Source organism: Cyprinus carpio, chromosome B21 (assembly GCF_018340385.1).
Source record: "Cyprinus carpio isolate SPL01 chromosome B21, ASM1834038v1, whole genome shotgun sequence".
Classification (NCBI taxonomy): Eukaryota; Metazoa; Chordata; class Actinopteri; order Cypriniformes; family Cyprinidae; genus Cyprinus; species Cyprinus carpio.
In genome coordinates, this window is record NC_056617.1 from 13,328,382 (window position 1) to 13,578,381 (window position 250,000).

General features: G+C 38.0%; 2 protein-coding genes across 3 annotated transcripts in view; one reads left to right on the top strand and one right to left on the bottom strand.

The window, feature by feature from the left end:
- Positions 1-12,213: 12,213 nt before the first annotated feature.
- rnf121 (ring finger protein 121) lies at positions 12,214-120,764 on the bottom strand. The gene is made up of 9 exons (XM_042748411.1): positions 120,619-120,764; positions 87,254-87,291; positions 56,212-56,353; positions 32,042-32,196; positions 30,580-30,687; positions 23,038-23,158; positions 22,482-22,615; positions 21,338-21,439; positions 12,214-14,011 (listed from the first exon to the last, which is right to left on the bottom strand). The coding sequence occupies exons 1-9, from the start codon at positions 120,694-120,696 to the stop codon at positions 13,891-13,893; spliced, it is 999 nt and encodes a 332-aa protein (XP_042604345.1). The 5' UTR covers positions 120,697-120,764; the 3' UTR covers positions 12,214-13,890.
- Positions 120,765-156,629: 35,865 nt separating this feature from the next.
- The window catches only part of kif4 (kinesin family member 4), a 233,219-nt gene continuing 139,848 nt past the window's right edge, over positions 156,630-250,000 (top strand). The window contains exons 1-13 of one of the 2 annotated variants that reach the window (XM_042748267.1): positions 156,630-156,885; positions 158,766-158,889; positions 158,981-159,095; positions 174,846-175,036; positions 175,146-175,235; positions 193,841-194,007; positions 196,147-196,241; positions 221,516-221,635; positions 222,003-222,178; positions 223,695-223,756; positions 236,651-236,783; positions 237,071-237,129; positions 237,270-237,375. In XM_042748267.1, the coding sequence (XP_042604201.1) occupies positions 158,767-158,889; positions 158,981-159,095; positions 174,846-175,036; positions 175,146-175,235; positions 193,841-194,007; positions 196,147-196,241; positions 221,516-221,635; positions 222,003-222,178; positions 223,695-223,756; positions 236,651-236,783; positions 237,071-237,129; positions 237,270-237,375 (1,437 nt within the window). In that variant the 5' untranslated portion in view covers positions 156,630-156,885; position 158,766. The remainder of the gene's footprint in view (positions 156,886-158,765; positions 158,890-158,980; positions 159,096-174,845; positions 175,037-175,145; positions 175,236-193,840; positions 194,008-196,146; positions 196,242-221,515; positions 221,636-222,002; positions 222,179-223,694; positions 223,757-236,650; positions 236,784-237,070; positions 237,130-237,269; positions 237,376-250,000) is intronic. The other variant, XM_042748268.1, reaches the window with a different exon arrangement.

A 250,000-nucleotide genomic window follows, 5' to 3' on the forward strand; every position in this document is an offset into this window, starting at 1 on the left:
GTGTACTTGGTGGCCAACGGATTTTCGTTTTAAAAGGAAAAAAACAAAAAGGAAAAACGGCTCGTTTCCCAATTTCCATTAGTAAATAGGAAAACAAAAAACGGAAAACAATCCATTTTTCTTTTGATATTAAAAGACGGAAAACGGAAAACAATCTCGTTATCCGATTGTGTTTATAGATGGAAATCAAAATACGGTCAGGGTATATTCTGGCAAACCGTTTACCAATCACGTTTCGCAATCGGCAAAGCAAATTGTGGTACACGCCACTGCCAGCACGCGATGGGTAGCTCGCAAAGCACAATGTTCCTCCGTGTTTTCTCAGCACTATAACATAGAAAGTACGAGGTTTGAGAAGTAGAAGGCGGGGCAACAGTTAAAACATTTCAAAGTTAAAGTTCATGCAAACAGATATTAATAGACAAGTTTCAGTCAAATATTTATGGTTTATGCCTACAACAAAAACCCAGTGTTTAAAGTAGAGCGCAAACAATTATATCTGGAACATTAGAATACTGTAGAGGCTGTCTATTATGCGGTCACTTCCGCGAATTCATTGCGGGGCTAAAGAACACGATTTTTTAGGGATCATGCACCTGCATAGTGATTTTTTTTTTTTTTAGAAAAACAAGCAGTTAGAAAACGAATGAAGAGTGCAAGTGACAGAGGGTCAAGTGTCTGTTTGTTTTTTTTTTAATAAAAAAAAGAATAAAAATAGATTAAATATAATTAGATTAGAGAGTTCTAGAGTTCGAGGGTCAAATAAAGATGGAAGAGATGTGTTTTTAGATGTTTCTTGAAGATGCATGTGCATTACTGCATGTAAAATATATTTTAACAATGTAATTAAAAAGGCAATGGTTGACATACTATAATAATGTTTGTAATTGTATTTTACCTGACAATTACTGTATCAGTTAATTATATAACACACTTTCATTATACTGAATTTATAGAATAGAACACCTTTATTTCACAGCTGTACATTGAAATATAAGATCTAGTAGCAATACACACTTACAAACAGTTCTAGTGCACATGTAAACAAATATTCACAGAACTACGACGTTACATATTTACATTATTTTTACAGTTGCATTGCAATCTGTACAAACAAAACAAATTAATTTAATCCTTGTGTTATGTCTAATCCTTAGCATCAGCTAATCTACTGCTTTGTGCTGTTCTTCAGTTATCAATTACTGATGTAGTATCAAGGTTGAAGTTAAACTACGCTTCGTAGGCCTACTGTTAAATCCATGGCTTTATCAGATCTGGTCTGAATTGGCCGGAGGAGGGTGAGCAGAATTCAGCTGCTTACTTCTTTAGGTTGGAAAGGTAGCAAGTTAAAAATTCTATTCAGCAACTATGTATTGATAGGAAAATAACTAATGACTTTAAGATAATTGCAGATTTTTGTGCTAAGTTCTTTAATGATTTATATTCTTTCAAATTCTGCCAGCAGAATTTTTTTATTCTTAATTCTCACATAAAATAAATGAATAGCCTAAAGAAGACTGTTGTCTTTGTGATGAATAAGCATAAAATAAGGGTTTCATCCCAATCGTTTTGTAATTTAATATTGAAATCTGAAAAATGAAATATCCGTTTATCTCATGAATTTTTTTCATACCTGCACTCACTAACTAGAAATAAACCAGAGATTAATCTTATCAGTGTCAGAAATTTACTTTCCCATTAGGGGCAACAGATTTTTATTAACCATTTAAACAGAATGTCATATTAGGCCTAAATATGTATGTCATCCTTAATGTTAAATTATTAAATGTTAATGTTAAATTAGAATACATGTAATATTACAATAGGCAGTTACCAATTAGATCAGTATTTATCAAGCCTTCAGAGATAGAAGCTGTGTCTGAAGTGGCTTTTAGATGTAGGCCTGTTTACAGTTTAATGCTGATCAGAGGGCTGTACATGCATTTACTATAATCAAATGAGATTAATGTTTTATACAACATTTTTAACACAGAAATGTGTAATGACAAAATGAAATGATAGGCCTACTTTATGATACTTATGAAAGTAATATCGCCACTAGGTGGCGGTCACTGTGTTAATAAAGAAGACTTTTATTCAATCTATTCGTTCAAGATGCTGATTCATTCAGGGATAAATTCAAGTGTCTGTCTTTAATAACTGGTCACTGAATTGTGTATAATAATGGGTCTTTCAAAGACTAATTCATATCAGGATTCAGGAATGTTATACCACTTGATGCGCTTACTGTGACTTTGGTTTGATGACGTCAAGAAAATACCCCCCCCCATTCACTTCTGAGAACTACTACTTACCCATCATGCCACACAATGTAACTGTAAAAATAATGTAAATATGTAACTTCACATAATTCTGTACATTTGTTTACATGTGTGCATTTAAATAATAATAAAAAACACAACCCTCTACTTGCTATCTGTTCGTTTTCAATCTAGGCTACTTGTTTTTCAAAAAAAACACTTACTTTCTATATTCTATATATTTATATTCTAACTACTTGTTTTCTTTGCGTGTGTGTATGTATACAGTAGTCAACATTTGAAGCGGATCAAATCCTTTAGCTAATCAAAGTTGTCCTAAAACCTAAATTCAAAATGCGATATTGTCTTAGGACAACTTTGCTTAACTTTTTTCATCCACTTCAAATATATATATTTATTTATTTTTTTTATAAGTTTTAATTATACCTAAATTCAAAATGCGATATATATATATATATATATATATATATATAAAAACCTTACTACTTTAACTGCGTTGGGCTAACCGAGACTTGTCATAGCATTTGCACTGTATTGCTCTTTTGTTAATTTTGACTGCTTTTATTGTAATAAAATCATCTGCTAAATGTAAATGTAATAATGATCTAGGCTACTTAAAATTTCCACCATACCAAAACAAGTGGTTAGCGTTATTTCAAAGGACATTTAAACCATGTCTGTATTCTACATTACATTACATTAAGTCATTTAGCAGACGCTTTTATCCAAAGCGACTTACAAATGAGGACAATGGAAGCAATCAAAAACAACAAAAGAGCAATGATATATAAGTGCTATAACAAGTCTCAGTTAGCTTAAATGCTGTACACGTAGCAAGGGCTTTTAAATAATATAATAAATAAAAAGAAAACAGATAGAATAGAAAAAGAATAGAGCAAGCTAGTGTTAGAGGTCTTTTTTTATAATTGTATAATAAATGAAAAGAAAATAGATAGAATACAAAAAGATTAGAAAGCTAGTTAGATTTTCATTTTTATTTTTTTAAATAGAATTAGAATAGTGAGTGCAAAAGTTAGAGGGTCAAATAAAGATGGAAGACATGTGTTTTAAGCCGATTCTTGAAGATGGCTAAGGTCATTCCACCAGGAGGGAACATTTAATTTAAAAGTCCGTAAAAGTGACTTTGTGCTACTTTGGGATGGCACAATCAAGCGACGTTCACTTGCAGAATGCTTCTAGAGGGCACATACGTCTGAAGTAATTAATTTAGGTAACGGGGTGCAGAGCCAGTGGTGGTTTTGTATGCAAACATCAATGCCTTGAATTTTATGCGAGCAGCTATTGGTAGCCAGTGCAAATTGATAAACAGAGGTGTGACGTGTATTATTTTCAGTTTATTAAAAATTAATCTTGCTGCCGCGTTCTGGATTAATTGTAAAGGTTTGATAGAACTGGCTGGAAGACCTGCCAAGAGAGCGTTGCAATAGTCTAGCCTGGACAGAACAAGAGCTTGAACAAGGAGTTGTGCAGCATGTTCCAAAAGAAAGGGCCTGATCTTCTTAATGTTGAATAAAGCAAATCTGCAGGACCGGACAGTTTTAGCAATGTGGTCTGAGAAAGTTAGCTGATCATCAATCATAACTCCAAGGTTTCTGGCTGTTTTTGAAGGAGTTATGGTTGATGTACCTTCCTTGATGGTGAAATTGTGATGAAACGATGGGTTTGCTGGAACCACAAGCAGTTCTGTCTTGGCAAGGTTGAGTTGAAGGTGATGGTCCTTCACCCAGCAAGAAATGTCTGTTAGACAAGCTGAGATGCGAGCAGCTACCGATGGATCATCAGGATGGAATGAAAGGTAGAACTGAGTGTCATCAGCATAGCAATGGTATGAAAAGCCATGTTTCTGAATGACAGAACCTAAAGATTCTATGTAGACAGAGAAGAGAAGTGGTCCAAGAACTGAGCCCTGAGGCACCCCTGTAGTTAGATGTTGCGACTTGGACACCTCACCTCTCCAATATACTTTGAAGGACCTGAGATGGTTCCTGAGATGCCCTTTGTCAGTAGGGTTGACAGGAGGATCTGGTGGTTAACCGTGTCAAAAGCAGCAGATAGATCAAGCAAGATAAGTACTGAAGATTTGGATTCTGCTCTTGCCAGTCTTAGGGCTTCAACAACTGAGAGCAAGGCAGTCTCAGTTGAATGTCCACTTCTGAAGCCAGATTGGTTGCTGTCAAGGAGGTTGTTCTGTGAACATATTATTATAATGTTCCAGATATAATTGTTTGCGCTCTACTTTAACACTGGGTTCTGTTATAGGTCTAAACCATAAATATTTGACTGAAACTTGTCTAAGAATTTTAACTTTGAAATGTTTTAACTGTTGCCCTGCCTTCTACTTCTCAAACCTCGTACTTTCTATGCTATCGTGCTGAGAAAACACGGAGGAACATTAGCCGCATTTCCACTGTCGGGCCAGTGCGAGCCAGGGCTTAAAATGGGCCGGGCAGGGCAAATAGCCTCGGGCCAGTAGCACGAGGCCAGAATAGCGCAGTGTTTCGACAGTCGGGCCTGAAGCTCCGCTGCGCGTCACTAAAACCCGCCCTTTAATAATGAATCAATTTATCAGGACTCAAAATTAATCACACAGAAATAAATGTATTTCTATTTTATTTATTTATTTTTAACGCTTATGAAAATAGCCTGCTTATTCAGTCGAGTCTGTTTCTGTTTATCTGTAGCCACAGTAGCCTATATACCTATATATGCATAGTCTTTTACAACGCTTATAAATATTTCTGCCTTTTATGATGATTATAATCCACATTGGATTGCGTTATTTCAAACACTCGCTGCTGACTGAAAGTGAGTTTTGAGCTCAGCTTATTTTTTAAAAGTTTTTAATGTTGATGTTATAGCTGTTATCTTTCTGAAATGAACGGCGCTGACACTCTCCACACTAGAAGAAACTCCGCCTTTGTTCATAACCACTCCTCTAGCCCCAGCTGGCCCGCTTTGGCCCAAGGTTTTCGTCGGGCCAAAAAACCCTGGCCGTTGGCCCCGAGGAACCCCCGACGAGGCACGATCAAGCCCCGGAAGTGACAGTGGAAATGCGACTGGCCCAGGCACGCACTAGCACGCCCGCTTTAAGCCCGACAGTGGAAACACGGCTATTGTGCTTTGCGAGCTACCCATCGCATGCTGGCAGTGGCGTGTACCACAATTTGCTTTGCCGATTGCGAAACGTGATTGGTAAACGGTTTGCCAGAATATACCCTGACCGAGATTGTTTTCCGTTTTTCGTCTTTTAATATCAAAAGAAAAAAGGATTGTTTTCCATTTTTTGTTTTCCTATTTACTAATGGAAATTGGGAAACGAGCCGTTTTTCGTTTTTGTTTTTTTCCTTTTAAAACGAAAATCCGTTACAAAGTGCAAGCTCTACTTCTAACACTGAATGCATGAACTAACTGGCTCAAAAAGAAGTTTTACAGCATATGCATGCTTTGTGTTGAAGCTTTACTGCATATGCATGCTTTGTGCAGCTTAGAAACACTAAAATTCTCTTTCTGTGCATGGAAGATCTTACATGTTCTAGTTATGCATAAAAGCTGTAACATATTAGAACCATGCATATTGCATGCATTAACTCTCAATCAAAAGGACATTTCACAGAACTTGCATGCTTTGTATTGAAGTTTTAGAGCAAATGCATGCTTTGTATTGCTTAGAAACGCTAACATTCTCTTTCTGTGCATGGAAGATAAAAGTGACGTGACATACAGTCAAGTATGGTGACCCATACTCAGAATTCGTGCTCTGCATTTAACCCATCCAAAGTGCACACACACAGCAGTGAACACACACACACTGTGAACACACACACACTGTGAACACACACACTGTGAACACACACACAGTGAACACACAACCGGAGCAGTGGACAGCCATTTATGCTGTGGTGCCCGGGGAGCAGTTGGGGGTTCGGTGCCTTGCTCAAGGGCACCTCAGTCGTGGTATTGCCGGCCCAAGACTCAAACCTACAACCTTAGGGTTAGGAGCCAAACTCTCTAACCATTAGGCCACGACTTCTCCAGTTGTGTATCAGTAACACTTTAGAATACGGTCTCTTACTTACTGCATAACTAATGAGGAATTATTGAAGAACTAACAGGTAATCATTCATTAACACAACTCACTACTGTTAACTACTAAGGAAGATATGTTAACTAATCAGTATGTAATACAATTTTATGACTGTGTTAAATAACAGTTAGCTAATCAATAACTAATATATTCTGTCATACCTTCTGAAGAACTATTATTAATTATCTACTAGTTAAGGTTAAAGAAAAATAAAATGAAAATAACTACTACTGAACAGGTATACACAAATAGTTACTATAATAATCAGGCTGTGGCCCAGAAATCAAGTACGAGTAAACAGATACAGACACCCCAATAAAATATTACTTCAGTAAAATTCTAAGTAGATCTATTCATTTTCAAAATTACTTGAGTTAAAGGACAAGTACAAAGTACTACTACAGTAGCAACTTTGTTACAGCACATAAAAGTAATCAAAATACTGTATACTTGTTTTGCTTGCTTTTAAATGTTTAACTTTTCATTATAAAATGTTTGTTAAATTAGTTTAAATGTGGGCAGTATACATGTTAAAATGGAATAAAATATGCTATATTAAGAAATGTTCTCGTCTGAAATAAAGATCGTAAACAAGTTGTGTCATTTTTTCTAAGTTTATGATTACTTTTATAGGTTTTTTTATAGTAAGTTTTATTTGAGTCAAAAATGATGTAGTTATTATTATTTACTAATAGGTTCACTTTAGTAAATAATAATAATTAAATTTTGACTCAAATCAAACTTACACTCTAAAAAAACAAAAAAAAAACAACAACAAAAAAAACAAACAAACTATAAATTATTTCTTTTACACGTTTCTTTTTTTAAATAGGTTCACTTTAGCTCCTCCTTGAACCGCCACCTTATCATGGTGGAGGGGTTTGAGTACGTGAATGATCCTAAGAGCTATGTTGTCTGGGGCTATATGCCCCCAGTAGGGTCTCCCAAGGCAAACAGGTCCTAGGTGATGGGTCAGACTAAGAGTGGTTCAGAAACCCTTTATGAAGTTTTAAAAACAAGGACTGTGACATCACACGGCATGGCGCAGCCGGGGCCCCACCCTGGAACCAGGCCCGGGGCGGGGGCTCGAATGTGAGCGCCTGGTGCCCGGGCCTCCCCTCATGGGGCCCGGCTGGGCTTAGCCCGAAAAAGCAATGTGGGGCCAACCTCCCGTGGACCCACCATGGGGCTGGTGCATTGTGGATCGGGCAGCGGTCGAAGGCAGGGACCCTGATGACCCAATCTCTGGACACGGAAACTGGTCTTAGGGACATGGAATGGGGCGGGGAAGGAGCCTGAGCTTATGCGGGAGGTTGAGAGTTATCGACTGGAGATAGTCGGGCTCACTTCCACGCACAGCTTGGGTTCTGGAACCACGCCCCTTGAGATAGGCGGGACTCTCTACCACCCTGGAGTTGCCCCCGATGAGAGGCGGCGGGTTGGTGTGGGGTTGCTCATAGCTCCCCAGCTCAGCCGCCATGTGTTTGAGTTTACCCCGGTGAACAAAAAGGTCGCTTCCCTGCACCTTCAGGTCGGGATAGGTCTCTCACTGTCATTTGTGCTTACGGGCCAAATGGCAGTGTAGAGTACCCAGCCTTCTCTGACCGGGGACTCCATTGTTCACTGGGGGACTTCAACGCTCACGTGGGGAGTGACAGTGACACCTGGAAGGGTGTGATTGGGAGGAACGGCTCCCCTGATCTGGACCTGAGTAGTGTTCAGTTATTGGACTTCTGTGCAAGTCACAGTTTGTCCATAACAAACACCATGTTCAAGCATAAGGGTGTCCATCAGTGCACGTGTCACCAGGACACCCTAAGCCATAGGTCAAAGATCGACTTTGTGGTTGTTTCGTTTGGACCTCCGGCAGTATGTCTTGGACACTCGGGTAAAGAGAGGGGCGGAGCTGTCAACTGACGGAGTTGGATCCAATGGCGGGGGAGGAAGCTAGACAGACTTGGCGGACCCAAACGTATTGTGAGGGTCTGTTGGGAATGTTAGGCTGAGCCCCGTCAGAGAGATTTTCAACTCCTACCTCCACCAGAGCTTTGACCAGATTCCGAGGGAGGCTGGAGACATTGAGTCCGAGTGGACCATGTTCTCCACCTCCATTGTCAACGTGGTCACTCTGAGCTGTGGCTGTAAGGTCTCTGGTGCCTGTCGAGGCAGCAATCCCCGAACCCGGTGGTGGACACCGGAAGTAAGGGATGCCGTCAAGCTGAAGAAGCAGTCCTACCAGGCCTGGCTGGCTTGTGGGACTCCTGAGGCAGCTGACGGGTACCAGCAGGCCAACCGGGCTTGCAGTCGGGTGGTTGAGGAGGCAAAAAATTGGGTCTGGGAGGAGTTTGGTGAGGCCATGGAGAAAGACTATCGGTTGACTGGAGGGTGTGTTCCAACTACGGGGGATCACACTCCTCAGCCTTCCTGGGAAAGTCTATGCCAGGGTACTGGAGAGGAGAATTTGGCCGATAGTCGAACCTTGGATTCAGGAGGAACAATGCGGTTTTCTTCCCGGTCGTGGAACATTGGACCAGCTTTATACCCTCGCCGGGGTGCTGGAGGGTTCATGGGAGTTTGCCCAACCAATCCACATGTGTTTTGTGGATTTGGAGAAGGCATTCGACCGTGTCCCTTACGGCATCCTGCGGGGGGTGCTCCAGGAGTATGGGGTCAGGGTCCTCTGTTAAGGGCTGTCCGGTCCCTGTATGACTGGAGCAGGAGCTTGGTTCGCATTGCCGGCAGTAAGTCAGACTTGTTCCAGGTAAATGTTGGACTCCGGCAGGGCTGCCCTTTATCACCGGTCCTGTTCATTATTTTTATGGACAGGATTTCTAGGTGCAGCCAGGGGCCGGAGTGTGTCCGGTTTGGAGACCACATGATTTTGTCTTTGCTTTTTGCAGATGATGTTGTCAAGTTGGTTTCATCAGGCCAGGACCTTCAGCGTGTGCTGGGACGGTTTGCAGCCGAGTGTGAAGCAGCTGGGTTGAGAATCAGCACCTCCAAGTCCGAGGCCATGGTTCTCAGCCGGAAAAGGGTGGCTTGTCCCCTTCAGGTTGGTGGAGAGCTCCTGCCTCAAGTGGAGGAGTTCAAGTATCTTGGGGTCTTGTTCACCAGTGAGGGAAGAATGGAAAGGGGGATTGACAGGCGGATAGGTGCAGCTTCTGCAGTGATGCGGTCGATGTACCTGTCTGTCGTGGTAAAGAAGGAGCTGAGCTGCAAGGCAAAGATCACGATTTTCCAGTCGATCTATGTTCCTACTCTCACCCATGGTCATGAGCTGTGGGTCATGACCAAAAGGATAAGATCCTGGATACAGGCGGCCGAACCTTTCTCCATAGGGTGGCTGGGCGCTCCCTTAGAGATAGGGTGAGGAGCTCGGCCACTCGGGAAGAGCTCAAGTGTAGAGCCGCTGCTCCTCCACATCGAGAGGGCCAGCTGAGGTGACACAGGCATCTGCTCCCTTCCTGGGGAGGTGTTCCGGGTGCGTCCCACCGAGAGGAGGCCCCGGGGAAGACCAAGGACATGCTGGAGGGATTACGTCTCTCGGCTGGCCTGGGAACGCCTCAGTATCCCCCCAGAAGAGCTGGAGGAAGTGTCTAGGGAGTTCATTATTAATGACTTATGGGTTCCCAATATTTTCACTTTAGAATAGGCCTACTGTTTCAGGTTCAAAATAAGTCCTGCAGAATTATTTGATAATTCTTTATTAATTACTAATTGGTTACCTGTATTTTCACTTTCCCTCAGTCCTTGCCTTACATACGGGAATTGAACTAATGGTAAGGTGGTATATGCTGAGGAGGCACACATACAGTACTATATATAAAATATAATTTTGATGATTTATACTGTCTTTTTATGCATTGTGTTGCATCGCGCCACGTACACATAAAACCATGTCTGCATTTGTGAACGGAGAAATGACAAACAACAAGCACTACACTGCTCAAAACTCACGTTTGAATCATCAGTGGCAAATCCTTTACATTTTAAAACGTACTTACAGTTTTTGAATCAGAACAGGCAGCTTTCTAGTCTACTCCCCCAGGATCCGGAAACAGTCCTCCATAAAATGCACTGCACACATCTGAATATTTGGATTGAATCTTTTCTGGAGCAGTGTTGTAAATACAACTTAACAACTGATTTCTAGTTGTGTCCTTTTCTGGAAAGCTAAACAAAGTATTTTCGCTTTCGTAAGGAAACACACAGCCTCTTCACAACTTGGCGGCAGTGGTGGCAGCAACAATAAAGTTACGCTTTTTTTCTTTGCGTGAACATTTGGGCAGCGTTATGCAAATCTTCCCACATCGTAACGTAGACGTGGGGGAGTGTTTGAATGAGCCGTTTTAGGAGGGCGTGGACAAATCTTAACTTTTATAAGGAATATCTCTTTGGGTTTGAGACTTTAGTCTTTGCAACTTTAGGGACCTTATCTATTCACAAACAGCTTGTAACACTCCAAAGAGAAAGGAAAACTTGAAATCGCATCATATGACACCTTTAAATGCCGCTGTGTTTCTTGGAGACTAACAGTTCTGCTTTGTCTTTATATTTTCGCTTGGCAAAATTGAGCAAAACAGACAACATTGTGTCTAAAATAACACAACTTCTTACTCACTGAACTGTTGTATAAAATCATTTATATATATACATACACACATACTATCCATTTTATAATACACACATGTGTATGTGTGAATATGTGTGTGTGCATATTGGTCTCTCAAATTTGTTAATTCTTTTATTTTTTTATTTTTTATATTCCTCCTTTAAACCTTCTTTTTCCTCACATACCCATAGAGAGAGATCATAACACACAGCTGTGATGGAATGCAACTGGACATGTGGTCCACCGATGTGTCAAGCCTTAAAAGTTCAAAAATATTCCTTTGGACATTTATGACCTAATACCGGTCCGAATTGTACATACAACATATTTCTTCATTAATAAGCCATGGGGTAATCGCGATGTAGGTGATTTCAAGGTCACAAGGTCATGGGGGGAGGGGTAAGGTCAAAGAGGTCAGAGCTCAAACCGGAAGTCATCAATCATTTTTGACACAAGCACTACCTTACTGACTGCTGGCACAATACAATTTCTTGTCATTTTAAGTTGTCTTCATTTCATGGATATTTAAAAAGTGTTAATTAAACATTTTATTTTTTATTTTTTCCTAAGTGGAAAAGGCACCGGTTTTGTGGAATGAACCTGCTATCTTGACAAAGGAGTCTTTGAATATCGAGCATACAATAGTTACATTCCCTCATGATCCACTTTGCAGATGTTTTCTCTGGAAATTATATTAGTTTTATATATTAAAACAATAACACATTAATAAAGTGACACATTACTCATGGCAGTTTAAGTGATGACAAAGCCTGCTTCTAAGCATACAGCACTCCCACTTAATAATATACAGGTCAAACAGAAACCTGAAATCATCAAGAATGATTACAACGGTCACAATTCAAAAAGAACTGTAAATTACATGACCTTCAATACACCTTAATATCTTGAGTACTTGGAATATTTTCTTATCAATTTATTAAACAAGTCTTCTTTTTCTGGATAACTGTATTTTCAGGGATTTTGACATATCTTGTAAAACATTTGAAAATGTAAATGCTATATATGTGTGTGTGTGTATATATATATATATATATATATATATACACACACACACACACACACACATAACAGTATGTTATGCCAAATAGATTTTGGAGTTTTCAAAACAAAATGTGTGGTGTTTGTCCATGCAAAAATCACTTTTATGATATTATGATTACTAAAGTGTTTCAAGGTCTTTCTTTTTTTTTTTCTTTTTTTTTTTTGTTGAGCATTTTACTGTAGTCTTGTGTGCAATTGCCATGTTCTTACTTTATGATGGTTAACGTTCAAAAGGTTTTTAGAGCATTGCTTTGCTGTCACTAACTGCTGTGTTATTAGACACCCTTATTGCTTGGGAATATATTTAGGGTTAGAGGTTTCCTCAAATCTATAACCTGGTATGAGCAATAGTGATAGTGATGATGGCCTGAGCAAAAAATAAATAAATAAATAAAAATAACCATTATTTATCCATGTTTATACAGTCTTTCATAGAACATTTATCTTATGTTGTCACCGGGGACTACTCACAATAGAGAGTGGAATACACTTAATAAAAAAGGCTTTCTTTCTTTCTGTGTCTATGTTCCCTGACTCGCCTGATTACCTGAGGGATCAGAACGATCAGGGGAAAAGCATTACTAGCATGAAATTAAGCATCCTGATGCAGTGATTTTAAATATATGCATTTTTTTTTAGACATTAAGTACATTAAATACATTACTTAGAGATCAGAGGTCTCATGTATAAAACTGTAGATTTTATCCTAAAAGTGTGTACAGCACAGATTTTGAAGTAAAACCATATGTGCGCCATATGTATGTGCCAAATTCCCTTTATAAATACCAGATTGTGGAAGATTGTGCATACATGTTTCTCCACCCTGTCACCTCCCTGAAATAAACCATCCATGTTATACTTTTAAGTTAAATGCTATACTATAATATGGACTGTAAACGTCACCTGTGCCAACAAATATTCTCCTACTCCGTATCCTTGTCTCGTATTAGAAGAAAAAACAAAAAATCTAAACTGTAAAACCAAATACATTTGCCAGAGAAGCAAAGAAACTTGTACAGGATACTGCATATTTGCAGAAGTAAATCACAAATAGTTAATTTGTTTCAGGCATAAATACATTTTATGCAATTCAGAGAACAGGAAGAGTTGACATAACGGTGGTTGTCTGCACACAACACCACCAACAGCATATCAGTGTGTGCAGCAGTGGTTATATAGTACTGTATTATCAGACTTACTGAAACTGGGCAAAGGACCATTTGACCACCTAACAAGTCTGCCAGTGTCTGTCATTATACTGTCTGTCTATAATGCTAATAATTGTGATTTATTTATCATTATTACTTCTGGATAACAATTTCATGATTCATAATTTTAAGTGCTCAACTCCATTCACAAGAGTGGCATAATATTAAATAATTTTCTAAATGTATGAAATGAAGTTTAAAATCATTTTTTTTTTTCTTCATTATTTAGCTCACACTAATAAAAGAGTGCATGTGCACAGTAGCTGCACATGGAGAACACATATTTATGCCATTTATTTTTATAAAACCAAATGTGCATTTGGGAAATCGTGCACATTTCAAAGACCATATTGGACATTTAATATGCAACATTTATATATTATGCTACTGATGTATTACTCAAGGTTCAAACTTCAAATAGTCCATAAACAAATGTCTGACAAGAAAAAATGTAAATAAAAACATCCAGCATCAGACTGCTCATAGAATTTCATTTGAAGACATATTACCACAGCAAAACACATTAGCATCAATCATTGAAAAGTGTCCCTGTGCCAGTGAAACCAAAGTAGTATTTGCTGCAGATTGAGTCAAGCATGCCCGTCCTCTATGCTGGTGCTATTACTCCAAACCCAGTATGTAATTGATGCCTTGTACCAGTCCAATGATAATAGGCTGCCAGGCCACAAGGTAGCGCAGCCAGTCCAGTAGCTGTCCATACATGACATGAGGTCTCTCCCATCTAAGGACGGAGTTAAGGTGCTAAATGATTTATATTTATAAAAAAAGAAGAAAAAAAAAACTGAACTAAGATTGTTTTACAATGTGAGAAAGAAAACATGCAGGTTATAAGACTTTAGCAGTCATGTTTCATATTTGTTAGTGTTTTTATAAATATATTTTTTTCATTTTATCAATTATTTATGTCAGCACATAGAACCCCATAGAAAGTGTACAAAAGTGATCAGTGAGTGTCACCACTTTTACCTAATTTGAAAATTCTTAAACAGAATGATTCCCCGCCCCCCACAAAATTTGACACCCTAAACCTAACTTTTAACTGTGAGTAAAAAAATGTAAACTCTGTGCAGGATTAACTGTTAATCCCTGGTAAAGTATTAGGAAGAAAAGTGAAACAAGATAACCCAGAAAAAGCCTTAGTTACCTTTCAATACTTAATTCATACTGCGTTGCTAGACGCTATGGGGAAAACATACTCTGCTACTTATGTAACTTCCCTGAGATACGGGAACGAGTACTGCGTCTCTAGACGCTATGGGGAACAATCCCGCCGTGCCATGAAAGAGGAACGACTGACATGAACTGGCCTTGAGCAAATAAGGCTCAGAGGGACCAATTATACGCAGAGTGAGCCCTGCAGGAGGTAAGAGGGCTGAACTCACTGAGGTCAGCCCAGCTTTGAATAATCATTCAAACAGTTTTGTACAGCCTCAGCACTTCTAAAAATGCCAATAGCGTACCTGAAGACAAGCAATGGCTAAAGAATTAGACCTGCCTTATACAGGCATGTGCCCCTTTAAGCAGATAGAATCTGAGCCTGCAAGGCTGGAACATCCAAGTTATATAACCTGGCAAAGGTGGACAGCGAGGCCCAGCCAACCGCCGCACAAATGTCTGCTATGGACACACCGCTAGACCATGCCCAAGACGAGGCCACGCCCCGAATGGAATGGGCTCTAACTCCTTTGGGGTCCAGAGAGGAGTATGCTAGCACAATAGCGTCAACTAACCATTGAGAAATTCTCTTCTTTGTGACTGGGGACCCTCTAGTGCAGCCACCAAAGCATATAAGGAGTTTTTCTGACTGCCTGAATGGGGCGGAACGCTCAATATATATTCTCAGTGCTCTAACAGGGCAGAGAAGGTTAAGCTCCTGGTCCTCCTCAAAAAGAGGAAGCGCAGAGAGAGTAATAACCTAAGCTCTAAACAAGGTGTAGAGCACTTTAGGGATGTACCCATGTCTTGGCTTTAGGTGGACTTTGGAGTCGTTAGGCCCAAACTCAAGACAGGTAGAGGTTACCAAGAGAGCCTGCAAGTCACCTACTCGTTTAACCAATGCTAATGCCAGTAGCAAGGCGGTTTTGAGCAACAGAGTTTTTTAAGTCTGCAGACTGTAGTGGCTCAAAGTGGGAGCCCTTTAGGGTTTTCAGGACCGCGGGCAGTTCCCATGCAGGGACCATGGGGGACCGGGGTGGATGGAGCCTCCTGGATCCCCTCACGAAACGGACAACTAAGCTGTTCCAGCCCACAGACTGTCCGACTATAGGAGCATAGGAAGCTGCTATAACTGCCCCATAGACTTAGAGCCTGGCAGGGCAGTGGCCCCTGCCCAGAAGCTCTTGTAGATAGGGCAATATCACTGATATGTCACATGAAGCTGGGTCTTCGCCATGGGTTGTGCACCAGGCAGAAAAGACAGACCATTAAAGTAATTCCTTAATAATTCCTTACATTTATATAGCGCTTTTCTAGGCACTCAAAGCGCTTTACATAGTCAGGGGGTATATCTCCTCATCCACCACCAGTGTGCAGCATCCACCTGGATGATGCGACAGCAGCCATATTCCGCCAGAACGCCCACCACACACCAGCTTACTGGGGGAGAGGAGACAGAGTGATGAAGCAGATCAGCGGATATGGGGATTGTTAGGAGGCCATGGTGGTCAGAGGCCAATGGGCAAATTTAGCCAGGATGCCGAGGTCACACCTCTACTCTTTTCGAAAGACATCCTGGGATTTTTACTGACCACAGATAGTCAGGACCTCGGTTTAACGTCTCATCCGAAGGACGGTGCTTGTTGACAGTATAGTGTCCCCATCACTACACTGGGGCGCTAGGACCCACACAGACCACAGGGTGAGCACCCCCTGCTGGCCTCAATAGCACCTCTTTCAGCAGCAACCTAGTTTTCCCAGGAGGTCTCCCATCCACGTACTGACCAGGCTCAGCCCTGCTTAGCTTCAGTGGGCAACCGGTCTTGGGCTCCAGGGTGATATGGCTGCCGGCATAGAGGCATAGAGTGCATAGAGGTCTCTCGTAGACGGGGGCTCTAGCCTGTGAAATAGTATTCAGGACACTCTCAGGGAGATCTACTGACTGACGTTTGTAAGTTCTAGTTGGAGGTCCCATAGGTGTGTATGTTGTTGTCGAGTTGTCCTGTTCGCCTGAGAGAGAAGGTCCTGCCTCAGGGGAATGGACCACGGGGCTGCTATCAGCAGCTGAGACAGCTCTGAAACCCAAAGCTCCTCCAGAGCGTGGGCCACCAGAAGGACCCTGTGTCTATGTTCTCTGACTTGCCTGATTACCTGAGGGATCAGAACGATCAGGGGAAAAGCATACAGGAGAAGGTTGGGCTAATCGTGGGCCAATGCATCCTCGCTCTTTGAAAAATAAGTGGGGCAGTGAGAGTTGTCTTTTGAGGCAAAGTGCAAAAGTGCAAGGAGCCAGGGACAGTCCGAAGGGCAGGACCGTGTATTGATATGCTACTCCCTTGAAGGCGAATCTCAAGAATCATCTGTGATGGGGGGCTACCTGTATGTGAAAGTAAGTGTCTTTCAGATCCAGAAAAAGAACCAGTCCCCTGGGCATATTTGCTAGAGGATCTGTTTCTGAGTAGTCATTCTGAATGGCCGTTTTTATGAGGGCACATTTCAGGTGTCTGAGATCGAGGATGAGCCGGAGACTGCCATCCTTTTTTTGGGGATAAAAAAGTAACATCTGTAGAAGCCTGACTCACTCTGACCCGGTGGAACCAATTCTGAGGCTCATTTTGCCAGTTAATTCATCACCTTGGGTCACAAGATGTGAGCGTCCTTGCTCTGCACTAAGGTGGGAACCACACTGCTGAATCGCAGGGGTCTTCGAGTGAATTAAAGTGTATAACCTCGTTTTATTATCTCCAAAACCCAGTCTGACACTCCGGGAATGGCCTGCCAGGCCTTGGCCCGCGTAACAAGGGGTTGGATTGGTTTGACGTAATAGGCCGCCTTGTAGGGCCCCGACACTCATGATAAGTGGAAGAGGCAATTTGCGCTCTTTTTGAAAATGATTAGTTGTTTATATATATATTTATTATTTATTTATTTTTTTTCCTCACTATAATAGTGGCTGGTTGTGTGGGTGCTATTTGGATGGGCCCAGTGTTCACAACTGCAATTACAACAAACACACTGCCGTCGGCACCCGGAATAGAACAGGCTGCTTGGAGGCATAAGAGAGGCTGTGATGCTTTGCTGGACTCAATGCTCTCACAGCGAGAGCTGTCTGCCTCCGTGGGCATGGCCTTAGTGTGGGCATGGCCCAGATGCGTCCAACTCTGAAGCTGTCAGTGATAATAATCACTTGTGATGGCAATCTCTTTAAATCCGCCTAAAAGGATCAAACCACTTGTTAGAAGAGGGGCACTGAAGATCCTTATGTGTAAACACACCTGGCAGATCAAAGGTGCTGCACGCATTCTCTCAGATCTGCTCGTAGCAGACGAGAATAGGGTTTGTGTCTCCATGCTCACAGGGCGAGCATGCGACTGCTCTCACTGCGAGTGCATCAAGGCCGCCTGAACCATGAGCAAAGCAGAGTGAGACACAAACTCTCGTAATGAAAGCAGTCTGTCTTAGTGAGCGCAGCCTCAGCGTGGGTATGGCTCGAGCGGCACACAAAGCTTGAAGCTGCCAGCGATATTGTAGATCACAGGTTACAACATTCTGCTCCAATCTGCTTTGAAGGATTAAGCTGTTCGACAAACGAGAGGCGCTAATCCTCAGTGTAAACACACTGGCAGATCAAAGCGCTGCGTGGAGAGTCAAACACGGGGCTGTACCTGCGTGAAAATCACTCAAGCCTGATCGCTCAGCCCCGCAAGTTCATAATTTTCTTTCTCCAGGGTGACTGGAAAAAGAGAAACATCAAAGCGGGGGAGGCAGGGCCGCATTAGTGCAGCATTCTACTCCGATCCCCCTAGAATGACTGAGCCACACGATGTAATGATGAGCGCTAATCCTCACATGTTAACACATGCTGACAGATCAAAGTGAGCATGCGAGATTTGTGCTGGCGTGAAAATCACTCAAGCCTGATCGCTCAGCCCGTGAGTTCAACGTTTTTTTTCTCCGAGGTGACTGGGATAAGAGAAACATGAAAGCGGGTCCGCATTCATAGAAGGGAATCCGCGGGTGAATCAGGGACAGACTCTGGCTTTCAATGAAAGCAGCCTGTCTGTGTGAGTGCAGCTTCAGCGATGCACACACACAAAGCTGCAGCAATAAGAGATGACAGCTTTCTAGTCCGATCAGAGAGAGCGAGCAAACAGGCTCTGTGCTGGCGTGGGATCAATCGAGCCCGGTTGCTCAGCTTCATGGCTCTGTTATTCCTTTCTCCAAGCTTTTGCTGAGAGAGGAGAAATGGGAGAGTGGAGCTGCCTTCATTGAAGGTGGTCCACGAGTGAAGAAGAGCGAGACTCATGCTCTAATTGAGAGCACTCCATCTTAGTGAGCACGCAGTCTCTGTGTGGGCGTTACCCAGACAGGAGACATGCTCATTGCCCTTCTGCAAGAGCCACACTCGCAATACAACATTTGCAACAGCGTTGCTAGAAATTTGCTCTTTAGAAATTTGCTATTTTAGAACTTTAGAATAGCAGCAGGGGATGAGCTGAGAGCTGTGCGAATGCTGAGAGCTGTGTGAACACTGAAAGTGGCTCGGGCTGGAAGCGCGGCAGCAGATTTGCACAAGTGCCATCAGCTAAGGATGATCCTGCGCCTCAGGTGCCTTCCTGATCTACTGAACAGAAAGAGGAGGAGGCAAAGTTTCGCCATTGCTGGACCACCCCCCAAATGGCCTCTGTTATGCCCCCAAGCGCTCGGTTTGGTTCTGGGTGCCAGTGGCAGTATGTTTGTCACAAAAACTCTTTTGAATACTGGGCCCATTTTAAAAGTGCCCAGACAAACAAATAAAATACAAACATTCTCAAAAAGAGAAAATTTCCTCTTCCACTTGTCATGAGTGTCAAGTCCCCTCACGGCCACCCATCACCCGAACCAATCCAACCCCTCGCCACATGGGCCGAGGCCTGGAAGCCATCCTTGGAGTGTCAGATTGGCTTTTGGGGATTATAAAACGAGGTTACTTAATTTGGCTCGGAGACCCCCGCAATGTCCCTTTTGCACCAAATGGTCTGGGGTCACAAAGCAGAGAATTTTTCGATGGCTAGTTGATGCTATTGCGCTAGCATTCTCCTCCCTGGGCCTGCAATGCCCAGTAGGATTTAGGATTTATGAGGGGCATGGCCTCATCTTGGGTGTGGTCTAGCGGTGTGTCTATAACAGACATTTGTGCGGTAGCTGGCTGGGCCTTGCCGTCCACCTTCGCCAGGTTCTATAACTTGGACATTCTAGCCTTACAGGCTCAGATTCTATCTGCTTATAGGGGCACAGTCTAAGGGCAGGTCTAATCCTTCAGGCATTTGCCTGACTTCATGTACGCTCTTGGCCCTTTTAGAAGTGCTGGGGCTGTACAAAATAGTTTGGAATGATTATCCAAGGCTGGGTTGACCTCAGTGAGTTCAGCCCTCTTGCCTCCTACAGGGCTCACCCTGCTTATACTTGGACCCTCTGAGACTTAATTGATCTTAATTGACTTAATTGATCAAGGCCAGTTCATGTCAGTCGTTCCTCTTTCATGACATGGCAAGATTGTATTGGTGCGCTCTGATGTAAACAAGCACGGATGAGAAGCACATGAGAGAACACGTGAGAGACCGCTGAATGAAAGCACATTCAATCTCTGACAGCAGATGGCGCTAAACTGCAGAAAATGCAGCCCTTACCCTGGAAATCCCATAAATAAAGCAGCTGCGCTACTTTCTAAAACATATTTAAATAATTTGAAATAGCCATTCAGATTATTGTATTCACTATGGTGTTCATCACAATCTAAATATTTAGACTTAATAGGCTATTTATTTTCAAACTGTTTTTTTTTTTTTCATTTTAATCAGGACTACATGCCCTAGACATTAGGGCTTCATTAATTAACATTAGTTAACAAACTGCCAATGAAAAATTCTTCTGAACATTCATTAGTCTTAGGTATTCCAATATTTAATAACACGTTGTTAAAATCGAAAGTTGCAACTGTGTTATTTAAAGACTTGTATTTTTAACAAAGATTAATAATTTCTGTAGCAAATGTAGCTATTGCTCATTGTGAATGTTAATGCATGAACTAAGGTTAACTAATGAGGTCTTATTGTAAAGTGATACCTATGGGTCTTTATAGATCTTTTGCACTTTAAAACTGTTTTACTGTGTAAAACTTTTAACTTTATACATTTTTCTGTATTGCTTTATTGTTGTTTTGTTATAAGAAAAAAGTTATTTAACCTGTTACACTGAATTATGACCACTTTTTTAAAACTAAATTTCAATACCATGGTAATACCGTATATCGTGATAAAAGCATTAGCAATTAATCGCTACATGAAAATTTGATACCGGCATATCCCTAATGGCACATAAGGCCACTTAAAGGCTGCAGTCCAAAAAGTACAAAAACCATGTACAAAAAGTATTCGTAAACATGTCTGAATATTTCAACAGAGAGGATGACTTGCAAATTTTTTCTCAGAGATTTGCCAGCCTTACTTATCTGAACCAGAATATAAAGACGATGAACTAAGAGATGGATTTTTTTTCCTGCTTAAAGCATTACAGGACTTAAATGGTTTTTTAATTACACAGACTCTATATAGCAGGGATGGGGAACGTTGATGCTGGAGGGTCACTGTCCTGCAGAGTTTAGCTCCAACCCCGAAAAAAAAAAATACCTACCTGTATCCTGGAGACCTTGATTGGCATGTTCAGGTGTGTTTGATTAAGCTGGAGCTAGACTCTGCAGGGACACAGACCCTCCAGGATCAACATTCCCCACCCCTGCGATATAGAATACAGATCTTGTAAAAAGTATTTATAATGTGTGAGATGAGTTACACATGTATATGCTAAAGTTGAATTTATCTGATTTGAGTGTTTTGGAGGTCAAAAAGGATACGGGTTACTGAACATCCTTTTAAGGTCAACTTTTTCTTTGCAGTATGGACATGTCTGCTTCTTACCCACAATGCACCAGCCACGTATGCAAAACTCATGGAATCTGAGAAAAAATAGGTTAAGGAAACAAATACGTGCATCTAGTGTACATGCCAGATGATGACAACTCTATTGTCTGTGGTTTAAAAAAAGTTAGAAATGTTGTCAAATTGTTACATGTAATTTTACTAATATCAATATAAACTTGAAACTTAATAAATACAACCATAACAAGAAGCATATAAATAGAATGAATATATACATATAATCAATCCACATTTGGTGACTCATTATCTTATATATGCTTAGATAATGAGGAGATGGATGGATGAAAAAAAAATACAACAATAGTTACATACACTTAACATAAAGGTCTGTTGTTCAGAGGTTTAAAAGCTTGATACTCAGCCACAGCTTATTAATTATAAAGCATAACGTTTTCTGGTTTCAAAAAACTGTTCTGCAAATTGTTTGTTTGCCATGGCAACAATATATGGGTATTCCTGAAACTAAGACAACTTTCAAAAAATAAATTAATAATGATACTTATATATATATATATATATATATATATATATATATATATATATATATATATATATATATATATATATATATATATATATATATGATTTATTAATTTATTTTTTAAAAGTAAAATATATATAAAAAGGACAAGATGCAGTTACTGCTCAGTGTTCAAAGAATAATCAGATGCAATCAGATACATTATATGCAATATATAACTGGTGAGAGATAGTCACTATATAACTAGTGCAAATATCAATGGGTCTCATTCACTAATAATTGTGTAGAATATGTGGATCAGGCTCCTGGTGTAAAATTCATGAGGATCCAGCGTCCTCTAATGGGACCAGTACTCACAGGCAGGACCATGTAGCTCGACTGGCTTTTGACAGTACACCTGTTGTTACTTTCATTTTGTTGTTACTTTCAATGTCAAGTATTTTCAAGGACAATATTCAAAATTCATACGCATAAAAAACATAAGTTAAATTAAAAATTTTCTAAACTTTCCAAACTCTGTACAAATCCTGGAGCTTGCAGACACGACAAATGAACACAAATGTAAACACAAAGGATACACATGATTGCAGGACAGTCTGTATGTGTTCTCTATGATTCCTTCTTCACTCACATCCACAAGAATTGGCTGACCACAGACTGCACAGATGCTGTCTGACAGGTGCTTAGTGGGCATTCCAGATGCATTGTAATACTGAAACAACAGATCTGCACATCAGGTTGTCGTGACAAAGCAATTTATAACAGATGTAATAAAATATACCGATGATTTCTATAAAATAAGCACAGAACAGTATTTTAATTTTAATTTCTATTTCTTTTAGAAGCTATAAATTCAGCCTTAGGACCCAGTTTTACAATTTGTTGATATTTTCAGCTTTCCATGAACCCTGGTTAATAAAATCAGAGGGAAAATAGACAAGAATTTGAGGACGCTTTCATGCTAGAGTTTTGCTACAAAGTTTGGCTCATCATAGCTTGTTCAAACAAACATGGCTTTTGAAATTGGTAAGACAGCAATCAGGCTAAATTTATTGTAATCAAGTAAATTGCTGTTCATAACATATATTATAGGTAAAAGCAATGTAATGTTTATCCACAGATTTAAGCTCTTACCCCAACTGTAGATGCCATAAAATCTGCACACATCTCTGCAAAATCCCGACCAAGTACACCATAGTACAGGCCATAAAAGAGAAGCGAAATGCCAAAATCCATAGCCTCTTCTGGCTTTACTCTGAAACCATAAAGAGAGGTGACATAAGACTCAACATAAATGATCACATCTATGCAGTTGACAACATGTGTAAGGCTGGGTGATATATTTTTGACACACTGTCAAGAGTCAAGAGACATTTATTTGTCATTTGCATAGTTAACACTGGGGAAAACTGGGCATTGAAATGCTTGTGACGAGGCTCAGACATACTGTACAGTGACAATAACAAGACATAAAAGACATAGACGGACGTGTAGAGCACTGAGATTTTTGAGTAACTTCAGTGCCCATAGGCAAAAAAGACACGGACAGAGCATTATATACAAATAAGTGGCAGTAACGGATACAATAAAGGTAGACAGTGTTAAGAGTTATAAATATTCATAAGTAGTCCTGAGGTACTAATATGATTATTTGGGTAGAGCGGTGTCTAAAATGTCATTGTAGAGTGACGCAGAGCTACATGAAGGAAAATTAAAGTGGCAGTGCAGATGCAATAAATAAACTTAAGAGCAGCACACATTCCGATTGTATTCCTGAGTAGAGCAATGTCCAAAATGTCATTGTAGAATGTCACAGAGCTACATGAAGGAATATTAAAAAGTGGCAGTGCAGGTACAATAAAAGTAAACATAAGAGCAGCATGTATTCCGGTTTTAGATGAAGGATAGCTGGTTGTTAAGATGTCTGATGGCTTGAAGATAGAAGCTGTTCTTCAGTCTGGTTGTCCGTGATCGGATGGATCATAAGCGTCTGCCTGATGGCAGTGAGGCAAACAGGTGAAGAGCAGGGGGAGTGTGGTCCCTGATGATGCTGGGAGCCTTTCTCAAGCAGCGAGTCTAATAGATGGTATCAGTATATTATCACTGGTATATTTATGTTAGGATCGTCATGTTTTTGAATGGGATAATGAATCAACCTTGTGAATATATTTTTGATCACCATGAGGTGTTTTTATTTGAGAACATTCCAAAAGATTTAAGAAGGGTTTCTTTCTTAAACTTGGAATAAATACGATAAATACGGATGCGTGCAAGAAAACTTATCCGGAGTTTTACATTATCAACCCACAAGCTGCTTATGGAATTCATATGTTATGTTGCCTTTGCTATGATAAACGCATCACATAACTGTAAGAGTAAATAACAATAACAACAATAATAATAATAATAATAATAATAATAACAACTATGCACCCATTTGTAAGACTTGGGAAGGTTGTAAATTATTAACTAATTTCTCTATCCAATGCTGTCACGTCACGTGACAAAAGAATGAATGACTTGAAAGACTCGAAAGGTGAACTAACCAACACATTGGTTAAGCTTATGTGGCTGTCAAGTGATGAACGAATGACTCTAAAAACCTGAAGACTCAAAAGACAAACTAATCAATTCGCTTTCTGGCTCAGACTGAATTGGTTATGCTAATGAAGCTGTCACGTGATGAACAAACGACTCAAACCTGAAGACTTGTCAGATAAGAGGTGAGGTGAGCTGGCATAGACTAAAGAACCTGGTAAACAATTAATTAATATTTTCTGTTTCTTATAGCATTATAGTTTTGTCTTGTTTGTAGTGTGATTAATGTTTGCGTAAGTAGTAGATATGTTAGGGAAGTAACATGTAACATTTTAATTACATTTTGCTAAAATGAACCAAATGACGAAGAGGGTGGGCGTGGGACAGAATCTTGCGGGAGCAGGACTAAAAAATCCATCCCGTGCAGGTCTCTAGTCAGAAGGGACACAGCTGCGGCAACTGGGCATGCATATTTACATATTTTCCAAGCCAACAATATAACATGAAACCTATGAAAATGGTTTTAATAAGCACATGGCGCCATAGTTTCATCACTTTGGAATGTCACAGTGACCGTCTTTTTGCAGTAAAGGATCTGTCATAGTTTAATGAGTGGTAGAGAGTCGGACTCCCAATCGAAGGGTTGTGAGTTCGAGTCTCGGGCCGGCAGGAATTGTGGGTGGGGGGAGTGCATGTACAGTTCTCTCTCCACCTTCAATACCATGACTTAGGTGCCCTTGAGCAAGGCATCGAACTCCCAACTGCTCCCCGGGCGCCGCAGCATAAAATGGCTGCCCACTGCTCCGGGTGTGTGTTCACAGTGTGTGTGTGTGTGTGTTCACTGCTCTGTGTGTGTGCACTTCGGATGGGTTAAATGCAGAGCACGAATTCTGAGTATGGGTCACCATACTTGGCTGAATGTCACGTCACTTTCACTTTCACTTTATGAATGCAGAGCACGAATTCTGAGTGTTTGTATTATTGCTTGTTTGGGTGAGTTGTGGCCTAATGGTTAGAGAGTCAGACTTGTAACCCGAAGGTTGCGGGTTCGATTCTCAGGTCCAGCAGAAAAGGTGGGGGAGTGAATAACCAGCGCTCTATTCCACCCTCAATACCACAACTGAGGTGAGACCCTTAAGCAAGGTACCGAACTCCCAACTGCTCCCTGGGCGTGTGTTCACTGCTGTGTGCGTTTGGATTTGTGTTTATTACTTGTCTAGCGATGTGTGTTTATGTTGAAATATACTAAAAAAGAGGTTTGTCTTTTCAAGTCTATCATGTGTCATTATATTTATTGAGTTGGCTCGTGTGGTTTATGTTTCACGCTTCAGAAATGTGACGTTATTTCCGGTAAGGGAGCTTTAGCAGCCAATTTAAGGGTGTAGCCCTTTAAGGAACCTGGCAGGAAGTAGCTATTAGCGACACCGTTTGATGGCATCACTGGTTTTGCCGGTGTTATACAGGAGCACACTACCCGAGGACACCAAGCCAATACAGCTTTCTACAGGAAGAATGTTTGCTTAGTGTTGCATTTCATTTTCTTACTTGATGCTTTTCAGGAATACCATGGTATATCTTTTGTTTTTTTGTTTTTATATATTGGTATCGCTTTTCATATAATTACGAGTTAGTTAATTGGCAGATGTAAAGAACTACTCAACCCTCATCAATAACGTCAAGCAACGGGAAGAATCAAAAAATCAACGGGAATAAATCATCTGCACTGTAAGTAAAGCCTTCCTTGTATATAACTCGCACTCTTGGTTGAGTGAATGTGGCAGATTGCCATAACAGGAGCACATATTGAACCTTATTGAAGTCATGCAGCATGTATCCATGGCAACACACAGCTGCATAGTGATGGTTAATGGTCCTTCTGGTGATTTTCTCAGACATGGCTTTGAGTTTTTGAAAAGGTATTTTAACTTGTAGATTTGTAGACATTATAGTGGGGAAATTATTATTTGAACCCCTGCTTACTTTGTAAGTTTGCCCACTTACAAAGAAATGAAGGGTCTGTAATTTTTATGGTAGGTTTATTTGAATGTATAGAGACAAAATACCAACCAAAAAAATCCAGAAAAAAAAAAACACATTATATAAAGCTTAGAAATTGATTTGCATTTCAGTGAGTGAAATAATTTTTTAAAGTCAAGCAAAACATGAATTAGTACTTGGTGCAGAAACCCTTGTTGGCAAGAGGTAAGAGGTAAGACGTTTTTTGTAGTTGGTAACCAGGTTTGCACACATCTCAGGAGGGATTTCGGTCCACTCCTCTTTACAGATTCTCTCTAAATCCTTAAGGTTTCTTGGCTGTTGTTTGGCAACTCAAAGTTTCAGCTCCTTCCACAGATTTTCTATACGATTGAGGTCTGGAGACTGGCTAGGCCATTCCATAACCTTTATGTGCTTCTTCTTGAGCCACTCCTTTGTTGCCTCGGCGGTATATTTTGGGACACTGTAATCCTTGAAGACTTATCCATGACACATCTTCAGTGTTCTGGCAGAGGGGAAGGAGGTTCTCGTCCAAGATTTTACATACATGGCCCCGTCCATTTGCCCCTCAATGCGGTGAAGTCGTCTTGTACCCTTAGCAGAAAAGCAGCCCCAAAGCATAATGTTTCCACATCTGTGCTTGACTGTAGGGATGGTTTTCTTAGGTTCATAGTCAGCATTTCTCTTCCTCCAAACATGGCGAGTCGAGTTAATGCCAAAGAGCTCAATTTCTCCCAAGCCTTCTCTGAATCATTTAGATGTTCATTGATAAACTTTAAACAGGCCTGTACATGTGCCTTCTTGAGCAGTGGGACCTTGCGGATGCTGCAGGATTTCAGTCCATTGTGGTGTAGTATGTTACCAATGGTTTGCTTGGTGACTGTGCCCCAACTGATCATTAACAAGCTCCTCCCATGTAGTTCTGGGCTGATCCTTCACTTTTCTCATGATCATCCTTAACCATCAATCAGATTTTGCCTCATGGTCTATTTTGTATTTCTTCCATTTCCGAATAATCGCACCAACAGTTGTCTCCTTCTCACCAAGCTTCTTGCTGATGGTCTTGTAGCCCATTTCAGCCTTGTGCAGATCTACAGTCTTGTCTCTGACATCCTTTGACAGCTCTTTGGTCTTGCCCATGGTGGTGGGAGAGGTTGACATGGAAGATACAGATTGTGTGGACAGGTGTCTTTTATACACCTAAAGAGCTGACATTAGGAGTAACTTCTTAACACATAACCACTCTATGGGAGCCATAATTCTAGCTGGATGGTAGGGGATCAAATAATTATTTCACTCACTGAAATGCAAATCAATCTCTAAACTTTATATAATGTTTTTTTTCTGGATTTTTTTGGTTGGTATTCTGTCACTATCCATTAAAATAAACCTACCATTAAAATTACAGACCCTTCATTTCTTTGTAAGTGGGCAAACTTACAAAATCATCAGGGGATCAAATAAATATTTTCCCCACTGTAGCTACTATAACAACTGTGACAGATATTGAGGCACCTATGCAGCAAAAAGTCCATTTGGGACGGATATCTTCATATGTGTGCTAAATATCTGACTGCTTTGTCTAAATCCAAATAGTCTTTACAAATAATTTTTCTATGGACTATACTCCTAGACATAAAATCATAACACTACTGAATAGGGCTGGACAGTTAATCAAAAATAAATCAAAACCGAAATTCAGAACCTCTAACAAACGTAATTTTCCCATGTCGATTATTTCGGTTTTTAATCCATACTAAAAAAGTGTGTAGTCAGTGCTATATGAGCATTGTTCTGCCATCTTTTGCAGCATTTCACACGTGAGTGGCATTCTAAAAGAAAGAATTTAAACTTTTAAATGCAGCGCCGCTCATCAATGTCAGTTCCAAAACAGGAGACCCTGGAGGTGGGGCAAGCGTTACGAGCTTTTGTTTACAGCAGAGCCAGCTCTGGTTTACAGTAGCAGGTTTGCATGTCAACTTTTGTATTTGACGGCAACATGTCGGAGAAGTCATTCTGCACTGCTCTTTTTTAAAAACCATGATGAGCAGCAAGCGCTGCATCTCACGGTTTTAGACAAAAAGACATGTTTTATGTGAATGGCCAATAAGAACCTAGATTAAGTACTTGCACATATAGCATGACAGGACAAGATCGCTGAGATGATATCCTACTCTTTCTCCTATCAGTTCTTTTTTTCTACTTTTCATTGCATTATTTAAAATTATATTCATTTAGAAGAGATATGTTATTAGAAGAGATAAGTTATGTGACAAGTGAGTGAGTGACAGTGACATACAGCCAAGTATGGTGACCCATACTCGGAATTCGTGCTCTGCTTTTAACCCATCCAAAGTGCACACACACACACCGTGAACACACACCCGGAGCAGTGTGCAGCTATTTATGCTGCGGCGCCCGGGGAGCAGTTGGGGGTTCGGTGCCTTGCTCAAGGGCACCTCAGTCGTGGTATTGAAAGTGGAGAGAGCGCTGTACATTCACTCCCCCCTACCTACAATTCCTGCCGGCCCGAGACTCGAACTTGCAACCCTTGGATTGCAAGTCCAACACTCTAACCACTAGGCCACGACTTCCATTATTTTATGCTTTTTGCATGACAGTATTTAAAATGTATTTTGTTTGCAAGATGCTGGTTATTTTCTACTTTTGACATGGCATTATTCATTGATTGATTTTGTTTGCAAAAAAGGAAAGCAGTTTTCATTTTTTTTTTTTCATTTTTTGGAAACTTGCTTTTTAACAATAAAACTGAAATGCGGCTTTTTTCATAAGACATCTTTTCAAACAATGTGTGCTTTAATTTCAATTGTTTGAAATTTTCAACAAATAACCATAAATAGTTTGTGTCCTTCAATTATTTTAAAATGACTAAGATAAGAAATGAACTCTTTCATTAGAAAAAAAAAATCCCACCTTTAATAGCGGAGTATATTTACAGTACAATCCTAATGAACTATGAAGGCAAAAAATAAATAAAATAACCGTTCAATAATCGTAATCGAGGTAAAGTGTTCAATTAATCAAGGTTTTGATTTTAGGTCATATAGCCCAGCCCTACTACTGAATGTGTTCATTTTGTTGTTTTAGGTTAGAAAACAATGGGGAGAATTGACTTCGGACTAACATAACAGCTGACAACCACACACACACACACACACACACACACACACACATGGAAAGAGCACTGCACCTTCACAATTGTTCAATTAAAATAAAAATATTTTTCTCCTTACAGTGTGTCTTCTGTCTTTGGTTAGCCTAAATGTAAAATAAAATGACACTCAGAGGACATAAAGCGAAAATCCCTACATCCCAAATGGCCACTGGAAATCCTGTGAATGTTCCCGTAAATGTCCCCTAAATAGCCTCTGTGGACGTCAGAGTGTAGGGTTCTCTTGATGTCCAGCGGACTACTTTTCCAAATTGTCAATTGGATTGTTGTCGTCATACATTAACCTTTTAATAAGCTTGTGAAACTTATTAATATGATTAATAATATGATTACTAATTATCAATAATCAAGAATGTTTGATGATTAATTTGGTTTGGTTGGATTGTGAGGTTGTAAAGTAATGCACTGCATTATGCATACCACACTTGAGTATGAAATCTGATTTATTTTGTATTATTTATTATTTATTATGGTAGCAAACAAATCTATACCCATGTGTGTCCAAAATCCTTCATCACAAGGAAACATTAATAAATAAAATGGATTTAGCTATGCTTCCTTCCCCCTGCATTTTGCCAGTTTTTAACTGACAACAATCATTGACAAACTCTTTTGTTGACTGGCTAAAGTAATGAATTTCAGGTTTAAATTATAACATTATTATTATTATTATTTGAAAAATGAAATTAATTATTTGTACTTTTTACTTCATTTGTCAAATGACGGGACAATTTATTAACTACATTTATTATTAATCAAATTAAGAATAAATAAAAAAGCAAATATTCTTAAAATTATGAAAAACATAAAAGAGATGGTGAACATTAGTTGGAGAATCCAAAACAAACACTTTCCTATACATTCTTATGCATTTTAACCTGAAATCAATTTTTATAAAAAACAACAACAACAAAGTACAGTGCTTTTAAACATGAAGCTTAACAACTCACCTAAATATAAGATTTATGCCAAAGAGGGTGAACATAACAACAGTATAGCCCACAATGCCTGTGGTGTAGCTGATCTTGTACAATAGGAGGAACCATTTATAAACAAACCTGTATGGAGAGAAAGATAAAATAGAATAAAATCACCAAGATATGAATCTCACAAAGAATCCAGTATCACCCCAAAAATAAAAAGAGAAAATAAATACAAAAATGTGTTTTGCTCAGAGTTATTTACTGCCAAATTACTTTGAATCATCTCTAAACTTTATGATTTTATTTGAACCTTTCTTTAGACTCCTCAAACAGTAGAGCATGGCACTAACAACAGCAATGTTCAATTCTCAGGGAATGCATGACTTGAAAAAAGTGTATATGCATGTCATCATTATTACAGCCCTTCCCTTATAAGGAGCCTCAAACATTAGCATACATAGTGTTAAGAGGGTGGTCTTGAAAATTTGAACACACTGTTTTATATGATTTACTCACACTGGCAACACCCAACTATGACTACTACTGTTCAAAATAATGTATGCAACAGCATCACTTATATTATTTTCTTTGAAATACAGTGATTTGGAACAAATATGTACTGTACGTACTGACCTTAATTCAACCTTATACCTCAATTCAAACTTACTGACACCACTTTTTTTATTCCTGAAGTGAACTTTTGTCTGTATAGTAATTAGATTGACTGTTTTGGACTGACGCCTTGAACATTTACCATCAACACTAATGTTTTTAAATATAATATTCTAATTTTAGTCAATACTAATATTTTGAATAGATGTCAATAGAGGTGAGGCTTCAATATTGATTTATTTTAATAATAAATGTTAATATAAAATATAAATAAATTTAAATCTAAGCTGTTACTTTGATAATCTTGTTTATTTCTGATATTTTTGTTTTGGCTGGTAGAAGTTCTGAATGGCAGGTAACTTCATTTAGTAGCTAAACTGGCTGGTGAAAGAAAATATCACACAGAATCAGCCATTTGAATGAATGAATGAATGAATCAATGACTTATCAAAACAGTGACTTGTTACCACCTGTTAGCAGTTAATATTTTATACGTAAAGTATCATTTTGATTTTTTTTTTTTTTAAATCATTACATTACATTTATACAAATATTGCTTTGAAGAAAACATATATAGCCTAGTTGAAAACGCTGTCACTGCTGTGAACCAACCATCACACAGAATATGAAAAGCTTTGGGAGTAACCTGTCCATGACAGACCTAAACCAACCAAGGTACTGGTCTGGCACAAAAACACACTCCACAAAATATTGTCTCAGTGTTGTTGTCAAAATCCCCCAAAATATTGAGATATCATTTTTGGTCAATAGTGCACACTCGTACTTTAAAAAGAGACAGTTGATAAAAGGTCGGGCAGAGAAAGTAAACCACAGCTCATCGGGCTCAAAGTCCGATCATGATACATTTTTTTGTTACCTTGGAGTGGTGCAGTCTAGTGGTTTGCGGGTAGCACGAAAAGAGATGAAGGCCGTAACAACAGAGAAGATGAACCATGTCACCAGAAACCTCCACCAGTGCAGCTTTGTGGTGAAGTACAGAGGAACCACCCACATTTGGAAGAGGGTTACCAATTGAAAAGAAAACAAAAAATGTTTTATCACCTGTAAATAAATAAATATGCACACACAAAGGAAATCCCTGATTACTAAGTAACTAAAATTAAAATGGTAGTGATGTTACATATGACACAGAAGCTTCAAAGTGCGTATCGAGTAAGCAGTGCAATTTCTCAAGCTCTGTGCCAGAGCACGTATTGTTTTCATAGAATCACGTGATCAACGAAAAACTAAGCCGTTAGGTGCGTTTGACTTCAAGCAGCACTGCGCAAACCGATCGCAATCTGACTTGAAACGTGCAAACCGGTTATAAATTTTGTCCGACGCCACGTCACTGTCATATATGGCATCAAAGTACCACGATAATGTTTCGAGAGCAGCCAGCTGACTCAGCTGGCGCAGTTTCTCAAGAGCCGGCTGACTCAGCTGGCGCAGTTTCTCAAGAGCGTTTGCTGATTGCAGGAGTGCTGATTATGACACAGCTGTTTCACGATTGGCCAAATTCACCACATGACAACAATGAAGTATGTTTCTAACATTTTCAATTCCAATACTGCTCACAAATCTGTTTTTAGAACAGTAAAAGCTTTTTTACTGTAGTGGCAATGTTATATTGACTCACATTTAATAAAAAAAACACTGATAAAAGCAATTATACCTCCACTTCATCGGTATTTAATTAGTATATGATTATGTTGAACTTTATTCTTGTACTGGTGGTGCTGTATTAAACAGTATATTAAAAGTGTTTCTTTTGCTTCATGAAAATGTTTCTGAAACTGTGCATTTGACAAACATTTCATGGTATTCACTTCATCTGTGATAAGAGTATGCAAACACCACGAGAGCATCACTACCGGGAGCAGAAAGTGTCCAACTTCACATCTCCGCTTTCAATTCCGCCCATGACTGCAAGCGGCTACTCTCGCCGATAGGTCTGCGCTGCATGAAGTCGAACGCATCTTTACTTTTTTCCCCAATCACGTGCGCTTGTCGGAATGTTTGAACCCCCAGATCTTACTTTACGAGTAAGTTTTCATTCAGACTTATTCAATTACATTTTTAAATACCCAGTCATAAAAGTAATATGAAAAATAAACATTATTTCAGAAAAAAATAAATATTTGTGTACATTCATATACGTGTACATTATTCTTCTATTACGTCATATTGATATTCATATTGGCATTTAATGCCACAGTTTAATAGGTAAATTATTTTATCAGAGAGAGAAATTCAACAAACAGACACACACAAGCACACACTGTTAGGCTTTTATTTGTGCACGTAACATGAGTCGATCTATGGAATTTGTGGTCGCTGCTTTGTCCTACAGAGTGTCTTTCATAGAGATATATCCAGCTGCAGTCATGCAGCACCAGCAGTTTCAGAACCGCAGCCACAGAACCAGAAGTGAGGGGCGGAGTTATTGACAACGAGAGAGCACGGTGAGTAGTTTGTAATGTATTTATTATCATATGTTTAATAATTATCGTATATATAACGTTAAGCATTTATCCGCTAAGTACTTAATGTGTGCTTGGCTTTATTATATTGAAGCTTGAATTTGTTTTGTTGACTTTTTCTGTGGATGTTTCTATTAATTTTCAGATGCATGCAGTGGACAGGCCTTGTCGTTAAGTTTTGAAGAGGTTTATTATTCATTTGCTTTAATTTCCTATGTTATATGCATTGTTTGTGTGTAAATATTACCTTGTAGTTTAGTTATTTTAATAATAAATGATAACTGTTTATGGCTTCATCTCTTGTAGAGACGTAGGCCTATTAGGATTCAGAGAGGTGCTACATTACTGCAGCAGTGCAACAAGTGTTACAGCGATTACCAGCAATTTTCTGCTTGACCAGCATGTTTAAGCCAGCCAAACTGGTCAAATTAAAAAGCGATCTTCAAATCCACTTCAACAAGGCAGTTGTCTGTGGAGATATAAATATCTTGAGTTGTTTGTTTAATATATGTACTCACAATTTATTATTACATAATAGTTTAGCTGTGCACATAATTATTTTAGACTATACTACACATTTTTGCAACCAATTATTGGTGTGATTATTTTATTTAAATTAGATTATTTAAATAAGGAACAAGGAAGGTTTTTTCGTGCCATTTACAGGGAGAATATTCTTATTTTTTGTTGTTTTCCAGTACATCTTGTTTTGGGAGCACCCTTTGATTTTACATCTGTAAGTAGTAACCAGTTAAAGTAATTGACCTTTATGATGTTGTAACAGTTGATATTTAAAGATTTCTCTATGTTTGTGTCTTCCATTGTGACATTCCAGTCATACGGAGATGGTGGACTTTATTCTTCTGGAGAACTTTGGAGTTTTCTCTGAAAGGTACTGGACATTTCCTCCAGCCTACCATTACATTATCACCCCCTTCTGACCAATATGAAATTAACCAAGATACATATATATTACAGTGCATATCCCCTACAAGAGGCCCTTCCAATTGGATAACAGGCTACGCTTGTGAGGTATGTCTCAAATCTGTCTATTTATCTATCTTAGATAAATAGGTGCCATCTATCTATCTATCTATCTATCTATCTATCTATCTATCTATCTATCTATATATTGTGACACGTGTCCCGAGCTCTCATCAGCGTCGCCCTGGAAACAGAGCAGGTACACCTGCACTTGCTCATTACGGGCTGAGCGGTCACACCTGCGCCCCATCAAGCTCTGGCTTTATAAGCCGCACCGACGAACACAGAGGGAACACAGAGGTGTCTCCAAAGACTCGGCTAACGTATCTCTGTTATTTCCCCAGACAGCAGTGTGTGACCGCCAGCCGTCACTACGCACGGACTTCACGGACCCACACAGCACTGCGCACGGAGAGATATAGGAGAGAGAGGCCGAGCACCGAGCACCGGAAAAACCCTCACGTTGGCTATTTCCCCCACATACTGGTTAATAAAATCCATCCTTCAGGGAACTTACCTCTATCCTCGTGTAGTGTACTTCTTCACCCCGTATTGGTGCTTAATATAACATTATCCAGAGAAACAAATGTTAATTATAAATCCCCTGTGATGTTTGTACTGGCTACTGTATACTGGCCACCAGGGCACCATACAGAGTTTATTAAAGAGTTTGCTGATTTTACATCCGAGTTAGTGCTGGCTGCAGATAAAATTTTAATTGTTGGTGATTTTAATATCCATGTTGATAATGAAAAAGATGCATTGGGATCAGCATTTATAGACATTCTGAACTCTATTGGGGTTAGACAACACGTCTCAGGACCTACTCATTGTCGAAATCATACTCTAGATTTAATACTGTCACATGGAATTGATGTTGATGGTGTTGAAATTATGCAGCCAAGCGATGACATCTCAGATCATTATTTAGTTTTGTGCAAACTTCATATAGCTAAAACTGTAAATTCTACTTCTTGTTACAAGTATGGTAGAACCATCACTTCTACCACAAAAGACTGCTTTGTAAGTAATCTTCCTGATGTATCCCAATTCCTTAGCATATCCAAAACCTCAGAACAACTTGATGTAATAGAAACTATGGACTCTCTCTTTTCTAGCATTTTAAATACAGTTCCTCCTTTACGCTTAAGGAAGGTTAAGGAAAACAGTCTGACACCGTGGTGTAATGAGCACACTCGCACCCTAAAGAGAGAAGCCGGAAAATGGAGCGCAGCTGGAGGAAAACAAAACTAGAGGTATTTCATATTGCTTGGAGGGAAAGTAACCTATCTTACAGAAAAGCATTTAAAAACTGTTAAATCTGATTACTTTTCGTCTCTTTTAGAAGAAAACAAACATAACCCCAGGTATTTATTCAATACAGTGGCTAAATTAATGAAAAATAAAGCATCAACAAGTGTTGACATTTCTCAACATCACAGCAGTAATGACATTATGAACTACTTTACTTCTAAAGTCGATACTATTAGAGATAAAATTGTAACCATGCAGCCATCAGCTACAGTATCACATCAGACAGTGCACTATAGATCCCCTGAGGAACAGTTCCACTCATTCTCTACTATAGGAGAGGAAGAATTGTATAAACTTGTTAAATCATCTAAACCAACAACATGTATGTTAGACCCTAAAAGATGTTAGACCCTAAGCTCCTAAAAGAGGTGCTTCCAGAAGTCATAGATCCTCTTCTGACTATTATTAATTCCTCATTGTTATTAGGGTATGTCCCCAAAACCTTTAAACTGGCTGTTATTAAGCCTCTCATCAAAAAACCACAACTTGACCCCAAAAAACTAGTTAATTATAGACCGATCTCGAATCTCCCTTTTCTTTCCAAGTTACTAGAAAAGGTAGTATCCTCACAATTATATTCCTTCTTAGAGAAAAATGGCATCTGTGAGGATTTCCAGTCAGGATTTAGACCATATCATAGTACTGAGACTGCTCTCCTTAGAGTTACAAATGACCTGCTCTTATCATCTGATCGTGGTTGTATCTCTCTATTAGTGCTATTGGATCTTAGTGCTGCGTTCGACACTATTGACCACACTATTCTTTTGTATAGACCAGAACACTTTGTTGGCATTAATGGAAGTGCATTAGCATGGTTTAAGTCATACTTATATGACCGCCATCAGTTCATAGCAGTGAATGAAGAGGTATCATATTGTTCACAAGTGCAGTATGGAGTACCGCAAGGCTCAGTACTAGGGCCGTTACTCTTCACGCTTTCCATGTTACCCTTGGGAGATATCATCAGGAAACACGGTGTTAGCTTTCACTGTTATGCTGATGATACTCAGCTCTATATTTCTTCGTGGCCCAGCGAAACAATACCAATTTGAAAAACTAACGGAGTGCATAGTTGATATAAAAAACTGGATGACGAGTAATTTCTTACTGCTAAATTCTGAAAAAACAGAGGTGTTAATTATAGGGCCAAAAAGCTCTGCATGTAATGACCTAGAACGCTGTCTAAGCCTTGATGGCTGCTCTGTCAATTCTTCGTCATCAGTTAGGAACCTAGGTGTGCTATTTGATAGCAACCTTTCCTTAGAAAGCCACGTTTCTAGCATTTGTAAAACTGCATTTTTCCATCTCAAAAATATATCTACATTACGGCCTATGCTCTCAATATCAAATGCAGAAATGTTAATCCATGCATTTATGACCTCAAGGTTAGACTATTGTAATGCTCTATTGGGTGGTTGTTCTGCACGCTTAGTAAACAAACTCCAGTTAGTCCAAAATGCAGCAGCTAGAGTTCTTACTAGAACCAGGAAGTATGATCATATTAGCCCGGTCCTGTCAACACTGCACTGGCTCCCTATCAAACATCGTATAGATTTTAAAATCTTGCTTATTACTTATAAAGCCCTGAATGGTTTAGCACCTCAGTATTTGAACGAGCTCTTGTTACATTATAGTCCTCCACGTCCGCTCTGTTCTCAAAACTCTGGCAATTTGATAATACCTAGAATATCAAAGTCAACTGCGGGCGGCAGATCCTTCTCATATTTAACGCCCAAACTCTGGAATAACCTACCTAACATTGTTCGGGAGGCTGACACACTCTTGCAGTTTAAATCTAGATTAAAAACCCATCTCTTTAACCTGGCTTACACATAACATACTAATACGCTTTTAATATCCAAATCCGTTATAGGATTTTAAGGCTGCATTAATTAGGTAAACCGGGAACACTTCGCATAACACCCGATGTACTTGCTACATCGTTAGAAGAATGGCATCTACGCTCACATTAGTCTCTTTCTCTCTTATTCCGAGGTCACCATAGCCACCAGATCCAGTCTGTATCCAAGTCAGAGGGTCACTGCAGTCACACGGATCCAGTATGTATCCAGCCCAGATGGTGGATCAGCACCTAGAAAGGACCTCTACAGCCCTGAAAGACATCAGAGACCAGGACTAGAGCCCCAGAGACAGATCCCCTGTAAAGACCTTGTCTCAGACGACCACCGGGACAAGACCACAGGAAACAGATGATTCTTCTGCACAATCTGACTTTGCTGCAGCCTGGAATTGAACTGCTGGTTTCGTTTGGCCAAAGGAGAACTGGCCCCCCAACTGAGCCTGGTTTCTCCCAAGTTTTTTTTCTCCATTCTGTCACTGATGGAGTTTTGGTTCCTTGCCGCTGTCGCCTCTGGCTTGCTTAGTAGGGGACACTTCATTTACAGAGATATCGTTGACTTGATTGCAAATTATTGCACAGATACTATTTAAACTGAACTGAGCTGCATGATGACATCACTGAATTCAATGATGAACTGCCTTTAACTGTCATTTTGCATTATTGACACATTGTTTTCCTAATTAATGTTGTTCAGTTGCTTTGACGCAATCTTTTTTGTTTAAAGCGCTATATAAATAAAGATGACTTGACTTCACCGATGTGTTCTCTCCCCAGCCTGGGCGGACCCACGTACTCAAGCACGATATCCGCACAGCACCCGGAGTGATCGTCCGGCAGCGGCCCTATCGGGTTCCGGAGGCTCGGCGACACGCTATCGAGGAAGAGGTACAGGAGATGCTGAGGTTAGGGACCATTGAGCTATCACGCAGCCTGTGGTCCAGCCCCATCGTCATGGTTCCGAAGCCCAACGGCACCTTCCGCTTCTGCAATGACTTCTGCCGCTTAAACGAAGTCTCTGAGTTCAACAGCTACCTGATGCCGTGGGTTGACGAGCTGTTGGATCGAGAAGGAGGCATTGGCCGTCAAGTGGGTGGTCCTGGAGCTCCGCTATTACCTCCTCGGCCACCAGTTCACCCTGATCACTGACCACGCCCCTCTACAGTGGATGGCCCGAGCAAAGGACACAAATGCCAGGGTGACTCAGTGGTTCCTCACGCTCCAGGACTTCCACTTCACCGTACAACACCGGGCGGGGATGGCCAACGCAAACGCCGATGGTCTCTCAAGGATATGGTCAGCTTTCGCAAGTCTGTCAGGCTCCACTCCCCGCCCTCCCCCAATCTCCCCACTTCTCCACAGGGACAGGACGACGCTTGGGGGGGGGGGTGGGGGGGGTGAAACGTGTCCCGAGCTCTCATTAGCGTCGCCCTGGAAACATAGCAGGTACACCTGCACCTGCTCATTACGGGCTGAGCGGTCACACCTGCGCCCCATCAAGCTCTGGCTTTATAAGCCGCACCGACGAACACAGAGGTGAGAGATGTCTCCAAAGACTCGGCTAACCTATCTCTGTTATTTCCCCAGACAGCAGTGTGTGACCGCCAGCCCTCACTACGCACGGACTTCACGGACCCACACAGCACTGCGCACGGAGAGATATAAAGAGAGAAGGCCGAGCACCGAGCACCGGAAAACCCCTCACGTTGGCTATTTCCCCCACATACTGGTTAATAAAATCCACCCTTCGGGGAACTTACCTCTATCCTCATGTCGTGTACTTCACCCCGTCACTATATATATATATATATATATATATATATATAAAAATATATAAATATATAGACACACACACATTAATAAGAAATATTAAAGTAACATTTTCCTTCAATATTCTGTAATGAAGGAGATCCCAGTAATCCCAGACAGAAGTTGTGAAATGGCTCCATTACAACAGACATCTGCTCAGGGGGCCAGTGGAAGAGCATTGTTTCCTTGTAATGGAGGAAGAGGACAAGGAAAAGGCCCTCAATAATCTCCTGGAACATTCTGAAGCTTCCAGAGTGCCCTTCATATTTCATCTTGTGTTCAAGGGAGTTATTTTTGTAGGATTGTCATGACAAAATGTGCCCAAGAGTGAATTGTTCATTTAGTAAATTTTCATGCAGGATTGTCATGACAAAATGGCCTTAATAGTGAATTGATCATTTTATAAACTTCAATTTAATTATTGTGTACATTCTGATTGTTATTTTTAAAATTATGCTGCTGTATGTGTGTGTTCCCTCTCGAGAACGGTCTCTCGACATGGCATTAACGCCTTGGGGACTCCCTTCCTTCCTAACCTACCTGAAATCTTATTGCACAACGCCAGTGAAGTTGCAACTCTCACTGGCCAATGGCAGCCAAGACGGCGAATGGGGGCGGGGCCCTGCCACTATATAATGCAATAAATATATATTGGCGGCATAAACTTAGAATCTTCCTCTTTCATGTATCCTTCTGAAGACAGCTGTAGAGAAAACGCAAGAAGACGGATTTCCCTCTCGGCATTCCAGCATGTTGAACGTTTGCACACTGTGTTCGGGACCCATCGAGGCCCCGGACACCCAAGAGTTCTGCATCCGTTGCCTGGGTCTCACCTCACCGGGTCGGGCTGCCCGTACTGCGAGGAATTCTCAGTGCGGGTGCCTAGGGCCCGGAGGAACATCACCCTTGGTGATTTCTCTTGGCAATATGTCACCGCCACCAGCGAACCGCCGTGGGCGACCGCGCAAAATGGCGCAATTAACGTCGGGCTCGTAGTTTCCCTGTGTATCTGGCAATGCTCACGCCCGGTGTCGGACCCCTGCAGCCTCAACATCTCGCACACACGCACGTTTGTGTCGCTCAAACATTCAGCAGAAGGCTTGTGCACCCCGTTGATTGGCGAGGCACGATCCTCTCTAACATACAGTGCTCCCACTCGTCCCGTGTGCTTTCTGAATACGACCCCGTGGGCATGTCGACAGTTCCGGCACACAACGAGCCGGTTCTGAGGCAAGAAATTCTCAATCTCCTCCCGAAACGTGTGATAGAAGTGGTCCCGCCGAGCGAGAGAGAGAGCGGGTTTTACAGCCGGTACTTTGTCGTTCCAAAGAAAGATGTTGGTCTCTGTCCAATATTAGATTTGAGACCAATCAACCGTGCGTTGTACAAATGCGCTTTCAAAATGACAACGCTAAAGCAGATACTCAAAGAGGTTCGACCCGGAGATTGGTTTGTTTCGGTGAACCTGAAAGACACATTTTCATATCCAGATCTCCCCTCGTCACAGGCACTTTCTGAGATTTGCATTCGAAGGCATAGCGTATCAGTTCACGGTGATGCCGTTCGGGCTAGCACTGGTGCTACGTATGTTTACGAAATGTGTGGATTCATCACTTTACCCTCGCGAGCGGAATGCGAATATTGAATTATTTGGACGATTGGCTGGTCTTGGCCCATTCAGAGGATGTGCTCAACAGCCACAAATGCACTCTGTTACTTCACCTGGAGAGTTTGGGTCTTTGTGTGAACAAACAAGAAAGCATGTTACGCCCCAGCCAGTCAATCATGTATCTGGGGGTGCAGTTGGACTCAATGAGAGCACATCTGAGCCGGGAGCATTCACTAGATTTAACGTCCGCTCTGAACACATGCAGGCTGGGCCGGCCCGTAGCACTGAAGGAATATCAGAGGCTCTTGGAATGGATGGCGGCGGCCGCGATGGTTTGTCACCTTGGTCTACTCTATATGCGCCCCCTCCAGTTATGGCTGAAAACACAAGTACAGAGAAGGGCATGGAAAACGGGCCGTGCCCACGTTGTGGTCACTCGCAGGTGCTTGAGTGCGCTGAAACCATGGCAAAACCCCGACTTATCAACGCGGTGCCCAGATTGGTCTGGTCATGCAGCAGAAAGTGGTCACGACGGACATGTCGACGATGGGCTGGGGAGCTCACTGCGACGTCGTACCGGCCTCGGGCTACTGGACAGAGTCGGAAAGGATGTGGCACATAAATCGCCTTGGCTCTTCAGAGTTTCCTCATGCAAGACTGGGGGCATCATGTCTTAAATTTGCATGGACAACATGTTGGTGGTATTGTACATAAACCGCCAGGGCGGCGTACACTCGAAAGCACTTTACAGACAGGCAGCATGCCTTTTGCTGTGGGCCGATCACCATCTGCTCTCAATTCGAGCAGCGCATGTCCCAGGATGCCTGAACAGCAGCACGGATATGCTTTCGAGGGAAGGGATTCCTCACGGAGAATGGAGACTGAACCCTGGGACAGTGAGGCTGATCTCGGAATGGTTCGGGAAAGCGGAGGTAGACCTGTTTGCGACATGGAACACTGTATGTGTTCCCCCCGCTGAAGATTTTGTCACAAGTGCTGCACAAAATCAGAGAGGAGAAAGCATCAGTGTTATTAGTTGCTCCGTACTGGCCGAACAGGCCTTGGTTTCCCGATCTGCTGGAAATACTAGCGGCTCCCCCGTGGCGGATCCCGCTTAGACGAGATCTCCTGTCTCAGGCGGAAGGCTAGATATGGCACCCCAACCAAGAATGGTGGAAACTTCAGGTGTGGATGGTGTGCAGGAACCGGTAAACCCGGGTTCGTTGTCTCGCTGTGTGATGGACACGATTACGGAGGTGTGAGCCCCTTCTACGAGACACCTGTATGCTTGTAAATAGACACTGTTTGAGAGATGGTGTCAATCAAATGGTCAGGACCCGGGAAACTGCCCCGTGTCTGAAATATGAATTTTTTGCAAGAACGAATGGACGGCGGCAGTATGCCCTCCACGCTTAAGGTTTACATTGGCGCTATCTCAGCCTTTCACGCTGCTATTGACGGTCGCTCAGTGGGAAAACACGATCTAGTGATCAGATTTTTGAGAGGTGCGAGAAGACTAAAACCCTGCCGCCCCCATCCTGGGTCCGGATTCACAAAACATTCTTAAGAAGAAATTTCTTCTTAACTGCCGTTTTCTTCTTATTTTTTAACTTTAGAAAAAAGTTAAGAATATTTTGTATTCCCAAAAATCCATCTTAAGAATATTCTTATCTTTTTTCTTAAGATTGTTCTTAAGACAAAACCTAAGAAGAATTCAAATTCTTAAAGAATCTTCTTAAAAACCATCGTAAATAACTTTTTAAATTTAGGACAGCCCCAGACTGTTCTTAATTCCCAAACAATAAGATTTAATTAATTTATTGGGTTATTTCAAATTAATTGTTATATTTAAGCATTACAACAACAGCTACAATACATAGTAGGACTAGGGATGTGCACGATCGGTCATTATGATTAGCCTATGTGTGATGCTACTTTTTGCAGACTTCAAAACTCAGTAGCAACTCTACTACTCTCAGTAGCAACTCCCTATCTGACTATCTGACTCTAAAACGAGTCAGATAGGGAGCTTTAATTGAATTTCATTTAATTTTAGCTTATAAATAATTTTAGCTCATAATCTTTGGGAGTATTCAGCGCATATGAACGCGCAGGACGCATTTGCTGCAGAAGCGCAGACACACATACCGGAAACGTTCACTCAGAACACAGCACAAAATTTAATGAAACATATCGCTGCAGTTTGAGACAGGCTATTTTTAAAGTAACTGTTCAAAAACACGCCGCATTAAAAACGTGAACCTGAGCGCCAGTCAAACTCGCGACGAAAATAGTGTGCGTGCTTATTATGATTATTATGATAATATTTTTATAAAGTCTATGGGTAACCTGCAGGGAGCACAAAAAGACTATATTGTGATTTTATCAGTGCGTCATGTATTCATTCAGATAACGGCTGATGTTTTCTTCTTAAGAAAAAAATGAGGATGTTCTTAAGAATATATTTGAGAACTTATTAAGAATTTTTCAAGCTCTCGAAACCGTTCAGAGCACAAGTGGTGTCTCTTTCTGCTTTCACTCCTGAGTCTGAGACTTCATTGGATGTCGCCCCGAATCAGGTGTTGTGTCTGGTGAGGGCTTTACGACTCTATATCAACCGCACGGCTCAGTTTCGGCAATCCGAGCAGCTGTTTGTATGCTTCGGAGGCAGCGCCAAAGGGCAGCCTGTCTCCAAACAACGGCTGTCACATTGGGTGATCGACCCTATTGCCTTGGCATATTCCAGCCGTGGTATGGAATGTCCTATTGGTGTCAGAGCCCTTTCCATGAGGGCGGTCGCCTCCTCGTGGACATGGACTAAGGGAGTTTCTATCAAAGATATTTGTATGGCGGCTGGATGGTCTTCGCAGAATGCCTTCGCCAGATTCAAAAATTTGGACGTGCAATCATTAGCCTCACAGGTCCTATCGGTGAGTACGACCCATGGTTCCACCTGCAACCACTAGCGGCTTGACTGTGCTGGTGGTTCCAATTAGTTCCTGTAGGGAGATCGGGGCGGGACCATCATCATGTTCAGACTGTGGCACCTCAAAGATGCCATTCTCTATGTGTGTTAATATTGTGCCCGGCATTGCCGCTCACATGCTTGTTGCACTGTTTTACTACATACTTGTATGCATTCACAGAACTATAATGCCTTCTCTTTGTATGGCGACAGCGCTGCATCTCTCTCTCAATAAGAGACCTGCTGTTGGACATGAATTCTGAGTAACCTGATTGGATCCCTGTCTTGCAAGAACTGTTCATGTTAGCTCCACCGAGGCTGAGCCTTTTTACGTCGCTGTTTCCACAGCGTTGTTCTATACAGTCCCCAAGGCGTTAACGCCATGTCGAGAGACCGTTCTCGAGAGGGAACATCTCCGGTTACTATCTAAACATCTGAGAGATGGGAACGAGACATGGCGTAGTTTAACCATCATACAATGGGTAACCCTCTGGGGTCGAGTAACGCGGATATGTGTTTTGTGGCATATTCTCCTGATAAGACCGAAATGAACTTAAATTACACTTTCAGTTTTGATCATACAGATAAGAGCAATGCATCAATCGAATCTGTAAAGGGTCTACTTTTATTTGTATACACTAGGGGTTACATAGACTAGTCGAGCAGTCGAGTGATCGACTACTTTAACCACTAGTCGCCGCTGTCGGAAACAATCCACTACTCGAGCATGAATTAACCATAATGCATGCACAGTTTGTCTACAACGCAAATTGTAGGATTACAATATTGCGTGTAGCTGTTACTTTCTATCACTTTCTCTGTTACATGTAAAATTTAAATATGTAATTTAATAATTAGGGGTGCGCCCGAAGCCGAAATGGCACGGATAATGGCTTAAAAAACGAACAACGGATAACGAATAATTCTGTCTGAATATTTGGCTGAGGCTGGCACACTGTGCTGTTTGCTAGATAACAGTTGAGCCAGGGGATCAGCATTATATTATACACAGACCTCTAAAGTCACGCAATAGTGTGTGAAGTGAATGAATATAAACTTTATGAATGAAAAGAGCACAAATCAAACACTGCATTGATGATGCCTCTCCGCGCATCTCTCAGAAATCAGAGCTTGGCGGGAGTAATACCACCTATAATAATACATCAAACACAGTCCATTATTTGTATATATTTAAAAGGCAATGATTTAAACCGTATGCTACGAAATGATACATGAATGAATGGAATAAACAGTGCACTCACCAATCAAACAGCCGCGTTGCGCGCCTCAGTCTCTCAAAAACCAAGCCAGTTCTCTCTTAAAAGTAGTATAATAATCAGCTTAGATGCAGATACATTTTCTATGTTTGCTTCTTTATCTTTTGCTGGTTTGCGTGGCACACGCACATTTGTTTAGTAAGTTCAAAAAGACTCGCTTAGAGAATACTACGTAATGAAAATGTGCGCCTTGAATTCATTCAGTCGTGTTCAAATGATCACTAAACGTTTGTCATGACATCTCTGCTTAGCCTATATGATTTATTTATTTTTTGAAATTAATAATTATTTTACTTTAACGCAGCATATTTGTTCAGTGATAACTTCGGGGGAAAAAGATAGTCATAACTGTCTTATCAAGTAGCTAACTGTACGACACCTGGTTTTATCCGAAAACAGATACTAATACTTTTGTGAGTGTTACAGATACAAATACTGGCTGTTACGTGAAAATTAAAATATGTAATGTCATAATTATAAAGTTTTGACAGTTTACATATGTTATGTAATTGTTGCATTAGGCTATTAATTAATTCGTTTTTATCAATAAACGTTTATTAATTAACTATTTAATGTCTATTCATTTACAGTAGCATGAACCGAGTAGTCGAGTAACTTGAGTATTTTTTAAATAAGTAATCGACTAGCAGAAATCAGTAGTCGTGCAACCCCTAGTATACACACATAATAACAACAAAACTTTGTGCATTTATAAAATAAAGAAAACAGTGCACTGTCTGCCGCCTAGGTTCTGCGTGATCTTCATTTAGAAATGCGTCATTAAAATGAACTGTAACTCAGCAAATACTCAACACAGAGACATGAGAGATAGGTCTATAGAAAGTGTGACGTGTCTACTTTTAAACTAAAGTCTTATCGAAAACAAATATTCTGTGAAAGTAATCCATATGAAAACAACACGATGTCCAGTCTTTCACGTCCCCCTTTATATCTAATGTGACCACGCCCACGCGCCGAGCGCACTATTGAGATTATAAACTTGAATCTCGCGGTGGGTAAACACCCCATAACAACAAAGCAAGCAGCGAGTTTTTTACATTTTACTTTGCACTTCGCGCTGAGAGGAATGAGACTGAATGAGACTCGCTGTGACAAATAAGAAAGGATTCACCTCAAGAACCTTTGTATTATTGAAGCAGCGGCTTGATCAAGCAGAGATCCTAAACATGAGTAAGTCTTTTTTTTATTATCCTACTTGTATTAGTTTTCACATAACCTGTAAACATTTTACTAGTTAGACTTTTTTCAAACTATAATTCCTGACTAAATATATAATCAAGTGAAATATTATAAAGTTTCATTCACATGTCTAAATGTCTCACCATGCCAGGATGTTTTTTTTTGTAGAAAAAAAAGTGTATCGAGTAAGCAGTAAATATCACTGATAATAAATGTGCTATGAGGTAATTGTGTTCTTTTCTTTCCCATAAATTACTACTAGTATATGTGACCATCACAATAATGTTAATAATGCAGTTTATTTGTGTAAACAGCATGCTTACTTTTTTATTTCAGATAAATGATAACCCGTTGCAAAGCGAGCCAATGCAAATAAGCAGCCCACTCAGGAACCTGGAACATAGCAAAGACCAAGCGAGGCACACAGTCCCATCTCTTCGAAGTCTCTTCAAAAAAGTCTCCAGACCAAGGCTGCAGACAGCGCACCTTGTTTGTTTTCTTTATTTTGTAAATGCACAAAGTTTTGTTGTTATTATATGTGTATACAAATAAAAGTAGACCCTTTACAGATTCAATTGATGTATTGCTCTTATCTGTATGATCAAAACTTAAAGTGTAATTTAAGTTCTTTTCAGGGTTATCAGGAGAAGATGCCTCAACACGCGTATACGCATGAATCAACTCCAGAGGGTTAATGTCAGTAAGAATGATTAGACAAAACTTTACTGTTATAGTCTATTCTCTGTTCACGAATATAGCCATATATGTTTATAACTATATATACTGTATAGGCCCACATACAAAGCATGCTTGTGTTTTTAAGAATGTAACTAAGCTTCTGTTCATGAATATCTGCTCTGGTGTAAATATTTTTAATGTGTTATACCCCATCATTGGTGTTTGCAATTGTCTGAGGTAAAAAAGTGTATCGAGTAAGCAGTAAATATCACTGATAATAAATGTGCTATGTGGTAATTGTGTTCTTTTTTTTCCCATAAATTACTACTAGTATATGTGACCATCACAATAATGTTAATAATCCAGTTTATTTGTGTAAACAGCATGCTTACTTTTTTATTTCAGATAAATGATAACCCGTTGCAAAGCGAGTCAATGCAAATAAGCAGCCCACTCAGGAACCTGGAACATAGCTAAGACCAAGCGAGGCACACAGTCCCATCTCTTCGAAGTCTCTTTAAAAAAGTATGTCCTTCAGAGCACATAAACAATATACATTTTGGAAATGCCAGGTATGTGATGTTCATTTATACATTTCAACATGACATAATACCAGTCAAAACTTTTGAACAGTAAGATTTTTAATGTTTTTGTAAAGAATTCTCTTCTGCTGACCAAACCTGCATTTATTTCATCCAAAATACAGCAAGTTGCATTTGCTAAAGCAGTAATATTATGAAATATTTTTACTATTTGAAATAACTGCTTTCTATTTGAATATATTTTAAAATTTAATTTATTCCTGTGATCAAAGCTAAATTTTTTTCAGCATCATTACTCCAGTCTTACTCCAAGTGTAACAATATACACTATACCATTCAAAAGCTGGGAGTCAGTATATATAGAAATTAAAACTTTTATTTAGCAAACAAGTGATGATAAATACAATAATCATGTTACAAACGATGCTGTTTTTCTCAATTTATCAAAAAAAATAATATAATAATAATAATAATAATAATAATAATAATAATAATAATAATAATAATAATGTTTTTTTTTAAATAGTAAATCAGAATATTAGGATGATTTCTGAAGGATCGTGCGACTGGAGTAATGATGCTAAAAATTCAGCTTTGATAGTCAGCTTTGATCGTTCCTAATAAAACTGTTTAACTGCACTCGCAAGTGAATCTCAAGTTATTTTGTGGTATAATTAAATATATTCTAAATAAACTATAAACCTAAATTTTATATTATATATATATATATATATATATATATATATATATATATATATATATATATATATATATATATATATATATATATATATATATATATATATATATATATATAATATTTATTTTGTCCTCACATTCCTTATTGTAACTCTTCCCTCTTGGTCACACACCTGACTGAAAGGCTCATTATGCAGGCCTTTGTCTTCTCAGGTGTGAATCACACTAATATTCATGGTCAATCACGCCATGGTCAATATGCCCTTTCGAAGCAAAAAGTGTCTTAGAAAATTTAAATCAATCTATTGTTTTCTGTGAGCGAGTAAACAAGACGATTTTCACATCATTTTGAAGCAAAAAATCTAGGCTACAAGGTCCATGTTTGACAGTTCTGTGAACAAATGTTCTGCATGTGTTTTATGACCTTATTTCAGTGACTTCAAAATTGTAGTTTTTCACTAACCACACATAAATGTTGTTTTCTCAAAAACATACATACATGCTATTAACGTATTATTGTAGCCCAGTTTGTACTGATTACAGTGTTATTAGACTTTAGCCATGTATGTGTTTATAAGCAACTGAAAAAAAGCACAAAAGTCAGGGGATGTCAAAATGTAACTATAGTAACCATTTTTTGTTTTTATTTATTTTTTACATAATAAATGTATTTATTAATTAATTAATTTTAATAGTAAAACCATATGGTTAATTGTTAATTGTTGTAAGGCTCCGGCCCTCCAGGAATTGAGTTTGACACCCCTGTGTTAAACATTTTCAATGTGGTCTGTGCTTATTTGCAGCGCATATCTTTATTTGGTTGTGTTGTGAGCATTTGTAGCACATTTCTTTATTTGGTTGTGTTCTGAATATTTACAGTACATTTCTGTTTTTGCAGCGTGCTTCTTTATTTGGTTGTGTTGTGAGGAATTTGCAGCACGTGTGTTGTCAAATTGATGATGATGTTTTCTTAATTTGCAGGTGTTTGTTCTATTTGCATGTGTTTTTTTCATTTGCAGCTCGTTGAGCTCTCTTGGCCACCTTAAAAATTTATTATGCACATATTTTTGACTATGGAGTAAACATTTACTTTGAATCTTGTGATTAAAGTATATTTCATATAAAATGGCCAGAAGTTTCAAACATTATTTTTAATATCACAAACAGGAAATATCTTGCATAATACCATGAATTGAATAACTGTATAGGCCTACAACAAAATTACACAAGATTAATGTTTATAAAATGCTTAATATATCATTATAAAATGCAAACATACATAAAGCATGACGCATCGTGTGTAATAAAAGCAAATTACCCCTTAAAAACCGTAAGGTGGTGCTTACCAGGACAGTCAGGCACAAGAACAGTTTCTTCATCCAGGCAATCTACCTCATGATCAGTTAAATGTTCACCACTTATGCAAAAATGTGCAATATTCTTATATTTATTTGTTACCCCTCCATCCAAGTACATCTCTGCATCTTAATCTATTCTAATCCATTGTCATCTATAGCACAACTGTTCATAAAATTTATTTTTTTGCAATTTGTTAATTTTTTTTTGTTTTGTTTTTTGTTTTTTTGTTGTTGTTGTCTCTGTGTACTGGAAGCTTATGTCACTAAAACAAATTCCTTGTATGCGTAAGCATGCTTGGTTGTAAATATATTTCTTTTTGCGATTCTGTGTGGTGCTAGCCTCTTTCACAGGCTTTTTGCTGCTATATTTTTTATTAACCACCAGATGGTGCTGTTTTTGACACTAGCGAAGCTTTAAATCTTTTCCTGAAACAGTCTGAAGAAAGACTCAGTGCTTCATGAGGCTTTATCTGCCCATCATTAGTGCATGGCCACAATCTCTTTGAACTGTTAAATGCCTCCCTAAGGCCTCTCAGTGCAATATTCCCACTATTTAATGTAATATCCTATGTAAAATCACTCTTATTTTTTATACCAGTGTAGTTGTACACGTTGCTACCTTTTCAGCACATTACATTACTCTTAATATACAGGTTTACCTAATACATCTGTACATATGTTTATTCTGTCTCAGCCTTACATTAAAAAAAAAATACATTTGTATATTTTATTCTTTATTCACTATGCAGTGTAGAGAGATTCATTTATTATAATGGAACTTTGTGAGATTGCGATAAATTGAAATGACAGCTCTTAAGAAATTATAAAGGGAGCGCTCTTTGCTACTTTCTTGGCCATATATAATCCTTTCAGAATTTTAATACATGTTTGTTTTTTTCATGCGGTTAAATGGACCAACAGATACGTACACACTGAAAAAAAATTGAAATAAAAAAAATCTGGATTTTGAGATGTTAACTCAAAACTGAAATATCAAGTGAGAAATTTTGAATCCTGTGTAATAAACACAACTCTGATAAAGCCAGAAATGTTATGTAAATGTTAACTCAGAATTGCAACAAATAAAGGATTGTTGTACAAAAAGTTGCATTTAACCTTATATATAATATTATACCTTTAACCTTATTATATATTATGTACATAAACTATGCACTTTAATGTCTATTGTATGAATTTTAGAAGGGTTTCTCATCCAGCATCAGAGCCTGACAGTAAAGAAAGCTGCAACTGTTCAGTGCATATAGTGTGCAATATTCCACATTTCAGTGTGAATACACTAATCTCACTATTTAGAATATTAAACGGCATAAGAGTGTGAATTGGGATGCACCTAATATCCTCAGTTCAAAACTTTAAACCACCATAAATTGTAAATGCTAATGGTTCTGCATGCTAACCACTAACATAAAAGATAAATATTCTTATAAAAATACCAAAGACTGTTCTAAGAACTAGTGGTTGACTGATATTGTTTTTTTGACAGCCGATGCCAATATTTTGGAAAGCATGGTGGTCAATGGTCGATATAAAGCCGATATAATTGTATTTAATTAATATTTAAGAAATTTGAAATCATTTGAAAATGGATTAAAAAATAAATCTGTAAAATAAACATACTTTAAATGACAAAGTATTTTTCACAAATAAATATTTAATAAAAATATAATTAAAAAGGAAGTAAACACTGTAACCAACAGAGCACTCAGTATTCTGGGAAGATTGTGTGTGATGAGAATTGTATTTTTTCAAATAAAGTCAAGGTAATACTCATTTAACATACAGCACACAGTGAAAATGACATGAATATGACAGTGGGCAAATGCATAAAGCACAGAAAAATTTGAAATCACGAATTGAATGTTTAAAGCATTTGTGACCATGCAGGATTACACATGAACACTTCACAATTTCTCACAACTGGATTCGACTAAGTTTGCAAGGTTTGTGAAATTAAATGTTCATTAGCCATTCAAAGATTTGTTTAAATGATATAAATGCGTATTTGCTGAACGCTGATGGCAAACGAGAAAGTATTATAATGTTTGCCTTTCTATTACTCATAATATAAAAGCAATAATCTGGTAATCCCTTGTTTAACCATTCTATCTGATTATTAGACAGACTTCTGTCCATATTAGACAGAACTGTTAATGATGACGGCGAACAAGAGGGAGAATGTGAGCACTGTAATCAAAATGAAAGTCCCACCTCAAACCAGTGGTGGTCAGTAATGGAGTAGCTTTACTTCATTTCTGTACTTATGTACATTTTTCAAGTATCTGTACTTTACTGGATTAGTTTTATTTTGAGCAACTTTTACTTCACCACTTTCCAAAGCATAAGATCGTACTTTTTACTTCACTACATTTCATAAAACATATCGTTACTCCTTATAATATATCACTGCTCCGGGTGTGTGTGTTCACTGCTGTGTGTGCACTTTGGATGGGTTAAATGCAGAGCACAAATTCTGAGTATGGGTCACCATACTTGGCTGAATGTCACGTCACTTTTGAGGGGAAGTCGTGGCCTAGTGGTTAGAGAGTTTGACTCCTAACCCTAAGGTTGTGGGTTTGAGTCTCGGGCCGACTGAGGTGCCCTTGAGCAAGGCACTGAACACCTAACTGCTCCCTGGGCGCTGCAGCATAAATGCTTGCCCACTGCTCCGGGTGTGTGTTCACGGTGTGTGTGTGTTCACTGCTGTGTGTGTGCACTTTGGATGGGTTAAATGCAGAGCAAGAATTCTGAGTATGGGTCACCATACTTGGCTGTATGTCACTTCACTTCACTTCATAAAACTTCACGTGCTCTGACACCTAGACAGATAACATCTGGGGGAAAAAGAAAGGATGTGATGTTCAGAACATGGCAACTACAGTAATCATCAAAGGGGGAAGTGATGCCCTCTGGAAGCATTTGGCCAGGGGTGTTTTTACACCACGAGGTTTGAGAAGAAAAAATTCATAATATAATTATATTTTCCTTTAAATGTTCTTTTCAGGCCTTATTCTCATGTCATATATAACTGTGATGTTCTGTAAAACAGCAAACTTTAAAACACTTTTTTCTTACTGGTGAAGATCAGATGGTCAACTCTGTTTTCTCTCAGGTACATCGCAGTGTAAGCTTCACAGTGAACATTACTACATCACTCTTGTCAACACAGTCCATATCAACAACAAAAATATATCTTGACTCCATATATTGGTTATTTTGGGAAAATCCCAGGTATTTTGAGCAGTAGGATTATAAAAAATATGTGCCAATATAAAATTAAATTAAGTAGCCTATATAAAATTTCAAAATAAATATATCTATCAGTACTTTTTACTTAAGTACATAAAAAATCGAGTACTTTTGTACTTTCACTTGAGTAAAATTGAAAAAGGAGTACTTTTACTTTTACTGGAGTAATATTTGATTATACGTATCTGTACTTTTACTCAAGTACTTGATTTGTGTACTTTGTCCACCACTGCCTCAAACGCATCGGCCAAACAGAAAAACTTATTGGCCGATGACGATATTTGAAAAATATCTTTGTGATATATCAGTCGACCACTACTAAGAACAAAGAAAAATAATCAAGTATGTAAAGAGAATTATATACAAGTTTAGACAGTATCTATTAACATGGTGTTATTTTGTAAGTTTATGCTAAAATGCTTTATTTTTTCACATTAGTCTACACCCTATAAAGGCAAAGCAAAAGCAAGATGTGTGATAACTTGACAAAAAGAAAAAGAATAGAAAAAATGAAATATTACACTGACATAAGTATTCATAGGGCTGCACAACTAACAGTTTTATTTATTTATTTTAATTATGATTAGGGATGCAATGGTACCATTTTTTCAGATCCGATCCGATCCAGAACATTTTGAGTATCGGCCGATTCCGATCCGATCCGATCCCAGTGCAGTTTATTTTTATTTTTTTAATTAATGTAGAATTTCTATACTTCTGTGTGTTGACCTGATCGTCACTATTTTGTTTGTTAAACACAATCAACAAAATATAGACAACTTAATTTTAATGAAAAATAACAAATGAAAAAAATATATAATCATAATCTATGACAAAAATACTATTGTAAACTAGGTAACTGGATAATTTAGGAGCAAAAGTTATTCTAGAAAAAAATCAGGAGTGCACAATTTTATAAAATCTAAACATTTAGTGAAATAACATTTTGTGGGGAACAAATAAAAGTGAACCCAGTGTAGGACTAAATCTGGTAAAATGCTCTTTGAATTGTTGTTAAATGTATTTATATATAAATATAAACTATAATATTAAAAGACATTCCTTTTAAATGTATAACACAGTAATGAAGGCAGCAACATATGATAGATAAGAGTCATATCTATCATATGTTGCTGCCTCCATTACTGTGCTATACATTAGATTATTAATAGCCTTTATTTTTCTGTCCTATCATAGGACACCTAGTGGCTATTATCCAAAAAGCATCAGCGTGTCACCTCTTGGTCTTCTATACTCTTTGTCCACATAGAGAAGTTCAAAGCACAAAGGAAAGAGATATTGATGTGCAGTTTATTAAATCTGTGTGATAGTTTATTAAGCCTTTTCTTTGAACAGTTTTAAACTTCAGTTTCTGTGTGCTCTTGAGTTTCATCGTCTTGACTGTTGTAACCGAACGCGACATGCAGTTTGAATGCTGAATGGAGGTTGACAGACAGCTGCAGTGAAGAGAAGAGTTTTGAACTTTAATTTAATGACTTAAATATTCATCTGTACCCACTGATCTATATGTAATGACTGGATTGCTCAATGCGTTTTAAACAGCCGACAGGCAGTGAAGCCAAAGAAAGTGTTTGAGCCTCCATCTTACTATTCCCTACCGGCAGAGAGCACCATTGAATCAGCCAAACTGCTGACCTAAAATCAACCAATTTGAAGCAAATTAATCAACCAGGATTGGTTTTTATGTCGTATGTGAATTTATTTTAACTTATGTTTTCTGCAATGTTTATGATCCTTTTGGGCTGGATAAGCGGTATATTTAAATGGTTAAGGTGGGTGTGTCTGCTGCAGCACACTTGCCAACACAGGTAATGTTAACTGATCCAACGCAAAATATAGCCAATTTCTTTATGTACAGTACGTAATTATTCAGGAATTATTAAACATGAATGTATTAGTATCCAAAATTGATTTGAATATACAATGAATAATATTATATAAGCCTCTGTTACTATATTGCTCTATGTTGTAGGCTTCTGAAATAAAAAGCTTATCATACATCATGCTTCATGTCTTTAATCCTTACTGTATGTAGTCAGTTATTTCTCTAAAGTTATGATGCATTTATTTTTAATGTCTTGATTGATCAACATCTATTTCTGATTGTGCAAATATGGCGTTTTACTAGAATTACCCTTTCCATGTAAAATGTATAAAAATGTATAAAATATAGCCTATATTTTAAATTTATAATTAATAATTAACCACCATTTACAAAAATTAATCACCTGTTTCAAAATGAATGCTGTTAATTAAATCATTGATGAAACATTTGCAATTAGCATACTGTATGAATAAAAATGCTAACAAACTTACATAATGAATAACTGTACAAGGCAAATGAAGGTATGTGTATACAAAGAATAAATCTTTATTCAGATTTCAGAATCCGCACTGTGTCATTTGTTATATGTTGAGGATCTCGTCCATCTGATGTTTATCATGGTCATCTGATGTGCGCTACTTAAATGTATATGAACATAACTTTTTGATAAGTAGGGGAAATTCCTGACATAGAATCATCATAGAAACGTAAATTACGTGATATTAGTTTGAACGTCTCCCGCTGCGCTGATTATATAACAAGTACTTATGATGAGTAGAGTTATTGAATATTTGATCACCAACCGATTTACCAAGCTGTCATTCAAACAGTATATATACAAATTAAAATTAAAGGGAGAACATGCCTAAGCTGGATATAGGCTACAGCAGTTGTCTTAATTAAATGGCACAACAGGCAGCTCTCACAGACTTTTAAGAAGGAATGGATATTTGCTGTGATAGGCCAGGTAAGTGTGTGTGTGGGGGGGGGGGGGGTTCTTATTGCGATTGTTTTTCTGTTTAAAATTGTGATTATGTTTTCAAAATCAATCAAACAAACAAACAAACAACAACAAACATCCTGTAGAGAACACCAGGTTTGTTGTGCTCCAAGTAGTTAAAAACGTGTGTGAGAGAGGAGAAAAAAAAACTGGCTCACATTGTATGATTTGGGGTGTCTCTGTTTCCACTGAACCAGGACAAGTTGGGCAATGACGAGTGTGACAATGAGAATGAGAACCATCTCTGCATGCATGGCTTCATGGCCTTTGTGTTTGGCATGCATTTTAGCATGTTCCAACCTGCAAAACAGAAAAAAAAAAATTAAGCATAGTATATTTGCACACTATTTACTTTAAATTATCCTACAGGTTTTATTAAACAATCTAAATATTAGGAACATGCTATAATGGAAGACAAAAACACTAAACTTGGTTAAAGGGTTACTCACCCCTGAGGCATCCTAGGTGTATATGACTTTCTTCTTTACAATCCAGTCAGAGTTATATTAGAAATTGTCTTTGATCTTTCAATCTCTATCATTGCAGTCAGCGGGTGTTGCATTCCTTCAGTCCAAAGAAGTTAAATAAAAAGTGTCCTTCTACAAAAAAAAAAAAAAAAAAAAAAAAAAAGTGTCTCCCATGGCTCCGGGGGATGAACAAAGGCATCCTGTAGCGACTCATTGCGTTTTTGTAAGAAAAATATCTATATAAAAAATTTAATAATCACTTTAATCTAGCTTGCGCCAACAGTTGTACACAGAAGCAGTTCCGGGAGCATGACGTATAAGCTTGGCATTGGGCATGCGCTGGTGAGTCCAATGTTTGTTTAGAGGATCAAAAGAAGCAAATTCTCCTTTGGTAAAAGGACAACCAGTCTCCTCTTGGCTTATATCGAAATCCTCTGACATTCTTCTTTACAAATCCTCGTTTTGTACTTCTAATTAGTGACCGTTGTTTTGTTTTGATCTCTCCACTGCGTTTCCGCATGCATCACTTCTGAGCGGCGTATGCGCAAAGCTGACCTCATACGTAATTCCCCCAGAACTGAATCTGTTTAAAACAGTGAGCACATGCTAGATTCAAGTGATTATTACATTTGAATATACATTTTGCATCGAGTCGCTACAGGAGGCCTTGTTCAACACACCCACCCCGCCCCCTGCCCATCCCCATCCCCACCCCAGGAGCCTTGTGAGACACTTTTTTCATGGAAGGGCGCTTTTTATTATAAGTCTTTTGGACGGAAGCAATGTACCACCCGCTGACTGCAAGGATAGAGCTTGAAAGATCAAAGACATTATTTTATATAACTCTGACTGGATTCATCTGAAAGAAGAAAGTCATATACACCTAGGATGCCTCAGGGGTGAGTAACCCTTTAATGCAACTCAGAATTGTCGAGTTCACTTAACTTATTTCTTTCATTATGTATGAAGTTTATTTAATTCTAAGGCAACGGGTTTCCTCCATTTTTTTTCTTTTTTTTTTTTTTTTTTTTTTTAAGTCAGCTTTTTTTTTTTTTTTTTTTTTTTTTTTTTAATTCTGAATTTATTGTATAGAAATGCTGTCCTATGTCTTTCACACATCCAGTCGGTTTTTCTTCATTAGTAACATGCAATTTTATAGGATGTTGAATTTTATCTGTAGCTTGCATTATTGCATTTCTTATTGTAGACGACAGGTTAAGTAAAAATAGGCCTGTTAATATGCAGTAGTACATAAATATAGCAAAATGCTCCTCTTTATAGTCATTTTTCTAGCTGACTGATGAGCTTACGGAAACCGAATGGTAATTCTGAGGTAAATTTATTTAATTTTATGTGCATGTTCACAAGCTTTACACATTTTCAGCATTTTGACACAGAATGAGCGATTACATGAGACATTTCAGTAAGTTGTACTGTAGGCTCTCTTATAAAATAGCTTACCTTTCGATGTTAATTCATGTTAATTTCGTACTATAGTAGAGAAAGATATAATGGGTTCACTTGTCGCTTGAATTGAGACGCTAAAGCGATTTTAAAGCTGATTAAAAAGTAACACAGCACAAAGTTTGTTGATTACTGGAGGGCAAGTGCTACAAATAGGCTAATGTGAAGTTCACGCATTAACAGAACACAATATAGATAGACTAAGATGTTGATAACAAGAAGCCGTATTAGTAATGATTATTAACGATATTGCCAATATCCACACAGCTGACAGCTTTACCTGTTGTAGTTTGTTCAAGTTGTGCATGAAATAGATGTTACTTTTCTGCACTTTCACTTCGCACGTCTCCGTCATTTCGATCTCTCTCGCGCTGCACAACTGGAGCTGCGTTTAGCAGGTATGCTGCTGTGCTGCAGAGATGAGGACTGTTTGAAACTTTTATTCCCACTAAAACTTTAATGCGCATTGTCTCAGTTTTACACGTGAACATAGAAAGGATGTGCTCACAAATCAATCCGGAATTGTTTTTGTTTTTTTTAATCATAACATGTAAATATATATATAGTCGATATCTTTTAGGCTGACGGTCTAATTTGCATGAAATTTAGTGCACATCATTCCCAGACACTCCTGACAAAACATTATCAAAAGAATTTTGATTTATCAAACAGGGTTGGTACGGATGTTTGAATTCCTTGAAAATGCTTGAATTTTAATGTAGTGTTTTCAAAATGCTTGGATTTTGGATAAAGTACTTGAAACTGCTTGGAAACGCAGTTGCATTGGTTTCATAATAATTCACTTTCTTACTGAATACTTATTTTTTTTACATTAATTAAGCCTAACAGCTCCGCTCGAGTCTGCACATGTGGCTGTAGTGTGATCTGCCGGTCTTTATAGATGTGCACCCTCTGATGGAAAGAGCGGGAGATAAAACATGCTGTGAGGTTGCCGCTTCAAGTCAGCGTTTGCTTGAAAACAACAAATACAAAATATAGCTGCAAGCAGTAATTACGGGGCCAAGCACTACAGGAGCAAGCTTCAGACGAACGGCTGGAATGAGTAATTAAAACCGTTTTAAGATTATTTTAGGCAAAATGGCTTGAAAACAAAGACAACTAGTAATAGGATTTATTGGCTTATCACGTTTGACCAGTAAGTGGCACTGTTACCAAATTAGTGTGGAATGGTCAGTGTGAGATGACTACTGCACATACAAAATTTGGTGTCAGTATGTCAAAGCTTTGAAGAGATATAGCCTTAGAGTCATTTTGACACAGTGCTTAAAGTTTATAGTGGCGCTGTACGAAAACGGTTGTGTCTATCGACACGAAATTCATAACTTTTTGTCAGCACAGTCTGAAGATGATTGTACTAGATTTTGGTGAAAATCGGACCAAAGGTTGATGAGGAGAGCAAAAAAGTAGTTCAACATAAAAGTTCAACATAAATCAAAATGGCCGACAGAAAGTTCGGCTTATTATGACATAATTGATATGTATGTTGTCGGCATGACCCAATAAATATTTTGAGACCAGATTCATTGCAATAGGTCAATGCAATAAAAAGTTATTAGCATTAGCAAGTCTAATTATTAATGGTTAATGAATGGTTTATTACTCTTGAACAATAGGTGGCGCTGTTACCAAATTGATGTGGCATGGTCAGTGTGAGGTGACAATGGTACATACAAAGTTTGGTGCAAATATGTAAAAGCTTTGCAGAGATACAGCCTCAGATGTATTTTGGCATCTTACGAACAAATTCGTTGATGCGCTAAACGAAAACCATTTTGTATATCAACAAGAATTCCATAACTTTTTGTCAGCACACTCTGAAGATGATCAGAGTCAAATTTGGTGAAAATCGGACTAACGGTCTAGGAGGAGTTCGAAAAAGTAGATTTTCAACATGAATCAAAATGGCAGACAGGAAGTATGGCCAATTTTGTCATAATTGGTATCGATGTTCTCGGCATGACCTAAAGAATATAGGGAGACATTTTCATTTCAATAGTCAAATTTATTCAAAAGTTATTAGCATTTTTTTTGATATTTCATTACAACTTTTGACCACAAGGTGGCGCTGCCACCAAACTTTTTAAGTACCATCAGGGCATGGAGCCAAACATTTTTGTAATTATTTTCGTAACGATACGATAATGCGTTCAAAAAATACAGCATTTTAAAACATAATTCAAAATGGCCGACGCCTAAAATGGCCGACACAGGAAAATTGGATATCATTCGACTCGACATGACTCACTGAATCTAAAGAGACCAGTTGTGTGATAATTTTTTTTTTCTTTTTTTGGCCAAACCATTCAGAAGTTATAAGCAAAAATTTGCATTTTTCGTATCTCCTGATCAATAGGTGGCACTGCGCCGAGACACTGCAGCTAGTCTCAGGTCATGCTTGTTATAACAAACACCAGGTTTGGTCTCGATACGCCAAAACGTTTGCTGAGATATAGCCTCACATGCATTTTTTGTGTGCTTTTCCGTCAAATTTGTTCACGTGTCATTTGAGAACGGTAGAACAAATCAACTTGAATTCCATAACTTTTTGCTAGGATGTTCTTAAGATGATTTGATAAAATTTTGGTGAAAATCAGACAAACCGTCTAGGACGAGTTCGAAAAGTAGGATTTGCGAACAATAAAATATAGCGAAAAAACTAAACCTTACAATTTTTGAATTTTGGTTTCCATTCGACTTGGCATGAGCCAAGGATTCAGAGAAAAATATAACTTTCCTTCTGTACCTTATGGTTCAAAAGTTATTAGCATAAAGATATTGAACATTTGGACAAGTGGTGGCGCTAGAGAGTTGGAGTTAGAGACTCCAAATTTGCTATGGTTTATGTTCAGAGTGTCCTCTATCAGGGTGCCAAATTTCACAACTTTCCCGCAAGCGGTTCTATGGGCTGCCATAGACTTGCGGCGGAAGCGGAAGAATAATAATGATAATAGGAATCCTAACGGATACAATAGGTGCCTAAACACCTTCGGTGCTTGGCCCCTAAATATAGCTGCAAGCAGCGATGACGGGCCCTAGCCATCAATGCAAATGCCACCCTGTGAAAACTGTGCCCAGCGGGCACATGCATTTACAGTAACATTCTCGCAGTCTGGTTTTTAAGGGATTCGGCAATTAAAGGGTTAATCCAAACCATCAATACTGTGAAAGACACACAAAGAACAATATATAAAAATAAAACGAGCACCTAAAACTTACTGCCAGATTCTGGAAGATACATTCTTCAAGCAGTGGTAAAAGAGAATGTGGTTCTGGTCCTTCATGAGTCACTCAAAACTTACCTTCCATAAAGCCTATAAAAAATTATTCTAAATATACAGTATTTCACAATGCTTCAGTATGTTAGTGTAATTAAGAGAGGGTAATTTTTTAGGATTTTTAACCCAAGCAATGTTTCTCAGAACCTGACACCTTGTAATTCTGTTGACTCCAGGAAAGTTGCTGCTCTGGAAAATCGTGGTGCTGGAGACTAAATGCTTCCTGATGGTTTCACATCTAAATTCTTCACATTAATTCTTAATTCTTTTGCAGTTAACGTTCGTCTTCTCTTCTCCACCTGTTTTTTCTGAGCCTGCTGACCCAGTGAGCATTTTGCTGTCCAATGGTCATGTCTTAACTTTGCAATTTGTGTATTGCATTGGTTTTGAATGTTTCTCATGGGGATTTTATAATTTTTGACTTTGCAGTCTGAGTTAAACCTCTTTTTTGGCTCATTTTATCAGTAAAAGAAAACATGCCTAGTAAATCTGCACACCTGAATATAAGGAGTTTTCGGCCTTCACTTTTAAACCAGTTTTAAACAGACCTATCTCTCTCTCTCTCTCTCACACCCACACACACTTAGCACACACACTCATCCACCCCCTCAATCAACACACACATACTATCCACCCCCCTCCCCTTCCTCACACAGAGGCAGAGTGGTCTCCGAGTGAGGTCAGATATCTGATAGTTTTTTTTTTTTCTGTTATTCATAGAGTGTTGTAAAGTCATCAAACTATGCATATTTCCTCAGAATGATTTGTTCCCTGTATGTAAAAAGTTTTGAAGTGTTTGGGAGCTGCATTTTAAAGATATAAAAAAATAACTACTATCTTTTTTACTGTTATTTTAATAAACCACCATGGCAAAACCGTTCAAGCTAACCAAAACACATCCACAATTTAAGTTTCTCAATGTTTTGGCATCATGTAGACAAAAGTTTGGTGTGTATATAGTTTAATTCTCCTCTGATGAGTATGCATTAATCCACAGCTATATTTTTCCAAAAATCCATATTCAAACCAAAATAGCCGACTTCCTGTTGGTCGTAGCTAATGACTGTAAATTAGAAAGTTGTCCTAATTGATGAGAACAATATATGTACAAAGTTTGGTGACTGTAACTAAATCTAAACCCCCAAGTTTTTGTCTTCCATGCCCTTTTATGAGCTTTTGCCAGTGTCTATCTATCATTAATACTAATTCTGAGCATGTTATCTGCCTCAAAATCAATGGAAAAGAATATTCAAGTTTGGCACATTGCCATGGCAACAATATTTAAGATATCAATATCCCCTCAGCAGTTTTACATCGGCTGTGTTTTGACATTGTTCTGATGAAGTTTGAAGCAAATGGAGTAAAAATAAGATGCTGAATTCAAAGCATTTTTATAAATGATTCCCTTCCTGCTGCCAGTTGGTGGCCCTATCAGTTTCAGTAATAATAGTCACATCTATGCAATAGGCATCATACAACGAACAAACCCTTGAAGTTTCAAGGTATACCGCGATTTGAAAATGTCACAGTTTCAAAACCACTAATATCTTCCATTATACCGTTCCTGCGGTATGCACGGTTTTCCAGGTCTCCTCAATGACTGAAAGAGTAGGAATCCCTCAGGCTGAGTGCAGTGTAGAGAGTAACACTGATCCCTCCTCCTCCTGTTGGTGCGAGCGAGCGTGTGTCACGTGTGTGTAGGATGGCCAAACTTAAGGCCCGGATACACTTCACATTCAGCGTTTCTTTTCCATCTCGTGCACAGCCACGTCCGCACAGCTTTCAAAAGTATATCACCCGCAGATGAGCACGGACGGATGAGCTCACATGCGCAGTACCACAGGGTGAGCGGCTTTCTGCGAGCCCTCATGATGACGAAAATAACGTAATGCCGACGGTACGCGGACAACCGAAATATACTCTGGCCTTTACGCGATTGGCAACCAGCCGTTTTTTGCCTTATTGCAACTCTCTGTTCTGCACTTGCACAAACTGCGTTGCAATACAATTATTTTCCAAAATGTCATTTATGTGAAAATATGAAGTCTGTTAATGCCCGTTAATACAGGCCAGAGACGCTGAAGACGGACGCACTCACTGTTCATGATGCACGAACTAGCATTGATTTTGGGGTTTGTATGAATGTGTTTCTGAGGGGAGCTGACTGTCTTCTGAAAAGTTTACATGGTATAATTTCACAAAGCTTGTCAGAACATTCTGTTTTTGCTTCAAATTGGGTTATTATTAAATCAAATTATGTGTATGATTATTATTATATAACTAAATGATCTGAAATTGTATAAATTATATGTAGCCTATATGAATTACATAATTAAAATTAAATAACTATAATTACAGATTTAGGTTAAATAAAGATCAGTCTTTAATTCATTATTTTTAGGAAACAAATCAAAGAAAAAAATAAATTAATTCTACTGTTTCTAATATTCTGTTTGTTGATCAAAAACAAAATATATTGTGTCCAGCGGGAATTTTTTTTTTTTTTTAACCAGTCATTTAAAAATAACACATTTCAGAGCTGTAACAACAATACCGTGATACCGTGAAACCGTGATATTTTTGCTTAAGGTTATCATACCGTCAAAATCTCATACCGGCCCCTCACAATTTTTCATCTCCAGTGTCTTGAGATCATGTTGACCGAGTTTGGTGGCAATCGGGTAAAAAACCTACGACAAGTATATCAAATTCCAGAGCATGTGTTTTTCACGAAACCCTAAATAGCCAACTTCCTGTTGGGCAGAGCCTATGACATGCAGTACGGAAGTTGTTTGGCTCGATGAGATCTATATGTATACAGAGTTTCTTATGTATACGTGCAAGTATGTGTGATATATGGCCCTCCACATGCCACGCCCGTGTATCAGTCTCTGCCCGGCCCTAATGGCCGCAGATAAGGTGTGACAATTTTCAAGAGTTTTTGAGCATGCAAAAGCCCCCAAAACCTTGATGAATAATAATAATAATAATAATAGTAATAAGAAGAAAAACAATAGGGCCCTTCACCCCTTTGGGCTTGAGCCCTAATAATGGTTAAAACAAGAACTAAATACCTGAGTAGCCTCCTGCAAAGTCTGCAAAGTTTTTTTTTTCATGGAAGAGTCTGCCCTTTCAAGCCATATAAAAGGTAAACAAAAATGCCCCTGCTCAGACTCCTCAACCTCTTCTAAGCGCGTATTCCTAAGAACATACAGGTGCATCTCAATAAATTAGAATGTCATGGAAAAGTTCGTTTATTTCAGTAATTCAACTCAAATTGTGAAACTCGTGTATTAAATAAATTCAATGCACACAGACTGAAATAGTTTAAGTCTTTGGTTCTTTTAATTGTGATGATTTTGGTTCACATTTAACAAAAACCCACCAATTCACCAATGGTTCATCTCAGCAAATTATAATACTTCATAAGACCAATAAAAAATAAATTTTTAGTGAATTGTTGGCCTTCTGGAAAGTATGTTCATTTACTGTACATGTACTCAATACTTGGTAGGGGCTCCTTTTGCTTTAATTACTGCCTCAATTCGGCGTGGCATTGAGGTGATCAGTTTGTGGCACTGCTGATGTGGTATGGAAGCCCAGGTTTCTTTGACAGTGGCCTTCAGCTCATCTGCATTTTTTGGTCTCTTGTTTCCCATTTTCCTCTTGACAATACCCCATAGATTTGACTATGGGGTTCAGGTCTGGTGAGCTTGCTGGCCAGTCAAGCACACCAACACCGTGGTCATTTAAGCAACTTTTGGTGCTTTTGGCAGTCTGGGCAGGTGCCAAATCCTGCTGGAAAATAAAACCAGCATCTTCAAAAAGCTGGTCAGCAGAAGGAAGCATGAAGTGCTCCAAAATTTCTTGGTAAACAGGTGCAGTGACTTTGGTTTTCAAAAAACACAATGAACCAAAACCAGCAGATGCCATTGCACCCCAAATCATCACAGACTGTGGAAACTTAACACTGGACTTCAAGCAACTGGGGATATGAGCTTCTCCACTCTTCCTCCAGACTCTAGGACCTTGGTTTCCAAATGAAATACAAAACTTGCTCTCATCTGAAAAGAGAACTTTGGACCACTGGGCAACAGTCCAGTTCTTCTCCTTAGCCCAGGTAAGACACCTCTGACATGGTCTGTGGTTCAGGAGAGGCTTAAGAAGAGGAATATGACAACTGTAGCCAAATTCCTTGACACGTCTCTGTGTGGTGGCTCATTATGCCTTGACCCCAGCCTCAGTCCATTCCTTGTGAAGTTCACTCAAATTCTTGAATCGATTTTGCTTGACAATCCTCATAAGGCTGTGGTTCTCTCGGCTGGTTATGCATCTTTTTCTTCCACACTTTTTGCTAAACACTCAACTTTGTTAACATGCTTGGATACAGCAACCTGTGAACAGCCAGCTTCTTTGGCAATGAATGTTTGTGGCTTACCCTCCTTGTGCAGGGTGTCAATGATTGTCTTCTGGACAACTGTCAGATCAGCAGTCTTCCCCATGATTGTGTAGCTTAGTGAACCAAACTGAGAGACCATTTTGAAGACTCAGGAAACCTTTGCAGGTGTTTTGAATTGATTAGCTGATTGGCATGTCACCAATATGTTGAGATAGTGAATTGGTGGTTTTTTGTTAAATGTGAGCCAAAATCTTCACAATTAAAAGAACCAAAGACTTAAACTACTTCAGTCTGTGTGCAATGAATTTATTTAATACACGAGTTTCACAATTTGAGTTGAATTACTGAAATGAACTTTTCCACAACATTCTAATTTATTGAGATGCACCTGTATTTGTCAAGCTGGAGAAGCAGATTTCTACATTTAATTGGGCAGGGCAAAGGCCAAGAATAAAGTACAAAACATTACAGCTCATGAAGGCTGATAGGGCAGTAGGTCTTCCAAATCTTAAATGTTATTATTGGCCAGCACAGCTAAAACCAATAGAAGCATGGTTAAAAGATAGTATGGATACATGTTGGTTAAACATAGAGAAAGGCCTTTGTCAGTATCCCCCGGCTTCACTCCCTTCCATAGATTCCCGCTGGGGTAATGTCGTAATGGGTAAGTGGACAAGAGTCACTTTAAAAATGTGGAAAAAGATACAATCTTCATTGAAAATTACTTATTCCATTTCTACTTTATCTAGTACAAGTACAATAAATAAGTTTATACCATTGGCATAAGTCTGAAATGCAGGTAGAGAGTACCTAAGAGGACTGGACAGATATATGTTCGGGGGCCCATAAAGTAACTAATATAAACACATGGAGAGAATTTAAGTGGAAAGTCATTACAAGATACTTCCGCACTCCACAAATTGTTGCAAAGATGCGAATAGGATCATCTAGCAGATGTTGGAGTGAGTGTGGGGATCTATTGAGAAACCACTTTCATATCTTTCGGCCCTGCCCAAAGCTACAACAGTTCTGGGAACATCGCTCTAAACTCAAGGCTGCAGAGAGGAAATGGCATAAATCAAGAAACTCTACTGACCTCAGTGTGTATCAGTCTCTGCTCTCTTCCTTCTCTGCAGATGTCTTCACTGCTAAAACATCATACTACCACAAAAAAATTAACAACTGTTCTGACTCTCGCACACTTATCAAAACTTTCTCTTCTCTTCTTAGTCCGCCTCCACCTCCTCCTTCATCGACTCTTACAGCCGACGACTTTGCAGTTTTCTTCACAAATAAGACAAGAACCATCAGTGACCAATTTTCCACACCGCAGACGGATGATAACTTCATAACGACGAATACACACTCTCTCTCCTCCTTCTCTCCACTCTCAGAGATGGACGTTTCCAAACTTATCCGGTCCAGTCATCTTACTACTTGTCCACTTGATCCTATTCCCACTCACCTCCTTCAAGCGATTTCTTCTACAGTAATACCTTCACTTACTCACATTATCAACACCTCTCTTCACTCTGGTACAGTTCCCTCAGTGTTTAAGCAGGCTCGGGTAAGCCCACTGCTTAAGAAACCATCTTTAAATCCAGCACTTCTAGGAAACTACAGACCGGTATCCCTTCTACCATTCATTGCAAAGACACTTGAGCGAGTCGTGTTCAACCAACTCTCTATGTTTCTTGTACAGAACAATCTCCTGGACAGCAACCAATCTGGCTTCAAAAGCGGCCACTCAACTGAAACTGCCCTGCTCTCTGTTACTGAAGCCCTGCGACTGGCAAGAGCAGCTTCCAAATCCTCAGTACTCATCTCGTCTTCTGCCTTTGACACAGTTAATCACCAGATTCTACTGTCCACCCTCAGAAAGATGGGCATCTCTGGAACCACACTCCTGTGGTTCAAGTCCTACCTCACAGATAGATCCTTCAGGGTGTCTTGGAGGGGTGAAGTTTCGAAGTCACAACTTCTTGCTACTGGGGTTCCTCAAGGCTAAGTGCTTGGACCACTTCTCTTCTCCATCTACATGACGTCATTAGGATCTGTCATTCAGAAGCATGGCTTTTCCCATCACTGCTACGCTGATGACACTCAACTCTACTTCTCATTCCAACCAGATGATCCAATGGTAGCTGCTCGCATTGCAGCCTGTCTGAGTGACATTTCAAGCTGGATAAATGACCATCACCTTCAGCTCAACCTTACTAAGACAGAACTGCTGGTGGTTCCAGCTAACCCATCGTTAACCCTCTGGAGTCGATTAACGCGTAAATGCGTTTTGGGGTATTTTCTCCTGATAACCCCGAAAAGAACTTAAATTACACTTTCAGTTTTGATCGTACAGATAAGAACAATACATCAATCGAATCTGTAAAGGGTCTACTTTTTTTTGTATACAGACATACTAACAACAAAACTTTGTGCACTTAGAAAATAAAGATAACAAACAAGGAGTGCTGTCTGCAGCCTTTGTCTGCGTTGATCTTCATTTACAAACGCGTCATTAAAATGAACTGTAACTCAGTGAACACTCAACACAGAGACATGAGAGAGATATCTATAGAAAGCCTGACATGTCTACTTTTAAACTAAACAAGTGCTGCCAAAAACAAATATTCTGTGATAAAGTAATCCATATGAAAACAACACGATGTCCGTTTTTCACGTCTACCTTCATTATCTTCTAATGCGACCACGCCCCCGTGCTGAACGCACTTTTGAGATTCTAATGTTTCACTGAAGCGCGCGGCTTGAATACGCCCACACAACAGAAGACAACAAAGCGAGATTGTTCTTCAAGTTTTTTTTATTTTCCTGTTTGGTTCGCGATGAGAGGAATAAGACATAATTCACCCCAAAAAGATGTGATGTGGTTGAGGATTTGGATTTCCTCAGAAAAAAAGAATGAAGCACTTTATTCAGCAAAGATCATAAACATGAGTAAGTCTCTTTTTATTTATTTATATACTTGTACTAGTTTTCACATAAAAAAAAACATTTTACTAGTTAGACTTTTTCCAAACTATAATTCCTGACTAAATGTATAATCAAGTGAAATATTATGAAGTTTCAATAATAATACACTACTATACCATTCAAAAGCTTGATGTAAATAATATAAATGTACCAATAAATGTAACTGTAACAAATGTAACAAACAATGCTGTTCTTTCAATTTATCCCCCCTAGAAAACCTGAAAAAAATATTCTCAGCTTTTTTCAACATTAATAATAATAATAATAATAATAATAACAATAAATGTTTTTTTTTTTTTTTGTAGAAAATAAGATTGTTAAAAGGATTTCTGAAGGATTGTGTGACTGGAGTAATGATGCAAAAAAATTCAGTTTGAAAGTCAGCTTTGATTGTTCCTAATAAACTGTTTAACTGCACTCACAAGTGAATATTAAATTATGTTGTGGGATAATTAAATAAATAAAATAAACTACAAACATTAAATTATATACATTTATTTTGTCCTCACATTCTTTCTTGTAACTCATCCCTCTCAGTGACGCAGCTGACTGAATGGCTCATTATGCAGCTCATTATGCAGGCCTTTGTCTTCTCTGGTGTGAATTCATTATAGTTGACGCCTACTCGCATATGACTTTTACCAACAAAAAGTGTCTTAGAAAATTTAAATCAATATATTGTTTTCTGTAAGTGAGTAACAAGATGATTTTCACATAATTTAGAAAGTAAAATTCTAGGCTACAAGCTCCAGTTCTCAAAAGTCCCGGGAACCAATGTTCTGTATGTGTTTTATTGCCTTATTCAAGTTATTTAACATTTTTAGTTTTTCACTAACCACGCATAAAATTTTTTTTCTCAAAAACACAATCATGTAAATACATGCTGCTTACATATTATTATAGCCCAGTTTGTGCTGATTACAGTGAGATTAGACTTTAGCCATTTAGATATTTATAAGAAACTGAAAAAAGCACAAATGTCAGGGCATGACAAAACTTCTCCAGGCCCCAAAAATACCCTTAGACTCAAGAGGGTTAAATCACAACTACTCTATACAGCTGTGTTCGTCAACCATAACTCCTTCCAGGACAGCCAGAAACCTAGGAGTTGTGATGGATCATCAGTTAAGCTTCACAGACCATATTGCTACAACGACCCGGTCCTGCAGATTTGTTGTTTGATAATTTGTTAAGATTAGACCCTTCCTGTCAGAGCAAGCCACCCAACTTCTTGTCCAAGCTCTTGTTCTCTCCAGACTGGACTATTGTAAAGCTCTCCTAGCGGGCCTTCCTGCATGTACTATCAAGCCTCTACAACCGATCCAGAATGCAGCAGCGAGGGTTGTCTTCAATGAGCCAAAAAAAGCTCACGTTACTCCTCTCCTCATCAGGTTACACTGGCTACCACTCAGCCACTCATTTTCAAAAAACATCTAAAGACTCATCTTTTTCGCCAGGACTTGACCAACTAATACTAGGACTTACCTTTTCTTTTCTTGTCTATCCTATTCTTGAAAAAAAAAAAAAAAAACTTGCTATGAGTTCTGTGCTAGACTAACTGAGACTTTTCATGGCACTGGTATACTGTTGTTGTTCTCTCGTTGGTCCGATTACTTCTATTGTTCTCATTTGTAAGTCGCTTTGGATAAAAGCATCTGCTAAATGATTAAATGTAATGTAATGTATTCCTCTATTGTAAATCGCTTTGGATAAAAGCATCTGCTGAGTGAATAAATGTTAATGTAAATGAATTATCTACACCAAATGTTATTTTCTGCAGCCAAAATGTATTACATCTTAATGGCTCGAATCAGACCCACCCACATGTGAACAGTGAATTCGAAAAATCAGACATTTTCGAAATTAAAAAAAAAAATTACTCAGACTCCAGATGAATGTCTTTGAGGCAAGATGGAGTCTTAAAAAACCTTGAAATTCTGGAAAACACTTTTTCTGCTTTTCTGTATTTTTGTAAATATTTTCAGATATCGGCACCCCTATTTGACCATCTCTGATGTATAGCATGTTTTTTAGCATGTTCTAATAAAATCATATTAAAAAAAAACCTTCACGCCATTGTCATTCTGTGTTATAATTGACAATGGGTCAAAACACTGCTCTTCTGTTCCGATCAAAACATTAAAGGGGTCATATGATGTGATTTCAAATTTTCAATTTCTCAAATCAAAAGAGATATTCTTTATAAAAGTTGAGACTCGTCCACGCCCCCCTGAAACGGCTCGTTCTAACAAGCCCCCACATCTCTAAGTCACTATGTGGGAAGATTTGCATAACGCCGCCCAGATGTTCATGTAAAGGTGGCGTACCTTTTATTCTTGTTGTAGTATTCTTAATGCCATGTCATATAGAGGCTGTGTGTTTCACTTTGAAAGCAAAACTACTTTGTTTGGCCTTCCAAAAGAGGACGATATCCACTTCGTCATACCTGGGGCTGATCCGTGCTGATCGCTGAGGAAATACATCGACTTTGCACTGTGGATCGCCAAATCGGCTTTCACCATGGACAAAGCGGAGTCCAGCCCAGGGTCGTCACATGTGGTTGCCGCAAGCACAAGGTACGCTCCTTCGTAGAATCCACCTCAAGCCGCAGGCCTCTGTTCCCTCAAGCCGGCTGCGGCTCACTCTGGTGTGAGACGCTGTTTCATTCAGAAAGCGAAACTACTTTGTTTTTGCCTTCCAAAAGAGGACACGACTAGAATTCATGTTTATATCATGTTTATAATGGTTTTTATGTTTATGTCTCGTCGCTCCGGCCAGACAAGGCATCACAATATGTGATGAGAGGCTGGATAGCTGGCCAATCACAGCACACCTCGCTTTTCAGAGCGATAAGCCTTGTAAAAATCAACACTTTTCAGAAGGCGGGGCACTGAGGAGAAACAATAATGTACAGTATGTGAAAAATAATGTGTTTTTTTAACCTTAAACCTCATAAACACATTTCATTACACAAAATACACAAAATAATGTTCTTTTTAGCAGCATCATATGACCTCTTTATACAGGTTCTCCCCACTCAGTGATGCACCCACTGAGAAACCTGATTAAAGTACTCTAGTTATTGAGACACCAGACAGCATAGTCCAACGTTTACCAGGAGCCAGAGCTCCTGACATCTTGGCAAATTTAAAAGTGCTGGCTAATGCTAAACTTAAATTCATTAAGACTGTTATTCACAAAAGCGCTAATGATGTTCGACTTCGCCAGTTGGAGATCACTAAAAATAACGAGGTGTGAGTTAAAGAGGTGTGTGAACTTGCAAGTACGATGTCAGACACTGTAATATGCTCTGGTCCCCTCCCTGCTTACCATGGTGATGAGATACATAGCAGAGTGTCGTCACTCAATGGCTGGATGTCAAAGTGGTGCCCGCAGAATAACATAGGTTTCATAGACAATTGGACAAGTTTTTGGGGCAGACTTGACCTGTTGAAAAGAGATGGTCTTCATCCCTCCTGGGGTGGTTCCGCTCTTCTCTCTAGAAATATGGCACATAGTCTTAGAGTTTGTACTTGACTAACTGGGGCCCAGGTTAGGAAGCAGACAGACTGGCTAAACCGACCGTCTGCTAGCCGCCTCACGTCACAGAAGTCCGTTAATTCTCAGCACATAGAGACTCTTTCACCTAGATAACATATTATAGAGACTGTGTCTGTTTCCCGAACCAGAAAATACAAAAAAAAAAACAAACAAACGTCCAAACCAATTTAAAAGCAACAATTTAATTTAATTAATTTAATGTTCAACAAATAAAAAAACAAATGTAATACAGATAAACAAATTGTAAAGCTTGGCTTATTGAATATCAGGTCCCTTTCTATGAAAGCACTTTTTGTAAATAATATGATCACTGATCATAAACTAGATGTGCTCTGTTTGACAGAAACCTGGCTAAAACGAGATCATTACATTATTTTAAATGAGTCTACCCCTGAAAGATTACTTTTATAAACATGAGCCGCATCCAAAAGATAAAGGGGGAGGTGTTGGTACAATTTATAACAATATTTTCAGTATTTCTCAGAGGGCAGGCTTCAGTTATAACTCGTTTGAAGTAATGGTGCTTCATATAACATTATCCAGAGAAACAAATGTTAATGATAAATCCCCTGTGATGTTTGTACTGGGTACTGTGCACAGGCCACAAGGGCACCATACAGAATTTATTAAAGAATTTGCTGGTTTTCTATCTGAGTTAGTGCTGGGTGCAGATAAAGTTTTAATTGTTGGTGATTTTAATATCCATGTTGATAATGAAAAAGATGCATTGGGATCAGCATTCATAGAAATTTTGAACTCTATTGGGGTTAGACAACACGTGTCAGGACCTACTCACTGTGGAAATCATACTCTAGATTTAATATTGTCACATTGATGTTGATGGTGCTGAAATTATGCAGCAAAGCGATGATATCTCAGATCATTATTTAGTATTGTGCAAACTTCATATAGCTAAAACTGTAACTTCTAATCCTTGTTACAAGTATGGTAGAACCATAACTTTTACCGCAAAAGACTGCTTTGGAAGTAATCTTCCTGATTTATCTCAATTCCTCAGCATATCCAATAGCTCAGAACAACTTGATGATGTAACAGAAACTATGGACTCTCTCTTTTCTAGCATTTTAGATACAGTTGCTCCTTTACACTTAAAGAAGATTAAGGAAAACAGTCTGATACCGTTGTATAATGAGAACACTCACACCCTAACGAGAGCAGCCCGAAAAATGAAGCGCAGCTGGAGGAAAACAAAACTAGAGGCCCTATAAATCCTCTATAAACTATAAAGCCCTGAGTGGTTTAGCACCTCAGTATTTTAATGAGCTCTTATTGCATTATAGTCCTCCACGTCCGCTGCATTCTCAAAACTCTGCCAATTTGATAATACCTAGAATTTCAAAATCAACTGCGGCAGCAAATCCTTTTTCTATCTAGCGCCAAAACTCTGGAATAACCTACCTAGCATTGTTCGGGAGGCAGACACACACTGTCAGTTTAAATCTAGATTAAAGACCCATCTCTTTAAACTTGCTTACACATAACACACTAACATATTTCTAACATTCAAATCTGTTAAAAAAAATTTTAGGCTGCATATATTAGGCCAACCGGAACTGGGAACACTTCCAATAACGCACGATGTACTTGCCACATTGTTAGAAGAATGGCATCTACGCTAATATTAGTCTGTTTCTTTCTTATTCCGAGGTCACCGTAGCCACCAGATCCAGTCTGTATCCAGATCAGATGGTCACTGCTGTCACCTTGATCCAGTACGTATCCAGCCCAGATGATGGATCAGCACCTAGAGACGACCTTGACAGCCCTGAATGTCAGCAGAGACCAGGACAAGTAGATGAGCCCCAGAGACAGATCCCCATTGAAGACCTTGTCTCCTAGACAGCCACCAGGACAAGCCCACAGGAACCAGACGAGTCCTCTGCACAATGCGACTTTGCTGCTGCCTGGAATTGAACTGCTGGTTTCGTCTGGCCAGAGGATAACTGCCCCCCCGACTGAGCCTGTTTCCTCCCAAGGTTTTTTCTTCATTCTGTCACCGATGGAGTTTTGGTTCCTTGCCGCTGTTGCCTCTGGCTTGCTTAGTTGAGGACACTTAATATCCAGCGATATCACCGACTTGATTGCACAAATACTATTTAAACTGAACTGAGCTGGATGACATCACTGAATTCAATGATGAGCTGCCTTTAAATGAAAATTAAGTGTTTACTATTGTCATTTTGCATTATTGACACACTATTTTCCTATTTAATACAGTAAAGTGCTTTGACACAATCTGTATTGTTAATAGCACTATATAAATAAAGGTGATATAAATATATATATATATATATATATATATATATATATATATATATATATATATATATATATATATATAAATATATATATATATATAGATAGATACACACACATATATATTCTCTCGCTTATTAGGAAAAATCATCGTTGAACCACTATATACAGTATATATAGTGTTATATATACCAGGGGTGTTTCCTCCGAGGAGGCAAAGGAGGCAGTGTCTCCTCAAAAAATTGGATAAGAAAATAATCGCTATTAATCGATGTAACATAAATCACAAATATTACTAAATATGCCATTAAAAGTATAAGTCATTCGTTTTCTAAAGTAACACTGTCAAACAGAGACACCCGCAGGTAAAGTTACAGCGAAGGTTTGCCTCCCTTCAGTCCATAGACTTTAAGCAGAGACCCCATAGTGTGCCGTTACTTTCCTGGGTTGTAATTGAGAATGAATTGGGGAAAGTCACGTGAGAGGCTAAGATTATTAGCTAAGATTAATAAATGCTGTAGAAGTAGGCTATTGTTTATTCTTGGTTCATGTTAACTAAAGTAGTTAACTAATGTTAACTAATAAAACCTTATTGTAAATTGTTTCCAAACTATTGATGGGCAGTAGCATTGCTACAAGTAGTGACACTGCTAGCTTAACTACATTTCTCAGTAGCGTGGTGGTAGCATTGCTGTTTTCTTAAATAGCTTTTTCAGTAGCGAAGCTCTTTTTTTGATCAAGTAGCGCAGTAGCGTCAACAAAAGCTACATTATCCAAAGCATTTCTGAAGCTCAATCTAAAATCAGAAATATAACAGCTAAGCATCACTGATCCTGGACCAGTGAACGTGATGCCACCACCACTAAACCTCGTAACTCCATTGGCTCCTCAAACCTCATTATTCCCCCCGCTTCTCTCGTGAATGAAGTGTGGCACACAGTTTGGAGCATCTCAGCTTGTTTGCAGTCTAAAGGTAAATAAAAGAACTGTTGATTGAATAAGTACATCGTTTTCTTTACTCAAGAAACACGATATTTATAAAGGCTAATGTTTTTTTTTTTTTTGTATTTGAGAAGGGGAGAAGAGTGTCTTAACATTTGTTGTCACGTCACAGTCAAATAGCTTGTGCGAAGTGCTGAATCTTTTATAATATGTTACTTTGGCCAAATAACAGAAAAGAACTGAGCACCCACATAGCGACAGAAGACTGTATAACCTGCAAGTCCATGAAAATGTAAATGCGATGCCCGTACTGCCTTTGATGTGGCGTTAATGATGGTGAAAAACATTCGCTAGTCAAAAACTTTGTATTTAAACTTGATTTTGGTGAAATTTAAATAATATAATGACACGTGCAACGATGCAAATAAATGTAGCATAAGTTATTTGTAGGCCTATACATCTATATGGTAACACTATACAATACAATTTCATTAATGTTAGCTAATGTATTACCTAACATGAGCATACAATGAACAATACATTACAGTATTTATTCATCTGTTAATGTTATTGAAAATACAGTTCATAGTGCATTAACTAATGTTAACAAACAACTTTTGATTTAAATAATGCATTAGTAAATGTTGAAATTAAAATTAATAAATGCTGCAGAAGTATTGTTCATTCTTTGTCCATGTTAACTACACTAGTTAACTAATGTTAACTAATGAACCTTAATGTTAATTGTTACCATTTATATAAATTGTTATAGAAACTACCAATAGGAGGTTTCCGGCTGACAGCAAAAATTTATTTCGCCTATGTCGGAATATGAATTAAATCTGGCCCTGTACATGATACTGATTTTTGTTGCCAAATTAGTTTGGAACAGTTGTTGAATAAACAACTAAACAAAGCTATTATGCCTATCTATCTGCTTGACTGACAGTTTTATTGATCACTGAGAAAGCATTGACTTATGATGCTGGTTCAATATAAAAATGAATTTAAAAAAATAGCTTGGATGTAGTAAACTACTTTTGCCATGTTGCTGTAGCTTAGCTTGCTACAGTTCATAGGGCTGTAGCTTTAGTGTAGTGAAGCTTAATTTAATGAAGAGTAACTGTTAAATTACCTCACTAATATTTATTCATTCGTTCATTTATTCATTCATATATGTATGTATGTACAGTAGGTGGCCATCCAAAATGATGGTTCTACCGCAGCACGTGCCGCCACGTCTGCAAAGTGCATTTGCAGCTTTTGACCACTGAGTGGCGCTTTAACCACAAGTTATCAAACAAGCGCATCAAAGCACATTTTCCCAAATAGCCATCAGCTTTGCCTCACCGATGTGTTACATTTGATGGCTGCAGTCAGAGAAAATGAAAGAAAAACTCTGTAGGCTAGTTAAATATTTAATATTCACAGATGAAAGTTTAGTCCTTATGAAGATATGTGCGTTTCTTAGAACGAATTCAAGCAGGATAAATGTCAAGCCTATGAGCCTGTGCTTATATTTCTCTACACCATATTTTAGATTTGACACATTTAAATAGTGTGCAGTATTATTTATATAATATGAATTATGTGTTATATTATTCAAAAGAAATTGTGGTTTACTTTGCATCGGAGCATTAAAAGTGGTAGCCTATTTTAGTGAGCTAGGCTTGTGTGTTTTATAAATTATTTTCTTTATTTTAGTAAAACGTGAGGCACTGTATAATTTCGCTCCCATTATTTAAACCTAATTAAAACAAGAAATGAATAAATTAAACCTGCACGATTTAGCTAAATCATTGAAACTCTAAAGAATGGACAGATTAATAAAACGTCCTCACGTTTAAACTCAAGTTCTCTTATTACAATTAATGAAATGCACATAATGTAAAAAAGAGCTTCATTAATTGACAACTTCAGTGATTTTAAAGGGAGCCTTCTTTACTTGCTTTCATATCATTTAATTAGAAACATGATTCAGAATTTTTAATTGATTTGTGGATAAATTTATGTTAATGTTTTTTTTATGTTCCGTAAAACATCAGAGTGCAAGATATGTTTGTTGAGATTTATCTGAGTGCACAGCATTTATTCTTATTTGTCAACATATTTTATCTTCATTACAAATCTTGTTTGGTTTTATTTTGGATAATTGCATGTAAATAAAAATGATTTTACTTTGTAATGCATATGCAAAACGTGAATTATTATTCATATTCAAGTGTTTATGTGAAAATTATTAATGCGCATGCATGCATGACAAGGAGGCGCCCTCTCAATCACTTGAATTTTTTCCTGATAATGAAATAACTGAAAATTGGGGTGTCTCACATACATGAGAAATATATCTACAGAAAGCCTGAAATGTGTACTTTTAAACGAATCAATTCAAAATGAAAGCATTATGTAATCTGTGAAGGTTGCATTTCTCTCTAAAGGCGCGTCCATGTGGAGAGAGTCAGCACTGTGAATTTCATCTTGCAGCCGACAAGAAAACATTTGTTTATTATTAAATAATTAAAATGTCTCCTTTTTCACAATTATTAGGCAACTTCTGCCTGTGCTTTGTGGCAAACTTAATGCATGTGCTTGAGCGCGGAATATATTAAGGCTTATTATGGATTATAGATGTAAATTTAATATAAACCTGCGATTAGTTGAATAATGATAAATGAATGAATAGTAACTAGAAAAATCTTACGTGGGGGCAGACCTATTAAATACCCTCTAGACATCTCTGTAAAAGTTTTTAAAGCATTTTATACGCGTTTGCATAAATTCTGCTTTCAGAACGGTCCGTAATGGAGAGATACTTTAACACTTATTTTTCCTCTGAAACACAAAAATGAAAATTGAAATAAAATTGATATTTTATGTTTTGAGAATGGCCAACCCTTCTCTGCAGATATTGTTCTTCTGGATTGTGCATTTTAAATCACATAAAGTCTACAAAATATAATGTCTCCAAAAACTCTGGTGTTTTTTGTCACGTCTGTAAACGCATGTGTATTTCCCAAATCTAAAATAGCCTATAAAACATGTTAATAGACGGATACTTTACTGATGTCTGGACTCTGTTTGGGATTTAGAAAAACAAAGAGATGGTTCAATATATTGGTAATGATTAGGGTACATTCTGTGAGAATTTATATTTCACACTCTAAAAAATATTGTATGGACAGAACAAAATAAAATTAACGCAACAGTTTGCATTTTTTTTTTTTTTGACTTAAGGCAAATTTTTCTGAAATTAAATTATAATAACTAATAAACTTTATTGCGCTACACAGTAGTCAACATTTGAAGTGGATCAAACCTTTCTTTAAAGTTGTTCTAAAACCATAATGTCCTAAAACCTGTTTTGCAAGTTTGAAACCCTCATAAGACACTCCATATGAAGTCCATATGAAAGAGCAAGAAATTCACACCTTTATTTCGACCCCCACAAGCTATCCAGAACTACCCCAAACCCCTCCAACTGAATTCGGTCTGTTTTTTGTCTGTGAGGAATGGTGTGTTGTCATATTACTGGGTTGAAACATGCCTGCACTCACAGCAGCCGTTCTCTTTTTATTCACTATTTTCTCGCAGCCCATATTATTATTTTCACTAGACCAAAATAATAACAAATTATCAATTGAGGAATTAATCATTATTTTTGCGAAAATCATTGTTATTTGTGATCGTAGGCATTTGAGGAAGGCTTTTAGGACCAAGCGGAATCCTCTGTCAGCTGCTCCTGCTTCACAGCGGGACTTTCTAAAATGCTTAACGTGAAAAACGCTTAACATGGCTTAATGTAAGCTACTAAGACAATGATTTTAAAAAATCTAACTCACTTAACATTATACTAATAAAGTATACTATGTACAAAAAATTATATGATCCTGTATATGAATGCAAGTCGTTTAATAACACGTTAAGCCTTATGATGGTTTTCAATGGAAGGAAAAGGCTTAACGTGTTATTAAACGCATTGCATTCATATTCAGGATCATATGATTTTTTTTGTAGATAATATACTTTATTAGTATGATGTTTAGTGAGTTTGGTCTGTTAATATCAGAATCAGAATCATAATCAGTAAGAGCTTTATTGCCATGTATGCTTGCGCATACAAGGAATTTGTTTTAGTGACATAAACTTCCAGTACACGGAGACAACAACACAGGAGAAGAAAAAAACAAAAACATTAATGTATCAGTACATTAAGCCACGTTAAGCGTTTTCTTATAAAGGTTTTCTATGGAAGGAAAAGGCTTAACGTGTTGTTAAATATATATGTATAATGTTATATGGTGTTAAATTTCTTTCGCCTTCTACCTAATTTTATTTATTCTCAGGTGAGGTAAAGTAAGTCAAATCGGGTTCATACTTAAAAAAAACGACAGACTTATATCAATGCCAGGGGAGGGAGACTTGTGTTGTATAAATACAAGTCAGTTTATTTATTACAATTAGTAAGGAAGCAGTACAAATAGTCTACAACTACTGTATACAAGTATTAAATAAAGTAAAAATATGAAAACAGTTCTTTGCTCAAGGCAATAAATGGTTCTGGTACCCGAGAGGTTTATCAGGTCAGGTGGTCCCGAAGCAGCATCTAAATTTCATCATCACACTTCAGTCTTTTATAGACAGCAGAGACCAGGACAGCTAGATGAGCCCCAGAGACAGATCCCCAGTGAAGAGGAGTCCTCTGCACAATGTGACTTTTCTGCAGCCTGGAACTGAAATGCTGGTTTCATCTGGCCAGAAGAGAACTGACCCCCGACTGAGCCTGGTTTTTCCCAAGGTTTTTTCTCCATTCTGTCACCATTGGAGTTTTGGTTCCTTGCCACTGTCGCCTCTGGCTTGCTTAGTTGGGGACACTTAACCCTTGTGCATTGTTCAAATTCACTACCCTTTTGTTATGTTCGTGGATGAAAACATCCACTAAATTAAACTGCTGTAAAATTTTTTCTTTTTTTTTTTGCATAAATCTATTAATCAACCTCAGTCCTGATCAAAACTACCAAATGGTTAAAAAAAATCCAAGATTTTAACTTTAATTACCAAGTTCATAAATGATGTCACTGATTTGGGAAAAAAAAAAAACACACAAAATGACATATTTTCAATATAAAAAGTGATTGTGGACTGGATTTTTTTTTACCTTTTATCACAGTCTTGGGCATGTCAAAGATTAGTAACAACTTCGGCTTTGATGCATTGTTAGTTTTTGTGCAGCATTAGATTTTAATTTTTTCTCCCTCATTTGTTGTTCGTGGCTGTTTTTGCCCCATTGACTTCCACTATAATGACATTTTTTGATTGCAAAGCCATGACACCATATAATCATGCATTCTTGATTGTTTGTGGTTTTCCCTTTTGGTAAGAGGTAAAATTTGTTATTTTTACAGTTGATCACTAGGTGGGACCATTAATCCTTTAGATAGGCCTATGCAAAAAAAGGCTTAGTTTCTGGCTTGTATATGGAGTTATATGGAGTATAACAGCAAATTATATTGTTTGTGTGTGTGTGAGATTCTTGATTGTTGGTGGTTTTCCCTGTTGGGAAGAGGTAACATTTGTTATTTTTTACAGTTGATCACTAGGTGGGACCATAAACCCTTTAGATAGGCCTGTGCAAAAAAAGCTTAGTTTCTGACTTGTATATGGAGTTATATGGAGTATAACAGCAAATTATAGTGTTTGTGTGTGTGTGTGTGAGAGAGAGAGAGAGAGAGTGTGAGAGAGACCTTTGCGCTCTAACCTTGATGTATTTGAGAAAATCAAAATGTACACCTCTCTCTCAGAACTACATGGAGTAAACAAAAGTGTAATTATGCACCTGCTGCCTTTTAATGGTGGTGATAAGTACAGACTAAACAAAAGCAAAGTACGTGGATTTAAACACTTGCATGCCATCCTGCTGGTCATTTAATGTTGAGAAGAGCAGCAAGCAACACGAGAAAGGGCTTGACTTGTACCAAAGTTTTAGAAATGATTAGAAAAGAAAGACAAGCATTTCACACATAGGCCATCCGTACTTTTCACCATCAAAAGGCAGCAGGCATAAACACACTTCTTTTTTTTATTGTTTACTCCATGTAGTTCTGAGAGCTGAGTTGCATATTTAGATTTTTTCAGGTACATCAAGGTAAGTGCACAAAGGTCTCTCTTACACTCTCTCTTTCGCTCTCTCTCTCTCTCTCTCTCTCACACACACACACACACACACACACACACTATAATTTGTTGTTATACTCCATATAACTCCATATACAAGCCAGAAACTAAGCCTTTTTTTGCACAGGCCTATCTAAAGGGTTAATGGTCCCACCTAGTGATCAACTGTAAAAATAACAAATTTTACCTCTTACCAAAAGGGAAAACCACAAACAATCAAGAATGCATGATTATATGGTGTCATGGCTTTGCAATCAAAAAATTTTGTTATAATGGAAGTCAATGGGGCAAAAACAGCCACGAACAACAAATTAGGGAGAAAAAATTTAAATCTAATGCTGCACAAAAACTAACAATGCATCAAAGCCAAAGTTGTTACTAATCTTTGACATGTCCAAGACTGTGCTAAAAGGTAAAAAAATATCCAGTCCACAATCACTTTTTATATTGAAAATATGTCATTTTGTGTGTTTTTTTCCCCAAATCAGTGACATCATTTATGAAGTTGGTAATTAAAGAGTTAAAATTTGGATTTTTTTTTTAAACATTTGGTAGTTTTGATCAGGACTGAGGTTTTATTAATAGATTTATGCCAAAAAAATTAGAAAAAAATATTTATCTGATACATTTTTTACAGCAGTTTAATTTAGTGGATGTTTTCATCCACGAACATAACGAAAGGGTAGTGAATTTGCCCACAGATTTATTGTTAAGTTTTTGAAAATTTTCAAAGCATTTTCCCAAAATATGTGTCAAAATAAGATTTGTCACCAAAAATCATTCCATTAGCTGAAACACAGAGAAAGTTGTGGCCAAAATAAGACTCAACTTTACCCCCTAGTGGACGAAAACGTCCCCAACAACACATAAGGGTTAATATCCAGCGATTTCTTCGACTTGATTGCACAGATACTATTTAAACTGAACTGAATCGGCCTTATGAGACAGGAAAGGATTAAGATTAAGAAGAGCTGGATGATGACATCACTGAATTCAATGATGAACTGCCTTTAACTGAAAATTGAGTCTTTACTATTGTCATTTTGCATTATTGACGCACTATTTTCCTATTTAATACTGTAAAAATGCTTTGAAACAATCTGTATTGTTAAAAGAAATATATAAATAAAGGTGACAGACATATCTGTTGATTTCTTGAATGCAATGTCCAATCAGAAACGTTTTGTCAGAATTCACTCACCGCTGACTCACGCTCACGAATCATCTCATGACTAAGTGCAGACGTGATGTAAATAAGAGATTCATTTTGCAGTTTAGAGAGCTCTGATGGCTAGGTGATGATGTTTTTGTGGAGAACAAAGTGTGCGCATGATGTAAATAAGAAATTCATTGATTATATTGAAAATACTTTCTAAGGTATAATCCATTCAGAATTTGTATAAAACTTTTGTTTTTCAGATACATACACCCTGCAAAGTTTCGGGAATGACATCCGCATATTTATGCGGGATTCACTCTCGAAATAGCAGTGATTGGCACTGAATAGGAGTGCTCCGATTGATCGGCTACCGATCACAATCGGCCGATAATCGCTTTGGCATGACTGATTGGCGGTCTCTAAAAAGGTCGATCTCAAGCTGATGACGCACCTACTGTGAGAGGTTTGGCATGACATGCAGTGGCACCATCTCAGTCTCTGTCCGGCACAGTTGAAAATAATTATAATGCTCTAGGTGAGGTACAATTCATATTTCTGCATTAAATAACTAATAAAGTAATTTGAAAAAGTTTCTGTGAGACATAATTTCACAAACAGCGTGAATGAATCACCGTGTGCTCTTTCTCCCTCAAAATGCAAATGGCTTCGAATCACATCACGTCTGCACTATAAGTGAGCTGCACAGTCAACACAGGAATTGCCACTTGCACTATCGAGGCAGTGTTGCATCGTCACTAAAGTTTATAAACGGCATTTTTTCTTTTTAATTCTTGTGTTTAAACCATTCAACGCTCACGCACTTTCCTGAAGACCATGCACTCATGCACAATTGCAGTGCACACACATAATAATGCCAGGTTCACATTACTCCGTTTGCAGTGCATATGTTATATGCGTATGCATATTCTTTCCACGCTTATGTTAACGGATTGAAGCGTTCACACTGAACACACGGTTGTGGTCTGACAGTGCGTTTAGAAGCGGTGCGTCTGCAGCAGTGCACGCGCTGAATTAAAGTAACAGCGCATTCTTTGCAGTAAATATGAACATGCATTGACACAAAAATTTAGTAATTACACCATAAATGCATATAATTAAAGTCTACTGTGTTACACAGCCAACACATAGGCTATGTTTTTTTGGCTAGGTTTAAAGTAAAAGAGCACTTTTAGATAAACAAGGCAATCATTTTAAGGTTCTTAAAATTATTAATTAAAGTTCTTTATGAATCGCAGGATTGCTTGTAATAAGTAAGATTTAAATGCAAAAGAAAAGGCAGTAGAGCTGACTGTTTCTGTCAATGGTACGTTTTAATTTAGAATGTTTGCAATAACAAGAAAAGTAGTTAATTTTTTTTGCTTTAGCAACTTAATATTTAAATCTAAAAGTAAATGCAAAAGTAAAAAGCACTGAATAATTGATGAAAGTTTGTATTACTGTACTGTGTAAAAAAAGAATCACAATGTTTAAAAAGCATTTTAAGTAACCATGTTTGGATTTAAAATCAAAATAATGGATAAATGTTGTGTTTGTGGTAAACAGCCACAGATCAGGAGCAGACTACTGTGTGAAAGCACAGTCCTTGCTGCTTCTGTACCACACATGGACTACATACAATACGCACTGCAAACAGAGTATGTGTGAACCTCACATACAGCTCACAAAATCAGGTTTGTGTTGCGTAAGATATTATGCAACAATTACACGATTGTAAAAACTAGATAAATATATATTATTGAAAAAATGGCCCCTTCCACCTCGAAAATGAAAAAAATTTAAAAATCCTCCCACAAGTCACCTAAGAGAAGAATTAATTTTCAAAAATGAAATTCATACCCTAAATAAATGTCTAAAAATCTTGATTGGATCATCACTATAAATAATTCTACATGATAAAAAGAAGGCTTTAAAAAGATCGGTATCGGTGATCGGATCGGCAGATACTGCTTTCTGTGGTCAGCTATCAGTGACTGGCCTCAAAAATCCTGATCAGAGCACCCCTAGCACTGAACATAAAATATATGTTAAAGCAGCCTCAGTTATTTAATTCTGGAACCGGTCCTGGCCAAACCTCAACAGTGACCCAAACTAGATCTAATTCACGGACCAAAAGTGGGTGTAAACTTTATTGAGATTGGGATATTTCAACCAGTAATTTAATTTAATTTCCAGTAACAGACGGTAGAAAGTTCAGCAATGAATGGTATGCGACTTAATTATATTTTCCTCACGTGTCTCGCCATCGGTAACAACAATTCAAAAGACACATTTCAAGTGACACGGGAAAGAGACACGGAAAACTTCGGTGAACATCAGAAAAGCAGCGTGCACATTTCTGGTTAAAAATGAAAGGCCATCAACTGACAAACAGGAAGCATCATCATTCAAGTCAGCAGCAAGAGTCAAAGCTACACAGTTTGCTAAACTGTGGTAACCTCGAAGTTATTCTTGACTGTGTTGTATTGACTGCTTTGATGCGTTGCAGTACGGTAGGGCATTAAAGGGCTAATTGGTAGGGCTAACTTATTTAATATTTAGTACACATGCACTAAGTGTAAAACGAGAAGGGCATAACCCTATGAAAAAAGAAAACATGCAAAACTTGCGGTTGCTGCGGTTCTTGCATTCCTCTGCAGTTTGCTCATCAATTGTACAGTATTGCGATATTGCGGTTGTCTCGATAGCCCTAGTATAGGTTAGTTTGCTAGTTTGCAAATTTAGTGTTTTATTTAGAGTTTTTATTTAGTGATGTCTACCCACAGATCTGTTCTACTTTGATGTCTAATGTTGAGGTGTAAGTAGTGTTATGTTTCTGCACTCTTCCATTTTTAGCAAAAGAAAAATTTCGTCTAAAAACAATTTTTGTGATGGTTTGTATTTTTTGTGCTATGGATCATCAATGCCTGTTTAAAAGGATGGTTGATTATGATTTCACGTTTTGAACTTTAGTTAGTGTGTAATGTTGCTGTTAGAGTTACGATGCTCAAAGTTCAGTGCAAAGGGAGATATTTTCTATTGAAGAAATCACTGTTTCAGGACTACAAAAAATGGCTGATAGGGACTACAATAAGCTGCTTCCTGGGTTTGTGACATCACTAACCCCAATGTTTACATAAACCCTGCCTCCGGGAACACGCAAGTACCCATAATGGTAAGGGGGCGTGACATTTTCAGACAATGTGAATATAACCAGGAACTCAATAGACAGTTTTGATGAGAATGGAAACAGCTGTGTAAAATAAAGTTAAAATATGTTAAAATGATGCTTTAAAATTTATTTTTAAAAAAATAAATAAATCAAGCATGAACACGTTACACTGCACCCCATAAACACAATCAAGCTTTCGAGAAAAGCTGATCAACCACCCCTTTAAGTGATTAACTCCATTACTTGTTTTCAGAAATGATAACAGACGTTTTATACTTGTGCTACAACTGTTTGGCCTGTGCTACAACTTTCAACTTCTGTAGCACCAGTGCTATGTGCAAAAAAAGTTAACATACGAGTCTCGTATGCGGGCAAAAAAAATGTTAAAAATGTAAAAATAAATAACTAAAATAATAGTTGTATTATTTTTGTAATAATTGTAATCGAGGTAAAGTGTTCAATTAATCGAGGTTTTGATTTTAGGCCATATCACACCCAGCTCTAAGGTGCATGTGCTAAAATGTTTATGGTTCTTTGAACGATATGAAAAATATTGTTCAAACATTTCCTAATAAAGATCTGTAAAGTCGTGTTTGGGGAAGGTGTGGCCTAATGGTTAGAGAGTCAGACTTGTAACCCAAAGGTTGCGGGTTCGAGACTCGTACCGGCAGGGATTGTAGGTGGGGAGAGTGAATGTACAGCGCTCTCTCCAACCTTCAATACCATGAATGAGGTGCCCTTGAGCAAGGCACTGAACCCCCAACTGCTCCCCAGGCGCCGCAACAAAAAATGGCTGCCCACTGCTCCGGGTGTGTGTTCACGGTGTGTGTGTATCTGCATTTTGGATGGGATAAATGCAGAGCACTAATTCCGAATATGGGTCACCATACTTGGCCACGTGTCACATTACTTTACTTTCTGTTTCACTAAAGCTTATGTATATTTGTATATATTATATATGAAAAGTTCCAATGCAAAAGCCTCCTAAAGCCATCTTGGTCAAAAATGAGACAACGATACTGAGTGAATGCTCTCCACACATAGCACATGTTCATCAAGTACTTTCACTTCAAATACGCTAAATCCCAGCCTCAACCCATTCAGAAGACTAGAAACCTATGCATAGTAGCCAGAAAGAAATGATAATTTTAAAGAAAAACATCAGATGTACTTAGAGGCGTTTGCATCTGAACTCTTCATAGATATATATATATATATATATATATATATATATATATTTATTTTTTTTTTTTTGCTAAACTGGTGGGGTGAAATCCTTTAAATTCATAATAAAGAAAGATACAGACCTCCACTTGTCCTCTGGTGAGCGCTCGGACAGACCGATCTGTTGAAATAAGAATAATTTCAGCAATAAGTTACAGCAACATTTTCTAAACAAAAGTGCTACATTACATTGCAATAAGGCAGTTACATTATAAATATTTAATGAGATCTCTATTATCTCAAAATCAAAAACAGAAAAGTTAATTCATGCATTTATGACCTAAAGGCTAGACTATTATAATTAATTTCTGGGTGATGTCTGCAAGCTTAAACTCTGCTGGTCCAAAATGGAGCAGCTAGAGTCCTAAGAGAACAAAGAAGTGTGACCACATTAGCCTAGGTTCTGTCAACACTGTGAAAAATGTGAAATTAAAACCGCCAGCAGGTGGCAGCAAGTCACTGTTAATAAGCGAGTCGTTGCAATTGAACTGAATCATTCAAAGGTTGACTCATTTAGGAACGAAACAGTCATTGCTCAAAGATGCAAAACTGTGCTACTGTATGGTGGCTGTGTTCGGAATTATTTTTGTTTTTGAAATAGAGCAAAAACAGGCAATATGGTGTCTAAAACTAAAAAAATACTCTAGAAAATTTGTTTGTGTTCCTGTGGCTCAGTGGTAGAGCATTGCGTTAGCAGCGCAAAAGGTCGTGGATTCAATTCCCAGGGAGCACACATACTGACAAAAATATGTATAGCCTGAATGCACTGTAATTCGCTTTGGATAAAAGCATCTGCTAAATGCATAAATGTAAAAGTCTCTTAATTAACTTCTTGTTTATTGAACTGTTGTAAAAAAAAAATCTATATGTCATCATTCTGAGTTTTGTAGGAAAAATCTTCACTCTTCGTGTAATATTGATTTACTACATAAAATTATATAAATATATACATTTTCTGCCTCTATATCTTCAATTTTTTGTGATCATTCTAAATGCATTTTAACAGACTTAATCCCGCAGTGAAAGAACTCACTCTAAATGTGCGCACGCACTATTCTAATCTACTAGACTTCACGGTACTCTGTAGGAGTGTTTTGTTTGGTTTGTGGCAAAATACTGATAATGTCAAATCGCACATCGTTAAAACAACAATTATGATATTATCGCAGAAGATATATATATCACACACACTGCACCACTATCTTTTTGGCTAATTTGTGCAAAACCTTTTGCTAAACTGTCAAAGCTTCATTTTAACCATCAATGCAATAATGCAAGTATTTAGCTTACCTCTACATGCCTGCGAAGGGTTGATTTCTAGATTTTATAAGCTGTTAGTTTGGTCTCCCTAGGCAAAGCTTAGACTGCATAATAGACAATAAATGTGGGCAGTGGTTTACTTCATTTCCCTCGAGTACAACTTCAGCAGAATATGACGGGGTTTAATTTTCAAATGGGTCTGCACCACTAACGCCTGTCTTATCCGTCTGCATCTTACTTGTGATTTTAGTGCCAGTTTGCTCTCCTGCCCATTATTCATTGCAGTAGTTTCCAGGGAGTGATTTTTTTTTTCTATTCAGTAAGTAATGTGTTTTAAAATGTAGCAAAGTACAATACTTTAAACAAAATATACTTAAGTAAAAATTACAGATTTAAAAAAAAAATACTTTAAAAAGTAGTACACAAAAAAGCTACAAAATTACAGTAACGTGAGTAAATGTAACTTATTACTTTAACAGTATGAAGAGCAATGTGTAGCATTTTACCAGATTTTGTCCTACACCTATTCACTTTTATTTGTTCCCCACTAATGCTATTTCACTAAATGTTTAGATTTTATAAAATTGTGCACTCATAATTTTTCTAGAATATCATTTGCTGCTAAATTATCCACTAACCTAGTTTATAATAGCATTTTTGTCATAGATTATGATGATATTATAGTCCTTCACATCCACTGCATTCTCAAAATTATAGCCAGTTGACAATACCTAGGTGTAGAGGTCGACCGATATATCGGTCGGCCGATATATCGGGCCGATATTTGTCATTTTTTAATATATCGGCATCGGCCGATATCCGTGTTTAGTAGCGCCGATTTAAATTCAGGCACGTCGGCGGGCAGCCCCGTGTTATTGGTGCGGTGGAAAGTGCTGCTGCCGCATGTGAAGGACCCCAAGCCAAAACTTTTGGAAGATTCAACAACAGTCCTGGGAGATAAAGGTAGTCAGAGAATTTCACTCTGTAAATGAGGTGGAGTAGGTGGCAGCTCTCACAAACACTGCAGCGTAATTGAGGGCTACGTTACTCCGCCCCGCTCACAGACAGCACCGTGCTCGGAGAGAAAGCTGACCTGGAGCAGTCCAGAACGGTGAATGACATTTGTTCGGAAGCATGTTTTGATGCAGACAATAGCCAGGTTTCCATCCAACTCATTTGCATTTAGGGATGTCAATATTTAATCATTTCCGTTTAAATTAACAATCAATGAATAAGCTTAATGCTGCAAAATGCGTCTGCAGCGGAATTATTATTATGTGCAAAAGCCACTCGGAAAAAAAGCTTTCTCACCCGAATTAAAGGGGTTTTAGTCTGAATAAAATGTTAGTAGCAGGACTGTAAAATGAATATATGATTATGATCATTTGATAAAATGAAGGGAGCGCGCTGTACATTTGAGATCATTTTACTTGGTTGACTGTTTCCCGTCAAGGAGATCGATGAATGCGCCTCTTTAAAAGGTTTCGTGGTGCTCGTTGTTGTATTTTGAAACGCAGCTGCAATGTTTTCAAATGACACTATAGTATTAAAAATAAAATTATCCCAAACGTAGGCTAACTGTGGCGCTCGTGACTGTGCTGCGCAGTCATTGAACCGCTTTTTTCACATTAAACATTTTATGCGAGTATTAATGACCAGTACTTTATTTGATCCTGTTCTGCAAAATGTTTGATTTTAAATTTTTGCATTCCGGTAGGCCTATTTGTTTTAAAAAAATCCTGAATTTACAGTGCATTAGATCGTGACAGTGCATGCATGCGTGCGTGCAGACGAGGACGAGCGAGCGCGGGTTTGGCTAGATGTATTTGGAGGTTGTTGCTCACGTCTCGTTCTGCACATATCCAAATGTTTCCATATTCGCAATGTATCTGAATTTTAAACTATAATATTTTTTATTTTTTTAATGTAAACTAGACGGAAAAGATCAGCCTCTTCACATGAGCAAAAACGTCCTTGGCATAACAGCAGAGTGGACCAGTATACTACGGTCTGTTTAAACTGACCAGTGTAACCTTTTATATGTTTGGTTGACTGTACTTAATCTTAATAATGAACAGACTGCGATGTAAGTTTGAAGTTAGAATGCACTTTAGATTTTCTGTGTCATTTATACCAAACACAAATGTTGCTGTTTGCTAGTGTGTTTGCAGCACTACTATTATTTATTTTTTAAATATTCTATTTTTTATATTTTTCAGTTTAATTGATTTTTATTTATAAAATTTTATTTCTTTTATTTAAATGTGTATTTAAGTTTACATTTATGTTCCAACAAACTTGAAAATTCTGCTTGATAAATGCTCAAACGTTTATGTAAATGATTGACTTATATATATATATATATATAAGTCAAAACTTATTAAAATGACAAAGTAAATACACACCAATGACATTTAATAAGTAATCAACAATTTTGTAGAGAGTGATCAAATGACAGCTTTGACCTGAGATTTGGAACCAAATTACAGTGAGGTAAAAATGATTTCAGAAAGATGGCAGCATTATTGTTAGTTCTACACAGAGATTGGCTATTCTATTAGTAAAATCTTTTAACTTTAGCAAACTTAATTTCATCATATGCCTGTGGTGGCACCAAAAAAAATGTTTGGCCTCATATTTATTTTAAATTATGTATTTAAGCAACATCACATGAGCAGCAAGTGTAATACGAGTGCTGTTTTTTTTTCAAGAATATAAGTGCGATATTGATTTATTGATACTGATTTTACACAACAGTTCAATAAGTTAATATTGTGTTGTATTTCAGACTGATTGTATTTGTGTGATTGTATTTTGAGTCTGTTTTGCTCAGTCAAAAATGAAAATATTATGTGTAAAGCCACAGCACAATTGTTGTGAGTCTCTGAGTCACACAAAGCGGTGATTAATTTCTGAATGAATCCACATTTTATAGTTTACCCAAAAACTCAAATTGTATCATTATTTACTTGCTCCCTTAATCATTTATTATTTTACTGGGCAGAATATTCACCTTTCAAAAGGACAATGACACTAAGCACATAACAAGACTGGCTTATGGAAAACTATGTGAATGTTCTTGAGTGGGCCAGCCAGAGCCTGGGCTTGAACTAGGGCTGATCCGAATACCATTTTTTGAGCTTCGATAGTAATCAACACCGAATATTCGGAGGGAGGGGCTGAACATATTCTTCTCTCTAATAAAGGCAGGAATCTCTGTGTCTGTCTGTCTGTTTGCATTTTTATTATATCGAGAACAGTTCATCCAATCAACTTCATGCGTGGCGGGTGTGTTGCTGCGGACCTAAGGGGGTGCAGTGTCTCATTTGGCGCAATAAGGACACGCGGCATGTTCAGAATGAATAAACCTTTAATAACTACAGCACGAGCCTGAAGCAGCGTGCCTCATGCAGGCAGGGCTTATATGCTCCGAGAACAGACACTGCACTGGTGATACAAAACACACAGGTCTGTTAAAAGCAATACTTTTAATATAGACAAATTATTATTAGGCTGGGTTACTGTACTTTTCTTCTTTTTTTTTTTTTTTTTATGGCTGCCGTATTCGCAAGTATTTTCCAAGCAAATTAAGTGCATGTTTTTATAATGTGTAAAATTACTGATTAACATGGCGGATAAATGCAGCTCGTTTTTTTTTTTTTTTTTTTTTTTTACACCAACAGTAGTGATGCCCTGGTCGAATTTTTTTCCAACCCGCGGGTGCCGCTTTTATGAAATTATTTGGCCCGACCCAGGCTGCCCCGCAAATAAAGTAAAATTTCTTTACCCGCCCCGACCAGACCCGCGGGGTCCGCGGGCTAAGAGATGACCCACACATCGGGGACATCACGCAAGTTACGTTTCTACGTAGACCTTCGTATTGTTACCTTATAAAGGACCTAATAAAATATATAAAAAATATATATTCCAAATATTTAATACAGGCTATAGGGAATTGCACGCAACAAACATGTATTTTTTTTGTTTTGTTTTTAATGACCCGCCCCAACCCGACCTGCGGGTTACCCGCAGGGTCCGCGGGTTATGAGACAACCCGCGCATCACTAATAGGCAGGGCCGGATTAAGGTGGGTGCTATTGATGTTGTAGCCTTAGGCCCATTCCTGAAATAGGCCCAGATGAAAACAGACTGAATTTTCCGGAAGATGAACAGTTTTCCTTTGCTATATTAACCTCAAAATAATTCTTACAATGAAATTTGGAGTCCGACTTTCAGACACCTATACACATCTTTACTTATACAGTTACTATTATTCTATATTCTTTGCACTGTGACATTACTGACATAACTATAACGTCGTTGTGTTTATTGTTAACCGAAGATTTCAAGTTAATGCTATAAATTTTACGTTAAGCAGTTTACTTAGTCACTTTGTGATATCTTTTATACTGTTTGCACACGCTTGCTATGGATGCAATGAAGCTTTTGTCGAAAATTCCAAAATTGAGTTCATACTTCTTGGAAGTCACACTGGTGGTGAGACAGACCAGTGCGCTGAGCTGATACAGTTTGCTGCATTTATGCGCACTCAGGAACCGATGACTGTGAACGAATCAGCAGAGCTTACCACGTACAAGCTTTAGTCATCATTGAATCTTTCTCATACATTTCCAAACATCTGTAATGTCTGTTTTTGTTTCATGTTCTTGTTTTAATGTCTTTTATTTTGTAGTTTGATTCCTGCTGCTAGTGTCATGCTTCCCTTTCCTCATGTATCTCTGCCTTGTGTATGTGTCATGTTCTCATTGGTTATTGTCTTGTCATGAGATTCCCTTGCCTGTGTGTTATGCTCTGATTGGTTCTCTTGTTCATTGTGTCATGTTCTGATTGGTTGTCTTGTTTCCCATTGGTTTGTTCATGTCATGTGACCCTCATTGTCTGGTATAAGTAGCCATGTCTTTGTCATTGTCTTTTGTTGTGTTTTAATGTTGTAACCTGCTGTCGGTTCGTCTAGTCTGTTCATGTCAAGTCAAGTCTACTCATGTCAAGTTTGTTTCATACCTCATCAAGTCAAGTCTGTTGATGTCAAGTCAAGTCCAGTCAAGTCTTTGTTTCTTGTTTGGATTATGTTTGGATGTTTAAATCACTTATAAATAAACTGCTCTTGGGTTCTCACTACGCTCGCCTTCAGTTGTTATCATTACAATGTCAAAATTGGGTTGTGCAATATCTCTGTGCATGATGGTGTCCAATACCTCCGGCGAAGGGAGCTTCTCAAAGTTGGGAATAGTCAAAGGAGAGCTGCGGTCCTCAGACCCTTCTCCTCGATGGGGCAGGAAAGGCTAAGCATGCTGGCACTTATGAGCATGAGCTGCTGCGCAGCCTTGACTTCACTGACACGATCAAAGAATTTGTGCTTGCTAAGGCTCGAAAAACAGCAATATAAGTAAGCAGCACTATAGTGCAGTAGTGAGAGTGACAATATGCCTAGGTTAAGTAGATCTGGTTTAGCCTTTTCTGCATTAAGTGCATTTTTTCAGACAATTGCTATTGAATGTTGATGTTACATAGCTTGATGTTAATCTCGAGTTGTTACAATAATACGTTGTTAATATTATTATTCATGTTCAATAAAGGCTGGCTGGTTGCGTCGCAAGCAATTAAAGCGTTAGTTTACCCGAGAATGAAAATGTATGTATCTAATCAGAAAGAATCATGAGCAGCAACCTTTTTATTTTGGGTATGTCATTTCTGTCTGTATGCTGAAAATGGGGGGTGACTGGTAAGGGGTTAATCACGATCTTGACACACACAGACATGCTTTACAGTCATAAATGCATTCAGTATAAATTTGAAACATAGTTCCAAAAGAAAACCAATGAGAGCTTTATCAAAATGTTGTAACATGCCTCTAGAACAGACATAAGTCAAAATAATCACTAAGTAAAGATGTCAAACAAAATGTCTAGACATACGGCAAAAGAATAAATAAATAAAATAAAATAAATCTAGTGTCATGGGTTTTTTTTTTTTTTTTTTAATAAATAAATAAAATAAAATAAATCCAGTGTCCAGGGCTTTTTTTTCTGAAATATATTTATTGCCCAAGGTTTACACGTACTCCGTTTGCAGTCCGTATACAGTATGTGTATGCGGTGCGGAAGCAGCAGCGAGAGCACATTATTGTAATGTGAATGCACATTAAAATAAAGCTCAAGCACGAATCTCTCCGCTTACACAGACATGCTTTATGGTTTTTAATGAATTCAGTGAATCTTTCTCAGCTTGAATGTGGTTTCGTCCGGAGTGCATTCTGATTGGATCGGATAGCATACTGCGGGAGGTCGGGCCCGCAGAAAATCGTGCTATAAAGCGATTTAGAAATCGCGCACGCTCAAATCGTGATTTTATTACGATTTCAATTAATCGCACAGTCCTAGCTTGAACCCAATCAAATATTTCTGGAGAAACCTGAAAATGTCTGTCAACCCCCCACACAACCCGGCAGACCTTGTGAGGTGAGGAGAAAAATGACAGGTAATTGCCAATTGCAAAAAAAGACGCATCATACCCAAACCATGGGGTCCCACACAATTGTGTGTTTTGCTTGGTAGGTAAACATGCTACTGTTTGTGTGCTTTTACGTTACTAACCTTTAACATTACCTTACTTGCTACCTCATTTTCCAACCATATTTAGATAGGCTTATAAATTACACACTATGTAGCACTATTATATAATGAATGTCTGCTGATGTTTGATAATACAATATTCGCAGAGGCATTTCGCCTTTACCATGAGATACCGATCTCGGTGTTGTAACCATAGACAGTAAAAGAAATGGACACAGCGACCCTGTTGGATTCAACGGAGACAAGTGAAGTCAATTAGAAGCATGCACTTCCTGGGGGTCGAGCGTACTGCGCAGACTCAAACTCAGCTTGATGACGTAAATGTCATGTAAATGAGCAACCTGTCTGACAATTGTAAGTCTTCTAATCGCTGTGCCAAGAGAAATCTGAATCACCCACCAAATCTTGCAGACGTTGTTGAATAATTTTGTCCAGTTGCTTTTATGGACTCTCTATGGGCTTCTCCCTTGACTTCATGCCTCCACGTCCCCCCGATTGCCTCATAGACAGTAAAAGATTGTCTGCGAGCTTCTCCTCCTGTCCATACGGTAATTTCTCTACTGTGCGACATAGAGTCGCAGGTTATGACGCAATCGTTAGCCTATTTTTACAAAAACTGCTTCTACTGAGCCATAACGTAAGATACAAGGTAATGGGGCCTTTTATACATTTTCGTGTTTCTTTAGAAATAATGAATGGACAAATGGAGTCTTTAAACGCCTCAGATGTAAAGTTATTCGCTGTCAAATTGACGCCAAAATAAATAGGAGTCAATGGAATGCTAATAGCAGGTGGGGGTCCGCTAGCCAATGGCGGCGCCCAGGGATGCTTCAATAAAATATGAAACCCTGCCCCCCTGGTTGTAACAGCCCATAGTTATTTCACCATGCATTAGAGTGGGTTGCAGTTCTACTACCATCCTCTAGGGGCTCTAAGCCGGACACCTCCTCTAATATAAACACAGGTGTAGTAGTAGAGGGAGTAGTATTCAAGTTACAAAAAATGGGGATACAAGGAATGATGTTTAACTGGATACAACAGTTTTTTTACTGAAAGATCATTTAAAGTTAAGGTGGGAAATGAAGTGTCAGAATCATACAATATAGAGTGTGGATTACCGCAAGGTAGAGTAATTAGTCCAACTCTATTCAACATTATGATTAATGACAATTTTTAAAGGGGTCATATGATGCTGCTAAAAACATTATCTTGTGCATTTGGTGTAATGCAATGTGTATATGCGGTTTAAGGTTCAAAAAACACATTATTTTCCATATAATGTACATTATAGTTTCTCCTCTATGCCCCGCCTTTCTGAAATGAGTCGTTTTTTACAAAGCTCATCAGTCTGAAAAGCAAGGTGTGCTCTGGTTGGCCAGTTATTCAGTGCGTTGTAATTGGCCTAATGCCTCAAGCGTGTGATGGAAATGTTACACCCCTGTTTTTATTTATTTTATTAAAATTTGTGTGTGTGTACTTCTAACATGTTTGGTTGGTAAAATGAATGTTGTAAATTCAAATCAGAGCATCTTCCATGTCTGGAATGGATGTATTCTTCAGTCTATAAGGTAACAATTATATAATAAGATAACCTTGTTTGAAATGGGTTTGGCTAAAAGAAAATTTTGGTTTCATCTATACTGCTAGGTACTTGTACTATACACTGGGTTAAACAGAATTGCATTACTAAAAAGAGACTAAAATACAATTTTCATTGACTAAAACTAGACTAAATGTCATCAGTTTTCGTTGACTAAAACTAGACTAAAATAGTCATGGATAATTCTGACTAAAATGAGACTAAAATGCTCAGACTTTTAGTTGACTGAAACTTGACTAGACTAAAAAGAGTATGAACGTGACTAAAACTAATAAAAACTAAAATGACAGCTTCACACAAAGACTAGACTAAAACTAAAATTAAAACAGGTCGCCAAAAACAACACTATCCTTAACATACTGTGATGCCGTCTCCCAGGCAAACAGCACAAGACTCAGTCCAGCTGCTCTGCTTGTGCACATCCCATCATCGGTTCTCTTTTAGCAGTTCAGTCAATGTACTGTTAGGAGTAAATGAATACCTCGGGATATTGGTTTATTTTTCATCAGAGGGAGTATAAGGCACGTTTATAAACCGAATAGATGAGACAAAACCAATAAAACCCATTACAAACGAGGCATTTGTTGCATCCAGTGGGGACATAATTACGGATTATAATGTGTTATACTGTTCTATTTTACGCGTTGCATTGCGTATCGCGCTGCGTAACCAGAAAACCATGTCTGCATTTGTGATCTAAGAAACAACAAGCCTACTCTACTGCTCAAAACTCGCATTTGAATCATCATTGGCAAATTATTTAAATATAAAAAATTTACTCAGAAGCACCAGACTGTCCTTGCAAAGTTTGAACTGCCCAACTTAATAGAAACAGCCATTGTGCCACAGACGCATTGCAGGCTACTGGTTCAGGAAACAGTCCTCATCCTCCATAAAATGCACAGCACACATCTGAATATCTCTGCTGGACTTTTCTGGAACAGTGTTGAAATACAACTTATCCACTGATTTCTAGTCATGTCCTCTTTTGCAAGGGCAAACAAAGTTTTACTTCAACACAGTGTCTCCACAACATGGCAGCAGCGGCAACAGAGAGAATAAACATTACGCCTTCTTTCTTTGCATGAACATTTGGGCGGTGTTATGCAAATCTTCCCACATAGTGATGTAGAGATGTGGGGGCATGTTAGAACGAGCTGTTTTAGGGGGTGTGGTTGACTCTTAACTTTTATAAAGAATATCTCTTTGGATTTGAGACTGTAGTCTTTGCAAATTTACAGATCTTCTTTATTCACCAAGAGCTTGTAACACTCCAAAGAGAAAGGAAAAATTGAAATCGCATCATATGACCCCTTTAATGGAATACATTTAGGAAATGGAGCTGCTTTATATGCAGATGATGGTACATTAGGGAAAAGGGGAAGAAATATAGATAATATAACATGAGTTCTTCAAAAAGCAATAACAGAGGTGGAAAGATGGTCCATAACATGGGGTTTTAAGTTATCTGTCAGTAAATCGAACTGTAACTAAAACCTCGATGGCGCCGCAGACGGCTGCTTTTTTTATTGGATGTTGTGTGTTTGTGCTGTTTTTTTTGGTTTTTAGTGTTTTTTGTTTGTCAAACACGATCAGTTTCACCAGGGATGAACTGCTGAACATTCGGCAGAACACACCAGAAAATCTTTTATTTATTTGTTACCCCTCCATCCAAGAACATCTCTGCATCTTACTCTATTCTAATCCATTGTCATCTATAGCACAACTGTTCATACAATTTATTTATTTGCAATTTGTTTTTTGTTGTTGTTGTTGTCTCTGTGTACTGGAAGCTTATGTCACTAAAACAAATTCCTTGTATGCCTAAGCATACTTGGCAATAAAGCTCTTTCTGATTCTGATTCTGATGTTTTTCTCAAGGAAAAATATTCCTGAAAATACCAAACTGTACCTGTGTGGAAATCCATTAGAAAAAGTGTCAGTAATTAAATACTTAGGATTATAGTTTGATAGCAAATACACATGGAGAACACACAAATATGATAGAGAATAAAAGCAAAAAAGTTATAAATTTGATGAGGGCTATATCAGGATGTGGAGCAGATATCTAGATAGATATCTAGATAGATAGATAGATAGATAGATAGATAGATAGATAGATAGATAGATAGATAGATAGATAGATAGATAGATAGATAGATAGATCCAGGAAGGGGTTTTGGGTGGACAATAAAAGGTGAAGTGCATAAATATAAATTATCAGAAACGGTGTTAGGACCATCTGTAGCAAAAGGAATAATCCCACCATGGTTATTTCCTATGGCAAAGGTAGATATAAATTTAAACAAAAATAAAGAAATATATGAAAATAATACTTTTTTAATTATCAGGTCTATCAAATTATCAGGTCTATCAAAAAAGGATTTTTTCTTTCAAAACTATGAAAGCCAGTCGTGGAAAAAATCACAGCTTTTTTTTTTTTTGCAAAGAGGGCAAGAATGGATGACAGTGAGAGTGACAGGTAATATCTGTGTCTGATAATTGCATAATCTGTAAATAGATAAATTGTGATACCTTTGACATTTCAAATATACCTTGGGTATCGATGATGTTTAGATGTAAAATAAGTTGTAATTGCTTTCTTTTACTATCTAGCCTGACAGTGATCGTTTTTTCGTGAATAAATAGGATAAGGAAAAAAAAAAAAAAAAAAAAAAAAAAAAAATTCACAAACTGTTTTTTTGTATTTATTTTAAATGTAACATTTATTGTAAGTATTGGGCTTGCGGATCATGTGGGTACTAGGGTACTCTTTGCTGTGTGTGGATGACCATGTCGGTCAGCCACCACCGAAGACCAATTTTGACCCAGGAAAAACCCTGTTGAGGTCCAGTGAAAAGTTTCCACAGTCAGCGATGGTTTGGGGTGCCATGTCATGTTGGTCCACTGTGTTTTCTGAGGTCCAAGCCAAGGTCAACGCAGCAGTATACCAGGAAGTTTTAGAGCACTTCATGCTTCCTGCTGCTGACCAACTTTACGGAGATGCAGATTTCATTTTCCAACAGGACTTGGCACCTGCACAGAGTGCCATAGCTACCAGTACCTGGTTTAAAGACCATGGTATCCCTGTTCTTAATTGGCCAGCAAACTCGCCTGACCTTAACCCCATAGAAAATCTATGGGGTATTTTGAAGAGGAAGATGCGATATGCCAGACCCAAGAATGCAGAAGAGCTGAAGGCCACTATCAGAGCGAACCTGGGCTCTCATAACACCTGAGCAGTGCCACAGACTGATCGACTCCATGCCACGCCGCATTGCTGCAGTAATTCAGGCAAAAGGAGCCCCAACTAAGTATTGAGTGCTGTACATGCTCATACTTTTCATGTTCATACTTTTCAGTTGGCCAAGATTTCTTAAGTAATATTCTAATTTTCTGAGATACTGAATTTGGGATTTTCCTTAGTTGTCAGTTATAATCATCAAAATTAAAAGAAATAAAAATTTGAAATATATCAGTCTGTGTGTAATGAATAAATATAATGTACAAGTTTCACTTTTTGAATGGAATTGGTGAAATAAATCAACTTTTTGATGATATTCTAATTATATGACCAGCACCTGTATGTATTGTAAGTCATTTTAATGTCTATTGTTTACTTGGGTCTATTTTTATTACCACAAAAAAAAAAAAAAAAAAGTTTCTGATATGTTCTGATATGTGACCCTGGACCACAAAACCAGTCTTACGCCGCACAGGTATATTTGTAGTAATATCCAACAATACATTGTATGGGTCAAAATTATCGATTTTTCTTTTATGACAAAAATCATTAATATATTAAGTAAAGATCATGTTCCAGATATTTTGTAAATTTTCTACCATAAATATATCAAAACTTAATTTTTTTTTTAATAATATGCATTGCTAAGGCAGTTTCCTCAATATTTAGATTTTTTTTTGCACCCTCATATTCCAGATTTTCAAAAAGTTGTATCTCCACCAAATATCGTCCTATACTAACAAGCCATACACCAATAGAAAGCTTATTTGTTCAGCTTTCAGGTGATGTATAAAACTGAATTTTATAAAATTGACCCTTATGACTGGTTTTGTGGTCCAGGGTGACGTTTATTGTAGCAAACAAAATCAAATTACTCACCCAGAAACAGATTCATCCAGTTACAAAACAAGTCTTTATGAGTGAGTCATTATTTGTTTAACTGTCTAATGGTTTATTTTTCTTAACAACTGTGAAAGAACCATGACCTCTATTAACCCTCTGGAGTCTAAGGGTATTTTTGGGGCCTGCAGAAGTTTTGTCATGCCCTGACATTTGTGCTTTTTTCAGTTTCTTATAAATATCTAAATGGCTAAAGTCTAATCTCACTGTGGTCTGTAATAATTTGTGTGTAGTATTTTTTTAGATTAGGGATGTCAAATTTCGATTATTTCCCATGATCGATCGTCGTTTAAATTAACGATCAATTAATCGATTAATCGTTTAACCTTAATGCTGCAAAATTGCTCTATTGCATGCAGAGAATTGCATGCACGCAGTCACCGGGCTATAATAATATGTGAGCAGCATGTATGTACATTAGGGATGTCAAATTTCGATTATTTCCATGATCGATCGTCGTTTAAATTAACGATCAATTAATCGATTAATCGTTAACCATAATGCTGCAAAATGCTCTATTGCATGCACGCAGTCACAGGATGGCACAGGATGTGCCAAAGCCCCACAAACACACACACAACACTTTCTCACTTGAATTAAAGGGATTTTAGTCTGAATAAAATGCTAGTAGCAGGATTATAAAATGAATAGATGTGATTAAGATCATTTGATAAAATAAAGAGAGCGCGCCATACTTTTGAGGTAATTTTAGTTTGTTGACTGTTTTCTATCCCGCACGTAGACCGCTGAACTCGGCCTCTTTAAATGAATTTTGTGGTGCTCGTTGTTGTATTTTAAAACACAATTGCAATGTTTTCAAATGACATTATGGTATTTAAAATAAAATTATCCCAAATGGATCTGTGGCGCGCGTGTGGCTGCGCTGCACATTAAGTGAAGTACATCGGCGCTGATGCAGCAAAACACTGTTTGCTCACATTAATTTGATCCAGCTGGATTCTGTCCTATAAAATGTCAGATTTTTTACTTTTGCATTCCGGTAGGCCTATTTGTTTTTAAAAATCCGGCATACAGTGCATTAGATAGTGACAGTGCATGTGTGCAGACGATGACGAGCGAGCGCGGCTTTGGCTAGATTTATGTCTCATTCGGCACAAATCCAAATGTTTCCATATTTGCAATGTATTTGAATATTAAACTATTATTTATAATGTTAACTAGGCTTGTACGCATTCGCATCTAGACGGAAAAGATAATCCTCTTCACATGAGCAAAAACGTCCTTGGCATAACAGCAGAGTGAACCGGTATAAGGTCTATTTTAAACTGACCAGTAACCTTTTAAATGTTTAGTTGACTGTATTTGTTTTGATAATGAACTGACTGCTATGTAAGTTTGAATTGCTAGAAAATACGTGTGCTCCAGGCTCCGGAGCGATCGAAACAGCTGAGACAGAAAAAAAAAAAAAAAAAAAAAAAACTTTTCCGCAAAAGTTTTTACTTTCATTTGTGCGCACAACACAATAAAAAACAGAAGAAGATTTGTGCTCTTGTAAAATAAAAGCAAACAAAACAGAATGCGTTGCCATCCTTTTTTTTTTTTTTCCGTGAACGTATGGAGCGCCGCCACACTTCTGTTGTTTTAAATCCGTTATCTTAATTATTTAAGTCGGATTTATTTCGCATATTTAAAAAAAAAAAAAAAAAAGTTATTTTTATGTTGGGCATATTACTTATGTAGGCTATACATTTTCCTTAAAGCATCATATTTTGTCCCAGGGCTTGAGAACCTGTGCACTAGTTGTGAGCGATGGCGTCACCGTTTAGTGACATCACTGAATGCTCCGGGAAAACGTCATTGTCGGTCACAGCGTCTTTTAATCGCTGTTTTGAATCCAGCAATTATTTATTTACAAATTATAAGCTCTGATTATGGACAAGTGTGGTATAAAAGCTTTGTTTATTAGAGGAATAATAGGATAATGTTAGATCGTGACCATGCCTCTGGATGCGCTCGAGCCCATAGCCTTCATTTACGCGGCTTTGTTCTGGTTTGCCGGTTAGTCACTAATTTCCACAAATTCAATAACATATAGGCATCGTTTCTTTTCCTAAATCTTCACAGTCCTCTAATTTCGCAGGTTTATTTTATTATCTTGTCACTTTTAATCACTGTTTTCGCATCTCTTACTGTGGTAAACATGGGAAGGGAAATTAAAGATTTCATGAATTAGGAATTCGTTCTATTTATTAGTTTGTTCCCTTAATTAGTTAAATCATGGGTTATTTAGGGAACAAAAATTAATGAAACATGGACAATTGCCACAAATTAATAAGTCGTAGGAACGAATTAACAAGTAATAGGATAGCCTTTCTGTCCTGTGTCCCGCAACCCTGCAAAGCGCATGATATGCTTTTTAGGTTGAATAACTTTTATGTTGTTTCTATTTTAATGTAGGCTACTTTAAAGTTTAAATCACGTTAAAAGCTTAATTTGTACATTGTGAATGAATGATGATGTTTTTACTGCTACCGTCACCGTCACTCACAGCGCTCGCACGTGTTCTGCGCATGAGCCGCACGCAGCCCAACATTAAAGCGGTTAACCGACCATCGACAGCCTTAATCGATTGCATCTCTTATCGACAATTAATCGATCGTCGATTAATCGTTGACATCCCTAATGTACATGATTGTGTTTTTGAGAAAAAAAATGTTATGCGTGGTTAGTGAAAAACTAAAAATGTTAAATCACTTGAAAAAGGCAATAAAACACATACAGAAAATTGGTTGCCCGGGACTTTTGAGAACTGGAGCTTGTAGCCTAGATTTTTTTTTTTCTAAATGATGTGAAAATCATCTTGTTTACTCACTTACAGAAACCAATATATTGATTTAAATTTTTCTAAGACACTTTTTGTTGGTAAAAGTCATAAGCGAGTAGGCGTCAACTATCATGAATTCACACCTGAGAAGACAAAGGCCTGCATAATGAGCTGCATAATGAGCCATTCAGTCAGCTGTGTCACTGAGAGGGATGAGTTACAAGAAAGAATGTGAGGACAAAATAAATGTAAATAATTTTATATTTGTAGTTTATTTAGAATATATTTAATTATCCCACAACATAATTTAACCCTTGTGCATTGTTCAAATTCACTACCCTTTCGTTATGTTCGTGGATGAAAACATCCACTAAATTAAACTGCTGTAAAAATGTATCAGATAAATATTTTTTCTAATTTTTTTGCATAAATCTGTTAATCAACCTCAATCCTGATCAAAATTACCAAATGTTTAAAAAAAAATCCAAGATTTTAACTCTTTAATTACCTAAATGATGTCACTGATTTTTGGGGAAAAAAAACACACAAAATGACATATTTTCAATATAAAAAGTGATTGTGGGCTAGATTTTTTTTTACCTTTTATCAGTCTTGGGCATGTCAAAGATTAGTAACAACTTTGGCTTTGCTGCATTGTTTAGTTTTTTTTGTGCAGCATTAGATTTTAATTTTTTTCTCCCTCATTTGTTGTTTGTGGCTGTTTTTTGCCCCACTGACTTCCATTATAACGACATTTTTGATTGCAAAGCCATGACAACCATATAATCATGCATTTCTTGATTGTTTGTGGTTTTCCCTTTTGGTAAGAGGTAAAATGTGTTATTTTTACAGTTGATCACTAGGTGGGACCATTAACCCTTTTAGATAGGCCTGTGCAAAAAAAGGTTTAGTTTCTGGCTTGTATATGGAGTTATATGGAGTATAACAGCAAATTATAGTGTTTGTGGTGTGTGTGAGATTCTTGATTGTTGGTGGTTTTCCCTGTTGGGAAGAGGTAACATTTGTTATTTTTTACAGTTGATCACTAGGTGGGACCATTAACCCTTTAGATAGGCCTGTGCAAAAAAAGGTTAGTTTCTGATTTGTATATGAAGCTATATGGAGTATAACAGCATTTTTTTCCCCCAGTTTCAGTAACACATTGGAATTTAAACTGGGAATTGATAAGAATCAGAATCAGCAAAATCAGAATTTGATCAAATTTAAATGATACCCAACCCTAGTTACAATTACAATAATTTTCCCCCAGTATCAAAAACACACTGGAATTGAAACTGGGAATTGGTAAGAATAAGAATCAATAAGCAGAATCATAATTCGATAAAATTCAAATGATACCCAACCCTAGCTACAATTACAATCAGGCAAGAACTAGGACCCACGTTAATAATGAAAAAAACTTTCCAGCGCTGAATAGATGAGTGGGAAGGCCTGAAAAAGGATGCAAAGGTTTCTTTGTTTCTGCTCAACATGTGAGTAACAATGGTTTTACTATCTTTCACAGAACCAAGATAGGCTATGCTTTTGTCGTAATATTAGCTGTAGTAACAGGTAACACCAGTTGTTACTCATTGCCTGTGATGCATTTGAGAACAGAAGTGTTTGAGAATGTAAAAGGCGGAGCAAAGAAGGGAGGAGTTTTTTGGGGGGCAGGAGTGTGGGTTTTTTTGGTGAGGGGGTTGATTTCAAATATTAACAGTAGGGGTGTAACAATTCACTCGTTTTCTTGATGCATCGATTACAAACCCTGACTATGCAATGCATGGATCTTGAAACTTGCAATAGTCGATAAATCAATTAATCATACGATAAAAAAAAATGAGCTCAATAATTTTTCTTTTTTTAATTTTTTTTTTTTTTTAAATGTAACATGTCATGATGTGGGGTTAGTCTGGGACGCAGCCTGTGGACAGCCCGGGCCAGAAAACACCCTCTCCGATGGCACAGATGTCCCAGGAACTAAGAGATAACTTCTCGCTAGAGTGGCCAGCTTTGGGAAGCGCCTTTCATTTGCTTGTGGATGTTTGCATCGCAAGTGATATTGCATTGTACTTGCACTACTGCTTTATTTTAATACCGCGTGCCGTAGCATATTTTGCAAGTAACTTCGTTGCCCTTTCTGTCGAAATGGTCCCACATAGTAGCCTACTTTACACTCGCTTTATTTGGCTTGCTCAGCTAAATATGTCTGTAGGCGTGTGGTTGCGCGTGTCAACGGGCCCAGTGAGTTAACACACACACACACACACACACACACACACATACATATATATACATACACATATATACATATACATATATATATACACATATATACATATACATATACATATACAGTAGGTGGCCATCCAAAACGTTGCTTCTACCGCCGCTCGTACCGCCGCCGCGGCGTCTGCAAAGTGCATTTGCAGCTTTTGACCGCTGAGTGGCGCTTTAATCACAAGTTTTTCAAACAAGCGCATCAAAGCACATTTTCGCAAATAGACATCAGCTTTTGCCTCACCGAAGTGTTATATTTTGACTGCAGTCGGGGGGAAAATGAAAGAAAACATATTTAATATTACAGATGAAAGTTTAGTCCTTATGAAGATATGTGCGTTTCTTAGAACGAATTCAAGCAGGATAAATGTCAAGCCTATGAGCATGTGCTTATATTTTCTCTACACCATATTTTAGATTAGACACATTTAAATAGTTTGCAGTATTATTTATATAATATGAATTATGGGTTATATTATTAAAAAGAAAATGTGGTTTTCTTTGCATCGGAGCATTAAAAGTGGTAGCCTATTGTGAGCCAGGCTTGCGTGTTTTATAAATTATTTTCTTTATTTTAGTAAAACATGAGGCACTGTATAATTTCGCTCCCATTATTTAGGCCTAATTAAAACAAGAAACAAATAAATTAAACCTGCACAATTTAACTAAATCATTGAAACACTAAAGAGTGGACTGATTAATAAAACGTCCACTTTACTTGCTTTCATATAAATGAAGTAAAGTAAAAATAAATACATAAAATAAATAAATAAAATGCAGCCGCATTTAAATGCAGGTTTGTATAATATTCCGTAAAATATCAGTGCAAGATTTGCTCTGCGCATGATGCTGAGTGCACGTGCAGCATTTATTCTTATTTGTCTACATATTTTATCTTCATTACAAATCTTGGTTTGTTTTATTTTGGATAATTGCATGTAAAAAAATTATTTACTTTGTAATGCATATGCAAATTGTGAATTATTCTTCATATTCAAGTGTTTGTGCAAAAATTATCAATGCGCATGACAGGGAGGCGCCCTCTCGATCACGTGATTATATGTAATAATAATGAAATAACTGAAAATTGTGGTGTCTCACATACATGAGAAATATATCTACAGAAAGCTTGAAATGTCTTTTTAACGAATCAATTCAAAACGAAAGCATTATGTAATCTGTGAAGGTTGTATTTCTCTTTAAAGGCGCGTCCATGTGGAGAGAGTCAGCACTGAATTTCATCTTGCAGCCGACAAGAAAACATTTGTTTATTAATAAATACTTAAAATGTCTCGTATTTCATAATTATTAGGCTACTTCTGCCTGTGCTTTGTGACAAACTTAATACATGTTCTTGAGCGTGGAATATATTAAGGCTGGATTATAGTTGTAAATTTAATATAAACTTGCGATTAGTTGAATAATGACAAATGAACAACTAGTAACTAGAAAAATCTTACGTGGGAAACAGACCTATTAAATACCCTCTAGACATCTCTGTTAAAGTTTTTAAAGCATTTTATACGCGTTTGCATAAATTCTTCTTTCAGAACGGTCTGTAATGGAGAGATGCCTTAACACTGATTTTTCCTCTGAAGCACAAAAACGAAAATGTAAATAAAATAAATATTTTATGTTTTGAGAATGATTGGGCTCAACCCTCCCCAGCGCGTTTGAGACATGCTGCCGAGCAGAGTATGAGCAGTGTGGTGTTATTCTGACTGGAGCAAGGAGCGGATTTTTTAAAAGTCGGAGCGTCGTGGTTTTCACTCACTGCAGCACCACTCCATCACGAATACAATTCATGCCAACAGCCCGTAATGTAACTGCATATATAGCAATAATTCACATGATAAACATATTTAGTTATAGCTTGATACACATAATCTCTCTGATCAGAAGACTATAATGACGGCAATAGTCAAGCGGGATGTTACAGGCTAGTTCTCAAGGAGTTTGTCTTCCTTTTACTGATATTTTCGGGGGTTATAAAGCATGATTTAAACAGATACAACACATTCACACGTAATCGCTGTCGCAATAATGCATTCAAACAAATGCAATCTTACAGTAGGCTACTTCATCTGTATCAGATTTTGAATGAGAAATCTGTAACAAATGCATCGATCTGTAGATAAAATAACTGACGAAAATGTGAACTTATTTTCATCACAAACAAAATTTGCACAGCAGAAAGCAGCAATTATACCTTTTAATGCTGACTATTTTATTAGTTTGGCGTTTGGTAGGAGAAAAAGTTCGCACACAATAGCCTAATCCCTTTGAAACTCTCCTGTAATTTATTTAATTTATTTATTTTTATTTTATTTTTATAAGCTATTATGAACATAACATTTCAACTTTAGCCACGGAGTGAAGGCGAGCAGTGTTTCTGGTATCAGTGAGTGCGGAGCGGAGTGATTATTAAATGCTAGGAGCGCGGAGGGAAATTGTTGCTGCTCCACTCCCCTCACATAGGCCTACTGTACTGCCGAGTGAGAGAGATGTTTCGCCCTATATGAACTAGGGCTGTGCGATATGGACAAAAAAAACCTATCACGATTTTTTGATCAATTTAGCGATTTTGATTTTAATCACGATTTTGACACACACAGACATGCTTTACAGTCCATAAATGCATTCAGTATAAATTTGAAACATATTTCCAAAAGAAAACCAATGAGAGCTTTATCAAAAAGTTGTAACATGTCTCTAGAACAGACATAAGTCAAAATAATCACTAAGTAAAGATGTCAAACAAAATTTCTAGACATATGGCAAAAAAATAAATAAATAAATAAATAAATAAATAAAACCCGTGTCCAGGGCTTTTTTTTTTTTTTTTGCTATGCATTGGTCATAGAGCTCATTGTTGCGGTGCCTCAGGTGCTGAAATATATTTATTGCCCAAAGTTCACACGTACTCCGTTTGCAGTGCATATACAGTATGTGTATGCGGTGCAGAAGCAGCCGCAAGAGCACGTTATTGTAACGCGAAAGCACATTAAAATAAGATTTCCTTTGCTTTGTCACAAAACCAGACACGCATGCTCAGATCATAGACTCACTGTATAAAAACAGGCTCAGATACACGCTGCTTTCATCCGGAGAGAGTGCGCGCAATTAAAACATGTCTCCTCTAACTCACTCTCTCACAATTCTCTTTATGCTCATGCGCTAGATATTCCTTCTTTTCGCACCTTTCGATTTCTAACCTTTTCTGTTCACAACTTGTACCGTGTGCAGTGTGAACGTTCTGATCCATTAACATGGGCTCTGAAAAAATACGCATCACAGACAGTGGCTGCATCCGAAAACTGAAAAATGCTGCCTTCTAAGGACGCATTCCAAGGTAGGAAGGCATCAAGGCACATCCGAATTCAATGTTAGCTTCAGTTCCTGTCTCCTGAGATGCCTTCATCTGGCCTATTTTTGAAGGCAGCATAGATGTATCCTTCGCTGCCTTTGATATCCCACAATCCTGTGCGTTACATTCCGTGACAGTTAAGCCAAAAAATAAAGATGGCGTCTGAAAGTTGCGCTTCGGTGGTCAGTTTTGTGTGTGTAAATGTTTGTTTTTTGATCAAAGTTTTCCACTTTTGATGTAATTTCTAGCGAGAAATTAATATTGCAGTAATGAAATATCCACTTAGTTATCACCAAAGATCTCTATATTTAGCTGTAGATCATTTAACCGTTACACTGCCTCAGAAGCCTGTCCAAAATCAGTTTCGTGAGGTGCCTTCGTGCAAAAACGCTGCCTGCAAAGTCATTGCCTGATACGGCAGCGAGGCAGCAAGTCACCTGCCTAAGTTTTCGGATGCAGCCAGTGTGTGAGCCTGGAGTTAGGCATATGCCCAGTCTGTTCTGTTCTCGCGCTCCACTTAGGTGCGCTGCATTCTGATTGGATCAGAAAATCGTGCTATAAAGCGATTTAGAAATCGCGCACGCTCAAATCGTGATTTTATTACGATTTCGATTAATCGCACAGCCCTAATATGTAGACACGGTTAGACAGTGTCTGCTATATTTACAAATAATTGATATAAGAAATAAATACATAACCTAAACCAGCGGCATAACGAGTATTTGAATATTGATTTTATTTTTTGTGAAAAAAAATCGGGGATCGCCCAGCCCTAATGCAACAGTTTTTTTTTTTTTTTTTTTTTTTTTTTTAGTTAAGGCAACTTCCTCTGAAATTAAGTTATAATAACTAATAAACTTTATTGCTCTCTACAGTAGTCAACATTTGAAGTGGATCAAACCTTTCTTTAAAGTTGTCCTAAAACCTGTTCTGCAAGTTTGAAACCCTCATAAGACTGTCCATATGAAAGAGCAAGAAATTCATACCTTTATCTCGACTAGAGGTCGACCGATATGGCTGATATTTGTCATTTTTTAATATATCGGCATCGGCCGATATCCGTATTTAGTAGCGCCGATTTAAATTCAGGCACGTCGGCGGGCAGCCCTGTGTTATTGGTGCGGTGGAAAGTGCTGCTGCCGCATGTGAAGGACCCCAAGCCAAAACTTTTGGAAGATTCAAAAACAGTCCTGGGAGATAAAGGTAGTCAGAGAATTTCACTCTGTAAATGAGGTGGAGTAGGTGGCAGCTCTCAGAAACACTGCAGCGTGATTGAGGGCTCCGATACTCCGCCCCGCTCACAGACAGCACCGTGCTCAGAGAGACAGCTGTCCTGGAGCAGCACAGAACAGTGAGTGACATTTGTTCGGAAGCATGGTTTGATGCAGACAATAGCCAGGTTTCCATCCAACTCATTTGCATTTAGGGATGTCAATATTTGATCATTTCCATGATCAATCGTCGTTTAAATTAACAATCAATGAATAAGCATAATGCTGCAAAATGCGTCTGCAGCGGTATTATTATGTGCAAAAGCCACTCGGAAAAAAGCTTTCTCACCCGAATTAAAGGGGTTTTAGTCTGAATAAAATGCTAGTAGCAGGACTGTTAAATGAATATGTGATTATGATCATTTGATAAAATGAAGGGAACGCGCTGTACATTTGAGATCATTTTACTTTGTTGACTGTTTTCCGTCAAGGAGACCGCTGAATGCGCCTCTTTAAATGGTTTCGTGGTGATCGTTGTTGTATTTTAAAATGCAATTGCAATGTTTTCAAATGACACTATAGTATTAAAAATAAAATTATCCCAAACGTAACTGTGGCGCTTGTGGCTGTGCTGCGCAGTCAGTGAACCGCTTTTTTCACATTAAACACTTTTATGCGAGTATTAATGACCAGTACTTTATTTGATCCTGTTCTGCAAAATGTTCGATTTTGAATTTTTGCATTCCGGTAGGCCTATTTGTTTTAAAAAATCCTGCATTTACAGTGCATTAGATCGTGACAGTGGGTGTGTGCGTGCAGACAAGGACGAGCGATCGCGGGTTTGGCTAGATGTATTTGGAGGTTGTTGCTCACGTCTCGTTCTGCACATATCCAAATGTTTCCATATTCGCAATGTATCTGAATTTTAAACTATAATATTTTTTATTTATTTTTTTTATGTAAACTAGACGGAAAAGATCATCCTCTTCACATGAGCAAAAACGTCCTTGGCATAACAGCAGAGTGGACTGGAATACTACGGTCTATTTAAACTGACCAGTGTAACCTTTTATATGTTTGGTTGACTGTACTTAATCTTAATAATGAACAGACTGCGATGTAAGTTTGAAGTTAGAATGCACTTTAGATGTTCTGTGTCATTTATATCCAAACACAAATGTTGCTGGTTGCTAGTGTGTTTGCAGCACTACTATTATTTATTTTTTATATATATTATTTTTTTATATATTTTATGTTTAATTGATTTTTATTTATAAAATTTTATTTCTTTTATTTAAATGTATATTTAAGTTTACATTTATGTTCCAACAAACTTGAAAAATTCTGCTTGATAAATGCTCTAAAACTTTTATGTAAATGATTGACATATATATATATATAACCTGTTTTATATATTCAATACTTGGTCAGTTTATTGATTTGTTCGGTTAACTTTAGATATTTTTTTTTTATTTGTAATACCGTGCAGTGCACAAAATTAAGATTCGAGAGATGGTTCAAGTCAGTGCTCAATAAATGATGATAAGTTTAGAAATATTGTGCATCCACTTATGTGACATTTTAGCATGCAAATGAGGGGGAAAACTTCAAGATATCAGCCCTAAAAATCGGCAGCACATATCGGCCATCGGCTGACCCTGACCTCTAAACATCGGCATCGGCTATAGAAAATCCCATATCGGTCGATCTCTAATCTCGACCCCCACAAGCTATATATAACTTTTTTTTTTCATTATTTTCCCTCAGCCCATATAATTATTATCACTAGACCAAAATAATAACAAATTATCAATTGATAATTAATCATTATTTTTGGCAAAATCATTGTTATTTGTGAACGTAGGCGTTTGCGGAAGGCTTTAAGACCAGGCGGAATCCTCCGTAAGCTGCTCCCGCTTCACAGCGCGCGGGACTCACGCAAACTGACCCAACATTTGGCAAGGCAGGAAAACATTCAGTCTGCCTGAAAGACGTATTTCATTGTAAGTTAATGCTGTTAAATAGAGAGTAAAAAAAATAAAAAATAAAAACAAAAAAAAAACAAAAAAAAAAATACCTAGTGTAGGCTATTCTTAAACTTGGAGCTCATTATATTGAAGTACAAATCCAAACACCAGAAGCAACCTACACTCTCAGTGTTCTTTCACTGAAAAGTATGCATTTTATTTATTTATTCACAGACTATATGGTTGAAATACTAATATTTTAGTTGAAAACTTTAAGTGCCATTGTTTAAAAAAATCCATCAAATGTTTGATAGACCTTCAGTTGTCATGCTTTAAAATCTCATGCCTTTTGTAATTTCACTGTATTTTCACCTCCTAAATTACTACCCCAATTCTATAATGGTAAAATTTATTCAGACCGATGGCATTTTTTATGACATTATTATTTTTTTATTATTATTATTATTTTTAGAATAGGCTAATTGTAGCCTACATAAATGGATGAATCAAAACAAATATAACTTTTTAACTGCAGGCAGATATAGGCCTATATTATTGTACATTACAAATATTTGGATCGTCCCTTATTTTATTAAAGAATAAATACTTATTTTCTTTAAGAATAAACATTATAAATAAATAATTAAAGAAAGAACCTCTATTAGCCCTTATTTGTAGGTTGTAGGAGATATGCGAGAGATTCATAGATTTAAAAAAGAAAAGTGGGTGCTTGGTTTCAGAAAACGTACACGAATACAGCTCGTAAAAAAATGCTATGATGGAAAAGTCATGCTAACTTATTACTTCATAGAAATAATTTAAGCAATTAAAACCTTTTTTATACTAGATTCAGCTTGAATTTCAATACTATTAAACGGACTTTAAAATCTCAAGGAGTTTATAAGTTGAAACGGTAAAATGTCACAGTGCATGTTAAATAGTCTAAATGAACTTGTATCTTGTATAGTATCCAAAGACTTGATTGCATGTTAGCATAAAACTAACAATATAATTTGACAGTGCATGTTTTTTTTTTTTTAAATGAACAATTCCTGTATAAAATGTGACAGCAACCTTTATATCTAACATTTTGAAATCGTCCACAGCTGAGCATCGCGGGAGGCAGATCTGAAGTTATATTTGTTTTGTTCACGAAGTGAATGTGATGCACAAAGTCATTTTTAGATGCAATGGAAAAATAAAGCTGGATAAAAACATACACGAAAACACGCTAAAAAATAAATTACATTTGTGAGAGTTGCATTTTATTACATTCAGAAATAATAACGGCAGGCCTAATAATGCTATAGGCTAATGTACCAACATGACATTTTTAGTTCCCTTCACTTTACAACAAATCCTTTAAATTTAAAAAAAATTATCAGAACAGAACAAGAATTACAAATATATAATTCTAATGGATAAATATAATTGCAGTATACAATAATATAGGCTTATAAAGAACAACAATAATAATAATAATGAAAAATAATTTAAAGCAATACATAAGGTTGGGCTTATCTCTCTCATTTGGGACAAATCCAAACATGTTGCCCATTTGAAGCTAAACTCTTATTCATTAGGTAAATAGGCTTTGGATTTATCACGTGTTTCAGTATCGACGGAAAAAAAAATCATAATTAGCAAAAATATGCCAAAGTGGACCGCTCGCGCCGCATGGCTCGGTGAACGACTGCTGTTTCCAATGAATATGTGCGCGTGAGGCACCAGCGCGATCAAAGTCACAATTCACAATTATTGGTCACACAGTAAAGGCATAATTCAAAAATGCAAAGTGTTAGCAGTTTGAAAAATCAAGAATAATAACAGAGTTAATAAGAATTATTTGTTATTGCTGGACTGTTCCCATTTCGCTCTGCAAATGGAACATGAAGATTATTATCATCATTTTTTTTTAACCAAGAATGAACCGAAATGAAAACATTTTAATCCGTATGTGTATATATATATATATACACACACACACATACACATATATATATATATAAATAATGACTGTTTAAAAACAATAGCATGCATAAGAGCCTTTGTGTAAAGGTCTTTCTTTGATTTTTTGATGAGTAGACTGTAGCCTAAGACTGTCCTATTTTTTAATGGCTTTTAAGGATGTTATAATGTATATTATAATGTTATTTTACGTCTTCCTTTCATTTTACAATAACATTCAGTTCGCAATCCGTCCCTTTGCGCCACGTGGCGGTAGTTTCGCGAATGATTTGCAGTTAACGCCGCGGCCCTGCCATTTTGGTTGTCTACCTACTGTACATATATATACACATATATACATATACATATATATACATATACACATATATATATACATATATACATATACAGTACAGGTCAAAAGTTTGGAAACATTACTATTTTTAATGTTTTTGAAAGAAGTCTCTTCTGCTCATCAAGCCTGCATTTATTTGATCAAAAATACAGAAAAAACAGTAATATTGTGAAATATTATTACAACTTAAAATAATAGTTTTCTATGTGAATATACTTTAAAAATATAATTTATTCCTGTGATGCAAAGCTGAATTTTCAGCATCATTACTCCAGCCTTCAGTGTCACATGTAACATCCAGTCTATCACATGATCATTTAGAAATCATTCTAATATTCTGATTTATTAAGAGTGTTGGAAACAGTTCTGCTGTCTAATATATTTGATGAATAAAAGGTTAAAAAAGAACTGCATTTATTCAAAATAAAAAAAAAAATTCTAATAATATATATTCTAATAATATATATTTTCTTTACTATTACTTTTTATCAATTTAACACATCCTTGCTGAATAAAAGTATTGATTTTATTTAAAAAAAAAGAAAGAAAAAAAAATGACTGACCCCAAATTACTGACCAGTAGTGTATATTGTTATTACAAAATATTTATATTTTAAAAACATAGCTTCTTCTTTTTTTTTTTTTTTACTTTTTATTCAAAGTACACACACACACACATACATACATACATACATACATATACATATATATACACATACATATATATACACATATACATACATACATATATATATACACATATACATATACACACACACACACACACATACATCTATACACACACACATATACATATATACATACACATACATATATATACACATACATATATATATACACATATACATACATATATACACATATACATATACACACACACACACACACACACACACATACATCTATGCACACACATATACATATATACACACACACATATACATATATATATATATATACAGATAGATAGATAGATAGATAGATAGATAGATAGATAGATAGATAGATTATTACCATGCAGCCAAAAAAAAAAAAGTTTAACTGATAGTTTTAGGGGCTGTTCAAATGTCGTGCCTAAAAACGCGTGGAAAACGCTAGGCGCGCCGCTTTCTCCTCCTTTCCAAAGCACTCGGGCAGTTGCACTCCTGAGGTGTCTGTCGTTGATAAGCATCCATCAGCTGCGATCTCCGTTAAAAAGAAATTTCAGCAATAGTTGTACACCACCGAAAAACCCTTGCTGTTACTCTGCTACAAGATTTATTTACGAAGAAAAGTAAAAAACTCTGCAGTGCTTGGGTGCACCCCATTTTTCAAAAACAATGGGGAATTTCACCCCGAAGGAAGCCGATTGAGATGGTTCTGGTGCTCTTGCGTCATTCTGAAAAGTTGAGATGTTTTTAACTAGATGCGGTGCGGACGCGCCTGGAAAAAAACGAGTGCGTCGCACCTCGTGCGCGTCGCTTCCATTATGAGCGCGCATACCGCACGTCTACATTTGAAATAACCAGTGTTGGGGAAAGTTACTTTTAAAAGTAATGCCTTACAATATTGCGTTACTCCCTAAAAAAGTAACTAAATACGTTACTTAGTTACTTTTTATGGAAAGTAATGTGTTTACATTACTTTTGCGTTACTTTCACGGTACTTTTTAAATATGAGCAGGGCTTGATTGTTTTTAATATAAGAAGTTCTATTTATAGCAAATGTAAAAGCCCTTTCACACCAAAAAGTGTAATGAATAAACCTCAGGCTGAAGGAAAAGTAAATTCACGTCTGTACAGTAGAACACAAGAGAAGAAGGTTCAACACTCTTCAGCAATAAAAAAAAAACAATGAAGCACAATTTTTAGTTTATCTAAAGTCATTTTTGATTATGAGTATGGTTGAACTGGATCATTAAAGGTCAGCAGCAAAGACACTGTTAATAAAATGGGAATAGATACATTTGTGTTATTTAATATATTTATTGCAGGTTTGCGTCATATTCTGAGTTTGCATTTCACTGTTTTGATTAATTTTGATGAATACTAAATCTGTTTTGTTTTTTGTTTTTATGTGAGTGGGATGAATTAATGCACATTCACATTTAGTCTAGAACTACAGTAACATCATGTTCACACAGCGCACACAACGCCTCCATACTTCCGATTTCTCCCAATATGGGAACAGGAGGCTTGTCAGTCAAAAAATGGGAATACAAAGTAACTGGCGTTACTTTTTTGAAAAAGTAACTCAGATATTTTCTTGTAAATTAAAAAGTAATGCGTTACTTTACTAGTTACTTGAAAAAAGTAATCTGATTACGTAACTCGCGTTACTTGTAATGCATTACCCCCAACACTGGAAATAACGAACTTGAGCGCCCAAAAGACGCGATATGTGAACGGCCCCTTAATCGGTCAAAATGTTTACTTTCGGTTAACGGTCAAAATGAGCATCCCTAACTGGCATATAAACATAATATAACATACAAACATACAAAATTAATTAATTTTAAGCCACACAACGTCAACATGTTGGTATTTCTTGTTTGGAATCTGCCATAAAATCTCTCCCTCTCTCTCGTCCTTGGTGGACATAGACGGCAATTCACTTTTGCTTTATTTGAACAGCTTTATGCTGGAGAAATAAGTTTTTTGCATATGGCCTGTTGAGGCTTTGTTTGTTTGTTTACAAAGGTCATAACTGGCACTATTTATGCCTGAGCCTAATGTTTAATATTTTTTTGAAGTGCAATTTTGTTTACATCCATTTTATTTATTGATTTTGGTTGCTTTTGGTATTTATTCAAGTGCATTGTTTTAACAGAGACTGACAGTCCATTGCTTTTATAGTTTTTTTGGTTGTTTTGTTCATTTATTGTGGATATTTAAAATGTTTTCCCTTTTCAGTGTTGTGACATATTTTTTAGAAATAAAAGTTTATTGATCTTTGAAAAGGTGTACCTGCATTAGTATGCCATTATCATTATATTAGTTGAAACTAGGGCTGCACGATGTGTCGTTTAAGCATCGATATCGCGATGTACGAATCCACGATAGTCACATCGTAGGATGTGCGATGTAGGCTGTCGTAGTTGACCCGTTATTCATTAACCGTACGGGCTGCTCCCCGGCCCTTGACGAATGTGATTCGCGGATTAATTGCACAGTTTAACCATCATAGAGTGAAAGTTTATCATTTGCATGTGTTTTTAAGTCCTGTCAGTTTAACAGGGCGCATATAAGAACGAGCAGAGAGAGAGAGTGAGCGAGAGCGAGTGAGCGAGAGAGAGCGAGAGAGAGAGCGCGCCCAGGTCGCGCGCGCTCAACTTCACCGTCTTCAACACGAGCGCTGTCTTTCTCTCTCCCTCGCGCATATTAATCAAAATCAATTGACACGATGGTGTCGGAAAAAAAAAATAAAAAACCTATCCAGTGATGAAATGTTTTCTGTGTTGTCAAATCTTGTGCGATATCCTAAACTGCCGAGATAATTACACAACACGTGCCTTACACGTCTGATTCGCGAACTAATGATTCCTTTGAACCGATTCAATTTAATGAAACTGACCTGTCCAACACTGAACTCACGAGACGTCTAAATTGGTGTATTAAAAAAAATCTGTAACACTTTACAATAATGTTCTATTTATTAAACTATTAACTACATTATTTAACATTTACTATTACTAAACTGCACTTCTACAACATTGTTAATTTCAACATTTAGGCTATAGCCTTCATTGTTGAAATCAAAAGTATTTGTTAACATAATTAATGCACTGTGAAGTGACATTACCAAACAATGAACACCTGGGCTTTTATAAACTAAGATAAACAAAGATTAATAAATATAGTAACAAAAGTATTGCTCGTGGTAAGTTCATGTTAGTTAATATGTTAACAATTCAAACCATATCCTAAAGTTACAAACAAATAATTTACTCTAATTTAAATAATACTCTGATGTTTAAATCATTTAAAATGAGAATGTAAGTGTGCTCACCCCATTTTTGTTTGTAAGAAAAAATTTAATTAGATTTCATATCGCAATATATATCGCAGAAAAATAAAATATCGCAATGTAATTTTTTCCCAATATCGTGCAGCCCTAGTTGAAACTGGTCTTAGAATGACAATATTATCGTTTATCGCAATAATTTGTTATCGTGACAGGCCTATCAATGCTTTCAAAATATAGACACATTAAATTACTACAAGCAGGAATTAATGTAGACCTTGAACAGGGTTCGTGCCTTGCATCTCTCCTTCACGTGCTCCAATGTTTACCGCATGTGACTGTCACATGATTGCGCTCACACTCCGTTCGTCTCACTGACACTTTTTTTGAACAGCTGATGTATGATCTCTTCTTAGTAGCCTACTTGTGGCCAGTAATGATAAAGTGAAGTAGTTTTGCTTTTCTGTAGTTTTTAATTGGCTTTCGGTCATAACGATGACATTACCTGAGCAGTCAAAGGCATTTATTGCATTGATGGAGCAAAAATGTAAGTGTTTTAAGCATACGCACACTTCCACTGAATGATACATGTGTTTTAACAATGTCGTTCAACCGAATGTATGAAAGAAACTGTTTAAATAACCACAGCATTAACAACAACCTTGAAAAAAAGAGTGCAAGGTTTATCTAATAATCAGATGCATTTAGCAAACAGACATCGGGCGTTTTCTTTCAGAATCATCATTCGCCGATGGAGAGGAAAAGTTTAATACTATAGCATTTTATTTAATATAATGAGATGAAGTTTTCGCACTGAAAGAGAAGTGATCTCATGCTAAAAGAACTTAAGACGTGACAGGCTATATCTGCAGCTAAACTGCATAAAAATAACTGAAACGTTAAAACAATAAACACAATAAATAAATAAAATATATGAATGACGCAGTGCTAATTGACATATCACTTATTACAGTACAGAAACTATTAAGTATATTTTCTACCTTATTCTGTGCAGAAAATGTAAATAACTGTTTGTATATAAAACAATAATAAAATTGCCATTAGGAAAAAAATTATAGATTATAAATGATTGATTACTGTCCACTGTCCAGCAGTGTATTTGATTTCTTATAGCAAATTCAAAGTAAGACATAAGAAAATAATTTCTTGTTAAATAATAATAATAATAATGCATACATACATAGAAATATTGTATTTGACATTTCTGTAATTTCAGAAATGATGGCTACGCCCCTGGTGTGAAAAATGTTAAGCTATACATAACTACTTTTAAAACTCTTTTTTAAAATTTTGGCTTACATCAATTTCTACATATGGCATGTCATGCCATAACATCATTAAACTATGATATTACAATGGACAAAAGGGTTTTTTTTTTTTTTTGTAACCTATGGCACTCTAACCATAAAGGCTGCTGTGTAACTTGCCCCCTGACTAAGCATATAAAGAATCTAGGGGAAGCGTTTAAATAATCCTGTGAATGCACTTAAAGAATGCAGAATCGAATCGTTAATCGAATCGAATTTAATTGTGAATCGAATCGCTCGGAACTTGCAAAAATCGTTCTTGAATCGAATCGAAAACCCATGAATCGTGAATCGAATCAAATAGCTGTATACCCAAAGATTCACAGACCTAATTAACAGTGTTTTGTCAGAAATTGTTTTAACTAACTCGACCTCTTTTCTTCAGTACATAATTTGTCTGGCACAGACGGCACCAATGCAAAGAAAACCTTCATATGACATACATACATTATATATATATATATATATATATATATATATATATATATATATATATATATATATATATATATATATATATATATATATATAAAAGGTAACGAAAAAATCGTTTAAAAAATCCCAAGTACAATCGAATTATTAGTGATTATCAGATTCAACAAACAGTCAGCAAGCCTCGCACTCTTTTGACATATTTTGTTATCCAACCTGAGAGGCGTCGTCGCGATGTCCATGTCCATGATTATGTTCCACGCCGTCAACCTCTACCTCAAACACCCCTGCCATCTTCTACGCTCACGGATGATCCGACTGTTCAAGACATTTCCGGGTTACATGCAACCTTTTCTTCTTCTTCGGGATTTAACGCCAGCTTACATTCAAATTCACTACTGCCATCTTCCGGATTTATTTTCCTGTAACGTCCACCACATTCTAGGGTTGTGTTTGAAATGCCATACTATTATACTACTCTTACTATTTCTGCAGTATCCAGTATGTATGCTGTGCATAGTATGCAATTTTTTTGTATGCATGGAATACCCGGATGACCTACTATATTTGCCAGAATCTGGTAAATATAAAGTACACTGAAATCAGTACAGAAACTTTGTTCAGAATGGCATACTACCATACAAACTCCTACTATATTGCAGTATGCTGTTTTCTGTGAATATGTGGATTTTCTGTATGCATGGAATGCCAGGATTACATGCTACATTTGCTGATATTTGATGTTTGCATCTGAAGACACTGCATGGGATAGTGTTTCCCAGAATGCGTTCCATGTAACGTTTCATCTTCAAATGTGTGAGTGACCTGGAGGTGGGGAATTGTAATTATAAATATAACACATAGTGGTGGAATAAGTTCAAAAAAATTGTACTTAAGTAAAAGTATTGCTACTTAAGGAATAATTTACTTGAGTACAAGTAAAAGTACTGAAAAATAAAATGACTCCAGTAAAAGTAAAAAAAGTAGTTTGCTGAAAAACTACTCAAGTAACTGCGTTACAAAGTACTTTAGTATTATTTTTCTATTTTTACCCTAAATGAGGCGATGTGAGCATTATGGAGCAGGGTTATCCCTAATCCTAACACTCACTTACTGTAATGTCTGTAATGTTTCACAAGTGAGACCCAGGAAGTTCCTTATATGGACAAATGCTTCGGATATCACTAGCTGAATAACATTCAGATAGAGATGCTTTGAATGCTGAAATGTGGAAGACAATAAACACACAACTGCAATGCAACGTAATTGACATAGCTTGTATCACAGTATAAAATTTTATACAAAAAAAAAAAAAAAAAAACCTTTTTCTGTCTCACTGTGAGAAGAAGCAACATGGAACCACAGAAGCTAACTGTTTAGTGATTAGTGATAGTGATTTTGGATCAAAACATGACAATAGTCTCATAAATTGTCATGTTTGATGCTATGTTAAGCAAACATACTACCTATCCCTGTTGCCAGGAGCAACTGTTTTATAACTAATTTTGAAAAGAACATTCACGTATAAGATTATGTGGTTGTTTTTAAGGTCTGTGTGAACCATAAGTTGCTGCCGACTTTATTACAGTGTAGTGAAGTTTTTCCAGCTAAAACTGAATATTTAATAGAGGGCATGGATTTATGTTTGCGCTCCTCCTCTCTGTCTCTCACTCATAGCAATCTAATGGTTGGAGGGGTGTGTTTAAGGATATTCTGCCCAAGCCGTCAAACTGACATATTCAGAAAAAGAATGCCAAAAAGTTTGGGCATTGTTTGAATTTTAATGATTCCAATTCTTGTTAAATTCCTAATTCTGATTCCAATATAGTAAAATAAATAAATAAATAAATAAAAAATCTTAGATATCATCTTATTGCAAAATATTTCATGGCTGATACTATGAATGAAAATCAGCAGGCTAAAGAACACTTTCACAAGGATGTGTATGTAGCAGAGAAAACAGCCCACAAGTCTTCTTGACTTGAATGGTTTAAAATCACAGTTTGTAATAATTACAATGGTGGACTGTCACAGTCTTCAGCTCGTGTGCCCAGGATGGCCACCAGATGACACTGTTTTCTGTGAGCACATGGCTTGTGTTGTGTTTGTTTGGTACCATGTGCACTCTCCTGTCTATTTTCTGACCCCACCCATCTTGTTTCATCATTATTTTTTAGTTACTCCGACTGTATCTCCCTCGTTAGGTTCCCTATTTATTCTCCTGGTGTCTGTAATCCTGTGCTGAGGTCGAGGCGGAAGAGGCTGGAGAGGTCGCTTTCTGACGGCGGTTGGCAGCACTGAACTGTGACTGGAAGCTGGTGAGGGAGGTAGGACTGAAATGGAGTGGAACCTAGTAAATAGGAAAAGGAAGAAAATACATCAACATAATACGGATAGTGATAATGAGGAAAGTAGTCGAAGAATCGTGGAAAGGAAGGAAGAACATAAGGTTATCATTAAATCTGAAGTGCCTGGATCAAAGAACCAATTAATGATAACGGAAGCACTCAAAATGAAACTAGGGAACATGAAGCATGCAAAAACATTACGTGACGGAAATATAATGCTAATATGCAGAGATGAAAATCAGAGAGAAAAAGCATTGCGATTAAAAACACTGGCAAGTAATTCAGTAAAATGCTCAAAATGGGAAGAGAGGAAAACAACTAAAGGTGTCATATATGGAATTCCAACACAAGTGTCAGAGGATGAGATTAAAAAGAGCTTAACTGGATCTAAGGTTTGCAAAGTTAAACAGATGCAGTGTACAAGGGATGGGGTGAGGAAAGACATTACAGTTTGTCTATAATGATCCAGTTTGAAGAAGTATTGCCAACAAGAGTGATGGTTGGGTTTATGAGCTACAATGTAAGGGAATATGTAGCACTGCCGTTAAGATGCTTTAAATGCCAAAGATATGGTCATGTGGCTGCTATATGTAAAGGTAGGCAAAGGTGTGGTAAATGTGCAGGAGAACATCAATATGGGGAGTGTGGACAATGTTAAACTGCAATGCTGTAACTGCGGGGGAGAACATAGCTCAGCATATGGAGGATGTGAAGTCAGGAAAAGGGCAATAAAAGTCCAAAATGTCAAGATGACCAAAGGAATATCATATGCTGATGCTATTAAAAGAGTGAAAAGTAGTGAAGCACCAAAAATAAATGAATCCACAAGTGTGAAAATCCAAAATCAAAAGAATCAGTGCAGAATCAACAAGGATTCATTAGTGGTTGATAAAATTAAATTTGTAACATTTGTGGCAGAGGTAATTAATTGCTTGGCTCAAACGACAAGTAGAACAGAAAGAATTAAGATAATTAGAGCAGCTGAGAAATATTTGGACATAAGAGAAACAACAGTAGAGTCAGTTAAAGAAGCACTTGTAGGTGGTCCCCAAGGTTCGCAGGCTACTAATGGGGTAGGTACATAATGTATTTTGAGAGAATTCAGTGGAATGCAAGGAGTTTTTTAACAAATGGGCAGGGATTTAAAAAGTATATTGAAGATTAACAACAAACCAAAGGTTATTTGTGTACAAGAAACGTGGTTAAAACTTCATCTTGATTTTAGAATTGAAGGCTATGAAAATGTAAGGAAAGACAGGGAAATAGGAACAGGTGGAGGTGTAATAACTTTTATTGAACAAGGAGTGAGGTATAGAGATTAGTAATAATGAAAAAGAAGTTATGGTAGAAATCTGAACTGATAAAGGTAGCGTCAGGGTGATCAACTTGTATAACCCATGTAAAAAATTACAAAAAGAAAAAATTGAAGAGTTGGTGGAATTAAGTGGGGATAACGTGGTGTGGTGACTTTAATAGTCACAGCACTTTATGGGGTAGTAAAAATACAGATTTTAATGGTAAAGTAATTGAAGAATTATTGGATGAAAATGGACTGGTGTGTATTAATGATGGATCAGGAACAAGGGTGAACATTGTAAATGGCCAGGAGTCAGTACTAGATCTTACATTGGTATCAGAAAATATGGCAAGCATTTGTACATGGAAAATTTTGAAGGAAACAATAGGGAGTGATCATTATCCAGTAAAAAGCAGAATTGGTGTTAGAATACAAAAGGCAGAACAAGGAAACCTAGAAAGATGGAAATTGAAGAATGCAGGATGGGAAGTATTCAGTTATATTTGTAGTAATAGAATTATTGAAATGGATGACCAGGAAGATCGAATAGAAGAATATAATAAAAAAAAAATAAGTAATCTTATACATATAACAGCGACAGAGATAACAGGAAAGAAAACAACAGTTAGGAAAAGGAAGTCAGTTCCATGGTGGAATAAAAAGTGTGAAGAAGTTATACAACAAAGGAATAAAGCATTTAAGAAAGTTAAATAATCGTATTTATACTCGGACGTTATAAGAAAGCACAAGCTATAGTAAGGAAAACTATTAAAACAGCTAAAAGAAACTATTGGAGAAATTACTGTAATATTGGATGGGAAATACAGATTTCAGATATTTGGAGTATGATTAGAAGGATGGGAGGTATTTGCAAGAATTTTAACATGCCAGTATTAAAGAATGGAAATGAAATTGCAGTTTCAAATAAAGAGAAGGCAGAGATGCTAGCTAAAATATTTGCAAAAGTAAATTGTAGTAGTAATTTGACTGAAGAGGCTAAGGAGCGTAGAGAGAGAGTTAGGAGAGAAAATCCTGATATTTTGAACAAGTGTGAAGCAAGTGGAAACCCGCTAGATGCAGATTTTGCACTTTATGAATAAAAGAGCAATTGCTAAAGTAATAGAAACTTCTCTGGGGCAGGACGAGATATGTTATAGTATGATAGGAAAATTATCAGATGTAGCACTTCTTAAATTACTGAAGTTATACAACAAAATATGGGCAAAGGGCAAACTTCCTTCAGCATGGAAACATTCAATAGTTATCCCTGTAGGAAAGCCTGGCAAAGATAGGTCAGAAGCAACAAATTACAGGCCGATAGCACTAACATCAAACATGTGCAAAATTATGGAGAGAATGATTACAAGTAGGCTTACATATGTAATAGAAAACAGGTCTTTTTACTCCTCATCAAAGTGGCTTTCGGAAAGGTAGAACAACAATGGATTCATTATTATGTTTAGAATCAGAAATAAGAAAGGCACAGATAAAGTTGTGATTGCAGTTTTTATTGATGTGGAAAAAGCTTATGACATGTTATGGAAAGAAGGGCTACTTATAAAACTCAAGAATATGGGAATTAGAGGAAGAATTTATAACTGGGTGTGACGAGTGGGGCGGGGCCGAGAGCCGTGGGAACGGAGCGGGGCCGGTGGAGTGATTGGGAAATGAGCGACACCTGCTCCACTCACCTAGCCTGACTTTGTCATACTCATATTCTAGGCAGAATGTGAGTCTGATACTGCTCCATTGCACTTTAATTATGGGGCGTGTCTTAACCGAACCAGTAAAAAAAACAACTCTGCACTCAATTGGATAGACCTACAACCAATCAGAGCAACGCAGTAAGTGACGTATGTTGAGCGACGCATAGTTGTCAACAGAGTTCAACTGCACGCACGCACGCTGGAACTGGAAGAAGTAGGAAAGTAATGAGTGTAAACGATCTTTGCCGCTGTTGTAAAAATAATTTAAGAATTCGCGGAGTACTTACAAGCACGAATAACATTTTTGAGAGAAACACAAAAGGTGCATGTATATACGAACAAGTTCTCCGTTTAGGATTAGATCTCGACAATAATGAAAATAAATCTTATCGCATTTGTCGGCCCTGTCTCAACTTTATTACACGGTTGCAACGCGACTTGACTAACTTTAAAAAATGGAAAGACGACGAAAGAGACAAGGCTGAAGAAGCGTGTTCATCTGAGGCTTCAGAGAAAAGAGATCGTGAGCCTACCCCTTCCAAGATGCCCTATCTTACGTAACCGCAGATAGCCTGTCCATCATCAATTAAAGCCCGCCCTGGCAATTTGATTGGCTCGGCCTTCTGGGAGCCGAACATAATTACTCCTCAATGGATCGACTCCAGACCGAACTTCCCGTACAAAAAATGTTGTGGGCGGGGTTCAGGCTGGCACCCAGGCTACCACTCACCGGTCTCGAGTCCCACGGAGGAGATTGGGAGGATACAAAAGAGGAGCGACGACAGTGAAGGACGAGAGAGGACCAGGCCTGGGCTTTATTTTGGGTTTGGTTTTTGGTTTGTGCGCGGCAGTCGACCGTGAGGGGCTGTCGCGCCTTTTTATGTTTATTTGGTTATTAAAGTTTTACTTGAGTGTCCGCCGGTTCCCGCCTCCTTCTTCCTGTGATTGTGAAGTTTTTATATTGTTACACTGGTGCCGAAAACCGGGAGGAAGGAGGGACGCGCTGCCGAAGATCCCTCACCGCTGGGGTGAATCCGCGGTGCCGTCGAGCAGGGCGTAGCAGTCTGGCGCCATGGATGCTCGAGGCGGTGGCCTGGAGTGAGTTGCCGGGGACGGACGAACTCGCTGCTGGCCGCCCGCGATGTGGAGGGACTGCTGCCGTCCGTGAGGGATCGGAGGAGTCGCCGCCGTTTGCCAGGTGGCCGGAGCCTGCTGCCATCCGCCGGAATGGGGAGGAGCAGGGAACGGGGGACTCCTGCCGGCTGCCTGAAAGCGGAGGAGCCGTCGCCGTCCACCGGGTGGCGGAGGAGTGTCGTGCCGTCCACCGAGGGCCATCCAGTGCTGGAATCAGTGGAAGAGTTCACCCAGCTGGTGGAGGGCCGAGCGGCAGCGTGTCTGGGAACCGGAATTTTTTTTCTCCTCCCTCCCCTCTCTCGTCTCTGTCGCTCCTCATCCTTCCATCTCCTTTTCTCTCGCCTCGTCTGTCCTTACTCCTTACCCCCAGGTTCCCGCAGGTCACCGTGAGCGGTCCCCCCCCGGAGGGAGGGAGGGGGGGGGTGTATGTGACGAGTGGGGCAGGGCCGAGAGCCGTGGGAGCGACACCTGCTCCACTCACCGGTCTCGAGTCGCTGTTTTATCTTTATTAGGTATTAAAGTTTTATTTGAATGTCCGCCGGTTCCCGCCTCCTTCTTCCCGTGACTATGGAGTTTTTATATTGTTACACTGGGTGTTGTTTTTTTTTTTTTTTTTTTTTTTTTGAGAGGAAAATACAGGTTAGAGTGGGAGCATCTTGTTCTACTGTTTATGCAGTTGAAAATGGAACACCTCAAGGGAGTGTGTGTAGCCCTCTTCTATTCAATATAATGATAAATGATATATTCAGTGGTTTACAGCAGGATATGGGTAGATCTTTATATGCGGATGATGGGGCACTTTGGAAAAGAGGCCGAAATGTATCGTATACAGTTAAGAAAGTTCAGGCTGCAATAAAGTTGAAGAGTGGGCACTGAAATGGGGTTTTCGAATATCAGTAGCCAAAACACAAATCATTTGTTTTACAAAAAAGAGAAATATTAATTTCATTATATGGACAGCTTCTGGAACAGGTGTGAGTGGTAAAATTTCTTGGAGTGTGGTTGGACTCAAGATTGACTTTTAATACACATGTAGAGAAACTGCTGACCAAGTGCAAAAAGGCACTGAATGTTATGCGATGTCTAGCAGGTAGTGATTGGGGTGCAAGTAGAAGTTCTCTTAGGAATATATATGGCTATCATTCGATCAGCAATAGATTATGGTAGTATGATTTATGGGTCGGCGAGTAAGTCTCTACTAAAAAAAGTAGATGCTGTACAGACGCAGGCTTTGAGAATATGTGGTGGGGCATTTAAAACTTTCCCTAGAGCTTCCATGCAAGTTGAAATGGGAGAAATGCCGTTGGAAATAAGACGTAAACAACTGAAAATGGTATATTGGGCACTCTTTGATGGGGCACAACAATGAACACCCTACTAAAGCAATATTGTTAAAAAGTTGGGAAAATGGAAAAAGTAATATTAAGAATATTGGTCAAGAAATGGAGGAAATAGCGGAATCAATAGAGGTAAAAAATATAAAATTCATTAATACAGTACACATGTCAGCAGTTCCACAGTGGATGTTTGTAATGCCTATAGTAGATCTTTATTTAACAGATGAAGTGAAGAAACAGGATTGTGATCTAATAAAAATAAGAGTTAATAATTATATGGATCAGAAGTATTATGATATGATACAGATATTTACTGATGGTTTAAAAGATCCAGAAACTATGAAAACGGGAATAGCAGTAGTTATTCCACATTATGAAATAGTTATTAAGAAAAGAACCCCAGATTTTTTTTATCTGTATTTACAGCAGAGTTGGTAGCTATTGTTATGGCTCTCCAGTGGGTAGAAGAAAATAGAATTAAAAAAAAATGGTAATATGTTCAGATTCATTGGCTGCGTTAAAGAGCTTCCAATCACGCCAGTCTAACTGGAGACAAGATGTTATACTTGAAATACTGCAGTATATATAGAGAATGGAAAATCAGGGCATTTTTATTTCATTTATTTGGGTTCCAGCACATGTTGGAGTTGAAGGAAATGGGAAGGCAGATAAGCATGCTAAGAATTCTTTGCACTTGAATCAGATAGGAATTGTCATAAAAATTAGTAAGGCAGGAGCAAAAACAATAATTTGGAAAGCTCTTATAAATGCATGGCAGAAACTTTGGGAGAAAGAGAAGACTGGACGACATCGATATAGAATTCAAAGGGAAGTAGGAATATGTAACAATGACATGGGATTAAGAAGAAGTGGGGATTCGTTAATAATAAGAATTAAAATAGGACATACTGCATTGAATGGAAATTTAAATAGAATTAAGAAACATCCGAATGGATTATGCATGCATTGTGGGATTTGTGAAACTGTAGAGCATGTACTGTTGCATTGAAGAGCATATAACAACGAACGACAAATGTTAGAAGCTAAAGTAATAGAAGAAGGTGGAAGCATGATGCTAGTAGATATATTAAGTAAGCTAAAAAGGAATAAGAATTAGATTTGCTTTGTTGAAATATCTTAAAGGTACAGGAAATTATATAAGAATATAATGATGTTTATTTATGTTTATTTATTTATTTATTTATGACTATTAGTATTATTATTTAGTATTATTTTAAGGTAATTTTAGTTAATTTTTTATATTGTGATAAAAGTTCATTATTTTCCATAATGTAATGATAAAAATTAAACTTTCATATATTTTAGATTCATTGCACACCAACTGAAATACTTCAGGTCTTTTATTGTTTTAATACTGATGATTTTGGCATACAGCTCATGAAAACCCAAAATTCCTATCTCAAAAAATTAGCATATTTCATCCGACCAATAAAAGAAAAGTGTTTTTAATACAAAAAAAAGTCAACCTTCAAATAATTATGTTCAGTTATGCACTCAATACTTGGTCGGGAATCCTTTTGCAGAAATGACTGCTTCAATGCGGCGTGGCATGGAGGCAATCAGCCTGTGGCACTGCTGAGGTGTTATGGAGGCCCAGGATGCTTCGATAGCGGCCTTAAGCTCATCCAGAGTGTTGGGTCTTGCGTCTCTCAACTTTCTCTTCACAATATCCCACAGATTCTCTATGGGGTTCAGGTCAGGAGAGTTGGCAGGCCAATTGAGCACAGTAATACCATGGTCAGTAAACCATTTACCAGTGGTTTTGGCACTGTGAGCAGGTGCCTGGTCGTGCTGAAAAAACGAAATCTTCATCTCCATAAAGCTTTTCAGCAGATGGAAGCATGAAGTGCTCCAAAATCTCCTGATAGCTAGCTGCATTGACCCTGCCCTTGATAAAACACAGTGGACCAACACCAGCACCTGACATGGCACCCCAGACCATCACTGACTGTGGGTACTTGACACTGGACTTCAGGCATTTTGGCATTTCCTTCTCCCCAGTCTTCCTCCAGACTCTGGCACCTTGATTTCCGAATGACATGCAAAATTTGCTTTCATCCCAAAAAAGTACTTTGGACCACTGAGCAACAGTCCAGTGCTGCTTCTCTGTAGCCCAGGTCAGGCGCTTCTGCCGCTGTTTCTGGTTCAAAAGCACATGCCTGTGCACGGTGGCTCTGGATGTTTCTACTCCAGACTCAGTCCACTGCTTCCGCAGGTCCCCCAAGGTCCGGAATCGGTCCTTCTCCACAATCTTCCTCAGGGGTCCGGTCACCTCTTCTCATTGTGCAGCATTTTTTGCCACACTTTTTCCTTCCCACAGACTTCCCCACTGAGGTGCCTTGATACAGCACTCTGGGAACAGCCTATTCATTCAGAAATTTATTTCTGTGTCTTACCCTCTCGCTTGAGGGTGTCAATGATGGCCTTCTGGACAGCAGTCAGGTCGGCAGTCTTACCCATGATTGCGGTTTTGAGTAATGAACCAGGCTGGGAGTTTTTAAAAGCCTCAGGAATCTTTTGCAGGTGTTTAGAGTTAATTAGTTGATTCAGATGATTAGGTTAATAGCTCGTTTAGAGAATCTTTTCATGATATGCTAATTTTTTGAGAAGGACCTGTACATACATATACATGCATCGATGCTCCACACTCCAGTTCAGATGATGGCGGTAATGCACTAATAAGCTAGTCTGCCAACCACCAATAAACAGAAAGAAGAATCCTGTGCTGATCTGTTGTTTTCTACCGTGGTGTTATGTCTGTTTGTAGTGCAGTTTCTAGTCTGCCTGTTTTTTCCCCTCGGGTTGTTTTTGTTAGTTTTGTTTCCTTTTCTTATTAAAAGGACCATTCTGCCTCTATTTGAGTCTTCGCCTCTTTCTCACCATGACAGACTATAGGAACATTTTCGGTAGAAAAAAAAAAGAGCATTTTATTTAACATGTTAACCCATACCTAGGCTTGGGAATCCAAAATATATTCCTATTCTGGAATAGGATGCTTAAGGTCAGGAATTGTCTAGTTGTTATAAAATAAAAATTGATTCCTTTGTGGATGTTTAATATGACTTTAGGCCATTCATGTAAAAGGTGGTTTGTGTTCTTTTCTATTTCCTGCACTCATAGGGGCACAGCCATAATTTCAGAAATGAAGGGGACAGAAATGTAATAAAAAAAATATTTTAGTAAATGAAGATTATTGTTATTTATTTATTTTAATTGGATAAGAAATATTTTAAAATGATTGAATATAAGTGTTCATTTGTATTTTATAATATTTTTTTTATATCATCTGCGTAAGTTTACATGGACATACCCTCAACCCCTCGATTTTGACAGAGGCAGCGAGTCTGCTTCATATGCACACTTCTGGCTGCTCTATAGACCACAATGCAACATGACTATATTGTCAGCACAGATCACGTTTAATTTATTCCCACCCCAAACAACTCTATAATATATAAACAATTTTTTTTTTACATTTATAACAGCCCAAGCATACCTATATACATATAGAATGCTGCACCAAACAAATTTGTAAGAGGAAAATATAAACAATAAACCAACTGAATAGCTGATTCTAAGTGATCAAGGGCTTACTTCCGGTTCAGCCCACTGCAAGGGTTCTGACAGAAGTGGGCACTCATGCAATGTAATCAAAGACGTACATCCAAGTGTAACACATTTTAGCTAAAAGTGAGATGAACATAATTAATCATAATGGGTTATTATTAATTACATTCATCTTCAGGAATTACTTGTAGCATTATAGCATTAATAGTACAATAAAATGATTTGTTCGTCCGCAGGACGGACCGTGTTAATCGTCTATTGGCCCTAAGTAAAATTATTTCTCTGGCCATGAAAAATAATTTTACTACTAATACATTGCTCCCAGAGCAGGTAACAAAACCGGACAACCAAGTGTAAATACATATGGATGTTTATTAAACTACACTGGGACGTGCAACATCTGAATAGACACAAACCAACACACATTAAACATAGACGCCAACGCAAGGAAAGCATGGATGGAGAGAGAGAGAGCACACTGTAGAGAGAGGTAGCGCTCGTGCGCAAGAAAGTAGAGAGTAATAGTATTATTTACTCATCAGCTAATCACAACCTGTTAAGAACCATTAAAGAATCACATCACCTTAAGGTCAGTTTTGGCTTTCTCTAGTAGCTGTTCTGCAGACTGGAGATGTTTTATCAGGTCCTTCTGAGAAACCTTTAGTTCTTGTCAGGCACATTCAGCAAGTGCAAGGCTCCTTGGAGCTGTTCAACTTTTTCCTTTGTTTCCTGCTTCACTCCATCTGGTACCTTGAGTTTATCCTGGGTTTTCACTTCGAGCTTGTCTTTGCAGTGTGAGATGTGCAATAGCTCTCTCAGGAACTCAGTGGTCTAATGCTTGAAATCATCCTGGACTTTCACAGCTAGCTTGTCTGTGTGGCTTTGGGCGTGTGTCGGCTCCTTCTGAAGCTGGGTGCGATGCTTGACGCTTAGTATCAGCTTGACTGTGAAGGTGTAGCTTAGGAAACTGGTGACCTTGGTTAGCTCCCCATGGTTGTAATTCTGGTTTGAGTCGTGTGTCAGGAGTCTCTTCTGAATCATGACTATTACTCAGAATAATAACAGTTCAGTGGTCTTGTGGGTGAGGCTATCCGTCATGCCTCTTAGCCAGGTGTTCACATCTCCTCCCTGGGAAGTGGGGTTTGCAGTCTGTGACATGCTGGCAGACTGGAAAGTGAGGACTAACACAGATCTGTATGGTGTTATATGCCCATATGTGGTGGAACAGCTAAGTGTCATTTTAGTGATTGCAAACCAAAAGTGGAGTGTGTTGTAATGGGGCTTTGTGGTTTGGATTTGCTGTTTGGACTTGACAGCAACCCGGCATGCTCTGTCATATTCCACCACGTTTTAGTGTCTCATTAGTGTCTCTAGTACTGTGGTGTCCAGCACATGGTGCATTGTGGGCATACATTACCGTGACCCCCCTTTGTCATTGTGACACCACAAGCTTTGGTGCAGTGTGGTCACCAGGGACATATTTTATATAATGTTGTTCATCATACACAGCATGTGTTTGACATCATGCAGTAGTTCGAGGGCTGGAGTAGCAACAAGTTGAGCAGATGTGATAGGTGGTTGGAGGGGTTAGGGAGGTGGCAAAGAATAGTTTTTATTTAGGTGTCGGAGGTTTGCATTTAAGCGATGCTAGCGTTGTTAGGTTAGTGCCAGGGCCACAAGGTGGGTACCATGGAGGTGAAAGTTGGTCTCCTGTGGCTTTGGGGGTGTTGGTCCTCTGTACAGATGTGTTGGCTGTTGAGGGCCATTAAAGTTTGGAGGCACATCTCTGTGATCACTTTCCATATTCCGTTGTGACTGGAGAATTGTTGGATGGTTCAGGAAATGCAGAGCAGGCTCTTTTTGTCATCTGAGTAGTTTGTGCTCTGGTGGGAGCAGTGTTCTGCTGAAGTGGGCACCCCCGTTAGTTCTGGCCATGTTGTTGGTGTAGACCAGCACTAAGGCAGTAGTTGGTGAATCCAGCTTTCAGATGAAACTCCTTGGGATGAGGCACTGGCAGTTGTCGGCAGGTGCAGGATGTCTCTTCAGAAAAGGGGGTGTTGCTCAAAGTGGGGCCAGGTTCCATCCATTCCCTCGAAGGTATGTGGTTGAGGGTTTGGCCACGCTGTCTGTTGAGCTGAACAGCAACCCCTTTCTGTTTATGCTGGGACTGCAGTCTCATATATTCACCAGAGTAAATGTCTGGTATGGTCTGACAGGAAGTTCTCTTGACAGGGCTTTCCCCAGGGGGTTGCAAGGTCTGCGAGAACCAGGAAGTAGCAGGTCTGGTGTGTGCTTGGTGCATGCTTTGAAGAGTGTGACGCTTAAGGCCATATTCTCATGGCTGGCTGTGAGGTTTTCTCATGACCTCGGTGATCTGACAGTCTGTCTGGGTGACCTGCCTGGCTGAAGTGGCAGGGGTTTTGCACTTCAGCCTGGAGTTTCGGCTGTGTCAAGTTCAGCAAAGTGTGATCCAGCAGTTCTTTATGAGTGAGTGAGTGATGTGACATACAGCCAAGTATGGTGACTCATACTCGGAATTCGTGCTCTGCTTTTAACCCATCCAAAGTGCACACACACAGCAGTGAACACACACACACACACCGTGAACACACACCCGGAGCAGTGGGCAGCCATTTATGCTCCGGCACCCGGGGAGCAGTTGGGGGTTCGGTGCCTTGCTCAAGGGCACCTCAGTCATGGTATTGAAGGTGGAGAGAGCGCTGTACATTCACTCCCCCCACCTACAATTCCTGCTGAATAAGAAGGTGGTATGTGTGTATGACTGCATGTTCAGTAAACGCCTTTGGGCCTTAAGAGTTCAGTTCTGTTTCTGAGCTTCAGTGTGGGGTCTATCAAAGAGTTAGAAGTGACATAAAAGTTTGGTTTACTTTAGTGTCACCAGAGCTCCAAGTCTCGCCTTGTTTTCCAACATGCTGTTTCCTGGTTGCCCCCCTTTTCGATTGGGTTCCTCAGGAGTCTTGATAACGGGTTTGTGTGGTGACCGGTATGCTGAAAGGCATGTGTCCAATTGTGTTGTGTACATGGGGTGTACAGTCTCATGGGGCTAATGGTCAGGTGCAGGGGAGATGGCCATGTGTGTATTTTGTCCTGTCAATTACTGAAGCCACAAAAATTAGAGGGTTCATTAAATGACACTTTAAAAGTATAGTTTATTATTAAAAAATAATAATAATAATAATAATAATAAAAAGATTACACATTTGGCCTCAAAAATTAAAACAACTTACTAAAATAAATTTAAAAATAAAAGTTGGTGACAAAACATGGTAAATGAGGGTAAATGTCCAAAATGTAAACATAATACTATTGTAAACATCATTTGTAACACAATTACAGTCCCCCCCCCCCCCCCCAGAAACACTGACTGTCAACAGTGTCTGGTGTTAAGAGGTACATTAAATGTGCAAAATGTAAACAAAAAGAGGATTTCTTCACTCAATTTAGGGCGGTTAAAATTGCATTGAGACACACTATAAAAGGTTTAGCCGTTTTATAGGGTCAAATTTTATAAACTGCAGTTAACTTGAGACATTAACAGTGGCTGGTTTCTCAATGAGGAACTCGAGAACTGTTAAGGCTCGGAACGTGGGCGTGTATAGCCTACACATTAATTCACAAAAACACACAGTTGGATCTTGATTTGTCTTAATTTGAATGAACATGCATAAGAAACACACCATGGTTACTGAGTCTGCTCACAGAACTAGGCTTAAAACGTTGCCCTAAATTCTCCACCATTTCTGTAACAAATTTTAGCTCAAAGTGAGATGAACATAATTAATCATAATGGGTTATTATCAATTATATTCATCTTCAGGAATTACTTGTAGCATTATAGCATTAATAGAACAATAAAATGGTTTGTTCGTCTGCAGCACGGACGGTGTTAATCGTCTATTGACTCTAAGTAAAATTATTTCTCTGGCCACGAAAAATAATTTTACTACTAATACATTGCTCCCAGAGCATGTAACAAAACCGGAACGTTAAAGTGACCTCGTCCTGTGAGCAGCAAACACAGACAACCAAGTGTGAATACATATGGATGTTTATTAAACTACACTACAGGGGAACATGCAACATCTGACTAGACACATACCAACAAACATTAAACATAGATGCCAACTCAAGGAAACTATGGATAGAGAGTTGGGCTGGGGCGATAAACGATATCATTTCGAATTGCGATAAAATTTATGTTGATAAGGATGATAAGCTCTGGACATTTTTACTCGAATATGGATTGATCCAAGAGCCAATCACACAGCAGAAATATGCGACAACAGCCTATCAGCATGCACGTGCATGTCACAGTACAAAGTCCATTTCATACTGCACTTTGCAAGCAAACTCAACATGATGACGACGGAATAAAAAAAATGAGTGGAAGTGGCGACGAAAGTGAAACTAACCTCGAGTTATTATCCAAAGATGATGAAATTGTGGACAAAAAAGGTAGCATGAATTCCATTATATCTAAAATTTTATGAGGCGCAGATTAAAATGATCTGTAAAAAATGACGTCAGTTTGTGAAAACCAAGAATGACAACACAACAAACCTATTCCATCACCTAAAGAAGTATCACCCAAACGACCACACCGAGAGCATGAAAATGTGGGTCAATGCTACTCCGTCAACAAGAAGGGCCAGCAGCAGGGCTGTACCAAAGCAAAAATCTATCATGTCGTCCTTCGTGGCTATTACCCCCTATGAAAAGAGTTACAAAAGGAGCAAGGACATAACCAGGGCCGTTTCTTACTTTCTAGCAAAAGAAATGATGCCCCTAAGCACAGTGAAACAAGACAGGTTTAGGAAATTAGTTAAAGTGCTTGACTCCCGGTATGAACTCCCTGGAAGAAAATACTTTTCCAAAACTGCACTGCCTCAGCTATATGAAGAGTGTCACAAAAAGCTGGAAAATAATCGAAGGAACGTGAGATTTTTTGCCACTACTTCCGACCTATGGTAGAGCCGGACATCCGAGCCATATATGAGCCTCACCCATTCATTACACTGATGAGGAGTGGGGTCTGCAATCAAGATGCTTGCAAACTGCATATTTTCCGGACGACCATACTGCGGAAATACTTTCTGTGGGTCTGGAGGATGCACTCGCATCTTGGGGCCTTAGCGAGTACTGCCAGGTGTGCATTACAACGGACAACGGCACAAACATCGTCAAGGCTGTCTCACTTAAAAACTGGACTTGTCTGCAGTGTTTTGGTCACCGGCTACATCTAGCCATTGGTAAGTTAAAAAAGGTAAAGTTTTCAGTGCTAAAAACAGCATATGAGGTTTTATAAAATACCTTAATTGATTTCACAGCATTTAAGGCTATCACGTTTGACTGCATAATTAAAAAAAAAATGTGTTGTATTCACACTGCCTTAATAAACACCAACTTGCGTGTAGTTGTGTGCTGTAAAGGCAGGGATAAATAAATAAATGGTCGTCTAGCCCTGCTTGATGCTATTTAATAAATATGCATATATATTAAGCATGTTAAATGCCAATAATGTTTTAAAATATAAGTAATGCATCTATTCCACAATAATAATGTGATAATTTCTCATAATTCATTAAATTTTGATTCAGTTACATTTCTGTTGGCATTGAAGTTGTCATGGCATGCTTAAGCCATTATGTCAGTTTATTGGGGCAGTGTGAACTAGCCTTTATTGAACTCAGATTTGTGGGATAAAAAGACAGCCCTAGTGTGCGTGCTCTAAATGTAGTTTCTCGTTGATTGAAAATCTCATAACATTGTAATTTATCATCACAAAATACTTTTTATCATCACAAACAAGTAATTTTTATAAACAACTTTGCCTTTAAAGAATCTAGCGGTCACTCAAGAGGAGCTCAAGGTGCCAAAGAACAAGTTGATCACAGAATCACCCACCAGGTCGGGGTCACACCATCCCATGATAGCACGAGTGCTAGAGCAGAAGAAGGCCATTGCAAAAGTTTTATTAGCTGATAAAAAAACAAGGCACTTGGCTCCCTCACAGCAGGACATTGACATTCTCGAGTCTGTGTGCAAGGCTCTCAACCCACTTGCTGATTTCACTGATGCCCTTTCTGGTAAGAATATGTGAGTGTGTCGTACCTGAAACCTGTACTGTATATTTGTAATTGTGTTACAAATGATGTTTACAATAGTATTATGTTTACATTTTGGACATTTACCCTCATTTACTATTTTTTTGTCACCAACTTTTATTTTTACATTTATTTTAGTAAGTTGTTTTAATTTTTAAGGCCAAATGTGTAATCTTTTTTTTTATTATTATTTTTTTTTTATAAACTATACTTTTTTAAACTATAAGTGTAATTTAATGAACCCTCTAATTTTTGTGGCTTCAGTCATTGTTGGGATACTCTTTTAAAGCTTTAGCATTATATTGTTATCATTCAATATGGAAAAAAGTTATTGAGATTACATTTTTGTCATATCGCCCAGCCCTAATAGAGAGTGAGAGAGAGAGAGAGAGAGAGAGAGAGAGAGAGAGAGCGCACTGTAGAGAGAGGTAGCGCTTGTGCGCAAGAGAGTAGAAAGTAATAGTAGTATTTACTCATCAGCTAATCACAACCTGTTAAGAACCATCAAAGAATCACATTACCTTAATTAAAAGGGGTCAAAGCCTAGAAGCGCATCTAAATAGTTAACAAGTGGTTACTTGCATTGGTTTTGTAGGTGCTGAGTAAAGTGTCCTGGTGCATATATAATGCGCAGATTCCTGTTGAATCCTGTTAGGAGTAACAGCTTTGTCATTTCATCCTTGAGGTGACTGCTCCGAAGTGAATCAACAAAGTTGCTAAAACTGCCAGAAGATCGGTCTCCCCCCGGAATAGGAGTCGCAGGGTTTCCCAGGTGATGGGGGTCTCCAGGGAACCGAAAGTGAAGAGAAGCCCCCTTTTTGGGTGTGGGAGAGGTTTTATCTGGTTTCCCTGTAACACCCATTTTGGTTAGATTGACCAATAACAAGGTGTATAGTTTCAGTGGGAAAGTGTTTCTTTGTCCCAGTGACACCTCATTTGCATGCTTTATGACTGTCCTGAATAATTGGTGTAGTTTTACCCAAAATATGGTACAAATAGTATGACGTATTTCACAGTAACATAGAGTTCATCATGGTTTGAGGAATAAAGAGCAGATCATTTTGATACCAATAACGAAACATCTAGAAGATATTAAACCAGAGATACATTCATACACCTGAATATTAGCATTTAGTGCTTAACTAATACAAATAAACAGTGCTAGCTAGACTAATGTAATAGGGAAACATACAGACAACACATCCATATACCAGATGCATTTGTAACTGATTGATTATAGTCTAAAATAAAGAAAACGCCTTTATGTGTGTGTGTGTGTAGAGCTATGCTAAACAAACAGTTTTTTGGACGATGCCAAAACATGGGCTCGCTGAGGGCTCGTGGTCTCTGTAGCGCAGGGACGAAATGGGCAGCCACTTCTGACAAATCCCCGCGGAGGAAGAGGTAGGAAACTGAGGATCCAGACACTGGAGGAACCAATGACCAGGAGCGAGAGGACAAACACCAAGGATCTGACAACACAAGATGGGGTAACGCACATAATATAGCGTGGCAAACGAGCCACAGCTGGAGCTGATCGCTCGTGATGATAATCTGCCACACCCACTCACCATGCTCACACACACACACACAGAAAACAAAGCACAGATGAGATTGTGATCCTATGAACCGTGACAGTACCCCTCCTCCTAAGAGCGCCTCCTGGCGCTCCCCATCGATCTTACCTGTAGATTGTAATCATCAATAAGGGAATGATGCAATATGTCCAATATGTCCTCCTGGCGCTCCCCATCGATCTTACCTGTAGATTGTAATCATCAATAAGGGAATGATCCAATATGTCCCTGGCAGGACCCAACTTCTCTCCTCCGGACCGTAACCTTTCCAGTCCACCAAGTACTGGAACCCACGTCCCCTCTGCCTCGAGTCCAGAATGCGATTAACTGAATAAGTAGGCTCCCCATCTACGAGAAGTGGCAGTGGAGGAACAGGAACAGGTGGATTAAGTGGTAAATGAAAAATGGGCTTTAATTTAGAAACATGGAACACAGGATGAATTCTCCTGTATGCCGGAGGAAGTTTGAGGTGGACTGCCACTGGACTAAGAATCTTAGTGACAGGAAATGGGCCAATAAATTTGGGAGCAAGTTTGTTACGTATGGGGGGGGGGGTGTTCTTGGTAGAAAGCCACACTTTTTGACCAACGACGTAGACGGGAGGTCAAAACGACGACGACGTTGTCCCACCCGGAGAAGAGTCTCTCAGGCCTTTCTCCAGGTGCGACAACACCCCTGGATGAAGGCGTGAGCAGAGGGGACTGCGACTTCGGATTCCAGACTGGGAAAAATAGGTGGCTGGTAACCTAAGCTACACTCGAAAGGCGAAAGGCCCATGGACGACACTGGTAATGAGTTATGTGTGTACTCAACCCACGTCAAGTCAAGTCATCTTTATTTATATAGCGCTTTAAACAAAAAAGATTGCGTCAAAGCAACTGAACAACATTAATTAGGAAAACAGTGTCAATAATGCAAAATGACAGTTAAAGGCAGTTCATCATTGAATACAGTGATGTCATCATGGAGCTCAGTTCAGTTTAAATAGTATCTGTGCAATAATTTGCAATCAAGTCAACGATATCGCTGTAAATGAAGTGTCCCCAACTAAGCAAGCCAGAGGCGACAGCGGCAAGGAACCAAAACTCCATCAGTGAGAGATTGGAGAAAAAAAACCTTGGGAGAAACCAGGCTCAGTCTGGGGGCCAGTTGTCCTCTGACCAGACGAAACCAGCAGTTCAATTCCAGGCTGCAGCAAAGTCAGATTGTGCAGAAGAATCATCTGTTTCCTGTGGTCTTGTCCCGGTGGTCGTCTGAAACAAGGTCTTTACAGGGGATCTGTCTCTGGGGCTCTAGTCCTGGTCTCCGCTGTCTTTCAGGGCTGTAGAGGTCCTTTCTAGGTGCTAATCCACCATCTGGGCTGGATACATACTGGATCCGGGTGACTGCAGTGACCCTCTGACTTGGATACAGACTGGATCTGGTGGCTACGGTGACCTCGGAATAAGAGAGAAACAGACTAATATGAGCGTAGATGCCATTCTTCTAACGATGTAGCAAGTACATCGGGTGTTATGGGAAGTGTTCCCGGTTCCGGTTTACCTAATTAATGCAGCCTAAAAATCCTTTAACGGATTTGGATATTAGAAGTGTATTAGTATGTTATGTGTAAGCCAGGTTAAAGAGATGGGTCTTTAATCTAGATTTAAACTGCAAGAGTGTGTCTGCCTCCCGAACAATGTTAGGTAGGTTATTCCAGAGTTTGGGCGCTAAATAGGAGAAGGATCTGCCGCCCGCAGTTGACTTTGATATTCTAGGTATTATCAAATTGCCAGAGTTTTGAGAACGGAGCGGACGTGGAGGACTATAATGTAACAAGAGCTCATTCAAATACTGAGGTGCTAAACCATTCAGGGCTTTATAAGTAATAAGCAAGATTTTAAAATCTATACGATGTTTGATAGGGAGCCAGTGCAGTGTTGACAGGACCGGGCTAATATGATCATACTTCCTGGTTCTAGTAAGAACTCTAGCTGCTGCATTTTGGACTAATTGGAGTTTGTTTACTAAGCGTGCAGAACAACCACCCAATAGAGCATTACAATAGTCTAACCTTGAGGTCATAAACGCATGGATTAACATTTCTGCATTTGACATTGAGAGCATAGGCCGTAATTTAGATATATTTTTGAGATGGAAAAATGCAGTTTTACAAATGCTAGAAACGTGGCTTTCTAAGGAAAGGTTGCTATCAAATAGCACACCTAGGTTCCTAACTGATGACGAAGAATTGACAGAGCAGCCATCAAGGCTTAGACAGCGTTCTAGGTCATTACATGCAGAGCTTTTAGGCCCTATAATTAACACCTCTGTTTTTTCAGAATTTAGCAGTAAGAAATTACTCGTCATCCAGTTTTTTATATCGACTATGCGTTCCTTTAGTTTTTCAAATTTGTATGTTTCTTTAGGCCGCGAAGAAATATAGAGCTGAGTATCATCAGCATAACAGTGAAAGCTAACACCGTGTTTCCTGATGATATCTCCCAAGGGTAACATGTAAAGCGTGAAGAGTAACGGCCCTAGTACTGAGCCTTGCGGTACTCCATACTGCACTTGTGAACGATATGATACCTCTTCATTCACTGCTACGAATTGATGGCGGTCATATAAGTACGATTTAAACCATGCTAATGCACTTCCATTAATGCCAACAAAGTGTTCTAGTCTATGCAAAAGAATAGTGTGGTCGATAGTGTCGAACGCAGCACTAAGATCCAATAGCACTAATAGAGAGATACAACCACGATCAGATGATAAGAGCAGGTCATTTGTAACTCTAAGGAGAGCAGTCTCAGTACTATGATACGGTCTAAATCCTGACTGGAAATCCTCACAGATGCCATTTTTCTCTAAGAAGGAATATAATTTTGAGGATACTACCTTTTCTAGTATCTTTGAAAGAAAAGGGAGATTCGAGATCGGTCTATAATTAACTAGTTCTTTGGGGTCAAGTTGTGGGTTTTTTAGTAAGAGGCTTAATAACAGCCAGTTTGAAGGATTTTGGCCACGTGAGTTGCTGGCTCCAGGAAGTGGGATTCTGTGTGACCAAACATCGCAACACCCTCTCCAGATCCTGGTTGGCCCGCTCAGTCTGGCTGTTGGTCTGAGGGTGAAACCCAGAAGACAAACTCACACTCGCCCCCAGTAATCGACAAAACTCTCTCCAAAATTTGGATACAAATTGGGGCCCCCTGTTGGAAACCACGTTTAGCAGGAGGCCATGAATGCGAAAGACATGATCTACAACAGTAACTGTTGTCTCCTTGGCAGAAGGTAATTAGGGCAAGGGGATAAAATGAGCCACCTTCGAGACAAAACAACCGTATTGCCCCGGGAGTGTGGGAGGGCAGTAACGAAATCGAGTGTGATGTGGGACCAGGGTCTCGAAGGGAGAGACAGCGGTTGGAGCAACCCCTCTGGTGGACGATTGGAAGTCTTATCCCGATCACAGACTGAACAGGCCGAAACATAATCTCGGATGTCACGAGCCACGGAACGCCACCAGAATCATTTGTCTAACCAGGACTCTAGTACGACCAATCCCTGGGTGGCAAGCCACATTGGAACAATGACCCCATTGAAAAATGTCTGACCGTAACCTCTCCGGCACAAATAACCGACTGGACACCCAGGTGGAGGTGTTACCCCTTCTAAGGCTGTGCGAACCTTCGATTCGATCTCCCAAATGAGCATAGAGACAACGAGTCTCTTGGGTATAATGCACTCGGGAGAGGACAGGCATTCAGAATGATCAAAAATACATGACAGCACATCGGGTTTGATGTTCTTGGAACCCAGATGGTAAGAAAGGGAAAAATCTAAACAGCTGAAAAATAGTGCCCAGTGAGCCTGCCTGGAGTTAAGGCGTTTGACGGATCTGATGTACTCAAGGTTTTTATGATCGGCCCAGACAATAAAGGGAACCCCCGAACCCTCTAGCCAATGACGCCACTCTTCCAATGCTAACTTAAGGGCCAGCAATTCTCTGTTACCAATGTCGTAATTGCACTCGGCAGAGGATAATTGATGAGAAAAAAAGGCGCAGGGATGAACCTTGTTATCTGAAGCAGCACGCTGAGAAAGAACCACACCTACCTACCACCTCTGACCCGTCGACCTCCACCACAAATTGACTTGTGAGATCAGGGGCAATAAGAATAGGAGCCGAAACGAAGCGGCTCTTGAGGTTGGAAAATGCAGCCTCGGCTACCCTGGACCACCTGAACACCAACTTGATAGAGGTCAAGGCAGTCAGAGGAGCGGCTAGTTGGCTGAAATTGTGAATGAAACCCCGGTAGAAATTGGCGAACCCCAGAAACCTCTGCAGGCTCTTGTGGGAATCAGGGGTTGGCCAATCCACCACAGCCTTAATCTTGTTGAGATCCATCCGTGTTCCCTCGGACGAGATGATGTAACCCAAAAACGGAACTGACTGTGCAGGAAAATTTGCATTTCTCCACCTTGACAAAAAGCCCATTCTCTAACAGCCTCTGGAGCACTCGTCTGACGTGCTAAACATGTTCCTGGAGAGAAGAAGAAAAAATCAAAATGTCATCCAGGTAGACATATATTAACTGATCGACCATGTCTCTCAGCACATCGTTAACGAGTGCTTGGAAAACCGGGGGGGAATTGGATAACTCAAACGGCATAACCAGATACTCAAAATGCCCCCTGGGGGTATTAAACGCGGTTTTTCACTCATCCCCCCTCTCTTATGCGAACCAAATGATAAGCATTACGCAAATCTAATTTAGTAAAGATAGATGTTCCCTGCAACCGCTCGAAAGCTGAAGACATCAATGGCAAAGGATAAGTATTCTTTACCGTGATGTCATTCAAGCCTCGGTAGTCAATGCAAGGTCACAAGGAGCCATCCTTCTTCACGACAAAAAAAAATCCTGCCCCAGCTGGAGAAGGACGAATGAGCCCGGCTGCCCGAGAATCAGAAATATATTTCTCCATGACCTCCCTTTCAGGAACCAAAAGTGAATATAACCTGCCCTTAGGCTGAGACATACCTGGAACTAGATCTATAGCACAGTCATATGGACGGTGTGGAGGGAGAGAAGCAGCTCTGGACTTAATGAACACTTCCTTCAGGTCACGGTACTCTGCAGGCACGTTTGACAGGTTCACCACCTCATCCTGCAACAGAGAACAAGACACAGAGGGACAAGCAGACATAAGACAGGACGCATAACATAACTCGCTCCAGACAGACACAGAACTCTGGCCCCAATTAATCCTAGGGTTGTGTTGGGAGAGCCAGGGATGACCCAACACAACAGGAGCAAGGGGAGAGTCAGTTAGAAAAAATGGAAAAAGAGGAAAATATAAAAGTCAATGTCACATATATAAATATATAAATATATTAGCCAATGTTACATCCAGAAAATTACCTTCAGCTCCTGAGTCCACTAACGCCTTGCATTCGTAGACTCTGGCCGCCCATTTCAGTCTTACCGGGAGGAGAGTATTAGACAAGGCTTTGCTAAGCGAGACTCCACCCGACAACAGTCTCAGATCTATTGTCGGGCTTCCCCTTTTACAGGAAATTTGACCAGGAAATGTCCTGCAACTCCGCAGTAAATGCACAGTCCTCTTCTTCTTCGCCGTTCTCTCTCCTCCCGGGAAAGCCGAGTTCTCCCCACCTGCATGGGTTCGCCCTCTGGCAAATGACTGATTGCACCCGAGGAGTCCATAGAGAAGTATTTGTTAAACTCCAGCACAGCAGGGATGTCGATTCTTCCCCACCACCGTTCCCCATAGCGCTGCTCTGCCAGTCAGTAGTGTGAGCACCAGGGCCACCCTGGATTCCTCAGTGGCAAACATGAGAGGCTGGAGTGAAAAAAACATAGAACATTTGGTCAGAAAGGCTCTGCAGAGATTAGGTTCTCTGCCATACATCTCTGGGGTGGGTAGTCTGGGCTGGTGAGCGTGGTCCGCTATCGTTGGGGGAACGAGTGGTGGGGGTGGGAGTGGGTGATCTTAACAGCTGTACCTGGGTAGTGAGCTCGGACACCTGCGCTACAAGAGCTTGCATGGCACACCAGGTTGCCAACATCTGCTCTTCTTGTTGATCTAAGCGAGCGTTGTTTGAGGTGAAAAACTCCTGTAAAGATAACGCTTCCACTGAATCCATTTGTGGTCAGGTCCTTCTGTCACGAGTAACTAGACCGGATTCAAGAGTGGATGCTAAACAAACAGTTTATTTGACGATGCCAAAACATAAAATGGAAAACAAACAACAACAGGGCTCGCTGAGGGCTCTCAGCGGTTCTCAATTCCAGTCCTTGCACCCCCCCAGCTGTGTATATTTTGCACGTCTCTCTTTGTAAACACCCCTGATTCACATAATCAGCTAAGTGAGCTCCGTGTATGAATTGTGTTCCCATTGACATGGTCCCTACATAGTGTTCATTGCTCCCTACTCCCTGAGCAGGGGAAATCTGTTGAAGTTTACTTCACTTCGGAACATTCATTCACAATTTTCACAAAGTTTTGCCTTTCTTGTGTTTTGATTCTTGGACTGTTACCTTGTTTTTGATTGACTGCTGCCTGCCCTGATCATTGCCTGTCTTGTTGGATTACTCTTTTGTCTGTGCCTTGGATGTTATTGTTTGCTGGTATCTGACCCTGCCTGTCCTGTCTACGCTCTTTTAATAAAGCCTGCTATTGGATCCCCACTTCGTTGTCTCACCGCCTCTATCATTACACTAACAGGTAATCTTTGGTCTCATGAATCTGTTATTTCTTGCAGGTCATATCGTTTTAGCTGAGTGCAAAGTTATGTTTCATAAATTGTTTATTAATCGTAATACAGCGCTGACTTTGTTGCATACATTTGACTGAATTGATTGCTTTTGTCTTTATTTCCTTTTACATAAGTCTCTTATACTTTATACTTATACTTTTATAATGGCTATTATTGTTCATTAAAACTGAAAACTGTTTGATATCATATTTCGTCGTATTGTAAATACATACAGTGTATATAACTGGAAGGCGAGCTTACTGACGTTATCAAGTATGCTACTGTTCCATTTGCAGAATTACCAGACTTATGTCCTCCCATCCTCGGGAGTTCACACTCCCGAGTCGAACTTGCTAAGTCCGAACTTTGCATACTTGGTATTGAGAAATGGCCTAAGCCTTTAATAGCGCTCCAGTGATGGATATTGCTACAACGACAGGCAAATGCAGGTAATCAGAAGAAGTTTATTGATAATAGAGTCCAGTATGTAGTCAATGGTGAGAGAAGGTCTACGGTGGCGTGAGAAGTGCTGATGGTGAAGTCGGTGGTGAATGTGAAGGCGGTCGATGGATGAAACCAGGAACAGACCGGAACACTCACACGAAGACGACAACACGAACACAATCCAGAACACGAACACGGGAGACGGTAATCCAACTGGGAAGCTGAGACATGAATGAGGATCTGACAACAGACAGAGAGATGAGGGAGTTTATGTAGCTGAGTGGAGATGAGGATCAGCTGGAGCGAGACAAATCAACACACAGGTGACAACAATCAACCAAACGAGCACATGGAGACTACGTGAGTACAAAAACAAACACAAAACATGACACGGAGGAACCAATGGATTTCCTACCGTGACAGTGCGCACATGGAGACTACGTGAGTACAAAAACAACCACAAAACTTACCTGTAGATTGTAATCATCAATAAGGCGGTGATCCAGTATGTCCCGAGCAGGAACCCACCTTCTCTCCTCCGGACCGTAACCTTCCCAATCCACCAAGTACTGAAATCTGCGTCCCCTCCGTCTAGAGTCCAGAATACGATTAACCAAATATGTGGTTTCCCCATTAACGATACGAGGCGGGGGGGGGAACCGGGGCAGGCGGGTTAAGACGGGAAAAAATCACCGGTTTAATTTTGGACACATGGAACACGGGATGAACCCTCCTGTACGCCGGAGGAAGGCTAAGACGCACTGTTACCGGATTAATGATTTTGGTAACAGAAAACGGGCCAATAAATTTGGGAGCAAGCTTATTCGAAACGGAACGCATCTGAATATTCTGGGTTGAAAGCCACACTCTTTGACCGACGACGTAACGGGGAGGCTTCGACCGGTGGCGATCAGCCTAAGCCTTTGTGCGCGACCTAGCCTGGAGCAGAGCTCTGCGAGCTCTGGTCCAGGTGCGGTGACACCTCTGGACTAGTGCGTGTGCGGAGGGGACCGAAACCTCGGATTCCGTACTGACAAAATTAGGTGGTTGGTACCCTAAACTACACTTAAATGGAGACATGCCCGTAGATGACACTGGTAAAGAATTGTGTGCGTACTCCACAATTGAGAGTTGCTGACACCAGGACGAAGGATTATTGGAAGCCAAACATCGCAAAACCCTTTCGACATCCTGATTGGCTCGCTCGGTTTGACCATTGCTCTGGGGATGGAACCCGGAAGAAAGACTAACAGTCGCTCCTAACAATTTACAAAATTCTCGCCAAAATTTGGACACAAATTGGGGACCCCTGTCAGAAACCACGTCTGTCGGAAGGCCATGTATACGGAAGACGTGGTCAATGACAGCTACCGCTGTTTCCTTGGCTGATGGTAATTTGGGCAAGGGAATAAAATGAGTCGCCTTCGAGAACCGGTCCACTACGGTTAAAATCACCGTATTGCCCTTAGAGGGCGGGAGGGCGGTAATGAAATCTAGCGAAATGTGGGACCAGGGTCTCGAAGGGACAGACAGCGGTAAGAGTAACCCATCTGGAGGTCGATTGGAAGTCTTACCAATAGCGCAAACTGAACAAGCCAAGACGAAGTCGTGGACGTCACGAGCCATACCAGGCCACCAAAATCGTTGCTTGACTAGAAACCTAGTTCTACTAACCCCTGGGTGACAAGCAACACTGGAACAATGACCCCACTGGAGAACGTCTGACCGTAACCCCTCCGGCACAAACAATCGGTTCGGTGGGCAACGAGCCGGGGGCGTTACCCCTTCTAAGGCAGTCAACACCTTCGATTCGACCTCCCATCTGAGCGCGGAGATAATGATGGTCCCCAGTAAAATGGGCTCGGGAGTAGCAGTACGATCGGAACGCTCAAAAAGACGGGATAAAGCATCGGGTTTGATGTTTTTGGAACCCGGCCGGTAAGAAAGTGTAAAATCGAAACGACCGAAAAACAATGCCCACCGAGCCTGCCTGGAGTTAAGTCTTTTGGCGGTTCTAATGTATTCGAGATTCTTATGGTCCGTCCATACAATGAAAGGTACACCCGACCCTTCAAGCCAGTGACGCCATTCTTCCAGTGCAAGTTTGACTGCCAACAACTCTCGATTGCCAATGTCATAATTAACTTATGCAGGAGATAAACGGTGAGAATAATACGCGCAAGGATGCACCTTTCCGTCTGAGGATGCGCGTTGGGACAACACTGCTCCTACCCCCACCTCTGACGCGTCGACCTCCACTATGAATTGACGTGAGCGATCAGGGGGGTGACGAGAATGGGAGCTGAAACAAAGCAGCTTTTCAGTTTGGCAAACGCAGCCTCGGCTGCGTTTGACCACCTGAACGTCAAACTAGGGGAGGTCAAGGCGGTCAGAGGAGCGGCTAGTTGGCTGAAATTGCGAATGAAACGCCGGTAAAAATTGGCGAACCCCAGAAATCTCTGCAGGGCCTTGCGAGACTCTGGGGATGGCCAATTTACCACAGCCTTAACCTTCTCAGGATCCATGCGAACACCCTCAGTCGAAATGATGTGTCCTAGAAAAGAAACAGACTGTGCATGAAAAACGCATTTCTCCGCCTTGACAAACAATCCATTCTCTAGCAACCGCAGAAGCACTCGTCGTATGTGTTGCACGTGTTCCTGGAGAGACGAAGAAAAAATCAATATGTCATCCAGGTAAACATATATGAACAGATCGACCATGTCTCGCAACACGTCATTAACGAGTGCTTGGAAGACTGCCGGCGAGTTCGTTAGCCCGAAAGGCATCACGCAGTACTCAAAATGGCCTCTAGGGGTGTTAAAGGCAGTCTTCCACTCATCCCCCTCCCTGATGCGGACCAAATGATAAGCATTACGTAAGTCCAATTTAGTGAAAACGGACGCTCCCTGCAACCTCTCAAAAGCTGAAGACATAAGCGGCAAAGGATAGGTATTCTTTACCGTTATGTTGTTCAGCCCTCGGTAGTCAATGCAAGGTCGCAAGGATCCGTCCTTCTTTCCCACAAAAAAGAACCCCGCCCCCGCTGGAGAAGAAGAAGGGCGGATGAACCCCGTTGCTAGAGAACTGGATATATATTTCTCCATGGCCGCCGTCTCTGGAATAGACAAAGAATATAACTTGCCCTTAGGCGGAGAAGTTCCTGGCAATAACTCTATCGCACAGTCATAGGGACGATGAGGAGGAAGAGAATCAGCACGAGACTTACTGAACACCTCCTTCAGGTCGTGGTACTCCGCGGGCACGTTAGCCAAATCCACTGCTTCCCCCTGAAACATTAACACCAGCAGACAAAAGACAAGACCAATGACACTCCTCGCTCCAGCTAGCCACAGATCCGAGGCGCCAATCGATCCTGGGGTTGTGTTTCTGGAGCCAGGTGTGACCGAGAACAATGGGAGATTGAGGTGAGTCCGTGATGTAAAATGAAATCTCCTCCGTATGGTTGCCAGATGTGATGAGAGAAACAGGTAAAGTGGTCTGTGTGATGACTGGCAGTCTGTGTCCGTTGAGTGCAAAAGGTGCGATGGGGTGTTTGAGGGAGGTGAGAGGAATGTTGAGTCTAGTAGCAAACTTAAAGTCCATGAAACTACCCTCGGCCCCAGAATCCAACAAAGCGTGATGATCGAGTGCGTGGGTGGACCACCGTAGACTCACCGGAAGGAGTGTCGATGTAGATGAGGTCTTCCTGGCAGAGATCCCACCCGATAGTAGCCTCCGTCTTACTATCGGGCTTGGTCTTTTACCGGACAGCGCTGGATGTGATGTTCTTGGCTGCCGCAGTATAAAACACAGTCCCAGGGATCTCCGCCTGATCCTCTCCTCCCGGGAGAGCCGAGCTCGCCCCACCTGCATGGGTTCAAGATCTCCCGGTGGGCTGACCGCAACCTCTGAGCGCTGACGCTGAGCCTCCGGTCTGGTCGCGAGAACTGTTCTCCCCCTCCGTCTGGCGGCTTGGTCGAGTCGGTTGTCTACTCTGATGGTGAGGTCGATCAGGCCATTGAGAGAAGTGGGGAGCTCGACGGCGCGGATCTCCTGTTGGATGCGGTCAGCCAACCCATGCAGGAAGTGATCCCACTGCGCCTCTTCGTTCCACTTACACTCCGCCGCCAGGGTGCGGAACTCAATGGAATAGTCGGATACGGACCTGTCCTCCTGACGTAGGTCCGTGAGAAGTCTAGCCGCCTCCCTCCCGGCGACGGAGCGGTCGAAGACCCGTCTCATCTCCTCCGAAAGGGCGTGGAACGAGGCACAGCAGCTGTCTTGGTTCTCCCACACCGCCATCCCCCAGAGGGCAGCCCTCCCCGTCAGTAGTGACAAGACGAATGCCACCTTCTTTTCCTCGGTGTTAAACGTGCGGGGCTGCAGGGCGAAGTGCAGAGAACAATGAGACAGAAATGATCGACAAAACTTTGGGCTCACCCGCATATTTCTCAGGGATGGGGAGGCGTGGTTCGGACTGGGAAATCCCCCCGGAGACGATCGGCGGTGTGGGTGGCGTGGGAGGCGCAGCGGGTGGCGGTTGTTGTTGTTGTTGAGCCTGGAGAGCGAGCTCGGACACCTTTGTCACCATTGCTTGGAAAGCTCGACCCATGCTAAACTACTGCTAGTACTGCATAAAGTAGTAACGTTATTCTTCCTTGGCAAGGAAAATAACCATTCCTAGAACTGATAAATGATTATAGTGTCTGCTCGGTGGACGGACAGATCAAATAAATGGAATATCAGTTCTGCTACAGTTAATTATAAGATCGAATCTAAATATTAATTATTAATTATAACCATTTATAATTACTCATAAAATTTTTGAGCTAATTTACTACAATGGTAATAATTACAATTTATATGGTGATTGTTTTAATGATTATTTTAATATTAAAAGTCTTAATATAGGCCAGGGGTCAGCAACCTATGACACGTGTGCCAACAGTGGCACACAGAGGGATAATCGCTGGCACGCGAGCAAAAAAAAACTGCATACTGACGTACATTTTGAGGTAATAACTTCTCATAGTCACGCAGCCTGTAAGGAGCTATAAATACTATTAAAGTGTGAGAATTAACTTGCGCTAGTCTACGGATGCGCGCACGACCGCTGCACATAGCACTTCCAATCAAAGCCTCAGCGGTCTAACAGCGCTCGTCAATGTCAAAATGACTGAGATGGCCAATCAAATCAAAGTAGGTGGGGTTTACTGTTCACAGAAGCAGAGCACAAAGCGTCAGTTTAACGTTAAAGAGAGCAAGGTAAGATGAAGTTACAAATAATGAAATATTAGTCAACTTTTAATGATAAGTTTTACAATGGAAATGTTAAATGACAGACAGCTATATCCAGTGATGCACTTTTTTTTTTCAAATATGGCCATTTTGACAGAGAGAGAGAGATGTGTAAATTGTCTGCGTCTGTCTCTCTCTACAAACAATGAAGCTGAATTTAGTTACTTAAAAAACAGTGGTTTTACCCCCCCTCCTTGCTGAGAAATATAATGTAGCGATTCAGCATCAATTAATAAGTCACGTGGCAGCGCTGACAAGTTTATGAGCTACTGAATGTTACTTTTTGCACAACGCGATCTCAGATCTCCGTGTGCCAGTGGTGTGTGTGTGTGCACGTGCACGTTCATCAATTAAAGCAGTGCATTAATATAGAACTGTGATTAGACTTAACGGTTTTAATGCATTGGCCTTGTCTCACAGACACACACTTACAGTGGTGTTCAGTATGGTCACACTGTATATCTGTTATTCAAGAAACTTTTGAAGGTACAGTGGTTAACCAGAAAAATTAAAAATGGCACGTCATGCCGAAAAGGTTGCCGACCCCGCTATAGGCTAAGAGTCTTAGGTGCCCCCTACAGGGCAAGTATGGTGCTTTCCAATGGGCAGCGCCAATTGAACTTTGGGTGACTTCCAAGAATAGGACCAGCGTGTCTGCTACACGCTTTGGCGTGATACAGGGTTGCAATAACAGTCCGTCAATTAACTGCTCATAAGGCTAGGACATTTTCATTTAAAAAATGAGCATTAATAGCAATTTAAAATGAAAATCAAAAGTTTAATTAATTCATCCATGAATATCACCTCAAGTCATAATGACTTTATAGGTCTAAACTTGTTAAAACATATTGTGAACAGCCTGAATGACGACACTTATGTGAACATTCGTTTTTAACATTTGTATTTATAACAATGACCTATCTCATATTTTTATTCAAAAACTGAGCATGTCCACATGTTCGTGATGAAGACGGGAGCGCATTCTGTTCACAACTTTAGTCGGGCTGCAGAGAACAAACAGATATCAAGCAGGCAAGCACACTTGAGCCGATTCCAGCTAAAATGCGCCACTGTCGGCTCAGTCTCTGCATTGATGAGAAGATAATGGGCCAGAGCTGTGCTGACAACTCTGTATTTACCTTTGGCCCAAGCTCATTCTGTCACAGGTGGGCCGCTGCTAGTGCTAGATTAAGGAAATCCGCCGCCGGAGAAAAAGATTTAACGGTTTAAATCCAGATGCAAATCTACAATATGCGGTTGAGACTGTTGTTGTATTTCTGTTGTCTTTGCCAGCTTTTAAGTGTGTTATCGGTGGTGCCACGGTGCCACCCTCTGTGTACATGAACGCTTCACCAACACAGCAGCACCGAAAACCCCAAGAGAATTATTGTTTAAAACACACACACACACACACACACACACACACACACACACACACAAACCTGCCTATGCGATAAGCTATTATTAAATAAACTAATCGAATATTTGAAAATCGTGAACCCATCCCTAAATCATCCTGATCCTGACCTCATTCTGATACAGCATGGAATGAAGAGATTACGATTTGTAATTGTAGATTTATCAAAAGATTTATTTTTTTGTCTATTTGTTTGACATTACTGATAATGTTGTTGTTTTAGCTGACTCGAGTTACTGCATAGGTCTATAGTATTGATAGACTTTAAAAGTTAATTTGTTAGATTAACTTGATTTTTACACTAGATACATTACTATCACAGGCTAAAATTAAAAATGTAGCACAAATTAAATGTGTTGAAAAAACTGGACCACATCTAGAAGTCCACCTGTCATTAAAAGCCTGAGAGCTTTAGTAAGTCCTCAACACAGCAGAAGTCCATGTGACATTAGGGGTTAGTTCTTATATTGGCCCACATCCGACTGTCCTGGTGAATCCTAGTTAGATTATGGATATCTATGGGGGAATAAAAAGGTATTCATAACCTTTTATAAACCAAAGATGTGAAAAAGCTTTTAAGCAATGCAATGCATTGACATTTGACTTTTTGTCTCTGTTGCAATCTAATATATTATGTTTAGATAGAGAATTATGTTAAGGAACCTAGAACTTGTAAGAATAATACTAAAATAATTTGGCCATGGCTGCTAAACTGATAATATGCCTGGCTGTACTGAAAGCCTGCTCACCTGTACATATTTCGTTGTAAATATGGGTGAGGAAAACTGTCTAGATAATGAAGATATACCATTCCTTTGCTATGAATATGTGGTAGTGACCAGCCAACCATATTGTTAAGACTGAGGCAGATGGTAAATGTTCGATAAAGGTGGATTGATGCTGATTGATAAAGGTTTACTAAATATGTATAGGAATGCCTAGTAATTATAGGCAAAGGAAGTAGTGAATACTCAGAATGATTTTTGCCTTGCTTCACAAGTTGGTACAAGATGCTCATAAGTGCCTTGATGAAAAGAACTGTTAAATGTGCAGATTTTAAGTAAAATGAGAAAAATGTTGATTTAATGTTAAGAGAAGGGGAATTGGGCAGAGCGCCTTTATATTGTTTATTATATAAACAAATATTCTCTGTCAGAATATCTGTGCTCTTTCTCTCTTACCTTCCCTTTCTCTCACCTTATGCTTCTCCCTCCTCCCATCTGTGCTCTCTCCTTCTCTATACTCTGTTCTTATTACTTCCTCTCAATGTATACTTGCATGTCTAGGATATTTAGGGCTTCAATGGTAAGGGCCAATGCTCAGACCCAGGTTACTTCATTTAGATTAGAACTATTCTTTATATGTCCAGCTCTTATATTTATCACACACAGCACATATGTAATCCAAATCTCATTGGAGGCATCACTGTACCACCCCTTGCAAAGCAACTATATAATGTATGAATGTAATAATAAACTTAGAAGTTTGTGAACAAGACTATTGGCTTCAAGTTCATAATTCTTCCCGTGGGCCCGCGCAAGGACTGAGAATAGTCAGACAGCACTGAAAGATAAAGAGCTAAATTATTTTTTACAATAACTATTAATTTATTCTTCATTATTGTCTATTCTGTATTATTCCACCCTTGATATTACATATTCTTCTTGCTATTATTCATGTATTGCTATTCATTCATTTATTATGGTATTATACATATAATTTGTGCTATTATAAATCTATTATATCACTTATTTTATTGTACTGTTCTACTCGTTTTTTATATTATTAACTTTACTACAACTTGTACTACATATACTTTTTAATATTACACATCACTTTTACTATATTTCTACTGTGCACTATATCAGTGCATAATATTTTACCACTGTATAAGTTTTACTGGTTCCATAAAGGCTTATAAGTTGCATTTGTTATGGAGTTTATCTGTAGGCTATAGAATGCTATCACAATAAAAAGCAGACTACCAGTGTGTCACTTTTTGATTTGTATTCGCTGATTGTATTCAAGTTTCTCAATGATGGTAAATTATTAGTGTTTAAAGATGCATTATTTAGATTTTTTCCCCAGTATTTCAAAGGGAATGGGTTGTGTTCTGACCTGAAGCACAAGAAAAGCTAAAATGTTGGGGTTGAAGACAGAGAAAGCAATGAAACAACTCAATTTAATTTCATGTACATTCAAATGACATTACATATATATGTCACAGTTATACTACATTAACATTAGAATTGTTAACCGAATAAAAAAGAAACCAAATCAACAAGTGTGAGCTTTCAGTTTCTTAAGAAAATTTATAATTTTCCAAGACTAAATAAATAACTGGAGGCAGAGTTATTTTTAATTCCATGTAGATCACAAACCTCTGAAATCGGTTTATAAATGTAAACGTTATCGTGTTTCTAAACCGCAGATCCCCCGTTTACCTCCGTTTGTTTTTAAGGCATTCTTTCCCGCAAAACATGGCGGACGCGTTGACGTATTCTTTTACTGTCTAAGCGTATTTCAGCAACGGGTCAAAGACGGAACTGACGTCATTTTAGAGGCGGAGTCGAACTGAAAGGCTGCTACGTAATGATATACAAAAATGGTTTCAGCGAGAAGTTTCACTCTCACTACACTTCCGGCTTCTGAACTGGTTGCAGTTCCACTCTGATTCCATATGAGGGCGCTCACAGGACGAGTGCAGAATGAATGGAGTTCAATGGCGGTATACCCCTCAAAATCCACTTTTCTCAGGATATAATTTTTTGTCTAGTAATTTGAATGTTGTATTCGAAAGGAGATGCAAAGAAATTACACATTGCTGGGTGTTAGATTATTTAGAGTCACTTATTTGCTTTAAAAAGTCTTTTAAAATGTCAATGACGTCATACGTTATACGTTCATTAGCAGAATGCTATCGTGTTATTGGCAACAACAACTCAACCTGTAAGAAATCGAAAGGACATAAGTACTCGTTCATTCAACTTTCGACCTATAACCCATGTTGAACTAGCAAAACCTAAAATCAGATCTGAGATTTCTCAACGGCAATCGGGTGAAAGGGACAAATTTAGCCGTCTAGCCCCATAGACTCCCATTCATTTTGCACCCATGGCGATCGCCCCCAGTGGAACTCTGGTGGAACTGCAACCAAAATTCGGTACAATAGGACTTAATAGGGAGTGGGAAGGCTTTCCGTAGACGGGCTCTGGTAATGACGTCAAAGGCGGAGCTGGTTATTTGAAAGTGGCGGCAGGGTCTTTCTTTAGAGAAACAGCGATTCTCAGATTTTTATGACAGAAACGGTTAACGAAGACCGTCTTTACATAAAATATCAGTATTTTGGGAGTGCGATTAAGGTCGTCTTATCTTATTTAAGATTTTTTCGATTTTGTGTAAAAAGGAAATCTTACCGAGCTTTACGACAACAACAAATTGCAGCGTGGAAGGTAACTAAATGACATGCGTTTTAAACAACTTTTTTGTTATATCATTGTTTGTTTGTGTGTTGTTTAGTGCAGATGTATGATTGTATGTAAAATGTGTATGTGAATTTGCACGATGTTGGCATTAACTCCGTTCAGGCCTAAGGGCCTTGTTGCATAATCTGTTTTTATCGTTTTACATCTTAAGCCTTCAACACACTGCACGATTTTATCAATCCTATAAGATCATTGCTGGTCACACCGTGCGACATGGATCTAATAAACTTGGATACGACATGCAAGTAGACTGTACGATGATGACACCTATTAATTCGTAGGCTACTACGCACGTTTATATAGAAGAATAAAATGTCATTAGCATGCACTAGTGGTAAACAAAAAGATTATAAGGAATCACACTTTGACAGTTGTAGTTTTTATGTGTGCTGAAAAAAGCGATGTCTTCAACAATAATTAAACTTTTAATTGTTTACTCGGGGTATTTAGATTTTTTTTTTCTCAGAAAATATTGATAAAAAATTATTTGTGACTAATTAGATTAATTAATAAGCAAATCATATAATTATTAAGAGAAAAATACTCATTGGCAGTCTTAATTGCTACTCAATGTCATATAATGACATAATATCCACTACCTGCTAAGTGCATCACTAAACATAAATTACAATTTATTTAACATAAAATGTTAATTTAAACACTTTTTTTAATTTTTTTTTTTTAGATTTGTAATAATAAAAATGATAAAACATTCCCACAAAAATATTAATTGTAGTTAAATTCTCATCACTGATTTATTTGCACTCAATCTTGTGCATTTAGCTAATATATTACACAGCTAATGGCTGGTGTCTTTGGTTGAACAGACTGATTCTTAAACACTTTATTTTTTTATTTTTTTTTTAAAGATAATGGTCAAGTCAAGTCACTTTTATTTATATAGCGCTTTATACAAAACAGATTGTGTCAAAGCAACTGAACAACATTAATTAGGAAAACAGTTTATCAGTAATGCAAAATGACAGTTAAAGCAGTTCATCATTGAATTCAGTGATGTCTTCATTCAGCACAGTTCAGTTTAAATAGTATCTGTGCAATCATTTGCAGCAAGTCAACGATATCACTGTAAATGAAGTGTCCCCAACTAAGCAAGCCATAGGCGACAGCGGGCAGGAACCAAATCTCCATCGGTGACAGAATGGAGAAAAAACCTTGGGAGAAACCAGGCTCAGTCGGGGGGCCAGTTCTCCTCTGGCCAGACGAAACCAGCAGTTCAATTCCAGGCTGCATCAAAGTCAGATTGTGCAGAAGAATCATCTGTTTCCTGTGGTCTTGTCCCGGTGGTCATCTGAGACAAGGTCTTTACAGGGGATCTGGGGCTCATCTTGTTGTCCTGGTCTCCACTGACTTTCAGGGCTGTAGAAGTCCTTTCTATGTGCTGATCCACCATCTGGGCGGGATACGTACTGGATCCGGGTGACTGCAGTGACCTGCAGAGTCTGATCTGGATACAGACTGGATCTGGTGGCTATGGTGACCTTGGAATAAGAGAGAAACAGACTAATATTAGCGTAGATGACATTCTTCTAATGATGTAGCAAGTACATTGGGTGTTATGGGAAGTGTTCCCGGTTTCGGTTTACCTAATTATTGCACCTTAAAAATCCTTTAAAGGATTTGGATATCAGAAGCGTATTAGTGTGTTATGTGTAAGCCAGGTTAAAGAGGAGAGGTTTTTAATCTAGATTTAAACTGCAAGAGTGTGACTTCCTGTGTAAAGCATAAATAACCAGTCTGGGCTTATCTTCCTTTGTGCAAACTGGCTTTTTCAGACAATATTCAAGATAGTAGGCTAATTGGTGACATAACTTTATCTGTTCTTCCAGTATGACCAAGGAGGATGAGAAAGTAATTCCTGTAAGGGTTGCGCTGAGATGCCGGCCTTTGGTTCCCAAAGAGATCAATGAAGGATGTCAGTGCTGTCTCACTTTTGTACCCAGTGGACCTCAGGTCTGTGTCATGAGACCATGCCTATTTTATTCACACTTATGCATCAAAAAGTCATGTTAAATATTCATTAAATCCTTGTTTTCCGTTTTAGGTGATCGTTGGCAATGACAAGGCTTTTACCTATGATTATGTCTTTGACCCCACAATAGAGCAGGAGGAAGTATTCAACACTGCTGTGTCTCCATTATTGTCGGGCCTTATTAGAGGTTTGTAAAGCAATCCAACTAGAATGTTTTTTTTTTTTTTTTTTTTTTTTTTTTTACATTATATTCAAGTTTTATCTTTGTCTGTGGTTTATAGTCTCGTAATTGCATGTTTTTTTTACTGTTTGTAATAATATTATCAGGTAATGCATTCACAAATGGAACCACCATTTTAAAATCAGTATAGATCAGGCATCCACGAACAGTGTACACAGCACCATTTTACAGTTTAAAGTGAGCAGCAGATTAAAACAACGCGGCTGTATACACCACAATCGACCGTAGTTGTTTATATCAATGCTCATTCAGCACTATATCCTGTATTTTTACCTAATGCCAAACTTGCATCATTCAAGCCTTTTCTGCTACCCCACTAAAGATGTAATGATGCAATAATTTTAACAACAGTATTAGAAACATAGTGAGCAGCAAAATAGATTGATACTTTCCAGGGCTCTAGACTGCGACAGTTTTTTGAGAATGTGCGAGTTAAAATTTGACGTGGTCACATTTGTCTGAGTGCATGGTCTGCGCTGCTCCAAAGCGTCTGCTCCATATGGCGTGCATTGCAGAGCCGCAGAACATTGTAGCAGGAGTCAGAATTCACTAGCCATTTTCCACTGTCGGGCCAGTGCGAGGCATTGCTTTAAACCGGCCGGGCGGTGCTAATAGCCTTGGACCTGTAGCGCCAAGCCCAAAATCAGAATGCGTTTCCACCGTTGGGCCAGAAGCTTCGCTGTGCTTCACTAAAACCCACCCCTTACACGCCTCTCTGGAACAGCGTTACAAAACCCCATCATTTCACCAACAAAGAGAAGTTATCAGAAAACTAATAATAAGTCACTGGAGCTAGCGCAATCACAAAACAAACATGATAAAAGCGGCCATTTCTAAAATGAAAGTGACTAAAGTGACGTGACATACAGCCAAGTATGGTGACCCATACTCAGAATTCGCGAGACTCGAACTCACAACCTTAGGGTTAGGAGTCAAACTCTCTAACTATTCCCCTAGCATTTGTTAGCATGTTTGGTTTGAGATTTAAGTCCTAAAGCATTGGTGTTTTAAAATAATAAGGGATACATTGATCATGATGAATTAATTTATCAGGATTAAAAATTAGTCACACAGAAAAAAAGCGGTATGAACCGTTATTTCACAAAAGAAAGAGGATACATAGTCGAGTATGTTTCTGTTTATTTGTAGTCACAGTATACATCAGATTTAGAAAGAGTGATTATATATTCCTACATGTAAAAATGTAAAAAATACAATCTGAGTAGCAGAGGGAGCTCCCGAACAAAAACAATTATGATATTTTTTGACACATGCGTAGCTAAAGTCTCGAGATGAGACAGATAAAATGTTACTAAATTAATAAACGATTGTGATAGTCTGAATGAGAAGCTGACGTCTGATTTCTTCAAGCGGTTGTAGGCTATTTACAATATTTACTAATGGCTACCGTGCATATTTTTTTGTGTCACTTGTAAATATTTCTGCCTTGTATGGTGATCATAATCCACATCGGATCTCAAACAGAAGTTATTTCAAACACTCGTTGCTGTCTGAAAGTGAGTTTCGAGCTCAAATTATTTTAATTATTTAATTCTGGTGTTAGATGTTAATTTTTTGAAATGATCGGTGGTGTTTGAAATCTCCAGACGTGGAGAAACTCTGCCTTTGTTCATAAGCACTCCTCTAGCTCCAGCTGGCCCGCTTTGGCCCAAGTTTTTTGTTGGGCCAAAAACTCAGGCCGTTGGCCAAGAGGAAGCACCAACGAGGTACGATCAAGCCCTGAAAGTGACAGTGGAAACACGACTGGCCCTGGCATGCACTAGCAAGCCCACTTTTGGCCCGACAGTGGAACTGATCATGTGAAGACAGGTGCTTTCAGTGCAAGCGCTTCAGGTGTAGAACCTGGCTTATATTTGCAGCGTCAGAATGTGAGTGAAGGTGCGAGCAGCATGCTGCAAAAGTGACGTGAATATCGAGGAAACGATGGTGGATGGAGTATTTAGTTTTCAAGCTAAAGTAAAAAACTGCTTCTTAAACCAGAGGTGGTTAACATGTTGCAGACTTGCCAACCTGCACACATTTTGCGTAGCGGCTACGCATTTTGACCTCAAAGTACACTGGTACGATTTGTCACTCTAAACTATGCACATCTAGTGACGCCTCTGTCCACGCGCAGTATTCAAAACAAGCAACTGAAAAAAGATGAAGTTCAACCAATCAGAGGTTTTTGTTAGTTTTGCATTTAAATAATTTCTGCATTTTATTTCTCTCCTAGCAGCCTATAGCTTAGAGTTTCAGTAAAGGGGCTCGCGCTCGCCCCGTCAGATGCTCTGACAGAAAGACTGCTTGTGAGGCTGACAGATGTGCTGTTTTCCTTAATGCATAACTTACGTTTCACAGGTAAATTCTCCATGTGTAAATGTTAAAAAAGCTTTGGAAATATTTCAATTTTTCTGTCAGAAATGCATGAACTTTTGCTTTGCGGTTCTCCACTAAACTCCACAGACTTCATTTAGAACGAGCGTGCATGCGCGCCAAACAGACAGAGCTCAATGAAATACAAACCCGATTCCAAAAAAGTTGGGACACTGTACAAATTGTGAATAAAAACAGAATGCAATGATGTGGAAGTTTCAAATTTAAATATTTTATTCAGAATACAACATAGATGACATATCAAATGTTTTAAATTTCATGGCATCAACACATCTCAAAAAAGTTGGGACAAAGCCATGTTTACCACTGTGTGGCATCCCCTCTTCTTTTTTTAACATTCTGCAAACGTCTGTGGACTGAGGAGATAAGTTGCTCAAGTTTAGGAATAGGAATGTTGTCCCATTCTTGTCTAATACAGGCTTCTAGTTGCTCAGCTGTCTTAGGTCTTCTTTGTCGCCTCTTCCTCTTTATGATGCACCAAATGTTTTCTATGGATGAAAGATCTGGGCCCGGTTTCCCGATAACGCTCACTCTTAGCGCGGTAAGAAGACTCGAAAGATACATCTTACCAAAGTTGTTTATGTTCCTAAGTGTGTTCCCCGAAGTGTCCCTTAGGAAGCTTCTTAACACGCTGCCTCTTACGTCCGACGTTACAAAGGGGCTGTCCCAAGTGAAGGTGCTGAATTAGTTGGCATCGATTCCTCAGGAATCGATTTTCAACTTCACGCGAAGGTGCATTACGGCGTTAAGAAAGACAACACGTTCTATGCAAATGAAACATTCTGCAAATTATTCCAGTAACATTTATTTTAACAAAGTTATCCATAAAATATAGACTATTAATTAAATTATCAAATTGTCAGTAATATGTTCACACGATATGTTGTCTCGGGGAGACGAAACCGGGTATCCCTCGCTAATCATCCACCCTCCTTATCCCGTTGTGCCACTTGTGCCGCTTCTTGACATGGGTTTAACGACTTCTAAAAAATATGTAATACACTTTTATATTGATGGTAATGTACTTTACAATCAGAATTCCCCTGCATGGCGCAGAAGGGCGTTGGTGACAATGTGGACGCACCTCCACACCGAGGTCTTGCTTTGGCCGTAGCCCTCTCCCACGACCTCGATGAAGCTCCCTGTAGCAAAAAACCTTAGCGCTGCTAGCAGCTGGACTTCAGGGCTCAAAGCAAAATTCCTCCGCGTTAGCCTGGCAAGCGCAGGTCTGAGAAGGTCCAGCAGCTCCATAATGAGTTGTCTTGGGAGGCAATGTTTTTTTAATACGTCAGGCAAAATGTCAAAAGGGCTTAAGTTTTGCCGAATAAAAAAATTGACATGGACTAAACAGCTCCGCTGCCGGCGCCGTCTTTGATTCAATACAAGGACACGTTGGATCGCTGCCATAGTTGGTCGCTTTCTGGACACCACCATGCTTACCCATTTATAGATCTTAGCCATTTAGAGCCAAATTGTTTGCCAGATTTTAATTATCAAAAGTGACTGCCAATTTAAACGCTTTAATGACATTACGAAATAGCCTAGGCTAATTACCACTATATTAGTTCTGATACCAAATAAAGTCAACTTCATAAATAGGCCTGCCTGTATCCATTGCGAACATATTTTATTATTAGTCTTAAAATGTCCATAACATAAAATCATTTTTGAGCCACAACATTGTCAACATACCATAGTTGGACTTGTACTGCGCTGCGCTGATTTCTAAAGACTGCTGCAAAGTGGCGGCGACTAGCGTCTTGAGCTCAAACAACGCTAAGAGAAAGCTTACGAATGGTCCAGACCAACCTTACGAAAGTGTGACTTACAGAAGATATACTTAGCGTACGAACGTGTCGGGAATCGTGCCATAACATTAAGAGAGAGGTTAAGGAATAGGTTAAGAACTACTTAGCGATGAGAACGTTTTGGGGAACCGGGCCCTGGACTGCAGGCTGGCCATTTCAGTACCCGGATCCTTCTTCTACGCAGCCATGATGTTGTAATTGATGCAGTATGTGGTCTGGCATTGTCATGTTGGAAAATGCAAGGTCTTCCCTGAAAGAGACGACGTCTGGATTGGGAGCATATGTTGTTCTAGAACTTGGATATACCTTTCAGCATTGATGGTGCCTTTCCAGATGTGTAAGCTACCCATCCCACACGCACTCATGCAACCCCATACCATCAGAGATGCAGGCTTCTGAACTGAGCGCTGATAACAACTTGGGTTGTCCTTGTCCTCTTTAGTCCGGATGACATGGCGTCCCAGTTTTCCAAAAAGAACTTCAAATTTTGATTCGTCTGACTACAGAACAGTTTTCTACTTTGCCACATCCATTTTAAAAGAGCCTTGGCCCAGAGAAAACGCCTGCGCTTCTGGATCATGTTTAGATATGGCTTCTTTTTTGACCTATAGAGTTTTAGCCGGCAACGATGAATGGCACGGTGGATTGTGTTCACAGACAATGTTTTTTGGAAGTATTCCTGAGCCCATGTTGTGATTTCCATTACAGGAGCATTCCTGTATGTGATGCAGTGCCGTCTAAGTGCCCGAAGATCATGGGCATCCAGTATGGTTTTCCGGCCCTTGACCCTTACGCGCAGAGATTGTTCCAGATTCTCTGAATCTTTGGATGATATTATGCACTGTAGATGATGATGATGGTAACTTCAAACTCTTTGCAATTTTTCTCTGAGAAACTCCTTTCTGATATTGCTCCACTATTTTTCGCAGCAGCATTGGGGGAATTGGTGATCCTCTGCCCATCTTGACTTCTGAGAGACACTGCCACTCTGAGAGGCTCTTTTTATACCCAATTATGTTGCCAATTGACCTAATAAGTTGCAAATTGGTCCTCCAGCTGTTCCTTATGTACATTTAACTTTTTCGGCCTCTTATTGCTACCTGTCTAAAATGTCTCACTTTCAACATGTGATATGTTATCTATATTCTATTTTTAATAAAATATAAGTTTATGAGATTTGTAAATTATTCCATTCCTTTTTTACAGTTTTTTTTTTGTACAGTGTCCCAACTTTTTTGGAATCGGGTTTGTAGGAGCGTAATAACTGACTAAAATATACATTTTGCTGAAATATTTGTAGTTGGACAATAAATGTGACGTAGAATTTTAAACCTACAAGTAAGTGTATTTGTATGATAGCACTAACTGTAAAGTGTAATGTGGTAATCAAAATAGAGTTTTTAATCATTTAGTCTGGGCTTTTTATTCTTTTATTTTTTTTAGTTTAGTAACTTTAACTTCTGCTTTAAAGGATTATTTTTGTTTTTAGATTGCAATGTTACAATGTTTCTTTCTTAAATGGTATTTAAAAAAAAAAAAAATGCCAAAAATTAACTAAACAGTTATTGTAAATAGTAAAACAGTAAGCAGTAAACAGTTTACCCCCCACACTGATGGTACTAATAAAAAAGTTCTCAGGTAAGCAGGTCTGATGTTGGTGTTCTCGATGGGGAAAAAAATTGCTATAGCACGAAGGGAGATGTGTGCGTTAACTCTGGAGCATGTGCGTCTGAAAGTGTGACACGTGCAGCAAACAGCCAATCACACGAAATTGGAGAACGTAAGTTCAATACATTTCTCGCGAGAGTCAGCGTAATTCACTTCTCTGTTAAAAAAAAAAGAGATGTTGTTTAAAATATAATTAATTTAAATGCATTTACAAGGCAGGAATAAACACAGATGCTGCAGCAAACATTTAAGAAGGCAGCAGAAAGAAAATATCTGACTATGCAAAAGAATCAGCTGAGTTTAATAGTTTATGTAGTTCACAAAGAGCTCAAAAGAAAATACATAACATTTAGTAATTTTAAAAGCTTTATATATTGAAACTTATTTATAGGCAATGTGCATATTTAAATTTGTAAAAAAGAATTAAAAAAAGAAACTAATATAGTCTTGTGCGCTGTGTCATTTTATATTTCACCAGGTTAAAATAATATCTCAAGTTTTATGCTTGATTTATTTGTAACACTTTAACCCTTTAAAACCTTTTCAGCTTTCTCTTTCTGCAAATTGTATGGCGATGTGACCGCACCCAAAATACTATCAAACACTCCAACACAGCTCCATTCTTCGCGAAAGATGGATAAAAAGGTGCACAGGAAACAAAAACCTTGAAAAATTATATACGACTTGCCAAATGCTGGCCAAATCAGAGATGCCGTTTTGCACGGGAATAATATTATCACAGGACCTCGGTGTTCGGTGAAAAATGCTAGGTCATTTGCGGGGAAATCTTACTTTACAAATTACAAACATGGCTGATTCGCATGGGATTACGATCACAGACAACCTCTGCAATTATTACAAATGACTGTAGGTCACCAGGTAATACTAATCCCGTGCGAATAGGGCTGTAGTGTTTGCTAAACATTCTGTAATTTGTTAGTCTGTATATAGGACTAATAATATAGCCTTATTTATTTTTTTTCTGGATTCCACTTTTTTCTGTTTAAATTTTTCTGGGCTCATTTTTAATGGGTAAACTAAATTTAATTAATCAAAAAGCATGTCCAATTAATTAAAATCATGAAACTTGTATAATTTTACATAAACTTATTAAACGATAAAAGGGGTCATATGATGTGATTTCAAGTTTTCCTTTCTCTTTTGGAGTGTTACAAGCTGTTCGTGAATAGATAAGATCCCTAAAGTTGCAAAGACTTAAGTCTCAAACCCAAAGTGATATTCTTTTTAAAAGTTAAGACTCAACCATGCCCTCCTAAAATGCCTCTTTTAAACACGCCCCCACGTCTACGTCACTGTGTGGGAAGATTTGCATAACACCACCCAAATGTTCATGCAAAGAAAGAAGGCGTCACTTTTATTCTTGCTGTAGTATTGTTGCTGTTGCTGTGCGTTTCATTGTGAAAGCGAAACTTTGTTTGGCCTTCCAAAAGAGGACACAACTAGAAATCAGTGGTTAAGTTGTATTTACAACACTGTTCCAGAACAGTTCAAACCAAATATTCAGATGTGTGCAATGGAGATTTTATGGAGGACAAGGACTGTTTCCTTGGAGAGTAGCCTAAAATGCCGGTGTTCTGGTAAATAATGCTGACTCACAGCCTGTAAGTACATTTTCATATGTAAAGGATTTGCCACTGATCATTCAAACGCGAGTTTTGAGCAGTGTAGAGTAGCGCTTGTTTGTCGTTTCTCCGATCACAAATGCAGACATGTTTTTTTTTTATGTGGCATGATGCAATGTGTAAAAAGACAGTATAAGTCATTATAATCCAGAATTATGCTACAAATGCCTTGATTGTAATGGGTTGTATTGGTTTTGTCTCGTCGCACCAGGACACAGCATCACAGTACGGTAAGGGGTGTAACATTTCCTTCACACGCTTGAGGTATTCGGCCAATCACAATGCACTGGATGGCTGGCCAATCAGCGTACACCTCACTTTTCAGAACATTGAGCTTCGTAAAAATCGATGCGTTTCAGAAAGGTGGGGCATAGAGGAGCAACAATAATTTACAGTATGTGGAAAATGTGTTTTTTTTTTTAACCTTAAACCACATAAACACATTTCATTACACCAAATACACAAAATAATGTTTTTTTTTTTTAAAGCAATGTCGTATGACCCCTTTAATAAAAACTACGTGCTTAGAGCCCTATAAAATGTTTTTTTTTTTTTTTTTTTTATCTGTTTTTGTTTTAATTTCTGTTTTTGTATTTATATTTATTTTTATTTTTGTGTTTGGTAATAGAAAGGGATAAAAGGGATACTCCACCCCAAAATGAAAATTTTTTCACTTACCCCCATGTCATTCCAAACCCGTAAAAGCTCCGTTCATCTTCGGAACACAATTTAAGATATTTTGGATGAAAAACGGGAGGCCTGTGACTGTCCCATAGACTGCCAAGTAAATAACAGTGTCAAGGTCCATAAAAGGTTTGAAAGTTGTCGTCAGAATACTCCATCTGCCATCAGACGTGCAATCTGGGTTATATGAAGCGACGGGAACTCTTTTTGTAAGCGAAGAAAACTAAAATAACGGCTTTATTCAACAATTCCTTTGTCAACAGTCTCCTCTGTCTCTCCATATCACCATATGGTGCGTATCCTCTTCTGTATCATCTGCGCCACAAGGATGCGCTGTTTCTGTGTATTTAGCTTGATTTGAAAGAAAACATCCTTGTGGCGCGGGTGATACAGAAGAGCATACGCAGCATACAGTGATATGGAGAGAAACGTCTGTGATGCATTACTCAACACTGCAAAAACGCGTTGTAAGTATGTTGGAAACTTTTGAAGCTTCCTCCGTGCAAACACACTCATGCTGATCGGGTCAGTCGCACAGGTACTCCTAAATATTTTTTCATAGTCGCACGCAGTAGTTTTCAGTCGCAAATGCTGAATGGTCGGACTATAGAACCCTGGGGGCAGGGTGCCCCTAATATAAACACTGCAAATAAACCAGGTTTAGCATTTAGCATGTCGTCATTTACAAGCGTAGAGCGTCTCCATCTCAGCTGCTTGGTCCACAAACTCTTCCTCTGCATATGCTATGAGTTTGGGTTGCATTCATCTGGGAAAAGAGTCTCACTAAATTTATAACGTAAATCATTTCTAAAACTATGCAAACACAGGAGAATGTCAACATTTCTATTACGTGATTTGTTGTACATCACTATTTCAAAATAAAAGTTCAAACCCTCGCTCTGAGTTTGTATGTGGCCAAATATTAAAATTACATGGGGTTGATTCAAGCCATAAAATGAAACCTCACCAGGCTGTTGGCGCCCTCTGCAGGTATTTGTTATAATACATAATGTACTTAAGTAGGTTATATTCATATTATGTATAAGCATAATACATTGTTTGTTTTTTTTAATTGTTGTTTAATAAAACCTTGTGATTACTTGTCTCATTGAATAATATATAATATATATATATATATATATATATATATATATATATATATATATATATATATATATATATATATATATATATATATATATATATTTTTTTTTATTTTTATTTTTTTGCCATTTTGTCATTGAACTTCTTAATTCTGAATTTCTTAAAAATAGTATTAAAATATCTGTATTTTGTCTCATCTCGTGAGCTATGTGTATTGTCACATAACTTTCCAAGCGTGTTATGAAGCTTTTACTCTTTAGGTCAATTATATATTCATTAAAAAATCACTTTGAATAAGGAAAGCGATAACTTTGCCATAGTATTCTTTCAAGTTGCCACAGCCATTGCATGCTTTGCATGTGCTGCACTTTATTTGTACCTGTTTGTTTTATTAGTTTATTTTTTCGAATTTGAAAAATGATAACGATATTGAGATCTCTGATTTTAGTCCTTGAAAACAAAAAAAGTAGTGTTTAAAGTCCTTGAAAGTCCTGGAATTTCCTTTTGCAGTTTCTGTACGAACACTGTGAGTAGCAGAGAGAAGAGCTCCTGAACAAAAAACATTCTGATATTTAATATGATGTACGCGGCGCTAAAGTCTCAAGACGAGACTTATGACAGATAAAATGTTATGACAGTTAAAATGCTTAGTAAAGTGAAGTGTTGAGCTCAACTTATTTTAAAAGTCTTTGATGCTGGTGTTATCTGACAACTTTATGAAATGTTACCGATAGGTCAACTACTTGTAGTTGACAAGGAAACATGAATAAAATCATAAAAAAACTACTGAAACTACTTTGTCCTATGGCTTTCTGCCATACATGGGTATCTAAACATAAAATAATAATAGCCTAATAAAACATCTGATGTTGTCTTATTAAATTCATATCCAATTGTGCTCAATTAATGTTTTTTTTTTTTTTTTTTCTTTGACACCAGGGCCCAATATGCTCATGACTATTTTAGATAGTCAGATTTAGATTTTTTGTTTTGCAAAGTACTGCTGCTCTCTGGATGGAAATTTGTAACTAATCGGTTGCCCAGACTTCTACTGGGAAAGAAATATATACCAGACCTCTCTGAACTTTGATTGAATACCCCTGGTAATACTGAATTCCACACAAGGAAAAGTTAGAAGTATGGCAGTATAGTAAATTTACGAAAAAATATAGGAACAACAAGTACATTAGGGATGTAACGGTTAACCGCGAGCCGGTTGAAAATCGATTCAAATATGTGACGATTCAAATCGGTTGATATGCTTAACAAATCACGATTCAATTAGGAGTAGGAGTTTATATGAATGTATGTCTGAGGGGGACTTAAGGCCCATTCACACCAAGGACGATAACTATAAAGATAACGATAAAGATATAGTTCTAAAAATCGTTTTCAGTATTAAAGAACAGCAGCGTCCACACCAGAACTATAACGATAGACAAAGAAAAACGATATCGTTGGAATCACTCTCAAAACGATTTTTTCCAGCTGAATCTACGTCTCCTTTAGCTCGTCCACTGTTTCATGCAGATATTTTTATGTATAGTTTTACGAAATGTCAAACTAGGTATATGCCGGTATCAAATTTTCATGTTGCGATTAATTGCTAATGCTTTTATCACGTTATACGGTATTACCACGGTATTGAAATTTAGTTTTAAAAAAGTGGTCATAATACAGTATAACAGATTTAATAACTTTTTTCTTATAACATAAATAACTGAACATTTAAATACATAAAGCAATACAGAAAAACGTATAAAGTTAAACGTTTTACACAGATTAAAGTGCAAAGAACTATAAAGACCAATAGGTACCACTTTACAATAAGACCTCATTAGTTAACCTTAGTTAATGCATTAACATTCACACTGAGCAATGGCTACATTTGCTATAGAAGTTAAGTCTTTATTCATGTTAGTTCATTAAATAACAGTTGCAACTTTTGATTTTAACGTGTTATTAAATATTGGTATACCTAAGATTAATGAATGTTCAGAAGAATTTTTCAATGGCAGTATATGTTAACTAATGAATGAAGTAATGAAAGCCCTAATGTAAAGTGTGAATGAACAATAAAGAATCAAAACACTTTCAAAACAATATCTAGGACATGTTGTAGTCCAGATTAAAATGTAAAAAAAGTTTGAAAATAAATAGCCTATTAAGTGTAAATATTTAAGTATTTGGCGCTGTGATAAACACCATAGCAAATCCACAAATCTGAATGGCTATTTAAATCTATTTAAATACGTTTTAGAAAGTAGCAGCTGCTTTATTAATGGTGTTTCCAGGCTGCATTTTCTGCAGTTTACTGCCATCTGCTGTCAGAGAGTGAATGTGCTTTCATTCAGGGCACGTTCCCCAACGCGTGCTTGTTTACATCAGAGCACACAGGCATCTTTCAAGCAGCATACAGCGGTGTTGTGCATTTTGAACAGTTGATGGGAAAAGTATTCTTAAAATCCATTCCAAATTCTGAATAATTTGTAATATATAATTATTCACAGTATTTATAAGTAACAATACCGTGCATATTCATTACCGTGATATATCGCATTACTGAATACCTGCACATGTCTAAGTCAAACCATTCTGTTTTTGCTTCAATTTCAAAATTATACAATTTAATTTAAAAACTGCACATGTTGGCTGTATGGAGCATCTTTGTTTGGATCATGATTAAAATGCAGTGGTTGCCTCTAATTTTAAATGGTAAGTGCACAGACAAAGCCTTATTTTGTTTATATGAAGAGATATATTTTATTTGTTACTTTATTTAATTTGGGGCTTGTTTTAAAGTTTCAATTTAGTTTTGTTATTTACATTTACATTCTATGTAAATTTTGTCATTTAGCAGATGATTTCATCCAAAGCGACTTACAAATGGACAATAGAACAGGACAGGTCTATAGAAGCAATCAAAACCACCAAAAGAGCAATAATATGCCAGTGCTATATTAATATATTATAGTTATATTTCAATTTATCAAAGAAATGTACAACATTTTGTCCAAGCAATAATAAAAGAACACATTTAATTAATAATTTCTTAAATATTTTATATAAAAAAGGTGAATCGAATCATGAAATCAAAATCGTGAATCGAATCTAATCGAATCGTGAGTTTAGTGAATCGTTACGTCCCTAAGCACAAGAATGCAAAAAGCACATACTCATTTGTAACATAAAAAGTATATGAATGAATATGTGTATGCGTTTATGGTGTATTCAAAAAAAGATTTAATCAGGAATGAAACACCATAATGTTGCCTTGAGACACACAAACATTCTGATCTAGCTTTATTTGGAGCTCACTTTTTTGGCAAAACTTCAAAATAAACAGCATGATGCGTCAGTGGCCACTCTCATAGTGTATAATGACAGTGGACTTTCTCAGATGCTTCAGCAGTGGACCCAACCCGGAAAAAGACAATGGTCTTTTCTTCCTCTATTTTGATACATCTGAGTGGAGCAGCTTCACCAAAAAAAAAAAAAAACCAAAAAAAAAAAAAAAAAAAAAAAAAAAATTATATATATATAAATAAAAGGTAGGGCATGACTTCAGGCTTCTCTTTCGTGGATAAAGACCTCTTGTCTCCTTGTCAGTGTACAGCAGAGTTACACTTTTTGCTAGGCTTCAAGGTTCATGTGAACTGACCTTTTATGCGAACTCTGTTATTGTTTTGGGTGCGTACTCGAGTTTGGAAAGTGTCATTCAATTGTTCTGAACTTTAATGTCAAACAAACCCAGGTGTGCACCGAAAGTGCTAATGTAAAATTCACCTTTTAGGTCAGTCAGTCAGTTTTTTTTTGAACCAATGTTAACTTCACTTATTAATTTATTCATTTAAATTTGTTAACATGTCCAGCAAATACATTTAACAATTCACATATACAACTTACCACAAGCTGTTATTATTATTGTTATTATAATCTTGACTAAACTTAAAGGTATATTATACGCAAAAATGAGAAGGTACTTGAAAAGTACTTCAATTTTTTTAAGGGCAGTATGTATGAAAATAATTTATTTTTTATTTATTTTTTTCTCTTTAAAACAATCTTTTTACGCAAAATTAACAATGACATAAATACAGATCCGTTTCGCCTGGCTTTTAGCAGCGCATGGAATTTGGTGATATTACTACTTGAGGTTAAATGCGGTCTCGTGATATTAGTATAAAGTTGTGTTTGTGGTTAAATCTTTGATAGTGCTTGCATTATATTGTTCGGTCTTTTATTGTATGTGCTGTTCGTTTGGGTTTCATTTGGGAACACAATGTATATAAACCTTAGGAACGCATATAAAGTCTGACACGTTTTGTGTTGCGCTATTATTCATCAGTTGCACTTATTTTAAAATAAAAGTTAAAACCCTCACTCTGAGTTTGCATGTGTCCAAATATTATATGTAATGTGAAGCATGTCCAGGCCATTGGCGCCCTCTACAGGTATTTGTTGTAATGCATAATAGTGTTTTCAGGGTACCAAAATTTCAGTAGTTGGAACCAATACCAGTGAAAATCCATGGTTCTCGGTGTCAATTTTGGTACCAAAGCAAAACACAAAAACATGCTGATTGAACAACATTATTTTTATTAATAACATTAAACAAAAATTAAATGTACAAAACCAATGCCATTCTTTATACTTAGTTCAAATTGTTTCAGGTTTTTCCACAAGTAATAAAAGTATGAAAAAAAAGTAGTAAAGATGTTGTAGAAGAAGAATATAATATTTTTGTATAGAGGTGTGGTGTGTGTGTGAAAATGTGAAATTTTATATTTTTGACAAGAGAAAATATATTTTTTTGTGTATATAAAAGCTCAGCTTTTATAATAAATTAAGATAACATTACATATATTTTGTATATTAAATAGATGGAAACTGTAATATTAAAAACACTTTACAATAAGATTTTATTTGTTAGATAACATGACCTAACAATAAATAATAGTTATATGGCAATTATTTTTCTTAGGGTTGATTTCAAATATTACTAATACATAAATCGCAAGTTCAATCCTTTAAAATTATTTAATGTCAAGTCAAGTCAAGTCATCTTTATTTATATAGCGCTTTAAACAAAAAAGATTGCGTCAAAGCAACTGAACAACAATAATTAGGAAAAACAGTGTCAATAATGCAAAATGACAGTTAAAGGCAGTTCATCATTGAATTCAGTGATGTCATCATGCAGCTCAGTTCAGTTTAAATAGTATCTGTGCAATAATTTGCAATCAAGTCAACGATATCACTGTAAATGAAGTGTCCCCAACTAAGCAAGCCAGAGGCGACAGCGGCAAGGAACCCAAAACTCCATCAGTGACAGAATGGAGAAAAAAACCTTGGGAGAAACCAGGCTCAGTTGGGGGGCCAGTTCTCCTCTGACCAGACGAAACCAGCAGTTAAATTCCAGGCTGCAGCAAAGTCAGATTGTGCAGAAGAATCATCTGTTTCCTGTGGTCTTGTCCGGTGGTCGTCCGAGACACTAATGCCCAATGAACAAACATGATCAAGTGTTTGTATTAATGTTCACAAACATTAATGAATGTTGTAAAAAATAAATTTTTCACTCACTGTAAGATGTTACTAGATCTAACTCATGTTAGAAAACATTAAATCATTGTACAGTAAAGACTATATAGGAGATAAAATTTGACTATACTTTTATTTAATCCAAACTGTTTTCATATGTAATTTTAAAGGGCTTTTAAAACCTGCTAGATATTTAGCCAAGAATTACAACTAACTAAAAAAAAAAACAACAACTGTTTTTCTAACCATACATTTGTACATCTAACACGCATATTTTTTAAAAGCCTGTGGCGTGTAAAAATAGTAAATACTATTATGTCCTCCTGTTTTTTTTTTTTTTTACAGTAAAAAAAGTTATAGGAGCATTAAATAGTTAACAAAGAAACTCCATTTTAATGCTCATTATATTAGCATTAGTCTGTATCTCTGTATATCTGTAGCCTGTATCTTGTGAGCTAAGTGCATAGTGTTGATAAGTGTTGATATAGTTCATAATTTCCCAAGTGTGTGATTCTGCTTTCATTCTTCAGGTCAATCATACATCAAATGTTAAAGTTACCACAGTCATTGCATGCTTTTGTGCTGCACTTTATTTGTACCATTTTGTTTTATTAGTTTATTAGAATTTAAAAGATAAATGATATTGTTTGATAAGTGAGATCTCTGATTTTAGTCCTTGAAAATCAAAAAAGTAGTGCTTAAAGTCCTGGAATTTCATTTTGCAGTTTCTGTGCGAACCCTGGTTTGTTCTTAATCTTGTGTAAAACAATATATTTTGAGAGATTTCACAAATGTGTTTTTTTTTTGGGTTTTTTTTTTTGGTTGGTTAACCTTATTTTTTGCATTTGCAGGTTATAATGCCACAGTTCTGGCCTATGGGCAGACAGGGTCAGGGAAGACATTCTCTATGGGTGGCACATACACATCAGAACAAGAGAATGAGTCCACAGTTGGGGTCATCCCACGAGTAATACGAAGAATCTTTCAGGAAAAGTCTAAATGTGCAGACTGTGAATTTTTGTTGGCTGTATCTTACCTTGAGGTATAAATGCTTGTGTACCTTCATCTTGGTCTCCTTTATGGATGTAATTTAAGAATGAAGTCAATATTCATTTTTGGTAACTCGTGTGTTGTTATTCTTTTAAACTTAGATTTACAATGAAGAGATCCTGGACCTGCTGTGCACATCAAAGGACAAACCGATTATCAGTATCAGAGAGGATCCAAAAGATGGAATTAAAGTGAGTTCTACAACCCGTAATTAGGAATGGTTGATAAAATAACAATTATAATGGTTAAATTTCGATATAATGTTTTTGCATTATGCAAATAATGCTGCATATGCATGTCAAAGCATCGCACTGGTGCCAATAACAATTTGCTAAATGATAAGCATTGTCATTTCTGTTGCATATGAGAAACCAGGACTCGACAATAAGGACTGCCCGGGGCCAGCGTAAAATTGACACAGGAATTGTTACTTGCACTATCGAGGCAGTGTCGCATCGTCACTAAAGTTTATGAATTGCATTTTTTCTTTCATTCTTGCCAGTGTTTAAACCATTCAACGCTTACACGCTTCCCTGGAGGCCGTGCACTCATGCACACTTGCAGCGTACACAGTTTTGTCACGGTACCAAAATTTCAGCATTCGGTACCAGTGAATATCAATGGTTCTCGGTACCAATTTCGATACGTCAGTAAATCAATGTTATTGCGAATATTAATGTACTTGTTCATAATTGTGTCAGTGTTTTATTCACAAGAACAACAAAGTGACGAGAAACACTCTGTAGAGCACTTTCACGTAAGGGGACCCGCAGTGTATGCTCAATTGCTCAATCTAAGGTAGTAAAAACATAACGGTTTATTTAGTTAGGTCTTTATACACCTAAAAACATAGTTATGTAAAATACATTGCATTTCTGTCAATAGATCTTTATAAATATTAAACATTGCACCTTTAAGTAAAGCAATGGACTGATTATTGTGGAAATGTGAAATTTTATATTTTTGAAGATATAATATATAATTTTTGTGTATATATAAAATCTGCTTTTATAATAATTTTAGATAGGATTACATATATTGAATGTATATCAAATAGATGGAAACATAGATGTAATATTAAAAACACTTTACAATAAGATCACATTTGTTAGATAACATGACGTAACAATAAACAATATTTATATGGCAATTATTCTTATTAGGGTTAATTTCAAAATATACCAATACATAAATCACAAGTTCAGTCTGTTAAAATTATTTAATGCACAATGAACAAACATGAATGATCAAGTGGTTTGCATTAAATAACATTCACAAACATTAATAAATGTTCTAAAAAATATACTGTTCACTCACTGTAAGATGTTACTAGATCTAACTTGTTAGAAAACAATAAGTCATTGTACAGTAAAGCCTGTACAGGAGATAAAATTTGACTGTACTTTTATTTAATCCAAGCTGTGTTCATATGTAATAAAAATTTTTTTTTAAAAACCTGCTAGCAATATTCAGCCAAGAATTATATATATATTATATATATATATATATATTATATATATATATATATATATATATATATATATATATATATATATATATATATATATATATATATATATATATAAAAAAAATTCTGACGGAGTGCTATGACATAAACACTGTTAACCATACATTTGTATATTCTCATGTTCATGTTAAAGGATTAAAGCGTTCACACTGCACAAACGTTTGCGGTTTGGCAGTGCATTTAGGAGCAGTGCATCTGCAGCAGTGCAGAGATCATTTCAGTACCGAGTCTATTTTTTGCTGTGCTGCACACACTGAATTAAAGTAACAGTGTGTTGTTTGCGGTAAATATGAACATACATTTACACAAAAATGTAGTTATTATACCATAAATGCATATAATTACTGTGTCTACTGTGTTTCACAGCCAACACATAGGGTATGGCTCTTTGGCTAGGTTTAAAGGAAAAGAACACTTTTAGATAAAACAAGGTAGGGCTGCACAATTAATCGAATTTGTAATCGCGATTACAATTACAGATGCCACAATTATGTAATCGTACAAAGCGGCAATTAATCATTCAAAGTCCACTTATGTTATTCTGCGTGCTTAAGATGTGTTTTTTTTTCTTTCTACAGGTTATCTTAAGGGTTTTCCATTGTTTTAATATTAGTGTTAGTAAACATTATAATACCATTCATATTTTTACTTTTTTTTATTATTTAAAGAAGAAACCAATCCAATGTACGGTTGACATTTGAGCCTTAATACAACAGAAAAGCAATAAAATATTTTCTCTTAGTGTTTTCATATAAAAATATGGCAAGCAATGTCCGATCTGCCCCAAACTTCACACGTTTGACAAGAGTCATGTCCTGAACACATCAACATGCCCAAATTCAGTTATAGTCATAGCGCCACCTGCTGGTAACAGGAAGTGGCATGGTTAACACTGTTATGGACTCCTAGGAACATATTAAAAAGTGTCAACAAGTGCTAAATAGCCTGCCAACATGCTAGAAACATACTAAAACATGCTAGCAACACTTAGCTAAGTGCTAAAGCATGCTACTAATGCAGTGAAACAGGAAGTTGTTGTAACTCAGGGAAGCAATGTCCGATCTCCCCCAAACTTCACACGTTTGACAAGAGTCCTGTCCTGAACACATCAACATGCCGCAATTCAGTTATAGTCATAGCGTCACCTGCTGGTAACAGGAAGTGACATGGTTAACACTTTTATGGACTCCTAGGAACATATTAAAAAGTGTCAACAAGTGCTAAATAGGCTGCCAACGTGCTAGAAACATACTAAAACATGATAGCAACACTTAGCTAAGTGCTAAAGCATGCTATTAATGCAGTGAAACATGAAGTTGCTGTAACTCCGGCAAGCAATGTCCGATCTCCCCCAAACTTCAAACGTTTGACAAGAATCCTGTCCTGAACACATCAACATGCCCAAATTCAGCTATAGTCATAGCGCCACCTGCTGGTAACAGGAAGTGACATGTTTAACACTGTTATGGACATCCTAGCAACAATAATAAAAAGCATCAACAAGTGTTTAATAGGCTGGCAACATTCTAGAACCATGGTGTTAAAAACATGCTAGCAACACATACTAAGTGCTAAAGCATGCTATTAATACTATTAAACAGGAAGTTGTTGTAACTCAGGCAAGCAATGTCCAATCTGCCCCAAACTTAATACACTGGCAACATGCTAGAAACTTACTAAAACATGCTAGCAAATAGCAGCAGTTAGCTAACTGCTAAAGTATGCTATTAATACAGTGAAACAGGAAGTTACTGTAACTCAGGCATGCAGTGTGCAATCTGACCCAAATTAAACAAGTTTGATAAGAGTCCTGTCCTGAACACACCTACATGCCCTTATTCGATAATAGTCATAGCGCCACCTGCTGGCAACAGGAAGTGACATGTTTAGCACCATTATGGACCCCTAGCAACATAATAAAATGCATCAACAAGTGTTAAATAGGCTAGCAAAATTCTAGAACCATGCTAAAACATGCTAGCAACATGTAGCTAAGTGTTAAAGCATGCTATTATTGCAGTGTAGCAGAACATAACTGACTCGTGCATACAATGTCCAATCCGCCTCAAACTTCACATGTTTGATTAGAGTCTTGGCCTGAAGAGATCTTCATGTTCATATTTTGTTATAGTTATAGCGCCACCTACTGGTAACAGGAAGTGACATGGTTAACACTGTTATGGACTCCTAGGACCATATTAAAAAGTGTCAGCATTTGCTAAATACACTGGCAACATGTTAGAAACATACTAATACATGCTAGCAACACTTAGCTAAGTGCTAAAGCATGCTTCTAATGCAGTGAAAAAGGAAGTTTTTGTAACTCAGGTAAGCAATGTCCAATCTGCCCCAAATTGGACAAGTGTGATTAGAGTCCTGGCCTGAAGACATGTACATGCTCAAATTTGGTTTTAGATATAGTGCCACCCACTGGCAACAGGAAGTGACATCTTTTACACTGGTATGCACTATTAGCAACACAGTAAAATATGCCATTGTGTGCTAGACATGCTAGAAATATTCTCAAACATGCTAGCAACACCTACTAAGAGCTAAAGCATGCTATTATACTATCAAAGAGGAAGTTGTTGTAACTCATGCATACAATGCCCAATCTTCCCCAAACTTCACACATTTTATAAGAATCCTGGCTTGAACACATCAACATGCCAATATTTGGTTATAGTCATAGCGCCACTTGCTGGCAACATGAAGTGTCATGTGTAACACTGTTATGGACTGCTTGCAAAATAATAAAAAGCATCAACAAGTGTTAACTAGGCTGGCAAAATTCTAGAAGCATGTTAAACCATGCTAGCAACACTTAGCTCAGTGTTAAAGTATGCTATTAATGCAGTGTTGCAGAACATTACTGTAACTTGTGCATGCAATGTCCAATCTGCCTCAAACTTCACAAGTTTGATTAGAGTCCTGGCCTGAAGATATCTACATGCTCATATTTGCTTACAGTTATAGCGCCACCTACTGGCAACAGGAAGTGACATGTTTTACACTTATGCACTATTAGCAACACAGTACAATATTCCATTGTGTGCTAATCATAATAGAAATATTCTCAAACATGCTAGAAACACTTACTATGTGCTAAAGGATGCTATTAATACTATGAAACAGGAAGTTGTTGTAACTCATGCATACAATGCCTAATCTGCCCCAAACTTGACACGTTTTATAAGAGTCCTGGCCTGAACACATCTATAGACCAATATTCAATCAGGAAATAATTTATAGCGCCACATCTGGGCAAAAAAAAAAAAAAAAACAGGAAATTACTTATTTTAAACTAACAAACAAAAAATTTAAAAATGAAATGTCTGATCTGCCCTAAACTTCACATTTTTGATAAGATTCCTGGTCTCAAAACAGATCTTAAGGCCAATATTTCAGTTTATGATCATACTGCCACCTGCTGGTGACGGAAATTACTTGTTTTAAACTAACTTAAACATGCAATATCCGGTCTGCCCAAAGTTCATGTGTTTGATATGGGTCCTGGCCTGAACTCATCTTTAGGCCAATATTTATTTATAGTCTTAGCGCCACCTTCTGGCAACAGGAAATTACTTGTTTTAAACTAACTTAAACATGCAATGTCTGATCTGCCCGAAACTTTGCATGTTTGGTAAAAGTCCTGGTCTGAAGACATTTAAATGCCGATATTCAGATATAATCATAGCGCCACCTGTTGGCAAGAGGAAATGTGGCACAAATATTTACCATTTTAAAAGCATATGTCCAACGGTTCACCATGATCTCCTATGGGCCACCGGGTGGTGGTGAGCCCGGGTGCGGGGCCCGTTAATCGCTGCTTCAGCTTTAATTTTTTGTGGCCTTAAAAATCCTCAAAAACTTGAAACTTGGCACACACATTGGAACCTGCGGCCATCAGGAAGCTGCAGAGGCTGGGACCCGGGCTTGGCACAGGGGCTCTACGGCGCCCCCTGGAGCACAGTCAGAAATCTTGAACCATATCTCACACATACTTGCATGTATTTATATGAAACTCTGTATACTTATAGATCTCATTGAGCCGAACAACTTTCGTGCTCTATGACAAATGGCAACAGGAAGTGAGCTATTCAGGGCTGTTTAAAAAACGCATGCTCTGGAATTTGAAATACTCCTCTGAGGTTTTCCATCCGTTCTCCACGAAACTCTGTGAACATGATCTCAAGACATTGGGGATGAAAAATTGCCAGGGGATTTTTGATATCTCAAACGGTTTGTCCGTGGCGAGGCGTTGAAATTAGGGCAAAAAACGAGAAAAATGTCTAATAACATCCACATACATTGCCTGATTTAGATCAAACTTCATCGGATTGTTCGATGTATGATGCCGATCGCATAGATGTGACTATTAGGAGTCAAAGTTATAGCGCCACCAACTGGCAGCAGGAAGTGTCATTTTCAAAATGTTTTGAATTCAGCATCTTATTTTCACTCAATTTGCTTCAAACTTCATCAGAATAATGACAAAACACGGCCGATGTAAATCTGTTGTGGGGATATTGATATCTAATATAGTGTTGCCATGGCAACGTGTCAGTCTTGAATATTCTGTTCTGGTGGTTTTGAAGCAGATAACATGCTCAGAATTACATGAAACTCAAAACACATATCAGTATTAATGATAGGCTAGACAATGGAAAAAGCACATGAAAGGGCATGGAGGAGGCACTCTATAGCGCCACCTTTTGTCAAAAGTGAGGGGGTTAGTTTTAGCTAACACTAACTTAAACATGCAATGTCCAATGTTCACCAATCTTCAAAATATTTGGAAAGAGTCATGCTTTATACTAACTCAAACATTCCATGTTCAATCTGCACTAAATTTCATATGCTTGATAAAAGTGCTGGACTGAAGAAATCTGCTTGCCAAAATCCAGTTATAGTTATAGCGCCTCCAGCTGGCAGCAAGAAGATTGGCACACATAAATGACTTTGAAATTCCTCTTATAATTACCATTTTAAGCGCATATTTCTTGCCGTTCGCTGTTTCACTAAAGCCACCCGCTGGCGGTGAGCCCGGGTGCGAGGGCCTGTTCATCACTGCTTGCAGCTTTAATTTGGGCCAATGGGCGCAGGGCCCTCTTGTTTCCCTAAGGATTATTAGGGCCTGAGCACCGATGGTGTGAGGACCCTATTGTATCTGCTCTGTTCATTATTATTAGGGCCCGAACACCGGTGGTGCGAGGACCCTCTTGTATCTGCTTCGTTTATTATTATTATTATTATTATTATTATTATTATTATTATTATTTTTCTGAAACTTTCTCAAAGTCACAAAACTTTGAACACATGTCAGAACTGGTGAAACTTTAGGTATGGTATGGTTTTCAAAAGTGGGTGTGGCAAAATGGCTCGACAGCGCCACCTGTACATGTTCAACGGTGTGCACCTTGAGCTACATTTCACGTACATGTACGAAAATGGTACACACATGTAACACACCAATTGAAGTTGCCATAACTCAGACATACAATGTCCAATCTGCCCCAAACTTCACATGTTTGATAAGACTCCTGACCTGAACAGATCTACATTCCCATATTCAGTTATAGTTATAGCGCCACCTGCTGGCAACAGGATGTGTCATGTTTATGCTGCAATGAACTACTCCAAGAAATTTAATGAAGTCAACATGTTTTTGGTCAGTCTTATCTAAAGGCCTTTGTGATAGTGAATTGTGAAGATCTTGAGTTTTTGTTAAAGGGCGTGTCCATGGCGCCGTGACAAATCATTCGATGTCTCGCCATGGGAATAAAGGTCATTGTAACTCAGGCATAAAATGTCAGATCTTGCCCAAACTTCACGCTTGATAAGAGTCCTGGCCTGAACACATCTGATGGCCAATATTCCATCGGTTGTGGCAAAATGCCACAATAGCGCCACCTATACACTTTCAACGGAGTGCGCCTCAAGCTAAGTTTCCCGTACATGTACAAAAATCGGTACACACATGTAACACCCCAATACCTACAAAAAAAGTCTCTTGGTATGAAATTCAAATCACAACAGGAAGTCAGATAATTTGTATTTTCTCTGCAAAATTTGTCGTTTTTGCCATTTTCAGGGGTTGTACTTTAACGAACTCCTCCTAGAGATTTATTCAGATCATCACCAAACTTTGTCAGGGTAATCTAAAGGCCTTTGCGATGTTAAATTGTGAAGATGTTGAGTTTTTGTTAAAGGGCGTGTCCGTGGCAGCCTGACAAATTTCGATGTTTTGCCATGAGGAAGGAAGTTGCTATAACTCAGACATACAATGTCCAATCTGTCCCAAACTTCACATGTTTGATAAGACTCCTGACCTGAGCAGATCTACATGCCCATATTCAGTTATAGCCATAGCTATAACTGACCGTTTAAAATTAAAATCACTTGGTTCCATTGTATTTAGATCATGTTAACCATAGATAAAATCCTACACTGCACCTTGCTTCCATGTTAAAAAGTGTCTATATTGTTTTTATGGCATTTGTTATGAAAAGCAATAGCCTGAAAACATTCAGTACAATTCAAATGCAAAACAACTGTTATCTCTTAAAAAAAAATACTGAAATTATATTAGATTACTCCATTAATGCATTTGTTTAAATTAACAACAAAAAAAAAATTAATGTGAATGCCATGGTTACAGTGACTACTATAATTCCATGCTATAATTCCATGGCAAATTATTTGCGACTCAAAAACCCTTCTAAACTGGATCACTGAGACTGAACAATTCTCCTGTTTTCCATGTCACTGTTGTTGACAAAGTCAGTGGTGTTTTACCTGCCGTTTAAACTAGTTTAAAAATCACAGAGACACATGTATCAGAGAACTCTGTGCCAAACTCAAATGTAGGGCAGGACTATAAATGATAACCAATTATTGCAATATTGCTTTCCTTGATGAAACGTTAAGAAGAGATTGATAAATGCTCGATATGATTTTAATGCTCCATAAGTTGAACGAAACAGTGCTGCTCATTTCAACCGCACCACACAGACCATTTATCCACTCGGCTCAAAGTTCAAACACCAGCGCAGCACAAGCTTACTGACCAGATGCATTTACACTTTGATGAATCTCAATCAAGCGACCACTATAGAGCACTGTGGGATCCAGTGTAAAGAGCCTGAATTCAGCAAAGAAGGCAAAAGTCTCAATGATTTAATCTAGTTTAAAGTAGGGGTGAACAAATATTTGAAGATTCGATGCTTCGATTGCAAGAGCCTGATTTGACTACCAATCTCACAGTCGAATATTCACAGAACTCTTATGATCATGCCATTTTGGCTATATGGGGGTGCTCCAAGTCGGATTTCACATACAACTACCAGTTTTCTCCCAATAAGTTAATATATAGTCTATTATGATAATGCTTTAAATAAAGTCTGAAAAGAAAGCAGCTTTTAATATATTGTTGATTTGCGTGAATGTCAGTTTTTTAATTTCTTCTTAATGCCATTCCAGCATCTATGGCTATATTCATGGTGAGAACTAGATAATCCATTCACAAGTCTGTCTACACATAAGTTGGGGGGGACAATTTAGAATCTTCAGTTCACCTAACCTGCATGTCTTTCGGCTGTGGGAGGAAACCGGAGTACCCGAAGTAAACCCATACTGACACAGGCCGGGGCTCAAAACAGGCACCTTCTTGCTGTGAGACAACAGTGCTAACTACTGAGCCAACGTGCATGAATCAATCCAACAGATTTAAGTTTCACTTTCTATAATCCATGACCAACAGAGCATTTTGGCGGAAGGGATTTAAATCTTTAATAAGACTTACACAGACAAAGTAAAAGACTGGATTTTGTTTCTTTGATCAGGTAGGGTAGAAGGGATTTCAAAACATTTCAACCGATCCTAATTTGATTGTTGTATGCTGTGAACATAGGCACCGATCCCATGGGTGCTCAGGAATGGCTAAGCACCCACATAAAAGCTTGAGATATAAACATATTGGCAAAACTGATCTTGCAAAACTTACAAAACTTAAAGAGATCACGATGATTTATTTATTCACTTTTTAATGCCATGCTAGCATCACACTATTTTCATGCCGATCTATGAATAAATTATACAAGGTATATAATTAACAAAAGGTTATAAAAGACATTTCAGATGTACACTAGACAAAAATTCTAAAATACATTCAGGTGATACATTTTTAAATAAATCAGTTAGACACACCTCTGAATAAGACCGTTGTCTATTTACATTAAAAACAGTACAATCCAATAAAATGTGTTTCACAGTCATTTTAGTTTGGCAAGTAAGGCATGATGGTGGTGCTTCACCTTTTAATATATATCCATAAATAAGTCTTGTATGACCTAAAAGACACCTTGTAAAAACAACTTGGACATACCTAGATTTAAAATTAGTAAAAAAAATCAATTAAAATAAAAAAAACCTTACACTAGGATTTGTTTCATATAACTTATTTTCATGGCATTTATCCCATTCCATCTACCATATCATTAATATAAGAGTTTATCACAGGTTTGACATCACAAAAATGAATTTCACACTTGTACATATTCAGTTTGAGTGCTTCTTTTGCAGTGATATCTGCTTTCTCATTACCAGAAAAATCCATATGAGCTGGAACCCAGCAGAAGAACATACTCAAGTTTGAGATGACGATGAAGACAAGGGACAGCTTTTTAGTGATTATAAAGGCAGTGCTCTTTGCATGCTTTCTATATAGTCTATATTCCATTCAAAATTTGTATAGAACTTTTTGACAATTCTGATTCGACTATGTTAACCCTTAGTCGGGGACACAACTAGGTTAAAGCCAGATAAACCAGCGCTGACAAACCAGAGAAACACTTTTCAATATACAAATAGCAATAATTTACCAGGGATTTACTGTAGTAACACTACCTGCACCATGGTATTGTGGCAGAAATGTGGGACATTCATATTTAATTTTATTATATTATTAATGTAGAAAAAATAAATGTATTAAGAGTAATGGAATATTATTACAGTAATTTTTGTAATTACGTTATAGTGTTTGTGCATTCATACTAAATGTACTGTTGTTAATATTATTACCTAGAAACCATATACTTACATTTTTACCATGGTATTGAGTTGCTATAAATGTGGTTTTAAATGCTACTTTTTGTTTTTTTTATTATTACCTGTAAAATGATGGTTTGTTTTAATAAATGGTTAATTTTATTTAAAATTTAAATTTTTGTATAATTAAATTATTGTATAATTATATAAAGATGTTACTGTTTTTGATAATGCACATTTGTTAGTAGCTTGAGTTGACAGTAGTAGTAGCCTTATGTTTATTTCTAAGAGACAAAAAAAAATATTTATCAATTTATAACAGTAAGCTGGTAATAATGTTTTCTAATATTAGAGGTACTGGTAGGTTTTCGCAGGAAATACAAGCAGGTCATCATTCACCTTTGCATCTATGTCACATCTATAAAACAAAGGAGTCCCAGATAGCAGGCTATATCGCATGTGCTTTTCTCACAGCAGCTGGAATAATTAAATTTATCATTTTGATGGCAGATTGTAATCTAGAAAGGTCCATACGACAATCATCAGTGACAGCTGGAGATTCACCAGTAGTTGCTAGTAGTCTACACGTAACACTAATACACACTAAATACATGTAGTCATGCAGTGCTGATATTGTTAACATTAACATTCTGAGAACGAAATATAACAATAATAATTTTCATGGTTTGATGTGATATGAGCCAAGCGATCAACAGATTCAATCACAATTGGTAGCATTTTTTTCCCTCAGTTGGTCAGTACGAAAGTGGCAGACATGTTATTTGTTCAGGGGCCAGTTGCATAAACTTAGTCTCGATGTTAAGACAGTGTCTTATGAGACTAGTTTCACCAACTAACAGTTAACCAAGGGGTAATTAGTTTTATATTTTGGATTCAATTTAGAGTGTACTCACTAGGCACGGTTGCCTTGAACCAAGCCCAAGTGCAATTATCCCCCCTCCCCACTCACCCACTGGCCTGCACTCACACTTGCACTAAACTTTTTGGGCCGGAGCATGCTTACGTCATAATATCTCATATAATGGAGAAACCTACTCTCGCTAATATTCTGCCTAATAAATGTGTAAATTATGCCATGCCTAGATTTTCAATTGTAAGTATCAGAGAATTATTACAGATGCAGTTGACGTTAATAAAAGAATTTGCAGCTTTAACCCTCTGGAGTCTACGGGTATTTTTGGGGCCTGGAGAAGTTTTGTCTTGCCCTGACATTTGGGGTTTTTCCGTTTCTTATAAATATCTAAATGGCTAAAGTCTAAGCTCACTGTATACAGCACAAACTGGGCTATAATAATATGTGAGCAGCATGTATGTACATGATTGTGTTTTTGAGAAGAAAAAAAATGTTAAGCGTGGTTAGTGAAAAACTAAAAATGTTAAATCACTTGAATAAGGCAATAAAACACATACAGAACATTGGTTCCCGGGACTTTTTGAGAACTGGAGCTTGTAGCCTAGAATTTTTTTTTTCTAAATGATGTGAAAATCATCTTGTTACTCACTTACAGAAAACAATATATTGATTTAAATTTTCTAAGACACTTTTTGTTGGTAAAATTCATATGCGAGTAGGCATCAACTATCATGAATATCATTGTGATTCACACCTGAGAAGACAAAGACCCACATAATGAGCTGCATAATGAGCCATTCAGTCAGCTGTGTCACTGAGAAAGGAAGAGTTACAAGAAAGACTGTGAGGACAAATGTATGTATTGTACAAATGTTTGTAGTTTATTTAGAATATATTTAATTATCCCACAACATAATTTAATATTCACTTGTGAGTGCAGTTAAACAGTGTATTAGGAAAAATCAAAGCTGACTTTCAAACTGAATTTTTAGCATCATTACTCCAGTCACACAATCCTTCAGAAATCCTTTTAACAATCGTATTCTACAAAAACATTTATTATTATTATTATTATTATTATTATTATTGTTGAAAAGAGCTGAGAATATTTTTTTCAGCTTTTTAGGGGGGATAAATTGAAAGAACAGCATTGTTTGTTACATTTGTGACAGTTACATTTATTTGTTACATTTATATTATTTACATCAAGCTTTTGAATGGTATAGTAGTGTATATTGTTATTGAAACTTCATAATATTTCAATTGATTATACATTTAGTCAGGAATTATAGTTTGGAAAAAGTCTAACTAGTAAAATGTTTACACGTTATGTGAAAACTAGTACAAGTATATAAATAAAAAGAGACTTACTCATGTTTATGATCTCTGCTGAATAAAGTGCTTCATTCTTTTTTTTCTGAGGAAATCCAAATCTCAAATCCTCAACGACATCACATCTTTTTGGGGTGAATTGTCTTATTCCTCTCATCGCGAAGCAAACAGTAAAATAAAAAAAAACTTGAAGAACAGTCTCGCTGCTTTGTCTACTGTTGTGTGGGTGTATTCAAGCCGCGCGCTTCAGTGAAACATTAGAATCTGAATAGCGTGTTCAGCGCGGGGGCGTGGTCGCATTAGAAGATAATGAAGGGAGACGTGAAAAACGGACATCACGTAGTTTTCATATGGATTACTTTATCACAGAATATTTGTTTTTGGCAGCACTTGTTTAGTTTAAAAGTAGACATGTCAGGCTTTCTATAGATATCTCTCTCATGTCTCTTCGTTGAGTATTCATTGAGTTACAGTTCATTTTAATGACACGTTTGTAAATGAAGATCAGTGCAGACAAAGGCTGCAGACAGCACACCTTGTTTGTTATCTTTATTTTATAAGTGCACAAAGTTTTGTTGTTATTATGTCTGTATACAAAAAAAAGTAGACCCTTTACAAATTCGATTGATGTATTGCTCTTATCTGTACGATCAAAACTGAAAGTGTAATTTAAGTTCTTTTTGGGGTTATCAGGAGAGAATGCCTCAAAACGCGTATACGCATTAATCGACTTCAGAGGGTTAAGTTTATTATTTACAGTATCATTTCATTAAAGAGATCATTTTATATTTTCATGCTAATAATAATAATAAAATGTATAAAATAATTAAGGTATAGTTCACCCATCCAAAAATGACAGTTGTGTAATTTACTCACCCTCATAGTCCAAAAAAGTTTTTGTAATAAATTTTATCAAACAAAATATTTCTTGCTGAAGCTACTTTTTGTAATGTCTGTTTGATGCTTTACACAGTGACTTTAAATGATCTTGTGGGAGTACTTTCTTGTAATTAATTAGATCATGTAATTAATTAGATTAAAAGTTTTTAATCACTTACCAGCCCTAGTTCTTATGATAGAGTAGTCTGATGATAAAATCTCAATAACGGTCTGGTTTCTGAGACTTTAATCAAGAGCAAAAATCCACCTTTAAGCTTAATAAAGTTTTGTCATTTATCGTGATGAATTTCTGTATTACTATGAAAGCTTTGTGCTATTCTTTTTCTGGCCATATCACCCAGCCTTACCTAGAACCCTGCAGAGCCACAAAGTGGTTTTAAAGTATGAACATAAACTTAAACTTTTTTTTAAGTCAACTTTAATGTGAAGAAAGTCGAGTCGAAGTCAACTAGTCACTGATGACATCATTAATGAACAAATAAGTCTGGAGCTGTGATAAACCCCTCGTGCACAGCTATGGCATTTGACACAGCGCTGCCCACATGGCTATTGCTCCTATAACAGCTAATTTATATCAGTTCTTTTGCCTTTGGGTCGTTTTATTTCTCACAGATTTCTGCTCGTTCTAAATCAGATATAGCTAAAGTAGCACAGTACATTTACACTGGGTTTACATTTATATGAATGCATTAGTGAGAGCGATGTGTGTGAATTAATTCTACATGGCAGCATCTCTCTAGTAGTAGTTATGCTGTTGGATTTAGTTAAGAAATGTAAGAAGTGAAGTGACGTGACATACAGCCAAGTATGGTAACCCATACTCGGAATTCGTGCTCTGCTTTTTTAACCCATCCAAAGTGCACACATACCGTGAACACACACCCGGAGCAGTGGGCAGTCATTTATGCTGCGGCGCCCGGGGAGCAGTTGGGAGTTCGGTGCCTTGCTCAAGGGCACCTCAGTCGTGGTATTGAGGGTGGAGAGAGCGCTGTACATTCACTCCCCCACCTACAATTCCTGCCGGCCTGAGACTCGAACTCACAACCCTTAGATTGCAAGTCCGACTCTCTAACCATTAGGCCACGACTTCCCCTTTATGCTTGAACTTTACAGTTTTTAAGCTATTTTATTGAGAAATCACAGAACAGCGTTGGCAGTACATTTCCATGCTGAATGATTCTGTGCGCGCACAATCTACACGTGAAGTATGAGCTACTGTGTGTGGCTTATGTGTGTGCATTACAGTGCAGCAGCCCATTAGATTAGAACTGCGATTAACTTACCTGTACAATAAGTTGTTTAGAATGTGCATTCTCCCATTCAATTTCGAGCATCCAGTAATATAATCACACGTCTTGTGGAGCTTTCGGAGTATACATTTATTTGTCATTTTAACTGTTTGGAAATGGAACGTAAATGTGGAAGTCCTTCAAAGATATATTATCCTGTTGCGCCCTCTATAGGACCAGCGACTAGTCGACGTCAAGCTTAAAGCGTCAATGTCAGAGCACTGAAGTCAACTAGTCGATTAGTCTGTGCAACCCCTAGACTGTACTGGTTTTAACCCTATGAGAAAACTCATAGAGGGATTTTCAGCATAATTAAGCAAAATACAGTTTAGAGGTTTTGAGTCTGGATTTGAATGTGGCTACTGTGGGAGCACATCTGATCTCTTCTGAAAGCCGGTTCCAACTATGTGTGGCATAATAGCTAAAAGCAGCTCCCCTTGTTTTGAGTGAAACCTTGGTATTAATTACTGATGTTCCAAATGATCTGTTAGGTTTATATTCAGTGAGCACATCTGCAGTGTAAGCCATTGAGGGATTTATAATCAAATAATACTACTTTAAAATCAATCCTAAATGTAACTGGAAGCCAGTGTTAAGACCTGAGGGCTGGTGTGATATGCACATTTTCTAATACTAGTCAGAAGGAATCTTTTGCATATAAATATTTATTTTTTTAGATAGTTCTACAGGACAGAAAAATGTGTTTTTCGCTGCTATAGGCTAGTGAAATTTCATAGGTTTCACAGAGGGTTTCCTATGATGTCTGAGATCTGATGTCTGAGATCTGACTCTGATGGCTGAGAATGAAGTTTATTAAATCTTGCCTCCCTCAGACTCATTATCTCTCCTTTCTGCTTCTCAAGGTTACATGAGCGAGTGGTTTTATCATAAGCATGTATAAAACCGTATACAACACAAAAAACAATATACAAAAACAGTATGTTATCTGCATTGGATGGCATGGAACCACAGTCCTGTTCTGCCTTTCTGAGGGGTTAGATGCATTTCGGGGGAAGGGTCCATAGACTTTCTGAGGGGTTTTTCACTGGGTACAGTACCTGGTACTTTTTTTAGTACCACCTCGGTTGAGGTTCCAAGTTAACTGTACCATTACCAGAACGTGACACGTAAACTCTGCTGATCACAGATTGGCTGGAGAGAATCGTCACTACCTGAACTTGTGACACAAATACAACAGAACCGCTAGATACAGCCAGTGAAGGATCGAACACAACTGTTTTGAACGAGCACACCATTTTTTAACAACTGAAAAGTGGCCGTTTTGTTGTCTGTTGAGGAAGTACAGATGTTCCTCTCATTGATAGCAGAGGAGTGGAACCAGCGAGAGCTTGGAGCGACGCGGAATTAAAATGTTTTTCATGAGTTGCGGCAGTAGAGGTGGCACAGCTATAACGACATGAATAATCCTGCCCACTCTAAAGCAATGCTTAACTGTAGTGGAAACCCGAGCCGAGTTGTTGAAAAGTGCCAATAGTTGAGTGAGGGGGTGCTGAGGAATATTTGTTAAATATAACAAATAGTTGTGTGTCTGATAGGTACAAATGCTACAACATTCTGGGGACACCTAAGACTTATATTACAACTTGTAAAAAGTGTCATAAAAGGTGCCCATTAAAAGTACCTGGTGTTACAATTGCTGATGATGCTACCCAGGGCCTAAAACTACCACTACTTTGCCACACCTGCCAATGGATGGTGACTTGAGAAACTTTACCAATCATAATTGTTTTTTACGGGCATTAAAATGTATGTTCATTATTTAACTAAAAAGAGCAGAATAAACACATTTAACTAGTGGGGAAACACATTTAAAGAGCAGGTCATATGGTATTTTAAAGTGTCCTAATATTTTGTTGGAGTGCCCTACAACTGGTTTAAATGCATCTAAGGTCAGAAAACATGGTAATTCTCTCAGAATATACATTTATTATTAGAGCCATTTGCCAATGATTAGGAAATGATTTGTTCCAAGCGAGTTCGGAGCAAACCCCCCCCCTTCCTCAAGCCTACTCTGCTCTGATTTGTCAGCTGGACAAGCCTGTTGTGATTGGCACGGAGAGTCCTTGAGCCAGTTAGCCATCACTGCCATTGGCAAAGCACCTTTACATAAAACAATATAGAGGTCCAGTCCGTTCTTATAATAATGACATAAAATACAAAAACACTTATGCAAGTGAATCGTGGCCACACCTAAAGTTTAACTGCTAAACTGTGAACACTTGGTGGATATATTAGCCAAGTGCTAACGTGACTAACTGATGAAACAATACAGTTTGTAAACCAAAATATGTCTACTGTTATGTTTGAAGAACGACAGACAAAAGACGCTGTGTCTTATCTTTTAATCAGAACACAGAGCAGCTGTATCACAGGAGCACCAGCCTTATAACTCGCTTGTCTCTCCCGCATTAAACCTATAATTGCCCGTGCAGCACAATAAAGAACAATTTCACAATGATTATCAAGTCTATGGGCTACACTACATTTTTTTATTATTAAACTAATTAATTAGAACAACATCAGTATACAATTATCGACACATTCTTAGGAAATAGTGGGTTCACAGTGAATTATCAGAACTACTTCAGTAAGACCGCAATATTGTGCTTTACCTGGAAACCTAAAGCTGCACTAGGTATACGTCACGTTAGCACTTTTTTGGACCACTCAATTGAAAATGTACACAACGTATCAATCGTACTTACAGGTTGTGGTTCAGAGAGCTTGTTAGTCCAAATTAAGAAAGAAGATTAGAAGCCAATGAACATAAAAGCCTAGATTAGAGAAGCAGTCCTTGATAAAATGAACAAAAGGTTTAAATTGTATTTCTGTGGTATCCTTGAACACTGCGTCTTCTCAATATAATGTAAACGCACTAATAGCGGAAGTTTTGTGGGCAGGTCAGACTCTGGTCGTATTTCACGGGCAGGAGGGAATTATGCAAATGTGTTACCCAGTGACGTATACCTGTAACAGGCAAAAGATTCCAAAATATAACGACTCGTTAAGGCGATTCAGAACCCACTCTCTCTTTTGAGAGACAATATCTTTATTTATCATGCACTTTTTTTGATTAACAACTTTGCAGATTATTTTCATTAAAGGATAGCTACATTATTAACTGCAAAATATATATTTTTCAAAAACCCATATGACCTGCTCTTTAATAAATTTTTGTTTTAAATTTTCACTGTTAATATATATATATTTTTTTAATCACTATAATACTACAATTGAACTAAATTATTTAATAATAATGATTTTGAATTACATAATTTAAAACAAACAAAAAAAGCTAAAATATACACTGGAAAACTTCTCTTTTGTTGACAGATTTTAGGAACCATTGGTTTTACAAACTTGGGAAGATGTTTGGCTCTTGTTGGTTTTTCAAATTTACATTATAAGCTACGTTATAAGCTACTCAAGCTCACAGTGCTTGCAGAGATGGAATTTGTGTGGAGAAGCATGTACTGCAAACCGCTCCAAAACATTTAAACGCTGTTATCATGAGAGGTTTACATGAAAAGATCACAATTCAGTAAATCTGATTACATATTTATTATAAAATTACAATGCAGTCTTTGTTTTTGATAATCCTACTAAGCCATATTATGTTCTCAGGCATTGTTAGAATTAAGAATAAAAGTTTCCGGCCAACTAGAGTCTAACACTTTCATGTACTCCCATCCATCACAACTGCACAGTCTCTTGGGAGTACTGTCCACAAGCCTTCGGCTCTGACTACCTTAAATTTCACATACCCTCTATGACCGCTTATGTCTTTTTGTTTTCATTGTGTAGATTGTTGGGCTGACAGAAAAGGAAGTGTTTACTGCTCATGAGATGGTGGGTTGTCTTGAGTTGGGAAACTCTGCACGAACAGTGGGCTCAACAGCCATGAATGCAGCCTCATCTCGCTCACATGCCATCTTTACCATATCACTGGAGCAGCGACGCAAAGGAGACAAGTACGTAACAGTGCATGCTGTTAAACTAAGATTACTTAAAATGTTTGTTTGGATACTCAATAAATTGAGTTGGCTGTTGTAATACTTTTTAGGTTGTATATGAGGGTGGAAAATGGAGAAAGCGGTGTCTAATTTTTGTTATGTAGAATTAAAGGCAGGGTAGGTGATTTAGTTAAAACATTTTTGTTATAATGGTTGAAAGTCTCTTCTCATCCCGATAGCAGTCAACAAATTGTGGTCTAAATGTATTTATGTCTTTATATAATTTGTGGAAGGTGCAGGACCATAAAATGTTCGACCAATCATATTGTTCGGTCCGAACATTACGATTGCCTGTCCTAACTACCTGTCAATGTATTCATTTGCATACCACTGCGGACCCTGTTCGTGCTGACTTGATACATCATCAGTGCATTCTATTTCAGAATGAGTGAGAAAAGGCATTATTATTGTAATACTATGAGCTTTGTACTGTAATGTTTTCTCACCGGTGAATGAGACATTAGGTAATCTGACAACTTTGCATTCAATCCTTCACCAATGCCTTCTATTATCACGTCACTGATTTGCTTCTAGTCTGTCTGAGTGCGTTCATGTGCTTTAGAGGAGGTGTAGCTTTGCAGAGTATTTATGCAGGGAAGGTGGGATCTTGCTTTTAAAGCTAGATTACTTTTGATAGTCTTTCTGAAATCACTTACCCTACCTTTAAGAATGGACATGCAGTTGCTTGTTATTGAAAAATGTTCATATTGAAACTGGTAACCATTTTTGATGCAATAAGGTGCTAATGAAAGAACGTCTCAGGTTACGCATGGTTCCTCGAGGGAACTCGAGCTGCGTCATAAAATGCTTTGGGAGCGAGAATGCCCACGCCGCCAGACTTACAAATCTCTGCCTAGTGTGGAAGAGCACAGCTAAAGCGAGAGAAAGAGCGAGGAGCCTAACAAGTAATCAGGGACATTCCGCCCAATGGCCAAACTTCCGAAGGAGTGAGTCTTGACCCCCAAGAGAGGGCAGATCAGAGGACTCGAGGCTTTAGGATAGCATCCTGATCCACCGCTTAGCATAAGCTTCTTCTGGCCGGAGGCCTCAGCGCACTGCAGAAGAAACATGTAACCAGAGGGTCATCCTCCAATCCAGACCTACCTTCATGAGGAAACTGTATGCCTTGAGGTGGAAACGTTTCACCTCCTGGTGCGGAGACCACCAGCTTGACCCAGTTAACTGCCCGGTTGGTACAGTTCTGGAGTTCCTGCAGGCCCTTCTCTCCGCAGGGTTGACCCACTCCACCCTGAAGGTCTATGTGACAGCCATTGCGGCCTACCGCACCCCTTTCGGTGGCCAGTCAATGGGCAGACACCCTCTGGTTACATGTCTCTTCTGCAGTGCGCTGAGGCTGAGGACTCCGGCCAGAAGAAACTTATGCTTAGCGGTGGATCAGGATGCTATCCTAAAGCCTCGAGTGAAGTTCTGGGCGAGAGCAGGCATAGTTCAGGCTGTGTGTTTTCCTTGCCCGCAAAGAAAAAAAGGGGTAGGGACACACGCAGTTTGAATGTTGTCTGCTTGAGAGTCAAGCACCAGAATCAGCTCTCGAGGGAGTTGACGGCTGCGACGGGAGTGTTTGTTACTACTTTGCTTCACTCTCAGAAGGCTCTCTTTGAGGAGGGAGTCTTCACTGGCATTTCTCGCAAACAGATAGCTACTGACACACACACAAAGCACTTGCTGAAAGACAGAAGGCTAAAGCTGGTTTCACTGCATGTGCTTTTAAGCTTCCTGGTCTCTGACGTCACCTGCCTATGATGTCTCGCCCATCCATTGGTCTGATTACACACATGATTCAGAGCCGGTCAAGCTGAAGGCATTCCCAAAGCGTTTTACGACGCAGCTCGAGTTCCTGAAGAGGAACTGATTACTTATTTTTTTTATTGTTGTTATTGTTGTAGGTTTTATTTATTTATTTTTTTGTCAAAGTAAATTCATCCAGGTCTAAAATATATCCTAATGGTCATCTGGTCAAATATATATATCATAATGGTCAACTAATTCTGGATCTTTATAAAACTGTAAAATGTTAAACTATATCTGTAGAATGATTGTAAGTAGTCATTTCATTTAAATTGATATTTGTTTGTCAAGGGGTGATGTAATGGTCTCCAAATTGCACTTGGTGGATCTCGCTGGATCTGAGAGACAAAAGAAAACTAAAGCAGAGGGAGATCGACTCAAAGAGGGTGAGTGCTATCTAAAAAATCCATCCTTAATATTTATTGCCTTTTTTTTTTTTTTTTTTTTTTTTTTTTTTTTTTTTTTTTGAAGGAATAGTTTATAATTGTTTTGCTCTTCATTGGGATCTCTACATGCCGGCATTTTACAGACATATAAATCATGTCTGAAAACAAACATAACGCACCTAAAAAAAGAAAATTGTCATTTACTCATTCTTATGTGTTTCCAACCCATATGACACAAAAGGAAAAAAAATATCCATAGAATATGCTGGTCACAATATAAAAAGACTGCAGTAAAAGGTCCCTTACTACCTTATTCACCTTATTCTAAGCAAAACCAAGTTTTTCTAAGGGTTACGGCAATTAAAGGGTTAGTCCAAACCATCAAGACTGTGAAACACACACACACACACAGAACACTATATAAAACTTTATTAACACTTTACAATAAGGTTTCAGTTATTAGCATTAACTATATAAATAAATATTATTATATATATAATATGATGTGTGTATATACACTCACCGGCTACTTTATTAGGTACACCTATTCAATTGCTTGGTAAAACAAATTGCTAATCAGCCAATCACATGGCAGCAACTCCATGCATTTAGGCATCTAGACGTGGTGAAGACGACTTGCTGAAGTTCAAACTGAGCATCAGAATGGGGAAGAAAGGTGATTTAAGTGACTTTGAACGTGGAATGGTTGTTGGTGCCAGACGGGCTGATCTGAGTATTTCAAAAACTACTGGGATTTTCATGTGTGGACGAAAATGCCTTGTTGATGTCAGAGGTCTGAAGAGAATGGGCAGACTGGTTAGAGATGATAGAAAGGCAACAGTAACTCAAATAACCACTCGTTACAACCAAGGTATGCAGAATACCATCTCTGAACGCACAACACGTTGAACCCTGAGGCGGATGGGCTACAGCAGCAGAAGACCGCACAGGCTCACCAAAATTGGACAATAGAAGATTGGAAAAACGTTGCCTGGTCTGTTGAGTCTCGATTTCTGCTGCAACATTCAGATGGTATGGTCAGAATTTGGTGTAAAGAACATGAAAGCCATGGATCCATCCTGCCACCACCACCAGCCTGAACCCAACGGTTTAGGCTGGTGGTGGTGGTGTAATGGTATGGGGGATATTTTCTTGGCACACTTTGGGCCTCTTATTACCAATTGAGCATCGTTTAAACGCCACAGCCTACCTGAGTATTGTTACTGACCATATCCATCCCTTTATGACTACAGTGTACCCATCTTCTGATGGCTACACCCAGCAGGATAATGCACCATGTCACAAAGCTCAAGTCATCTCAGACTGGTTTCTTGAACATGACAATGAGTTCACTTTACTCAAATGGCCTCCAGTCACCATATCTCAATCCAATAGAGCAGAGTGTAACTCTGAAACACTCAGTCAGAGAGTGTTCGCGAGTGAAAATATATCTGTGCTAAACTTATACTTAGCCTCCAACTAACACACTGTTGAGTAAAATCTGAGAATTTATTAGCCATTGGCTAATGTTAGACATCATTTAGTTGCCAGAATGAACGCATATGCGAGTGATTTACTAGCAATGTAGAGGGTTGTTAATGCACTGTGAATAAACATGAACATTTTGATTAACTAACATTAGAAATGTTATAGTAATGTAATATAGTAATGTAATAAAAGCTGTAAAAATGTTGTTAATGTCAGTTTGGATTTAAGGGTTACAGCAATGAAAGATTTACACTTTAAAATCAAGAGTGTCAAACACCCACCCACCCACAGAGAGCAATATATAAAACTTTGGTAACACTTTACAATACAGTTTAATTTGTTAATATTAGCTATATTGGTTAACTTAAACAATAATTATATAGCATTTATTAATGTTTATTAATGTTAAGTTCAAAATGTATTAAAATTTTGAGTTGTATCTTAACATTAGCTTATGTACTCTGAATCAACGTGAGCATGAATATTTTTAATATTAGTATCAACTAACAATAAAAAAGATTAATAAATGAACAAACGTATATTGTTCATTTTTAGTTCATGTTAGTTAATGCATTAATGTTAACCAAAGAGACCATATTGTAAATCGTTGCCAACACTTTTTAAGATCTATAACCATTTTTAAAAAATATTTTAATGATCTATAATCATTTGTGAACTAATTATATAAAACTATATTACCAGTAAAATACATTAACTTATTTTATGTATATGTTTCTTTTTCTTATTAATTGAACTGAGCAGTAAAGGTTCAGACTTAAGATTTATTTATCGTATCAGTGAGAGATGTTAGGATACATAAAAGTTGAATGATTTTTTCCTTTAAAGAATTTTAAAAATGATTTTAATGCTCTATAAGCATTTCTACAATAATTATATAAAAGTATACTGATAGTACAGTGAATTTCAACTGATTCTATGCATTATTTTTTATTCTGATACAAAGAGAACTATCTAAAGAGGATTATGATTAAAAGATTAAATTTTAAGATTACGATTAAAATGATTAAGGTTAAAAGACCAGACATCTATCAACTATAATGTGTGATAGTTTTAATTTTTTGGTGGCCCCTGAGCATGATAAATTTATGAATCTTAGCATGTTTCCTAAGAATGTCTTGTTCTCCATATGTAAAAAGTTTTGGAGTGTAAGAATAACAAACTTTAAAGATATAAGAAAATGACTTTTTTTTTTTAATGTTACTTTAACCCTCTGGAGTCTAAGGGTATTTTTGGGGTCTGGAGAAGTTTTGTCATGCCCTGACATTTGTGCTTTTTTCAGATTCTTATAAATATCTAAATGGCTAAAGTCTAATCTCACTGTAATCAGCACAAACTGGGCTATAATAATATGTGAGCAGCATGTATGTACATGATTGTGTTTTTGAGAAAAAAAAATGTTATGCATGGTTAGTGAAAAACTAAAAATGTTAAATCACTTGAATAAGGAAATAAAACACATACAGAAAATTGGTTGCCGGGACTTTCGAGAACTGGAGCTTGTAGCCTAGAATTTTTCTTTCTAAATGATGTGAAAATCATCTTGTTTACTCGCTTACAGAAAACAATATATTGATATAAATTTTCTAAGACACTTTTTGTTGGTAATAGTCATATGCGAGTAGGCGTCAACTATCATGAATTCACACCTGAGAAGACAAAGGCCCGCATAATGAGCTGCATAATGAGCCATTCAGTCAGCTGTGTCACTGAGAGGGATGTTACAAGAAAGAATGTGAGGACAAAATAAATGTATATAATTTTATGTTTGTAGTTTATTTAGAATATATTTAATTATCCCACAACATAATTTAATACTCACTTGTGAGTGCACAATATAATTTTTTTTTGGATTGTTAAAAGCTGACTTTCAAACTGAATTTCTTGCATCATTACTCCAGTCACACAATCCTTCAGAAATCCTTTTAACAATCTTATTTTCTACAAAAAAAACATTTATTGTTGTTATTATTATTATTATTATTATTATTAATGTTGAAAAGAGCTGAGAATATTTTTTTCAGGGTTTTTTAGGGGGGATAAATTGAAAGAACAGCATTGTTTATTAGATTTGTGACAGTTACATTTATTGTTACATTTATATTATTTACATCAAGCTTTTGAATGGTATAGTAGTGTATATAGTTATTGAAACTTCATAATATTTCACTTGATTATACATTTATTCAGGAATTATAGTTTGGAAAAAGTCTTTGGAAAAAGTCTAACTAGTAAAATGTTTACACGTTATGTGAAAACTAGTATATAAGTATATAAATAAATAAAAAGAGACTTACTCATGTTTATGATCTCTGCTGAATAAAGTGCTTCATTATTTTTTTCTGAGGAAATCCAAATCTCAAATCCTCAACCACATCACATCTTTTTGGGGTGAATCATGTCTTATTCCTCTCATCGCGAAGCAAACAGTAAAATAAAATAAAAACTTGAAGAACAGTCTCGCTGCGTTGTCTTCTGTTGTGTGGGCGTATTCAAGCCGCACGCTTTAGTGAAACATTATAATTTGAATAGCGCGCTCGGCGCGTGGGCGTGGTCACATTAGAAGATAATGAAGGGAGACGTGAAAAACGGACATCGCGTTGTTCTCATATGGATTACTTTATCACAGAATATTTGTTTTTGGCAGCACTTGTTTAGTTTAAAAGTAGACATGTCAGGCTTTCTATAGATGTATCGCTCATGTCTCTGTGTTGAGTATTCAGTGAGTTACAGTTCATTTTAATGACGCATTTGTAACTGAAGATAAGCGCAGACAAAGGCTGCAGACAGCACTCCTGGTTTGTTATCTTTATTTTATAAGTGCACAAAGTTTTGTTGTTATTATGTCTGTATACAAAAAAAAAGTAGACCCTTTACAGATTCTATTGATGTATTGCTCTTATCTGTATGATCAAAACTGAAAGTGTAATTTAAGTTCTTTTCGGGGTTATCAGGAGAAAATACCCCAAAACGCGTATACGCGTTAATCGACTCCAGAGGGTTAATAAATTGCCATGGCAACACCGTTAAACATCCAAAATCCGTTCACAATTTAACATCTTCAGTATCTTGGCATCATGCCGACAAAGTTTGGTGTGAATTTGATAATTTTTGCAAGAGTAGTATGTATTAATTCATAGCCATTTTTTTTCCAATCTATATTTAGACTAAAATAGCTCATTTCCTGTTGGTCGTAGCTAATGACTGTAAATTAGAAAGTTGTCCGGCTTGCTTGATCAGAACAATATATGTACTGAGTTTGGTAGCTCCAAAACTAACCCCCCAATTTTTGTCAAAGGGTGGCGCCATAGAGTGCCTCTTCCACGCCCTTTTATGAGCTTTTGCCAGTGTCTAACTATCATTAATGCTGATGTGTGTGTTAAATTTCATGAAATTCTAAGCATGGCCCTTAAGGGCCCTGAAAACACCAGAAAGTAATATTAAAGGTTGACACGTTGCGATGGCAACACTATTTTCGGTATCAATAATCCCTTTACAGTTTTATGTTGGCTGTATTTTTACAGTATTCTGATGAAGTTTGAAGCAAATTGGGTAAATATAAGAGGGTGCATTCAAAGCATTTTAAAAAGTAACACACTTCCTGCTGCCAGTTGGTGGCGCTATAACTTTGACTCCTAATAGTCACATCTATGTGATCAGAATCCTTGAATGAATAAACTGCTGAGTATATTTTTGATTAGTATTAGTAAGTTATTTGTGACTTCCTGTTTCTCATTTCTCACCATAATTTCAATGCTTCGCCACGGCCAAACTGGTTAAGATATCCCCTCACAATTTTTTTATCCCCAATGTCTTGAGATCATGTTGATCGAGTTTGGTGGCAATCAGTTAAAAAACCTACGACGAGTTTATCAAATTCCAGATCATGTGATTTTCACAAAACACTAAATAGCCCACTTCCTGTTGGGCGGAGCCTATGACATGTAGTGGGAAAGTTGTTTGGCTCGATGAGATCTATATGTGTAAGACCAAGATGGCGGCGCGTACACATCGCGAGGCTCGGCGTCTCTCCAGTTTTTTGCAATTTTGCAGTATTTTTCCTGCTCATCTCGGGTCTGTTCGTACTGAACAGCTTTGCTTTTACAATGTACACTCGACAAGAACTTTTGGATATTGGTGAGGACTTTTCCAACAGTTTTATCACCAATCTTTGACTCTTCCTGAGATCTCCAGAACACCAGAGGCTACGCACTCTACCAGGCCAGACGGAAGTGCTCGCAGGCGGCGTCGAGATCGTAAACAAAGGCGGGGGGAGCGCGGCGGTCAAAGAGCTAAGCTAAAGCTAACACCGCTCCGGCTCTCTTTACCCAGTATTTTCCTCGCTAATGTGCGGTCATTGGTGAACAAAATGGACGAGTTACGACTTCGCATCACCCACAGTAAGAGACTTCTGGATTGCAATGTCATGGTTTTCACAGAAACATGGCTACACAGCGACATACCCAATAATGCTGTTGAGCTAGCCGGACGCTACACGCTCCGGGCAGATAGAAGGGCAGATGACTCTGGCAAAACAAGAGGTGGTGGATTGTGCATTTATGTCAACAAAGCTTGGTGTACAAACACTGTATTTTTTGCCAAACCAAGCCAGACTTGAGTGGTTTTTCTATTGGTTGAATTTAGTCATTTTTATCTGTCTGTGGAGTTTATTTGCTCCTTTATAACTGCAGTCTATATTCCACCGGATGCTAATGCCAAGCTTGCTTTGAACGAACTTCATGTGACCATTAGTAAACAACAGACTGCTCACCCGGAGGCTGTTTTTATTGTTGCGGGTGATTTTAATCACTCCAAATTAAAGACAGTGCCCCCCAAATTCCATCAGCATGTTTCCTGCCACACCAGAGGAGACAACACTTTGGATCATGTTTACACAAACATTGATGGAGCTTACACCCCGATCCCCCTCCCCCACCTCGGACAGTCTGATCACCTTTCTTTGTTTCTCACCCCTAAGTATTCACCCCTCATCAACCGTGTGAAGCCATCAGTGAGGACCATCAAAGTGTCGCCAACTGGAACAGACTCTTAACTTCAGGACAAGTTTCAATACACAGACTGGAGTATGTTTGCTTCTCAGGCTGCCTGTGGCTCTCACACGGACATTGATATCTATACCTCCTCTGCACTGGATTACATCAACACCACCATTGACAGTGTTACAACAGAAAAACAGAGCACTACATACCTTAATCAGAAGCCATGGATGAACAAGGAGGTGCGACTTCTGCTGAAAGCCCGCAACACTGCCTTCAGGTCAAATGACGCTCAGGCCTACAGCAAATCCAGGGCTAACCTGAAAAGGGGCATCAAAAAGGCAAAGTACTGCTACAAGCTGAAGGTAGAGGAACACTTTTCCAAGTCCTTTTTGCATGTGACAGGGCATCCAGGTCATCAGCTACTGCAAGTCAAGCAACTGTACTCCAACGGTCACAGATGTCTCCTTCCTTAACGAGCTAAATGACATTTATGCTCGCTTCAACAGCGACAGCAAGGAGACAGCCACCAAAATCACACACTCAGCAAACCACCAACCCCTCAAACTCACCTCCACAGATGTCCACACTGCATTGAGCTGGATCAACGCACACAAGGCTGCTGGCCCGGACGGCATTCCTGGACGTGCGCTTAGGGCATGTGCAGAGCAGCTTGCAGGGGTCTTCACAGACATTTTCAACCTGTCCCTCACCCAAGCAACTGTGCCAACATGCTGTAAGTCCACATCCATTGTGCCAATACCGAAACAATCCTCCCTGATGTGCTTAAATGACTGCCCCGTAGCACTCACACCCATCATGAGGTGCTTTGAGCTCAAGGACTGCCTCCCACCCACACTGGACCCACACCAATTTGCCTACTGTAAAAATAGGAGCACAGAGGATGCAGTATGCTCAGTGCTGCACTCTGCACTCACACACTTGGACAATAAGAACACATATTTACGGATGTTGTTTGTTGACTCAGCATTTAACACAGTCATTCCCTCCAAGCTGACCATAAAACTTGGAGACCTGGACATTAACACCTCCCTCTGCAACTGGATTATGGACTTTCTGACCAACATACCCCAGCATGTTAGGTCAGGCCACACCTGCTCCACCACCCTCACACTCAACACCAGCGTACCACAGGGCTGTGTGCTGAGCCCATTCCTTTACACCCATGACTGCAAGCCTGTGCATGGATCCAACTCCATCATTAAGTTTGCAGATGACACACGGTGATTGGCCTCATCAGCGATGAGACTGCCTACAGGGAGGAAACGCTGTCCCTACGCATCACAGGGACACCACATCCTGCTATTGAGGACATCCAGAGGAAACGCTGTCTACGTAGAGTTCGCAGCATTCTTAAGGACTCCCCTCACCCTGACCACAGACTGTTTAACCTCCTGCCCTCCGGGAGGCGCTTCAGGAGCCTCCGGACAAGGACCAGCGGATTCAGGAACAGCTTTTTCCCTACAGCTGTCTCCTTACTGAACTTTGCCCTCTGACACCCCCCACCTCCCCACACCACACACACAGATCCTCACCCCTCCTCATCACTACATCTGATTTATTTATTTACAAACTTATTACTTGCACTACTGTCTATTCATCCAGAATACTGAGTAATCCATTTGCACACTGAAATATTTTCTATGCACTTTACTGTCCATTGCACTACTGTAAATGATGTTCATAGTTTCTGCTTATAGTGTACATACACTTTTACATAATCCATCTGTATAGTATGTTCATAGCACACCTATTTGTATATCATGCTGATAGTATTTAAAACTCTGTAAATTATGTCCATAATACTGCCTTATCTGTATATTTATTGTACATTTGTAACATATTGTAGACCTTGTATATTCTGTACTCACTGCTTATTGCACTTCTGGTTAGATGCTAACTGCATTTCGTTGCCTTGTGCAATGACAATAAAATTGATTCTAATCTAATGTGTACTGAGTTTCATATGTATACGTGCAAGTATGTATTATATATGGCCCTTCGTATTCCAGGGGGCGCTGTAAAGCCCCTTTGCCATGCCCATATACTAGTCTCTGCCTGGCCCTAATTGCCGAAAATTCCAAGGTGTGTGCCTATTATCAAGAGTTTTTGAGCATGTTAAAGCCCCCAAAAAGCCCCCGATAGCAGCGATGGTGGGCCCAAACCATCAGTGCAAACGCCACCCCGGTGGCATCTGGAAAACTGTGCCCAGCGGGCACATGCAATTACAGTAACCCTCTGGCAGTCTGCTTTTAAGGGATACAACAATTAAAGGGTTATTCCAAACCATCAAGACTGTGAAACACACATACACAGAACAATATATAAAATGTTAGTAACATTTTCCAATAAGGTTTCAGTTATTAACATTAACTATATTCATTAACATGAACAATAATTATATAGCATGTATTAATATCAGTTTATATTCAAAACTTAAACATTTAAAAAAGTTTTATCTGTTAACATTAGTTAATGCACTGAACTAAAATCAACAAACATTAATAAATACTGTGAAAATATATTGTTCATTCTTAGTTCATGTTAGTTAATGCATTTACTAATGTTAACAAATGAGACCTTATTATAAAGTGTTACCAAAACCTTTAATGATTTACACCGTGTGCATAATTATTAGGCACGTTGATAAAAAATAAATAAATAATTCCAAGCACATTTTACCAATTCTAAACCACAAATCTTAATAACAACTATTCATTTTGTGTTTAATAATTTATGAGTGTTATATAATTGTCCATGAAGGCTGGAAGTTAAAAAACTCCTTATATTCAGGTGTGCAGAATTATTAGGCGATTTTCTTTTACAGATGAAATGAGCCAAAAAAAAGTGTAACTCAGACTGAAAAGTCAAAAATGATTAAATCCCCATGAAAAAAATATTCAAAACTAATGCAATACAGAAATCGCAAAGTTAAGACAAGACCATTGGACAAAAAAATAAATACATTGCTCCTGTTTTTGACCCCGCTGTCCTAGTGAGCATTTTTTTTTGATGACTGATTATGAAGAATTGACAGAGCAGCCATCAAGTATTATACACTGTTCTAGGTTATTATGTTTTTGGTCCTGTTATTAAGACCTGTTTTTCTGTATTTAATGGTAAGAAATTACCAGTCATCCAGCTTTTTTAATCAACTATACATTCCATTAGTTTTGCAAATTGGTATGTTTCATCAACAAATATAGAGCTGAGTATCATCAGAATAACGGTGAAATCTAACACCATTTTTCCTAATATTATCTCCCAAGGGTTACATGTAAAGTGTGAAAAGTAACAGTCCTAGTACTGAGCCTTGAGGTACTCCATACTGCACTTGTGATTGGTGTGATAGCTCTTCATTCACTGCTACAAATTGATGGCAGTCAGATATGTATGATTTGAACTATGCCAATGCACTTCCAATAATGGCCAGCAAAGTTTTCTAGTCTATTCAAAAGAATGTTGTGGTTGATAGTGTCAAGCGCTGCGCTAAGATCCAGTAGCACTAATAGAGAGATAGAATCGCGACTGGATGATAAGAGCAGGTCATTTGTAACTCTGAGAGCATTCTCAGTACTATGATGGTCCAAATCGTGACTGGAAATCCTCACAGATCCCGATTTTCTCTAAGAAGGAACATAGTTGTGATGATGCTACCTTTTCTAGTATCTTTGACAGAAAAGGAAGATTTGAGATCGGTATGTAATTAATTTAGGTTGGTTACTGCATGATGATTGAAATCGCACATGGCCTTAAGCTATAACCTAAATAAACTGAAAAGAAACATCATCGACGGAATGGTCCTGAGTGCACTGCACGAGCTTGTGGTGCAGTCTGCAGGACAGCTCAAAGCATTCAAATGATTCAAAGCACCAAACGCGAGCAGAATCAGCACTGAAACGTATTACTCGACCCGGTGACTTTTTATGAATGGCGGTGAGAATTTGAGATTAGTAATGCTGTCATAAAATTCACAACAGTTGTGCTGTAATTATATAATAGGCTGTAGTGTGACGCGCTACATGTCTGCTGTTTCAGAACTGTTTTTAGTTGTGATTCACTGTTAGTGCTGCTCTTGGTTTGAGCCACTTTAATTTGCATTTGGGAACGCAACATTCATCATTAGAAATGTTTATAAAAAGTTTCAGTGTCACATTATCCTTCAGAAATCATTCTAATATGCTGATTTTCTGCTCAAGAAACATTTCTCATTAATATAAATGTTAGAAACAGTTTTGCTGCTTAATATTTTTGTGGGAACAATGATACCACTCAAACATTTGTATAAGATTTAAAAAAGAGAGATTAATAATTTTATTCATCATGCGTGAAAGTGACAAAAAGTGAGTGAAGAAATTTAAAATGATTTCTGTTTAATAAATGCATTAACAGATTTAATTAATATATTTGATAAATGCAAATAAATGCTGTTCATTAAACTTTATATTTATCAAAAAATCCTGAAAAATAAAGTGCATCATCATTTCCATACAAAATATGAAGCAGCAAAATTGTTTTCAACATTGATAATAATCAGAAATGTTTCTTGACAGTCAAATAAATTGTAATGATTTCTAAAAGATCATGTGACACTGAAAACTGGAGTAATGAAGAAAATTCTGTTTTGTATCACAGGAATAACATTACATTTAAAAAATATGTATTAAAATTGAACTCTTTTTTTTTTTTTTGTATTTGTAACAATATTTCACTTATATGTATGTGTGTGTGTGTGTGTGTGTATATATATATATATATATATATATATATATATATATATATATATATATATAAATAAATTCAGCTTTGATGAGCAAAAGATCATTAATAAATAAAAAAATCATTAATAATTGTAATGTTTCCAAACTTTTGACAGGTACTTTAATAGTAATAATAATAATAATTCTATATACTTTACTATAATATAATATAGTACTTTATTAAAATATGTGACCCTGGATCACAAAACAAGTCTTAAGTCGCTGGGTTATATTTGTGGCAATAGCCAAAAATACATTGTATGGGTCACAATTATAGACTTTTATTTTATGCCAAAAATCATTAGGATATTAAGTAAAGCTAATTTTCCATGAAGATATTTAGTACATTTCCTACTGTAAATATATCCAAACTTAATTTTTGATTAGTAATTTGCATTGCTAAGCACTTCATTTGGATAACTTTTAAGGCAATTTTTCTCAATATTTAGATTTTTTTGCACCCTCAGATTTTCAAATAATTGTATCTCGGCCAAATATTGTCCTTTCCTAACAAACCATACATCAATGGAAAGTTTACTTATTCACCTTTCAGATGATTTATAAATCTCAATTTCGAAAAATTGACACTTAAGACTGGTTTTGTGCTCCAGGGTCATATATGTTATTATATTGTTGTCATGATTATTAAATGGTGTTTCTTATTTTTTACAGGACAGTATGTATTTTTACAATATAAGATATATCTTTTAATGTGCTAAAATATTTTTAATAATGAGTGCTGGGGTCGTGACTTGTGGGGGTGGCTTGGAGCGTGGTCAGATTTTCCTTCTTTTTTTTTGTCTCTAGCTGATCACATGATCATTAAAAGAACACAGACCAAGATCTTGTTTAGAAGGAGCTATATTAGTAATTATTATAAATGAGAATTGTTAACGATATTGCCAATATCCACACAGCTGACAGCTTTACCTGTTCTAGTTTGTTCAAGTTGTGTATTTTCTGCACTTTCCCTTCTCACGTCTCCGTCATTTTTCTCTCGCTGCACAGCCGAGCTGCGTTTATCAGACTATGTGCGTCAGCACTGATGTGCGTCAGAGATGAGGACTGTCTGAAACTCTCTTTTTCCACTAAAACTTTCATGCGCATCGTCTCAGTTTAATACGTGAACATAAAAGATCTGATTGCAAAACAATTCGGAAAAAAAGCATTATATTCAAATTTTTAAGTTATAATATGTAAATATATACCCAGATAGCAATAACACTCGGGCTGATTCTGGCTGAAATGCGTCTCTGTCGGTTCAGTCTCGGCATCGATGAGAAGATAATGGGCCAGAGCCGCGCCGACTCTACAAAACACTTCTGGCTGACAGACGGCTTTTTCCCTATGGGCCGATCTCAACTGAAAGCTGTTGTACACGCGGCAGGTCCACACTCGGTGTAGTTGTGTGTATTAACCTTCGGCCCGAGTTCGTTTCATCACAGACGGGGCGCTGCTAGAATGAAGCAAATCATCCGCCTTAGAAAACTTTTTTAGAGGTTAAATCCTGAGGAGCTTTCGGCGGGTAGTCGCCAGTGGCGACCTCAGCAAAACTTTCGTTCGCAAATTAATATTTATGGTCGCAAATGCGACTGTTTTAGTCGCAGTTTGGAGCCCTGGATGAGGAGAGACAGAGATGAGAGAGAAAAAAAAAAAGATGTTTTTTGGTTTTCAAAAACACTGTGGCTTTTGGCTCTACAAGATGTGTGTAATTTTGCGATGTGTCTGGATGGATGGTGAAGGCTCCTCCAAATTTGGGGCAGCCAGCTGGAGTCCCCTGTTCCCTGCTCCCTGCTGCACTCCATAATAGTGGACTGTAGCAGGCTCCAGCCTCAGGTGAATGGGGGTGACAAGGGCTGTCAAAATGGCTGTAAAACTAAATTCAATTTTTTTTAAATTATATTTGAATTTAAAATACATAATTTTTGGCTTCCCTCCACATCGAGCTAAATATTACTAATGCACGTTTATTCAAAGCATACGATAACATGACTGTGGGGAAAAAAAGTGCATGATGTTTAAAATGTTTATAAACCAATTATAATTAAGTTGCTTAAACAATTATAAACAAAATGGCACCCTGTATGTATGCATAGTTTAATACAAATGGCCGAAAGCCAATCAAACAGAGTAAATTTTTTTCATTTAAAAACACAAGTTGCAGTGGAATGGGGAAAAACCCACCATAAAGCTCGATGTTTTTTCAAAGTTGAACTTGCATTAATTTTTCATGGCTTTCTATACATGCGGCTCTTTTGTTTGAGACGTGAGTGCAACGGTGATAGATGTCCCTCTAGAAAATGAAAAATGCATTTGACTTTTGTGCTTTTTTCAGTTGCTTATAAATATATTCATGGCTAAAGTCTGAAAACACTGTATTCAGTACAAACTGGGCTACAATAATATATAAATAGCATGTATGTACATGATTGTGTTTTTGAGAAAACAACGTTTATGCGTGGTTAGTAAAAAACTAAAATTTTGAAGTCATTGAAATAAGGTCATAAAACACATACAGAACATTTGTTCACAAGACTGTCAAACCTGGAGCTTATAGCCTAGAACAAACTCTGCAGGACAGTGGCCCTCCAGGACCGAAGTTGTCTATCCCTGGCCTAGAATTTTTGCTTCAAAATGATGTGAAAATCATCTTGTTTACTCACTCACAGAAAACAATAGATTGATTTAAATTTCTAAGACTTTTTTTTTTTTTTGGTAAAGGGCATATGCGAGTAGGCATCAACTATTATAAATATTTGTATGATACCCACCTGAGAAGACAAAGACCCACATAATGAGCTGCATAATGATCCTTTCAGTCAGGTATATGACTGAGAGGGAAGATTTACAAGAAAGAATGTGAGGGCAAGATAAATGTATATAATTTTATGTTTGTAGTTTATTTTGAATATATTTAATTAACCCACAAAATAATTTGATATTCACTTTCGAGTGCAGTTAAACAGTTTATTAGTAACAATCAAAGCTGACTTTCAAAGCTGAATTTTTAGTATCATTACTCCAGTCACACAATCCTTCAGAAATCCTTCTAATATTCTGTTTTTCTATATATATATATATATATATATATATATATATATATATATTATTTTTATTATTAATGCTGAAAAGAGCTGAGAATTTTTCAGTTTTTTTTTTGATAAATTGAAAGAACAGCATTGTAACATTTATCATATTAATCGTTTTTATTTATCATCGTGTGTGCTAAATAAAAGTTTTAATTTCTATATATACTGACTCCAAGCTTTTGAATGGTAAAGTGTATATTGTTACACTTGGAGTAAAACTGGAGTAATTATGCTGAACATTTAGCTTTGATCACAGGAATAAATTAAATTGCAAAATATATTCAAATAGAAAGCAGTTATTTTAAATAGTAAAAATACTTTATTGCTTAAAATTAAAAATAAATTACTGCTTTAGCAAAGTGGTATTGACTGGTATTGTGTAATGTCGAAATATATAAATGAACATCCCATAACTAGCATTTCCAAAGTGTATATTGTTTATGTGCTCTTAAATAAACTAAATGATAAACTGCATTATTAACATTATTGTGATGGTAACTGATACTAGTAGTACAGTAGAACATTTAGATTATGTGAATGGCACTTCATAATGTTTTACTTGATTATACATTTAGTCAGGAATTATAGTTTGGAAAAAGTCCAACTAGAAAAATGAGTACACGTTATGTGAAACCTACTACAAGTATATAAATAAAAAAAGGACTTACTCATGTTTATGATCTCTGCTGGATTAAGCGCTTCATTCTTTTTTTTTTTTTTTTTTGAGGAAATCCAAAACTCAAATCCTGAGGTAATCCTCAGGGCATTTTCTTGGGGTGAATTATATCTTATTCCTCTCGGCGCAAAGCAAACAGTAAAAAAAAAAAAAAAAAAAAAACACTTGAAACAGTTTTGCTGCTTTGTTTTTTGTATGGGCTTTTACAAGCTGCGAGCTTCAAGTGAAACATAATCTCAATAGCGCGTTCAGCGTGTTGGTGTGGTCGCATTAGATATAATGAAGGGAGATGTGAAAGACAGACATCGCATTGTTTTCATATGTATTTATCACAGAATATCTGTTTTCGGTAGCACTTGCTTAGTTTACAAGTAGACATGTCAAGCTTTTTATAGTTATATTTCTCATGTCTCTTTGTTGAGTATTCACTGAGTTAGTTCATTTTAATGACGTGTTTCTAAATGCAGACCAATGCTGCAGACAGCGCACCTTGTTTGCTTTCTTTATTTTATAAATGCACAAAGTTTTGTTGTTATTATGTGTGTATACAAATAAAAGTAGACCCTTTACAGATTCGATTGATGTATTGCTCTTATCTGTACGATCAAAACTGAAACTGTACTTAAAGTTCATTTCGGGGTTATCAGGAGAAGATGCCTAATAACGCGTATACGCGGGGATTGACTCGAGAGGGTTAATCTAGATTTAAACTGCAAGAGTGTGTCTGCCTCCCGAACAATGTTAGGTAGGTTATTCCAGAGTTTAGGCGCCAAATAGGAAAAGGATCCGCTGCCCACAGTTGACTTTGATGTCTAAGACATCAAGTCTTAGACAGCGTTCTAGGTTATTACATGCAGAGTTTTTAGGTCCTATAATTAACACCTGTTTTTTTTTTTTTTTTTTCAGAATTTAGTAGTAAGATATTACTCGTCATCCAGTTTTTTAAATCGACTATGCATTCCGTTAGTTTTTCAAAATGGTATGTTTCGCCGAGCCGCAAAGAAATTTAGAGCCGAGTATCATCAGTATAACAGTGAAAGCTAACACCATGTTTCCTGATGATATCTCCCAACGGTAACATGTAAAGCGTGAAGAGTAACGGCCCTAATACTGAGCCTTGAGGCTGCATTCACTGCTACAAATTGATGGTGGTCATATAGGTACAATTTAAACCATGCTAATCCACTTCCATTAATACCAACAAAGTTTTCTAGTCTATGCAAAAGAATGTTGTTGTCAATAGTGTAGAACGCAGTGCTAAGATCCAGTAGCACTAATAGAGAGATACAACCACGATCAGATGATAAGAGGAGGTGATTTGAAACTGTAAGGAGAGCAGTCTCAGTACAATGATATGGTCTAAATCCTGACTGGAAAACCTCACAGATACCATTTTTTTTTCTAAGGAATATAATTGTGAGGAATACTACCTTTTGTAGTATCTTGGACAGAAAAGGTTCTAACTAGTTCTTTGGGGTCAGGGGTCAAGTTGTGTTCTCTACTAGTAGTGAAGCTTAGGGATTTAGTTAAGAAATATATGCTTGAATTTTTCAGTTTCTAAGCTATTTTATTGCGAAATCACAGAACAGTGTTGACTACATTTCCGCACTGAATGATTCTGTGTGCATGAGATCAGCTCGTGTTGTAAAAGCTACTGTCTATAGCCTATGTGTGTGTGTTACAGTGCAGCAGCACATTAGATTAGAACTGTGACTAATTTACTGTACAGTAGTATTGTAGGGTGACCAAACGTGCCATTTTTCCAGGACACGTTCTGGCCAGGATTTCTATATTGCCTAAAATATCTAGGTTTTGGCTTTGGTTTTACTGTTTTGATACTTAATGAAGGTAATGATTGTTTGACCAATAACATGCAGACATTGTACATAATCGACCAATCGAGGTGCGTGAGAAGGTGGGATCTAGAGAGAATTGTCAAATCAATGCAGATACGTGTACATAATAATGTTAGTCTTGAAGCAGCACTGAGCATACCGATTGGTGTATGACATTAAAGTACCGTGAGAGCGATTTAAAAGCACAAGAAGCTGTCTGCTCTCTAGAGCCCACGCAGTACTTTGTCGTACAACAGTTGGTCTTCGCAGGGCAAACAATGCCAAAACGTGGATATTTTAGGTAATGTACAAATCCTGGCCAGGATGTGGAAAATGGCACATTTGGTCACCCTATACAATAGGCTTTTAAAACGTGGATTCTCCTGTTCAGTTTCGAGCATCCAGTAATATAACAACACGTGTCTTGTGGAGCACTTTCAAAGCATGCATTTATTTGTTATTTTAACTGTTCAGAAATGGAGCGTTAATGTGGAAGTCCTTCAAAGATTTATTATCCTGTTGCACCCTCTATAGGACCAGTGACTAGTCGACATCAAGCTTAAAGCGTCATGGCAAAGCTTTGAAGTCGACTAGCCGATTAGTCTGTGCAACCCCTATTGCTTGCTGCATGAACTGCTTAGTCCAGTTTTAAAAGTAAGTTGTTGTTTTTTCTACTAGTCTGGTCAGTTTTATTTTTTTTTTTTATTTTATTTATTTTTTTTTGTTAGAAAAAAAATAAACTAAGCTTTGTTTTTTTTTTTTTTTTATATACATTCTAATGCTTAATAACTATTTAACATAATGCATATTCCGAATTGGTGATCTAATGCTGTTTGAGAGGTGGATTTCTGTGCACGCGCTTTGTGTTGGTTGGCAACTTTTTTTCCCCACAACTTTTTGTGGTTAAAATGTAACACTCAGCCCTACTTGCTGAGGATGCACATTTAAAAGGAGAATTGTTTAAAATACCTGTACCTTAAAAATGAAGACAAGAAAACAGTGGATATAAAATAACTTGTCTTTACACCAACAGGAATGACACTTAGCTAAAACAACACAAGATGTTTAAAGAATCCTTAAACTGGTAAAATTATAGTCCATCAATTCCATACTATAAGCCACAGGAATCTTTGTGTGTTGATAGTCTAATGTGTCCACTCGTGTATATACAAATCCAATGTGCAATAATCCAGAGTGCAAGTATGAGAAAGTTCACAACAAGGTTAGGGATAGGTTACAATTTTCAAATATTCGATTAGTTGATTTAATAATAGAATATTAAATAGGCTGTGGGATTTTTTTCCCCTCATGTTTTCAGTGCTGATGTGGTGAACAAGTTCATGTAACCAGAGGATGGCGCTGCCAATAACTCACTTAAAAGCTGTCAAAGACAACAGAAGAGCACCGCATTGTCTCACGCGCACACTGTAGATTTAAATCAGGGTTTAGCTGTCAACACTTTTTCTCAGGCGGCTGATTTTCTTAATCTAGCGCTAGCAGTGGCCCTCCTGTGACAAAACGAACTCGGGCCGAAGGTAGATACACACAACTACACCCAGTGTGGAGCTTTCAACCAAGATCGGCTCATAGAGAAAAGCCGCCTGTCAGCCAGATGTGTTCTGGGAAGTTCTTACTCATTTTTGATGTTCTAGCCTTAGTAGATGGCTAGAACGGCTAGTAATCAAAGTCTGATGTTCTAGCCTTAATCGACGGCTATGTTAACAAGTACCGTCATTAGTTGATGTAATATTAAGTGTTTTTGTACGTCGTCATCGCGTCTACCTGTCTTTAAGCGCGCATACAGTCGTGAGTTTCTGCTGGATGTCGGCAGAACCGCATTTTTAGAGTTAAACTCTGCGCAGGCGGAACAGCTGCGAGATCTCGGACTGCTCCGGAGGCCTACATCATCACTGACCCCCACTGTTGCATCTCGCCCACAACGGAGGCGCCACAAATGGCGTGAGAGGAAGCAGAAGAGGGGTAAGCGCGGAGGTATCCGGGCTAGGCTAACGGCTAACCCACACAAGCCATCTATCCCCACCATCGTACTGGCTAACGTACGATCTTTGGACAATAAACTGGACTTCATCCGATTACTACGTTCAACTCGAAGGACTGTAAGAGACTGTTGTGTTTTTGTGTTCACGGAAAACATGGCTTAGCAACAGCGTTCCAGACTGCGCCATTCAGCTCGACCAGCTGACGTGCTATCGAGCAGATAGAGCTCTCGTCGCGGGAGGAAAAACCCGCGGTGGCGGGCTTTGTGTTTACATCAATGATGCGTGGTGCCGTGATGCTGTTGTGATCTGCAAACACTGCTCACCCCTGGTGGAGTTTGACTATTAAGTTCCGGCCGTTCTATCTGCCGAGGGAATATACTGTCATACTGCTCGTTTCGGTATACATTCCCCCGAACAACAGCAACAGGAATGATGCACTAAATGAACTGCACCAGCACATCAGTGAGCGGCGGACAGCACACCCTGATGCTTTTCTCATCATAGCTGGGGATTTCAACCATGCTGACTTAAAGAGTGTGTTTCCAAAAATACACCAACACATTAATTTTCCAACAAGAGGTAAAGACATTTTAGACTTTGTTTATACCACACAGAGAGGAGCTTACAAAGCCCTCCCCCTTCCCCACCTTGGTGCCTCAGACCACATTACTGTCATGCTAATGACTGCATACAGACCGCTCCTTAAAGTCGCCAAACCAGTTCAGAAACAGATTCAAGTGTGGCCGGAAGGGTCGTCAGACGCTCTTCAAGACTGCTTTGATACAGCTGACTGGAATATGTTTAAGCAGGCTGCCACTTACAATAGCACCACTGACCTCCAGGAGTACTCGGAGACTGTCACTGCCTACATCAACAAGTGCATTGAGGATGTAACGGTCACAATAACCATCACTGTCCGGGCCAACCAGAAGCCGTGGATGACAGGGGAGGTCTACAGACTCCTGGAGACACGTAACGCTGCCTTCAGAGCTGGAGATGAGGTGGGCCTGAGAACAGCCAGGGCCAACCTATCCCGCGGCATCAGAGAGGCTAAGAGACAGAAATCCAGGAGGATAGCCCATCAATTCAGCGACAGCAGAGACACTCAGAGCCTGTGGCAGGGGATACAGACCATTAGGAACTACAAGACCCCACAGCAGACCTGTGAAAGCAACATCTCTCTGCTGAACACCTCCTTCGCTCGCTTTGAGGCACAAAACAGCACCACTGCACAGAAGACTCCACCTCCTCCCGGTGACCAGGTGATGACACTGACCCCGGACAGTGTGAGGAGATCCTTCAGCAGGATCAATGCACGCAAAGCTCCGGGTCCTGACAACATTCCTGGGCGTGTACTGAGAGACTGTGCAGCAGAACTCTCTGATGTCTTCACTGACATTTTCAACATCTCACTTAGTCAGGCTGTTGTTCCCACATTCAAAGCTACCACCATCATTCCAGTCCCGAAGAAGCCATCTCCATCCTGCTTCAATGAATACCGTCCTGTTGCACTTACTCCCATCCTCATGAAGTGCTTTGAACGGCTAGTCATGCACCACATCAAGTCTGCCCTCCCCCCCTCCCTGGACCCATTCCAGTTTGCATATCGGTCCAGCCGGTCGACCGATGATGCCATCTCAACTACCCTCCACTCAGCACTCACACATCTAGAGAAAAAAGACTCATACGTCAGAATGCTGTTCATAGACTTCAGTTCAGCATTCAACACAACCATCCCTCAACAGCTCATTCACAAACTGATCGAGCTGGGGCTCAACACTTCGCTGTGCAACTGGCTGTTGGACTTTCTGACTGGAAGACCTCAGGCAGTACGTGTCGGCAGCAACACATCCAGCACCATCACACTGAACACTGGGGCCCCCCAAGGATGTGTGCTGAGCCCCCTCCTCTTCACTCTGCTGACCCACGGCTGCACACCATCACACAACTCTAACCTTTTTTAATAAATAGACTTAATAGTTTGCGGATGACACGACTGTGGTGGGTCTCATTAGCAACAGAGATGAGACAAACTACAGGAGCGAGATGAGCCACCTGGCCGGGTGGTGCAGTGACAACAATCTCTCTCTGAATGTGGAGAAGATGAAGGAGATTGTTGGTGACTTCAGGAGAGCGCACACTAAGCATGTTCCTCTGACCATCATTGGTGCGACTGTGGAGAGAGTGAGCAGCACCAAGTTCCTGGGTGTGCACATCACAGAGGACCTCTCCTGGACTGACAACACTGCAGCACTGGCCAAGAAATCACAGCAGCATCTCTACTTCCTCCGCAAACTGAGGAGAGCCAGAGCCCCACCCCCCATCATGTACACCTTCTACAGAGGCACCATAGAGAGCATTCTGACCAGCTGCATCACTGTGTGGTATGGCGCCTGCAACGCGTCCTGCCGGAAGACTCTGCAACGCATAGTGAGAGCAGCTGAGAAGATCATTGGTATCTCTCTCCCCTCCCTCTAGGACATTTATGGAACCCGTCTCACTCGCAAAGCCCTCTGCATCGCAGGTGATCCCACCCACACGTCACACAGCTTCTTCAGTCTGCTGCCATCAGGGCGGAGACTGCGGAGTCTCCAGGCCAGGACCAGCAGACTGAAGGACAGCTTCATCCATCAGCCTGTCAGGAAGCTGAACTCGCTCCCGAACTTGCCCCCCCGTCCCTCTTCTGCCGCAGGCACCACTGAACTATGAACCCCCCCCAGATCCCACATCTCCAGGTCCTTCCACCCCCCTTCCCACTAACATATGATGACATGCACCAGTCACTTTGTGCAGCATTGGTCTGCCCACTACCTCATTCACCATGGAACTGACGTCATTCTACCACCACATCAGTCAGTTTAAATAAAATAACTGCTCTTGAGCCCTTTTGTCAATTTAATCAGACTGAATAAGCTTTTTTTTATGCACTAAAAATCTTTTTATCTGCACTGTTTGTTCACTGGTTGGCACTCTATCTGCCATGTGCCTTGCGCTGCTTTTATTTAACTTTTTTTTTTTTTTTTTATTATGTCTTTTTTACATTCCCTTATTGTATAGTTATATTTTATATTTGATCTAGATTTTTAGGCTCTACTGTTAGTGTTATCTGTATGCACCGGGGGTCTGAGAGTAACGCAATTTCGATTCTCTGTATGTATGTACTGTACATGTGGAAGAATTGACAATAAAGCAGACTTGACTTGACTTGTATAGTCTCAGTTCTTAAAGACAAACATATATTTTTAAGAGGAGTTAAAATGGACAATGAAACATGCAAAACCTATTAAAACTGATACATACATATACAGTTATAAATATACAGAGTGGTTAAACATGTCCATTATGTGTCAGTGTCACAAAAATAGACACTTGGAGCTTTCTATAGACATTTCCCATGTCTTACAAGTATTCGCTGAGATTTGATTATTTTTGTGACTCATTTCAGAAAGAAGTTCACTTAAACGAGATGGCAGAGAACACACCCTGATTGTTTTCTTTATTTTACAAAAGCGCAATGTTTTGTTGTTATTGTGAGTATATACAAATAGAAGACTTTATGTAATTTAAGCTCTGTATTAGAAAAAATTGCAACTGGACAGGACAGCAGATTCACTGACCTCAGAGGGTTAAAATCAAGCACAAGTACTCTTTATTTTCTCATTCATGCAGGTATGACAAGTGTGCCAACAAATGTCAACTTTCAGTAGTTATTTGGATTTATTTGCATACTGCAATTTAAACTATAGCCGCGTTTCCACTGCTGGAACTTTACCCAGGAACTAGGGACTTTGGGCTGGTACATGGTGTGTTTCCACGGCAGGAACCAGGATCTAAATAAAGTTCTGGGTAAAAAAAGCCCCTCAGAAAGTCCCTGCTCACTGCTCAGTACTTTTTCAAAGGTCCGGAACTTTTGGGGGCGGGACTTGGGTGCTGAGCATGCTGATTGGTTGAGTTCACTCAGCACTGTGATTTCAACCACCATTTATTCGGATAATTTTTAAAATATTACTGTTATTGTGCCATGAAATGTAGTTTTAAAAGTATTTCAGGTGAGAATGTAGTTGTTTAAAACTCAGATCTGCGGTTTATTTATAAAGACAGTGCCTATTTAAAAATGTGTTTCACCATTTTCAAAGACGATCAGCTCCACGCCATCAGCGGGAGCCCAGTGCTCATGTATCTGCCTAGAGCAGTCTCAACTTGGCTAGTCCTTCTGACATTTGCCGCTGGCTCTGATGCCTCTTTAGTGGTTAAACATAAAATATAATTTGTTTTGGGTAAATCTAACAGGTAATCTTTGCTCTTTATTCAGTTTATCTATGTTAAAATGAAAATAAAAAGTGGCAATTTATATATTTAATTTCATTGTAATGTAGGCTGTATATCTACACATTTCCCTGAACTAAGTACATTTCTGCAGCTATTATTATGTTTAAATGAAAACGAAAGGAGGCAGTGGTATTTGATATCCTAATTCGTCTTATTGTAAATATTCAGTGAGGAAAACTGCAGTAGCCAAGGCGAGCTTACTGATGTTATCAAGTACGCTGCTGTTTGCAGAATTGCCGGACTTGCGTCGTCCCGTCCACGGGAGATTACAATCCCGAGTCGAACTCACAAAGTCCGAACTACCGAAGATGCAAGTCTGAAATTTGTGCACTTTGTATTGAGAAACACGCGCAGACCTACGTCACCAGATTATTTGCCTAATCTTCATGGTACTTTAGACCGCGGTGGAAACGCAGAAAGCAACAGGTCTGGGGGGGAAATAGTTCCTGGGGTAAAAAGTTCCTGGTACAATTGTTCTGGGTAATTTCGGTGGAAACGCGGCATATATAAAATTTCTAAGGATAGACACTTGATACCATTGTCACAATATATCGTCATACTGCCCAGCTCTAATACAACTAAACTTTTAATAAACCACAGAACAGCGCAAGCCGGAAGCAACGCGGCTCACGTGGGCAAGGCTTATATGCTCCGAGAATGGACACTGCACTAGTGATACAAACAAGCAAGTCTGTTAAGAGCAATTCTTTTAATATAGACAAATTATTATTAGGCTGGTCTGCAAGTATTATCCAAGCAAATTAAGTGCACGTTTTTATCATGTGTAAAATTACTAATTAACATGGTGGATAAAAGCAGCTTGTTTTTTACACCAACAATATACTATAGGCGTACTACTTACATAACTCAGGTGATTTTTCAAACTTGATGGGCTGTTGTGGTAAAGTTTGGGGTTTAAATTTCAAATCGCATATTTGGCACACTGCCTTTTGTCTTGTCCTCACTCAATTTAAAGTGCTCCCACACAGCTGAGGTCTTCGGCATTTTTGTCTTTTCCTGATGAACTGAATCATGAGGTTCATAATGTTCACTCATGGGCGAATCATATTCAAGAGCAAATGAGAAACGTTTCACGGGGTATGCCAGGTGTTAAAAATATAGAATATTCAAGAATATTCAAATCTCAGAATTGAAAATCAAATGCCAACCCACCGAACGAATAATCGAATATTCTGGTCCAGCCCTAGCAATCACTAATACTTCCCACTAATAACAAAAAATGCTTTATTTATCTCACAGTTAGTACAATTTTATTATACTTTAAAAACTAAATTATACATTATAAATATCTACATCTAAGCAGATATATGCAAAACCTATTTTACAGTAAACATTGGTCTAAACATTCTTACTTTAACATTCAATATGCAGCAGTGTAAACATTATTACTTCTTTATCATATACCATTTATATTATAGAGAATAACATTTACATCCTGGTATTGTTCAACATTTAGATGTATTGAAAAATTGCCTGCATCTGAAGATACTTTGTTTCAAATAATTTTTGCAAAAATGTAAAAATACGGGTGAAAATTTTCCATTGTATTCCAATACATTATTACTCTGTGAAAATAAAACAACATACTTATTCTGACCTGTACATATTGTTCATACTAAATTGTATTAATTTAAATGGTTAAATTCTTGCTGACAAATGGGTAAAACCTAATGATCTGAAGGAGAGTGGAAGAGACTGGTATAAAGGCAATATCACACTCATAGCATATATGCTGGGCTCAGTAAGAAGGGAAAGACACTCTGGACAGTTGACAAAGGAATTTGTCACTAGCCAAATCAGGCAGTTGCATTGCAAAAATTCATAATTTTTAAGTCTAAGGAAATCACAAATAAAGGGTATTTTTTACATTTATGTAATTACTTGTTTTAGCCTGCCAACCCATTCCTTTGTATTGTATTAAAGTGCGGCCAGGATTTTCTCCAAAATGTCTACATTTGTGTTCCATGAGCAGAGTCATGGGTTTGGAAATGACAGATTTACCTTAAGGTACCTTACTTGATGACTTGATTTGTGTCACAGGAATCAGCATTAACCGTGGACTGCTGTCTCTGGGGAATGTGATCAGTGCACTTGGTGATGAAAGCAAGAAGGGGACCTTTGTGCCATACAGGGATTCCAAACTGACACGCCTCTTACAGGGTAAGATTTCATTCAGTCCATAGAGTCAGTTGTTTATCAATTCACTCTATTTTCAATACACCATATAGCAGTGAATGAGCACCATTACAGAATGTAAGTCATGCTGTTGCTAGCATATGTGTCAATATTTCTTTAATAATCATTAATAATAATCATTCTACAACTTGCTAACAATTGCTAGTAACATGTTAAAATATCTCACATTGATTCTGACCTTCAGACTTTAAATTATTAAAACTATTTTAATGTTTCAGATTTCTTTTCTAGTTTAGGTTTTCTTCCTGATAAGGTGGTATGTGTGTTTTTTTGTTTATTTAGTAATCAATTTATTTTTGGTCATGAAATTCTTTACAAACTGTCTTTCCAGACTCTCTCGGAGGAAACAGCCACACCTTGATGATTGCATGTGTTAGTCCTGCAGACTCCAACATTGAGGAGACCATCAATACGTTACGATATGCTGACCGTGCCCGTAAAATTAAGAATAAGCCCATTCTCAATGTTGACCCACGTGCAGTAGAAATGAAGCGACTCAAACAGAAGGTACTAAGTCTATTTGGTGGTTTGTGGTTATTGGGTAGGGCTGTGCGATTATCTAACTGCGATTCTTTTGACAGATATTGCGATTGCGATTTGATTTGCTATTTTAATTTTGTAAAGTCAGGCTTCAGCTTAATACTGTATTGTCAATAGTGTGTAGCACAGTAACTTATGGGTATCGTTACCCTGCTGACAAAAACAATAGAAACCATAACAGGAATTCTTATTGTTTCCATTAAAACAATTACAAAATTCCCTTTTGTAGTGGGTTTTGGCATTATTCCAATAGGAATTACTGTTGTTCTATTGTTTCCCATCTGACAGATTACATCCCACAAATAAAATCTATAAAATATCAGTAGACAACATTATAGTTTACATTAAAGCCAATATAATTCCTTTTATAACCCTTTAATCCATACAATTTTTTATTGTTTTGGGAGGAGTTCTGTTGTTGTTGTTTTGTTAGCAGGGAATATTATAACTGTATTACTACTTTACAGACCTTACTTAATTATTGAATTTCACGGGAAAGATTAGTTTATTTTATGTAAATAAAGAATTGTATTAGGCTACATATGCTGCATTTTCATTTATTTATTTATTTATTTTTTTAAGTATTTGGGATTTTAAGAAAATGTGCTGAATGTTTCATTTCATCTAAGTGAAATTAGCTAAGCAGTTAGACTGAATTTACATTCGTTTTAAATGTGGAGCCAGGTGCGAGTTGACACAGGTTGCGAGTGTCCGTCAAGCCGACAGACTGCGTGTGTGGGGCAAGTTTAAACGCTCCTCCGTGAGACGTGGCAGAGAGGAGCGAGTATGAGAAGCATTCAGAGACACAGGCTGTGTGTGTGGTCTTCTGAATTGGGAATAGCGAACATGCATTAAACTTCTTTCAAATCAGAATCTGTTGGGGAGATAAAATGTGCAATATAATGTTCATGTTCTAATAAAAACATTTAAGAATATATATTTTATTCTCCAGTACTGAAAGCAGAACCAATAATGGAGCTCTTGATATGTGTTGTGACACAGCTCTTGCAAATTAACGTTACCTTTTTTGTTTGGCATCTGTCATTTCGAAGCTGAAGTAATCTCATATTACATAAGTTTTTCTTTAGTATTAATTTGCCTACATATCGATCTGACCACGTAGACACCATAGTCACACACACACATGCACGCACTCTTTTTTTTAATGGTGGGCGTTTACGCAGTTGGCTAGAGCAGAGCTGATTGGGGAGAATGAAGGTGCACTCACTTTATTGGTTAGTAAGGCTGCCACTCAAGGCTGGCAGTCATGCATATGCTCTGGAACAGAGTTATATCGCGTCCACATCACAGGCTTTGCGATTGCGATTCGATTTCGATTAATCGCACAGCCCTACTATTGGGTGCTTTTCAAACTACTGTTACATGACTGGTTATCTAAAATCAGGTAGAATGCTGAGGTAATATTTGGGTGATGTAATATGTTTTTATTTATTTTTTATTTTTTATTTTTTTAATAACACAGGTGCAAGAGCTTCAGGTGATGCTCCTGCATGCCCGTGGGGGTGTTGCACCTGTGCTGACAGGGTATGTCCTTTTCTTTTAAGATTTTTCATTTTTATTTGTGGGGGGTGGGGGGTTAGTATATACAGTGGGGAAAATATTTATTTGATCCCCTGCTGAAGCGTTCTCAACTATAAACTGAGCTGGATTGAAGGGTCTGTAATTTTTATGGTAGGTTTATTTGAATGGATAGAGACAGAATATCAACCAAAAAAATTCAGAAACAAAACACGTTATATAAAGGTTAGAAATTGATTTGCATTTCAGTGAGTGAAGTAAGTATTTGATCCCCTACGAACCAGCAAGAATTCTGGCTCCCACAGATTGTTAATGTGCCCATGTGGAACACAGATTAGTCCTGCCACTTTAAGTTACTCCTAATGTCAGCCCCGAACTACACGGGAGGAGCTTGTTAATGATCTTAAGGCAGTTGGGACCACAGTCACCAAGCAAACACTGGTAACACACTATGAGTGACTGAAATCCTGCAGCGCCCGCAAAGTCCCCTGCTCAAGGCGGCACATGTACAGGCACATGCCCATTTAAAGTTTGCTAAAGAACATCTAAATGTTTCAGAGAAAGCTTAAGAGCAAGTGCTGTGGTCAGATGAGACAAAAATTTAGCTCTTTGGCATTAACTTGACTCGTCGAGTTTGGAGGAAGAGAAATGCTGACTGTGACCCCAAGAACACCATCCCTACAGTCTGTGGAGGGAGCTGAAACTTTGAGTTGCTAAACGACAGCCAAGAAACCTTAAGGATTTAGAGAGGATCTGTAAAGATGAGTGGATCAGAATCCATCCTGAGATGTGTGCAAACCTGGTGACCGACTACAAAAAATGTGCTTGCCAACAAGGGTTTCTGCACCAAGTACTAAGTCATGTTTTGCTTGGGGATCAAATACTTATTTCACTCACTGAAATGCAAATCAATTTCTAACCCTTATATAATGTGTTTTTTTTTTCTGGATTTTTTTTGTTGATATTCTGTCTTTATCTGTTAAAATAAACCTACCATAAAAATTACAGACCCTTCATTTCATTGTAAGTGGGCAAACTTAAAAAATCAGCATGGGATCAAATAAATATTTTCCCCACTATATTGACCCAGCTAAAGAGGTGGTGTAGGTCCGCTTCCAAATGAACTCTGGTACGATTGAATGGATAAACCAATGAATGGATGACCTTAAGCACATGTGTGGTTTTGTTTACAGTTTCTGGTTCACTTGCAAAAAAGTGCGGTGTGAAAGCGAACCGCACCAAAAAATCAAAATAAAAAAATCAACATTGTATTTGGTCCAGACCTAAGCATGTGAACTAGCAGACTTTTTTGGTGTGAATGCACCCTTACTTTCCCTTTCATATTAGCGGCAGTTCTGCATCAATTGCTTAACCATACAACTCACTTATATTATACACAAAACTTTTATGAACAAAACAAATAAAAATACACCATGCTACCTAATATGACATAACAAATAAAGCCCTATTTGGACTGGACTAGTTTTCTAAACTACGTTTGAGTTTCGATTCTTATTACCTGGTGTCTGCGATTTTCATGTACCAGTTTGGAAGAGACTAACATCTCCATGTTTATTCAAGAGGTGGGAGGGTCTGTTTTGTACATCGGGGCATTTTAGAGATCACATGCTCTGTATGCGTGTATTGTGTATTGTCATTCGGATTGATTACCATGTGTGTTAATGTGTGGTTAGTTTAGTTTAACTATTTTTTTATTTATTTTTATTTGTAGTAAACATGTTTAATTTTCATTAAGGTACATATGTAATTAACACATTATGTAATTGAGTGCAGAAATGAACACGAGTAATCTTACTTGACACTTATATTGCAAAAGCCAGTGTCAACAGTTTACGTGATCTGGCTCTTGATTTTATTTTATTTATTTGTTTAATTATTTTTTGCCGGGAGGCAAATATATCAAACATGTGCAGAGTAAGAGCATCTACGGCAGGGCTCTCCGACCTTATTTCATTCAGGAACTACTTTTTAAAAATGAAAGCGGCTGAGAGCTACCCATATTACACAATGCTTAAATATCTTAAATAATGTATCAATCCAAACTGGATTGTATACTACACAGTATTGTTAAAATGTGCTGGAAATATAAAAAAAGTACTGATACACACACTGAAATCATTTATCTGAGTTTTATAACAAAAGCCAAAAAAAAAATATCAGCACTATGCACTTTTTGTTTGCATAAACAGTGAAATAAAAACATAAAAAAAAGATGACCGGATTTTAAACTAATAAAAAAATATTCATAACATGTTATCTACTGATATGTACTACATATTCAAATAAAGTTTTTGATAATTAAAAAAAAATATATATATATTTTCTTTTTTATGAAAAGGATGAGTCAGAATGATAAATAAAATTTTATCTGCTCCTTAACCAGTTCTACATAAGCTAATGTGCATTCTAAAAACCTCAACACTTTTGATAACAATTTAGGTAGCCTATTTTCCATCGACCAGAAAAAAACTTGGTCAGGTTTTTCCATTTGTCTGAAAAAAATATGGCAGGCAGACTGAATGAGTTTGTAAATCCACAGTTTGACAGAAGATGGCGCCTATGACCTGCAGAACAGAGCTATTTCCACGGTAACCTCTGTAAGCAAAGCTGTGCTGCACTTCTAAACACTGCTTTATTACACATTACACTGAGGGAAGATGGAAAGCAAATGCCATCGAAACTTTTCAGAAGAGAGTCGGTTTCCTATTATGCATTCATACAAATAAATAAATCATATAGTACATTCTTTCATATAATTCCCTGCACGGAATACACCTTGATGTAACATAAAATAAATAAATTACCCAAAGTTTAAATAGTAAAAATAAGCAAACACTGTGGAACGATATAAACAGCATAAGAAACGAATATATATATATATATATATATATATATATATATAGATATATATATATATATATATATATATATATATATATATAAAAATCACCTTAGATAAATGTCAAAAGTCAATAGGCATTTTAAATTGCTAATAAGGCGCTTTTGCATTTAGTTTTAAAATGAATCTTCCGCCATCGTCTGGTCTTTCTCACCTCACTCTTATCGTCAGTCAGCTCGACTCACGTGATAAATGAAATCTGACTCCTACTGCTGACCTGTGATGCGACTGCCGTCTGGCTCGCTGCATTAAACAGCCACGTTCAGTTTTTAATTGGGCTGTTGAAAATGCTCTTATGGTTTATTGTTTTGGTTACTTTGTGATAGTACAGGTAAAATTTCCCAGACGGCATTTTCAGTACAGGTCTTTGAATTCGGTACACAAGTGTACCGAACAAATCATTAATTTTTTTTTTTCAGGAAATTCAGACAATAAATGCTTTGGTGCTCTTTAATGAGCCATGACAGCTTGCTGTATAAACGTCTCAGTTCTGATGGCAACGGGGAGCGCGATCATCCCTTACTCTTCCTTACTACTATGGGATTATTATCCTGCCATGATTCAAAACTGAAAATAAAGTTCTGAAAGGTTGAAACTAAGTGTTCGAAAGCTCAAAATCTTACAAAAAAAAGTTTTGCAAGATCGAAAAATAAGATTTGCAATCTTGCAAAATGTAAAAAAAGAAAAATATCTCTGCAAACATTGTTGTTTTTGAGATTTCCTTCTTCAGGACTGCAACATTTTTTTTTACGATGTTGCGCAAAGAATTTTTCCGATTTTCAAATTTGTCAGTGTTCTCCCACTGTATTAGTTTGTTTTCCAGGTTTGAAACCTTGTAAATGGTGATCTGAAAACTGGTGTGCGAATGTGTGAAAAAAAGTTTTGAAACTCTGAAAACAGAGTTTTGCAGTGTTGCAAAGTGGTAAAAAAAAAAAAAAAATCTGCAAACATAATTTTGTTTGAGTTTTCCTTCTTCAGAAGTGCAACACTCTTTTTTTACGGTGTTGTGCAATCATTTTTTCAGAGTTTCGAATTTGTCACTGTTCTCCCAGTGTATAGTTTGTTTTCCAGATTTGAAACCTTGTAAATAGTGATCTGAAAAACTTGTGTGCGAACAGGTGAAAAAAAGTTTTGAAACTCTGAAAACTGAGGTTCGAAAGGGGGCGAAACTTATTACATTACATTACATTTGCACTCCTATTGCAGACTATTTTTTCAGAGCCGAGTTTACAACACCCACTTTGCTGAGATACGCCCACACAGTTGCGAGCTTGCGACTCACGTGATTTGTGGCAGCGTTGTCATGCAGCTCCGCTCTGAAACTCAGACTGAGTGAAAATGAAGCTTCGCAAACTCGCAACTTAAAAAAAAGCCTGGAGGGAGGGCCTTCTGCTCTTGGCCAATGCTTTGCTGTCTGCTGACGTACAGTCCAGTCACAAGTCGTATTTACTGGAAAGGTGGGACTGACCGACTGTTCCGCCAATGACGAAAGCGCACAGGATACGCAAACAGAGGATGCACGGATCTCTGGCCACAAGGCGGTCCCGTCTAGAGCTGCAAGAACCGCGTCCATGGTTGGATAGCGTCCGGTCCGGTCCAAAAATAAGGCTACCGACTTGTCGCGGGAATTCACTATACAATTGCCAGTAGCCACTGAGTTTACCACTGATAGGCCGGCGGTGCATATATATATATATATATAATATATTTTTTAGTATTTTTTTTTCCTGCTGGTGTACCCAAACCAAACTGTGAAGTCAAAACCGAGGTATGTATCGAACCGTCATGTTTGTGTACCGTTACACCCCTACTTTGTACTATGGATTCTTTAGGGTAGTGGTCTCAAAACTCGGACCTAGAGGGCCGGTGTCCTGCAGAGTTTAGCTCCAACCCTAATTAAACACACCTAAACCAGCTAATCAAGGTCTAGGCATACTAGAAGCTTTCAGGCAGGTGTGTTAAGGCAAGTTGGAGCTAAACTCTATAGGACACTGGCCCTCCAGGACTGAGTTTGGAGACGCCTGATTTCGAAGTTCAAGAATGGGATCATGTAGATTTTTTTTATTTTATTTTATTTATTTATTTTTTATTGACACTTGTGTTGCTTGTTATTTGTTACATTTTCCATTGGCAGCCCTGAATGTGATTGTTACACTATTATAAAAATACTGAAAATGTGAAGTTGCACTTCAGTTTGTGACTTAGTGGAATTGCTATACGTGAAGTGAATAAAATGGGCTAATTTGATCCTACTGTGTTGTTACTCTGCACATGCTTTTTGATCATAAATAATAATGCAAAATGATTATCTTCGAATAGAAGATATGCGGTTTCTTGCATCACATAAATTATTAGTAGTCAAGTATGTGATTTTGAAGGTGATTGATTTTTTTTTTTCCCCCTTTGTTTTGACTGTCTCATTTGGACTTAGACTCAAACCTCTTTGGAATCGGTCTTGACTAGTCCTGGTCTTGGACTTGTCTTGGACTCGACAAAGGTGGACTTGACTACAGCCCTAATCTAGACCTGCCAACCTGTACGCATTTTGCGTAGCGGCTACGCATTTTGACCCCAAAGTATACTGGTAGGATTTGTCACTCTAAACTACGCAAAAATCTAGTGACGCCTCTGTCCACACGCAGTATTCAAAACAAGCAATGGAAAAGATGAAGTTCAACCAATCAGAGCGTTTTTTTGTTTGTTTTGCATTTAAATAATTTCTGCGTTTTACTTCTCTCCTAGAAGCCTATAGCTTATAGTTATAGTAAAGCTGCTAGCGTTCGCCCCATCAGATGCTCTGACAGAAAGGCTGCATGTGAGGCTGACAGAAATGCGCTGTTTAATGTGTTTGATATGTGCTGTTTTCCTTAATGCATAACTTAAATTTCACAGGTAAATTCTCTATCTGTAAATGTTAAAAAATCCATGGAAATATTTCAATTTTTCTGTCAGCAGTGCATGAGTTTTTGCTTTGCGATCCTACACTAAACTCCACAGACTTCATTTAGAATGAGCGCCGTCGCGCGCATGGGTGCCAAACAGACAGAGCTCAATGAAATAGGAGCGCATTAACTGACTAAAATATACATTTAGCTGAAATATTTGTAGTTGGACAATAAATGTGATGCATGTAGAATTTTAAACCTACAAGTAAGTGTATTTGTATGATAGCACCAACTGTAAAGTGTAATGTGGTAATCAAAATAGCCTTTTTACTCAGTCTGTGCTGTTTATTATTTTCATTTTTTTTTTTTTTAGTTTAGTAACTTCCGCTTTAAAAGGATTATTTTTAGATTGTAATGTTACAATGTTTCTTCTTTTTAAAATGGCATTAAAAAAAAAAAAAAACTAAATGGCAAAAATTTACTAAACCGTTGACATACAAGGCTGCTGATGTGTTATCTTTGTTATTGGGCACACCAGAAAACACGTCAGCAGTGTCGTACGTCAGCGAACTGCAGTGTTGTGAACGCGCTCACAACAGACCCGGAAGAGAAGACAATGCTGAATAAAGTCATAATTTTTGTTATTTTTGGACCAAAATGTATTTTCGATGTTTCAATTAATTCTAACTGACCCTCTGATGTTACATACTTTGATGTTTTTATTACCTTTCTGGACATGGACAGTATACCGTACGTACATTTTCAATGGAGGGTCATAAAGCTCTCAGACTAAATCTAAAATATCTTAAACTGTGTTCCGAAGATGAACGGAGGTCTTACAGGTTTGGGTGAACTAACTCTTTAAGGTTTTTGAGCATGAGATCACTTCTCTTACAGTGTGAAAACTTCATCTCATTTTTATAAAATAAAATAAAATGCTATAGTATTTAACTTTTCCTCTCCATCGGCGAATGATGAATGACTTTCATGCATCTGATTATAAAATAAACCTCGTGCTCTTATCCTGTGGTTATTTCAACAGTTTTCTTCGTACATTGTTAGAACACATTTATTATTCAATGGAACTGAGCGTATGCTTTAGAAACTTACATTTTTATTCCGTCCATGCAATGTCCTTCGGCTGCTCAGGTAATGTCGCCGGTATGACCGAGAGCAATTGAAAAACTACAGAAAAGCAAAACCACTTCACTATAGCATTACTGGCCATGAGTACTAAGGAGAGATCGCACATCAGCTGTGTCAGTGAGACGAACGGAGCGTGAGCACAATCCTGTGACACTCACAGGTGGTAAATAGTGGAGTGCGTCAAGGAGAGATGTGAGGCACAAACACTGTTCAGGGTCTCCATTCATTTCGTGCTTGTAGTAATTTAATGTGTATGTGTGTGTGTATATATATAATATCTTTTGAAAGCATTGAATTGCTGTAGAAATCGCAATTCATTTGATTCGATCGAGCATTTTAAATCGATTACGGTCCAAAATCGAGGATTCATGATTCAAAAATCATGTTTCAAGATCAATGCATATGCATCGTCAGGGTTTGTAATTGATGCATTGATAAAATGAGTGAAATGTTACACCCTTAGTGAACAGTCAATAAATCAGAACAAATTACAAGTAATAGCACAATTTCCAGTGTTCAATTCAAAAGAGACAGATGCCAGGGTTCGGTTCGGTTCAGTTCATGGTTTTGGAGCCTCGGTTTGGTTTGGTTTTGTTTGCTGTAGTGGTAGGACGCATGGCACCAGTAATGCTAATGAACACTAGATTCACTTTTTACTTAGTAGTAGTAGTAATAGTAAGAATAATAATAAGAATAAAAAAAAAAATTGCTCTGTTAGTTCATGTTAAATAATGCTTTAACAAATGAGACTTTGAAAACGTTTTGTAAATTGTTACCAAAAATCTATTGCCTTAAAAAATGTAAATAAAATGAAATGATGCCTACATAATGCAAACAAGTCATTGGACAACATTTCTTAGGCTACATATTAAAAAGTCATGTGCCATGGATAAATGAAATGGAATAGCCGGACAACAATAATTAATTTTAATCAAATATGTAATAACTCAATCTGACACTCGAGATTCACAGGCTGTTTGAGAGACGGCTGTGCGTGCTTTGGCAGAGAGCGCATTGAAGTCATCTCTCAGAGATTGTGTTGAGTACTCCATGGGTTAAAATAGCGTGAGTGTTTAATTTGGCATAGTGTTTTCACGATACTAGAATTTCTAACTTCGATACGATACCTTGAAAAATATTGATATTCGATACCATTTTCGATACCACGGAGAAAAAAACTGCCACAATATTGAGGGGTTATTTTTTTATTTAAAGCTAAATATAACAAGTCTAGAACATATATTTTACATTAACAAAAATGTCCTGAGGTAGTGCACTTGTTCAAAAGCCTCTCAGATTGAATACATTCAAAAACCAATAAAGTGCAAGTAAAAAAAAAAAAGTGCAATCTTTTTGTATTTCCAAGTAAAATCAAATCACAATGTCAACAAAAGATACTTAAACTTCAAGCAAAAACAAAATCAGTGTAATCTTATGCATCAAGTATCAAATTAGTAAACAAAATAATTAAATGGAATCTGTTGCTGCAGTTTTATGCAGATTTTCTCTACAGAGGTGAGTGAGATTGACACAGCTGGTAGTGTAGGTTGTGATTGTGTTGTTTTTGTTGCAGGTCGAGTCTCATAGACCACACTTTTAAAATGACCTGAATGAACTAATCTAAGAACTTAGGTTAATGGTAATATATATTTGTTAACATGAATAAGCAATGAAAAATACTTACAAAACATTTGTTAATCAAAGTTAAAAGTTGATTTAAACTAACATTCACTAATACATGTACTAATTAAAATCCAAAGTTCTATTTGTTAATATTTTTTCATTGGACCAGAGCTAACATGATCCGTTATATTTTTATTACCTAATACCTACTGTTATCAAAGATTAAAATATACTGTAACAGATGCATTGCTCATCGGTCATAAAAGCTGGTTAATATATTAACGTTATTTGATGAACAGATTTAAACGCAAACGTGCGTGCATCACACGCGAAAACAGTGCTCACTGGATTGACATGAAGTCGTCAAGTCACTTTTATTTATATAGTGCTTTTAACAATACAGATTGTGTCAAAGCTCTTAACAGTATCAAATTGGAGGATAGAGTGTCAGTAATGTATAATAATAATAGCAACCTCGAGAAATTCTTTATACAGATCGGGGGTGTCGGTCTCTCAGGTGCTTTGCTATATTAGTGGTGTTAGCGCCTTTTGTAAGCACTGTTCTGTAGCATCTCTTGCATATTGGCTTGCTTGTGTCCTTCGGCTTTCCATGTTCATTTGCCTCATATGCAAAATATTTCCAGATAGCACTCCTACTGTGTTCCTTATCAACCAAAGCCGGTCGCGAGGGCGTTGCACTCGCCATCTTTCCATTCACTTCACTTTTGCTAACCAGAGCGAATGAGACGAGTGTGCGTGCGCGTGTGGTGGTTGAACGCCTTTGGAGAGAAGTGAAAGTGAAAGCGCGGCTACTATCGATACTTCGGGAAATTAGTATTGGTACCGTTCAGATATTTCAGTATCGATATTTATCGAAATATCGATATTTTTGACAACACTAATTTGGCAAGACTTAAAATGACATGGAAGTGACAGTTCTGTCATCTGTCTGAAATGCACTCTAGTCTTGTACTGCAGTGTGCAGTTTGCTTGCAGAGCAAACTCAAAGTGAATGATATAGCTGCAAGCAGCGATGGCGGGCCCAAGCCATCAGTGCAAACGCCACCCATGTGGCATCAGGAAAACTGTGTCCAGTGGGCACATGCATTTACAGTAACCCTCTGGCTGTCTGGTTTTAAGGGTTACAGCAATGGTAAGGGTTAATCCAAACCATCAAAACTGTAAAACACACACAGAACAATATATAAAATTTTAGTAACACTTTACAATAAGGTATCAGTTATTGACATTAACTATATTAATTAACATGAACAATAGTTATAAAGCATGTTTTAATGTCAGTAAATATTCTCTCAAGATTAGTTAATGCACTGTTAATGAACATCAACAAACATTAATCATTTCTGTGAAAATATATTGCTCATTGTTAGTTCATGTTAATGCATGTACCAATGTTAACAAATGAGACCTCCTTATAAGGTGTTACCAAAACCTTTATTGATTTACACTGCCTGCATAATTATTAGGCACGTTGATATTCTGATATTTTTTTCCAAGCACATTTTACCAGTTCCAAACCACATCAATCTTAATTACTATTAATTTTGTATTTAATGATTTATGAGTGATATATAATTGTCCACGAAGGCTGAAAGTGAAAAACTCCTTATATTCAAGTGTGCAGAATTATTAGGCAATTTTCTTTTATAGATGAAATAAGCCAAAAAAGAGGTTTAACTTGGACTGAAAAGACAAAAATTATTAAATCCCCATGAGAAATGTTCAAAACTAATGCAATGCAGAAATTGCAAAGTTAAGGCATGACCATTGGACAAAAAAATGCTCACTGTGACAGCTGGGTCAGAAAAAACAGGTGGAGAAGAAAAGACGGCCCCACTTTATATTAAGTGGCCTTAACCACTATGTACTTGCATCTAAAAATAAGTACAATGTACTTATTGTTCATATTGTATTGCAAAACACTTTTGCTGCTATAGAGGTGGAATATGGGTAAGGTTAGGGACAGGTTTGGTGGTATGGGTAGGATTAAGGGTGGGTTAAGGTGTAAAGGATGGGTCAACAGTGTAGTTATATATGTAATTACAGAAATTATTTACAGATGTAATTACATGCAGGTGTTTTAAGAATGTAAGTACAATCTAAAAACATGTACACAATAAGTACATTGTACCAAATGATTAATTAAAAATTAAAGTACATAATAGTTAAGGCCACTTAATATAAAGTGGGGCCGAAAAGACATATCCTAATGACAATGACAAAATAATAATCAGAAGAGGATCTATGACTTCTGGAAGCACCACTTTTAGGATCGTAGATGGAATAGGATCTCACATACATGTTGCTGGTTTAGATGATTTAACAAGTTTATACAATTCTTCCTCTCCTATAGTAGAGAATAAGTGGAATTGTTCCTCAGACGATCTACAGTAGGTGGCCAACCAGAACAAATGCAAAATGCATTTGCAGCATTTGATCGCTGAGTGGCTCTTTAACCACAAGTTATCAAGTGAATGCTTCAAAGTGCATTTTCACAAATAGCTGTCAGCTTTGCCTCACCGATGTTACATTTGAGGGCTGCAGTCAGTGGAAAATTAAAGAAAAACACTGTAGGCCTAGATAAAATATTCCATATTCAATTATGCAAATTTAGTACTTATGAAGTTATGTGCATTTCTCATTTAGAACAAATTTAAGCAGGATAAATGGCAAGTCTATGAGCCTGTGCTTAAATTTACACTTAGCTGGAAGCGGCGCGCCTCACACGGGCAGGGCTTATATTCTCCGAGAACAGACACTGCTGCACTAGTGATACAAAACACACAGGTCTGTTACGGGTAATACTTTTAATATAGACAAATTATTATTAGGCTGGGCTACTGTACGTTATTCTCAAGTACTGCCATATTCTCAAGTATTTTCCAAGCAAATTAAGTGCATGTTTTTATCGTGTAAAATTACTGATTAGTGGATAAAAGCAGCTTGTTTTTTTACACCAACTATATATTATAGGCCAAGGGTCGGCAACCTACGGCACACGTACCAACAGTGGCACGCAGAGGGATAATTGCTGGCTCACAAGCAATAGGGAAAACTGCATACTGATGTACATTTTGAGGTGATAAATTTTCATAGTCACACAGCCTGTTAGGAGCAATAAATACTATTAAAGTGTGAGAATTAACTTGCGCTAGTCTACGGATGCGCGCGTGCGTGACCACTGCAAATAGTAGGAGCTTCAGATCAAAGCCTCAGCGGTCTAACAGCGCTCATCAGTGTCAAAATGACTGAGATGGCCAATTAAATCAAATTGGTCGAATCATGACGTTCACTCATGTGCGATTCATAAGCCGCTTTTCCACTATCGGGTCAAACGGTTCTTTTTGCTTAACCATTGATTCAGTGCCGATCCGGGCCAGTCAGCACGGATACGGTTTAATTTTCCACTGTGGTGCTGATAACGGAGCTCTTTGGAATGCAATACAAATGTGTCAGTTGCTTTGGTAACGCAAGTGTAATATAAACAGCGATATGAACGATGATCAGATATTTCTGTTTGTGGTACTCCTTTTTTTATCTGATATTTACTTCGTTCAATAATAGAAAAAAGGACACAACTCTTGACATGAAAAATAAAATAAACAGAAGGCGATGATGGGTATAATATCAGTAAGTTCAAATGTTTCCTCCACAGACCAAACTGTCTGTCATTTTTTTTCTTTTTTATATTGAACGTAGTGTAGACGCTTACTTGGCTGTTTGATCAAAGCGCGCGCTTCCGCTTATTTAGCCAGCTATGGAGAAACTGGTTTCAAATGTTTCCGTAAAAAAACTGGTACATTGTCTCAGCATAAAACTTCACTCGCGATTGCCAAACAAATGAAAAAGGCATTACCAAATTTTAGTATTGCTAGGCCTTTGGAGACCCAGAACTTCACTCGCACTTGCAAATGCTACCATTTTAGTTGCAGTTTGGAGCCCTGAATTAACTAATGTTTGCGTTCAGGGAATAGGTGTGCGTGCGTGTGTTATTTTGAAGGCCAGGTCCCACTAATGTTTTTGTAACGTTAAATAAATGAGTGATTTTTTTTCTTCTTTTTTTTTTCTTCTTTTGTGTGTTGAATAAGAAATTAAGTCTTATGTTTCGAATGTTGTGAGCCTGGGTAGTTGAGAACAGATTTCCTATTTTTTTTTTTTTTTTTTTTTTGGGTGAAGTATCTTTTTAATATTAACCCTAGTAAAACTACTTTAACATGTCCTCACGTAGCTTATGGATTTTTGACTTTTGAAGTATTTTGTTTTCAGATCATCAGACTAATTCATCAAGATGTGTTTGGTTTGTAGGTCTGAGCCAGCAGAGAATGTGTCAAACATCCTGGAGCAGAATCGCTGTCTGCAAGATGAAAACAGCAAGCTGAGCCGAGAACTGAGTGAGGCTGTGGGACAGACGGCTCTTATGTTTGAAAGGATCATCATGGTAAGAATTTTTGGACATCTTCATCTGTGTAGTTCAGGGAATGTTAGTTTATTCGTTATCCACGTTATTTGTTGCTGAAAATGACCAGTGTTCTGCATGGTTTGATGGTAAAATAAAAAGGGTAAAAGGGCTAAATACAGTTTTATCATTGTTCATTCAGCCACGATTGACATGTCGATTCTGGGTATGATGTTGTTTGGAAATATAGAAGCTTTTTTTTTTTTTTTTTTTTTTTTCATTTTTTTTTTTTTCATTTTGTGTATTTAATTGTTTGGTTGTTCTTTTAGATGGAGCAGACAAATGAGAAACTACAAAGCAAACTGGAGGAGTTGAGGCAGCATGCAGCGTAAGTATAATGTTTAGTAAGTAGAAGTATAATGTCCACAGATTGGTAATGTTCTACCAATCTTTGGACTATTGAGGATCATGGATTTGTTTAGAAATCTGAACAAAATTTCAATAATGAAAGGTTTGTTACTGTTTCAGATGTAAGGTGGACTTACAGAAGATGGTGGAAACCCTGGAAGACCAGGAACTAAGGGAGAATATGGAGGTGATCCAGAGCCTTCAACAGCTTATTCTAGAGCTCCAGGTAATAGAACTGAGATTTGGTGGAGAATGTAATGTGTATTTATTTATTTATTTATTTAAAGAGTGGAGATTAGTGTTGGGCGATATGGTCACTTTTCAAATCGTCATGTGGTCAGTGTGTGCGTGCGTTGCGTGCGTGGGGGAGAGTGTATGTATTTATGTTATTATATTTCGTATATTTGATATGTGGTGTTTATGTGGTGTTTTAAACCATGCGGGCGTGGAAGAGAGAGAGCCTATGAAAGCACCAATAATCGAAATAATATACTTTCAAATATGGTACTGATAAACTAATGTTAAATATAAAAACTATTTTAAAAAAAAGGTTAACCCTCTGAAGTCGATTAACGCGTATATGCGTATGAGGCATTTTCTCCTGATAACCCCGAAAAGAACTTAAATTACACTTTCAGTTTTGATCGTACAGATAAGAGCAATACATCAATCAAATCTGTAAAGGGTCTACTTTTTTTTTTGTATACAGACATAACAAAACTTTGTGCACTTATAAAATAAAGATAACAAACAAGGAGTGCTGTCTGCAGCCTTTGTCTGCGGTGATAATCATTTACAAACGCGTCATTAAAATGAACTGTAACTCAGTGAATACTCAACACAGACTTATGAGAGAGATATCTATAGAAAGCCTGACATGTCTACTTTTAAACTAAACAAGTGCTGCCAAAAACAAATATTCTGTGATAAAGTAATCCGTTTTTCACTTCTCCCTTCATTATCTTCTAATGTGACCACGCCCCCGTGCTGAACGCGCTTTTGAGTTAATAATGTTTCAATGAAGCGCGCGGCTTGAATACGCCCACACAACAGAAGACAACGCAGCGAGATTGTTCAAGTTTTTTTTTATTTTACTGTTTGCTTTGCGATGAGAGGAATAAGACATAATTCACCCCAAAAAGATGTGATGTGGTTGAGGATTTGAGATTTGGATTTCCTCAGAAAAAAAGAATGAAGCACTTTATTTAGCAGAGATCATAAACATGAGTAAGTCTCTTTTTATTTATTTGTATACTTGTACTAGGTTTCACATAACGTGGTAAACATTTTACTAGTTAGACTTTTTCCAAAGACTTTTTCAAAACTATAATTCCTGACTAAATGTATAATCAAGTGAAATATTATGAAGTTTCAATAACAATATACACTACTATACCATTCAAAAGCTTGATGTAAATAATATAAATGTAACAAATAAGTGTAACTGTAACAAATGTAACAAACAATGCTGTTCTTTCAAAAACACAATCATGTACATACATGCTGCTCACATATTATTATAGCCCAGTTTGTGCTGATTACAGTGAGATTAGACTTTCGCCATTTAGATATTTATAAGAAACTGAAAAAAGCACAAATGTCAGGGCATGACAAAACTTCTGCAGGCCCCAAAAATACCCTTAGACTCCAGAGGGTTAATATAATAAAAATCTAAAATAAATAAATAAAATAAAAATTTAAATACATAGCCTAAGATGTAAATGTAACTGAAAGTAGTCCAACATAAAAGCATGAAAAGTATTTAGGTACAGTAAATAAATTTTTTATAAATAAATAAAAATTACAATACATAGCCTAAGATGTAAATGTAACTGAAATTAGTCCAACATAAAAGCATGAAAAGTATTTAGGTACAGTTGTTTCAATATGCCTCAAGCATTGAAGAAAAACATGAAAAAAGTATTAAACAATTCACGTAAAATGGTTTCTATGTCACCAAATGGCATTCTTCAAACAGGCATCACCTTTATGGGACATGAACGCATCATTAAAGGGATACTCCAACCCAAAATGAAAATTGTCATTAATCACTTACCCCCATTACCCCCACTTGGTTAGGTCGCAGTGCGTTCAAAAACAAACAGATATTTATGGAACGAAAGACGATAAGACAATAAATACGTTAAATGACTTGTAGTTATTTCAAGTCATTTAACTCAAGTCCGAGTCAAGTCTCAAGTCATGAATATCAAGTCAAAGTCCTAAAATTTGCGACTTACAAGTCTGACTCGAGTCAAGTCATTTGACTCGAGTCCCCCACCTCTGCAGAAAACCATTAGTAATCAAAGAAATGGAACCGAATAAAGTATAATCGAGGATGCAAGTCCTTGAGCTGAAAAAAGTTGAACTTCACTTTCACAGAAAAAATTACATAGTTCTCAAGGGATGTGTTTTCCTCCACTCTACACTTAACAGGATGACTTCAAAGTCTGTTGTTAAATATGACACCCTCATTAATGGAGTTAAGCACTCAAATTACAAAGTCATTATCCAGAAGTTAAAACAAAAAATTATATGAATTATTTTTAAATTACAGAACTCCTGTTCTGATAAAATACTTTGTCAAGTCACCTTTATTTATACAGCGTTTTTAACAATACAGATTGTGTCAAAGCACTTTACAGTATTAAATAGGGAAAATAGTGTGTCAATAATGTAAAATGACAGTAGAGTGGTGGAACTATGATGTCACTTTTTAGGCAAAAACCCGGAAGCGAGTTAGCATTATAGCACTTCCAGGGTTTTTCCTGGGTCAAAATTGGTCTTCGGTGGTGGCTGACCGACATGGTCATCCACACACAGCAAAGAGTACCCTAGTACCCACATGATCCGCAAGCCCAATATTGACAATAAATGTTAAATTTAAAATAAATACAAATAAACAGTTTGTGATTTTTTTTTTCTTATCCTATTTATTCATGAAAAAAAAACAATCACTGTCAGGCTAGATAGTAAAAGAAAGCGATTACAACTTATTTTACATGTAAACATCATCAATACCAAAGTATATTTGAAATGTCAAAGGTATCACAATTTATCTATTTACAAATTATGCAATTATCAGACACAAATATTACCTGTCACTCTCACTGTCATCCTTTATTGCCGTCTTTGCAAAAAAAAGCTGTGATTTTTCAACCACTGGCTTTCATAGTTTTGAAAGATAAAATCCTTTTTTGATAGACCTGATAATTATTTTATTATAATCATATCAATTAAAAAGTAGCATTAAAAACATTAGCGTTAAAAGGTGTAATAGTGTAATTTTTTTTACCATATAAAATTTAATACAATTAGCAGCTAGCTAGCAACAGCTTGCTTTGTGCTTTGATCTAGTTTCATCTCACTCCAGTTTAACTTTAAACTAAATGATTTTATAGGTAATTTACCAGACATTGTCGTAGGCTTATAAATACTAAGGATTATTAAAGCTAAATTTTACTAACCACTCTTGCTAAATGGGGTAAGCACACTTACTTTCTCATTTCAGATGTGTATGTTCTTCTAAGAAGTAATGATTTGTTATACAACGATTCAGACACTGACGGGCAGACCGATCGCTGTAACCATTCATTATAATGAATCGGCTTAAAGGAGTCATTTGGTCGCGAATCGGACTTTTAGCGGACGTGTTGTGTGGGAATCCTGGCTGTTAGGACATCGCGAAAGAGTAGTGAACACACCCACACACACACACACACACACACACACACACACACACACACACACACACACACACACACACACACACACACACACACACACACACACACTCACTCACTTCATAACTGGATAGATTTTTTTTCGCGTTTATTTAAAGTTATGTCCGCTGCACGTGCGGAACGCTTGTCACAAGTTGTAAGAGAAGATAAGGCAACTTTTTTTGACTGCAATTCACACCCAGCGGTAATTCAGCAAAAATATTCTCCGAATGCACCACGTGAAACATGGATTCGGTCTTCCGACCTTTTAGGATCAGTTGATTTTGACGCGAGGGAGAGAGCAAAGACAGAACTGAAGACGGAGAGTGCGCGCGCGGGGGAGGGGCGCTGTGCTCGTTCTCTCCGTCACTCCGTCTGTAGCCTGCTTCACTCACAAAACCCTATAGAGATCGCTAAGACATGTGACCAACTGGGCGGCAACGTCATCAGAACGCAAAGAATTATGGGTATGTTTGGCCAGTTTACATGGGTTGGCATAACAGGCTAGTGTTCTGGCATGAAAATAATGAAATATTAGGGTGAAAAACAGAATATAATCGTACAAAATGCAGCGGACTAAAGAAAACATTGTCGTACCATACCGCCTAAAAGTAAATCCTAATGCAAAGACGAGATATGACGAGAATAAAAGGGAATCAAAGGACTGGATCCTTAAGAGCAGAGCGACTGGTCAGGGGACGTCAAACTGTTGCCCAACTTCCAGCACCCATATATTTACAACTACACGATACTAAGTGTTAGTGCATACACACACGAAGTCTTCTATGGACTTTTTATAATGTAAATGTATTCATTTAAATGTATATACATGTTAAATATGTAAAGAAACTGAAATTAAGTTGGATTGTTACTACTATTTAAGTTATGTACTTGTGTTTGCAACCAAAGAACACTGATTTTGCACAATTCTTCCTTAATACAGATAAAGGAGGCAGAATTTCATTCAGTCTTTGTGTATTTTATTTACAGACATGGCTAAAAATCATTACATGTGAGAAGAGACATTACAAAATCTTTTGGAAAACAATAAACATTTACATATTAGATGTGAGCATGGTATATAATTCTCCAAAAAGGCTTGAACCGGTCTGTGTTCGTAGCTTTGACCTCAGTATGGCCGAGGTACAGAGAAGGGGTCCAGTCAGGATCACACTCCAACATTTCATAGGCAGGTTTGCCTGCAAAACACAGTCACCAAATAAATTGCTATGTAGCCTAGATGTAAGTTACAACATTTAAAACTGATTAATGTTACGCTTTAGTACGTTGGTAACTTAAGCTAATGGTCTGGTTAAGTCAAACAAAACACGCTGGTTTTTGGCCTACAACATAACATTTACAGAGAGTAATTGTAACTTACCTTTGTGAAAATGCTTTGAACACACCATCTTGTGTGGTGGAGTGTTATCGAAGGTAATCTTGGGCTCCTTACTGCTGCTATCCATGGCATTCGTCAACTATTTGTCACCTCTGAAACATGGCTTGTACTATTATTTTTCCACGCTGGAAAACGATAAAAGGATATTCCGTTCTTAAACTTTACGCCACTTATATTCCAGTTTATAGCGTTCTTCCCTCCATGCATAGAATTCTGGCGCGTTATGTTTGTGCCGCGGTTTCCCAAAATGCTTTGCGTTTACCACTGGGAATACGTCATGATGACGACACATTAGCAATCTCTATTACAGATCAAATAAGGCTTTGGCGGGACAAAAAATAGTTTTGGCGGCCGCCAAAAAATTTTCAATGTAGGAAAAACCCTGACTTCCGGTTCCATTGTCCCAGAAACAATGGGTTTTTTGAATGGGATTTTGGTTAAATCCCTAATATAAGGTCCGTGGTTCACACAGGCTCAAGATACTTTCACGTTTTGTTCTACGACATAAAACACACCAGTTACACCCCACTTGTGATTTTTTTTTTTTTTTTTTTTTTTTTTTTTAACTGTTCCATTTCTTAAAGTCGGTTGCTAACAAGTTGCTTAATGGGACTACAGGCACTGTAGAAGAAGCAAGGATAAAATAACATTTTGTGTAACTAACCCACCCTAACACAGCTGAAATGTGGTACTTTATTTACTAAAATAAGTTTAATCTTACCATATCCAAAAACTCACTTACTCTGCTCTTATTTAATAGATTAAATGCACTAGAATTGTATTGAATAGTACGTGGAGAAACGTTTTTAATTAAAATATTCATATTAATCAAGGATTTATTAACTTTTAATGTACATAGTTTTGAAATGAACAGAAATACGTTCATATGTCCATTTTGTCCAGAATTTTTAGACATTAATTCAGGGCATTAATTAGGGTTGGGCAGACAGATGATGCCATCATCCATCACTGATGGCTGATAGACATCATGATGTTGAGCCAGCAATCCGCCACATCCCAATACCGTGTTTGGAAAGAAAATGACATGTTCTGACATGAGGAACCCCCCTAAAGCAGGGTTCCTCAATTAGTTTTCACTGAATTCGGCCAATGATAACAAGCCAAGGGCCACTGACCTATATATATATATATATATATATATATATATATATATATATATATATATATATATATATATATATATATATATATATATATATATATATATATATATATACTGTTCTAATTATTATTATTGCTTTTGTTAAAATAATCACAGAAGATGGTCACATGATATTCAGATTTTTCCCCCAGTAGTCTGTTTTATTAAAACAATTATAAATATTTTTGCATTTAGATGCAGAATAACTTTGCCTGTTCAATATTAAAAACAAATGAATAAACAAAAAATCTGGATCTCCATGTCTTCCATGCAAATCAAATGTTCCTGCTCATCTCCAGATTCGATCTCTTCTCTCCACTTTCCCTAATTGCGGATTCAATTATTAGATCTGTCAGCATTAATTTTTTTATACTTTAATTTTTTGGGGGGATCAAATTGTAACACAGTGTGTCCCAAACAGACGTGATGCAATAAGAAAATCTATATCTTTTCCATGTAGTTTTTGTTCTAACCACCTGAAGTACACAGTAAAAAACACCCAATTGTTGCTTGTGTTTCTCTTAAAATTCTGGAAATTCACTCTTTCTTAGAGAAAACAAACGGAAAATTGGGACTTTAAATTAACTAGACTGAAACTTCAAGTTCTCCTTTTTATAATGATATATGACACTTGATGCTGATTGCTAGAATAGGTCTTAAAGGGATACTCCACCCCAAAATGAAAATTTTGTTAATCAGAGCCAGACAGTAACGGAGTACATTTACTTGAGTACAGTACTTAAGTACAATTTTGAGGGATCTGTACTTTACTCGAGTATCATTTTTGGGGAGTACTCATGACTTTACTCAAGTACATTTGAGAGGCAAATATTGTACTCTTTACTCCGCTACATTTCTATCCATAACCGTAAGTACCCATTACTTCTTCGGCCCCGTCCACACGGAGTTTACCCCAATCCGATCTTTTTATTCCTCGTCTCCAGAAATATCCGCTTCCACACGAAACCGCAAAACCATGTAGTATACATGCCAGACCAGCATGTGGCGCTGTAATTCTGCCACAGAGATACACTAAAAACAGAGAAGAAGACTTGGACTATGCTCATAAACCTTGCGTGTGGTACACAAACGAAGGTGGAACAATACATTTATTAATCTGTGTTAATGTTAGTTAATAAAAAGACAATCGTTCAGTGTTTGTTCATGTTTTTGTTGCTATTACTTGACGTAGCGGTGTCTGATTAGGGCGAGACGTGGGCTGATGACTTCATCATATCAGAAAATATACGGATTCACCGTCCAGACGAAAACCCAAGGGCGGCGTTTTCAAATTTATCAACTCTGGGACCCGGTTTCAAAAAACATCGGTTTCACTCTTCCAAAACGCCGGTTTCCGTGTGGACGAAACGCCTATCCGATAAACAATTTGTGCGACGGAATAAAAGAAAAATCTCTGAAATTTGTTGTTTCCCTCTCAAACGTGACTGGATCGTGCAGGTGCCACTGATTGGGACACAGCCTATCAGCAATCACATTCAGCTATCCGCCAAAGACTTCATGACATTTGATTGAACTGAAGTACTGTACACACACACACACAGAGTTGTCACACATAGATTGTGTGTGTGAGAACGGTGTTATTCAGCTGAAAGTATTTTCTCCTGCCTTTGCCTGTCTGTGAGAGGAAGGGGCTTAATACTGTCACTCAGATTAGCTGAATTTTATTTTTCCTTCTTTGTACGCTGACCTAAACACAGCTGATTAGCTGATTTTCTTTAATCATTGTTATTCTCTCTTCTATGCTGCGTGTATAACACGGTCAGGTTCAGAGGTGTGTCAGAACATTGCTATATCGCCTTCTTTGCTGATTTAGGTTTATTGATTTGATTGATGAACAAACAGAGAAACTCACATGTACACACAATTCTTAGCTGAATTTTCTTTTCTGATATTACACATTAATGTAAGCTGAGCATTTGCTTTGATGTTCTTGAGTATGCAGTGTGTTTAGCACAGTCAGGTTCAAATGTGGGTGCAAAAATTCCATTAAAACTCTAGCAGAGGTTTGTCAGAGCATTGCCATTGTGCGCAAGTGAGAAATGTTAAATAAAGCAACATGGTAAAAAGATGAAAATTACTTGATTTTACTTTCAATTCCTTTTACATTCTCCAAGGTATTAACATTAAAATTTTTCATAACTCCATGTAGGACTGTTCTGTACATAAATGTAAGCACTGTGGCAGTAGTAATGCAATATTTAGAAAATGTACTCTTGTACTCTTGATACTCAAGTACTACTTAAAAACAAGTACTTCAGTACTTTTACTTAAGTAGACATCTGACTGTAGTACTTTTACTTGTACTTGAGTAAAATTTAGCAGGGGGTATCTGTACTTTTACTCAAGTAATGAAGCTGTGTACTCTGTCCGCCTCTGTTCCAAACTTGTAAAATCTTTGTTCGTCTTCAGAACACAATTTGAGATTTTTTAGATGAAAACCAGGAGGCTTGTGACTGTTCCATTGACTGCCAAGTTAATTACACTGTCAAGGTCCAGAAAAGTATGAAAGACATCGTCAGAATAGTCCATCTGCCATCAGTGGTTCAATCTGAATTTTATGAAGTGACGAGAATACTTTTTGTATGCAAAAGAAACAAAAACAACTACTTTATTCAACAATTCATCATCTCTGTGTCTCCGCATCACTGTAGTGCCATTTTGGAGAACATCCGCTAAACACAAACTGCGTTTGGAAAAAAAAAAAAAAAAAAGTAGCAGAGCGTTGTAAACAGCTCAGAGTAATCATGACATCCCCATAAGAACGATATGATCACAAGAACAAATTTACCAGGATTTTTGAAAAGGTCCTGTTCACACATGATCCAATGGTAACTTACCGGTAATTTACCAGTAATTTACCAGTAAAGACTGTGTGTGTGAAAGGGGCTAAACTCTTCCTCTGTATATGCTGTGAATTTGAATTGCTTAATGTTCATCTGGGAAAACAGTGTGCATTATCTCATTAGATTTGTATCGTAAAATCATTTATAAACATTTGCCAACACAGGAGAATACATCAAACTATTTTTAAATATGCCATTTATTGTACATCATGACTTCAAAATAGAAGTTTCTAAGTTTTCATGTGGCCAAATATTAAAATGTAATGGATTTAAACATTAATCACGTTGTAAAGTGAAACGTCACCAGGCTGTTGGCGCCCTCTACAGGTATTTATGTTCATATTATGTATAGGCATATTACATTATGTATTTTAACACTGTTGTTAAATAAAACCATGTAATTACTTGGTTTTGATATTTTATTTGAACCAATTATTATAGCCTCACCGTTAGTTTATATATATATATATATATATAGATATATATATATATATATATATATATATATATATATATAGCTTTCATTCTTCAGATCAACCATATATTCATGAATATATATATATATATATATATATATGTGTTTCACATTCGGTCATATAATTAGAATATCATCAAAAAATTGATTTATTTCATTCAAAAAGTGAAACTTGTATATTATATTCATTCATTACACACAGACTGAAATATTTCAAATGTTTATTTTTTAATTTTTATGATTATAACTGACAACTAAGGAAAATCCCAAATTCAGTATCTCAGAAAATTAGAATATTACTTAAGAAATCTTGGCCAACTGAAAAGTATGGACATGAAAAGTATGATCATGTACAGCACTCAATAATTAGTTGGGGCTCCTTTTGCCTGAATTACTGCAGCAATGTGGCTTGGCATGGAGTCGATCAGTCTGTGGCACTGCTCAGATGTTATGAGAGCCCAGGTTGCTCTGATAGTGGCCTTTAGCTCTTCTGCATTGTTGGGTCTGGCATATCGCATCATCTTCTTCCCAATACCCAATAGATTTTCTGTGAAATAAATCAACTTTTTGATGATATTCTAATTATATGACCAGCACCTGTATATATGTGTGTTTTTTTATATGTATATATATATATATATATATATATATATATATATATGTATCAGTTTGAATAAGGAAAGCAATAACTTTGCCATAGTGTCCTTTTAAATGTTAAAGTTGCCACAGTCATTGCAGTCCCAGCCCTACTAAACATCAGTAAAAAGCTTTTCTCCACCATTGCCGGGGTGTCAAATTCAGTTCCTGAAGGGCCACTGTCTTGTAGAGTTTAGCTCCAACCATATTTAAAAACACCTGACTCTGCTAATCATGGTCTTCAGGGTTACTAGAAACGTCCAGGAAGGTGTTTTAGAACAGTTTGGAGCTACACTCTGCAGGACAGTGGCCTTCCAGGACTGAAGTTCGGCATGTGCACTAGTTTCTGGACATGTGAGGAACTGTCATTTCACATTTCCTCTTGAACATGGTTCGGTGTGATTACAGTCAGACTTCCCAGCATGGTTGCAAAAGCTGCTTTTCCCTTATGGTTTTAAACCATTTCAAGCACAGTAAAGAAAGCTTCTATCTGCTCTGCAGGATTAAAAACCGTACCTAGAATTCTCAGCTGTTGGTACAGTGGTCAACCATGCTCATGGTATCTCTAGTGATGTGAGGATGTGATTGTCTTCAAGCCAGTGAATATAGCATAACTTATAATTTTGCTTGTAAACGTAGGCTTATAATTTATATTTAAATTATGGCAGGCACTTCCGGTTAGGGAAAGTTCCACTCAAAGATCAAGTGCTCTCATTGGTTGAGATGCTGATGACACCCATCCTAAGCCAGTGCTGATCAACATCCCAACCTCTCCTGTGACCCATGGTTTGTCTGTATGTGAATCAGAGCCAGTGAGCAACGGAGTTAATGCGCGATAAAATAATTGTCAATGTTAATTAATGCGTCAACATGCCCAGCCCTTATATATATCATCAGACCAGGCAACATTTTTCCAGTCTTCAACTGTCCAATTTTGGTGAGCTCGTGCAAATTGTAGCCTCTTTTTCCTATTTGTAGTGGAGATGAGTGGTACCCGGTGGGGTCTTCTGCTGTTGTAGCCCATCCGTCTCAAGGTTGTGCGTGTTGTGGCTTCACAAATGCTTTGCTGCATACCTTGGTTGTAACGAGTGGTTATTTCAGTCAAAGTTGCTCTTCTATCAGCTTGAATCAGTCGGTCCATTCTCCTCTGACCTCTAGCATCAAAAAGGCATTTTCGCCCACAGGACTGCTGCATACTGGATGTTTTTCCCTTTTCACACCATTCTTTGTAAACCCTAGAAATGGTTGTGCGTGAAAATCCCAGTAACTGAGCAGATTGTGAAATACTCAATACTCAGACCAGCCCGTCTGGCACCAACAACCATGCCATGCTCAAAATTGCTTAAATCACCTTTCTTTCCCATTCTGACATTCAGTTTGGAGTTCAGGAGATTGTCTTGACCAGGACCACACCCCTAAATGCATTGAAGCAACTGCCATGTGATTGGTTGATTAGATAATTGCATTAATGAGAAATTGAACAGGTGTTCCTAATAATCCTTTAGTTGAGTGTACAGTCGTGGCCAAAAGTTTTGAGAATTACATAAATATTGGAAATTGGAAAAGTTGCTGCTTAAGTTTTTATAATAGCAATTTGCATATACTCCAGAATGTTATGAAGAGTGATCAGATGAATTGCATTGTCCTTCTTTGCCATGAAAATTAACTTAATCCCAAAAAAACCTTTCCACTGCATTTCATTGCTGTCATTAAAGGACCTGCTGAGATCATTTCAGTAATCATCTTATTAACTCAGGTGAGAATGTTGACGAGCACAAGGCTGGAGATCATTATGTCAGGCTGATTGGGGTTAGAATGGCAGACTTGACATGTTAAAAGGAGGGTGATGCTTGAAATCATTGTTTTTCCATTGTTAACCATGGTGACCTGCAAAGAAACGCGTGCAGCCATCATTGCGTTGCATAAAAATGGCTTCACAGGCAAGGATATTGTGGCTACTAAGATTGCACCTAAATCAACAATTTATAGGTTCATCAAGAACTTCAAGGAAAGAGGTTCAATTCTTGTAAAGAAGGCTTCAGGGCGTCCAAGAAAGTCCAGCAAGCACCAGGATCATCTCCTAAAGAGGATTCAGCTGCGGGATCGGAGTGCCACCAGTGCAGAGCTTGCTCAGGAATGGCAGCAGGCAGGTGTGAGCGCATCTGCACGCACAGTGAGACGAAGACTTTTGGAAGATGGCCTGGTGTCAAGAAGGGCAGCAAAGAAGAAGCCACTTCTCTCCAAAAAAAAACATCAGGGACAGATTGATCTACTGCAGAAAGTATAGTGAATGGACTGCTGAGGACTGGGGCAAAGTCATATTCTCCGATGAAGCCCCTTTCCGATTGTTTTGGGGCATCTGGAAAAAGGCTTGTCCGGAGAAGAAAAGGTGAGTGCTACCATCAGTCCTGTGTCATGCCAACAGTAAAGCATCCTGACACCATTCATGTGTGGGGTTGCTTCTCATCCAAGGGAGTGGGCTCACTCACAATTCTGCCCAAAAACACAGCCATGAATAAAGAATGGTACCAAAACACCCTCCGACAGCAACTTCTTCCAACAACCCAACAACAGTTTGGTGAAGAACAATGCA

What these genes read in the sequence shown, in the direction of transcription:
- rnf121 (XM_042748411.1), bottom strand. Translation starts at nt 120,696, where the DNA reads ATGGCAGGGGTGTTTGAGGTAGAGGTTGACGGCGTGGAACATAATCAT. An exon ending in TCACCAGAGGACAAGTGGAG is followed by an intron (nt 56,354 to 87,253) that starts GTCTGTATCTTT and finishes TCTGTTTTGCAG; the next exon opens with GTTGGAACATGCTAAAATGC. An exon ending in GGCATAAATCTTATATTTAG is followed by an intron (nt 23,159 to 30,579) that starts GTGAGTTGTTAA and finishes TTATGGTTTCAG; the next exon opens with AGTAAAGCCAGAAGAGGCTA.